Source organism: Lepus europaeus, chromosome 6 (genome assembly GCF_033115175.1).
Source record: "Lepus europaeus isolate LE1 chromosome 6, mLepTim1.pri, whole genome shotgun sequence".
In the NCBI taxonomy this organism is placed as follows: Eukaryota; Metazoa; Chordata; class Mammalia; order Lagomorpha; family Leporidae; genus Lepus; species Lepus europaeus.
In genome coordinates, this window is record NC_084832.1 from 80690738 (window position 1) to 80979095 (window position 288358).

Genomic DNA, 288358 nt, shown 5'->3' on the forward strand with positions numbered 1-288358 from the left:
GGGAGGGTGGCCCTGGGGCATGCTGACCTAGTGTCCTACCAGGTCACATCCCCTGACCACTGTCCACACCCCAGGGTGGCTAGAGTCATCTGGTCACAGGAGAGGTGTGGATGCTGCCCAGTGAGGTCAACCCAGCCAGCACACAGTCCCTCAGCATCCCCAACTTCATCCTGAGCCTCCATGCATGTGTGGCTGCCCCAGGAAGCATGAGGTGAGTTCACACCGGGGTCTTGCTCGCAAGCTTCAAACCTGAGATGCGTGCCATCGGTACCCACCAAGGAGCCATTCCTCTCCCACCCCTCAAAGTCACAGCAATGGGATCCCTGGGATTGGGCCCAAGAATCTGCATTTTTAACAAGTTCCCCAAAAGATGATGACACTTCCAGAGGCCTGTCCTGAGGAAACAGGCCAGAGCAGAGGAGACGCCTTGTCTCTCCCCCAGCCAGGCCTCCTGATTTCTGGGCTCTGGTAACACCTGGCCACTGCTTGGCTTCTTTGATTCTCAGTTGCTTCATCTGAGACATGGATGTGTTGATACTTCTACCTCAATGGGTCACTGAAGAAGGTGCCCAGCAGTGTGGGAAGAATCATTACTGATTTGGGAGCATGCTTTCAAAGCCCAGTGACCGCCATGGAGTTGCTGGGAGAGTATGTGGGCCAGGACAGGAAGCCACAGAGGCTGTGGGTGTCTTTTGAGTCACCAGGTGATGCCGTGAGGCATGGCCCAGAGAAGGGAGCTGGAAATCCACTCCTGGGCCCACTAGTGCAGCCACAGGTACAGGACCCGGTGGCAGTGGCAAAGAAGACAATGCAGAAGTCGGAAATAACCTCACAGAGAGAGTTCAGGTGAACCATCTGCAAACAGCCAACACCAGCATCATAATAGTAGAGTTTATGAAATTTTTAAAAATGCTACCTCTATCCTCTATCCTATGAGTGACATCTAAGGAAGACTTGCTCTCTTATTGGGAAAGGCATTTATTTGGTTGCCTCGCACAATTTTGCCAAAGAGAAAACTGTGTCTACTGAGGAAAGATAAAAGAAGTGTTTAGAAATGATGTTTGTTTTCTCAAGTGAGAAATAAAATTCAGGCCATGGAAATAAAATAGAATACTAAATTTGGGCTGTGGTACTATAATGGATTACTTGATAATGTATAAAACCTCTAAATGGGCTACTGAATTTTTATTTTCTCTTTTTAAAATAGCTGTTGCATTGAGATGTCTATACCTTTAGCTTCTTATAAAAAGTACAGGTAATGGGCAGTGATATTTTCAAGGAGGACAGATGTCCAAATCTGTTTCCTGTAACCCCCGATCCACTTTCCCATAGGTATTGGCATGTCTGGGTGGTCATCCAAATCTCTGTTCCCCATAGGTGTTGACGTGTCTGGGTAGGTGTCCTGTTCTCGATTTTCTGCCACCCCCCATTCAAATTCCCCATAAGTGTGATCTCAAGTTCCTCATGGTGGTCCTGAGCCCCGCAGGCTGCAGCTAAGCCCACTGACGCTGTAACTGTTAGTACATGAGGCTGCTGAACCTATGAATATTGTAGAAACCTGGATCAGATGCTCAGTCTTGGGAAGTCACTCCACTGGGCCCAGCTACTTAATAAACTGCTGCTGCTGATCCTCCTGTTGGAACGAAGGGAATTTCTCCAATGCAGCTTTCTGCAACACCGTATGGGCAGCAGGGACCCAATCACTTGAGCCATTATCCACTGGCTCCCAGGGCACACGTGAGTGGGAAGCTGGAATGAGGAATGGAGTCAGGACAAACCGAGACACTTGGTTATGGGATTCGGGCATCTTAACCAAGCCAAATTCCTTCCCTGTTCTAATTTAAATAAAGCATGCTGGTAGGCAACAGCAGTAAATCTTTTACAGATGTAACTGATTAATCGTCAACTGAGCACATGCCTCAGTGAATATCGCATTTAACAATTTGTAAGGTAAGAAATATCCTTTCCCTGGAAGGGACACTTCCACAGTCTTTGGAGAGATTTTTCTCCACTCGCTCACTTAAGCCTATGATGCTCACCCTCCGTAGATTTTGTCCACTATTCAGGTGAAGTCGAGTATGAAGTCACACTTCACTCACAGAGCTGCATGAGCTGCACCTGTAGGGCTGGCCTGGGCTCCTGCGGAAGGCAGGCCATGGTGATACTTAGCACACTGCTCCACAGGAAGTGGGTGTTCAATGACTGTGACATCAAATCATGAGAATCATCATTGGCAAAGCCTTTCTCAACATAAGAGGAAGACTGAAAGCACTATTTTGTTCAAGTAGCCTTCTCTAGAAAATGTTTGTGTTCCAATTAAAGGCGGGGAAAAGAGTCCCCTCCATGAGTTTGACAGAGGAAACAGATATAGATTCATAGCCCTGTATTCATGAGCAATATAGACACAGCATGGGAACATGTAATTTCTCTAATGGTTAGCTTAGCAAGTATTTTGGAGGTTCCTGCTGTGTACTTGCTAGAGTTTGAACGTGATTTGGTTCCCCAGCTCATGCATTTACACTCCAAAACCTTAGGTTAATGGTTAGTGGATTAATGGTTGATAGATTAAGACCTAGTTGGCTGGTGCTGTGGCATAGTGGGTAAAGCCTCTGCCTGCAGTGCCAGCATCCCATTTGGGTGCCGGTTCGAGTCCCGGCTGCTCCACTTTCAATCCCGCCCTCTGCAATAGCCTGGGAAAGCAATAGAAGATGGCCCAAGTACTTGGGCCCCTGAACCTATATGGGAGACCTGGAGGAAGCTCCTGGCTCCTGGCTTCAGGTCGGCACACCTCCGGCCATTGTGGCCAATTGAGGACTGAACCAGCAGATGGAAGACCTCTCTGGGGCTGGCGCTATGGTGCAGTGGGTTAAAGCCCCAGGCTACTGCACCGGCATCCCATATGGGCACCGGTTCTAGTCCCAGCTGCTCCTCTTCTGATACAGCTCTCTGCTATGGCCTGGGAAAGCAGTGGAGGATGGCCCAAGTCCTTGGGCCCCTGCACCCACATGGGAGACCTGGAAGAAGCTCCTGGCTCCTGGCTTCAGATCAGCTCAGCTCTGGTCATTGCAGTCATTTGAGGAATGTACCATCAGAATGGAAGACCTCTCTCTCTGGCTCTACTTCTCTCTATAACTCTGTCTTTCAAATAAATAAAAATAATCCTTAAAAAAAAAAAAGACCTCTCCTGCCTTTCCTTCTCTCTTTGTGTAACTCCAACTTTCAAATAAATAAATAAATCTTTTTTTAAAAAAGAAAGAAAGAAAAATCTTTACAACAACAACAAAATATCCCACCTTTGGGGGCGAGATCAAACAGTAAGCATAGCTGGTTAATCACACAAAATATCTTGCATTGTAAAGTTGACTTGGTAATTTTGTATAATGTAGAGTTGAAATTGCAATAGGCACAAGGAGCAAAACACCTCTTCTGGCCCCAAATTAACAACTGCATCATCATCTTGTCTTTCCTATTGGCTCTATTGTTTGCCACCGCCTTCTACGGATAGTTATTTTCATTCATTTCTCCAAATAGATATTAATAAACTTTAGAATTTCCATTGTGTCCTTCACTTCAACAGAAGCAAAACAAGCTTATTTTCTTCTAGTGTAATTGATTTGTTTTTCTATTATCCCAGTTCGGCTTTCATGGGTTGCATGTGAAGTGCAGAATGCTTGCAGATGTTCAATTTAGCCACTTGGATCTCATCCATTTCTCTAGGACTACACTGACTGCGAAATTAATGAAATCATTCTGCGGCATTTGCAAGTGGAATTAGCAACTGAACCAAGGCCACAGGGCACTGAGCAGTGACAATGGAGGCTTGGGGATTTCAGGGACAGATCCTACAACAGAGGCAGGGATGAGAGAGCTGTGTTCCCACCTCCCTCTTGACGATGGATGTCAGGTGTCACATCAGTGAAGACATTGCAGAGGTAAAGCAAAACTTGGGTAAAAATGCGCAGACTCCGTCCTTTCCATCCGAGCTGCTGGTGTTCTTCCCGGTGTTTCCAGAGTTCGGCCCTGGCAGAAAACTGACACCTGAGGCTCTGGCGGGTCTGTCCTCCTTGTTTTTGAATGAAAGGGAGGTTGGCTTAGAACTCAGCTTCCCCTAGAAGTCTTCTTCAATACCCAGCCAAGGCCAAATCCTAAATCCAACAACTTCCAGTCCAAACCACCTGCTGGCAACTCCATGCAGATCTCTTCAAACTCCAGGGCAACCATGCCGAGTCTTCCAGATGGTCCCTAAGCACTATGAGCCCCCAAGAGACTCTACTGCTAGCTAGCAGAGGCCAGGAAAGAGAGACAGCAAGCAAGAACCTCTCTCCAAGAGCAGAGAGGCAGCTTCTGTGCTGGGCCGGTGCTGAAGCCCTGGGAACAAAGGAAGCCATGAGACCCTAGAAATCTGTCATTTGTGGTGCCACACAGCATGGAGGATTTCGCTGTGCCTAACCCATAGCACTCCCACTCTATGGGCAAGCACTCAATGAGAGACTTGGAATACAAAGTCCTTAAACAGAGTGACTGAAAAAGTGGAATTGAAAGATAAGTGGCAGCACCATGGCTCACTTGGCTAATCCTCTGCCTGCGGCGCTGGCACCCCAGGTTCTAGTCCCGGTTGGGGCACTGGATTCTACCCGGTTGCTCCTCTTCCAGTCCAGCTCTCTGCTGTGGCCCAGGAAGGCAGTGGAGGGATGACCCAAGTGCTTGGGCCCTGCACCCACATGGGAGACCAGGAGAACCTGGCTCCTGGCTTCGGATCAGTGCAGCGCACCAGCCACAGTGCGCCAGCCGTAGCGGCCATTTGGGGAGTGAATCAACAGAAGAAAGACCTTTCTCTCTCTCTCTCTGTCTAACTTTAATTGTCAAAAAAAAAAAAAAAAAAAAAAAAAAGAAGAAAAGAAAAGATAAGCTTATGTTACTGAAGAAAATTTGTTAAATCCATGCATAATTTTGTTGTAATATGCAGTTTTATGAATTGTTTGAAGACCTTTGGTATGCAAGGATTTCAAAATTGCTTTGCACCAAAATAAATGCATCATTTTATTCTTATTATTTAATTGAGAAGCACACAGAGAGAGAGACAGACAGAACTCCCATTGGTTCACTCTGTAAATGCCTACAATGGCCAGGGATGGGCCAAGTAGGAGCCAGGTCTCCCTTGTGGGTACCAGGCACTCCGCTATTTGAGCCATTGCCTGCTGCCTCCCGGGCCACACACTAGCAGGAGGTTGGAGTCAGGGAGCTAGAGCCAGGAATCGAACCCAAGCACACTGATATGGGCTGTGGGTGTCTTAACCAGTGGCTTAACCCCTGGGCCAAATGTCCACGGCAGGCTGTAACATCTTACGGGAACTCCTGTGTGAGAACCTGGGGTGAACTACCTCCCACTGTAGGAACATTGCATGGAGCCTTAGCCTATCCCACATGTGAGCTGCTGATTTAGTTACTGACTCAACTCCTGGGACTAACAGCACATGTTAGTCTGAAGACCAACACCTTGAGAGCCCTGACCACAGCAGGTCTCACTGCCAAATGCTTCTTCAAAGGCCTGGTGCTTGAGCTTCAACAGGCCAACACATCAGTCTCCAAAGATTTGCCCATCACAGCACCAGCCTCCAGCAGCAAGGGACCCCAGATCTCCACTGCACAAGTCAAGCCAGCTTCTCCTGAAAACTGCTCATATGAAGGTGCACCTTGCAGTGGGCATTTAGCCTAACAGTTAAGACAGTGGTTAAAATGCCTAAATTCCTGCTGTGGCACAGTGGGTTAATGCCCTGGCCTGAAGCACTGGCATCCCATATGGGCACCGGTTTTAGTCCTGGCTGCTCCTCTTCTGATCCAGCTCTCTGCTATGGCTTGGGAAAGCATTAGAAGATGGCCCAAGTCCTTGGGCCCCTGCATGCATGTGGGAGACCCAGAAGAAGCTCCTGACTCCTGGCTTCGGATCGGTGCAGCTCTGGCCATTGGGGAGTGAACCATTGGATGGAAGACCTCTCTCTCCTCTCTCTGTGTAACTCTGACTTTCAAATAAATAAATCTTTAAAAAAGTAAATTAAATTTTAAAAGATGCCTGAATCCCACTTCTGTGCTCCTGGGTTGGATTGCTGGCTCTTGACTCCAGCTTATGGGGATCCTGGGAGGTAGTGGTGATGGCTCAATAAATTGGGTCCCTGGGGGAGACCTGGCTTGAGGTCCTGGCTCCAGATTTTGCCCTCTGCCCTGCTGTAGTTGCTGCAGGCAGTTGGGGAGTGAACCAGTGCATGGCAGCTCTCTTCAGTTGCTCAAAAAAATTAAAAAGGAAAATTTTTTAAGGTACACCTAAAATTTATTAGACTTCATTTTTCATGGAGTCCTGATTCCATCCTGATTGAACAACCAGCGTCCAATGATTCTGGAACTCACTGTGTGGCTAACACATCTCATCTATGCAGTGTAATCCCTGTGACGTTTGTGCACATTATTCTTGCACTTTCTTAAGCCTTGTGAACCTAAAATTCTGTCTGTATTGCAATAAACCATGTTGCTCAGTGACTCATACTTTGATTGTTCCCTTATCCATATGCAAGAGGGTCAGAGAAACACAGAGGGAGATTTTGAGGCCATTCATGGATGGGAGGGCCCACTTATGTAATACTAGGAAAGGGCTTATCTTAATTTGAGTAAAGGATATATTATATTTGCATTAATAAATGGAACTGTCATTTAGAATTTGTAACTTTTCATCATCTTATTACAATGTATTCATTCCCTTAAAACACCCAGTGTGGGGCTGGCCTTGTGGCATAGTGGGTAAAACTGCCAGTTGAACCCCCAGCATCCAATATGGGTGCTGGTTTGAGTGCTGGCTGCTCCACAATCCAGCTCCCTGGTAATGGCCTGGGCAAACAGCAGAAGATGGCCCCTGCACCTGCATGAGAGCCTCAGATGCTTATAGCTCTTGGCTTCAGCCTGGCCCAGCCCTGGATGTTGTGGCCATTTGGGGGAGTGATGCAGCAGGTAGAAGGTTGGTCTCTCTAGATAGATAGATAGATAGATAGATAGATAGATAGATAGATAGATATAGATATAGATATAGATATATAGAAACTCAAATAAATAAATCTTTAAGGAAAGAAAAGAAATTCTCAATGTCAATGTCAGGACTACGGTGAAGTGCCTTGATCAGAGAGATCGTGCAACTCAGATCCCTCCCCTCTGGCACACACTTCTCTTGCTCCCACAGTGATTCCCTCTGCATGAACCCCTTCCCACCACAAGACACCAATCAGGGTTCAGATTGGGGCCAAGCACTGAGCAATTCTGGGCTTTGCTGCAAAGATGATTTCCATAAAAAGACACTTAGGAAACAAGGAGCAATGTTGCCATGTTGCCTTTAATGGAAAAGTGCTTAGCAGTTAGGAGTTTTTTAAAAAGTTCTTTTATTTAGAAAAAACATCTCTATCCAGCTTCTAGGCAATCTCTTGAGTTTGCGGAAATACGCAGCCACTTGAAAACTAATAAAGTCTTTAGAAAAATAAACTCTGAACACGTGATTAAAAGGGGAAAAGCCCAGTCTTGTTAGCTGCACAAATGCGTAAGAAAAAGGAGCCAGGTCTATCCGAGCTGGTTCACCCCAGCGCAGAGGCAGCCTTGACTTTGGAAGACAGAGCCTGCTTGAAGCGCCGTTTCAGGTCCTGCATGTTGGGCGAGCGGGGCCGGGGGATGACGGAGGCCCTCCGCCGCTCCCCGGCCAGGCTGTGCGCTTTGCTCACTTCCTTGCAGAGGTGCTGAAACACGTCACAGACGTCTTCGTAGTTCTCGCTGGTGGAGATCTCAAGGAACAGGCTGCCCAGCTCGCTGGCAAGCTGAACGCCATCCTGCGTTTGCACCTGCCGAGCATGCTGGAGGTCGCCCTTATTGCCCACAATGATGATGGGGGCTTTGGAGTCAGGGTGGACCTTACGGATGTGCTGGTACAGGGGCCGGATGGCCTGGTAGCTGTCGTAGTCTGTGATGGAATAGACCAGAAGAAAGCCCTCGGCCCACTGCACACATTTGGACAGGGAATCCACCGCCTGGCTGAGGCCATCCTGCGCCTGAGAAACATCAAAAGGAGAGGCAGTCAGGGAAGCCCTCAGCGGGGGGTTGGGGGGGAGGTGGGGGGGTGGGGGGGGTGGAGGGGGATGGTTAAGCTCAAACTCCACATCAAAGCTGCCCTAGAAGAGGGCTTGCAAAAGAAGCCACTGAATGTTCAGGTTGCACCCAGCATCTATAGGAGGCTTTTGACAGAGAAAAGTGTGAGCTCTCGGGCCAACTCCCTGCCTGGCTGTTATCAATGCGTTATTTTTAAGCCCCTTGCATGACAGGCAGTTTCTGTAGAACTGTCACTGGCTGAAGAATGACTTTGAACCAGAAGGGCTCAATTTTTAGAAAACCAACTCCTAATAAACAAAACTTTGAAAAGAAGCCAAGATAAATATCTATTCCCAAACCCATAAAAATATTTTTAGCAGGCAACTTCTCCAGAATGTTACAGAAACACATTCCTTTCCGGGGGCTCTCCCACTAGACTTTCTTCCCTACCAGGGAGTAGCAATTAGTAACTTGTTAATGAAGTTACATTCCAGATGCTGGCCAAGAGTTACTTGATTGCAATTACTGCCTGACTTGGGGGAACAGCCAGCAACTGCAGAGTTTCCGCAGTCCTGGCTAGGCGAGAAGACTCTCTCCCACCAAAATCCCATCAGGCTGGTTTTGGCGAAAGTTCCCCCATGGTCCAGCATTGGAAGAAGCGGAGAGACCCGCCTGCCAGGTGTGCAAAGACAAACGGCAGGTGGCGAAGAGGAAGCTGCCTGGAACCACTCAAGGCCTCGGAGGGTTTCTAGCATACCAACCCCACCTGTGAACAGCTCATGCCTGCACTGACAGCGATCGAACCTCTTGCTCAGACCCAGGAGCCGCGAGCTCAGCGTCCATACCCTACACCATACTAACTCCCCAGCGGTGGTCTGGGGCCAGCGGCTTGCTCCCACAGGTCTTACCTGGATGCCCCCAGGAGTGTCCTGGATCTGTAGGGATAATTGGTCCCCCTCCACATAGACGAGTCGTGAATACAGCTTGCCTGGAGAGACGAAAGAGAGTTTGCTTTAAGAGCCTCACACTCCGACCACGGAAGAGAAAAGGGAAGCAGGGCGCGTGAAACCATTCTAACCTGTATTCGGTTCGTAGTCGCCAATGAATCTCTTGGTCAGGAAGCGCACGATCATTGCTGGAAAGCAAATAGAAAAAAATTAGTTGAAGGAGGTAGGCAAGGGATCAAAGCCGGGCACTCCCGGACCACTGGGTGCAGACACTGCCACCCACGGCTCTGCAACGCCCAGGACGCGGCGGGATGCCCTCCGCGGGCTTTCTGGCAACCCCGGTCCCGAACAGGTGCCAGCCCAGGGAGAGTCCAGGAGGAGATGCTCCAGGAGCCGGCGGGCGGGAAAGGGCCCAGGACCGTGCCGGCACCCTCGAGGCGCGCACCCCGTCAGGCTGCTCCTACCCCCAGCCAAAGCGCCCGCTTCGCGCCGCACTCACCACTCTTTCCCACGCGGCCGGCACCCAGCACAGCCAGTTTGATGTCCTTGGGCAGGAAGCAGTCCGTTGAGGACTCGGGAATGGGAGCCAGCAGAAAGTGCCCGGACATGTTGGGCGGCCGCATGGAGCGCGCTCAGGGACGGAGCGCAAAGCCGGCGGGCAGGCAAGGAGCGCAGGATGCCCGACGCTCGAACCAGGCAGCGGCAGGAGGAGCTGTCCAAGCCCGCGGCTTTTAAAGGGCTGGGCGCGCGGGTCAGTGCGCGGAGCCAGTGCGCGGCCGCCTCCAGCCCCGCCCCTTCCGCGAGCAGCACGGAGTGGGCGGGAGCTGGGGGCGCTGAGGGGAGGGTCTCCGCGGCGTGCGCTGCGCCTGGCGCTCTCCTGGGGCGCCGCGGAGCCTCGGCCGCCATCCAGACGCACTCAGCCCCTCGGGTGAACCCGAGAGCGTGGTCGAGAGCTGGAGGAGGACAGAAAGAGAGAAGGAGCCACCAGCTGGATGGCGCTGCAACATGAGAGCGTTAGATTCCTGCTGAATGTCGCCCTTTTTGTTTTCAGAAAGTGCTTGCGGGGGTGACAGGAATAAGAGCGAAAGGAGGGGATACGAGCCCTGGTTTAGTGCCAGCGAGGTAACCGTGACCTTGCCTGGATATGTGCATTCCACTGGGGGGCAGTCGTTGCGTGCAGCTCAGCGTGCACACGCAGCCCCCTTCCTGCAGGCTCGGGAACTGACTCATTCGCGGCGGGGAGCTCCATCGTTAACCCCGTTCAGCGCTCTTGGGTCATGCCTGCTTTTGCTACAGTGTTCAAGTATGGGCTTCTTGGTACGTGGTAGAGTGTAGGCCGGGAGGAGGGGGTGGGGGGAAGACAGCACCAAGGAGAGATGTGGCACAGTTGGACTTCCATGGCAAGGCAGACAGCTCAGGACTCCTCCCCCCCCCCCCATGCACATCCACCCCTGAACACAAAGTGGTTTAAAACAACCATCTCTGATGTTCATTCACAAGTCTGTGGGTCAGTGAGTGTGCTTAAGCTATGCTAGGGCAGGCTCTGCTGGTCTTGACTGAGTTTCCAGGCTCAGGAGGGAGTGAGAAGAAGGTAAGGGGGTGGAGTTAGAGGAGTGCTGCTCCAGAATGGCCTTACTTGGGTATGGCCCCTGGTGGAGCTGTAGGCTATCACCATGTCACCGGGCAGCCAGGGAGTCACCCATCGCTCTTCATCCTGAGTGTTGGCCTGGTTTATTCTCCTGCCAGCTGAGCAGATTTCCAAGCGAGTGAGTGGAGATGGCTGAGTTCACCAGAGACCTGGGCTCCAGGGCGTAGCATCTCACTTGTCCTGCATTATGTTGACTACAGCAAGCCATGAAGCCAGCTCCAGGTGCAAGGGATGGGGAAATATACTCTACCCTTTCATGGGAGGAGCAGCACAGCCGTATTTGAAAGGGTGGGAGAGGCAAGGGGTCCATTTTGCAATTGACCACACGAATGATTATGCCTCCATCTGTCAACCACACCGGTGATCTATGAGTCATCCTGACTCCAGCCACCTCTGACTTCATTGATTAATCACCAAGTTCCATCCTTTCTACGGCCTACATTCCGTGGTGTCTCCTCCTGTCCATCTCTACTGCTCTCCTCATTTCTCAACTGAATAATCCTGAACTTGACCAGAATAGATGATGACTCAGTTGACAAGTTCATCCCCTGGAGACGCATTCCTTGACCACTGCCACTGTCTCTGACTCCAGTCTCGCAGTTACCTGCTCTCAAGGCACCCTGGTCCAAATCTCATTGCTTTCTACTGGAATATTTGTTTCACATCTGTCTCTAGGGTAAGCAGGTACTCTAGCTGGTGTCTATCATGGTGCCTGGGACGTGCAAGCCCTTCAATAAATGGCCAACTGTGTAGATGAAGACTTGGATGACTGGTGACTTCCCTGTGGAGGCTGGAAAAGACAGAAGTCTTGTTTATGACCTTAGTTTTATGAGCAATCTGCCCTCAGGAGGAGATGTCCCGAGAAAACATCTGAGATGAACTACCGGATATAAGTTGTCCTGACCTTTAGGTGTTTGAAAGGCAGCCTCCTCCTGTCAGACCTCAGGGTTAACTGGAAGGACTTGGAGCAGGGCACTTGACTCGCTGAGAGAGGAAAGCACCATCAAGGCAAGGGCTGGGTGGGGAGCAACTATGAACCTATTAGGGCTCCGGGTTGTTGAGGCTCCACCATGAGGAGGCCAAGCTGTCGTCTCTCTGATGTTCTTAGCCTCTCCTTTTTTGTAGTTGTTGTTTTTTAAGATTCATTTATTTGAAAGGCAGAGTGATGGAGGAAGAAACCAGGAGATAGGAACTTCACCCAGGTCTCCCATGCAGGTGGTAGGTGGCAGGGGCCCAAATATGTGGGCCATTTTCTACTGCTTTCCCACTCACACTAGCAGAGAGCTGGATTGGAAGCACAACAGCCAGGGCTCAAACCGGTGCTCCAATATGGGATGCCAATATTGCAGGTAGCAGCTTGGGTCACTGAGCCCTGATGCTAGTTCCTGGTCTCTCCCTCTTAGATGTAAGACAGCTCCCACAGCATCAAGGGCTCACCCAGAGCTCCTCTAATTCATAAACAGCCCCTGCCCTACCACCCACTTGTAACCCAGTATCCACTCCCTTTACTCTATAGCCTAAGCTCTTGCTTTGTCTCTTTTAGTATGGAGTGAAACCATTCTCACGAGAACTTCACAGACTTTTGCTTACACCTCTCTGGCCAGAGCAGAGAAGCTCAGAAAGAAATTATTCTAGCAAAGAAGACTGGGATTGCCATGTCTAGTTTAGACAATCATGGCTCCTCCCCAGGAGCTGGACACATGGCTATTCCTATTCAAAAATCAAGAGACAGAGGAGAGAATGACTATTAGACAGCAGCCAATGAGATTTGCCACAAACCCTTTTCCCTTTCCTGAGATAGAAATGCAGAATCCTCAAAGGGAAAGAGACATCTTCCTTGGTTGAATCTTGAGTGTATCTATTTTCTTCATTCCTTGTCCTACATTCCCTTGTCTGGACTAAGATCATTTTGCTATAGAAGGTTCCTAAGACTGTTCTCTGTCCAGTGGTAATTATGTTCCATTTTGAAATTACATTACACCTTTGCTCAGAAGATAGATCTCAAAATGTTATTCCATTCTCCTTGGAAAGGCTATTAGCCTTTGCACATATACAAGATAAAGCGTGACCTTTCAGTGAAGACAATACACTAGCAAACCTTAGGATTATAAATAGCCTTGCTGAATGGTTGCTGCTTCTATTCTGTGTTTTCATTTTAGATTTCTTTGTGTCCAGAGTTATGTAAAATTGTGCTGCAACCAATATAACACAGGCATGCTGCAGTGGTTTTTCAAAGATCATAGGAATGCGTAGGCATAGACACAGATACACAAATCTGTGGGTGTTTGGAATGAGTGGGCAGGGCAGAATTTGGTAATACGCAAATAATATCGGACTGGGGAAGTTATTAACTACTTACCAGCCAAATGGAAGCTTGAATTCTAGCCCTCGGGCAAAACTTTGTTGAGGGTTTTCCTCTGGTTCATGAGCAGCCTCCTGCCTACCACCCATAACCCAGGATCAGCTGCCTTTCCAGTGTAGCCAGAGTCCTTGAATATCGAGTTTGTAGGCATCATGTTTCTGCTGTCTACCAGTTCCATACTTTGTTTCAATTCATCAGAATTCCTGAAAATCCATTCTTTGTAAGTCTGTGATATGGACAAGTACAGAATACAAAGATCAACTGACTCCCTGACTCAAAACGTTTACTGGGGGCGGGGAGGGAGGTGAGGGGGGAAGAACAGTGCGTGTAAGACATGGCTGTCTGCCTGCCTTCATAGGCAGTAATCACTCATCAATTGCCACTTATAAATTACTGATGACTTTACAAAAACGTTCTCAAATAAAGGGGCAGGCATTGTGGTGCAGGGGGTTAAGGCGCTTCTTGTGTCATCTGTGTCTCATGTCAGAGTTCCGGGGTTTCAGTCCCAGCTCCTCTTCTGATTCCAGCTTCCTGTTAATGCACATCTTAGGAGGCAATAGGTGATGCCTCAATTACTTGGGCCCCTGTCACCCACGTGGGGGTCTGGGATGGAAATCTAGGCTCCTGGTTTTGGTCTGGCCCAGCCCAGCAGTTGTGGGCATTTGAGGAGTAAACCAGTCAATGGAAGATCCCTCTCTCTCTCTTCTCTCTCTCTCTGTGTCACTCTGCCTTTCAAAACTTTTAAAAATAAGAAATTTAAAAATCCCAAATATTATCTTATTTATCTTAATTCTTCATTAATTCTGTGAGACACTTTAAAAAAATTCTACACTGAGGTTCAGAAAGTTTCGTAACTTCTCCAAAGTCATAGAGGTATTTAGTAGAGGTGACTCCACTGCCTCTGCAAATCAGAACGCTTCCCACCAGTGTGGAGAGCAGGAGGAAGAACACCCTGGTCAGGTCCGTGGGCGAGGACAGTGCAGATTGGGGGGTGAGCACCAGCAGGGCTGCACCAAGGAGGACCAAACCTGGCAGGGGACCAGGGAAAGCCCTGGGGAGCAATGAGCTGCTCTCCAGGCGTGAGCCACATTTGATGAGGAGCCTTGGAGAGAGGAAGAAGGGCACATCTAGTGGAAGAGACAGGAGCAGCAAAATCAGGAACACAGGAAGTGTACAGCAAGCTTGGGGAGCTCTGAGCAGCCTCAGGTGAGAAGGGTGTGTTGGGAGACCCCAAAAGCTGGGGACCAGAATGTGTTTTTTTTTTTTATGGATTTTTTTTTTTAATTTAACAGGTAGAGTCATAGACAGTGAGAGAGAGACAGAGAGAAAAGTCTTCCTTCCATTGGTTCACTCCCCAAATGGCCACCACGGCTGGTGCTGTGCTGATCCAAAGCCAGAAGCCAGGTGCTTCTTCTTGGTCTCCCATGCAGGTGCAGGGCCCAAGCACTTGGGCCACCCTTCACTGCCCTCCCGGGCCACAGCAGAGAGCTGGACTGGAAGAGGAGCAACCGGGACTAGAACCTGGCGCCCATATGGGATGCAGGCGGAGAACTAACCAAGTGAGCCACGGCGCCGGCCCCCTAGAATGTGGATGCCAACAAATGCCCTGTAGAATTTATGAGGATGTTGTGGAAAGCCATTCAGCTGTTCTTGTGGCCACTCGCTACAACAGTGTCTGGGCCAGAAGCTTACAAACAACAGGATATAATCTCTGCTCTCAAGGATCTTAAACTGTTTTACCAATCTCCCCTGAGCAATCAATTCTCTCTCTTCCTTCTCAGGTGGAGCAAAAACATCCAGTCTCATGTTCACTCAAGCTAAGACACTAAAGGGAACCTACTGGATTTCTTTTCCCATCCAAATGAGTTCCGTAAATTCCAGTCTTGCTGGAAGAGTGTGTGTGTAGAGCATTTCCTCTGTGCCTCCTGCATTAGTGGCTGTGTGAGACAGCCTGTCAGCTGCTCCTCTCCACACACTTAGGCTGTTTGAAGAGAGTCACAGTACAGACTTCAGCTGCTTATTTGCTCCTCCATACACTTTTTCCACCTCAGCAGTAACAGCTACAGATATTGCCTCACTGTTATTATTCATAACCTAGCAACTCGTCTAACAGATTCTGTGAAGGTTTTTTGCATATACAATACCAATTTTTTTCCCCATTATATGGGGCTGAGGATGAAGGAATATACTATAAACACTTGAATTCCAAATAAATCAAATCCAGCTTCAAAATTTCTCTTGGGCTTAAAAGGGAATAGGACAAAGCTTCCTTATTTATATGTTAGCAATTTTTATTGCTAAATTTTAGTGATTGTTTATAGTTCAGCATTTTTTTCTCCATCCCAGTATAGAGAAAATGCTAATACAACACTAGTGGTAAGATTGAAGAGATATGAACCTGAGTGTTTTGTTTTTAATTTTTTTTTCTAAGATTTACTTTCTTTATTATTTATTTGAAAGACAGAGAGAGGGAGAGAGATGTCTTCCATCCACTTCTGAAATGGCCAAAGGGTTGGGCCAGGCTGATATCAGGAGCTTGGAACTCCGTCAAGGTCTCCTTCATGGGAGGTAGGGACCCAAGCACTTGGGGCATCCTTTGCTGCTTCCCCAGGTGCATTAGCAGGGGCTAACGGGAAGTGGAGCAGCCAGGACTCCCCACCTACCACCCCCAGCCCACCTCTGAGTGATTTCTTTTGCCATAACGTTCAGAGGTAAACTTCAAGAGTGTGATATATTTTATCCAACTCTTAGGATTAGGTTCAACTGAATAAAACCAGAATATTTTAGAATATACTTGACTAGAATCAGAAGAGACAGAATTCAAAGTTAAAAGGCCATGCAGTCTCATCCATAGTCATGGCTCTTATTAACTTGAAAACAAGGGTAAAAAATTTTAGAGTTAGCATGTTGTTCTTGGGGCCAGCATTGTGGCACAGGGGTTAAGCCATCACCTGCAATGCCAGCCTCCCATATGAGTGCCCATTCCAGCTGGCTGCTCTGCTTCTGATCCAGATCCCAGCAGAAGATGGCTTAGAAGCTTGGCCTAGGAGCTTGGGAGACCCAGATGGAGATCCTGGCTCCTGGCTTCAGCCTAGCCCAGCCTCAGCTGTGTGGCCACTTGGGGAGTGAAACAGTGGATGAAAGATCTCTCTCTCTCTTTCTCTCTCTCTCTGGCACTCTGCCTTTCAAGCAAACACATAACTTTACAAAAATAGTATTTTTCTTTGTTTCCACTGACAAGTCTAGAGGATTTATAAAGGGTTAGTTTGTAAATCCATAATCTGTGGTGGTTGGTCATGATTTAAGAGGACCTACATTTCACAGCAGACATAATTTTATCAGCACACATGTTACTCAAAGCTCAGAGATTCCATTTAATTCATCTATTTATAGAAACTTTTAAATTAATCTTTGTAGTATCTGCAAGACATCCAGATGGAGCTGCCCGCGGGGAGTTGGAAACGTAGATCTGGAGCATTGGTGGATGTGAGCTCTGCAGTGTGAGCCTCAAGTGCACGAGAGAAGGTTAAAGACAGACATAGACTAATGGTTCATCCTGCTTGAACATGCATTCCAATCACAGTGAATTCCTCAGTCACTAAGTCTGGGGGAGGTCTGCATTTTTAACAAATTCCCAGATAATGTTGATACTGCCATTGGGGCCACACTTTGAGAACCACTGGCTTAGCTACCCAGAAAGTATTTATAGAGAGGGGAGAGAGGCACAAACGTAGAATGTCAGGGAGCCTGACTAAGTGGGGGGTTTGGAGGAGGCGAGCTGAGTAAAGTATGCTGGCTGATGCCTCTGGAGGAGAAAATGTGTTGGCCTTGCCAAATATTAGGGAGATAAAATTAAATTTGTGAACTAGCAAGTTTTGAGTAACCTTTGAGAGTACAGTTGCATCACAGTGATGGAGGCGGAAGCCAGATTTGCAGTGGGCGACCAGGAAATTTTGCTATGAAAGGAACCAGGAGGGCACAGGAAACACTGCTTAATTAGTGTGCTAGCTTTCCCAAGTCTGCAGGCCGAAGTCCAGGAAGCAGCAAGTGGAAGGGGTCCAGGAAGAGAGACCGGGAATAATCAGTGAAGCAAGAGGACAGAAACGGGAGACCAGTCAACACTTTCTCTCTTCCATTCTTCTTTTACACTCCTTGCTATCTTGTTCTGCCCTGTTGCATATAGATATTTGTGTCTTCCTGCTCCTCCTACACTGCCACCTCCTTAAGGAACAGGCCTTATGGCGTTTGTCTGACCTTCCCCTGTAAATATTCCTTATCTTAATAAAGAAGATCCATAGATAGACGTTAACACCAACTTAGACCTTTCAACATATACCGGGTAGCGTTAAGTACTCTAACGGATATAATAAAGAAATAGAAAGTTATGATGGAATTTGCTATTTTAAAAAAGATATTAAGGGACAGTCTTGATAAAAGTTGAGCAGAGACTGAAAAAAAACTATGGGGATCTACGAATATACTTGACAGATTAAAGGTTCAGCAATGAAGCGTTAGTGTAATTGAATCCAGCTTTGGAGCTGGAAGTGCTACAAGATGAGGCTAAAAAGGTAGCCACAGACCAGAGTAAGTGGGGTTTTGTAGTCCAAGGTGATGGTCAGGATTTAAATAGTATTGAAATCTATGAGGCTAAATATCACCTAGAATATGAAGGCACTTCAGTAGTGTAAGGGTACTTTAAAAAGTTCATGGAAAAAGTGACTTGAAAGATGTTTACTTTGTCACAAAGATATTTTGAAAACCATGCATGTTTTTTTAGTAATAAACATTTCCCCATAAATTTTTTTTGAAGACCTTTCAAGGTTAGAAGTTAGAAAAACAAGATACAGCCAACTGGAGAGGAAGAAAATGGAAACCAGGAAAGTGTTCCTGGAGTGCAAACTGTTAACAGCTGCCTGGGAAATCATTTTGTCAAAATGTTATCAAGGCTCTGGAAAACACGTATTATTTAACTCAGCATTGTGCTTGAGCAAACTGTTTAAAGATTAATCCAAAATTTCAAACAATTCTGTGCATATGCATAGTATAACCATTGGTAAATTTTTTAGAAAACTGCTGTGCTATGCATGCTGTACTTCAAACATAATTTTTTTTTTTTTTGACAGATATGAGTTAGACAGTGAGAGACAGACAGACAGAAAGGTCTTCCTTCTGTTGGTTCATCCCACAAATGGCCGCCATGGCTGGAGCTACGCCGATCTGAACCCAGGAGCCAGGTCCTTCTGGTCTCCCATGCGGGTGCAGGGGCCCAAGCACTTGGGCCATCCTCCACTGCCTTCCCGGGCCATAGCAGAGAACTGGACTGGAAGAGGAGCAACCAGGACTAGAACCCGGCGTCCACATGGGATGCTGGCACTGCAGGCGGAGGATTAACCAAGTGAGCCACTGCGCCAGCCCCCAAATGTAGGGTTCTTACTGTATGATTGCCTAAGGATAACAGTTCCCCTCAGCCAAGTCTGTCTCCCTTTTCTCAATTTCCAGCTTTACCACCCCTGCTGAAGAGGTATTTTATACTTCCATTTCTTCTTTGATAAGTCATACTATACTTCATTTCACCTGGTCATGGTAAAACATGGACTCAGGGTCAGGTGTTTGGTCCAACAGTTAAGATGCCACTGGAGACACCCACATTCCATATTGTAGTTCTTGGCTTTGAATCCGGGCTCTGATTCCTACTAATGTATACCCCAGGAGCCAGCACATGATGGCTTAGTGCATGATCCCTGCCACTCACATGGGAGACCCAGACTGAATTCTGGGCTTCTGGCTTCAGGCTGACCCAGCCCTGACTGTTGCAGGGTTTTTGAGAGTGGACCAGCAAATAAAACATATTTGTCTCTGCCCATCTGCCTTTCAAATTAGTAACATGGAATCATAGACCCTAAGTGCACAAAGCATCCCTAGGAATCATTTGGTCAAATCCCCCGTAGTCATTTCACTGATAAAGCAACAAAAGAATTCCACATGCTGGGGAATAAACTAAAGAATATTATACATCATGTGGGAAACTTAATCACAATTCCTCATGAGCAAAATGGTTAACTGGCTCTCAAATGTCAGAGAAACACTGCAGCTTCATAAAGTCAATAGGAAAATAATATTGAACATACAGAAACTAGAATGAAGTTATCTATTTAGGTTTTTAAAGTAATGTTTTTTTCATTATCCTTTCATTAATCCAAACAGTGTTTATTGAATGCTTACTGTATGCCAGGCATCCAAAGTCTAAAGACACTAACCTCAGGTGTAGTGAGGAAGAAAGTTTTAAAAATTGAGGCCACTGTATCAGAATTAAAAACATCTGTCACAGAAAATGTTGTTACATGAACCCAAACCAGAAGTAATGTGTCTCCTGAGTCCAAGTGCTTTCTGCATTCCTTTCCTCGCATCAGGGGAGATGTCATCTATAAAGTACCACCTAAGGTACAGACTGAAGGACAAGAAGGAAGTCACCAACTGAACAGAGCAAGCACAGGCAATGCCAATGCAAAGAAAGTGGGAAAAAAATATATATGTAGTTTTCCTAATAGCTCCAGCATAAATCAGGACAACAGTAACAGGAAATGAGAAAGAAAAAAATTTAGCAGGAGCCAGGCTACAAACGGTTGCACACGTGATGGCATTATGGGTATGTCTAAACTCATCAAATCATACACATTAAATATGTGCAATTATTTATGTATCCATTTTACCTGAACAAAGCTTTTTTTTTTTTTTTTAAAGATTTATTTTATTTGAAAGACAAGAGTTACAGAAAGAGACAGAGAGACAAAGAGGATGCCAGAGGCTGCAGGCCAGGGCTTTAACCTATCGCGCCACAACGCTGACCCCAGAACAAAGGTATTTTAAAAATCCACCCAGCGGCCAGCGCCCTGGCTCACTTGGTTAATCCTCCACCTGCAGCGCCAGCATCCCATATGGGCGCCGGGTTCTAGTCCCGGTTGCTCCAGCTCTCTGCTGTGGCCGGGGAGGGCAGTGGAGGATGGCCCAAGTGCTTGGGCCCTGCACCTGCATGGGAGGCCAGGAAGTGCTTGGCTCCTGGCTTCGGATCAGCGCAGTGCCGGCGGCCGTAGCGGCCATTTGGGGAGTGAACCAATGGAAGGAAGACCTTTCTTTCTCTCTCTCTGACTGTAACTCTGTCAAATAAATAAATAAATAAATCTTAAAAAAAAAAAAAAAAAAAAACCACCCAGCCATACACATGCTCAGTAGTCAAACAGAATGGTGGTTAGGGAACTCTTGTGTGAGAATCACAGGTTCAAGTCCAGGTCTGCCATTTTATAGTAATGTGAGCACTGGTGAATTGTTTTCCTATCTTGAATTTTCTTACACATGTAACATGGTAGTCCCACATCTCAAAGTTAGACACAAGGATGAAAATAGTAGACTCTTAAATCAAGCAATTGATAAACTGTTAGTGGTATAATTATTAATCCAGCAATGGCAATATTTCAACTTTAAGAATATAACCCCTAAAAGGAGGGAAGTCACATGCCCCTTTATAACCTCAATTATTAGTTGTAGTTCAGCTGATTACAAAATGGAGCTGGTGGTTACTGAATAGTCATTTTATACCACGTTAAGTGCTGTACAAGTAGTCCTAATCATCAGAATAATCTTTTAAAGTGGTGGTGGGTCCATGGGGAGGATACTACATTTTAGAAGGTAAGAAAACCTAGTTCAGGGCCGGTGCTATGGCACAGCAGGTAAAGCCGTTATCGGCAGTGCTGGCATCCATATGGGTGCCACTTTTGAGTCCCAGATGCTCCACTTCCAATCCAGCTCTCTGCTATGGCATGGGAAAGCATCAGATGGCCCAAGTCCTTGGACCCCTGCATCCCTGTGGGAGACCCGGAAGAAGCTCCAGGCTCCTGGATTTGGATCAGTGCAGTTCTGACCCTTGTAGCCATTTGAGGAGTGAACCAACAGATGAAGACCTCTCTCTGCCTCTCATTCTCTCTCTGTGTAACTCTGATTTTCAAATAAAATAAATAAATCTTAAAAAAAGAAAAAAAAGGCCGGCGCTGCGGCTCACTAGGCTAATCTTCCGCCTTGCGGCGCCGGCACACCGGGTTCTAGTCCCGGTCGGGGCACCGATCCTGTGCTGTGGCCAGGGAGTGCAGTGGAGGATGGCCCAGGTCCTTGGGCCCTGCACCCCATGGGAGACCAGAAGCACCTGGCTCTTGCCATCGGATCAGCGCGGTGCGCCGGCCGCAGCGCGCCTACCGCGGCGGCCATTGGAGGGTGAACCAACGGCAAAAGGAAGACCTTTCTCTCTGTGTCTCTCTCACTGTCCACTCTGTCAAAAGTAAAAAAAAAAAAAAAAAAAAAAAAAAAAAAACCTAGTTCTACAGGTTAAGCAATTTGAGATGTAGAACCTGGAAGCTCGGTGAACTGAAAAAGGAACATGGGGGCCAAAGTTGTGGCACACCAGGTTAAGCTGTTTTTGAAGCTGTTCCACGTCCAAGTGCTCTTTTTTAACTCCCAGCTCCTCTGCTTTTGATCCAACTTCCTACTAATGCATCTGGGAAGCTCATTGATTATTACCCACTTGGGATCCCACCACCCCGTGGGACACTGCGATGAAGTTCCTGAGTTCTTGGCTCCTAGTTTCATCCCGGCCCAGACTCAGCTGTTGCCTTTGGGGGAGGGGAAAACTTGCAGATATAAGACCTGTTTATCTCCCTCCCCTTGATGCCCTGCCTCTCAATTAATTTAAAAAAACAAAAAACAAACAAAAAACAGCTATCAAAGAATTGATCTATTTTTTGAAAGATCTACTTATTTGAAGAGAGGCAAAGGCAGAGAGAAAAAGGCTTCCATTCACTGGTTCACTCCCCAAATGGCTGCAATGGCTGGAGCTGGGCCAATCCAAAACCGGGAGCCAAGAGCTTCTCCCAAGTCTCCTATTCAAGTGCAGGGCCCAAACATTTGGGCCATATTCCACTGCCTTCCCAGGCCATAGCAGAAAGCTGGATTGGAAGTGAAGCTGCCAGGACTTGAACCAGTGCTGGGCCACCAAATCAATTGACATTAATAAAGGAGGGGCTGGCCCCATGGCACACAAGGTTAATCCTCCGCCACTGGCTCTGGCATCCCATATGGGCGTTGGTTCGTCTCTTGTTCCTCTTCCAGTCCAGCTCTCTGCTGTGGCCTGGGATAGCAGTGGAGGACGGCCCAAAGTTCTTGGACCCCTGCACCCCACATGGGAAACCAGGAAGAAACTCCTGGCTTCGGATCAGCACAGCTCCAGTCGCTGTGGCCATTTGGAGAGTGAACCAATGGAAGGGAGACCTTTCTCTTTTTAATTCTACCTCTCAAATAAATAAAAATGAAATAAAGAGACAGCTTGACTTCACAGTTGTAACCAGGATCATCCATTTAAACTTCCCTTAAAGTTAAAAACTTCTCCTTGTTAGGCACTCATTGATATTCAAATCAAGTTTTCTAGTTTCCAAAGCAGTACTTACAACCCCACCTACTTCAGTAGAGAAAGCTCAAGCCACCAATTAAGGTTTTTCCTCACACCCACAGCATCTACTAAACTGGAGAACAAGTAGATTCTTGTCCTCAAGTTGAATGAAAGTGGTGGGGAGAAAAATACCATTTAAATAGGAAATCACAGCAGCTACACACTTTGTTATAATTGCAAATTATAAATGGTATTAAAATACCTGATAGGGAGTGAACCAGCAAATAAGACCCTCAACTCTACCCCTCAAATAAAACTCCTAAAAACTTAAATGGAGTAAAATAGACAACTTGATTAAATGTGTCTTTAGTTTCTACCTCAAATGCAAACACAAGCTATGGTTTCTCCTGAGGACTGTGCCTTCATGAATGCATCAGCACGAAGGGCTGGAGGGAACCTGTGCAGCCCCACTCCTCTCCTAGCATGAAGTGAACAGTCTACTCCCCTCCAGTCTATTTTGCCACAGGACAGTCTGACATCAACCTGGTCCATGCCCTGATCTTCAAACTTCCCACTCTCTGGAACTTTGAAAAATGGACTTAAGCTGTACAAATTACCCAAGTTTGTGCTAATTTGTTACAGCAAGAGAAATGGACTAAGGTAAATACTATTACGCTGTTGTCTAAGGCATCCTGTTCTGTGAATGGTGAAAGTGCTGTTACAAACGGCACTTTTTTAACCAACTCATTTTTTAAATGGTCAGCTTCAAAGGCAAATTCTTGATCCTTAAAATCCAGCTATTTGAATCTTAAGTAATCAACTTTCTGAGCTTAACTGTAATACAACATCATCTTCCACTTATTTTTGTAAGCCCTGTCCATGGTGATTTACAGACACTGTCTTTTAAAACAATATAAATATTTTCAAAGTAATATCCAGCCATTTTCTATGCAACTAAGTATTTTTGGCTGTACAACAGCAGCCCACCTCACATCCTTCAGGGAAAAAAAATACTAAATCTGAATAGTAAAAACATTACACAATGAATTAGGACACAGTCAAAACTTGATTAAAATAAATCTTTAGAAACAAGACACCATACCTCTACTCAATTAGCTCTTATTTATTTATTTATTTTACATTTATTATGCCATGAATTCATAAGGAATGGGTTCCAGCAGTTCAGGCTCCTTTCCATTGGTTCTGACAAAGTGGGCTTCTCTGGGTGGAGCAGGCTATTGGAAAATAATTAATTATTAATACTCAGAAAAAAATATTTAATTCTGAAAAATAAGTTTACCAGTGAGCAACAATTTTTAAAAGTTCTCCAAGATTAATACCAAGATAGCCTGTCAAGTCAAATGCTTACCTGACGCTTTAGTTGAACCCAGGTACCCTTCTCTTTGGCTTCCTTCTTTTTCTGATCATTTTCCTTCACACGTTTCAAGAAGCTATCTCGGCTCTTAGAGTGCTTAATGTGTTCAATACGCACATTTATTCTCTTGGCAAGAATCTTGCCCCTGAAGAGAGCAGAAGATCTGGTAAGTGTTTTGTCAGGAGTATTAAACACAGAAAAATGCTTTGGAAGTTCCATTTGTTAAATCATTAGCCTTCTTTTTACTCTGACAGTATAAATCAACAGGGTGATGGCTTGATTACTTAATTTACCACCAATTTTAAGTCTTCTTCTGGCCAACAGCCCTACTTTTAAGGTCTCTTTTAATGAAATGACAGCTCCTGGAACATTAATTTCACTAAAACCACATTAATAAAATTTGATTAATTTCTCAAATTCATGAAAACTAGAACTGCTAAGAACTTAATCAAGTAAGCTTTTCTATTAAGTGCATTTCAGTTTGTTTCCTCTGACAGGTTACAAGACAAACACTCAGTTTGCTTGAGTTTTAAAAGGATAGTTCCTTTGCCCCACTTGAATGACCAATAAAGACAAAAAGTCCAATTGGCAAAGTGAAAAGGGGGCGAGAGAATATCAAGTAGTACAAAGAACTATGACTTACTTCACTTGTTTGTTTACAACAATGCCAACAGCATGCTGGGTAACGTTGTAGACTCTTCCAGTTTTTCCATGGTAACATTTATGGGGCATTCCTTTTTGAACAGTACCCATTCCCTGTTAAAAAAGGAGACAGATGTTACACAATTTCCCCTTCCTTTTAAACTTTGACTCATTAGCCTACTGCACCATATCAGGCCCGCTAAGATTTTAAGTGGTGACTCAAGAGCTTTCAGAGCCGGTGAAATGTGTTTTTCATGTTGCTTCAAGCAATCAAAAAGACAATCATCATTAAGCTCTGGAGTACCAGGACACATATAAGACACAAAATAGCTTTCATTAGAGTTTTCTTTCACTTTTGACAAACTCAGGATTTTTTCCTGATTTTCCATTAGATGTTACCTTCAAGCAAGTAATGAGAAAAATCTAGACCTAAGAACAGAACTTATAAAACATTCACTCTATATTTTTATAAATTACCTTGATGTCCACAATGTCACCTTTCTTGTAAATGCGCATGTATGTGGCCAAAGGAACAACTCCTGCAGAAAAATATTTTGGTTCAGTATGAAGGTTATTATATATACAATATATACACACACCACCTTTGACAGTTACAAAGTTTTAAATCTTGCCAATGGACGATTACCCTTGGAAAAAAAATCAGTGTACTAAAGTGTAGTTACAACACTGCTACACAAAATTGTTATTTATTACAAAATACTTGTGCCATGCTTGCTCCCAAGGAGGGTACATCTACTTACCATGTTTTCTGAAAGGCCTGGAGAACATGTACCGGGTACCTCGCCTCTTTCCCTTTGTGTTCGTCATCTTGGCGAATTACTGAAATCAGAAAAGCATAAAAAGTCATATACAAACAAATATTGGCATGTCCCTTTTTAATCAAAACCCTTCTAATTCCAAATGTTTTTACATCACAAAAGAAATGTTAGAAAGGACTGCAGCATCAAATCTTTCACTCACTAGAGATCATTTATTGTTGGAGAAACTGACAAAACAGCCTTGCCATGGGGATAGGTGGGGGATACTAAATCTCAACCTAATTTCCTGTAACAGCATCTAGTATTTAATGCCAAGCCACTACACTTACCAGAAGATGACCTACATTAAGCTCTCATCCTCTGTAATATGGGGTTAGTGCTTTTGAAAATGAGGTAGTACCTACAAAGCACTCAGCAAACCCTGGCACAAGTGTTCAAAAGAGTACCAGATGGCTAATTTATAATACCACAGGCATTCAGAATGGAACCTTTCCTTTGTTTCTCAACAACCCAAACAATGGTCCTCAAAGAACTGCCATTCTCAGCAATTACTCCTGCCATAAACAAAAGCAGCCCAATCAGGCTTAATTTCTGGACAGTGGACTAAAGTAAATCATTAATTTACTAGCACTCTTTAATCTTGAAGAAATGATTCTACTGAAGTATCTTTTTCATAACAATGGTGTGGCAAACTGACACAAAGACTGTCCCACCAAATCCAGGAAAACTGAAGCCTGTTTACAACGGATGTGTGCAACCAGGTGCAGATGCCCTGTCCTAATCCTCAAAATCTTCACCTCCGTGTTTCAGTCCATAAGCAAGGAGTGTTGCTCTGTAGCCTGAAGCCACTCGGTGGGTCACAAAACAGCAGCAACTGCATCTGACTCCAGAGCTCCTCCACCAGACCCACTTTCCAGAGCTGGAAATCCTTTTTACTGTCTACACTCAAACTTCCAACTTAGCGGGTTTTTCAAAACGATACCCCACGTAGAAACCGATGGAGTCTGTGAACAGCAACCAAAAACCGTGTTAACCAGAATCCACTGTGGGATAGTCTGCTGACTGAAATGGTCATTAGCATCAAGTAATTAGACAAAAACCACCAAGAACTACGAGTAAGTGGCTATTACAGAACGTTTCCTTCAGCTTCTAAATCGCACGCTGTTCCGGAATCCGTTCGCTCAACACATGCTGTCCTGGCACCGCCTCCCGGTACAAGTACTTTCCCCTCGTCCCACCGCCATGCGGGACCCAAATCTCGAAACAAGGCATCATCATCCCTTCGTGCACTCAATCTCGCCTGGAGTTCCCTACCCACGTCGACTCACCGGGATCCCACCACGACTGAGGCCTAGACACACACCTAGGCCTCAGCAGACGTGCAAAGCAATGCTTTAACTCCGCTCTGGCTACAGTTCAGTCCACATCCGACAGCCTGACAACCTATCCGAGAGGGGTCAGCATATCCAAGCCGAAACGCTATCAGGAGGATTAAGTTCTTGCCGGATGAGCCCAAATCGCCTCACCCACAACGTCTCAGGCCCGTCTTTCCCGAGACGCTTCCCCAGCACAGGGCCGCGGCACGGCCATTCGGTCCTCAGTCCCCGGGCCGCTGCCGGCCCGGCGCACGCCGCACCACGTAGAGCAGGCCACGGTTAGACCCACGCTCGCCAGTGGGCCCCCAACAGGATAGATGGGTTCTCTAGAGCCCCGAAGCACGGCCTAGCCGGCCACGGGGCTTCCATTCCGGCTTACAGAACTCTTGAGGGCCGGGAGCCACGCGAACTGCCTACCTGGAAGATGGCGGCTCCGGCCGAAAGGAAGGGGGCGGGGCTGCGGCGCGCGCCTTACAAGGGCCTGCGGGCTGCCCGCGGCGCTGCCTGAAAGAAACGCCCTCCGAGTCTTTTCCCGAGAGAAGGGGCTTGACGCTGAGAACAATGAGAGTCTATGAGAATAGCTTTGCTTTTCGAGACAAAAACGTAATCGGCAAATGCCAGCTGCACGTGTCTCTTCAGTCAGCCCGGAAAGGGTCCTTCAAGGATATCAAACAGGACGCCGACGCCCTGAGCGCGCTGACGTCACCGCTGCGTGACGCCGACGCCGACGCCGGAAACGGGCTTGCGTCGACGTCGCCCGGGGCTGGGCGGTTGTGTGTCCTGCGGCGAATTCGCCGGTGAAAGCGCTCTTAGGTGTTTCTGGTAGTTGGTTTGCGGGAATGATTACGTGGGCACGGAAGACAAGCTAGAAGGAAGTGAAATGTTACGTAGTTGTGCGTCTTACAAGAGTTTTTAACCCCCGGAATGCGGCTGCTTGTACGTACACAGATGTTAACACCCTTTGGAAAAGTAAATTTGCAAATTCTAGTAACTCCGAAGGTTTTCAAACCCAGCATTCTGCTCCGCAGTGTGTGCCCTGTAAAAACTTTTTAAAAAAATCTTATTTAATGAATATAAATTTCCAAACTACAGTTTATGGTTTACAATGGCTTCCCCCCCATAACTTCGTAACTTCCCTCCCACCCACAACCCTCCCCTTTCCCGCTCCCTGTCCCCTTCCATTCACATCAAGATTCATTTTCAATTCTCTTTGTATACAGAAGATCAGTTTAGTATATGTTAAGTAAAGATTTCAACAGTTTGCCCTCACAGCAACACAAAGTGAAAACTACTGTTGGAGTACCAGTTATAGCATTAAATCACAGTGTACAGCACATTTTTAAAAAAAAATTTTTTTTTTTGACAGGCAGAGTGGATAGTGAGAGAGAGACAGAGAGAAAGGTCTTCCTTTTTGCCGTTGGTTCACCCTCCAATGGCCGCTGCGGCCGGCGCATCTCGCTGATCCGAAGCCAGGAGCCAGGTGCTTCTCCTGGTCTCCCATGTGGGTGCAGGGCCCAAGGACTTGGGCCATCCTCCACTGCCTTCCCGGGCCATAGCAGAGAGCTGACCTGGAAGAGGGGCAATCAGGATAGAATCCGGCGCCCGAACCGGGACTAGAACCTGGTGTGCCGGTGCCGCAAGGCGGAGGATTAGCCTGTTAAGCCACGGTGCTGGCCAGTGTACAGCACATTAAGGACAGAGATCCTACATGAAATTTTTTTCAAAAAATTGATTAATTTTCTATGTAATTTATGTAAAAACTTTGATATATGGGCAGAGACATAACAGCGCTGGAGGCGGAAGCCGGACACCCGCCGACAAGAATAGTGGCAGGTGTATTGCAAGGTGTTAGCGGGGTGGAATATTACGAGCCCGTGAAACGAGCCAACTCTGATGAGGCAAAAAGAGCCATGAAGGGGAAAAAAAATAGCAAGACAGTTCATACACGCAGTGTTTTAAGACGTGTGAGACAATACTACAGATTGTTTAGGTGTGTATAATCCAGTGAAACTAAGAAACACACCAGAATGAAATCCAGTTTAGTAAAGTGGCTTATATCTCACAGGGAACAGGGAGGGGACCATGAGGGGACGCTGTAACTGTATTGCCCGTTCACGAGCTGGGCATTCAGTATGTGAGTGGCCATTGCTTTATTCATTGCCCCGTTAAAAACTGGTGTTTTCTTCATATAGTCTATTAGTATTTTTAGAAGTTGTTTTACATGTATCTTAAAAAATTGAGCAGTCCTAAGAATTCCCACAAACCCAGCATCCAATTTCCCCTGTTGTTAATATTTACCATTACTCTGATACATTTGTTGCAATTAAGAAACCAATATTATATGTTATTATTAGCTGAAGTCCATCCTTTGTTCATGTCTCTTTAGTTCGTATGTCATTCAGGATACCACATAGCAGTATTTAGTTATCGCATCTCTTTATATGCCTTTGGCTGTGGAGTTTTCTCAGACTTTCCTTATTTTTGATGGTTTTGAGGAGTACTGCTCTGGAATTTTTTGAAGGCTCCTCTACTATTAGAATTCATCTGTTTTACTCATGATTGTATCATTTTAGGGTGCATTTTTTAAAAAGACTTATTAATTTATTTGAAAGGTAAGAGTCACAGAGAGGCAGAAGCAGAGTGAATGAGAGAGTTGTCTTCCATCCACTGGTTCACTCCCCAAATGGCCACAACAACCAGAGCTGCACCAATCCAAAGCCAGGAGCTTCTTCCAGGTCTCCCACATGGGTGCAGGGGCCCAAGGACTTGGGCTATCTTCTGCTTTCCCAGGCCACAGTAGAGAGCGGGATCAGAAGTGGAGCAGCTGGGGCTCGAACCGACGTCCATAAGGGATGCTGGTACTGGAGGTGGCAACTTTACCCACTATGCCACAGCACTGACCCCTAGGATGTATTTTTTTAAAAGTTTCTAGGCCAGTGCTGTGGCGTAGTGGGTTAATGCCCTGGCCTGAAGCACCGGCATCCCATATGGGCACCAGTTCAATCCCGCTCTCTGCTATGGCCTGGGAAAGCAGTACAAGATGGCCCAAGTCCTTGGGCCCCTGCAACCACATGGGAGACCTGGAAGAAGCTCCTGACTCCTGGCTTTGGATCGGCACAGTTCCGGCCGTTGCTGCCAATTGGGGAGTGAACCATCGGATGGAAGACTTCTCTCTCTCTCTCTGTCTCTCCTCTCTCTGTGTAACTCTGACTTTCAAATAAAATAAATCTTTTAAAAAAAGTTTTTTTGTTTATTTGAGAGGTGGAGTTACAAAGAAAGGAGAGACAAAGAGAGATCTTTCATCTGCTACTTCACTCCCCAAATGCCCACAGTGACAGGTGCTGGACCAGGTTGAATCCAGGACCCAGGACTTCTTCAAGGTCTCCCACATGGATGCAGGAGCCCAAGAACTTGCGCCATCTTTTGCTGGTTTCCCAGGCTGTTAGCAGGGAGCTGGATCAGAAGTGGAGCAGCTAGGACTCCAGCTGGTGCCGGTATGCGATGCTGGTGTTGCAGGCAGTGGCTCAACCCACTGTGCTACAATGCCAGCCCCTGGGATGCATTTTTTAAGAAAGTAGTAGCAAAAACTATTCTGATTGAAAATAAATAATATAAATTATGTTATACCATGGGTTTTGAAAATTTACACTTACTTGACTCATAGGATGCCTGGGAAACTTATAATTTCTAAAAATTGCATTAGTTTTAGATTTTTTTTTAAGATTTATTTATTTGAAAGAGTTACAGAGGGAGAGAGAGACAGAGACAGAGAGATTTTCCCTCCACTGGTTCACTCCCCAATTTAGCCACACCGATGGGAGCCAGGCTGATCCAAAGCCAGGAATCAGGAGCCTCTCCAGGGTCTCCCATATGTATGCAGGGGCTCAAGCACCTGGATCATCGTCCACTGCTTTCCCTGGCTATTAGCAGGGAGCTGCATCAGAAGTGGAGCAGCTGGGACTCAAACTAGTCCCCAGTATGGGATGCTGACACCACAGGTGGAGGCTTAGCCTACTGTGCCACAGTGCCAGCCCCATTAGCTCTAGATTTTAAATTTATACGTCCTGTGACCACAGTGTCCAGCCCTCAGGCTTGCTTATTCAAGAACTTGAGGAAGAATAGGATTCAGTCTGATTTGACTTCCTCAATACATTGGCTCCTCCACCTTCACTATATGATCATTCCCTTCCAGCTGTCTCTTGTCCCACTTCCTTTCCTGTCACCTTAGCCAAATACACAGCCATGTGTAAATGCATCCTTTTGTCTTCTCCATCACAGAACCTCTATAGGTAGGTATTGTTGAAGAAAATCTTAGAAGTCAGCCAACCAGTGGGAGTGCCAACAAGGCATCCCTGGGCTATACTTTGAGCAATCAGACATATTTTCTTTAGTCCACAGAGTGTTCTTTTTCAAAAATTAATATATTTTATATTTTTAATAAATCAAAATTGCTGGCTTCTTTCTCTTTTTTATTTTTTTTTATTTGACAGAGTTATAAACAGTGAGAGAGAGACAGAGAGATAGGTCTTCCTTCTGTTGGTTCACCCCCCAAATGGCTGCTATGGCTGGCGCTACGCCGATCTGAAGCCAGGAGCCAGGTGCTTCTTCCAGGTCTCCCGTGCAGGTGCAGAGGCCCAAGCACTTGGGCCATCTTCTACTGCTTTCCCAGGTCATCACCAGGGAGCTTGATCAGAAGTGGAGCAGCCGGTGCCTGTAAGGGATGCTTGACGCCACAGGCAGCAGCTTAACCTACTAAACCACAGCACCGGCCCTGCTGGCTTCTCTTGAAAATTCAGGATTAGCAAGATAAAGCTGCCAGTATTGGTGGCAGTAATCCAGTGGCTTCCCCCTTTTAGATGCAACACGTATTCTTAAGTTCCTTGGGCAGATGGTCTGCATCAGTTCTTCATCTGCCTGGCCCCTGTAATATGCATGTGAAATTTTAGCCCCTGCCATAAGTTCATGATTCATTGTTGTCACAAAGTACTAGCTAGTGTTTGACATTCCCACTGCAGTTCCACAGGTAATCTATTCACCCACTCTTTTCTAAAGACTTTCACATAGGTGCTGGCGTTGTGGTACAGTGAGTTAAGCTGCTGCCTACAGTGCCAGCATCCCTTGTGAGCTCCGGTTCTAGACCTGACTGCTCCACTTCCAATCCAGCTCTCTACTAATGTGCCTGGAAAAGTAGTGGAAGATGGCCCCCAAGTGCTTGAGCTCCTGTACCCATGTGGGAGATCAGGATGGAGTTCCAGGCTCCCAGGTTTGACCTGGCCCAGCCCTGGCTGTTGTGGCTATTTGGAAAGTGAACCAGAGGGTGGGATATCTCTTGCTCTCTCTTTCTCCCTACCTCTCTGTCACTTTGCCTTTCAAATAATAAATAAATCTTGGGGCTGGTGCTGTGGTGTGGCAGGTAAAGCCTCCGCCTGCAGTGCTGGCATCCCATATGGGCACTGGTTTGAGTCCCGGCTGTTCCACTTCCAATCCAGCTCTCTGCTAAGGCCTGAGAAAGCAGTAGAAGATGGCTCAAGTGCTTGGGCCCCTGCACCTACATGGGAGACTCAGAAGAAGCTCCTGGCTCCTGGCTTTGGATTGGCCCAGCTCAAAGCAGTGGACGGAAGACCTCTCTCTGCCTCTGCCTCTCTGTAACTCTGCCTCTCAAATAAATAAATAAATAAATAAATAAATAAATAAATCTTTATAAAAGTGAAACAAAATTTAAAAACAGACTTTCACATTAATTCCTTTGATTATCAAATCTCCTATCCTTGATCCTCACCTTTCTTTCAGGTGATAACCACTTGTTTTCTTTCCCTTATTTCAGAGGCAGAGGTACAGACTGAGTTCCCCAAATGTCTGTGATGACCAGGGCTGGGCCAGGCCAAAGCCAGGTACCAAGTCAATCCCGGTCTTCCAAGTAGGTGACACGAACCCAATTTCTGGCCCTCCTTAACCTCATTCCTTCCCAACTACTGTCCCCATGTTTCCTTTTCTTTTTCTCTTAAACTTTAAAAAAAAAAATTCATGAAATTACTGATTTTGTGCATCAAAAGCTACCAGATTTCAGCAGTGTCATAGAATTTAACCTAATGGTTGTATGGTGAACACTGTCATCTCATACTCATCTCCCATTCTGTTTTCATAGAATCTGACTGTTGCAGTCATGCCCCTAAAACTGCTCTTATCAAGGCATTGGTTGTTTCCAGGTTGCCAAAACAAAAAGACACTTCCTGTTCTTGTCTATTTTGATCTTGCAGAAGCACTGGACTCTGTTGGCCACTTCTTCCTCCTTGAAAAATTACCCTACTGACTTCTCCACAGACTGTTTTGCTGTTTTTCCTTCCTCTCCATGTCCTCTAAAGAATAGATTTGCTCTTGGGGCCAGCATTCAGTGAGTGCAGCTGCTGCTGCTGATGCCTACATCCGGTATCACAGTGCTGGTTTGAGTCCTGGCTGCTCTACTTCTGAACTAGCTTCCTGCTAATGTGCCTGGGAAGGCAGTGAAAGATGGCTCCAGTGCTTGGGCCCCTGCACCCATGTCGGAGGTCCGGAATGAATTCCTGGTTCCTGATTTCAACCTATCCTAGACCTGGCTATTGCAGCCATTTGGGTACTGGACCAGTGGGTGGAAGATATCTCTTTCTCTCTATTGTCTATTTTCTCTGTTTCACTGTCACTCCAGCTTTCAAATAAATAAATAAATAAATCCTTACCAGAAAAAAAAACAACAACATTTTTTCTTGAGTCTTGGAGCTGTGTCCCTGCTGTCTCTCTTTGACACTGTCCTTCTGGGTAACTCATGTTTATTCCCGTTGTGACAAATTCCATCTAAAGGCTGCTTACTCCTAGTTTTTGTCTGTAATTTAGGCCTGTTGCAAGTTGACATCTATTCTTGGACACTGTTTAACATTTCAAAGTTAACTTTTCCAAACTGAAACCCCAAACTGGTTTCTGCCCCAATATTTCCTATCCCAAGACTTTCATAAGCCAGAGACCTTGGTTTCAGCTTTAAGCTTTCCCTCCTCCCCTCCATATCCAATCCATCGGCAAGTTTAGTTCCAATCCCACTGGGGAAACATATATACAGTTGCCCTATCTTTTTGTATCTATGGCTGCTGCCTCTGGTGTTTCTCACTCCCAGCTACCCAAGTAGTACCTCTAAGATTACTTTTCTCTCTTTAGCCCTTGCTGTATTCATTTTCTTCTTTTTTTTTTTCCTTTCTTTTTTTGGACAGGCAGAGTGGACAGTGAGAGAGAGAGACAGAGAGAAATGTCTTCCTTTTCCGTTGGTTCACAATGGCTGCCACAGCCGGCACACCGCGCTGATCCGAAGCCAGGAGCCAGGTGCTTCTCCTGGTCTCCCATGGGGTGCAGGGCCCAAGGACTTGGGCCATCCTCCACTGCACTCCTGGGCCACAGCAGAGAGCTGGACTGGAAGAGGGGCAGCCGGGACAGAATCCGGCGCCCTGACTGGAATCCGGTGTGTCGGCACCGCAGGCAGAGGATTAGCCTATTGAACCACGGCACTGGCCTGCTGTATTCATTTTCAACATGGTAACCACAGGGATCTTTTAAAATTGTAAATCTGATTATATCACACCAAAAGGCTCTTCTGTGCTCTTTTTTTTTTTTTTAAAGATTTATTTATTTATTTGGAAGGCAGAGTTATAGAGAGGCAGAAGCAGAGAGAGAGAGAGAGGTCTTCCATCTGCTGGTTCACTCACCAGGTGGCTGCAACGGCCAGAGCTGCGCTGATCCAAAGCCAGGAGCCAGGAACTTCTTCCGGATTGCCCACATGGGTGCAGGGACCCAATGACTTGGGCCATCTTCCATTGCTTTCCCAGGCCATAGCAGAGAGCTGGATTGGAAGTGGAGCACCAGGACTCAAACCAGTGCCCATGTGGGATGCCAGCCACTGCAGGTGGAGGCTTTACCCAGTACACCACAGCACTGGCCCCTTCTTCTGTACTCTTTAGAATAAACTCTGAATCCCATACCATGGCTTTCAAAGCCCTGTGTAAACTGTTTGCCCATCTCCAGGTTCACTTGGTTCCCCCACCCCCTCACTGCTTTGCCAGTCCCACTGTTCAGTTTCATGAGCATTTCAAGCTCAGGGCAGTCTCAGGATCTTTATGCATACTTTGCCCTTCAAATAACCTGATCTTTCTCATTTTTTTTATTCCTGAAGGAAACTTCCACAAAGAATGGATGCTTGGTGGGAGTTAGATGCCAAAGATTGAAAGAACATTCCAAGGAAATACCATGTGGTCTGTGCAGGAAAGGACAAGAAGCATGGTGGTGCTGGTGCAAGACCAGAAAGCTAAGAAACAGAGCAGGGTGGGTAGATTGTGAAGGCTGCTACTGAGGTGCTTGAGAAGCTGCACCTTTTACTATATCAAGTCGAGCATTCCCGTCAAATCTTAGCAAGAGGCATGGTGACGAAGGTGGTGGGAGTGACAGCTGATATTTACTGAAGGGTTATTCTACAGGCCAGGAGGTGCTTTACAAATAGAATTTATTTAATCCTCACAATAGTCCTAGCAAGTAACTGATGCTACCTGTTCCTATGCCTTTAAAGACTCTACAATGTGGAAAAGGGTTGCTTTTCAGCTTTTTCCATTGCTGATTTAGGATTCAGCTTTCTCAAGTAAGCTGTGTCAATGACATTTGCCCATCTGTCTCTTTCAGCTTTCAAAAATTAGTTGCTTTTTTTTGTAATCTGGTTTTAAGTCTTTGGACAAACACACATGATTTTAATGGGGTTTCAGGGGGGAACAAAATTAGTTTAAAGTATTTAATCGCGCTTTTTTTTTTTTTTTTTTTTTTGTGACAGGCAGAGTGGATAGTGAGAGAGAGAGACAGAGAGAAAGGTCTTCCTTTTTGCCGTTGGTTCACCCTCCAATGGCCGCTGCGGCCGGTGCATCATGCTGATCCGAAACCAGGAGCCAGGTGCTTCTCTTGGTCTCCCATGCGGGTGCAGGGCCCAAGCACTTGGGCCATCCTCCACTGCCTTCCCGGGCCATAGCAGAGAGCTGGCCTGGAAGAGGGGCAACTGGGACAGAATCCGGTGCCCAAACCGGGACTAGAACCCGGTGTGCCGGTGCCGCAAGGCGGAGGATTAGCCTGTTAAGCCACGGCGCCGGCCTAATCACGCATTTTAATATGGAAGCCCTCAAGGATGAATTATATAGAAACAAGACACCTAATAGTTACATGAACCCAATCATTCTTTTAGCTGAACTGAATGTTGAAGGAATTCCAATGCAACATGAAGGGTTGGATTGTATCATGGACTGTGTTGGGTTTTGTTTTATTTACTTATTTATTTTTGGTTACTTAGATCCATTCTTCATTTCTAATAGCCTTGCTGTTTACTTTAGAGCATTGACTTCTATACATATATATTATTCTTCTTCTTTTAAAAAATATTTATTTGTTTATTTGAAAGGCAGAATTACAGAGAGAGAGGGAGAGACAGAGAAAGAAATCCTCTATCTACTGGTTCATCCCTAAATGGCTGCAATGGCCTGGGCTGGACCAGGCCAAAGCCAGGAGCCAGAAACTCTATCCAGGTCTCCCACATGGGTGGCAGGAACCCAAGCACTTGGGCCATCTTCTGTTGCTTTCCAAGGCGCATTAACAGGGAGCTGGGTCGGAAGTGGAACAGCTAGACAAAAACTGGCGCCCATATGCTGGCATCTCAGGCAATGGCTTAACCCTCTGTATCCCAACGCCAGCCCCTATATTATTCTTTAAAAAAAAAAAAAAGCATTGGGGCCGGCACTGTGGCATAGGGTAAAGCTGCCACCTGCAGTGCCAGCATCCAATATGGTCCAATACGGTGCCAGTTCAAGTCCTGGCCACTCCACTTCCAATCCAGCTCTCTGCTATGGCCTGGGAAAGCAGTAAAAGATGGCCTGAGTCCTTGGGCCCCTGTATCCGTGTGGGAGACCCAGAAGAAGCTCCTGGCTCTTGGCTTCAGATCAGCCCAGCTCTGGCCATTGCAACCATTTGGAGAGTGAACTAGTGGAAGGAAGACCTCTCTCCCTCTCTCTCTCTCTCTCTGTCTCTACCTCTACCTCTATATGTAATTCTTTCAAATAAATGAAATAAATCTTTAAAAAAAGAAATAGCACTCACATGGGATGCTGGCATTGCAGGCAGCAACTTTTTTTTTTTAAGATTTATTTATTTATTTATTTATTTAATTATTTGCGAGTCAGAGTTACACAGAGAGAGAGGAGGCAGAGAGAGAGAGAGGTCTTCCATTCTCCAACTGTCTGCAACGGCCTGAGCTGTGCCGATACAAAGCCAGGAGCCAGGAACCAGAAGCTTCCCCTGGGTCTCCCACATGAGTGCAGGGGCCCAAGGACTTGGGCCATCTTCTACTGCTTTCCCAGGCCATAGCAGAGAGCTGGATTGGAAGTGGAGCACCAGGACCCGAAGCGGCGCCCATATGGGATGCCAGCGCCCCAGGCCAGGACGTTAACCCACTGCACCATAGCACCAGCCCCATAGGTGGCAACTTAACCCACTGTCTACAACATGGACCCTGAATACATTGTTCTTATGAAGATAATTACCACCCACCTCAGAACTGAAGGGACAAGACTGTTCTTCCTGTCCAGAGATAAGCGTAGGACAGACAGTGACCTAAACTCCACTAGCTGAATGCTATATGATTCATTTTTAAATTCTGAAGTGTGGGCTGGTGTTTGTAAGATGCTGGTTAAGATGGCTGTGTCCTGGAGCCGGTGCTATGGCATAGAGGGTAAAGCCACCGTCTGCAATGCCAGCATCCCGTATGGGTGCCAGTTCAAATCCTGGCTGCTCCACTTCTGATCCAGCTCTTTGCTGTGGCCTGGGAAAGCAGGAGACGTTGGCCGAACTCCTTGGACCCCTGCACCCATGTGGGAGATCAGGAAGAAGCTCCTGGCTCCTAGCTTGGGATTGGCGCCACTCCAGCCTCTGGCCACCTGGGAAGTGAACCAGCAGATGGAAGGCCTCTCTCTTTCTCTGCCTCTGGCTCTCTATAACTCTGCCTTTCAAATAAATAAATCTTTAAAACACACACACAAAGATTTCTGTGCCCTATATCAGAGTACCTGGGTTTGAAACCCAGCTCCACTATGAGTCCATCCTCCTGCTAATGCAGACCCTGGGAGGGAGAAGCAATGGCTCAAATAATTGAGTTCTGGCCACCCAGTGGGAAACCTGGATTGAGTTCCACACTCTCCATTGTGGACATTTAGGGAGTGAACTAGCAAATGGGCTATTCTCTCCCTTGGCACCTCACCCCCAAATAAATAAAAATTTAAAATTCTGGATTGAATGATGCTAGGACAGAAGTAATGGCTAGGTGTTGGTGAGTGTGGCAGGAGCATGCTTACCAGATTTACCAGAAATTTTCTCAGTTCCTTCAGCCTACTGCTTCTGCCTATTTGCAAGTCTAATTCTTGATTGTTTATGAATTCTGAAGGCCACAGTATCCTTCCAGTAAATCTCAATAATAAATCCAATAAGTGGCCTTTACCTGAGTCAGCTGGGTTACTTGAAACAAATATTCCCCATTAATTCATACTAGAAGTTGACCTTCCAACTCTGACTCTATAATGACATTGTAGGTGAATCTCACAGTATATGAAAACCTTACTTGATAAATGACCAGGAATTTAATAAGATGTTTCAGGTATAGGGCAAATCTGAATGTCTATGACCAAAGTATTCACAATTACTTCTGTTTTTGTTTGTTTGTTTTAAAAAGCAAATACCCTTTGAAAGGCAGAGAGACAAAACAGACATCTTCCACTTGCTGATTCAAGTCCCAACCACCTGCAACAGCCAGGGCTAAGCAGAGCTGAATCCAGGAGCCCACAATTTCATTTGGGTTTCCAATGTGGGTGACAGGGAGGGACCCAAGTACTTGAGCCATCATTTCCTGGGATATGAATTAACAGGAAGCTGGATTGGAAGCAGAGTAGTTGGGATTCAAATCAGGCACTAATATGGAATGTTTGTGTCCCAGACAGTGACTGAAGCACTGAGCCAATGCTTACCCCTGGTTATTTGTTTTAATTACCTCTTTATCTTTGTGAATAGAAAAATTTTAATTCTACATCAGTTTTTCTATTTTTTAACATATTATGTTAATTTAACACACTCAGTTGATTTGGGATAAGTAGAACCAAAATAATACTATTATCTTTTTTTTTCATTTATTAAACTTTTATTTAATGAATATAAATTTCCAAAGTACAGCTTATGGGTTACAATGGCTTCCCCCCTCCCATAACTTCCCTCCCGCCTGCAACCCTCCCCTTTCCCGCTCCCTCTCCCCTTCCATTCACATCAAGATTCATTTTCAATTCTCTTTATATACAGAAGATCAGTTTAGTATATATTAAGTAAAGATTTCAACAGTTTGCCCCATATAGCAACACAAAGTGAAAAAACTACCGTTGGAGTACTAGTTATAGCATTAAATAACAGTGTACAGCACACTAAAGACAGAGATCCTACATAATATTTTTTAAAAATTAATTAATTTTCTATGCCATTTCCAATTTAACACCAGGTTGTTTTTTTTTCATTTCCAATTATCTTTATATACAGAAGATCAATTCAGTATATAATTAGTAAAGACCTCATCAGTTTGTACCCACACAGAAACACAAAGTATAAAAATACTGTTTCAGTACTAGTTATAGCATCACTTCACATTAGACAACACATTAAGGACAGATCCCACATGGGGTGTAAGTACACAGTGACTCCTGTTGCTGACTTAACAATTTGACACTCCTGTTCATGGCGTCAGTAATCTCCTTAGGCTCTAGTCATGAGTTGCCAGGGCTATGGAAGCCTTTAGAGTTCGCTGACTTTGATCTTATTCCGATAGGGTCATAGTCAAAGTGGAAGTTCTCTCCTCCCTTCAGAGAAAGGTACCTCCTTCTTTGATGGCCCCGTTCTTTCCACTGGGATCTCACTCACAGAGAGCTTTCATTTAGGTCTTTTTTCTTTTCCATGGTATCTTGGCTTTCCATGCCTACAATACTCTCATGGGCTCTTCAGCCAGATCCGAATGCCTTAAGGGCTGATTCTGAGGCCAGAGTGTTGTTTAGGACATCTGCCATTCTATGAGTCTGCTGTGTATCCCACTTCCCATGTTGGATCCTTCTCTCCCTTTTTGATTCTATCAGTTAGTATTAGCAGACACTAGTCTTGTTTGTGTGATCCCTTTGACTCTTAGACCTATCAGAGCCATCAATTGTGAGCTGAAATTGATCACTTGGACTAGTGAGATGGCATTGGTACATGCCATCTTGATGGAATTGTATTGGAATCCCCTGGCACATTTCTAACTCCACCATTTGCGGCAAGTCTGATTGAGCATGTCCCAAATTGTACATCTCCTCCCTCTCTTTTTCCACTCTTAAATTTAACAGGGATCACTTTTCAGTTAAAATTAAACACCTAAGAATAATTGTGTGTTAATTACAGAGATCAACCACTAGTACTAGAACAACAACAACAACCAATACTAAAAAGGATAAAGTATTACATTGTACATCTAGAGTCAGGACAAGAGCTGATCAGGTCATTGTTTCTTATAGTGTCCATTTCACTTAAAGGTTTCTCCTTTGGTGCTCAGTTGTCACTGATCAGGGAAAACAAATGATATTTGTCTCTTTGGGACTGGCTTAATTCACTCAGCATGATGTTTTCCAGATTGCTCCATCTTGTTGCAAATGACCGGGTTTCGTTGTTTCTTACTGCTGTATAGTATTCTATGGAGTACATGTCCCATAATTTCTTTATCCAGTTTGCTGTTGATGGGCATTTGGGCTGCTTCCAGGTCTTAGCTATTGTGAATTGAGCTGCAATAAACATTAATGTGCAGATGGCTTTTTTATTTGCTAAATTAATTTCCTTTGGGTAAATTCCAAAGAGTGGGATGGCTGGGTTGTATGGTAGGGTTATGTTCAGGTTTCTGAGGAATCTCCAGACAGACTTCCATAGTGGCTTAACCAGTTTGCATTCCCACCAACAGTGGGTTAGTGTCCCTTTTTCCCCACATCCTCTCCAGCATCTGCTGTTGGTAGATTTCTGAATGTGAGCCATTCTCACCGGGGTGAGATGGAACCTCATTGTGGTTTTGATTTGCATTTCTCTGATTGCTAGTGATCTTGAACATTTTTTCATGTGTCTGTTGGCCATTTGGATTTCCTCTTTCGAAAAATGTCTATTGAGGTCCTTGGCCCATCTCTTAAGTGGGTTGTTTGTTTTGTTGTTGTGGATTTTCTTGATTTCTTTGTATATTCTGGTTATCAACCCTTTATCTATAGTATAGTTTGCAAATATTTTTTCCCATTCTGTTGGTTGCCTCTTCACTTTCCTGACTGTTTCTTTTGAAGTACAGAAACTTCTCAATTTGATGCAATCCCAAATGTTAATTTTGGTTTTGACTGCCTGTGCTGCTGGAGTATTTTCCAAGAAGTCTTTACCTGTGCCTATATCTTGCAGGGTTTCTCCAATGCTCTCTAATAATTTGATGGTTTCAGGTCGTAGATTTAAGTCTTTAATCCATGTTGAGTGAATTTTTGTGTAAGGTGATAGGTATGGGTCTTGCTTCAAGCTTCTGCATGTGGAAATCCAGTTTTCCCAGCACCATTTATTGAATAGACTGTCCTTATTCCAGGGATTAGATTTGGATCTTTGGTCAAATATAAGTTGGCTGTAGATGTTTGGATTGATTTCTGGTGTTTCTATTCTGTTCCATTGGTCTATCTATTGCTAATTTCCATTTTCATTCCTTTGTGGTCCGAGAAGCTGCATAGTATGATTCTAATTCTTTTGAATTTGCTGAGACTTGCTTTATGGCCTAGTATGTGGTCAATCCTAGAGAAGGTTCCATGTACTGCTGAGAAGAATGTAAAGTCTTTAGATGTAGGATGAAATGTTCTGTAGATATCTGTTAGATCCATTTGGGCTATAGTGTCATTTAAATCTACTGTCTCCTTGTTGATCTTCTGTCCTGTTGATCTGTCTATCTCTGAGAGTGGAGTATTGAAGTCCCCCAGTACTATTGTATTGGGGTCTAAGTCTCCCTTTAAGTCCTTTAACAAGTCTTTTAAATAAGCTGGTGCCCTGTAATTAGGTGCATATACATTGATAATCGTTATATCTTCCTGTTGAATGGATCCCTTAATCATTAAATAGTGCCCCTCTTTGTCTCTCCTAACAGTTTTTGTGGTAAAGTTTATGTTGTCCGATTAAGATGGCTACGCCTGCTCTTTTTTCATTTCTGTTGGCATGGTATATCTTTTTCCAGCCTTTCACTTTCAGCCTGTATGGATCATTGTTGGAAAGATGAGTTTCTTGTAAGCAGCAAAAAGATGGGTTTTGTTCGTTAACCCAATCAGCCAATCGGTGTCTTTTAACTGGACAGTTCAGGCCATTAACATTCAATGCGACTATTGAGAAGGAGTAACTTTGCCCTGCCATTTGCCAAAGATATTTTCTAATATATGGTTTGAGATTCCTGTGATCTTTTGCTGTGAGGTTTCCTTCCTTTACCTTCTTTCATATTGGTGACCGTGTTTCTGTGTTTCTGTATGTAACACATCTTTAAGTATCTTTTGCAGGGCTGGACGAGTGGCGACAAATTCTTTCAATTTCTGTTTGCTGTGAAAGGTCTTTATTTCACCTTCACTCATAAATGAGAGGTTTGCAGGATATAATATTCTGGGCTGGCAGTTTTTCTCTCTTAGTACCTGGGCTATATCTCGCCATTCTCTCCTAGCTTGTAGGGTTTCTGAAGAGAAGTCAGCTGTGAGTCTAATTGGAGATCCTTTGAGATTAATCTGGCGTTTCTCTCTTGCACATTTTAGGACCTTTTCTTTTTGTTTCACTGTGGTGAGTTTGATTACGACGTGTCGTGGTGAGGATCTCTTTTGGTCATGTTTATTAGGGGTTCTATGAGCTTCCTGTACTAAGATGTCTCTGTCCTTCTCCAAACCTGGGAAATTTTCTGCTAGTATCTCACTGAAAAGGCCTTTTAATCCTTTCTTGCTCTCCATGCCTTCAGGAACTCCTAGAACCCGAATGTTGTGTTTTTCAATAGTATCCTGTAGATTCCTGACAGTATTTTTTAGATTTCTGATTTCTTCTTCTTTTCTTTGGTTTGCCTGTTTCCTTTCCTGTTCTCTGTCTTCTAATTCCGATATTCTCTCTTCTGCTTCACCCATTCTGTTTTTAAGGCTTTCTAATGTGTTTGTCATTTGATCTATTGAGTTCTTCATTTCATTATGGTTTCTTGTCACTATCACAGTTTCATGTTCTACTAGTTGTTTCATTTCATTTTGATTCCTCATTAATATTTCATTTTCACGAGAGAGATTTTCTATCTTGTCCATTAAGGATTTCTGTAGTTCAAGAATTTGTTTTTGAGAACTTCTTAATGTTCTCATCAGTTTTTTGAGATCCGCTTCTTGCATTCCCTCTATCTCTTCTTCTTCATAATCTTGGATTGGGGTGTCTTGTTCATTTGGGGGCATCATAGTGTCTGCCTTGCTCTTGTTACCTCGGTTTCTACATTTGTTGTTTGGCATGTTCGAGATAATTTATGTTTTTTTTTTTTTTTTTGCTGTGGTGATTTTTTCTCGTTATACTATGCCTCTAAGTGGGCTGTCTGCTTTGATGGATCCTTAGAGGCTATGATGGGTGTGGCCAGAGAGCTCTGCTTGATTTAAGGTTTAAGGCTGTGCAAAAAGTGACTCACCTTGCTCCTTGCTGGATCTCTCTCTCTCTCTCTCTTTTTTTTTTTTTTTTTTTTTTTTGACTCAGTTGGGAAGTAATTCCGAATGGCTGAGTGGAATTGAGGGTAGTTGAAATCTGGCCTCTGTGAGTATTCGTTTGATCTACCCCTGGGACCACACAAAGAGTTTATGCAGCCCTCAATGTGTTCTCAAGTTTCACCTTAGACCCAAAGTTACTGAGTTTGTGTACTCATTGCTGCTTTACATATGTAAAATGGTGCCTGCTCTTTGTTTTGCTCAAGTGAAGGGAGGGGCCTCTGCCTTTCCCCACTAATGTCTCGCATTTCTGAGGCTTTTGTCTTACCTCCTGTTTGTTCCCGCGCTGGGGAGATTCTGCGGCTTGGCTCCCGTGGTTGGGTTTCCACACGGTGGGCTCCTTGTAGGTCCTCTGTGTCACAGCCACTAGATCCGGAAGCGTTTCCTCTGCAGTTTTTTTCTTGAATCTTTTCCTGAGGCTACAGTAATTCCACTTTTATGAAACTTTATTTTCCAGACTATCGGCACACGTCCTCACTATCCGCCATCTTGGCTCCGCCCCATAATACTATTATCTTAAGAAAAGTGTAACTAAGAAAATAAAAATAATTGTATACCAAAATGAATTTCAGAATGAAATGTGTTCTTGTCATTGTCCACTGTTTTATATTTTGTACATGGCTCTTGCTGGATATAAATAATTGAACCCCTTGTATGTGTGTAAATATGTCTGTCACTGTGTATATGCGTATGTGTGTATGCATATTTGTATGTGTACTTGTGTGTGTCCATATAGGCAGTAAGAAGATCAAGAAAGAGCTTTTTAAAATATTTATACTGAAATGCACAGATACTAAGTATACAATTGGCTGACTTGACCAGTGTATATAACCTTGTAACGAACCCCCCATCAAAATATAGAACATTCCCACCCCCCCACCCCCTCGGAAATTCCCTAGTACTCCTTGCCAGTCAATCCCTTCCCCAACCAGAACCACACAATATTCTGATTTCCATAACCATAAGTTAGCTTTGCCTATTGGATTTCATGTACCATGTAGTATGAACTCCCCCTTTTGAAAAGATGTATTTATTTATTTACTTCAAAGGCAGAGAGGGTGAGTGAGAGAGAGAGAAAGAGAGAAAGAGAGAGAGAGCAATCTTCCATCTGCTGCTTCATATCCCAAATGGCCACAACTGTTGTGGCTGGGCCAGGCTGAAGCCAGGAGCCAGGATCTTCATCTGGATCTTCCATGTGAAACGCAGGGGCCCAAGCACTTGGGCCATCCTCTGCTGCTTTATCAGGAGTGTTAACAGGGAGCTGGATGGGAAATGGAGCAACCAGGATTCAAACCTGTGTCCACATAGGATGCAGGTGCTGTAGGCAGCGGCTTAACCCACTGTACCATGGTGCCAGTCCTGATGTACCTTTTTTGTCTTTTTTCAAATTTAACTTAATGTTTTTGATATTTGAACATGTACCAGTTCAATTTTTATTGCTAAATGATGTTCTACAATTTATTTTTCTATTCCTCTCTTGATAGAAATTTGAGTTGTTTATGGAGTTTTTCTATTTTGAATAAATCTGCCATAAATATTTAGAACATGTTTTAGTTCATTCAGAGTAAATATACTTGATAGTTGTATGTCTAACTTCATCAAATATTGCCAGCTGGTTTAGCAAAGTAAATCCTAATTTTATTTACTTAGCAATTTCTTCAGGAGACGTGAGGCATTTATTTATTTATTTTAAAGATTTATTTATTTGAAAGTTAGAGTTAAACAGAAATAGAAGGAGAGACAGAGATAGAGGTCTTCATCCACTGGTTCACTCCCCAACTGGCTGCAATGGCTGGAGCTGCGCCAATCTGAAGCCAGGAGCCAGGAGCTTTTTTCGGTTCTCCTATGTGCGTGCAGGGGCCCAAGGACTTGAGCCATCTTTTACTGCTTTTCCAGGCCATAGCAGAGGGCTGGATGGGAAGTGGAACAGCTGGGACTTAAACCAGTACCCATATGGTATGCCGGCACTGCAGGCAGTGACTTTATCCACCACGCCACAGGCTGGCCCCAAGGCATTTATTTTTACTACAGTCTTTTTGAAGATGTTTGGGATAGGCTTTGAAGGCCAAAAAGGCAGAGCTAAGAGGCATCCACAGTCACCGAAGAAGATCTACATGTGACCCAACTTATGGCAGCCCAAAGCACCACGGCTCAGGAGGCAGCCAAGCCTTCCTCCCTGGAGCCTCCCCAGGAGAAACAAGCCTGACCACTCTGTCACCTCCAAGTTCCCTGATCACTGAGTCTGCCACTTGTGTTTGCTATGGAGGTCAAGGCCAACAAGTGTCAGTGCCAACAAGCTGTGAAGAAGCTGGTGACGCTGATGTGGCCAAGGTCAGTGCCCCATGAGGCCTGATAGAGAGGAGAAGGCAGACATGCAGCTGGCTGCTGGCTGTGATGCTTTGTACGTCGCCAACAATATTGGGATCATCCACACTGAGTCCAGCTGGCTAGTTCTCAATATGTGTTATTTCAGCATAAAAAAAAAAATGATGCTTTAAAGGAAATGTGAAGCAAATTAAATGTAGAAAGTATGAAAACTCAAAATCTATTCAGTATTTATGAACATCTCCATTCAATCTGTACTGTACTAAGTGATGAGTCTATAAAAATGAATAAAACATGATCCTTGCCCTCAAGGAACCCACAAAGAGTACTGGAAGAGAAAGGTGAGTCAGTGCCATATCCTGAGTGCTGTGATACAGGGCACCCAGTGTGAGTGCTGGGGATCCCGGGGAGGAGGCCGCTGCCTCTGGGTGGAGCAAGGAGAGAAGATGAAGGGGAATGGAAGACAGGAGAACCCTGAACAGCAAAGGCAGCTTCACGCAGGACAGTCGGCTTGGCCAGTGGAGGGGACATCTTATGGGCATAGAGATGGGGAGCAACCTTAAGATCTCAGAGCAACAAAACCTTTCAGAAAAGGTCAACCAGACCAACACTGTGGTGTAGTAGGCTAAGCCTCCGCCTGCTGCTCTGCCATTCCATATGGGTGCCAGTTTGTGTCTCTGCTGCTACTCTTCCAATCTAGCTCTCTGCTATGGCCTGGGAAAGCAGTGGAAGATGGCCCAAGTGCTTGGGCCCTTGCACTTGTGTGGCTTTGGATCAGCCCAGCTCTGGCCATTGTGGCCAGTTGGGGAGTAAACCAGCAGATGGAAGACCTTTCACTTTGTCTCTCCTCTCTGTAACTCTACCTCTCAAATAAATAAGTAAATCTTTAAAAAGAAAAAAGAATCCAGCTCTCTGCTGTGGCCTGGGAAAGCAGTAGAAGATGGCCCAAGTGCTTGGGCCCCTGCACCTGCATGGGAGATCAGGAAGAAGCTCCTGGCTCCTGGCTTCAGATGGTCACAGCTCCAACCACTGCAGCCATTTGGGGAGTGAACCAACAGAAGGAAGACCTTTCTGTCTCTCCCTCTCACTGCCTGTAACTCTGCCTCTCAAATAAATAAATAAATAAATCTTTGAAAAATAAGAAAAGGTCAACCAGTGAACAGGAATGAGGCTTATTTTAATGAAAGACATTTGTTATTTTGCCCCAGGCTTGAATAAAATTCTACACAGAGTACAATTTTGGGTCATTAAGCTACATTCACATCTCTCTATTTCTGTTTTTGTCTTTTCTTCCATGAGGAGATTTCAACAAAATTTGTGCCTTGTTTTTGCAAGTCATTGGCAATTTCCCTCCTGAAAGATAGCTTTCTGAAGCTGGGTGAAAGCACTGTTCCATCCTGTGTGTGTGTGTGTGTGTCTGTCTAGTTGGGCACCCTGTTTGAGCATCTCCCCTCTTATCTATGATTTGCCTTTTGTCCTGGTAGCCTGGCAGGTGAACAGTTTCAAATGAGAACTTACGAGGAGTTTCTGGGGTAGAAAGTGTATAATGAGAATTCTTGTCTCCAGAAAAATGTCACGTAATGACAGCTAACGTAATGAGGGGCAGAAATACTGTGAATAATTGAAAAATATATCATGAGGAATAATTACAAAAAATGAGTAATCTTTTTTTCATTAAATTTTTCATTTTGAGATCCTGAGAAGCAGCATAATGGATAAGATAAACTATTTTTTTTTTAATCCAGGCAAAAACTTCACCTTTCCCAAATCTGAATCTCTACCTGAAAACAGTGAGGCATAAACAGGCTTGTAGCCATGGAACTTGAATCCAAGTTGGCTGTCATGCAACCCAAATCCTCATGGTCCGCATTCAGATTCTTCTGTTCCCAAATCTTGCCTTTTGGTTCCAGCTTCTAAAATATCTTGACTATAAGGCCAGTGCCCCATGAGGCAGAACCTAGTCAACTACCAGAAGCGTTGACAGGAAATGTGTTGAAGAGCTGAGGACAGTTGGGGAGGCCATTGTAGCAGCTTGCAGGTGCCCAGGTATGTTCAAGGAGTAGAGCAGCCTTTGGAAACGTGGAAGCAGGTAAAATGTCACACTTTGGCCATAGGTGGGAAGCACCTAGCAGAGTGTTAGGACTTGTAATCAGTTCAAGAACACTTGGTTAGTTGGAACCAATGATGCTCATTCCAGGGACTGGTAATTTTTCTAGGTACCACCATCACCCAGGGTCATGTACATGCCTTCCTGGAAAAAGTACTTTTTGTATTCCTAGAGAAGGAGGGAAGGGGTTCACTCCCTGATCCCATATATTTGCTTCAATCTAGATGAGAACTGACAAATTTCACTTCTGTTGTTAGGCTTGATTGACTTTTTAAAAATAAACATCTTTTAATTCCATTTACATCAACTCAAAATGTTTTAAGTTTATTTGAAAGGCAGGTGGAGACAGAGAGATAGTTCTTCCACATGCTGGTTCACTCCTCAGATGCTTGCAATAGCTGGGGCTGGGCCAGGATGAAGCCAGGAGGCTGGAACTCCATCCAAATCTCATATCTGAGTGGCAGACTCCCAACTACTTCAGCCATCACCTACTGCCTCACAGAGAATGCACTAGCAAGAGACTGGAATTGGGAGCACAATCGGGCTGGAATCCAGACACCCTGATACAGGGTGCAGATGAGGTTTGACCGATGTGCCAATCACTTGCCCCCGACTGATTGGTTGAAGCTATCTGGACCTGAGTTAAGACATTTCTGAGGGCCGGCGCCATGGCTCAACAGGCTAATCCTCCACCTTGCGGTGCTGGCACACCGGGTTCTAGTCCCAGTCGGGGCGCCAGATTCTATCCCGGTTGCCCCTCTTCCAGGCCAGCTCTCTGCTATGGACCGGGAAGGCAGTGTAGGATGGCCCAAGTGCTTGGGCCCTGCACCCACATGGGAGACCAAGAGAGGCGCCTGGCTCCTGGCTTTGGATCAGTGCGATGTGCCGGCCGCAGCGGCCATTGGAGGGTGAACCAACGGCAAAAAGGAAGACCTTTCTCTCTGTCTCTCTCTTTCTCACTATCCACTCTGCCTGTCAAAAAAAAAAAAGACATTTCTGAGGCTAATTCTAGGTTCACTGAAAGTGAAAGGTCATTAATAACTGATGTGAACTCACTGGGAAGAAAAGCACTACCACAGTGGCTGGTGCTGTGGCATAGGGGGCTGAGCCTCTGCCTGCAGTGCCAGCATCCCATATGTCCACTTCTCTTCTGATCCAGCTCTCTGCCTATGGCCTGGAAAAGCAGTAGAAGATGGCCCAATTGCTTGGGCCCCTAAACGTGCCTGAGAGACCTAGAAGAACTTCCTGGCTCCTGGCTTAAGATCGACCGAGCTCTGGACGTTGAGGCCATTTGGGGAGTGAACCAGTGTATGGAAGACCTTTCTCTCTATCTATCCTTCTGTCTGTAACTCTGTCTCTCAAGTGAATAAATAAATTTTTTTTTAAAAAAAGCGTTTCCAAAGGCCATAGCTAACTGGTGTAAGAATAAGTAATTTACTTAAAGAGGCAAAGGCCTACACAGAAATGAAGAGAGGTCAGGAGAGAGCTTGGGAGGCAAGGCTTTTATGAGGGTAATCTGGAAGAGGGGGTCCCTTTATCAGATCTGGTAAAATGAAAAATCTTTCCTCATGGGAAATAAGCATGAGTTTGGAGGCAGACGGGCTTACAGCTCACTGTCCTGTCACTTCCTGTAAGCCTCTGTTCTTAGTGTGTAAGATGCTGGCACACATCCTGGCTTACAAGGAGCTGGAGTTAATAATCCCCATGAGATGATGATGTGGGATGCCTCTGCAATTTTGCACAGCACCTGGCATCTGGCAGGTGCAATGCAGACTACCTGCCTTGCTCTCCTTCATAGCTTCTCTTCTCTAGGCCTACGTATTCCCAAAGTCTGGTCTGTGCAACCGTGGGCATCTCTGAGACCCTTACAAGAGATGTGTGATATCCAAAGTATATTCTTTTAAAATTTTATTTTATTTGAAAGGCAGAGAGAGACAGACAGAGATGTCTTATCCATCGATTTACTTCCCAAATGTTGGCAACAAATGGGGCTGGGCCAGGCTGAAGCCGGAGGCCCGGAACTCAATTGAGGTTTCACAGGTGGGTGACAGGGACCCAAGCCCTTGAACCATCACCTTCTGCCTCCCAGAGTGTACACTAGCAGGAAACTAGAATCAGGAACAGAGCTGGGTCTCAAACTCAGGCACTCTGATATGGGATGTGAACGTTACAAGTGTTATCTTAGCCATTATGCCAAACACCCACCACAAAATCTTCTTTCAAAATTATGCTGACTGGCCGGTGCCGTGGCTCAACAGGCTAATCCTCCACCTTGCGGTGCTGGCACACAGGGTTCTAGTCCTGGTCGGGGCACCGGGTTCTATCCCGGTTGCCCCTCTTCCAGGCCAGCTCTCTGCTATGGCCCGGGAAGGCAGTGGAGGATGGCCCAAGTGCTTGGGCCCTGCACCCGCATGGGAGACCAGGAGAAGCACCTTGCTCCTGGCTTTGGATCAGCACGATGCACCGGCCTCAGCGCACCAGCTGCAGCGGCCATTGGAGGGTGAACCAACGGCAAAAAGGAAGACCTTTCTCTCTGTCTCTCTCTCACTATCCACTCTGCCTGTCAAAAAAAAAATTATGCTGACATTATTTGCCTTTAATGTACACCCTCAAGGACACGTCTCTTAAACAGAGTGTGTGATAGAATAGGAAGCATGTATAAGACACTCTATTTGGGCCAGTGCTGTGGCATAGTAGGTTAAGCCTCCACCTGCAGCACCAGCAATCCATGTGGACGCTGGTTCGAGTCCCAGCTGCACCTCTTCCAATACAACTCCCTGCTACTATGCCTGGGAAAGCAGTGGCAGATGGCCCAAGTGCTTGAGCTCCTGCACCCGTATGGGAGACCTGGAAGAAGCTCCTGTCTCCTGGCTTCAGATCAACCCAGCTCTGGCCTTTGCAGCCATTTGGGGAATGAACCAGCAGGTGAAAGATCTCTCTCTCTCTGTCTGTCTCTCTCCATTTCTCTCTGTCTCTCTCCTTTTATCTCTCTGTAACTCTGCCTTTCAAATAAACAAATAGATCTTTAAAAAAAAAAAATCTACCATTTGTTGAGTGTTGGGAGAAATACAATGAGAGAGAGTGTGTGCACATTCACTGGTTCACTCATCCAGTGTCTACAACAGCCAGGACTTGGCCAGATCAAAAAGAGAGAGGAGCCAAGAACTGGGAACTCAATCCAAGCCTCTCACATGGGTAGCAGGGACTCAAGAATCTGAGACATCACCATTGCCCCCTGGGGTCTGCACTGGCAGGAAGCTGGGTCAGGAATTGAACCCAGGTATTCCAAAATGGGATATAGGTGACTTAACCTCTAGGCTTAACACTCACCCCTGAAAAGGCTGTTAAGGTACTCTCCCCTTTTTTTAAAAAAAATTATTTATTTGACAGAGTTAGACAGTGAGAGGGAGAGAGACAGAGAGAAAGGTCTTCCTTCCGTTGGTTCACCCCCCAAATGGCTGCTATGGCCGGAGCTAGGCCAATCCAAAGCCAGGAGCCAGGTGCTTCTTCCTGGTCTCCCATGCGGGTACAGGGGCCACAGCAAAGAGCTGGACTGGAAGAGGAGCAACCAGGACTAGAACCTGGCGCCCATATGGGATGCCGGCGCTGCAGGCAGAGGATTAACTAAGTGAGCCACGGCGCCAGCCCTGAGACTCTTCCCTTCTATAACATGTCTTCATGGGGCTGACTTTGCTTCAGCCAAACACCAGATGAAAGGAGAGTCAATGTAGAAGCAGCTGTGATTATCTTGTGGTCTTCAGTTGAGCTGGACATTAAGAACATTGCCAAAAATATAAAAAACAGTACCAAACCTCTTATAAATTTTTTGAAAAGCAGTGATGTGTCATAAAGTATGTTACTGTATGCCTGTAGTGATGGTTTTATTATTTTCATATAAAGTAATGAACATAACTAAAATTTATTTTAATTTCTGATGTGGCAAATGTTGATAGCTAAAACCAACATAAGTGAAAGTTCCTTTTTTAAAAAAAATATTTATTTATTTGAAAGGAAGAGTGACAGCAAGAGACAGAAAAAGAGAAATCTTTCATCTGTTGAGTTCACTTCCCAAAATGATCAGAGCAGCTGGGACTGGGCCAGGCCAAAGCCAGGAGCCAGGAATTTCATTGGAGTCTCCCACATGGAGGATTTGGGCCATCTTCCAGGCACAATAGCAGGGAGCTGGATTGGAAGTGGAGCAGCTGGGACTTGGATGTGAATGCAGATGTCATAAATGATGGTTTAACACACTGTGACACATCGTCTGCCCTCAGTTCTTTATGATCCTCAATAATTTTTAAACTATAAAGGGTTCCTGGGACCAAAAAGCTTCAAGCCCTGCCCTGGTGCATCCTGCTACTGCCATTGGGCCCACTTTCACTGTCCCAGAGGGACCTGGGATGCCACTGGCCATTCCTAAAATAATCTTATTTAGCACACTTTGACTATTACTCCATTGGATGAATCCCAGACCTAAATACACGTGTTTCCACACTGATCTTGCCTTTGCAAAGTTTTCCAGGAATAAGGACTCATGGGACTACTCCCATTTTTGCTTTGTGAATTTGGACACATCATAGGATAAGACTTGCAGACTTACCTCAAATTGAAGGTGTTGGGATTTTGATTTCAATTGGTCCGGTAATTATGCTGACTTTCCTGGCAATCTGCCATGTCCTTAGATTTTTGGTGAAACTGCTTATAAATCAACCAGGTTACATTTTATAGGGAAATCAAGGAACTAGCCCTTGGTAATGCTTGTTAAAATTGATCTCAGGGATGCTTTGAAAAGAAACTCACAAAACTTTCTTCAAAAACTCATGACACTTTTCTTCTTTCTGGTTGTCAAATGAAAAAGTGAGCAATTGAGCTTTTGTCCAATGAGTAGATTCAAAAGTTACTCTGGAGGTAACACATCCTGTTACTTCTGAGCTATCATTCAAGCACTCGGGTTGTACTCTGAGGAAATAAGAATCTGTGGTTGAAATATTTTGACTACAGTACTTGCTAACAAAACCTTTTTAGCCATTAGAAAATTACTCTGCCCAAATTTCATATGTGCCAGGAATTTTTGAAATAGACTTATTTGGGGAAAAAGTGACAATAACTGTAATCCTCATAATGAAACACAGTGATGGTGACAGGGAAGTACTTTTGCAAAATAGCTGCAATAAAATGCTTTTAAAAGTTTTAGCACTGGGATTTGCAGCCAAGGCATAAAATGTAATGGGAAGACCATTTATCAGACATTAGTTTAATGCTGCTAATTTGCACCAAGCTTCAGATTCTACAAATGAAATTCCACTGCAACTACTTGCTTCAGACTAGTTCTCAGATATTTGAGATACTTAAACTCTGATTTATGAGGGCTGGAGTTGTGGTGCAGTGGGTTAAGCTACCACTCGCCGTGCCCACATTCCATATCAGAGCACTGATTTAAGTCCTGGCTGCTGCTTTTGATCCAGCTCCCCACCAATGTGCCTAGGAAAGCAGTGGATGATGGTCCAAGTGCTTGGGCCCCTGAAACCACGTGGGAGACATTGATGGAGTTCCTAGCTATTGACTTTGGCCTTACCTAGACCTGTTTGTTGTGGCCCTTTGGGGAGTAATTCATTCTCTCTCTCTGTCTCTCTGTCTCTCTGTCTCTCTCTCTCTCTGTCTCTCTCTTTCTCTTTCTCTTCCCCCATTTCTCCCTCTCCCTCTCTGTCTTTCCCTCTCTCTCACTCTTTCAAATAGATAAATAAGTCTTATATAACAGATGCACTCTCACAATAACCCATTAATCCCTTAATCCCTTAATCTATGAATGTATTAGTTCATTTATTATGCTGAGCTCTCAAGATTTAATCATCTCTTAAAGGTCTACCTGGGGGCCAGCGTTGTGGCACAGCAGATTGAGCCACTGTTTGTCATGCTGGCACCCCAATATCAGCATGCTGGTTCAAGTACTGGCTACTCTGCTTCTGATCCAGCTCCTTGGTAATGAGCCTGGGAAGACAGCAGTTAATGGCTCAAGTGCTTAGATCCCTGCCACATACATGGGAGATCTGGATGGTGTTCTAGGCTCCTGGCTTTGGTCTAGCTCAGCCCCAGCTCTTGGGACCATCTGGGGAGTGAACTAGTGAATGGAAAATCGCTCTCTGTCTCCCCCACCCATCACTCTGCCTTTCAAATATATAATTTGTTTTTAAAAACGTCCCTCCTGGCCCTTGCAATTGGGATTAAGTTTCAACACGAGTTTAGGCAGGAACATTCAAATCATAGAATGGAGATATAATGTTTTCACTCTCCTGTGTTCACAGATATGTGTCCAAAGGAGAGAGTAGGGGTGATGTATATGGGTGTTATCTTGCCAATAAAGAGGCAGCATCTAGATCAATTCCTGTCAGATTTGGCTGAGAGTCCCAAATAGTTAGACTTGCAAGTACCTTACAACCCCACAATTCTGCTAGGATGTATCCTGAGGCAGCTTCACATATGTGAAAAGGGAGATGTTCAGAAGGATTTTCCTAGAAAGACTGAGACATCACATTTCTGCCTTCTAGGGGTATGAAGGTCCACATCTCTAGCCCCTTGCTGAAGTCACCTAAAATCTTAGCTATACACATGATTCCTTGGCAAAGTTCTGCGGAGCAAACATGCTGATGAGGTCCAAGGATCAGCATCACCCAGGAGGTTGTGGGGTCCACAATCTCACTCCCTTTCCCCCCTGAGACCTACAGAATCAGGATCTGTAGGTTGACAAAGTCCCCAGGTGATCTGTGTGTTTTATTAAAACTACTCATTAATTTTTTGTTGTTGTTGTTCAAGATAAAATTAACCTATCATCTGACTGGCAAGCCACTGCTAATAAAATAGAAACTGAAAACAGGTGTTTTTCTTCCTTGTCTAGACTATTTAATTTTGTTCTCCTTTGTTATTGTCTAGTTCCAAAAGAAGCAACTTAGTGTGAAATTGGTGGGAAGGATGCTATTCAGAGTTTAATTTCATTAGGTAGTAACCCAGTAAGAATCCAGCAGAGAGAGATATTTCTAGAAGATGCTAAAAACTTTGAAAAAAAGGAGACGCCATAGACAAGATTTCTCTGAACTACAACATTCCATCTTTAAAGCTGAAAATTGAATAAATGAATGGATGATTGACAAATTGTTGATTCAAACACATCATTAATGAATTGGAAATAAATGACTCTGTCATTTGGTCCGAAAGTATTTCTCTAAGGAATTATTAGCATTATCTGGAAGACTTTTTAAAAATGGTATCCAGGGGCTGGCAATGTGATACATCCCATATGAGTGCTGGTCTGGATCCTGGCTGCTCCACTTCTAATCCAGCTCCCTGCCAAGGCACCTGGGAAAGTAGCAAAAGATGGCCCAAGTGCTTGGGCCCTTGCCACCCACGTGGAAGACCAGGATGGAGAGTTCTTGGCTCCTGGATTTAGGCTGGTCCAGCCCTGGCTGTTGCGGCCCTTTGGGGGGATAAACCAGCAGATGGAAAATCTCTCTGTCGCTTCTTTTCTCTCTGTAAGTCTTCCTTTCAAATAAATAAATATATTTTTAAAAATATTTGAAACGGAAACAAAAATAGTACCCAAGTACCAGTTAAATTGTATTAGACTCTGGGAGAGGAGCTTAGTCAATTTTTTTGTTTTGTAGCCCCAGGTGATTCTAAACCATAACGTGTGTGAGTCACAGTTCTATGGCTTGGTACTCAGACTGAGACCCAAGGATCAGCAAAACCTGGGAGGCTGTTGGGACTCCCAACCCAGAACTACAGAGTCAAGGTCTGCAGTGTAACAGTGAGCCCAGGGGACCCATGTGCTTTATTGAAATCTGTTTTTTTTTTTTTTAAGGTTTATCTTTATTTTGAAAGTCCAGGTTACAGAAAATGGGGGAGAGACAGAGAGAGATCTTCCACCCATTGGTTTACTCTCCAGATGGCCACAATGGCTGGGTCTAGGCCAGGCTAAAACCAGAAGCCAGGAGCTTCATCCAGGTCTCCCACATGGGTGGCAGGGGCCCAAGCACTGGGACCATCTTCCACTGCTTTCCTCAGGCCATTAGCAGAGAGCTGAATTGGAAGTGGAGTAGCCCAGACTCCAATCAGCACCTATATAGAATGTTTCTATGGCACAACATCAGCCCCAATGCTTTATTGAAGTCTGAGAAGCAGACGGTGGTCATAACTGCACTACATCCTGAATCAGGAGGAGACAGGTCTTTCTCTTTAAGATTTTTGTTCCAGGCCAGCATCAGCATCCCAGCATCCCATATTAGAGCAGTGGTTGGAATGCTTCTGATCCAGTTCCCTGCTACCCGCATGAGAGACCCAGAAGAAGCTCCTGGCTCCTGGCTTCGGCTTGACCCAATTGCAGTTGTTACGAATGTAACAGAAGTGAACCAATGGAGAGAGGGAGGGAGGAAGAGAGAGAGAGAGAGAGAGAGAGAGAGAGAGAGAGAGAGAGAATTTCTTCCCACCTCCTTCTGTTATTTCCTTAAATGCTTTCTCTTCATTTGCCATTCTCTTCTCCTGAAACCTCTAGATAGATACTACATTTTCTATGTTTTATTAACTTTCCCTCATTCGAGCTCCATATTTTGGAACATCTCTTTGTCCACATCTTCTCAATCACTATTTGATCTAATTCACCCTGTCCTATTTTGAGTTTTCATTTTGGCAACCAGGTTTTCATTTTTTGAAGTTTTCATTTTTATTTTATTTTAATTTATTTGAAATGCACAGCAACAGAGAAAAAGGAAGGGGGGGGGGAGAGAAAATCTTCTATCTGCTGACTCATTTCCCAAATCCCTGCAAATCCCTGGACAAGGCCAAAACCAAGAGCCTGGAAGTCAATCTGGGTCTCCCATGTGGGTGACAGGGACCCAAGTGTTTGAGCCATGTGGAATGCAGGAAGCCTAAGTGGTACCTTAACCCCTGTCCCAAAATTTAGTCCCAGGTTTTCATTTTTGTGAACTTTGTCTTTATTTTCTGAGAGCTCTTTTTCTCATGACCGTCTTTCTGTTTTGCAGTAGATAAAAAGCATGTCTTGTGGAGTTTAGATTAGAAAGTTTTTTAAAAAAGATTTATTGATTTATTTATTTGAAAGGCAGAGCTACAGAGAGAGAGAGAGAAGGAGAGAGAGAGAGAGAGAGAGAGAGAGAGAGAGAGAGAGAGAGAGAGAGAGAGAGAGAAGAGAGAGAGAAAGAGAGAATCTTCCATCCTCTGGTTCATCCCCAAACGCTCACAACAACTAGGACTGGGTCAGACCAAACCCAGGAGCCAGGATCTTCACCTGGGTCTCCCATGTGGGTGCAGGGACTGAGGACTTGGGCCATCCTCCATTGTTTTCCCAGACACATTAACTCGGAGCTGGATTGGAAGAGGAGCAGCCAGGACTTGAACTGTCACCTATATGAGATGCTGGTGCTACAGACAGCAGTTTACCCACTGTACCACAAAGCTGACCCCTTAAAAAGTTTTTAAAAAGTTCTTTCATGATCTGCTTCTCATTTTTCTGAAACAATGCATTCTAGTTGTTTTAGTTGGTCTTTGACAAATTTTTTTTCCAGATCTTTGTGATTGATATGGTGTATGAGTGATGAAATACATGGCTCTTCCCAGGCAACTTGCATGGGTTTCTTTGCAAATGGGTAGACCTATTTGCCCACAGGCCTCTCCCTCGCCCCACTCCTATCCTTATCCCCACCGGGACAGGAGGTGGGTGAGAAGTCCCTGTGGGAGCCAGTGCATCTCCCCAGGCAGGCTTCTCCTAGGAGTGCTTACCCAGGAGGGGGTTATAGCATAGAACTGATTCCAATAATAAGAACCTCCTCTGGGAAATGGAGCCATTACTGGGGGTGTCCTAAGCTCCTCAGTGCCTGTTCTGCCTCATCTGGTAGCACCTAGACATCCATCACAGCTCTCCCCAGATGTCACTGGAGGAGAGAATCACAGGGCTGTTGCTGGGGGCAAATGGTGCTGCCTGGCACACATGGTCAAGGGGTATTACTAGTTGCAGCATGCTCTGCGTAGTCCTTCAGTTCATCCCGCCTTCTCTCCCAACGTGCTGCCCCCACATCCTGTACATTCTCCAGAGCCCTGCTAGGACAAACAGCCAGTCATTGCACAATGGGCTGAAGTTATTGTTTCTCTCTGCTACTTTCTGTCTTCCTAGGAATGCTTCACAATATGCTCTCTGAGGGTGGTGCCATTTCTTGTCATGCCTGTCTTCACACTGTTTCCGGTGTCTTCTGTCCTTTAACAAAATTAGTGCTCAGTTCTGGGCTTATAACTGGAAACAAGACAGAGTCCCTTGCCTCATGCAGTTTATAATTCTGGAACAGTAACTAAGCAATTACGGTTGATCAGACAACTGCTCACAGTGTTTGTACAATAGACGTTATAGGAAGGGCTCCCTAACTGGACTTAGTGGGTGATAAAAGGCCTGAACACATGTGAGAAGCACACCCTTTTCTCCTACTGTACTCTCACAACCCTTCCTGTACCACACATGTGGTGGTCTTCCCCACACACCAAGCTGTTCCCCAGTAGATGCTGGCTGGGTGTGCTGTAATACAGATGCTTCTCTACATACAATGGGCTATGCCTTGGTAAACCCCATGTACGCTGAAAATATTCCAAGCTGAAATGTGTTGAATACACCCATACCCAATCTGCTGGACATCGTAACTTAGCCCAGCCCACCTTAAACATGCTCAGAACACTTATATTAGGCTGCAGTTGGGCGAAATTTTCCAATACAAAGGATGTTTCACAATAAATTCTTGATAGTTCATGTAATTTACTGAATACTGCACTGAAAGTGAACAAGAGAATGGTTGTGTGGGTGATTTTGCATCATTGTAAGGTTGAACCATCTAAAGTTGAGGACTGTCTATGTTTCAATTCTGACACTGCCTGCTTGAAGTTAGAGTCAGTTCCCACAGGTTGAAAACAGTGTCCTTCAAGACTGTCCCTACTTCAGTAGATTGTCACCTGTACTTCTGACCAAATGGCTATGAATTGGGGATCCTACAATGCACTTCTTGGGTTTGATTAATTTGCTAGGCTGGCTCCAGAACTTAAGGAAACACACTTAAAAGTGTATTGTATAAGATATTACAAAGAGGGGCTTGGTGTTGTGGCATAGTGGATTAAGCTGCAGCACCCATATGGGCGCTGGATCGAGTCCTGGCTGCTCCACTTCCAGTCCAACTGCCTGCTAATGGCCTGGGAAAGCAGCAGAAGAAGGCCCAAGTGCTTGTAACCAACTGATGGTAACATGGGAGACATGGGAGCTCTTGGCTTCTGGTTTTGGCCTGGCCAAGCCCGGACCATTGCAGCCATTTGGGGAGTGAACCAGTGGATGGAAAATCTCTCTGTCTCTGTCTCAGTCTCCCCTTCTCTCTGTAACTTTGCCTTTCAAATAAATAAGGAAGCAGAAAACTGGCCAGATGAAGAGATGCACCAAGCAAGGCACATGGGAAGGGATGCAGAGTTTTATCCTTCCCAGGGCTCAATGCCCTTCTGGCACCTCCACATGTTCAGAACCCAGAAGCTTATTGTATTAATCAGCTTTCCTCACTTAAACCAAAATACCTGAGAGGAGCTACATAGGGAGAGAGAAAGTTTGTTTCAGCTTACAGTTTTGCAGGTTCACAGTCTGAGATCCGTGGCCTCTCTTGGTTAAGGTATCTGGTGATGCTGGAGGATGGTAGGGGGACAATTTCATAGGGAGCCAGAAAGCAGAGAGACACATAGAGCAAGCGCAGCCTTTTTTTTTTTTTTAAGATTTTATTTATTTATTTGAGTGATAGAGTTACAGACATAGAGAGGGAGAGACAGAGAGTGAAGTCTTCCATCTGTTGGTTCACTCCCCAAATGGCCACAATGGCTAGAGCTGGGCCAATCTGAAGCCAGGAGCTTCCTCCAGGTCTCCCACATGGGTACAGGGGTCCAAACACTTGGACCATCTTCTGCTGCTTTCCCAGGCCATAGCAGAGAGCTGGATCGGAAGTGGAGCAGCCGGGACTCGAATTGGTGCCCACATGGGGTGCTGGTGCCACAGGCAGAGGCTTAACCTACTATGCCACAAATAAAATTTTTTTAAGTTCTATAATTACATAACATTTGTATAGAACTTATGCACATACTACTGTAAATTTAAATCATCTCTAGATGGCTTATCATACCTAATACAATTTGACTGCTGTATAAATATTTATTATACTTGTTGTTTAGGGAATAAGGACAAAAAAGAAGTGTGTACAAGCTTGGAACAGATACAATTTTGTGTCTTGATATTTTCCATCGGTGGTAGTTTGAATCCCCAGATGTGAAACTCATGGGTAAACATGGCCAACTGCAGTCAGAAAGTTCATCCTGTATTGGCAAGATGACTTCAATCAATTTCTTCCAGAGAGTTTCCTGATCAGTGACTTGTCTGCTAAATCCCACACTTGTGAAAGAAACCCTCCCTTAACACTGGGGCCAGATTTATGTATTCATTTGTTCATCAAGCACATGCGATGCCAGATCCCAGTGTGGCAGGTGGTTTCCCTGCGCGTCTCCAGGACCATCTCGACCTTCTCCACTTTGCTTTGTGTCCCCCATCCTGTGGGATGGATTTTCAGCTGGGGTTAGATAAAGAGACTCAGCAGCAGGAGATGGGAGGTTAGTGGCCAGGTGAAGCTGGCATATTGATTGCCCAGGCTTGCTTTCAGCAGGGTTGCTGAGAGTTGGCTGCTCCAAAGGAAACACTTTCTGGCACCTTGTTTGCAGCTAATGACCTAGGAAATGCCTTCAAGACCCCCTGCCCTATCAGCAAACATAATGAAAAGCAATTTGCCTTCATGTGTCAAGGACAGTAGTCTATCTTCACTATCTTGCCTCAGGGCTGAATCAACTCCTGCTGTCATAATACAATCTAGAAGAGCCTCCTTTGTCTTGATAGTCCACAGAAAAGCACACTGGTCCATTACACTGACGGCATTATACTAATTGGGGCTGGTGAACAGGAAGGAGCAAGCACTTTAGACTTACTGGGCAAACACAGGCAAGACCAAGAGCTGGGAAGTAGCCCCCTTGGAAGCCCTGCGTGGGGTGGGGGGTCCTGTGGCCTAAGACATCGTGGAAAAAGCAGAGATGGTGCTTGTACCTTGCCCCACGCAACAGGTAAAGGGCTCAACACTCAGTGGTTTTCTTTGGATGTTAGAGACCATTTATGCAGTCTTCTGGAATGCAGCTCAAACCTAATTCATGGGTTACTTACAAGGCTGTCAGTTTTGAGTGGACACAAGAACATAAAGGGGTCTTGAACCAGTCCAGGCTTTGCCACACACAATCTGACCAGCAGACCCCAGGAACTGAAAGAATCTGTGGCCAGAGAGAAATGCTACAAGGATCCCCTAGTAAGACTCAGTGTACCCAAGTAAAGCCAGGACCGCTTCTACTGAGGACTATTTTATTTGAAAAGCAAGCCCCAATGGAGACTATGGGAAGATTATGAGATGTAAACTGCCCATCAAGACCCGGACATGTTGGGCAGCATCTGTTGGGACATGTAAATGACACTGTAGGTGACAACACAGAATCTCTTTTCCTTACCCATCACAAGGTCTATGGCTGACATCCTGTAACAGAGGACAGAATAATAAAAGAAAAGCCTACACATGTATTTAATACAAATTTCACATGGCACAGTAATGTCCAGAAATGAAGATCCAAAAGACTCAGGGAAAACTGTGTGTTTGTGGACAGTTGTGCAGAAATATGACTGGAGGACAAAAAGATACGATCTAATGGTAATAAACTGGCAGAAACTTAGCAAGGCCTGTTTGTTCAGATTCTTCTTGGTGTCTCTGTCTTCATTCCTTTCCCGGTTCTGGGACCTCTCTTGAATAAGGATGTTATGATCTATTTTCAGGAGGAGATGAGCTAGATTCTGTGGCTAGTTCGGGAGAGAAAGGGGATGGGAATTATCTGTAGTTTCTTTTCTATCATTTTGCCTTTTGATGCACTTTTTTATTTTTAAAGACATTTACTTATTTTGAAAGGCAGAATTACAGTGGGGGTGGGCAGGGAGAGATACAGAGAGAGATTCCATCTACCAGTTCATTCCCCAAGTGACCGCAACAGTCAGGACCAGGCTAGGCTGAGGCCAGGAGCCTGAAACTCTATCTGGGTCTCCCATGTGGGTGACAGGGGACCAAGCGCTTAGGCCATTCTCCACTGCCTTCCCAGGTGCATTAGCAGGGAGCTGGATCAGAAGTGGAGCAGCTGGGTCTCGAACTGGCAGTCTAATGTGGGATGCTGGCATCACAGGCAGCAGCTTAACCTACTGTATCACAGTGCCAGCCCCTTCTTCCCCCTCCCCTCCCCTCCCCTCCCCTCCCCTCTCCTCCCCTCTCCTCCCCCTCCCTTCCCTCTTTTATTTGAAAGGCAGAGTGAGCGAGAGAATTTCCATCTGCTGATTCACTCCCAAATGCCCACTACAGCCAGGGATCCCATTCAGGTCTCTCACATAGGTGGCAGGGACCCAAGTACTTGCTCTTTAGTTTCTATGAGCTGCTTCTGCTGTTTTGTCAACAAGCAAGGTGCCATCTTTTGGGATAACATTACTTGCACTCAGCAATATGCTGATGTTCTTTAGCTCTTGAGTTACATCCCAATAAATGCATCATAAATTGAAATTATTAAAGGCGGAAAATGCATTCAGTACCCCTACCTTACCACATGTCCTAGCTTCACCACAACAGCACAAAGTAGAGCCCTGGTTGTGTCCCCTCTTGACCATGGGACTCACTTTGGTCACTGCAGTAGCACAGCATCCAAGAAAGGATGGGACTACACAGTGCCAGCTGGGAAAGATCAAAATTCAACCTTCCAAATGTAGTGTCTACTGAATGCCTAAGGTTTTTCCACCAGCATAAAGTCAGAAAAGATTTAAATCAAACCATTGTAAATTAGAGGTCATCTATATGCATTATTATGAAGACACCAATTCCTTCAGCTAAGAACCCCATGCTTATGACCTCATTTAACCTTCATTATCACTTGAAGGCCCTATCTCCAAGTATAATCACATCGGGGATCAGGGGAGGGGAGGGGCAGACACACTTCAGCCCCCAACAATCATGTGCTCTAGAGGTTCCATACTGTGAACCACTGCCAGTCTCTTTCCCTTGCCACTGACGTGATTGCTCAATAGGCCCCAAAACAAAAGTATCCATGAGGCATGGATGGGAGCTGTGTACTCAATCACATCCGCTTTCTCCCACCAAAACTGACTGGGCCCCTGCCAGAGCTGAATGTCCGATCTGTTGGCAGCAGATCAACGCTGAGACCACAGCATGACATCGTTTCTGAGGGAGCCAGGCAGAGATGATGTTGTATCCCTTCCATTAGGGAGGGTGCCAAATTAGCTTCATAGCATTAGAGATTTGCTACAAGTATGGATTCCCATCCCCAGTACTTCTGTCAGTGCTAACATTCACAGACTTATAGGACATCTCATCTATCAAAATGACGTCGAAACTCAAATATCTCCTCCCAAAAGAGGCACACTTTTCAGATATGGAAATGTGACAGTGGGTCCAGGACCATGGAATTCATTGATTTTTATAGCATGCTTTATTCCCTAGGAAAGTGTGGCTTAATCATACAGCAGAAAGATACAGAAACTACTGAAGACAAATATGCTGATAGGTGTGAGGAAGTTGCAGTCAGGAATGAAGCTGGGTATTGAACCCAGGCACTCTAATATGGGGTGGGCATTGTAATGGGCATCTTTACTGCTAGGTCAAATGTCCACCTCTTAATCACTTAAGAGGTGATGAGACCATGAGAGCTCCACCCATCAGCATGAGATTGGTGCCCTAATTATAAAAGGACAAGTTTGGCCTCCTCTTACTCCTTTTTTTTTTTTTTTTTTTTTTTTTTTACAGGCAGAGTGGACAGTGAGAGAGAGAGACAGAGAGAAAGGTCTTCCTTTACCATTGGTTCACCCTCCAATGGCCGCTTCGGTCGGCACACCACGCTGATCCAAAGCCAGGAGCCAGGTGCTTCTCCTGGTCTCCCATGCGGGTGCAGGGCCCAAGGACCTAGGCCATCCTCCACTGCACTCCTGGGCCACAGCAGAGAGCTGGCCTGGAAGAGGGGCAACTGGGACAGAATCTGGTGCCCCAACCAGGACTAGAACCCAGTGTGCCAGCGCCACAGGTGGAGGATTAGCCTATTGAGCCGCGGTGCCGGCCTCCTCTTACTCTTGTACCTTCCACCATAGGATGATGCAGCAAGATCTTTAAAAAAAAAAAAAAAGATGTATTTATTTATTTATTTATTTGAAAGGCAGAGTTACAGAGAGGGAGAGGCAGAGGCAGAGAGAGAGAGTTCTTCCATCTGCTGGTTCACTCCCCATTTGGCCACAATGGCCCTGCAGCTGTGCTGATCTGAAGCCAGAAGCCAGGAGCTTCCTCCAGGTCTCCCATGCAGTTGCAGTGGTCCAAGGACTTGGGCCATCCTCTACTGCTTTCCCAGGCCATGACATGAACCAGTGCCCATGTGGGATGCCGGCACTGTAGTCAGCAGCTTTACCTGCTATGCCACAGCACCTGCCTGCAATATCTTTTTCAAAAAACTATTTTTATTTATTTGAAAGGTAGAGTTACAGACAGAGAGAGGGAGGGACAGAAAGAAAGTTTTTCCATGCACTGGCTCACCCCCAAAATGGCCACAACAGCTGGAGCTGGGCTGATCCGAAACCAGGAGCTGGGAGTTTCTTCTGGATCTCCCATTTGGGCACAGGGACCCAAGCACTTTGGGCATCCTCCACTGCCCACCAGGCTATGTAGAGAGAGCTGGAATAGAATAACAGCCAGGACCCAAACTGGTGCCCACATGGGATGCTGGCACTGTAGGCTGGAACTTCAGCCCACTGCACCACAGCAGCAGCCCCTAACCAGCTAACTTCATATTTCAGGTCAGACCATGACTGAACTGAAGTCACCACTCCATGGTACATTAGCTGATAGGACTTCTGTGGATACCCTGTGTAAGGAACATAAATTTTTCACCTAGAGAGAGAGGAGTGATGCTGCAAGGATCTCATGCTGCTACCTTGCATCTCCCCTCCCCACCCGGGAGAGCTGACTTGCATGGACTATGGCGATGGGCTCTCTTGCCCGGTAGCTCTGCTTAGGCTCATCCAATGGGAGACAGGATCAGGAGATCCAAGAGTGGGGAAAAGTGAAGTCAGGTTGATTATTCTCCTGATTCCCTCCTTCCTAGGTCCCCATAAATTGGCTCAGTCTTCTATGAAAAGGTCCATGCAGGCTTCTCTTTGCAACTTGGAAATCAACCATTCTCTCTCTTAGCCCTTCCACCAAGCCTTCTTGCTGTAACTCTGGTATACTGCACTGTTCTCTGTGACTTTTACTAAAGACCCTAGTCTACACCTTTATGATAGTCCCTTTGTTAATCTGCCTCAATTACCCAGTTTGAGGTTGCCATCTGTTGCCTACCAGGAACATGACTGGTACAACCAGGCTCTGTGCATGGCCCTGGGGTTACAACAATGAAGACCTTGTTCTTGGCCTCAAGGAATTCATGTGCCTTATAGATGAAGCAAGTATGAGGGAGATACTTGAAATGATATGTATAAAAGCACATAATAGGGGTGCATGTGAGGTGCACTGTTCCACAAAGGACAGAATGGTCAGCCATACTTCCCAATGGGAGTGAGTCTAGCATGGCACCTGACACTCTTATTCAGCAGATAAAAGATTTGAAGTGGGTCTTAAAAGATAAATGGAAAGTCTCTTTTCCTCGTTCTCACAAATCAGTTGCTTCTTTGATTCTCCCAAGCAACAAAAATGTCTCCAGCAAGATATGACAAAAGGAGAAGAATTCTAGAAAAGGGAAGTGTTCTATGCCACTCTGAGATGACAGGACTGTCAGGAACAGAGGCTGAAGGATGTAAGGCAAAGAGCAGCTTCCATTCCATCTGGAGATATTTCCCCTGCACCACCTTGCCCATAACAATGACCTTGACCATCTTCACTTCTTTCTTTTGGTCAACCTCAACACATCACCCTTACCCACCTACCAAAGAGATGTAACAGAATGGGAGGCTATTAACATTTAATACATTTGTTGATCATATATTTATCCATCTGTAGGAAATAGAGAAGGCAGAGGGACACATTAAATAACACCATCAGTAATACAATCAGTAATACCCAACCTTCAGGATGCCACATAGGAATAACTGGTTTATTCCACAGATAAATTACAAGGGTAGCAAAGGGTTTTGAAGAAACCTGTAGATAAACACTAACTGAAAAAACATCTAAAAATCATCACGAGCGACCCTTCCTTGAATCCTGATTTAAATTGGCTGTTAAGGAGTTGTTACCTTTTAAAGGTGGCATAACTGTATTTTGATTGTTTTTGAGACTTGTGTTGAGATAGTCACAGATGAAATGAGATGATGACTGGGATTTACATCAGAATAATTCAAAAGAGGAAAAACTGGGTCCTGGTGTAGATGAAACAAGGTTAGCTATAAGTGGATAATTTTTTTTTGAAGATGTATTTATTTATTGGAAAGGCAGGGTGTCAAAGAGAGAAAGAAAGAGAAAGAGAGAGACAAAGAGACAGATCTACCATTTGCTGAGTTACTCTCCAAATGGCCCCTACAGGCAGAATTGGGCCAGGCTGAAGCCAGGAGCGAGCTCCTCCACCCAGATCTCCCATGTGGGTGGCAAACTTGGGCCATCACCGACTGCCTACCCAAGCATCTAAATTAGAAGGGAGCCAGCATTGTAAGTGGTAGTTTAACCCACTGTGGCACAACACTAACTCCAATAAGTTTTAAAAGAAAAAGAAATATGATAATTGCCCAGAAGAAAAATGTGTTCCAATCAAAAGACTTAGCACCACATGGCGATGGACAACAACCAAAAAATCACAGGTAGACATATTCTTGTGAAATTTTACAATGTTAAATTTAAAAAGAAAAACTCTAAAATTTTACAGAGAAAACAGAAAGATTTCTCATGTGGAAATGAAGATTCCCCTTGGCATCAGATACATCTAAGGCAACATTGTTTGCTAAAAGACAATGAAATGATGGCTCCAATTTTTTTAACTTTTATTTAATGAATATAAATTTCCAAAGTACAGCTTATGGATTACAATGGCTTCCCCCCCCATAACTTCCCTCCCACCCGCAACACTCCCCTTTCCCGCTCCCTCTCCCCTTCCATTCACATCAAGATTCATTTTCAATTCTCTTTATATACAGAAGATCAGTTTAGTATATATTAAGTAAAGATTTCAACAGTTTGCCCCCACATAGCAACACAAAGTGAAAAAATACTGTTGGAGTACTAGTTACAGCATTAAAAAACAGTGTACAGCACATTAAAGACAGAGATCCTAATTGATATTTTTAAAAAATTGATTAATTTTCTATGCAATTTCCAATTTAACACCAGGTTTTTTTTTCATTTTCAATTATTTTTATATACCGAAGATCTATTCAGTATATACTAAGTAAAGATTTCATCAGTTTGCACCCACACAGAAACACAAAGTGTAAAAATACTGTTTTAGTACTAGTTATAGCATCACTTCACATTGGACAACACACTAAGGACAGATCTCACATGAGGAGTACGTACACAGTGACTCCTGTTGTTGATTTAACCATTTGACACTCTTGTTTATGGCGTCAGTAATCTCCCTAGACTCTAGTCGTGAGTTGCCAAGGCTATGGAAGCCTTTAGGGTTCTCTGGCTTTGATCTTATTCCGATAAGGTCATAGTCAAAGTGGAAGTTCTCTCCTCCCTTCAGAGAAAGGTACCTCCTTCTTTGATGGCCCCATTCTTTCCACTGGGATCTCACTTGCAGAGACGTTTCATTTAGGTCCTCTTTTTTTTTTTTCCAGAGTGTCTTGTCTTTTCCATGCCTAAAATACTCTCATGGGCTCTTCAACCAGATCCGAATGCCTTAAGGGCTGATTCTGAGACCAGAATGCTATTTAGGACATCTGCCATTCTATGAGTCTGCTGTGTATCCCGCTTCCCATGTTGGATCCTTCTCTCCCTTTTTGATTCTATCAGTTAGTATTTGCAGACACTAGTCTTATTTGTGTGATCCCTTTGACTCTTAGACCTATCAGAGCCATCAATTGTGAACTGAAATTGATCACTTGGACTAGTGAGATGGCATTGGTACATGCTACCTCGATGGGATTGTATTGGAATCCCCTGGCACGTTTCTAACTCCACCATTTGGGGCAAGTCCGAGTAGATGACTCCAAATTTTAAGAAAAGCTTATTTCAACCTAGAAACCTAGGTTCCATTGAAGAAGCAAATGTGAAAATAAAATAAATATCTTGAGTACTCACAAAGTTTATCTATACATATACCCTTTCTGAAAAAATTACCCAAGGATGTATTCCTTTCAAACTGAACAGGAATCCAAGAAGGATAGAGATGCAAAATCCCAGAAACTTGGGAGCTAACCAAGCAAATCACTGAAAAGAAGCCTCAGGTGTCACTTGTATAACAAGCTTAGGAAGCTGTTGGTTTGGGGACAGGTGTTTGGCACAGTGGTTAAGCTGCTGCTTGGATGCCCTCATCCCATGTTCAAGTTCTGGTACAGCTTTGGATTCCAGCTTCCAGCTAATATGCTTCCTGGGAGGCAGCAGGTGATGACTCAAGTAGCTGGGTACCTGCCATTCAGGTAAGACACACAGACTGAGCTCCTGGCTCCTCACTCGGGCCTGGCCAGACCTGGCTCTCGTGGGCATTTGAATGAACCAGCAGATGGAATATCTCTCTATCTGTTGCTCTCTGCTTCTCTCTCTCTGCTTTTATTTTATTTATTTACTTTTTTGACAGGCAGAGTGGACAGTGAGAGAGAGAGACAGAGAGAAAGGTCTTCCTTTACTGTTGGTTCACCCTCCAATGGCCGCTGCGGCTGGCGCACTGCGCTGATCCAAAGCCAGGAGCCAGGTGCCTCTCCTGGTCTCCCATGCGGGTGCAGGGCCCAAGGACCTGGGCCATCGTCCACTGCTCTTCCGGGCCACAGCAGAGAGCTGGCCTGGAAGAGGGGCAACCGGTACAGAATTCAGTGCTCCGACCAGGACTAGAACCCAGTGAGCCAGTGCCACAGGTGGAGGATTAGCCTATTGAGCCACGGCGCCAGCCTCTCTCTGCTTTTAAAATAAGTAAATAAATATAATTAATTAATGAATTAAAAGCATAAATAAAATACTTTAGTAACTTTTTCTTTCTTCTTAAAGACTGGTTTATTTATTTGAAAGGAAGAGTTACAGAGAGAGACACACACACATACACACACAGAGAGAGAGAGAGAGAGAGAGAGAGAGAGATCTTCCATCTGCTTGTTTACTCCCCAGATGGCCACAATTGCTAGAGCTGGGCTGGTCCGAAGCCAGGGACCAGGAGATTCTTCTGGATCTCCCACATGGGTGGCAGGAGCCCAAGGACTTGGACCATCTTCTACTGCTTTCCCAGGCACATTAGCAGAGAGTAGGATTGGAAGTGGAGCAGCCAGGACTTGAACCAGCACCCATTTGGGATGCCAACACCACAGGCAGTGGCTTTCTGCCACTATGCAGCAAAGCTGGCCCCTTCAGTGGCTTTTTCATTGAGAGAGGAAGCTGTCAGTTCAGAATAATACAGGAACTAAAAGGACACCAAGAATAATATCCTAAATAGGAAATTTGATTTAATTACACACATTTGTAGGCAGCCCATAAACAAGTCATAGACAAGTCAAGGTCAGTCTTGGCTTGTGGAATTCCTAGGAGGAAAAAAAGTCACCTATTCCCATGCTCCAGGAGAATGATCAAACAAGAACACTCTGCTAAAATTAACTATGTTATGATTGTGTTGCAGAAAGCCTGATAACTTGCTTGCCTGTGTTGTTCACTTCTGTGTTGCCTTGAGCTGCAGCTGGTTATGTATAAAATATCACTGAGACGCTGGAATAAACGAGCCTTGATCAGACTTTTGTCTTGGCTCCATTCTCTGCGCCCTTGTCCCTCTTTTCATTCCCACTCCCTCCTTCAGGTTCTGTTCGACAGGTGCGGCTGGCCCGCATCAGGTGGCGCCCGAACAGGGACCTGAATACGAGGGACAGAAGTGAGGAACCCCGCCAGAAAGGCTGCAGCGACAACACAATAATGAGAGGAAGACGGTAAGGACCCAATACCGCTTGCCTCCGGATAGGTGTGAAAGGGGCAATTATGGGACAAGCACAAGGTAAGCAGGCCGTGATAGAGGCTATAAAGACTCCATTACAGACGCAGGGAATAGGGTTAAAAAAGGCGAGCCATAGAACAGTTCATTAATGCTTTTTCAGTCCTTGGTTCGCAGAAGAAGGAGTCGTGGATGAGCAACATTGGGATTTGCTCGGAAAAGATTTAAATGCGCATTTAAAGAAACAAAGCAAGCCGTGACAAAGGCTGTGAAAACTTTCTTGCAGATGTAGAGAATAGGGTTAAAGAAACAAACCATAGAGTAATTTATCAGTGCTATTGAAAAAATTAGTCCTTGGTTTGTTGAAGAGGGTGTTGTGGATAAGAAACACTGGAAGTAAAAAATATAGATCAGTGTACACTGGACACCCCCCACCCTGCATTTGAATATTTCATTTGAAGTAAATGTTATCTGTTATAAAGTTAATATTACTATGTGAAATGAGGAATTGTGGTGGCAAAGTGTCCGGACTACCCATTCTGTTTTTGTATTATTACTAACTCTACCCTATTATTGATAGGAATGCTTGGACAGATTATGCTTGGTTTGCTTTACAAAATAATGTAAATCAAAATATGCCACAAATAGTTAAGATTACACAAACTTGCAAAAATGCAACAATTACAGATAATAAGAGGCTAATTCCCTTAGATATGTTCCAATTTATCCTTAAAACACGTTAAATATTATTGTGTTTGATTGCTGGATGTATGCTTGTATGAAAAATTTGTATTGTATTCTTATGATGTGTTAATTATGTCTACCTCTCAATGCAACCCTAGAGCCAAATGTAAGGACAGATTTTTGGGATGGAGAGGCTTGTATCTAGGTTTGGCTCTGGTAGACAAGTAACTTTGCTGCCAGATGACCTTCTGCTCCTTGGGAGCCTGGCCAGTTCCCGAGGAGGGGGATAAAGGAATGTTTCTAATAAACAGGTGGGCATGCTTCATGTCTCGGCTCTCTGGCCAAGATCCGGGACCGGATGCACTGCTTGCCTAAAATCTCAGCAATGAGCCACCCTTGTCCTTGGGGGCTTTAAGACGGAGCCGGAGCAAGCCTCTGCTGCTGCTGTTTCATCCTGGGGGAACACGCAGTCAAGCTGAACGTTAAACGTGCCCGTGATGATTACTAATGATGTTTAATTCTCAGTATGGATTCTTTTCCGGTGCTGTGTGAAGATTGCCTAGTGATGACCACAGTACTGTAAATTCTACAAAACATAAGTACAATGTGAACATAAATCGATTGGCTATTGTGGCTAAGGTGTTCTGTGACAGTTCCTTTGATGAGGGATTAGCAAAACGGATTCACTTAAAAACAGGACATTCAGGACCTGCCGTTCTACATGGTATGTCATTATAAAAATAATCAAGGAGGGCTATGCCCAAGAAATAAGGGTGCTATAAATGTGGGCAGTACAAAAAATTGTCCAAAAGTCAAAAATCAAAATAAGGCTCCTCCTGGGATTTGCCCCCGGTGCTAAAGGGGAAGGCATTGGGCCAAAAATGTCACTCCAAAACTGATAAAGAAGGTAATTCATTAAAAAACAGAGTTCAGGAAACTGGAAGTGGGGCCAGCCTCAGGCCCTTCCTACAGGGATCAGTGGACCGTCTTGCTATAGTATCATTAAAGCAATGGAGCCGTGTTTATTACAACATTCTGTTAATCTATGCTCCTTTACCATCTTTCCTCTAAATAATTTTAGTGTGCACTACAAGGCTTGCAGCGTATATTCTTGCAGATTAAACTAAAAGTAACTAAGTCTGTGCACAGCAGACAGCTGAAAAATAATTTGCTGTCACAAATTGGCAAAGTTGGCAGGATCTGCAAGTATACAAAGCAATGCCTTTCTTTAAAAAGAAAACTGAAGTTACATGTGTAACCTGTGATGTTCCTGGCTGGAAAGACCCTCAGTTGGCCTCTTTGGCAAAGGAATGGGCTCTCTGCTCAGGATTGAGTGAGAATTGGAATGGCAAGTTACGGAATGCACAGCCTCCACAAGTTATTGAGGTTTGCAATTGGTACCAGTAGAAAAGGAGAATGAACTATAGGCTTTGGGAAGGTGAGGATGGACTTTGTTATCTGCATACTGATGCATGTGCAAACAATTAAAAAAGCAGTACAGGATAAATGTAAATTGGGAAAAAGAAAATGCTGCCCTTTGGAGTCAAACCGCTAGGTAGTGGTAAGAAAACTATATCAAGCCCCTGTACCGCTGCCAGGGCTAACTAAGGTTATTCAGTGTAAACAATACAGAATTCCAGGTGGACATGAGAAAACATCTAAAACAGTAAAAAATTATATTAATGCTGGAGTGATGATTTCCATAACCACTAAAAGGAATAATCCAATTTGGCCTGTTAAGAAATCAGATGAAACCTGGAAAATGACTGTGGATTACAGGAAATTGAACAAAGTTACTCTCCCATTGACTGCTGCAGTCCCAGATACCATCATTTTGATGTAAAAGGTCAGAAGTATAAAAGCGTGTTCTTAATAAGGAAAGTTAAAAGGAAAATAGATTTTTAAATAAAGGAAGGACATGGTTTGTAAAAATTGTTTATCTTAATGGCTAGTTTACTCTATACTGGAATAAAAAAAGAAAGGTTTGAGTAAGTTACAGAAGGTGTGAGAAAGTTGCAAAATGTTACAGGAAGAAGACATTTTTGGTTATAAAACTATTGGAGGGTGAACCAACGGCAAAAGGAAGACCTTTCTCTCTCTCTCTCTCACTGTCCACTCTGCCTGTCAGAAAAAAAAAAAAAACTATTAGTCTATTTTCTTTGACATAAAATCAAAATCTGATCCTCTGTTAAAGCAATGAGTTAAAGTAATCTATTATGTTCTCTTGATGTCTCTGTTAAATTCCAACTGTTTAAAAATAGCTGCGAAAAGAGCAATGGTGAAATGGAGGGATCCTATCACCAATCAATGGAATGGACCTGATCCAGTACTAGAATGGGACGCGGGCTCCTAAGGGATGGGTTTTTCTATGCAGCCAATATGCCTTCACATCGTTAGCCTCTGATAACTTCTGCAATTGCTCCCTGGGCCGTGTGGCCCCGATGCTGACATCTGTATTTACAGCGGCGGACAGAGCGCGTCGGCGGCGTGCTTCACCTGAAGACTGTAATGGCAACGTCATCCTAATAGGCGAGGACACTGCCCTTGCCATGGTTGTACCAGTAGTAAGTGTTCCTGGACTGGCCTTTGGAAATAACCGTGGACTGCGAAGGCTTGCATGTTTAGTGACCAAAACAATTAATCTTACTGCTACTGGACTGTCCAATATAGTCGAAGAGTTGGATCAGGTTTGCTCAGGAGTGCTTTTAGACTGTGCAGCTATCAATTATTTGCTGTTAAAAAATCATATAAGCTGTAAATCTGTACCTGGGGGATGTTGTTTTAACATTACTAACAATGTGCCATATATAGAGTCTGTTATTGATACACTTAAGAGTGAAATGCAACATATGTTTATTACTAACCCCCTAACATTTGGAGGGTTTCAATGGATTCACTGGTTATTAATGCTGACTGGACCACTACTGCTTTTCCTACTTTGTATGGGATGTTTTCTGTGTGTTCTGCATTTTATGCTGACTTCGCTACAGTCTGTATGGACTGACATTCATTACTTAAAACTTCATACCAAACCTCCTTTGTAATCAAAAATAATTGATATTTGGCTGTATGTTTCATCTCTCACCTAATGTTGGGCTGGAATGGTACTCAGAGACGGGTAAGACGCTCAGCATCCTGTACCAACCTAAGACAGGGCTCTAGGCCAAGCTGCCAGAGTTACCGATGACGGGTAAGGACAGAGATGACTGAGGGCAACCTAAGACAGAGGCCATTCTCAATTAAATAAAAAGGGGGGAGATGTAGGCAGCCCATAAACAAGTCATAGACAAGTCAAGGTCAGTCTTGGCTTGTGGAATTCCTAGGAGGAAAAAAAGTCACCTATTCCCATGCTCCAGGAGAATGATCAAACAAGAACACTCTGCTAAAATTAACTATGTTATGATTGTGTTGCAGAAAGCCTGATAACTTGCTTGCCTGTGTTGTTCACTTCTGTGTTGCCTTGAGCTGCAGCTGGTTATGTATAAAATATCACTGAGACGCTGGAATAAACGAGCCTTGATCAGACTTTTGTCTTGGCTCCATTCTCTGCGCCCTTGTCCCTCTTTTCATTCCCACTCCCTCCTTCAGGTTCTGTTCGACAGGTGCGGCTGGCCCGCATCACACATTGACTATTTCAGAACCTGGAAGTGCTAAACGAGAAGGCAGTGACATTTATTGCGGGCAGGTGGACATTGTGGCATTGCAGTTTAAACTGTTGCTTGGGATTTCCACATTCCATGTTGCTGTACCAGTTCAAGTGTCGGCTACTCCACCTCCAATCTAGCTTCCTGCTAATGCATCCTGGGAGGCAGCAGATGATGGTCCAAGTACTTGGCCCCTGCTATCCAGGTGAGAGACCCAGATGGAGTTCTTGGTTCCTGGCTTTGACTTGCCCCAGGCCTGGCTATTGTGGGCATTTGGGGAGTGAGAAAACAGATAAAAGATTCTCTCTCCCTCCCTCCCCACCTCTCTCTCTCTCTCTTTCTTTCTTTCTCTATCCTTTCAATTAGATGAAAATAAACACTTTTAGAAAGGGCACAGTGAGTTGAGCCACTGCTTGGGAACTTGGCATCCCATATTGGAGTACCAGTTTGAGTCCCTGCAATTCTGCTTCTGTTCCAGCTCCCTGTGAATGCTCCTGGGAAGCATCAGATGATGCCTCGAGTGCTTGAGTCCTTGACACTCCTTTGCTAGGAGTTCCTGTCTCCAGTCTTCAGCCTGGCCCAGCCCTGGCTCTTGCAGCCATCTGGAAAGTGAATCAGTGGATGGAAGATCTCTCTCTCTCTCTCTTTCTCTCTCTCTGTCATTCTGCCTTTCAAATAAAGAAATAAGTAACTTTTTAAAAAAGGCAAGGTCATTTCAATAATTACACATACAGGGAAATTAGGAAGTATGAGGAACACTAACTATATACAAGAAAGTCATGATCCAAATATAAAACTAACTAAGCATGACATGGTTCTGAGTTATCTATAGAATTTAGAAAAATATTCTATTGAATCATGGTATAGGATTAATAATATAGGCCACTTTCCCTTCTCTGTGTGTTCACTCACAGTACATTTTTTTTGTTTGTTTTTGTTTTCTAAGATTCATTTTTTATTTATTTGAAAGGCAGAGTTACAGGCCGGCGCTGTGGCTCACTAGGCTAATCCTCCGCCTGTGGCGCCGGCACCCCGGGTTCTAGTCCCGGTTGGGGCGCCGGATTCTGTCCCAGTTGCTCCTCTTCCAGTCCAGCTCTCTGCTGTGGCCCGGGAGTACAGTGGACGATGGCCCAAGTGCTTGGGCCCTGCACCCGCATGGGAGACCAGGAGGATGCACCTGGCTCCTGGCTTTGGATTGGCGCAGCGCGCCGGCCATGGTGGCCACTTGTGGGGTGAACAAACAAAAGGAAGGCCTTTCTCTCTGTCTCTCTCTTTCTCACTAACTCTGCCTGTCCAAAAAAAGGCAGAATTACAGAGAGAGCAGGAGAGACCTTCCATCCCCTTGTTCACTCCCCAAATGGCACTGACTAGGGCAGGGCCAGTCCAAAGCTAGGAGCCCGGAGTGTAGGACACCTGGCGCAGGGGTTGCACGGAGTTTCTTTCTTTTTTTTTTTTTTTTTATATTTATTTGACAGGTAAAGTTATAGAGAGTGAGAGAGAGAGAGAGAGACAGAGAGAAAGCTCTTCCTTCTGTTGGTTCACTCCCCAAATGGCCGCCATGGCTGGCACTGCACTGATCCAAAGCCAGGAGCCAGGTGCTTCCTCCTGGTCTCCCATGTGGGTGCAGGGGCCCAAGCACTTGGGCCATCCTCCACTGCCCTCCCAGGCCATAGCAGAAAGCTGGACTGGAAGAGGAGCAACCGGGACTAGAACCCAATGCCCATATGGGATGCCGGCTCCACAGGTGAAGGATTACCAAGTGAGCCACGGTGCTGGCCCCAGAGCCTGGAGTTTCTTCTGGATCTCCCACGTGGATGCAAGGGCCTAAGGGCTTGGGCCATTCCTCTGCTGCTCTCCCAGCACATTAGCGGGGAGCTGGATTGGAAGCGGAGCAGGCAGGTCTTAAACTGCCCATATGGAATGCCAGCATTGCAGGCAAAGGCTTAGCCCACTTCGCCACAGCACCAGCCATCATTATACTTATATTCAAAGCACAACAGACTTTGCTAAAGATGAGAGTGAAGATATGAGAGCAATGGCAGGATGGATCAGGAACAGGGAAAGGAGAGGCAGAAAGCCCTGTAGATGCCACAGATTCTTCACATTACAGAGCATCTGCTGCCACACTAGTGATCCCTGGGGCCTGGGAACCGTAGAAGGGAATGCGAAAGGGAGGGAAAGAGGAAAGGAGGATTTTTGTTTGTTTGTTTTTGCTTTTGTTTTTAAGAGAGACTAAGTCAGACAGAGTCATCCATCCATGCTGCTTCACTTCCCAAATGCCAACAACGGCTGGGACTGGGCCAGGCCCGGGCCAGGGCTGCAGACAGGAATTGAGAGCTCCGTCTGGGCCTTCACACTGGGGTGCAGAATCCAACCCTTTGCTGCCTCCCAGGGTCTGCATCAACAGGAAGCTGGAGTGAGGACACAGAGCCGGGAGTCATGACCAGGCACATCAGTGCAGGACACCATGCATTTTAGCCAGAATCTTAATCTCTAGGCCAAACAGCTACCCCACAAGGAGGTCTTGTACCCCAGCCTCCGGCTCCTGCACTGAGTCCGGCTGTGACATCTATTCTCAGGTGACACACTCTCAGTTATTGCTCCCAAGAGAGCCGGGTTCTCGGCCACTATTGCCTGTTTTGTGACCCACAGCCAGAGGGTCTTTCTGTTTCTGGTCGTAGGTCATGATCTCATTTCGGAGCCACGCTGTATCTTTTCTATTTTCTCTTTGTGTATCTCACCTGGCACTGCTTATTGTTTGTAGCCAATGAAATGTATCCTCCTGAGCCATCTTGACTCCAAAGTCATTGCATTACTTGCTACTTTTTTTTTTAAAAAGGCTTACAATGCAGGAAAAGCATTTCCCTCTATGTATAGGCTCTCCTCTGGAATCTACTCATAAAGTTTAGCTATCACTTCCTGGACACATGCAAAACCGGCACTGGTCTTTCAAATAAATGAAAGATACGTGAACTCCACAAGAGTCATTCCACAAGGGAAGCTGAGGCTGGGGAAAGGAAACCATGGATCTTTCAGCCCTTCTTGCTGTCTCTGCCTGTGCCCCGTCCCTCCGACCCTGCAGCTCCTACCTGGAGGAGTGGATCGTGTATAAATAGCGTGGCATTTGCAGAGGTCGATGTATAATCTCCACATGATGTGTTTTATCAGCCACCCCCATTGGCACATTTGTCCTTCGGGTCACCCTAGGTCACTTCTGCCTTCCTTCTGCATCTCCTCTGTCCCTGGTGGAGACTAAGCGGCTGACCTTCCGGCAGTCCTCCTCCGCCCCCTCCCTCCTGCTCCCCAGCAGGAGAGCGTTACTTAGTCACTCTCCAGCCGGCTCTGTTCCTGGATGAGTCATCCTGGTTCCTGAGTGGTGTGTCCCAGGTCTTACTGTTTTGCCTGTTAGTCATCCTGTGAAATCCTCCCCAAGTGCCTTACTCGTCCACTAAACCAGGGAGGTCAGAATGGGAAGCCCACCCTCCTAAGCATTTCCAGGAGAACTGAGGGCATAACCCTTTCTGTGACTCTCTCGAACACAGTGAGAGCAAGCATTGGCCAGCGTGTGCTAACAAATAAGTAAGCAAGTGATAAATCCTGGGGTTGCTCTCATGTCTTTGAATGTTAGCATTACATTTCTTGCTCAGTCCCCATTTGTCATCTGATGGCCTGTGGTGAGGAATGCCATTTTCCTCCTGAATGTCCATTCTCTGCTTTGTACAAAACAAACAAACAAACAAACAAACCCAATTCCTTCCTTCCTGGGGCTCATGACCTCCAGAATAAGAATGATTTCCTAGCCTCCCCATAACTAGGAGAGACTATAAAACCAAGTTCTGGCCATAATGGAAATTTTGGGTGTAACTGCTTAGAAGTATTTTTAAAGGGTATGGGGCAGACACATTTTTGTGTGTTCTTCTCACTGCCTGGAAAAGGAGTGAGGTGGTAGCAGCCAAGCAACCTTCCAGGATCATGAGGCAGCTTGAGAAGGTAGAGGAGCACTATTGTGAAAGGAGCCTGGATCCAAATGATCATGTACCTGTGATGGCAGCCCTGGCTAGTTACTGTTGGCTTATTTTATATGTGAGAGAAATGAATTCCTGTTTTTCTAAATGATTGGGGTTTTGTGAACGTATGTGTATGTGGCAGGTGTATGTGGCAGGTGTATGTATGGGTGTGTGTGTCTAATTGTTAATTTCATGTAGCTAAGTGTAATCTGAATTCAGTCAATGATCCTTAGAGTGTTTATATGATGTGTGTGTGTGTGGTGGGGGGAGGAATACAGGAGAATAGTTTTGCTTTGTTTTACTTGCATAGGATGATATAAATATCTAACTGGTTGTTCTTTCCTCTCTATGAATAGGTCAAGTATAACAAATGTTTAGTATAGCTTAGATTTTTTTAATGATTTGTCTCATTTTATTTTGGTATAACCCCATGCTACTACTATTATTTCCATTTTTAAACAGAGTACACTGGGGTGGGCATTTGACTCATCCAGCAATAAAAACATCTGCTGAGATGCCTACGTCCCACATCAGAGTACCTGGCTCCAGCTCCTGATTCCAGCTTCTTGCTACTGTGCATCCTGAGAGTCAGTGATGACGGCCCAAGTTGTTGAGTTCCTGACCCACAGCGGGAGACCTGGATTGAGTTCCCAGCTCCTGGTGCCAGCCTAGTCCAGCCTTAGCCATTGAGGGTTTTAGGGAGTGAACCAGCAGATGTCAACTCTCTCTGTCTCTCAAAAACATTAAAAACTAATAATAAACCAACCAATGACAGTAAAATAACTGACCCTCAGAGGCTGAGTAACGCGTGCAGCCTCACAGTTAGTGAATATTTGCATGCAGGCATCCTGGCCCCAGAGCCCCCCCCTAGTAAGTGGCTCTTTGGAAACTTCATTCTGTGGTACAAGGACCTACCCACAGGTGCTAATAATAGCGACCTTTATAAAGTCTGTGCAAGGTGCAGGCAGTGTACTGGGTTGGAGAGCAAACTCCAGAGGGCTGGGCTGAGTATGGGGAGAGCTGTGTGAAGGAGGTGGTGAGCCGCCGGAGCTGTGTGCTGCCCTGCCAGGTCCAGGAACCTTTCCGCCGAGCTGGAGAGTGCAATTTTCTTCTCTTTCCAGTGAGGCATTCAGGAAATTGTCATTGATAATTGAATTCCTTTTGAAGTTCAGTCATCCGTAGCTCTTTTTCTGTACTCTTGTCTAAATTATTCTCTCAGATTGTTTCATCTGGACTTTCCCTTTGTTTTATGTGTTTTTCTTGTGTTATTTTAAAAATCTTATTCATCATATGCGTATACTAATTCTGAAAAGTAGTTACACGGAGGTACATCTTGTCTCATTGACTCACAACCCAACTCATCTTGAGACAAAAGAAGATGATGTGTAATAAAAATACAGTATTTATCAAACTTCAAATTAATGCCTGGAGATATTACACATGAGCTATAAATACAACTGTAAATAAAGTTGAGTAATTAAAAGACATCTTTAACTATCAATTTGATAAACTAATAGATGAAGATTGAAAAAAATCATCCCTTTTAGACTAAAACCCTTTGGAAAATTCACTACTCAACATACTCAAAAACACTATGGCCAATGGTTCATGAAATGGCTCTTGTTATTTATATTCCTCGCTCTGCAGTTGCTCTCACACAGGAAAAAATGCTTTCCTTTTCTATTCCAAACAGCTGATGTGGTAGACTAGACTACCCTTCCCTGTGAAATATCCTATCATGGGTTTTTATGTCCTTTATGATTCGTGAATATTCCCACCCTTGTAATGGAGTCTTACAGATGACTTAGAAAGTTCTACCTATCGTAACTTTGAACCCATATTGCAAATTAGAGTCTCTGAGTTGTCTTTTTTTTAAAAGATTTACTTTTTCATTTGAAAGGCAGATACAGAGAGAGAGAGAGAGAGAAAGAGAGAGGTCTTCCATCTGCTGGCTCCCCAAATGGCTACAACCGCTGGAGCTGGGCAGATTCAAAGCCAGGAGCCTGGAGTTTCTTCTGGGTCATCCATGTGGGTACAGGTGCCCAAGGACTCGGGCTATCTTCCACTTCTTTCCTAGGCACATTAGCAAGAATCTGGATAAGATGTGGAGCAGCTGGGACTTGAGCCGGTACTCATATGGGATGCCGGCACTGCAGGTGGCAGCTTTATCTACTATGCACTGGCCCCTCTGAGCTGTTTTATTGTTGCTGCATTATAATAACAGATATAACACCAGCTGCAGGATATTAAAGAACTATTTTTCATAGGAAAATGAATTATCCAAATATTCAGTTAGTTATTGAATATAGAAGCAATGGGGGCCTGCACTATGGCGCAGTGGGTTAATGCCCTGGCCTGAAGTGCCAGCATCCCATACGGGCACTGGTTTGAGTCCCGGGCGCTCCACTTCCTATCCAGCTCTCTGCTATGGCCTGGGAAAGCAGTAGAAGATGGCCCAAGTGCTTGGGCCCCTGCACCCATGTGGGAGACTCAGAAGGAGCTCCTGGCTTCAGATCAGCGCAGCTCAGGCCATTACGGCCAATTGGGGAGTGAACCATTGGATTTAAGACACCCTCCCCCCCCCGCCTCTCCTCTCTCTGTGTAACTCTTTCAAATAAAATAAATAAATCTTTAAAAAAAAAAAAAAGAATATAGAAGCAATGTAAGGGCCGGTGCTATAGGTTAAGCCACTGCGGTGCTGGCATCCCACATGGGCATTAGTTTGAGTCTCCGAGGCTTTACTTCCTATCCAGCTCTCTGCTAATGGTCTGGGAAAGCTGTGGAAAACGGCCCAAGTGCTTGGGTCCCTGTACCCATGTGGGAGACCCAGAAGAAGCTCCTGGCTCCTGGCTTCAGATTGGGCCATCTCCAGTAGTTGCAGCCACTTAGGAAGTAAACCAGTGGATGGAAGAGCTCTCTCTTTCTGTCTCTCCCTCTTTCTGCCTATAACTCTGCTCTTAAATAAATAAGTAAATCTAAAAAAAAAGGAAGAAGAAGCAGAAATATATTTTTTGTAGTACATACAATGAAGCACTGTAACAGGCAATAGTTAAGCACAAAAACAGTTTGAAGAGAGACAGACATTGGAGTCAGTGCCCAGCTCCGGCTCCTGATTCCCACTTCCTGCTAGTGCAGACCCTGGGAGGCAGCAGTGATGGCTCAAGTCATTGGTTTCCTGCCACCCACATGGGAGACCTGGATTGTGGTCTGCAACCTGCGGCCTTTGTAGGCATTTGGGAAGTGAACCAGTGAATGGGAGCACCTACTACTGTGCTCCCCCACCTCCCCATTATCTCCTACTCAAATAAAAATAAAAGAGACACAAAAAATAAAAATACACTTGTCTTTGGCAAAGGCATGGCATACAAAGGAGAAAAAACAAACTATGAATGTGCAGAGAGTTTCCGGCAAACTCATGGAAATAACTTTAAAAAAGCCCTAGGACAATGATAGAAGCAAGGCTAAGATTTCAGGAGTGTTGTTTACAAAAACCAGCAAGTGCAAATGGATAATAAGCATAAGAAAAGTTACTCCCACATACAGAGAAATGTAAATTGAAAGGCAGAGAGGTTTCTTATAGATATGCTTAATCACATTGAGAAGGCTCCTCGCTATTATTCCTAAATTTTATTTCTAAAATAATACACGGTGTTGGCAGCAATGCAACAAGGCAATCTACAGTGGGAGCATAACATTTTGGGCTTTCTCTAGAAATCAGTTTAACAGTGTACATCAAATATTTTATATCCATACTTCTATTTCTAGGCATCTGACTTAAGAAAGTAAACCTATACACGGTTTAAGATTTATTTGCAAAGATGTTCATCAGAATGCTATTCTCAATAGCGGCAGGTTGAAACGAACATAAAGTTGGGGCCAGCATTGTAGTACAGGAGCTTACACCCGCTGCCTGCAATGCTAGCATCTCATGTTGGAGCACAGTTTCCAGTCAAAGGTAGCAGAAGAGGACCCACATGTTTGGGCCCCTGTCACCCATGTGGCAGACACAGATAAAATTCGTGGATCCTACCCTGGCCATTGCCGCCATTTGGGGAATGAACTAACAGATGGAAGATTTCTCTCTTGCTGTCTCTGTCTCTCCCTCTCCTTCTCTCTCTGTTTCTCTCTATAACTCTGCCTTTCAAATAAAATAACTAAAAGAAAATAAATCTTCTTTAAAAATTTTAAAAAATGAAAAGAAACTAACATAAGGTCCACATGAGGAGAATGGTTAAGATAGTCATGGTCAAACACACAAGAGAATAATACACAACCATTTGATTTCTATTTGCAGAGGCTTTTTAATGCCATAGGAAGATGCTTAAAAATGAAGACACGAGCAAGTTTGATGAAGATGAGGTCTGGTCCAAGAACGTGGCTTCAGAATCAAGAAGATGGTGCATGGATTTGGGATGACTGTCTCAGTGATCTGGGACTGAAGCTGGAGCCAGAGGCAGGAGAGGAGGCCCAAGTTAATAGTCACGCAAAATAAACCTTAAAAAAAAAAAAAAAAAAGGCCGGTGCAGTGGCACATCGGGTTAACACCCTGGCCTGAGGCTCCGGGGGTCAGTGTAGGGGAAAGGCTAGAATAAAACAAGAAAAGAAAAAGAGCCTGAGAGAGAGGTCATTGGTGAGGAGAAGTGGCAAACACCACACCACCATAACACAGGAAACAAAGCATTCCATGTATGTAGGTCCCCTGGGCTCAGATCCACTGTGAAGTCTAGCTCTCTGAAACCAATCCTCTTACATGCAGAGAAAAGAGTGAGCAAAATGTACAAGTTCACCAAATTGTTCACAGTGATTTTGCCTACTTCCTCTTTTATGTTTTCTTTCTTTTTTTAAAAAAAGATGTATCTATTTATTTGAAAGTAAGAGCCACACAGAGAGAAGGAGAGGCAGAGAGAGAGAGAGAGAGAGAGAGAGAGAGAGAGAGAGAAGTCTTCCAACCGCTGGTTCACTCCCCAGTTGGCTGCAACTGCAGGAGCTGTGCCAATCTGAAGCTAGGAGCCAGGAGCTTCATCCAGATGTCACACTCAGGTGCAGGGGCCCAAGTCCTTGGGCCATCTTCTTCTTCTTCTTCTTTTTAAGATTTATTTTATTTATTTGAAAGAGCTACAGAGAGAGGTAGAGACAGAGAGAGGTCTTCCATCTGCTAGTTCACTCCCCAGATGACCGCAATGGCCAGAGCTGTGCAGATTCAAAGCCAGGAACCAGGAGCTTCCTCCGGGTCTCATGTGGGATACCAGTGCTTCAGGTCAGGGTGTTAACCCGCTGTGCCACTGTGCCGGCCCCATTGGGCCATCTTCAACTGCTTTCCCAGGCCATAGCAGAGAGCTGGATCGGAAGTGGAGCAGCCAGGACTCAAATCGGCGCCCATATGGGATGTTGGCACCGTAGGTGGTGGCCCTTCCTGGTACGCCACAGTGCTGGCCCTGTTTTTTGTTTTTGTTTTTGATTTAGATTTATCTTTTCTTCTGTTTTGAATTTTCCTTTAAGATTTTATTTTTTTGAGAGGCAGAGTTAACAGAGAAAGAAATAGAGAGACAGAGAGAGATCTTCCATCTGCTGGCTGACTCCCCAAATGACTGCCACAGCCAGATCTGCATCAGGCAGAAGCCCAGAGCCAGGTACTCTATCCTGATCTCCCACAAGGGTGTAGGAGCCCAAGCACTTGGACCATCTTCCTCTGCTTTCCCAGGCATGTTAGCAGGGATTGGAAGTGGAGCAGCCAGGACTCGAACCAGTGCTCCAGCATGGGATGCCGGCATCGCAGGTAGTGGCTTAACCCCCTGGGCCACAAAGCCAGCACCCATTTCAAAATGTTCATAATGTGATAAGAAAGGAATTCTGAGAGATCCTAAATTCAGTTAGAGGCCACAGGATGGAAGAAAGGAAGAGATAAGACAAATTTATATCTGAGAGCTTCGGGCTAAACCAACAAAGGCAAGGCAAAGAGAAATTGCTCCACCATGCTTCCCGGAAGGCAAGCCACCAAGGCGGTGTGGCGTCCTGCGGCAGAACCAGCTGACCCAGGAGCAGCACGCACTTCTCCTGCTGGACTGTCCTCTGATGTGAGGGTTCTGCGCACTTCGCGTTGTCCTTCGCCCTTGGACGTACACAGACAGTGTAGGTTCAATGTAGGTGTTTGTGTTCTCCTCTCCTCGCATGTTCATCACAAAATACCCTGGCTTTTTAGGTCTGCTGGACATGTTTTCAGTGCTATCTGCCACATTTCTGCTGCCTTAGGGAAGTTGTCCCGGGACCAGTCCTTCACGTTGGTAGCGTCTGTAACAGCTCAGTAAAACCCTTTCTTTAGAGAAACCCCTTGGCATCTAAATTTTTGTTTTAACAAACAGCACAGAAATATTTTTGAGGATTTCCAACTGCAGAAAATCAGCTTTTTAATTCCTATGGCAAGTTCAGAAGTATAGCGTAATGGAGCAAGGTGATTAGAAGGAAAAGGTTTCAAGCTGTATCATTTTAATCTGCAGGACAATTCTCAGTTGCTCCATAAGGGGACTCTGCCACCAAGTCTTCTCATCACCTGTACTAACTCCCACTCATGTGCTTTCTTAATCAGTTGGCCTCAGCGGATACCTCTTCTCCTTTGATCACTGCTCTTACTACACTCATTCATTCATCCATTTATGTGCTGTTCTTGTTAGATAGTGAGGGTATTACAAAGATGAAATCATTCTCTCTGCATGGCTTAAATTCAAATCCCCTTTGGAGTTGGTGCTCCAGGAACAGTGCCAACAAAGCAAAGCAGGAGTCTTGGAAGAGCAGGTGAATATTTCTACTGGGAGAGACCAGGGCCCACTCATCAGAGGAGTTGACATTAGAACTGCACCCTAAAGTATTTGGAATTCCAACACATGGAGAGGAGAGGATGCTCTCATCTCCCCGAGGGTGGGAACCACGCAGTCTCTGGTAGCTAGTAGGTATTTCCGCAAATGTTTATTTAATGAACATTAGTGGGCCAGGTGGAGAGAAGAGCTGACATAATCAAATTCTCAGAGACTGAGAAAAAAGATTTATTCCAACAAAAGCTGGTTGACTCTGGCGGAAGGAGAAACCATCTGAACAAGAATATTGGGTATTCAAACTGCAAAGTTACATTGAGTCAAGGTTGTGCTACACTAATGAGTACTCCATTAATAGATGATCCTGATAACCGACGAGAACTGAGGAATGGTTTTCAAAGCCAATACTATGGATCAGAGGTGAGGCAGCCAATTTTAAATCTATTAAAAGAGAAGGGAGGTGTGAATAGGGATGCACTATTGTGCAGGAATTATTGCTCATTTTCATGTGAAAAACTTCAGATTATCTTTTAGAGAAACAAGGAAATATTTACAGAGAAAACAGTCTGAGGTCTGGATTGGGGGTTGTGCAGAAGAGGAACAAATGAAACAAGGGTGGCCATGTGTTGATAGTCACAAAACTTGGGGGGCAACACAGGAATTGTCTAGGGTGATGGAAATATTCTACATGTTCATTATGGGTGGCAGTTAAACAGGCGTATACAATTTATTTTTTTATTTTTTGTTTTATTTATTTGAAATACAGAGTTACAGAAAGAGGTGGGTCCAGAGAGAGAAAGAGAAAGAGAGAGAAAGAGAGGAAGAGAGAGGTCTTCCATCTGCTGGTTCACTCCCCAAATGACTGCAATGGCCAGAGCTGAGCTGATCCGAAGCCAGGAGCCAGGAGCTTCTTCCAGCTCTCTCATGTGGGCACAGGGGCCCAAGGACCTGGGCCATCTTCCACTGCTTTCCCAGGCTAAAGCAGAGAGCTGGATCAGAAGTGGAGCAGACAGGAATTGAACTACTGCCCATATGAGATGCCGGCACTGCAGGCCACGGCTTTAACCTGTTGCACCACAGTGCTAGCCCCAGGCATATTCAATTAAAAAAAAAAAAACAAACATGCAGGGGCAGGCATTTGGTCTAGTGGTTAAGATGCCCATGTCCCATATCATTATGTCTGGATTTGATTCCCACTCCTAATTTCAGTTTGTCACTGCAAACCCTGGGAGGGTGTTTGGGTCTCTGCCATTCATGTGGGAGACCCAGGCTGAGTTCTTGGTCCCCAGCTCTGGCCTAGTGCTACCCCAGCTATTGCTGATGTGGGACATAGACCTACAGATGGGAGTGCCCTCTCTTTCTCTCTTTCCCTCTGTATCTTCCCCCCCAAACAACAACAAAATCCTTACATTTCACTGTCTGTAAGTGTTGTGGGGGTGGACATTCGTCCTACTGGTTAAGATGTTGTTCTCCCACTTCAAGGTACCTGGGTTTGATTCTTGCTTCAAGACTTCCTGCTAATGCTGACACAGGGAAGCAGTGGTGATGGCTCAAGTAATTGGGTTTCTGCCACCCACATGGGAGACATGGATAGAGTTCCTGGGTCCTGGTTTCAGCTCCTTACTGCACCCACCCTGTATATTGTGGCTATTCAAGGAGTGAACCAGAGGAAGGGAGCTCATCTGTCTCTCACATACATAATAAAGAAATAATAAAAAATTTTTAAAATGTATGTAGAAAGGTTGGATGATGGATAGATTGAGTTCATTTTACTATCATTTGTTTCAGATTTTCCATAATAAAAAGTAGGAAAAAGAAAAAAGAAAAGGAGAGAGGACTGAAGAAATCTACTGCAGTAATAGAAGCAGAAAAATGATTCGAATTATAGTGGTGGCATGGACTGAAAGCAGGCAGTCAGCATCAGCAAAATGCTCATTTGATATTCTCATCCATAAACTTGCTACTCCATCATCTCGTAAAGAAAAAATGGTGGGAAGAAGACATTTTCTTTGATGTGCTTTTGGTTATAGGATTGAGACTTTCTCAGCCTTCTTAATAACACACTCAGGAGGGGGAGTATTTAGGGCTTTGCAGAGCAAGGTCTGATCCTAAAGGATCTGGCAAGGAGATATCGTCCTTGTGTGTCTTGCTTCAGCCAGAACTGTGTCCACAGAATAGATGGGAGTGCCATTATCCTATAGATTTTTTTTTAAATTTAGTTGTTAGCAATCTCTCCTGATATATTTTCCTACAGATCTGATATCCTGGTGGCTAGAGATTCTTCTAGGTAGAGTTTTATGCAAAAGGTAGGCCAAGGAAGGTTTTTATGACAAGACAGACAAACCGGAACAACAGGCTCCGACATAGTATGCATGGGGGAAGTCATTTGTCCAAAGCTTTATGGTAATATTCCAGATCACATTCTGATGAGGCTCAACATGCAGAGATATGCCAGAGGGGCTGAAAGGAAGCAGCTGTCCCTGGAAATGCACCCATCTCCCATCCTACCTCCAATGGACATTGTTTACCCGGCATCCATTCCCTGCTTCCTCCCTTCTAACAGAAAGCTGGTTTGTCTTGGGTGGCCCTTGTACCTCACACAGCCTCGTGTCTCAAGGCAGCTGACCCCGGCCCCAGCTCCAGGAATAAACCTGCATAGTCAAAGGAAATCCCATACGTGCACCTCATCAGCGATGTGTACAGGAATCAACTTCTGTCTGCTTGCTCCTCTTAACTGTCAGCTCCACGAGAATGTGGGTGTTCATCCGTCTGGCCAAAAGCCTTGAGGGTGCTGCTTCTTACTCAGTAAGTACTGTGCGTTCTTCTTTTTCACGCTCCTCTTCAGCAACATTAGTTGAGCAATTGCTACACGTCAGAGACTCTTCTGATTACTGGGGATGCAAAGATATGTAAGACTCAATAAGTCTAGCAGGGAAGACAGACATGTAAACAGCTGTCCAAGAGTACACCTGATAAACACTGGCATGCCATTATGTATAAAGAGGCTGAGGGAGAAGGAGAGGGGCAACAGGTTCCCTGTAGAACCTGGGAAAGGCTTCCCAGAACTTCCGACACTGCAACAGGTCTAGGAGGTGGAGCGGATGTTTACCAGGTGAAGAATGAGGGCAATTGTAGTACCCTTGTGACATGTTGCCCAGATAAGTACCTTTTGGAGTGTGAAGGGGAGCTGTTAATAATGATACCAACAACAGCTGCAAGCAAAGGTTGTTCTGGGCAAATCAGGCCATCCAATCCCTCTTGGCAGAGGGAGACAATGAGAAGCACCTGGGGAAGGCAGGCCTTTCAGTGCACTGGAGTGAGGAGTGTGGTATGACTGGAGGAAGGCTGAACTGGAGTGTGAGGGAGCCCTTCTGGCTGGCACAGAGCATCAGCTTGGCAATGGAAACCTATGGAGGTTTCTCAGCAGGGGACAATATAGTCATTTGTGTATCCAAGGGCAGTAGCTCTGCATGCATGTAGAGAAAGGATTGGAGGGGCCCAGACTAGGGCAAAGAAACCAGGCAGGAGGTGGTGCACTAGGTCATGGTGGAAGAAGGGCCCCCTAACTCAAACAGTATTGAGGACAGGGGGTCAGAAGGAAATGCATGCACTGGATGCTTCTGACATAGAATTGACTGTGTTTCAAGAAAGGTGAGCCTGGGGCTGTCGGCTGCTGGCATCCCATATCGGCACCGATTCAAGTCCTGGCTGCTCCACTTCTGATCCAGCTCCCTGCTAATGCACCTGGAAGAGCAGCACAAGATGGCCCAAGTCCTTGGGCCCCTGCAGCCACATGGGAGACCTGGATAAAGCTCCTGACTTTGGCCTGACCCAGGTCTGGTCCAGCTCTGGTCATTTGGTGAGTGAACCAGTGGATGGAAGATCTCTATATCTCTCTTCTCTCTTTCAATCTCTCTCTCTCTCTCTCTCTCTCTCTCTCTCTCTCTCTCTCTCTCTCTCTTCCTTTCGAAGAAACAAGCAAATCTTTACAAAGAAAAATATACCTCTTGTGCAACCTCTGCCCCTGGTTGGGGGTATGTTTAAAAAAAACTAAAAGAGAAGACAGAAAGATGAGTCTGGGAGCCTGGGAGGGAAAAGAGAAATGGATGACGTGGACAATTTCAGTTTGGTGGACTGGTGGCTTCTGTTCTCCATCAGTGGTGAAAAGCAGAGAATGACCTCACTGTTTGGCTGACTCTCAGAGTTGACAGCAAGAAGATGCAGGAAGCTAACTCTTGCAGGGACCAAGTGGCTAATACAAAAGCCGAGTCACTAAATCCTAGGAATCAACACAGATGCAAAAAAAGGAATCAAGGTGCCTCCTGGGGCGAGGCATGAATGAGACGTATAGAGGCAAATGGGGGAAAGCTGAGTGCTGCAGCCTGGCATTCCATTGACTCACAAGTACACCTCCTGCATTTATATCCTCTGCACCTGCCAGTCATAATTCAGAGTGCAGTAGGGGTCCTGGACTAACACACGGAAGTCAATACGTCATGGCGCATAGGGTAGAGAAGTAAATTGTGCGAGCAGGAGAGGTGGGTTTGGAAGCAAGTCAAAGTAATGGATGTAATTGGTTTCCTGGGAACTCAGAGGAGGAAGGAACTCAGTGTAAATTACTAAGTTGGCATTCCATTTTGTCTACAAGTCCCTTCCTTTGCAAGGTTTATTATCCCCTGATTATTATTATTTTTTTTTTTTGTGGTAAAATACACATAACAGGGGCCGGCACTGTGGTGTAGCGGGTAAAGCTGCATGCCTGCAGTGCTGGTATCCTACATGGGCACTGGTTTGAGTCATAGCTGCCTCACTTCCAATCCAGCTCTCTGCTATGGCCTGGGAAAGCAGTAGAAGATGGCCCAAATCCTTCGGCCCCTGCACCCGAGTGGGAGACCGGAAGAAGTTCCTGGCTCCTGGCTTCAGATTGGCACAGCTCCAGCGGTTATGGCCATTTAGAGAGTGAGCCAGAGGATGGAAGACTTCTCTCACTCTCTCTGCCTCTGCCTCTCTGTAACTCTGCCTTTCAAATAAATAAATAAATCTTAAAAAAAAAAAACCAACATAATATGTGGGCATTTCAAAAAGTTTTTGGAAAAATGAAACTAAGATATAAGCTTATTTTAATACAAAAAATTTAAATCTATGCACAGTCCTTTATTTTGTTTAAAGGGCTTATTTATTTATCATTTGAAAGGCAGAATTAAAGAGAGGCAAAGAGAGAGAGAGGGAGAAAGAGAAAGAGAGAGAGAGAGAGATCTTTCATCAGCTGGTTCACCACCCAAATGGCTGCAAAGGCGAGTACTGGGCCAGGCTGAAGCCAGGATCCAGGAATTCCATCTAAGTCTCCAAAGTGAGTGACAAGGGCCCAAGCACTTTCCCAGGTGCATTAATAGTAGAGCAGCCAGAACTTGAACTGGTGCTCTACGGGATGTCAGTGTTTCAGGTGGCAGATTAACCTGCTACTCCAAACACTGGCCCCTAGTTTTTTCATAATACATGTTTTCCTTGAGCTTTTTGAAGATCCTTTCGTATTTGTCCTTTTATGTCTGGCTTATTTCATTTAGCATGATGTTCTGCTGGTTCAGCCTTGTTACACATTTCATCCTCTTTCATGGGTGAATAATATTCCACTGTATGGATAGATCACATTTTGTGTATCCATGAACATTTGTCATGTTGATGGGTACTTAGTTTGCTTCTACTTCCTGGCTATTGTGAAAATGCTCCTATGAAAATGGTTACACAAATATCTGTACAGTTTCCTACACTTAATTCTTTTGGATACATATTCGCAGAAGTGGAATTACTGGATCACGTGGTGATTTTATGATTAACTCTTTAAGGAATTTGCCATAGTGTTTTCCATGATGTTTGCATTATTTTGCACTCCCATTAGACATAGGAGGGTCCCAATTTCTCAACATCTTTGCCAACACTTATTATCTTTCTATTATAGCTATCCTAGTAGGTCCTTGTGAATTTTTTTTAGAGTAAGTCTGTTTCCCTTGCATTGAATACATTCTTTGATGAAAAACACTGAGTTTCAGGACTGAAGACAGAGGACCTGACTCAACTTCCTACCCTGCTCTGTGAGGTCCTGTCCAAGCTGATGTCCCTATAAAGCTGTGAGGACACAGACCAGCAAAGAAATGGATGTGGGAGTTTTCACTGATGAGTCTTAAACACATTTTTCAGTTTTGGGACTGGCACTGGGGCATAGTGGGTAAAGCTGCTGCCTGCAATGCAGGCATCCCATATGGGTGCTGGTTTGAGTCCCAGCTGCTTTGCTTAGGATCCAGCTCTTTGCTAGTGAGCCTAGGAAAGCAGGGGAAGATGGCCCAAGTCCTTGGGCCCCTGCACACATAAGGGAGACCTGGAAGAAGCTCCTGGCTCCTGGCTTTGGCCTGGCTCAGCTCCTGGCTTTTGCGGCCATCTGGGGAGTGAAAGAGCAGATGGAAGATTTCTCTCTGTCTCTTCCCCTCTCAGTGTAACTCTGACTTTCAAATAAATAAATATTTAAAATAAAAATAAATAAAGCTTTTTAAAAAGTTTTTAAGCTTTTTTTTTTTTTTTTTTTTTGACAGGCAGAGTGGACAGTGAGAGAGAGAGAGACAGAGAGAAAGGTCTTCCTTTGCCGTTGGTTCACCCTCCAATGGCCGCTGCGGTTGGCGCGCTGCGGCCAGCGCACCACACTGATCTGATGGCAGGAGCCAGGTGCTTCTCCTGGTCTCCCATGGGGTGCAGGGCCCAAGCACTTGGGCCATCCTCCACTGCACTCCCTGGCCACAGCAGAGAGCTGGCCTGGAAGAGGGGCAACTGGGACAGAATCCGGTGCCCTGACAGGGACTAGAACCCGGTGTGCCGGCACCACAAGGCGGAGGATTAGCCTAGAGAGCCGCGGCGCCGGCTTAGTTTTTAAGCTTTTACACATTATATGTTAGAAAGTCTTATTGGAGTACACTAGCAATGGTAAATGGGAGAACCAGGAACAGACCTCCAAAGAGGCGTTTTCTTTAATCTATCTTTCATCATTTTGCAAGGTGGAGCATGGAATTGGTGTGAATGGACTTCTGAGAGGTACCAACATGGTTTCCAGAGGGCTGGGTATGCTTGCAGCATAATGTATAGCTTAGTGAGCCAACACAGAGTCCCTCAATCCTCTTTTTTTTTTTTTAAGATTTATTTATTTTATTTGACAAAGTTACAGAGAGACAAAGAGAAAGAAAGAGAGCTCTTCCATCCAGTGGTTCATTCCCCAGATGGCTGCAACAGCTGGGACTGGGCCAGGCCGAAGACAGGAGCCAGGAGCTCCATTTGTGTCTCCCACGGGGGTTGCAGGGGCCCAAGGACTTGGACCATCCTCTGCTACCTTCCTGGGCCATTAGCAGAGAGTTAGATGAACCGGCACTCATATGGGGTGCTGGCATTGCAGGCGGTTGCTTATCCCGCTACACCACAGTGCCGGCCCCACAGTGATCTTTCTAAAGAATTTCAACAAGTTCGTGGAAACTGTAATAAAAAGAAAAGTTTATTTTGGTGCAAAACTATTTTGTATTTATGTATAATCTTTTCATAATCATATCTTCCATGGATTTTTTTTAAGACCGTGGATATCTCATCTAGTCCTAATCAGATTGATGGCAACTCCATTAATATAAAAAGAGGATACGAAGCTACTAGGCTTATAATCTTTAAGCACATTATTTTTCATTACAAAAGTAATATATTTTGTTTTTCTTAACAGATTTATTTATTTAAAAGGCAGAATTATCGAAAGAGAGAGACAGAGACAGAGAGAGATCTTCCGTCCACTGGGTCACTCCATGACAATGGCTGGAGCTGAGTCAATCCAAAGCCAAGAGCCAGGAGCTTCTTTTGGGTCTCCCACAGTGGTGTTAGGACCATCTTCCACTACTTTCCCAGGTGCAGGGAGCTAGACTGGAAGTGGAGCAGCCGTGACTTGAGTCAGTGCCCATATGGGATGCTGGTGCTGCAGGTGGTGGCTTTACCCACTATGCAGCAGCACCTGCCCCACATAATACATTTTCAATATGAAATATTAAACAATAATGAAATATGCAAAGAGAAAAGGGAAACTTCTGTATCTCTACTCCTCAGAGATCATCATCATTAACAGCTAAGTTTATAACTTTGCAAATATTGGGTATAAATTATCCCTATTATCTTACAAATCATCTTGAGTCTTTCTGTTTCTTTTCATTTAAAATATTTCAAATTTATTTATTTATTTGAGAGTTAGAGAGAAAGAGAGAGAGAAAGAGAGATCTCGCTAAGTGCCCAAAATGGCCAGGCCAGGCCAGGCCAAAGCTGGGAGCCAGGAACTCAGTCTAGGTTTCCCAAGTGGATGACAGAAACCCAATCACTTGAGTCCTTATCTGCTGCCTCCCAGGGAGCTGGAGTCAGGAACCCGAGCAAGGATCACTCAGACCTACCCCTGCCATTTCTTTTCCACAAAACAATAGATTATGGGCCAAGACATATATACTTAGCTCAGGCTTCAGCATTTTCCTCAGCTGTCTGGATGCACCAACATTCACTTAACCATCTCCTGTGACAATTAGTGCTTCTGGGGAACTTGCTTTAACACATTAGCCCCATGCTCTCATGTGACAGGCTTAGATTTCTTTTTCAATGAAGGTATTTTTTATTTTCTGATGCCAAATCTGTAACTTTTAGAGGAAGGGGGGGGTACAACTTGAAATAAATCAGGAAGCACCTGCACATTACTCATTCTTTTCTTTTTTTAATTCTATTTTATTTTTTATTTATTTGACAGGTAGAGTTATAGACAGTGAGAGAGAGAGAGAGAGACAGAGAGAAAGGTCTTCCTTCTGTTGGTTCACCCCCCAAATGGCCACTACGGCAGGCGCTGCGCCAAACCGAAGTCAGGAGCCAGGTGCTTCTTCCTGGTCTCCCATGCAGTTGTAGAGGCCCAAGCATGTGGGCCATCCTCCACTGCCCTCCCGGGCCACAGCAGAGAGCTGGACTGGAAGAGGAGCAACCAGGACTAGAACTGGTGCCCATATGGGATGCCGGCGCCGCAGGCGGAGGATTAACCAAGTGAGCCACGGTGCCGCCCCCTATTACTTATTCTTTTTATATACTCCAAGCTTGTACTTAACACCCTTCTCCTGCTGGAAATCAGGACTCTTGGGTACTCTGGGAGAAGTTTATATTTCTCTGAATAGATTTGGAAAAAAGGTGTCACTTTCAAATTCTGGCATGATCCTTGTCACAAATAGTCTAAGATGACCTGGCTGATCCATGGATTCCATATACACAGAGCTGCCTCCCTCTATCCAAGGCGTGTCTACTTCATTTCTTAATTCTGGTTCTTTAGAAAATTTTAAGGCATCATGCAGACTCTTGGCAAGAAAAGGTGCTCCCTGTGGAGGTTCCTGGTGTCCCCTACGGAGAACAACATTGATTCTTTAAAGGTTGATTGTTCTCAGGAATGGAGAGCCAGGTCTTCCTACCATCATCTCCAGATTCTGTTCATTTTCCACTGAAAAGCTTGTGGTCACTCTTCGGAAATAAATTCAGTCTTGAGCAGGGGCCAAGGCAGCCCCGTCCTGGGACACAGTGATGATGCAGACACATCTCATCACACTCCCAACGGCCCAGGTCTGACACCACCAGATTCCCCTGCCGCCTTTCTGATCCCTGCTACCCTCTCCTGCGTTTGCTTCCCTACAGTCTGACGGCCTTGCTGTTCCTCTAAGGTGCCTGGAGCGTTTCCACTGTGGGGCCTTTGCAATGCTGTGCTTTCTGCCTTCATGTGTCTGCTCGCTTCACACCTCCCTCCCCACCTCACCCTACCTCCCGACCCCGGTCTTACACCGTGTGGATCAGCAAGTAGAGGAAACAGCATTTAAACAAGGAAAGAAAATCTGACAACTTTTGAAATATTGTTTACAAACTCTACTATAAGGTTTTAAAGAGTGTGGGGCCAGCATTGTGGCACAGTGGGTTAAGGACACGCTTAGATTTTAAAAGAATAGCAAGGCTTGGCAGTGTGGCTTAGCAAATGATCTGTGAAAATTTCGTTAGAGATATCCACCCTTTCTTCTGTGCCTTGGCACTTTTACCACACTCTTAAAAGGCACTGGCTTCTGGTTTATGAATAAATTGACACACTGAAAGTGTGCAGGGCTTGTCCCAAGTCTAGCCCTCTAGTGCTATTGTTAAACTGCCTGTCGCCTTCCTCTGAAGACTCAGATAATAGAGTTTATTATTTTTCTGTCATTTTCATGTACAGTTCAAGGGCACTGAGTCCATTTATGCTGCTGTGCAACCCTCACCACTACCATCTCCAAAACACTTTCCATCTTGCAAAGCTGAAACTGTACCCACGGGGCCGGTGCCATGGCTCACTTGGTTAATCCTCCGCCTGCGGCATGCACCAGCATCCCATATGGGCAACGGTTTCTGGTCCCAGTTGCTCCTCTTCCAGTCCAGCTCTCTGCTGTGGCCCAGGAGGGCAGTGGAGGATGGCCCAAGTGCTTGGGCCCTGCACCCACATAGGAGACCAGGAGAAAGCACCTGGCTCCTGACTTCGGATTGGCGCAATGCCGGCTATAGTGGCCATTTTGGTGGGTGAACCAACAGAAGGAAGACCTTTCTCTCTTTCTCTCTCTCTCTCAGTATCTAACTCTGTCAAATAATGAAAAAAAGAAACTGTACCCATAAAACATAAATTACCTACTCTACTCTCTCCCTCAGCTCCTGGCAGCCACCATTCTGCTTTGTGTCTTTAAGAACTCGAGGCCTCTAGGAACCTCCTATGAGTGGAGGCAACCAGGATCAGTCACGTTGTGACTGGCTTGTTTCATTCAGTGCAATATCCAAAGCCTGTGTTAAAACTTCCTCCTTTTTCAAGGTTGAATGATATGCCTTTGTATGGATACACTACATTTTGTTTATCAACTCGCCTGACGGTGGGCACTTGGATTCTTTCTGCCTTATTGCAGCTGGGCATTAACTATTTTTTGAATCCAAGAATCCCCAGCAATTTTGACTGGGTTGTGTTGTTAGGAAAAGGAAAGCTTCCAAGTGAATAATCACACATTCCTTTTCTCTCCTTTGTCCTGTGGACCTGGGCTGGTGCTGATGTGGATACTGGGTCATTTAATGCTCCCAACAGCCTGCTGAGGGAAGGGGCTTCCCCACTGGCTAATGAAGAAACTGGGGCCAAGGGGGGTGAAGGAGCAGGATCATACCCCAGACATCCTGTGTGTAACTGTGTAATTCAGTCAAGCAATCTAAGACCCTAATTCAGAGAGAGAGAGAGAGAGAGAGTGAGAGCGAGAGAGAGCTCTTCCATCTGCTGGTTCAGTCCCCCAAATGGCCATAGAGGTCAGGGATGGTCCAGGCTGAAACCCAGAGTCCAGAGCTTCATCAGGTTCTCCCACATTGGTGGCAAAGGCCCAAGAACTTAGACTTGAACCACCTTCCACTGTTTTTCCAAGTGCATTAGCCAGGAGCTGGATTGGAAGCAGAGCAGCCATGGTTCCGATATGGGATAGTGGTGTTGTAGGCTGTAGCCTAGCTCACTTAGCCACAATACAAGTCCCAGACATCCTAATCCTTGACTTGAAACCCTCTAGTATCTCAGGTGTCAACCAGAAGTTGTACAGAGACTTAGTAACTTTGACTTTTCTCTGTCCGTTATTTTATTGTCCATTTCCTATTCACAGGAATGTTCAACAACAGAATCCTTAAAATGAGGAACTCCTAGCCGCCTACCCCAGCAGCAGCAGAGAGGAGAAGCAGCTCTGGGCTTGAGCTGTAGAGAGATGTGCCTTTCCCTGTTACCTGGAAGACCTATTTACATTTTTTTGGTAACATCTGTCATTTGTATGTCCTCAAGCTGTATGCCAGAAAACAAATATACCTACTCCTATAGGTGTTATCATTTTTTAAAAAATGATTTTCAGTGCATACCACACCTAACAGAATTGACAAGAGGGAATTGGGAAAGGCTAAAGCAAACCTCTCTTTTAAAAAAGTCCCAGAAAAGGTTAAGATGGAGAGGTGCTTAGGACAAGGGCCCTTCATTTGTTGGGGAAAAGTCAGCTACAGGATTTCTCATGGACAAGTGAGGCACATGTGATCATGTGATGATGGTCACGTGACCCTAGGACCTTGGGACGGACTGATGATCATCCACCTCTTTTTCTGTTGGATCTCAAGAAACATGGGGACAGAAAGAAATTTCTGGATTCACTTCCCTTCTCTTTACTTCTCACTTCCCCCATAACTTCTTTGTTTTGACAGTGAAGGAAAAATAACCTGTGGCTAGCCCTCTTAGAGCAGGCAAATAAATGCTCGCCCTTTAGTCCATGTGTAGAGACTGGTGTCAGAGTCTGAGCCAACAGAGAAGGGGGCGGGTGAGAGAGAGAGAGAGGTCTTCCATCTGCCGTTCACTCCCTCCAGATGTCACCAAGGGCCAGGGGCTGGGCCAGGGCTGGGCCAGGCTGAAGCCAGGAGCCTGGAACCCCATCCTGGTCTCCCATGTGGGTAGCAAGAGCATTAGCAGGGAACTCGTCTGAGATGCTGGCATCACAGGCCATACCTTAATCCACTGCAACACAGGCCCCATACAACATTATCTTTAAAACAAGAAGAAAATTGAGGCTGTTGTGGTGCAGCAGGTTAAACCACTGCCTGTAAAGCAGGCGTCACATATGGGTACCAGTTCACATCCTGGCTCCACTTCCAATCCCTGCTAATGCACCTGCTAATGCACCTGGGAAAGCAGTATAGGATGGCCCAAATGTTTTATGTGGGAGACCTGGAAGAAGCTCCAGGCTCCTGGCTGTAGATGGGCCCTGCTCCAGCCATTGTGGCCATTTAGGGAGTGAACCAGTGGATGGAAAACCTCTGTTTCTCTCTCCATTTTGACTCTATCTTTTTAATAAATAAATGTATAATTTGTGCCCTAGTAATTTTAAATATTGTTACATAAATTCTCTTTTAACTTTTAAAAATAATTTAAATTTTGCAATGCATTCACACAGTTCAAAACTCATATAACAGTATAAAAAGGGAGGCCGGCACCATGGCTTAACAGGCTAATCCTCTGCCTTGTGGTGCCGGCACACCGGGTTCTAGTCCCGGTCGGGGCGCCAGATTCTATCCCGGTTGCCCCTCTTCCAGGCCAGCTCTCTGCTATGGTCCGGGAAGGCAGTGGAGGATGGCCCAAGTGCTTGGGCCCTGCACCCGCATGGGAGACCAGGAGAAGCACCTGGATCCTGGCTTCAGATCAGCGAGATGCGCCGGCCGCAGTGGCCATTGGAGGGTGAACCAACGGCAAAAAGGAAGACCTTTCTCTCTGTCTCTCTCTCTCTCTCACTATCCACTCTGCCTGTCAAAAACAAAAAAAAAAAAAAAAAAAAAAAAGAAGAAGAAAAAAGTATAAAAAGGGACAAAGTAAAAATTCTTTTGCATTTTATCCCCTAGTTCACCCACTGCTACTTCCTTGATTCAAGGAAACCACCTTGTTCTTATTGATGAGAGTTTCATTATGCTAAATATATTCTGGAATTTTTGCTTTTATGTAACATTATTGTGGTTAGCTGTTTTAATAGGGTATTTTCTTACGAAAAGAAGAAGTGGGCTCCTTACCTGTTTCTCTCTCAGCTGGGGCTGCGGCTTGAGCATTTCAGGAAACTCCCAAGGTGACACACGGCTGCTCACAAAATGCCCTCAGTAAGCTGGGGATGGCCAAGGGGCAAGGAGGCCTTGTGGGTGCTAAGATGAAAATCTACATGTGAAAGTGACAGCAAAAAAGCTTTTACATATGGTTCATCTCTGCAAAAGCACACAGAAAAACCACTCTGAAAAATCTGAGAAGTTAGGTGGGCGGGAGTGGGCAGGCAGACACTGCTTCTTCACAGACAATAATGCTGAGTGTGCAAATAAGGTACTGGAGTCCAGGGGAGGTTGTGCTGGTTGTTTTTGGTTGTTATTGCTGTTTCCTTTTCCTTTTCTTAGGAACTTTCTCATTCAAGCTGAACAAAAGTTGGGGAGAAAAGGGGGACTACAACCTGACAGTCTGAAGCAGGCAAACAGTGTGTTCATGCTGTGGGAGCCTTCAACTTCACTACGTTCATTAGAGAAGATTCAGGAAACTCTGCTGAGTATCAGAATTATTTCTTTTTTTATTTAAAGCTTTATTTATTTATTTGAAAGGCAGAGTGACAGAGGGGGAGAGAGATCTTCCATCTGCTGGTTCACTCCCCAAATACCCACAACAGTCAAGGCTAGACCAGGTCAAAGTCAGGAGCCCAGAACTCCATCTGGCTCTCCCACATGAGGGGCAGGGACCCGAAGTACCTGGGCCATCTTCTGCTGCTTTCCCAGGTGTATTAGCAGGGAGCTAGATTGGAAGTGGAGCAGCTGGGACTCGAACTTGTGCACTGGTATGAGGTGATGAAGTTGCAGGTGGCAGCTTAACCCACTGTGCCACAACACTAACTCCAGAATTATTTTATTTTTATATACTCTAGAGTTGGACATCATTCTGGAGTTGGAGTTAGGTGTTTGTGTTTATCAGTTTTAGTTCATTCAGTTACAAATGTTTATTGAGCACTGCTCTTTTGTAGGCATTAGGGACAGAGCTAACAAATGGAAAAGCTCCCAGTGTCCATGAACTTATTCCAAGAAGAATGTACCAGATGTCAGGCAAGGTTTACTTGAGAAGGTGACATGTGAGTAGAGGTCTGAACTACTATGCTAAGAGCATTCCAGGAAGAAGGAATGGCCAGTGCCAAGGCTCAGAGGTGCCAAGGAGCTTATTGGTATTTGAGGAACAAGACAGAAGAATACAGTGGATGAGGGGAGATGGGTATGGGATGAAGCTGGAAAGATAGGAAGAGAAGGAAAATGGGGAATAGGAGGAGAGAGAAGAAGGAGAAGGACGCGGTAGGGGGGAAGAGATGTGGTAGCATATATATATATATATATATATATATATATATATATCTTATTTAGACAGAGAGACGGAAACAGAGACAGAGAGCTCTATCCCTTGGATCACTCCCCAAATGTCTACAACAGGTGGGACTGGGCCAATCCAAAGCTGGGAGCTGGGAATTAACCCAGGTCTTCTACATGGTATTGCAGGGACCCAACTATTTGAGCTATCACTGCTGCCTCCCAGTGTCTGCATTGGTGTGAAGCTGGAATCAGGGGCTTAGGTGGGACTTGAACCGAGGCACTCTGTAGGGGACATGGGCATCTTAACCACTAGGCAAAATGCTCATCCCTGGTTGATACCATAAACAACCACTGACTTTCTCTGAGCCCTTGTAATACTATAAATCATAAAGTTGGAACTTGTCTATTTTACAGTTGTTAGTGTACACATCTTCTCCAACTATATGGAAAACTTTAGAAAGGCAGGCTATTGTTCCTTAAGTGTCTACCACAAACACAAGTCAGAGGTACTCAGACACATTTCACTAAATATCTGGAATCCAGATATACATCGTCGGACAATGTAATGACCAGAAAGGATCATGCTTGCGTCCAAGGTGTCAGTGTGTTCTATGCTTTGTGGCTCTGTGTGTGTGTGTTTGCAGAAGAAAAGAGTGGCTGATGAAAGCATTTGAAAAAGTATCCACTTCTCAAGGTAAGCTCAGCCAGTTCTGAACTTGTTCTAGGTAGCTGAAGTGATTGCATTATCCTCACTAGCATCGTTTGTCTTCTCTGTCTGAGCCTGCTCACTGGGGTGCTGAGTACCAAAGAAAATGTCCTGGTTTGTATCTGTGCTCGTCAGGAGACAAAGTTTTCTTCCCGGTGATAAACCCGCTGGTTTGATAGTTCCTCAAAATGTTGTGTTATGCTTAGTCTCAGTGAATTGCAAGACTGGGATTTCAGATTGGTACTATGAGGAACAAGAAACAGGTTGAAAATTTTTATGTATTTATTTTCATTTTATTTAAGAAGCAGAGAGTCAGAGAGATACAGAGACAGATAGAGATCTTCCATTGATGATTCACTTTCCAAATGCCTGCTGGAGCTCAGTCAGGCCAAAGCCAGAAGCCTGGCACTCAATCATGGGTCTTCAGTGTGGGTGGCAGGGACCCAAGTGCCTGAGCCATCAGCTGCTGCCTCCTAGGGTATACATAAGCAAGAAGCTAGAATCAAAAGTGGAGCTGAGGCTTGAACCCAGGTACTCTGGTATGGAATGGAGACATCCCAAGAGGAGATGTCTTAACTGCTATACAAGTGCCCACCTCAAGGAACAGGTTTTTAAGATATACACATTCCACCACTTATTATAGCAGAGATCCTAGAGACCATGACCTTGGCCAGTGTCCCTGTGGGCTGGATTGTCCCCTTGATGTTCTACACTTATCTCTACAAACTCCCTGCAAAAGCCTCAGACACAACCCACATTCCTAGAGCTGTTCTCTATCACAGCTTTCCATGTGCTGGGAGCCCGTGGGCCTGTCCCAGCACCACACCCCCACTCTTCTTCATCCTGATCTTCCAGACTGCAAAGCTGTCCTCAGCTTGTCCCTTCTGCAGGCAGAGCTGTGCCCACTGTCCTTAGGGCTGGTAGCATTTGGTTCTTCAGGCTCTCTGCTCATTTTCCATAAAAATCTTCTGTTCACTCCAATGGACTGTGTCCTTTCTGAAAACACAGATTTCCTTATTCATCTGTAGCTGATCAACAGACATCTGTCTGAATGAATGAACTCACAATGCAGTTTTAAAAAGAGAACAGAGTTGTATCTTTGGCCTTCTTTTAAGCCTGTATTTAAATAATGACAACATTTTATTTATTTATTTTTATCTACTTGAAAGGCAGATCAAAAGAGAGAGAGAATGTGTGTGTGAGAGACAGAGAGACACAGGGAGAAAAGGATCTTCCACTTGCTGATTCACTCTCTAAATGTCCACAGCAGCCAGGGTTGGATCAGGCTGAAGCCAGGAGCCAGGAGCTCCAGCCATGTTTCTCTGAGTCATCATCTGCTGCTTCCCAGGATGTGTCAGCAGGAAGCTGGATTAAAAGCAGAGTAGCTGGGACATGAACTGGCACTCTTATATGGTGTCCCAAGCAGCAGCTTAGCCCCTTGCATCCCAACATATGTCCCAAAATTTTAGACCTACTGGCCACACGCCATCCTGCCTAGCATATGTCAGGCAAGTGTTCATTGTGCAGATGACTCGACTCTACTCTTCTGAACTGGAAGTCAGCCTTGAAAAGTAAGTCACTGCGTTGTTGATTGAAAGCATTAGAAAATCATTGATTTGATTGACATTTACTGCTGGGTGGCTGGATGATATTAATACCACCAAGCAGATTCATTCAACTGGGAAGAGGCAGGGTGGTGGGTGAGCATTTGACTCAGCAGTTAAGATGCTGATGGGTGTGGGGGGAGGCTTAGGCACAGTAGCTTAAGTTGCTGCTCGGGACACCCACTTCCCCTATCAGGGTACATGGTTTGATTCCTGGCTACTCCACGCCTGATCCAATTTCCTGCTAATGTGCATCCTAGATAGCCCCAGATGATGGCTCAATTACTTGAGTCCCAGCCATCCAAACATCAGGGACCTGGATGCAGTTCTAGGATCCTGGCTTTGACCTGGCCCAGACATGGCTGTTGTGGGCATTTGAGGAGTGAACCAGTAGATGGAAGATCTGTATCTGAAGTGAACTGAAAATAAATAAAAGTTAGAAAGGAAAACTAAGGCAGGGTGGTGAAGAAGAGAGACCATGGATTTGAGAGTCAGAGTGTCTGGGTGTGGATTTGGCCCTGCACCTGCTGGTCAGCCATGGTGAATGCTGTGCAAAACACAAAACGATCCATCTCTAAAGTCACATTGCAAGAGTCACATTAGGATACGCATCTAAAGTACCAATTAGGTGGCTGGCACATAGCAGTGGCTCATTAAATATGAGAGGGCAGACTGGCAGTCCTCTTGGGCTGTATTTGTCCAACCTGTCTTTGAAAATGTGGACATTGAATGTCCATTTGAATCTCTACACTTTGTGTTTAGTGCCAGGCAATCTCTTAAACAGATCTCCATGTTCTATTCTAGTAACATAATTATGTCATCTTTATCTTCTAGATGAGGGAAATGAGAGAAGGAACATCTATTGGAGTATATTTTGGACCTAAAACCTACATGCAAATCCCAAAGGCTCAGTGCCTCTTAATTCACTTGCCAGAATTAAAATGAGGTACTTAAAAAATTATTTATTTTACAGGCAGAGTGACAGAGGGAGAGGAAGAGGGAAAGAAGAAGGAAAAAGGGAGAGGGAGAGGGAGAGGGAGAAAGAGAAAGAGAAAGAGGAGAAAGAGAGAAAGAGAAAGAGTGATCTCTCATCTGCTGGTTCACTTCCCAAATGGCTGCTACAGTCAGGGCTGGGCCAGGCCAAAGCCAGGAACCCAGAACTCATGGCATTGCAAGTGGTGGCCCAATCTGCTGCGTGACAACATTGGCTCCCCAAATGAGGTACCTTTACAAAAGCTGATACAGGGCCAGCATTGTGATGTGGTGGGTTAAGCTGCCCCCTGTGATGCTGGCATCCCATATGAATGCAAGTTTGAGTCCCAGCTGTTCTCCTTCCAATCTAGCTCTCTGCTAATGTGCCTGGGAAGGTAGTAGATGATGGCCCAAGTATCTGGACCCCTACCATCCATTTTTTAGACATGGATTGGGTTCTGGGTTCCTGGTGTTGGCCTGGCCCAGCAATAGCCATTGTTGATCATTTGGGAAGTAAACCAATGGATAGAAGACCTCTTTCTCTCCATTTCTCCTCTGACTCTGTAACTGCTTACTCAAATAAGAATAACTCTTTTTAAAAAAGAAAAGCTGGGATAGCAGAGTAGGCAAAGTATGGTTTCTGGATCTAGTTCCAAAGATTTCTTCATCTAGAAAGTGGGGATAATCATACCACCACTTCAGTGGTTGGAAAAAGTGCTTATACATGATTAGTTCTTGATATCTGTAAACATGGATGTCTCACCCCTACCCTCTTTCCCCTCCTCACCATTTCCTTTTCCTCCCCTCGCAAACAAACCTTCACTGTTTAATATGAGCTGGAGCAAATGTACACACGACTTCAGGGAGAAGGGAGACATATGTGAAGTGACCCATGGAAAACTGGAGACAGGATGAATAACAAACAATGAAGTAGCTTGTGAGGAACTGGGTGGGGGGTGCAGGGTTGTGTAAGTACTTGGATGAAAGCATTTTATTTATTTATTTTTTATTTATTTTTTTTGACAGGCAGAGTGGACAGTGAGAGGGAGAGACAGAGAGAAAGGTCTTCCTTTTGCCATTGGTTCACCCTCCAATGGCCGCCGCGGCTGGCGCGCTGCGGCCAGCGCACCGCACTGATCCGATGGCAGGAGCCAGGTGCTTCTCCTGGTCTCCCATGGGGTGCAGGGCCCAAGCACTTGAGCCATCCTCCACTGCACTCCCTGGCCACAGCAGGGAGCTGGCCTGGAAGAGGGGCAACTGGGACAGAATCCGGTGCCCCGACCGGGACTAGAACCCAGGGTGCCGGCGCCGCAAGGCGGAGGATTAGCCTAGTGAGCTGCGGCGCCAGCCTGGATGAAAGCATTTTAAAACACTGTGCTGGGGCCTGTGCTGTGGCGTAGCAGTTAGAGCCACTGCCTGCAGTGCCGGCATCCCATATGAGCGCCAGTTTGAATCCCAGCTGCTCCACGTCTGATCCAGCTCTCTGCTATGGCCTAGGAAAGCAGTGGAGGATGGCACAAATCCTTGGGCCCCTGCACTAGCTTGGGAGACTTAGAGGTGGCTCCTGGCTCCTGGCTTCAGATCGGCCCAGCTCTGGCTATTGCAGCCATCTGGGGAGTGAACCAGTGAATGGAAGCCCTCTCTCTCTCTCTCTTTCTGCCTCTGCCTCTAACTCTGCTTTTCAATTAAATAAATAAATCTCAAAAAAAAAAAAAAAAAAAAAAAGAAAGAAAGGCAGAGTTACAGAGACAGAGATCATCCATCTATTGGTTCACTTCCCAAATGCCACAATGGCCAGAGCTGGGCTGATCTGAAGCCAGGATCCAGGTGCTTCTTCCAGGTCTCCCATGTGGGTACAGGGGCCCAAGCATGTGGGCCATCTTCCGTTGTTTTGCTAGGCACATTAGCAGGGAGCTGGATTAGAAGTGGGAGTAGCTAGGACTCCAACTGGCACCTATATGGGATGCCAGAGCCACAGGCGGCGGCTCTACCCACTATGCCCAGTGTCAGGCCCAGTTGTTTCAGTTTTACAAAGAGCTTTCTTGTGCCTAGCAAAAATTGACTTTGTGTACAATTGAGCCTTGGGGGTTCTTCTGAATACATAAGCTACAGAATATACCTCGATAGCTCCAGGACACAAGCAAGGAAATGAGCTGGAGCTGAAGCTCTTCTATTTGGTTAGCACAGTGCTTTTTGTTTGGGCAGATAAGCCATTGGGAGACTCTGCAGTTAGGAACCATGGCATTCGTTGGGAATTCAGCTGTCTTCCACACGGCGTCCAGGGGCTGGGAGACGCTGGGAGAGGTAGAGGACTTGCCTCTTGGCTTTCCTCCCTAGGCTTGTTTGGTGCACAGACATGAATGCACAGAGGTGGAAACACGGCCTTAGCCACTAACCCGGCATCAAAGGCAGAAGGGAGAGTGCCTAACCTCGCAGAAGGCAGGCACTGGAGAATGAGGAGGGCCACCTTGGCACGCGGCTGCACCCACTCGGCATTTCTTCACTCCCAAGCAAGCTTATAACAGAATCACTATGGAAACAGCATTCATGTAGCAGAAATCCATTCTTCATCCAAACGTAGCTCGCTTTGTTTTGGTGTTCGAAGGCTTTGAATCTATACCTAATTTTAGAGGTCGGCCTGAATTCGGGCCGTTAGCCCTGCTGAAATGCCCGAGCCCCAGAAAAGCACCCCGTCACTAGTTCATCTGTCAAACAATCACATCCAAAGCTACCCGACCCACCTGAAGTCTTTTCTTAAATAAAAGAAAATAAAACTGAGCTGCCAGACACGAAGAACAGGGTGCATGTACGAATTTTTAGAAAAGTAGCATAAAGAAGGAGCTATCATCCCACTAACTAACCCTGCTTAAGTATGACTCTCTGACATTTTGCTGGGCTCGCTTTCCTTGTTCCCGTGACACCATCATCACTGTCGGGCTGAGACCCTCTCCGCTTCGCAGCTCAATTTACCGATCACGGGAAAAATATTCTAAATTTACAGCGACAGGTTGGCAGGCAGGCAGGCAGGTAGGGCTCGCTCCCTTCCCCTCCCCCACTACTTACCCTTCCTTTTAATTCAGAGTCAAACATACTGTGTTTATTGCCTCGCTTTTATGTAGCTAGCCTTTTTGTAAGCTACAGCGTTTGCACCCAAATTCTGAAAAAAGAAACAAACCTAGCACTTGGGACGTAGCCCCGGGATAGCTTCACTGTACAAGAGCAGCTTTTCTCTCTCTCCACCCACAATTTTCCGATTCACTGTCCCCGCGCTCGGGGGCGTCGGGTCACCCCTGCTCCAGGATTCGCCCAGCGGCAGCCGCCGCCGCCCCACCCGGTTCGGCGCCCGCAGCCCGGGCTCTGCGGCCCTCAGGCTCTAGGACCGCGCGGGACGCGGACAGGAGGCGCGCCCGCCCTGGGCTCCGCCCCCGGCCGCGCGCCGGGCGGGGCTGGGCCCGAGCCCCCGGGCTCGCGCTCCGGCGCCGGGGCCGCGCGCGGGGCGGTCCGAGCGCGCGCGGGGCGGGGCCGCGGGGCCGCGCAGCTGCCGGGCATTAGGGCCTCGGCGGAGCCCGCTCCCCAGCGCGCTGGGCGGGGTGTGCGGCGGCAGGCTTCGCGGGCAGGCGCGGGCCCCGAGGCAGCGGCTGCGCCCTGCGCCGGGGCGGAGCCGGGGGCGGGCGGGCGGCCGGCAGGCGGGGGCTGGGGCCCGAGGCAGGGAGTGCCTGAGCGCCGGCGGCGACGACGGCAGCGGCGGCCCAGCAGGCTCGGTGCGTGGGTCCGCGGCGGCTCGGGGGTCCGCCCGCGGGCTGCGGTGCGAGCGGGCGGCCCGGCTTCCCTCCTCCCCCGCCGGCCGCCGCCGCCGCCGCTGCCGCCGCCGCCGCTGTGATTGGGTAGAAGATGGCGCTGGGCGGATGGAAATCCTAATGACAGTCTCCAAATTCGCCTCCATCTGTACCATGGTAGGTGCGGCGCGGGCGGCCCGGGACTCCTCGGACGGGCGGACGGCCCTGCTCGCCGCCCCTCCGCTCCGCTGGCGGGGGCCTGGCGCGGGGGCGGGCGGCCCGGGCGGGGGCGGTTGGACGGCGCGCGGGCGGGGAGCGCGGGCGATGAGCGGCCCCCGCGGCAGGGGAGGCGCCCCGCGGGCCAGGCTGCGAGGGGCGATCGCCGTGCTGGACGTGGCCGGGGGGCGGGGGGCGGCCACCGGCCTTGGCGAGCCCCGGCCGCCCTGCTCCGGTCTCTGCCGGGCGCAGCCGGCCTGTGGGGGCGCGGCGGCGGGCTGGGGGTCGCAGGGGCAGGGCCGCGGGGCCGCGCCGTCTCCGTTTCCGTGTGGCCGGGCGTCGGCGGCGGGGGCGGGGGTCTGCGGGCAGGAAGGAAGGGTTTCGGCCGGCCGGGATGGGCAGGCTCGCTGCTGCCCAGGCGTGGACGGAAGTCAAGTGTAGGTTTGCTTCTGGTGCCTGTGGCCAGGCCGGGGGTGCGACCCCGTGCCAGGGGCGCCGGGAGTATGAGTGTAGGTGGAAACTTTAAATAAGTGGCGTGGCCGTTCTCTGCGTGTCCTGCTCGCCCAGAGGAACCCCGTTTGCAGCGTGTGTCCAGGTGTCAGGCTTGGCCCTGGCATCCACGTTAATCTCGGAAAAGCAGCTTTCCTCTCATTTGCTCACTTTAATCCCCCGGCGCATCTGTGTGCGGCGGCCAGCGTTCCTGTGCGGGGCTGACTGCAAGGGCGGTGGTATTTGTTTCATTAGGGCCTTTTGAACAGACTTGAAGGGAGAAGTGCGGATGCTCCTTCAGAGTCTCCAGTTAAGCTTTCTGGGTGCATGTAGAACTTGGTGTTTCTGTGCCTGGCCCGAAGGACCGCATTTTTCCACATGATGGGGCAACTTCCTTTCATTAGCTCCTTAAGAGCCTATATGTCGGGATCGTAATTTATGAGTCATCGCCCAAAAAAGTTATTCTTTCCGACGTGAGCCTGGTGGTTATGGTACTGAAGACTTGTGAAGTCTTCTGTTCCTGGTCTCACGGGCTCTTTTTCATGCGTCTCAATTCATAAGAGATCCCGGGGCAGCCTTGCACCTAATCTCTCCCTAGTTAGAGTGAGCAGTTAGGTCGCAGAGATGCTTGTAAGAGGCAGTTTATCTTCTGAGTGTTGAGGAATAATCTCAAAAAATGGCCGAAATCAGGTGGGCTTAAAATCTGCCCTGGAAAAGGAAGAAGTCATGTGGAAGAATGAGTCATTGAAGAATCCCTTTCCCCAAACGGGTGTTTGTTCTTTCTCACGATTTACATTTGAGGAACGCATTGGTGAAGGGACTCTATTAAAACGATTTCCGAGGTTGGTGTGAGCTTGTTATTTGTAGACACGCCAGTTATTATCCTGTCGATTTCAAAGTGAATGTGATAATTAAGTCTTTGACAGTGATAATTTTGCCAAATGGCTGAGTGTGCACCTTGTGGGGTCATAGTTCATTGTCAAAGTCTAGGGTTTCAGGATTGGGTGATCCTCTTTACTGTTCATTCATGTGCTAAAAACTGTGCTGAGTGCTGGGGATCCCATAGTTTCTGCTTTCATGTGTTTACCTTCTAGTCGAGGGAGGCAGACACTATTCAAGTCTCTCTCTCTCTCTCTCTCTCTCTCTCTCTCTCTCTCTGTGTGTGTGTGTGTGTGTGTGTATTTACTGAAGTCACTTCAGGAAAATGAGGCACAGAGCTTTGCAAGGTCATACATTGTGTCAGTGGCATTCTGATCTGAAGAATGTCAGACTGTGAGGCTCTTTCTAGGGCTTCCACCCAGTACATTAATTGCAGATTGGTGCACTTATTGTTGGCAAAATGTCCATGCCTGGCCAAATGAGGCTGTTCCAAAGGTGCTATTAAAATTGGGTGTGTCTCTATTCATATTTGAATAAATTCTAATGGCCTCCCAAATAGTGCTGAATTTCTGGAAGTAGGTTATAAGTTATTCTTTAAATGCAGCTGTCAAGCATCTTGTGAGAATTACAAAACTGAAAATCCAGAACAGCGAAGTTACTTATCTCTATGCTGTTTTTGCCAGGCTGGGAACACCCTACCCTGTCCTTGTGTGGCAAGTGTGTACCTGTCTCTTACACAGGTAGCCTTCCTTGAATAACCCTGCCCCTGTCCAAAACCACCCCTCCCCATTCCTCATCATAGAAATTCACAGTGTTTTTGTAATCTCAGTAGCATCTACCATACTGTCTTGTAGAGTTTCCTCATCTCTTGTTAGGTTGCGAGGGCTTTCAGGAGAAGGACTATAATTTATTTTTGCAGTTTTATCAGGAGCACTAACTTTTGCAAAGAAAAAAGTTTCTCAAAGTCCTCCATTTTCCCTCGTATTTCTAAGAAGTGAGTTTGGTTAAGGGGTGATGAGATATTGTGTGTGTAGTGGCTTAAGCAGAAGTTGCGTCTCAGAATCAGCAGCTGTAAAAGCATTTAGGATTAGCTGAAATTTTATTCTATAAATCCTGAAGTTTATATAATTCTCTCATTTGCCAAAGTATGGTTCCCAGGAAAGTCTCTAATGTTTTGATTGGGTTAAGTAACTATGTTAAAAAAAATCTCTTCTGATATGTCTTATTTTAGATCACTATTGTTTTGCTTATGTGTGCAAATTAGCAAAAAATTGGTGTTTCTTAAGTTAATATTATAGTCTGACCCCAGTGAGTGATTGCCTTCAGATTGCAGTGAATAAATTTATGATGGTATCTCTGGAAATGCTTCTTTTTGTATGTGAAATAATACATTTTCAATATCACATGGTGTTGGTTTTGCCTTTTAAGTGGCTTCAGGCTTCAGGGCCTGCCCCAGAATAGCTACCTAATATTCACTATAATCAGTAATTGTGAAATAATGGGAAAAGTGGCAGAATTCTTCCTCAGTGGGCTGTGGTTTGGAACTGAGGTGGAGGTTGGAGAGCAGCATTTGGGGTTAGTCCTGCTGGTCGGGCATGGCTGTGGGCAGAGGCAGGTGCTACTTACTGTTGCTTGCCAGCTGGCCTGTGTCTGGTGGGAGACGTGGTGAGGAAGACCTTGTTGTGGAGGGGGATTGGAAGCAGAAGTGGCTGTTGCAGGGGGAGGGTGGAGAGGCATGCCCACCCTCAAACACAAGGGCGTGAGCTGGATCCCTAAAAACCTGCTATTAATGAGGCCAAGGACACAAGTTAGGTGCTGTGTGAGTCTGACAGGGTATCCCTTGAAAGCTGGGGCTGCACAGTGCCCCGACTTGGGAAACTTTATGCTACCACTGCCTGAGTCTCACTGGGGTCCAGAGAAGAGGATGTGTGGTTAGTGTAACTTACCATCATTCTAGAAGAGGAGGGGGAAGCTCGGTAGGGGTGCGGGGAAATAGTCTCTTCTTGTAGTCAGAATATTATATTAAGTAATAAAGTTCCTTTTCCTTCTCAAGAAATAGATTAAATGTGATTCTTTTAATAAAGCATTTCATTTGCTTTTATATTTTCTGAGTAAAACAGTGCTTCTATGATAGGAACATGTGAATTGTTATTTGTTTACTTTCCTATTTTTTTCTGCTTTTACTGTAAATGTTAATAATTTGAGTTGGAGGAAAACCTCAAAAATAAGGAGTTTTTTTTTTTTTTGTCATATGATTGGTTGAAGGACTGTTAGTGACCAGAGAACATTCAGAAGAAGTACAACTTTTATTTAAATCTGCTGATCTTCTGAATTCGGCCAAAATTCATTTTGTACTTTAAAAAAAGAGGCATTTTCATGATGGAAAATAGAGAAACTCTAAGAAAGCTGGAAGAAAATCAACATTTACCCCTAGTGTATTTACTTTGATTAAAAAGAAAAACATAATTGAGCTTACTCCTGAGAAACAATTTTGCATGTTTCTCCCTAAATGTTTATCATGGAGTGGGCGTTGTGGTGCCTTGGGTAAAGCTGCTTCTGGGAACACCCATATTTGCTTCCCATCCAGCTCCCTGCTAAGGCGCATCCTGAGAAGCTGCAGATGATGGCTCAAATACTTCGGTCCCAGCCACGCATGTGAGAGACCTGGATGAAGTTCAAGGCTTCAGGCTTCAACTGACTGGGCTTTTGTTGACTGGGTCCTAGCTGGTGCAGGGTTTTGGGGAGTGCACTAGATGATGGAAGCTCTCTGTGTGTCACCCTGCCTTTCAAATAAATAAATAGATCTTAAGGAAAAAAAATGTGAGTTTAAAAATTAGCTCAGTTTCAGGATAAGCATGGAGAGTTTAATATTTTAAGCTGATTTTTTTTTTTAAAAGATTGATTTATTTATTTGAAAGTCAGTTACACAGAGAAGGAGAGGCAGAGAGAGAGGTCTTCCATCCGCTGGTTCACTCCCCAGTTGGCGGCAATGGCCGGAGCTGGGCTGATCCAGAGCCAGGAGCCAGGAGCTTCTTTTGGGTCTCCCACACAGGTGCAGGAGCCCAAGGACTTGGGCCATCTCCTACTGCTTTCCCAGGCCATAGCAGAGAGTTGGATCAGAAGTGGAGCAGCCGGGACTTGAACCGGTGTCCATATGGGATGCCAGCACTGGAGACAGTGGCTTTACCTGCTACACCACAGCACCAGCCCTTTAAGTTGATTTATTTAGAGAAATATTAGAAAGGCACAGTGATAGGTTACTAACTAGATCATTGACAAGTTATGCACTTAATGATTTTTTAAAATAATGTTACTTTTTAAAAAAGGATTTGTTTGAGAGAGAGAAAAGACAGCACTTCTTTTTGCTGGTTCATTCTCCAAATGCCCATAACAGCTGTGGCTGGGCCAAGTTGAGCCAGGAGCTTGGAACTCCATATGGGTCTTCCATGTAGGTGGCAAAAACCCAGGCACTTGGGCCATCTTCTGCTGCTTTCCTACGTGCATTAGCAAGGAGCTGAATTGGAAGCTGAGCAGCCAGGACTGAAACTGGCACTCCAATATGGGATGCTTGTATTGCAGATGGCAGCTTAACTTGCTGCGCCACAGTGCGGCTCCGCATTTAGTGATTATGAGAGGGGATTTTATAGGAGATGGTGGGTTTATTTTAACTTTAGGCATTTGTTTATCCAAGTAAAGGTAAGAATATTGAGATCTGAAACAGTGTACTTAAAAACTCTAGTTTAAAATCACATGTTCAGTTTTGTGAAGTGTGTATTTGTATTTTGGTTCTATTTTATGTCGGATGATTTTGTTTACTTTCTGGGGACTTTCTCGTTCCACTCTGGCTAATCTTTTTATAACAGATCTCAAAGCATGTTAATTATCTACCCTACTACTCTGTTGACTAATTCCAGCCAAACTTTATCACAAACTATCTTGTTGTCTTACATGATTCTAGTTTTTTGGCCAGGTTCCCAAAGATTGACTCTACCTCCTTTTTTGTCACTTTCCAAGTTCCTTTCTTCTTGTCTTTAAGCCACATTTATTCTGGTGCTCTTAAAATTTTACTGTCTTGGGAAAGAGCATTTTGTATAATGTGTACAGTTCCCTTGCAGAAACCTTAATTTTTCCAATTTAAATAGTCTAATTTTAATTTCTTAAAGTAGCCTTATTCCAGAAACTCAAGATGTCATTTTATGATGCATCATCCAGTTAAATTCTGGTGCATATTTTAACGTTTGGATATGTGTATATATGGGAAAATCTTTAAAACTTTCTGAGTTGATTTCTCATCTGTGAAATAAATAGATTAGATGAGACAGTCTTGAGTAAATGTTCCTAATATGTTTCTTTGTAAATCAAAAATTGAGTATTTCCTGATCCTTTGAGATTTTATGAATGCTTATTGATGTCATTGTCTTCATTTTTGGAGCTCTCATATTTTAGATAATATAGAGAACATGGAATTAAACTTTATTAATTTATGTCTGGTTTGCTGGTTTCTTTTTAAAAAATCATAGAATTTTTTGAGAATTAATCTAAAGTAAACATATTTTTCTTACTTTAAAAGCAGTTACTGGAGATTAGTGATAATATTATTTTAGTCACTAAGAGCCTAATCCTCATAGCTATTCACTTATTTTTGATAACTTTTTCTTTGCCAATACCATTAAAAATGTTTCAGTTTCTTTTTTCAGGGTTCCACATTTATTTTCCTAGCTGAAAGTATGAACTTGGACAAACTGCTTTGTGCCATGGTTTCCTTATTTGTAGAATGGATATTAAAGTAACATCCAGTTCACAGGACTGACAGTGGTGATCCCTGTGTCCTGTTGGCTGTTACTTTGAAGGGATTTGCCTCCCTCCGCATGGTAAGAAGTACTCACTGGCACTGCTGATCTGTAGCCAGAATTGAAATTTGTTTTGTGAAATCAGTTATGTCAGTTCATGTCATCATGGGAATATTAGTTGGGAGCTGACTAGAGTGCCTGTGCTGTTCCGTATTGGAGTGTCTGGCTTTCACACTTACCTCTGGCTGCTGACTCCTGCTTCCTGAGCTCCTGTCATCCGTATTAGAGACCTGGATTGAGTTCTGAGCTCCTGTCTGTTACTAGCATTTGGGAACTAAATCATGGATGGGAGCTCTTTGTCTCTCAAATAAAATAATTTTTTTTTTTAAAAAAACACACTAGTGTATTAGCAGTATATGCTTCTCAGAAAGCACTACTTTATTTTGAAATTGTAGATTCAATTACAATATTAAAGCTGAAAGTGGATTTATTTCTTCTTTAGTAGTTTGTAAAAGAATTTTATTCATTTTGGGAACAAAAATAACTGATTTAACTTGTAATGTTCTCAGGTGTGTTTTAGAGGTTTAGATAGATTGGGACTATTTTAGGTAAAAAAATCTTTGTTTCATACTAAAGCACTACATTGGCTTTTTGTCATCCTTAGAACAAGATGTATGTATTAAAATCAGTTTCAGGCCTTATTCCCTTTCAGATTTTCCTGTTGTTTACCGAGGCCAGTTATTTTGTCCCTTTTGCTGGAATAGTGTATCTCTTCTTGGCTGACAGTGCACTTACCACCTTGAGATGTTGTCCAAAATGTACTCTTACCCCATCTGATGGGCGGGAAGAGGACCATTAAATATCTCCACAGTACTCTTTTTAAAAAAAAATGAATGAGTTAACTTGAGAGTCAGAGAAATGGGGGAAGAGAGAAGGAGACACAGACACAACACAGAGACAGGAACTCCCATCTGCCGGTTCACTCCCCATATGCCTGTAATGACTGGAGCTGGGCTGGGGCTGGGCTGGCCTGACAGGAACTCAGGTGCTTGAGCCATCACTGCTGCCTCCTAGGATCTGCATCAACACGAAGCTGGGGAGCTGGGAATTGAATCCAGGTACTCCAGTGTGGGGTGTGGTGGTCTTAACTGCTAGACTGAACACCCTCCCTCCAGTGTGGGGTGTGGTGGTCTTAACTGCTAGACTGAACACCCTCCCTCCAGTGTGGGGTGTGGTGGTCTTAACTGCTAGACTGAACACCCTCCCTCCATTGTGGGGTGTGGTGGTCTTAACCACTAGACTGAATGCCCTCCCTCGATAGTCCTTCACAGTCTTAGCAGAAATGTGTACCTGCCACCTGTTAGGAAGAATTATGGGTTGCTGAACTGAAAACTCAGAGAGCTGGTACTGTTCACAAAAATACATACACTATAGACACACACACACACATATGTGTATAAGATTTGATCATTGACTGTGTCCTGCTCAGCAGTTGTATTAGAAGTGCGTGAGCATGTTGCTCTATATAACTGATTTGTTTTGGGGGGAAAAAAAAACTTTGCGTCTTTGCCTTCACAAATTCCTGAAGGAGACGCGTGTGATGGCGTGGAGCTCCGCTGCTTGAGGTGCTCACAGGCCTGTGCTGTACTGTTCCTTCTCCGTAAGAAAGACGTGAGTTGTTTCTGAAAAGCGGTGTCGTGTCTGGAGTGATGTGTAAGCTTGCAGCACTCCACGTGTCTAAAGCTGCCTGCCTGCCTATAATTTATTTCCAGCTTAAAACAAGAATTGGATGTTTGTTGTAGTGGTAAAGGGCTTCTGGGGCAGGAACCAGCCATGGGTTTCTGCTGGGAAAGGGTGCTTTCATTCCCAGGGTCTTTTAGTAGAGGTAGACTAGTGTTGCCTGTGATTGTAGTTTAGTGCCTTTGATCTTAGTGACCTGATAAGCTTCAGCCTGATAGTGGTGGGAGTTTTTTCATGGGTGGCAAGGAAAGACTTTTTTTTTTTAAAGCTAAGAGTAGAGAAGGAAAGGCATATAAAACAGAGGAGTGCCATGAAGATTTTTGAAAATTATTAGTATAAGTAAAGGTAAGCAGATGTGAAAGAGAAAGTTGTCATTTCTGAGGAAGAGGCCATCAGGAAAAAGCTTTGGAGACAAGACTGGAACTTTGCAAAATGAGTGGTCATTTCTTGTGTGGTACTTTTAGGTTGTGTGGGTGGTTTGGCATGGAAGGGTCGGTGAGAAAAGAGGCTGCAGAGTAGGAAGGGGGGATAGATAGAAGCACCAAGACAGTCTACCCACTGACTCATTAAAATAATCTTTGAGGCATGGTTTTAGCCTGAGGAAATGCAAATACAGAGGAAAGTTGTGGGCATTTAAGAAACAATGGAATTGATAAAAAATCTTGGTAAGTTTAATTACCTTGATAGTTAAAAATTTACTTGTATTTTTAAAAAGTATAAGATAGTAACAAGATGGGTAAGGTAGAAGAGTTATTCAGTGGGTAGTTAGAACTTATTAAGGGTCTCAGTCTTGTTTAGGAGTCAGTGGAGCAGTTACTGTTAAAAAATTTAAAATTACATATGCATGTTGGCCGGTGCCGTGGCTCAACAGGCTAATCCTCCGCCTTGCGGCGCCGGCACACCGGGTTCTAGTCCCGGTTGGGGCACCGATCCTGTTCCGGTTGCCCCTCTTCCAGGCCAGCTCTCTGCTGTGGCTAGGGAGTGTAGTGGAGGATGGCCCAAGTCCTTGGGTCCTGCACCCCACGGGAGACCAGGAGAAGCACCTGGCTCCTGCCATCGGAACAGCGCGGTGTGCCGGCCGCAGCGCGCTACCGCGACGGCCATTGGAGGGTGAACCAACGGCAAAAGGAAGACCTTTCTCTCTGTCTCTCTCTCACTGTCCACTCTGCCTGTCAAAAAAAAAAAAAAAAAAAAGAAAAAGAAAAAAAAAATTTAAAATTACATATGCATGTTAAAAAATAAGGAAAATATACACTCACATGAGAATGAGTTTTCTGGCTTCCAAACAAGCAGAAATTTAAACCATATTATTCAGACTCTGAGGGCCAGAAAATAGGAAAGACAAGATGTGAAGAAAAAGAATGATAACCAGAAGAGCGAAATCAGGTGGAAGATAATAAGCTCTTGGGGGCCAGTGCTGTGGTGGAGCTGGTAAAGCCAGTGCCTGCAGTGCCGGCATCCCAAATGGACGCGGTTGGAGACCCGGCTGTTCCACTTCCGATCTAGCTCTCTGCTATGGCCTGAGAAAGCAGTAGAGGGTGGTCAGTGTGCTTGGGTCCCTGCATCTGCATGGGAGACCCAGAAGAAGCTCCTGGTTCCTGTCTTTGGATCGGCCCAGCTCCGGCCATTGCAGCCATTTGGGGAGTGAACCAGTGGATAGAAGATCCCTTTGCCTCTGTAACTCTGCCTTTCATCATTGATCAGAATAAATCAAAATAGATTAGATTTACCTTTATGTTAAAAAAGTTGATTGTACAAAAAGCAAAATATCACTGAAAAAGAAATGTACTTAAAACAAAAGGACAGCCTGAGTAGCAGTAACACAGTAATGTTGCCACACTAAAGGAAACTAGCAATATTTAGATTTCTTTCTGAGCTATTTAATTTATTTTTTTAAGGATTTATTTTATTTATTTGAAAGGCAGAGTTACAGAGAGAGGTAGAGCCAGAAAGAGAGAAAGGTCTTCCATCTGTTGATTCACTCCCCAAATGACTGGAATGGCCAGAGCTGAGCTGATCCGAAGCCAGAAGCCAGGAGCTTCTTCTGGGTCTCCCAGGTGGGTGCAGGGGTCCGAGATGTGGGCCATCTTCCGATGCTTTCCTAGGCCACAGCAGAGAGCTGGATCGGAAGTGGAGCAGCTGGAGCTTGCCCATATGGGATGCTGGTTCTGCAGCAGGTGCTTAACCTTCTACGCCATAGCACTGGCCTGTCTGAGCTATTTTAAAAGCAGTCGTAATTCCTTGGTTCTTTTCTTCTTGTACAAGTCAGATAGTCTTTTTCATGTCTGTCATTTTGAAAGTCCATTCAGAGTTAGGAAGCCTTTGGTAGCATAGCCTCACTTTCACAAAGTGAGGAAACGCCTCTACTAGGGAGGGGTCCAGGGTTCTTAACTCTTAGAGCCCTGGGACGTCTACAGGTCAGCATGACACTAGTTTAGCAGTTTTTGTCCCTAACCTGTGTGTGTTGGGGGAGGGTTTTGAATCTCAACTGCTTGATGGTTGTTTGCAGTGGGGTGGGCCGCTTACCTGTTTTTTACTGTGAAAAGGAGTCTTTCAGCCAAAAGCACCATCTTCCAGTAATTTGCCAAGATGCTGACCACGAAAGAGCAGTGGGGGAGGCACCGATGTAAGTGTTCCCCAGGCCTTTTAGAAAGCATGGCGTTGTTCCTCTGACCACTGACATGCATGTCAACAACAGTCAAGGGAATGGGTACTGTTTGAAAAGGAATGCCCCATAAATGTTACCATGGCAAAACTGAAAAGAGTCCACAGTGTGACCCAGCAGGCTGTTGGCATTGTTCTAAACAAACAAGTTAAGGGCAAGATCTTTGCCAAGAGAATTAATGTGTGTGTTGAGCCCGGAGAGCTCCCTGAGAAGTATGAAGGAACATGATCAGGGCAAGAAGGAGGCCAAAGAGAGAGGTCCCTGGGTTCAAGGGAAGCGCCAGCCTGCCCCACTCAGAGATGCCCACGTTGTCAGGACCAGTAGATAGGAGCTCAAGCTCCTGGAACCCATTCCCTGTGACGTCCTGGCATAGAAGTGAACAAAAAATACAAGACCTCTGGTCTGTTAAAAAAACAGTGAAATGGAATAATAATTTCCCATTCGATCCAGCGAGCTGATCCATGTGGGAGCCCTCTGTATTAGAAATACACGTTGAAATCATTCCCCTGCCATCCTGTCTTCCTTAGGAAAGGATGCAGGGTGTGTTCAGATTCTGGGGGCTTTAGGGGTTCCTTTGATAAGTTGTCATTTCAGAGTCTGAAAAGGAGTATTTTAATGATTTGGGTTTTAGGATGCTCAGGTAATCGATGCAGTGAAGTTTTAGATTGCCTTTTTAAAGAGATCTTTTTTACTATGTTGGGAGTTTATGGTTGACAGAGCTGTTGCTTTTTAAAAATTTTTTAATAAGGCATGTGAGCCGATTGACATACAATTCTTTGCCAGATTGGTTGTGCTGTGAGGCAATAGTTAACCTCTCAGGTCAGCAAACTCTGTAACATTCTCTTCTAGTGCTGATATCTCTAAAGCTCTATAACTATAGTGTGTTTTGTCCCTGGCATGTATTGGTCTACCTGGGCTTTTCAGGGATCCCTGATAAGAGAGCTTTTGTGATTATTTTACATTAGAAAGAACCTATCTGGGCACAAATAAACTTAGCAGTGAAGTCTGAAGGGCAAGGAGATCATAAAAGTCAAAGGCTTTTGTATTGTTTATATTTGGCCAGTCCATAGAGAAGCATCTGTTATGTTTTGTATGTGATTATTTTAGTCTAAAGAGCCAGTCGTTACACCCTCTTTTGGGGGGGCGGGATGTGAACAGTTCATTACTTGTTGAAAGTACTGTTTTTCCCTTGCTACTGTGGTAGAGAGTCTTAGAGGTGTGAGGAGTGAGGAACATGAGGAAGGGCGTTGTCTCTGCTGCCCACCCGGTGGTGACCTTCGGAGGGCCTCCAGTGGGGAAGCTTTGGTTGTTCCAGAAGCACGCAAGGTGTTCACTGCTTATTATTTGGCAGGCTCCTGTCTGTGATGCCACTAATGGCTTCACACCAATGTGGTCAGCCTTGGGATTAATTTTGGAACATCTAAGACTGAAAGCTTGATGCATCTGCCCAACAGTGCCAAGAATAATTGTGCCTTAATTTTGCTAGGCAAATTTATTCCATTATTTGTGTTGTCTTTTCTTGTACATGTTTTTAAAAAAGACTGTTTATTTTGTTTAATGTACCAGTTTCCTTTGTTTTCATTGAATTTGTTAAATGGAGGAAGCAGGGGCTGGTGCTGTGGCTTAGTAGGCTAAGCCTCCACCTGCAGTGCTGGCATCCCATATGGATACCAGTTTGTGTCCTGGCTGCTCCTTTTCCTATTCAACTCTCTGCTTATGGCCTTGGAAAGCAGTGGAAGATGGCCCAAATGTTTGGGCCCTTGCCACCCATGTGGGAAACTCGGAAGAAGCTCCTGGTTCCTGCTTTCAGATCTGCCCGGCTCCAACCATTGCAGCCATTTGGGGAGTGAACCAACAGACCTTTCTGTCTCTCCCTCCCTCTCTGTCTCTGCCTCTCAAATAAACAAACAAAATCTTAAACAGTGACTTGACTTGGTCAGCTTTGTAAATGAAAGCAGAAAGGAAGCAGCTGTCAACTTTGGTGTTTTTTTTTTTTTCCTGTATAGTTCGCCTTTCAGCTGGCCTTGACTGGGCCCTCCACATGGGATGTGGGCATCCCACACAGTGCTTAACCTGCTTACCACAGAGCCCACCCCCATTACTAATGTTGAAAAGGAACTTCAGATTCTTTTTTTTTTCTTTCTTTCTTTCTTTCTTTTCTTTTCTTTTTTTTTTTTACAGGCAGAGTGGACAGTGAGAGAGACAGACAGACAGAAAGGTCTTCCTTTTCTGTTGGTTCACCCCCCTCAATGGCCGCTGCGGCCGGCGCACTGTGTCGATCTGAAGCCAGGAGCTAGGTGCTTCTCCTGGTCTCCCGTGTGGGTGCAGGGCCCAAGGACTTGAGCCATCCTCCACTGCACTCCCGGGCCACAGCAGAGAGCTGGCCTGGAAGAGGAGCAACCCGGACAGAATCTGGTGCCCCAACCAGGACTAGAACCTGGTGTGGGACTAGAACCTGGTGTGCCGGTGCCGCAGGTGGAGGATTAGCCTATTGAGCCGCAGCGCTGGCCGGAACTTCAGATTCTTAAACATATAAGTGCTTAGGTGAACTAATTAGGTAATAGATTTTATGGATATTAGGGTACATTTATTTTTGTTTGTAATAAAAAATTGTGTCCATTTCTAATTGAGGCTGTAACATATTGTCACAATTCGAACAATACAACTTTACTGTTGTATTGTTCTGCAGGCCAGGAGTTCAAAATGGGTCCTCAGCCAGACTGAGGTCTTGGCAAGGCTTCCTTTCATTCGGAGGCCCCTGGGGAGGGTCTGTATTCTCCCTTGAGAGGTGGCCCTTGTTACTTGCTCCTGACCACGTTTTCATCTTTGTAGCTAGCTGTGACTGCTTGTCTTCCTTGTCACATCTCTCTGACATGGACTCTGCCTCCCTCTCTCACTTGCAAGGACCTTGTGATTACACTGGACCCACCTGGATAATCCTCATGTTGAAGTCATTTTAGTAACCTTGACTTCTGCAGCCTCCATTCGCCCTTGCAATGGAACATACTTTCCAGTTCTGGGTATTGGGATATGGACATTCTGGAGGCTGTTTCTCTCCTCTTACAATTTATGTGTCTTTTTTAGCTTCAAAAATAAACCCATTTATATTAGATGTGGAAAAACTGATCCCTGATAGGATTCATGCAATTTGGGCTGTGGTGAAGTGTTAGATTTGTAGCATGCACTACTTGCACTAAGCAGATGTTAAGAGGTGGTTGTTTTGGCTATCAGAATACCAAAATGGGAATTTAAAAAAAGATTATTTATTTGAAAGAGAGAGATCTTCCATCCATTGATTCACTGCGCAGATGGACACAACAGCCAGCACTAGGCCAGGCCAGCTAGGAGCTTCTTCCAAGCCTCCACGTGGGTGTAAGGGCCTAAACACCTGGGCTGCCTTCTGCTGCTTTTCCCAGGCTATTAACAGGGAGCTAGATTGAAAGTGGAGCAGCCTGGATGTGAACAGGCACCTATCAACACCAGTCCCAAAATGGGGTGTTTTTTTGCTTCAAGTGATGTTAGCATGTCATCATCCTCAGCAGGAAGGAAGTAAATGCAATGCAGTATTCAAGAAATTTTTGCTACTGGTACTTTTTTTTTTTTTTTTTAAGATTTTATTTATTTATCTGAGAGGTAGAGTCAGAGAGAGAGAGAGACACACCAAGAGAAAGGTCTTCCATCTGCTGGTTCACTCCCCAGATGTCCTCAATTGCTGGAGCTGAGCTGCAGCCAGGAGCTTCTTCCAAGTCTCCCATGTAGGTGCAGGGGCCCAAACACTTGGGCCATCTTCTACTGCTTTCCCAGGCCATAGCAGAGAGCTGGCTTGGAAGTGGAGCAGTGGGGACTAGAACCGGTGCCTATATAGGATGCTGGCACCACGGGCGGAGGTTAACCTACTACGCCACAGCACTGGCCCCTTCCGGTACATTTATGGTTTTTGCTAAGTTAGTAAATACAAACTTACCAGCATGCCAGGTTTTGAAAATGGATAATGTGGGTAAAACCTGTACTGTATGGCCTTGCCAACAGAGCATATCTGGAATATATTTTAGGATTTATAATCAGGTAAAAAATCTTATGATTATCCAGGTGGTAGTTGGGTTTCATTAAAAGATAATCTTTGAGACTTAGAGAGAAGACTCAAAATAAGACTGTGCCTCCTAAGAAATCAAGGGCAGACAAGGTTTCCTGAGATACTTTGTTATACCCAGAAGCCACATGGAAGGTCCTTGGGGTGGGAGATGGGTTTTTAATAGTTAAAATAACATGGTTGGTGCTGCGGCTCACTAGGCTAATCCTCCGCCTGCGGCGTTGGCACACCGGGTCCTAGTCCCGGTTGGGGCGCCGGATTCTGTCCCGGTTGCCCCTCTTCCAGTCCAGCTCTCTGCTGTGGCCCGGGAAGGCAGTGGAGGATGACCCAAATCCTTGGGCCCTGCACCTGCATGGGAGACCAGGAGAAAGCACCTGGCTCTTGGCTTTGGATCGGTGCAGTGCACTGGCCGTTTAGGGGGTGAACCAACGGAAGGAAGACCTTTCTGTCTCACTCTCTCTCACTGTCTAACTCTGTCTGTCAAAATAATAATAATAATAATAATATGAGAAGAAGGTGTAATTCGAAGATTGCCGTGTCTTGAAAGATTTTTGGTTTGCAGTTACTGAAAACCTGCAGAATGTATTTGGACTCGAGATGTCTATAAACTGAGGAGATAAGATGTAACATAAAACCTGGACATTTTAGGGACTTAGTTTTACTCATTTTGCTTGTGAGTCTGAAAGAAAATCAACAGAGCAGGAAAGGCTAAGACAGACGAGACACTTAGCTAAGGAAGAGAGAAAAGAAGGACCCCTGACCTTTGTGTCTGAGGTGAACTGGTGGAGACAAGAGCAGTTTTGTGGCTAACCGTCATGATGAAGTGAGAGAGGGTGACATCCAACAGAGAACAATGCCAGAACAGTGAGGGTGTAAGTTCCATGAGGGTAGGCGGAGAAGGAGAAAGGCTGAACATGTGCCTGTCAAGCATTAATAAAATCTGTAACTACTGTGCCATTCCCATTTTTGGAGTTTATTGTTACTAGATTTTATGGAACTAGAAAGTATTAAATATTAACACTAGAGAGTCCGGCGCTGTAGGGCAGTAGGTTAATCCTTTGCCTGTGGTGCCGGCATCCCATGTGGGTGCCGGTTTGAGTCCTGGCAGCCCCTTTCCAATCCAGCTCTCTGCTATGGCCTGGGAAAGCAGTGGAAGATGGCTCAAGTCCTTGGGCCCCTGCACCCACATGGGAGACCTGGAAGAAGCACCTGGCTCCTGGCTTCAGATCAGTGCAGCTCTGGCTGTTGGGGCCATCTGGGGAGTAAACCAGCAGAAGGAAGACCTTTCTCTCGGTCTCCCCCTCTCACTGTCTGCAACTCTACCTCTCAAATAAATAAATAAAATCTTAAAAAATATATTAACACTAGAAAATATTTTATCTGTTAATTGTATGCATATATACATCCATCCATATCCATTTAAAATGTTTACCTTCATCTGCTTGAAAGTGAGAGAGAGAGGGAGAGAAGGGAGGAAGGGGAGATCTTCCACCTGGGGAATGGCATTGTGGTGCAGTGGGTTAAGCTTCTGCCTGTGACACTGGCATCCCAAACTGGAGTGCTGGTTTGAGTTTCAGCTGCTCTGTTAATGGTCCATTGCTCTGCTAATATGCCCAGGAAGATAGAGGAAGGTGGCCCAAGTCCTTGGGCTTCTGCCACCTGCATTGGAGACTCTGATAGTTCTGGGCTCCTGGCTGTAGCATGGCCCAACCCTAGCCATTGCAGTCATTTAGGGAGTGAACCAGTGGATGGAAGATCTCTCTCTCTCTTCCTTTCTCTCTTCCTCTCTGTGTTACTTTTCCTTAAAACAAAAACAAAAATTTCTATCAGTTGATTCATTCCCCAAATGCCTACAACAGCCAAGACTGGGCTAGGCTGAAGTATGAGTCTGGAACTGCATCCAGGGGTCTCCCATGTGGGCAGCAGGGGCTGACACACTTGAACCAGCATCACCTCTCAAGATACCCTCTCAAGATACATTAGCAGGAATCTGGATAGGAAGTGGAGTAGCCAGGACTTCAACCAGCTTAGGATGTGGGTATCCTAAGCGGTCTTTGTATTTCCATTTTACAGAAATAACTAAATATATATTGAAGACATCAAAAGTGAATTTGAGTTCTGAACACTACATGCTTCAAATGCTGATTATTAAAAAATTATTTAAGAAGACTCAAGATTGATGTACATATTTTTTCTTTATTTTTATAAACTACATGTTTTTTTTTTTTTTCTTTTTGATATACTTATTTATTTGAGAAGCAGAGTTACAGACAGGGAGAGACACAGAGAGAGGTCTTTCATCCTCTGATTTTGTCCTCAAGTGGCCGCAATGGCTGGAGCTAGGTTGATCCAAAGCCAGAAGCCTAGAGCCTCTTCTGGGTCTCCCACGTGGGTGCAGGGGCCCAAACACTTGGGTCGTCTTCCATTGGTTTTCCAGGTCATCAGCAGGGAGCTGGATTGGAAGTGGAGCAGCTGGGGACTTGAACTGGCACCCATATGGGTTGCCGGTGCCACAGGCAGATGCTTCACTATTGTGCCACAGCTCAGGCCCCCATATTTTTTTCTTAATACAGTTTTCTTGAAATATAATTCATGTACCATAGAGTTCACCCACTTAAAGTGTACAACTCAATGTTTTTTGGTATATTTGTAGAGTTTGTGTTTACCACCACTATTTTAGAACATTTTCTTTGCCTCTGAAGATATTCCATACCCTTTCCCTGCCCTTCCCACTCCTCCTCCAGCTGGGCAGCCAGTATTTGTACTTTGTGTCTTTCTGTGTTTCCTTACTTTGGACTTCTATATGTGAAATCCTATAGTTGATGGTCTTTCGTGGCTGACTGTTTTCACTTAGCATGTCATTTTCAAGGTTCATCTATGTTGTAACAAGTATCAGTACTTCATCACTTTTTTTTTTTTTGACAGGCAGAGTGGATAGTGAGAGAGAGAGAGACAGAGAGAAAGGTCTTCCTTTTTGCCGTTGGTTCACCCTCCAATGGCCACTGCGGCCGGTGCATCTCGCTGATCCGAAGCCAGGAGCCAGGTACTTCTCCTGGTCTCCCATGGGGTGCAGGGCCCAAGGACTTGGGCCATCCTCCACTGCACTCCCGGGCCATAGTAGAGAGCTGGCCTGAAGAGGGGCAACCGGGATAGAATCTGGCGCCCCGACCGGGACTAGAACCCGTTGTGCCGGCGCCACAATGCGGAGGATTAGCCTGTTAAGCCACGGTGCCGGCCACTTCATCACTTTTAATAGACAGTTCTGTTGTAAGGCTATGCCACATTATTTATCCATTAGTCCTTTGAGTCATTTGAGTGTTTGTTCCTTTTCTCTGTTATGAATAATGTGGCTCTGTACAAGAGGGATGCAAGTTTAATTGTCTGAATGTCTGGCAGACTTTTCCAAAGTCTGTACCATTTTATATCCCTGCTAACAGTGTCTGAGCAGGGGGTCAGGAAAGCTCTCCTTTTCAGATACTGAAGGATCCTGATTTTGTCTTCAGATCACTGTCTCCTATAGACAATATGCACAGTCACACACTGTAGATAATGATGTTTTATGAACAACAGATTCCTTCTACAGAGGTGGTTCCTTAGTGAAGTCATAGCCATCCTTGTTTTTGTTGTTTGCATGGTAACAGAGTTTCCTAACAATGTATTTTTTGGAACATGTCCTTATTGTTGAATGACACATAACTGTATGTGGATCACACTTTTTTGATCCAGCCTGACAGTCTCTGCCTTTAGATTGGACTGTTTAATCCATTTGCATTTAATGTTATTATTGAGACAGTTTGATTAATAGCTGCCATTTTACTTTTTGCTTTCTATGTCTCTTGTTCTTTTTGTTCCTATTTTGCATTAAATAAATGTTTTCTAAAGTAGTATTTTAATTCCATTATTGCTGTTTTTCTCCATTTTTTTCAGTTTTTTTAAAGCATAGTGCAAATATAACTTATCTGAATCAGCTTAATTTATATTTATACTAGCTTAATATACTTCCTTAATTCTAGTGATACTAGAACATTACTTCTTTTTTTTTAACTTTTATTTAATGAATATAAATTTCCAAAGTACAGCTAATGGATTACAATCGCTTCCCCCCCCATAACTTCCCTCCCACCCGCAACCCTCCCCTTTCCCGCTCCCTCTCCCCTTCCATTCACATCAGGATTCATTTTCAATTCTCTTTATATACAGAAGATCAGTTTAGTATATATTAAGTAAAGATTTCAACAGTTTGCCCCCACACAGCAACACAAAGTGAAAAATACTGTTTGAGTACTAGTTACAGCATTAAATAACAATGTACAGCACATTAAGGACAGAGATCCTACATGATATTTTTAAAAAATTGATTAATTTTCTATGCAATTTCCAATTTAACACCAGGTTTTCTTTTTCATTTTCAATTATCTTTATATACTGAAGATCTATTCAGTATATACTAAGTAAAGATTTCATCAGTTTGCACCCACACAGAAACACAAAGTGTAAAAATACTGTTTTAGTACTAGTTATAGCATCACTTCACATTGGACAACACACTAAGGACAGATCTCACATGAGGAGTACGTACACAGTGACTCCTGTTGTTGATTTAACCATTTGACACTCTTGTTTATGGCATCAGTAATCTCCCTAGGCTCTAGTCGTGAGTTGCCAAGGCTATGGAAGCCTTTAGGGTTCTCTGGCTTTGATCTTATTCCGATAAGGTCATAGTCAAAGTGGAAGTTCTCTCCTCCCTTCAGAGAAAGGTACCTCCTTCTTTGATGGCCCCATTCTTTCCACTGGGATCTCATTCACAGAGAGCTTTCATTTAGGTCTTTTTTTCTTTTTTCTTTTTTTTTTTCCAGAGTGTCTTGTCTTTTCCATGCCTAAAATACTCTCATGGGCTCTTCAGCCAGATCCGAATGCCTTAAGGCCTGATTCTGAGGCCAGAGTGCTATTTAAAACATCTGCCATTCTATGAGTCTGCTGTGTATCCCGCTTCCCATGTTGGACCGTTCTCTCCCTTTTTTATTCTATCAGTTAGTATTAGCAGACACTAGTCTTGTTTGGTGATCCCTTTGACTCTTAGACCTATCAGTGTGATCAATTGTGAATAGAAATTGATCACTTGGACTAGTGAGATGGCATTGGTATATGCAATCTTGATGGGATTGTATTGGAATCCCCTGGCACGTTTCTAACTCCCTCATTTGGGGCAAGTCTGATTGAGCATGTCCCAAATTGTACATCTCCTCCCTTTTTCCCACTCTTATATTTAACAGGGGTCACTTTTTAGTTAAAATTTAAACACCTAAGAATAATTGTGTGTTAATTAAAGAGTTCAATCACTATTACTAGAACAAAAAAAAATACTAAAAAGGATAAAGTATTACATTGTACATCAACAGTCAGGACAAGGGCTGATCAGGTCATTAGAACATTACTTCTATATATATCTGTTACCTTTCCATCCTTCCCAGGATATTATTTTCACATATATTACATTTATTAACATTAGGATCTCAGCAATATATTTTTACAGTTAATACTTTATCTTCTCTGTTTACTCTCTTAGCACACTATAACCTACTTCTTTTGTGCTATTATTGGTAAATACATTATAAACTGAGTATTTCTTACCCACAGTGCTTGGGAACCAGAATTGTGTTGGATTATGGAATCCTTTTTTATATTTAATGAACTATCTTGGGTGAAACTCAAGACTAAACAAAAAATTCATATAGATTTCATATACACGTAGCCTGAGAGTAATTTTATGCAGCAATTTTATGTGCCTGTACTTTGATTGTTACCTGCCATGTGAGGTCAGGTGTGGAATTTTCCATGTATAGTTTTATATTGGTACTAAAATTTTTTTGGATTTTAGAGCATTTCAGATTTTGAATTTTTGTATTAAGGATGCTCAACCTGCACTTCATTTCTGTATGTTGTAAGTCCAATAGTACATTATATGCAGGGGCAGGTGTTATGCACTGGATAAGTTACCACTTCTGACTATCCACATCCCTTATTGGAGTGCTTGGGTTTGAGTCCTGCTTCTTCTTCCAGTCTAGCTTCCTGCTAATGCACATCTACTGGGTGGCAGTAGATGATGGTTCAAGTAATTGGGTCTCCGCTACCACAATGGGAGACCTAGATGTAGTTCCTGGCACCTGACTTTGGCCTGGCCCTGTCCTGGTTGTTGTAGGCCATTTGGAAAGTGAACCGGTGGGTAGAAGATTGCTCCCTCTCTTTCTCTCTCTGCCTTTTAAATAAATAAAAAAAAATATTTAAAAATACATTATATACATACATATTATTGTGTGTAATAGATTTCTAGATCACTTAAAGAGAAGAAAAATATATGTTATGGTGTCCTTTGTAATTTAATAATTGTATTACAGGTACTCTTTTTATTTATTTATTTTTGTTTGTGAACTCGTATTATTGTCTAGGTCCCTTCTAGCCTGAACAGTTTCCTTTAGTGTTTCTTGTACAGTGTGTCTGCTAATACAGCAACAGTCAGGTTTTCTTTCTTGGTCTGGGAAAATCTTGGTTTCACATTTAGAGCCAGATTAAGCATTCTTAGTTGACGGTTTTGTTTTATTTTTGGCACTTAGAACATCTTGCCCCAGTGTCTCTCTAGATAATGTGATTTCTGCTGAGAAGCCAGCTGTTCATCTTGTTTGTGTTTCTCTTGCTGCCTCAAGATTTTCTCCTTGACTTTGACTTTCCGCCTTTTTGATTTTGGTTAGCATGTGTGTGTGTCCATGATATAATATGTTCTTAAATTCAGGTTTATATTAAATGTCTATCCTTTAGAGTTGAAGGTCGTTTTTTTTTTTTAATTATTTATTTATTTGGAAGACAGAGAGAGAGAGAGAATCTTCAATCTGCTGGTTCACTCCCCAAATGGTTGCAACCACCAGGGCTGAGCCGGGCCAAAGCCAGGAGCCAGGAGCTCCATCTGGGTCTTCCATGTGGGTGCAGGGGTCCATTAGTAGGGAACTCAATTGGAAGTGGAGCAGCTGGGACTTGAGCCATCCATATGGGATGCTGGCACTGCTTGCAGCAGCTTCACCTGCTATGCCACAGTGTGCCAACTCCAGAGTTTGTTTCTTCTTTTTTTTTTTTTTTTAATGTTTTCATTCATAAGTCATAATTAGATTAGATTAGATTCAGAGTATTTTCTAATATCTCATCTGGGAATATATTACTATAAATATTACAAACATCTATGCAGAAAGCATTTGTAAGAAAATTGAAAACTAAAATAATATGAATTCCTTTTTTGGATTGTGCATTGTTGCACCTTTAGATTATATATTTACCCTACATATAAAATTGTGCAATGCTAACCTTTAAAAAGGTGGTGGCTAAGAGGATGTCAGGCTACATGGAGTTATATGAAGATTTCTTAGGGTTTCCCTAAGGGGTACCACAAACTAAGAGGCTTAGAATAACAGAAACTTGGGGCTGGTGTGGGGGTGCAGTGGATTAAAGCCCTGGCCTGAAGCGCTGGCATCCCATATGGGCGCCAGTTCTAGTCCTGGCTGCTGCTCTTCCCATCTAGCTGTCTGCTATGGCTTGGGAAAGCAGTAGAATGGCCCAAGTACTTGGACCCCTGCACCCATGTGGGAGACCTGGAAGAAGCTCCTGGCTCCTTTGGATCAGCTCAGCTCTGACCGTTGCGGCCATCTGGGGAGTGAACCATCGGATGAAAGACCTTTCTATCTCTACCTCTCTCTGTAACTCTATCTTTTAAATAAATAAAATGATTTTTTTTTTTTAATAACAGAAACTTACTGTTTTAGCATTCTGGGTGCAGGAAGTCAGGAATCAAGGAGTTGGCAGGGCCATACTCTGTTTGGAGACACTAGAGAAGAATCTGTCCCAGGCCTCTCCCCAGCTCTGAGACCCTCAGGCACTCCTGGCTTGTCTGTGGCCCTCTGCTCTCTGTGTTTCTTCACAAGTCTTCCCTTTGGGTCTGTGTACACATGTCCCCCTTGTTAAAAGACACTAGTGGATTGGATTAGGACCTGTCCTAATGACCTCATTGTACTTGAAGATCTTTGTACTTTGTGAGGTACTGGGAGTTAGGACTTTTTCACTGTATCTTTTTTTTTTTTAACTTTTATTTAATGAATATAAATTTCCAGTGTACAGCTTATGGATTACAATGCCCCCCCCCCCCATAACTTCCCTCCCACCCGCAACCCTCCCCTCTCCCGCTCCCTCTCCCCTTCCATTTGCATCAAAATTCATTTTCAATTCTCTTTATATACAGAAGATCAATTTAGTATAAAGGTTTCAACAGTTTGCACCCACATAGACACACAAAGTGAAACATACTGTTTGAGTACTAGTTATAGCATCAAATCAAAATGTACAGCACATTAAGGACAGAGATCCCACATGAGGAACAAGTGCACAGTGACTCCTGTTGTTGACCCAACAAATTGACACTCTAGTTTATGGTGCCAGTAACCACCCTAGGCTGTCGTCATGAGTTGCCAAGGCTATGGAAGCCTTCCAAGTTTGCCGACTCTGATCATATTTAGACAAGGTCATAAAAGACAGGGTGAGGATAGTAACCAATGATCCTAAGAGTGGCATTTACCAGGTTTGAACAATTATACAGCATTAAGTGGGGAAGAGGACCATCAGTACACACAGGTTGGGAGTAGAGCCATTGGTGGTAGAGTAGAGGTTATGATTACAAAGGAATGAGGCCCAAGTACGCTCTACAGGGTCTAGAACAAAGGACAGAGTCATTATTAGAGGAGCTAAGAAAGGTGCTGTCTAAGCTACAATGAAGTTTTCTGATTGAGAGGCAAATAGAACCTGATAGAAGGGGCTTGATAATAATCTGGTGGGCTTTAGGCCTTGTAAGTTAAGAGGCCCAGACCTATCTATCTCTTCACATGGGGTATATCCTAAGGGAGGTGTGAACCTCCTAGGGGAAGGCACTCTGTTGACTTTCATTACTTGGCTGGCCTGGGAGGAGAGCTGGCCAGGGAAAGGCAGGGGGCATCTCTAACAAGAAATTTACAGTTCTGCCTGCAATGTTGCTGACCCTACTTGACCATCCCCTCAGCTGCAGTGGTCACTTTGGAAGTTGGGCTGAGTGAAGGGCTTTTCAGCTTAGAGCCAATAAGATCTGTGGCTCTGACCTGGGCATCCTTCGACTCCAGGGCAGGTCCATTTCCAGTGATCCAACTCTTGGCAGAGCTGCCAGGGCTCTTCACAAGCTGACTTCTGCTGAAGCCCAGGCTTACCACATTGAAAGCCACTGCAGTGGACTGGCCTGTTGGGTCTCCTTGAGGGCAGATCACTGTACAGATCAGCCATTAATAGGCCTGCCACCCATTGCTTCTGATGCCGAGCTTTCTTTTCCTCCTGGTTTGTGTTAAAGCAGACCAGAGGATGCAAGTCAAGGGAGTGCCCGTGTCCCATCTCTAATCTTCGGTGGCCTGAACTACAAGTCTATAGTCACAGGCATGTTCTGTAGTAGTTTTTCTAAGGTAGACAATGCCCATGAGGAAAATTATATTCTCACTTTAAAACTTTCTTTCCCTTTTGTCTGAAAGGGAGGTTTTTTCTACTTACTGTATACTTCGCTGATGGCGAAGTGAATCTAGCTATGAGATTATTATTTAAGTTCTTATTTTGGCTATGCTATTACAGAAAAATGTTAGCCATCTCTTTTATAAGGTCTAAAGATTAAATTGTGCGTCCTACAGATGCCTTCATAATAGAATTAGTTTCCTACCTTGAAGAGAATAGAGAGATGAAAGAAGAAGTTGGGCTTAGAATAGAGAAATGAGGGAGCAAGTCCTAGATCGCTTGCTGACAATAGCAATATCACATGAATACTTAGCAAACCGTTTCAACCATTAGATAACAACTTAAGAAAACATTTACCAGAAGGTCCAATGCCTTCTATAAATTTTAAGAATCATGTATTTGAAAACACCTCTTAAATATCTAACATGGTGTAGTTTGTTTAACCAGTAAAGTTAAGCAAAACCATATAAAATGTTTTTAGTTTCTTTCTACCAACAAGTTTAAAACATATGATACACAGATTCAGGTCACACAAATTAAAATGTATCTTTGATTGATTTTAGCAGCTTAAATTTATGGACAATCTTATCTATAAGCTATTTAAAATAGAACTCTTAATAAAATTTCCCCATGTGGACATACAATATGTACACACATATAACATAGCATAATAGACCAATATAGCAATTTTAATAATAGCTTTTAAAATCTAACTCTTTTTGTAAATTGCCAATTGATTTGAATTGCTTTTTGTTTTTAGTAACCTCAGTTAACCATACTTTCTCTCAGTTGGTACTGTTAATACATTATTGGCTTCATCTGTTTACAGAGCCATCCCAAAGTACTGAATACAATAAAAGTGGCTGGAAAAAGTCCATAGGAACCTATAGGAGGACAGCTAAACACAGAACCAACAACGCTTTAGTTTTATGAGCAGCACATCATATATAACTGTGGATGACAAAAGACTTTAAGTCGCCATGTTTAAAATTATAAACTCATCAACCAACAAGAGGCACTTGCTTACTTCACAGTATTTTTGAAAGCACCTGTAGGATTTTACAAGTATTTAACCCTTTAGGCCTCTGGGGCTTTCTCATTAAGATAACTATCATGTCTAGTAACACAAGATCATTAGACTTTTTAATTCTCAAACATTTGTATTGATAGCATTTTCCATTATAGAAACTAAAGTTTGGTACCACATCACATCTTGACAGTACTTCTAATATGATCCAAATAGCCTGATTAGTTGGTGTCTCTATAAGATGAGAGACATAGGTCCTTCGATTTTTTTTCAGTTGGGCCCAAACTGGAAAAACCAAAGTCCAGGATTTACTGGAAATTTTAGAGACCAGATTGTTTGAAACTTTGATTTTTTGAATGCCTGTCAAGAATGCCAAGAAGGCTCAAAATCCAAAATATCTGGTTGAAATAAGATTTCTTAAAATCATGACATAACATAGACCAAATTTGATCTTGTTACAAGGTGATTATTCAAATCTTTGAAAATAAGCACATATTTACATAACCCGTAGCTCTTAATAAAAATTCAGCTGTTTTTGAACAATTAGAATTTAACAGACCTCAAGAGAACATAATAGATTACTTTAACACATTGCTTTAACAGAGCATCAGAGTTTAATTCTATGTCAAAGAGAAATTGAGCTTCCTGTGATCTTTTGCTGTGAGGTTTCCTTCCTTTACCTTCTTTCATATTGGTGACCATGTTTCTGTGTTTCTGTGTGTAACACATCTTTAAGTATCTTTTGCAGGGCAGGATGAGTGGCAACAAATTCTTTCAGTTTCTGTTTGCTATGAAAAGTCTTAATTTCACCTTCATTCACAAATGAGAGCTTTGCAGGATATAATATTCTGGGTTGGCAGTTTTTCTCTCTTAGTACCTGGGCTATGTCTCGCCATTCCCTTCTAGCTTGTAGGGTTTCTGATGAGAAGTCTGCTGTGAGTCTAATTGGAGATCCTGTAAGAGTAATCTGACGTTTCTCTCTTGCACATTTTAGGATCTTTTCTTTATGTTTCACTGTGGTGAGTTTGATTACAACATGTCGTGGTGAGGATCTCTTTTGGTCATGTTTATTAGGGGTTCTATAAGCTTCCTGTACTAAGATGCCTCTGTCCTTCTCCAAACCTGGGAAATTTTCTGCTAGTATGTCACTGAAAATGCCTTCTAATCCTTTCTCCCTCTCCATGCCTTCAGGAACTCCTAGAACCCGAATGTTGGGTTTTTTAATAGTATCCTGCAGATTCCCGACAATATTTTTTAGATTTCTAATTTCTTCTTCTTTTCTTAGGTTTGCCTGTTTCCTTTCCTGTTCTCTGTCTTCTAAGTCTGATATTCTCTCTTCTGCTTCGCCCATTCTGTTTTTAAGGCTCTCTAATGTGTTTGTCATTTGAGCTATTGAATTCTTCATTTCATTATGATTTCTCGTCACTATCTCAGTTTCTTGTTCCACTAGTTGTTTCATTTCATTTTGATTCCTCCTTAATATTTCATTTTCACGAGAGAGATTTTCTATCTTGTCCATTAAGGATTTCTGTAGTTCAAGAATTTGTTTTTGAGAACTTCTTAATGTTCTTATCAATTTTTTGAGATCCGCTTCTTGCATTTCTTCTATCTCATCATCTTCATAATCTTGCATTGGGGTGTCTTTTTCATTTGGGGGCGTCATAGTGTCTTCCTTGTTCTTGTTACCTCGATTTTTGCATTTGTTGTTTGGCATGTTGGAGATATTTGGTTTCTTCACTGTGGGGTTTTTTCTTGTTACACTATGGCTCTATATTAAGTGGACTGTCTGCTTTCAGTGGAGCCTTAGAGGCTTCAGATGAGTGTGGACTGAGAGCTGTGTTTGGTTCCTCAGGGCTGAGGGTGTGTCAAAGATGACACTCCCAGGTTAGGTGTGGTAAATCTCTCTTTCTTTCTTTTTTTGATTCAAAAGGGAAGTAATTCCGCACAGCTGAACATAATTGGAGGTAGTTAGCAGACAAATGATATACCCACAGGAAGCCAGAGATCAGAAGCTCTTTCCCAAGGACCACACAGGGAATCTGTGCTGCCCTCAGTGTGTGCTCCAATTCTCCTGCAGTCTCCCACTGGGTTGCCTAGTTAGATCCTAATCTCCTGTTATTTCACCTCTCCCCCCAGAGTCAGGTTTTTCTGCTGGGCTCAGGGCCGGTGCAGACCTGAGGTCGCCCTGCTTATGACGTATCTCCAAAATGGCGCCTGCTCTTTGTCTTGCTCGCCTTTGAGAGGTGAGCGGAGAGAGAGAAACTCGTGTCCGTATCGGTCACTTTTTTTTTTTTCTCTCTCTCTCTTCTAGTTAGCCTGGTGAACTTTTCCCCACAGAGTTTCAAGCCTCGTTCCCTCTAGTCTCCTCTTTCCGCTTGCCCGCTGGTGTCTCGGGCTATTGCGGTTCGGCTCACCTTGCGTTCCAGCGCTGGTGCGTTGAGTCTGCCACTGGTGTCCTGAACTTGGGCTCCCACGGTCTCCACGCAGGTCCACTGTGAATCACTAGTTCCGGAAGAGTTTCCTCTGCTGTTTCTTCCCCTACTCTTCTTTGACCCTGCAGTATCTCCACTTTTATTAACGTGTGTCTTGACGAACTATCAATGTGCTCCCTTCCTATTCCGCCATCTTGCTGCTCTCTCCACTGTATCTTTTTTTTAATTGTTGTTGGGAGTCAGGGACACAGTTCAGCCTGTAACAGTTGAGTTGAAAGAATATTGCCATCTTAAGTTCTTTCAGAAGCAAAGTAGGGAATTAAGGAACAGTATTTTTTTTCAAGGGAAGTAGCAATTGGTTTATTTGATTTATTTATAAAGATTTCTTTATTTGAAAGGCAGAGTTAGAGAGAGAGAGGTCTTCCACCCTCTGGTTCACCTCCCAAATGGCTACATGACTAGGCCTGTGCCAGTCTGAAGACAGGAGCCTGGAACTCCATCTGGGTTTCCAGCATGGATAGCAGGGATCCAAGCACTTGGGCAATCTTTGGCTGCTTTCTTTCCCAGGCATATTAGCAAGGAGCTGGATTGGAAGCGGAGCAACAAAGATGCTGACTGTGGCTCATATGGGGTGCCAGCATTGCAGGTAGTGGTTTAACCCATTGGTTCTGCAATTGCTTTATTTAGGAATCTTCAGCTAGCTTAAGTGTCTCTAAAACAACAGTAGTGGAATTTAATACTTAATTTTGCATTAATATTACAATGACTGGCATTTCCTGGAAATGGATAGAGTTAATTAATTTCTTGATTCTCTCCATAACTGTTCATTCTCCTCCCCATTTGTTGTCCCCAGCCTTTCACATTGCGCAGTATTTTATTCTACTTACATTAATATATTTTAGAAATTATTTATTTGAGAAGTGGAGAGACAGAGAAAGGATTGAGCTCCCATCCACTGATTTGCTCCCCAAATGCTTGCAATAGCCAGAGCTGGGCTGAAGACAAAGTTGGGAGCTGGGACCTAAATTAAGGTCTCCCTTGTGGATGGCAGGACCCAACTTTTTGAGCCATTACTTGCTGTCACCCAGGATCTTCATTAGCAGGAAGTGAGTCAGGAGCCAGAGGCAGTGTCAAACACAGGTGCTCCAGGATGGACTATCCTTACTGCTAGGCTAAATACCCTTCCCTACATGGGTACTTTTAAAGAAAATTTTATTTTATTGATTATTTTTTAAAGATTTATTTATTTGGAAGACAGAGTTACAGAGAGAGGTAGAGACAGAGAGGTCTTCCATACAATGGTTCACTCCCCAGATGGCCGAAATGGCTGGAGCTGCACCGATCCGAAGCCAGGAGCCAGGAGCCAGGAGCTTCTTCCGGGTCTCCCAGGAGGCTGCAAGGGCCCCAGGACTTGGGCCATCTTCTACTGCTTTCCCAGACCATAGCAGACAGCTAGATAGGAAGAGGAGCTGCCGGGACTAGAACCGGCGCCCATATGGGATGCCAGCACTTCAAGCCCGGGCTTTAACCCACTGAGCCACAGCGCCGGTCCCATTTTATTTATTATTAAAAGAAAAATATTTATGATGCACTGAAATGTGTAAAGAAAAAATTGAAAGTCACCCAAAACCCTGCATTGGTCAATGGCTTGTAACTACTTGGTTTCTTCTATGGAACATAGAAATCATGAAATCTTTTAACACTGTCCTGTGGGTAATTTGAATTAACTCAGAGCAAGCCATTTTTTTGCTATTTTCCCATTCTGTAACCTCTTTGGGACCAAGACACATTTATTTCCATTTCTTTGTTGACAAAACTTCAGTATTACAGAATTTTGTTGTTAAAAGGGATATTAGGAGAACTAGCTCTTTCTGGTGACAATTAAGTGTAGCAGGGACACTAAGATACGGTATTTCACAGTGATGAGCGGATTCTAAATGAGCTCCTTCAGCATCATAATTTAGATTGAAGATATGTGGGAGCTAGTTGTTTAAATTACTATTAATTTGTCTTTACTTACGAAAAGTTACCAATCTGGAAGAACAAGTATTGGAAGAAAATGACTATGCAGAAAACCTTCATTAGCTAACAGATTTGTTTCCAAAAATTCTTTAAGTTAGTTATTTGGAGCTTACTCATTTTCTTTCTTTCTTCCTTCCTTTTGTTCCTCTCTCGCTCTCCTTCATTATTGATCTTATTTGAAAGTCAGAGTTACACAGAGGGAGAGACAGAGAGATCTTCCATTCACTGGTTCATTCCCCAAATGGAAGCCAGGAGCTTTTTCTGTGTCTCCCATGTGGGTGACAGGCCATCTTCTGCTTTTCTCCCAGACCATCAATAGGCAGCTGGATGGGAAGTGGAGCAGCTGAGAAACAAACTGGCACTCACATGGGATTCTGCTCACTACACCACAGTACCAGCCTCCTTATTTATTTTTTTCATAGAAACAATGTTTAAATTCAGTTCCTTTACTCCTACATGTTTGTTTGTTTATTTGAAAAGTAAAGTGACAGAGAGGGATCTCAAATCTTCCATCTGCTGGTTTACTCCCCAAATGTCTGCAACAGCTGGAGCTGACTGAAGCCAGGAGGCTGGAGCTCCATCCAGTTCTCCTCCCTGAGTGGCAGGAACACAATTACTTGAGCCATCATCTGTGGCCTCCCTGGATGTGCATTAGCAGGAAGCAGCATTGGAAGTGGAGCTGCCAGGATTGGAAGTGGAGTAGCCAGGACCAGAACCAGGCGTTCTGATACAGGATGTGGTGTCTTTAATCTGCTGCAGAACAAACTTAGCCAAGTGGACAAGATGTGTTAGCACCATTGTTACTATAGTTCAAACTGTGGGAAAAATTGATTCTTAGGAATCCCCGTTGTCATATAGAGATTGTGGCTCAGATTTGTATGTGTTTTCCCCCCTGTCTGCCTTCAAGAAGGAGACTCACTGGGATATACTTGTACCTCACACTTTCCCAGTTTGTGGGAGACGCTGCCATTTGGAAGGAAGAGAGGTTTGCATTTGACATTGAGTTCAGGCCTTGTGTTCGATCCCTTTAGTTAGAGCTATAGGTAAGTAACCTTGCCTCTTTTTGAGTCCATTTCACCTATAAAATGAGCCCAAAATAGTACTTGGCTGCAATGGAGAACTATTCACTGTGTGCCTGGCATTGTTCTGGTCTTGTACACTTATTAATGTGTTTAATTCCCACAACAAGTTTCTGAGGTTGGAATTGTTATCTTTTATGGATAAGAAAAATGATGCACAAATATTTAAGGACTTTCCCTGAGGTCGAACGGTATTTAAGCTGGTGGAGCAAATGTTGGAATCCCTAGGGTCTGGATCTAGAGTGTTGGACTGCTTGTCCAGAAGTAACTGCTTTAAGAGCTTGTGCGGGGGATAGGTCAAAGAGTATGTCAGGTGCCTCAAGCTTCAGTAAATGTTAGTTCCCTTCTTCAGCGCTTCAAGATACAGGCTAGGAACCCTGTGTTTTCCTGGCTCACCACATACTCATCATCACAGATCATGAATTCCCTGTGTCAGTAATTAAGCTTACTGACCTCTTACTTCTCTTGATTTGACTACACACCATGTGTTTTACTGAAGGTGAGAAATCCCCAGTCAAAATTGAAGGCAGTTTTGGTGTAAATGGAAAGGGGAAAGGAGATGTCGGGGGACTGAGCTGGCAGTGATGTCACCTGATGACATATTGCCTCTCTAGGGCCTGAGGCCCTTTGCTGGGTGCTTTGGAGTTGACCTTGCTCATCTCTCCCTGGACTAGAGTCTGATGAAATGTTTTAACTGTTAGGTTAAAAGACATAGACATATTTGATGAGGGAATTGACCACTAGGGAGTGAATGAGAGGCAGCCCTTGCTGTCTCATCTGCGAGGCAACTCTAGACTGCTTACATAGCAGTTACCATGTCACTTGGCAGTTACAGTGACATTTGGGGGCTTTGTTCCAAGGGGACCCGTCAATGGTTAGGGCAGTCTCAGTGATTTCATCAGGTCTTGCAGAATGGTAGTTTTCTTTTTTAAAGATTTATTTATTTATTTGAAAGTCAGAGTTACACAGAGAGAGGAGAGGCAGAGAGAGAGAGAGAGAGAGAGAGAGGTCTTCCATTCGATGGTTCACTCCCCAGTTGGCCACAGTGGTCAGAGCTGTGCCGATCTGAAGCCAGGAACTTCTTTCTGGTCTCCCACATATGTGTAGGGACCCAAGGACTTGGGCCATCTTCTACTGCTTTCCCAGGCCATAGCAGAGAGCTGGAGTGGAAGTGGAGCAACTGGGTCTTGAACCGGCACCCATATGGGATGCTGGCGCTTCAGTCCAGGGCGTTAACCCACTGTGCCACAGTGCTGGCCCCAGAATGCAGAATGGTAGTTTTCTAATTCTGTGATTTCTTCCATGTTCCTTAGCAGGCATTCCTTTGTGAAGAACTTTTCTCTCTTTAACTTGGGTTGAACCATAGTTTTTCCAAAAACAGCAGAGTAAATGCTTAAGTTCTCAGTTACTGGTTGATAGAACAAGCAAACATTCTGACACTTTCTCCTAACGCTGTGAGTCAATCTTTGCCCTTTATTGTTCTCTTTCTCCTTTGAGGGTTGTGAGAAAATACAGCAAATCAGATAATTTGACATTGGTTACCATCATTCTTTTTGATGCACAGGTTTCTCAGCATTTTGCCAGTGAAAGTCCCTCTATGATGGCAATTATGATTTATTGATATAACTTTGAATTTATAAAATGCAAGAATAGAAGAAATCCCCATATCCTTTATTCATAACCACTTTATTCATACTGATTTACACTTTGCTAAATTGCTTGTGCACACCCCCATACATGTGATTTTATCTGAATCATTTGAGAATAAGTTGGAGAAACGTCCCACTTTACTCTCAAATTCTTTGGCACATATTTCCCAAGAACAAGGATATTCTCTTTCATAAGCACAGAATTTAAAAAACAGAGGAGTGGTTGTTGTGGGTTAAGCTACTGCTTGGGATGCCCACATCCCATACTACAGTGTCTGATTCAAATCCTGGCTACCCCACTTCCAAACCAGCTTCTTGCTAGTGCCACATTCTGAGATGCAGCAGATGATGGACCAAGTACTTGAGTTCCTGCCTCCCATGTGGGAGACCCAGCTAGAGTTCCTGGTTCCTGGCTTTAACCTGGACCACCCTCAGCTATTGAGGCATTAGGGGAATGAACCAGTGGGTAAACCCCCTAACTCCATTTTTCCCTCTCTCTGTCAATCTGCATTTCAGATAAACCAATAGATTTTTTTTTCCCTCCCCAGATTTATTTATTTATTTGAAAGGCAGAGCTACCGAGAGGAAGGGAAAGAGAGAAATCTTCTATCTGCTGGTTCACTACCTAAATGGCCACAGTGACTGGGGCTGGACCAGACTGAAGCCAGGACCTAGAACTCCATCCCATGTGGGTGCAGGGGCCCAAGGACTTGAGCAATCTGCTGCTGCTTTCCTGGGCATATTATCAGGGAGCTGGATTGGAAGTGTAGCAATTGGAACTCAAACCAGTGCTAATATGGGATGCCAGTGTCTCAGATGACAAGTTAACCTGCTGCATTGCAACACCAGCCCCAACAAATAGATCTATTTCTTTTTTAAAGATTTATTGATTTATTTGAAAGGCAGAGTTACAGAGAGGCAGAGAGAGAGTTTTCCATCTGCTGGTTCACTCCCCAAATGGCCTGGCTGGAGCTGGGGTGATCTGCGGCCAGGAACCAGGAGCTTCTTCTGTGTTTCCCATGCAGATACAGGGGCCCAAGGACTTGGGCCATCTTCCACTACTTTCCTAGGCCATACCAGAGACCTGTATTGGAAGTGGAGCAACTGGGACTTGAACCGGCACCTGTATGGGACGCTGGCGTGCAGGTGGCAGCTTTCTTGCTACGCTACAGCGCCTGCCCATATAAATTAATCTTTGAAAAAAAAATCAGTACTATAATCTACAGTCCACTTTTATATTCAGTGTGTTGTCCTAATAATGTATTAAATGAAAGATTATCATGCAGTGTATTTGCTGTATTATTGTTTGTGTCCTCAGAATCAGCCCTTAAGGCATTCGGATCTGGCTGAAGAGCCCATGAGAGTATTGTAGGCATGGAAAGCCAAGATACCATGGAAAAGAAAAAAGAAGAAGACCTAAATGAAAGATCTCTGTGAGTGAGATCCCAGTGGAAAGAATGGGGCCATCAAAGAAGGAGGTACCTTTCTCCGAAGGGAGGAGAGAACTTCCACTTTGACTATGACCCTATCGGAATAAGATCAAAGTCAGCGAACTCTAAAGGCTTCCATAGCCCTGGCAACTCATGACTAGAGACTAGGGAGATTACTGACGCCATGAACAGGAGTGTCAAATTGTTAAGTCAGCAACAGAAGTCACTGTGTACTTACATCCCATGTGGGATCTGTCCTTAATGTGTTGTCTAATGTGCAGTGATGCTATAACTAGTACTGAAACAGTATTTTTACACTTTGTGTTTCTGTGTGGGTACAAACTGATGAGATCTTTACTAATTATATACTGAATCGATCTTCTGTATATAAAGATAATGGTGTTAAATTGGAAATGGCATAGAAAATTAATTTTTTTAAAAATTATGTAGGATCTCTGTCTTTAATGTGCTGTACACTGTTATTTAATGCTATAACTAGTACTCCAACAGTATTTTTTTTCACTTTGTGTTGCTATATGGGGGCAAACTGTTGAAATCGTTACCTAATATATACTAAACTGATCTATATATAAAGAGAATTGAAAATGAATCTTGATGTGAATGGAAGAGGAGAGGGAGCGGGAAAGGGGAGGGTTGTGGGTGGGAGGGAAGTTTTGGGAGGGGGAAGCCATTGTAACCCATAAGCTGTACTTTGGAAATTTATATTCATTAAATAAAAGTTTAATTTAAAAAAAAAAAAAAACCACTCCGGAAAAAAAAAAATAATCATTCCTCAGCATTTTTGGTCTTTATTGACTTTGACATTTTTGAGGAGTAAAGCAATTGTTTTGCATATGGTTTTCAGTTTTTTTAAGTTTATTTAAATTTATTTGAAAAGCAGAGAGAGAGAGAGAATTTTTTATTTATTTGAAAGGCAAAGTGGGGCCATCACTGTGGCATAATGGGAAAAGCCACTGTCTGTGGTGCTGGCATTTCATATGGATGTCCATTTGAGTCTCGGCTACTCCACTTCCAATCCAGCTCTCTGCTATGGCCTGGGAAAACAGTGGAAGATGGCCCAAGTCCTTGGGTCCCTGCACCTGGAAGAAGTTCCAGGCTCCTAGCCAACTCCGGCTGTTGGAGCCATCTGCAGAATGAACCAGCAGATGGAAGATCTCTCTGTCTCCCCTGCCTGCTTCCCTACCCTGTAACTTTGCCCTTCAAAAAAAAGAGGAAAGTGAGAGCATGCAAACACTTCATGTGGTGGTTTGTTCCCTCATAAGCTTGCAATAGCCAGGACTGGGCTAGGCAGAAGCCAGGAGCCAGGAGCTCCATCTGGTTCTCCTGTGTGGGTGGTAGGACCCAAGCACTTGAGCCATCACTTGCTACTGTGGGAAGCTGGACAGGAAGCAGAAGTAGGACTTACCTAGGCCTTATGATACAGGATTGGGGGGCACCCCAAGTGGATTCTTTACTGCCGTACCAAATGCCTGTCCTCAGTGTGGATTTGGCTGATGTTTCTTCAAGACTAAATGCAGATGATGCTTTAGCTCCCATCATTTGCTGGTTCACTCCCCCAGTGCCTGCAGTCAGTGGACCAGACCAAGGCTGAAGCTCGGCGACAGGAATTCATCTCAAGTCTCCCATGTAGGTGGCAGGGATCTGAGTACTTGAGCATAACTGTTGCCTCCCAGGGTTTGCATTAGTAGGAAGCCAGACTCAGGAGCTGGAGCTAGGGATTGAATCTAGGCACTCTAGTGTGGGAAGGGGGCACCTTAACTGGTGATAGCTTAACTGTTAGGTCAAACACTTGCCCCAGGTTGTGCAGTTTTTAGCAGGGATACTTTCCATTGGCAAGGTACTGTGTTTTGGTTCATCATTAATGCACTGCTCCTCACTGTATTTTACTTGCTAGTTTAGGTCTGTCATTCCTTCTGTTTCAGTTGGCGTGCTAGTGCCAGAGGAGGCTTCCCTTCCTGCTGCTTATTTATTATGTCTTTATTTATAGCAGCACAGCCTATCATTAAATAGATATCCATTACCATTTTTATTAATTTGGTGCTCACATTGTCCCTACTTGGCCATAGAGTTCAGGCTGGCTTCTCTGCCACTTTGTCTTTTGTCATTCTTTCAGCACTTCTTTACACGCTGGCATAAGATTTCTAGATTCATCTTCTACTTTGCTTTCCCCTCCCTTGAAGTCTGAAAGGTCTTTGTACCTTTTAGTGGAAAATAGCATTTTGGGATATCATGGTTTTTAGGTTCTTTTAGAGTGCTTTTTAGGGACAAGAATGTTAGCATGTCTTTTTTGAATAACATAGGTGGTACCTTAATTTCCTTTCTGTAAAGATAAGTCATAACTTAATGACTGTAGCATAGTAAGTAGCTTGCACAATAAACCATATAAGAAAATGCTTTTAAAATAAATACTCATGTGAATCAGTCTTATGCAAGTGTTACGTGTGAACACTTGTCTGTTAGTTCCCATGTGCATGAAGGCATTTAGGGTGGGACTTGCATGTGTCAGATTGCTGTAGGAGTGCTCTGTTTTTCCAAAGAATTTTCAGAGGTTGTCAATTTATAAAAGTGGGTATTTTAGAAGCAGTTTTATAGGAATTTGTAGCATAAGCTGTGGGGTACTTCATTGCAGGAGTATCTGGTATATATCTGTATTATAGAAACTAGCCTTTCAGATGGAAGCAAAGGTATAAATCTATATAAGAAACTCTGTTAAGTGTGTCTGCATCAGAGGTGTCATATCTTGATTGGAATGCTTAATATCTTTCTCAGAGAAATTGTAAATCTTGGAAAAATCCAGCAAACTATTCCTCCAGTAATGAGAGGTAGGAAGTGAGTACTGTGGGAACAAGCCAAAAAGAGTAAAATACCCTAATCTGGAAAGATAATGTTAACATATTGGATGTGAGGAAAAAGGCCGAGTGATCCTAGGATTTGCAGTCTCATCTGGGGCACTTTGGAGGTGAGGAGAGGTGCTATTAATTATGACAAGTGATCTTGGGAAAACTAGGACTTCTGGTCACCTTAAGTTAAGGTGAACATGATTTTCTCTGTCATATCCTAGAGTTGTAGAATTAATACTTCTTCAACTTCAAGAAATAAGAGCACAATTAAAAGAGGTAAGCACTACACAAAACAAGGCACAAGCTTTCAAACTGAAATTTTGAGATAAAAGTTGATAGGTAAATGAATGATTATACAGTTTTTTTTTTTTTAAATTTATTTGACAGAGTTAGACAGTGAGAGAGAGAGAGAGAGAGAGAGAGACAGAGAGAAAGGTCTTCCTACTGTTGGTTCACCCCCCAAACGGCTGCCACTGCTGGAGCTACGCCAATCTGAAGCCAGGAGCTGGATGCTTCCTCCCGGTCTCCCACACAGGTGCAGGGGCCTAAGCACCTGGGCCATCCTCCACTGCCTTCCCGGGCCACAGCAGAGAGCTGGACTGGAAGAGGAGCAACTGGGACTAGAACCCGGCGCCCATATTCTGATGCTGGCGCCGCAGGTGGAGGATTAACCAAGTGAGTCATGGCGCCGGCCCCTATAGTGTTTTTCTATGCATTTTAACAAATTACCACAAATTTAGTGGCTTAAGCGGACTTGCATTTACTACACAATGGTTTCTGTGGGTGAGCTGTCTTCTCTGCGAGTCTGTACTCCACATGTTGGCTGGCGCTCATATCTCACTGCAGTCTCCCCTGGCAGGGGGATCTACCTCCAGGCTCATCTGGGAGTGGGCAGAAGGCTTTCCTGCAGTTGGTGGAGACTGTCCACCGAGCTTAGAGGCCGCCTGTGGTTGTTTGCCACGTGGCCTTCCATAAGCCCATCCCAGCAGGCAACATGCTTCTTCAAAGCCAAAGAAGGATCCACAACAAGTCAGCAGCTATGCAGAGCTCTGTGTCGTGTGATATCATCACAGAAGGGATATTCTGTCACTCTGACTTCTTTCTGTTGGTTAGAAGCCAGTCCTGGGCTCCGCCCACATTCTAGGAGAAGGACTTACTGTACTAAGAGGAGAATACTATAGGAGGTGGATCAGGGGAATACTTTAATTTCTGCCCAGTGAGAAGTCCTTGACCAAGGCACTCGCCTTGTGTGATGTCTTCCTTGTGCTTATTTTACCCTGAAGAATGTCTCTGTCTGCACTAACGTAGTGATTATACTGCTTATTTGGCAGTTGATTGGTGTTTTGTTTTAACCGGGTCTAATATTTTATTATGGTAAAGGCTAAAGATTTGTTGAAGTAGACAGAGCAGTTAACTCTGTACTGCCATAGTTAACCTACCAGCTAGTTAACAGTAGAAATAACCTTCTGACCAAGTGTGTGTTTTATTTTCCCCATCCCGCCCACCCCCTGTTTTAAAATCTTAGGTCATTTTGAGGCAGATCCCAGGTTATCAGGTTATTATTTAAATTTACTTGACTTTTTTTTTTTTTTTAAGATTTATTTATTTGAAAGGCAGAGTTAGACACAGAAAAAGATCTTCATCTGCTGGTTCACTCCCCAAATGGCCTCATCAGCTGGGGCTGGGCCATGCCAAATCCAGGAGCTTCATCTGGGTCTCCCATATGATTGATGGGGGCCCAAGGACTTGAGCCATCTTCTGCTGCCTTCTCAGGCACATCATCAGGGAGTTGGATCAGAAGTGGAGCAGCCAGCCAGCGCCTTGGCTCACTTGGCTAATCCTCCGCCTGCAGCGCAGTCACCCCGGGTTCTAGTCCTGTTGGGGCACCGGTGCTGTCCCAGGTACTCCTCATCCAGTCCAGCTCTCTGCTGTGGCCCCGGAAGGCAATGGAGGATGGCCCAGGTGGCTGGGCCCTGCACGCTCATGGGAGACCAGGAGGAAGCACCTGGCTCCTGCTTTGGGTCAGCGCAGCTGCCCATTTGGGGGGTAAACCAAAGGAAAAAGAAGACCTTTCTCTGTGTCTCCCTCTCTCACTGTCTAACTCTGCCTGTCAAAAAAAAAAAAAAAAAAAAAGTGGAGCAGCCAGGATGTGAACTGGCACTCATGGAATGCCTGCGTTGTAGGTGGCTTACCCTGATATGCCGCAGTGCAGGCCCCTGTCTTAACTTTTTATGTGTTTGCTCTAGATTCTCTTCTGTTAAACTACATACTCCTTAAGGATGGATATATATAAGCCACATGTTAAGTTTTATCCTGCTGGGCAGTCGGTACATATTTGGAAAGTTGTATGTAATACTTGTGTGCTTAGAAGGCAGAAGGGTCTGTATTTCCCAATTTCATTTGAATTGAATCTTCAGCCTAACCTGAGTTAAGTCATTTATCTACTTTGTTCTTGCCATTGAAGAATAGTTTTGCTTTATTAAATTACTGAAAGGGTCTTTTTCAAGGTCTGAAGTGACTATTTCTAAACTTGGATTTGGGTGTCTTGGTGGTTTTGGTGCTTCTATGGCAGCCATGGTTTTGTGAGATGAAGGCAGCAGATTGAGCAGAACCTGGAGAAGGTTTTGCTTTATTTAAGTAATCATCCTTACTCTCCCATCCTTTCCTCAGCAGTGTGGCCAAGAGCTGGAGTCTGTTTCACGTAATATTTTGGTCTCAGGGCAGGACTCATTTTAGAATTCTGAAGCCACAGGGAGCTTGATTACTCTGCCTAGCTGCTTTTCCACAAGGGAACAGTCCTTGCAGGATGTCACTCAGCGGTTCACTGAGGCCTCCAGTGTTAGGAGGGAGTAGTGAAAGGTGCTGGTGCTGCCTGCGTTCTGGACAGAATGAGCCTTGTTAAAACAGCATTCCTGTGTTGGGGGGTATTTGTATTATTTTGGGGAAAAGAGGAAAAACATCTTTTCTGTCTTATTGCCTACCTCTTTTCTCTAGCTTGCTTCTAGTGGTAAATGCTAAGAATAATACATGAAAACTAAGTGCTTCAAAATGTGGAAAAATGCAATTAAAAGATGTTTGTGTTGGCGCAACATTTTTTTGAAATCTATAATTTTTTAATAATATGCATATTCCATGAACTCTTTGAATACCCTGCACATGCATGGATTTCAAAAAAATTTTGCACCAAAATAAACCCATCTTTTCATCGATTTCCATTAACTTTTAATGATTTAAATGATGTCCTTTGTAAAGAGTTACTTAATTTATAAAGTTTTGTTACACATAGAGATTTGAGATCAAATGTAAAATAAAATTTAAATGTTTTCATTCATTTTCTGATAAAATTTTATTCAGCCCACCAGATTATTATCAAGCCCCTTCTATCAGGTTCTATTTGCCTCTCAATCAGAAAACTTAATTGTAGCTTAGACAGCACCTTTCTTAGCTCCTCTAATAATGACTCTGTCCTTTGTTCTAGGCCCTGTCTAGTGCACTTGGGCCTCATTGCTTTGTAATCATAACCTCTACTCTACCACCAATGGCTCTACTCCCAACCTGTGTGTACTGATGGTCCTCTTCCCCACTTAATGCTGTATAATTGTTCAAACCTGGTAAATGCCACTCTTAGGATCATTGGTTACTATCCTCACTCTGTCTTTTATGACCTTGTCTAAATATGATCAGAGTCGGCAAGCTTGGAAGGCTTCCATAGCCTTGGCAACTCATGACGACAGCCTAGGATGGTTACTGGCGCCATAAACTAGAGTGTCAATTTGTTGGGTCAACAACAGGAGCCACTGTGCACTTGCTCCTCATGTGGGATCTCTGTCCTTAATGTGCTGTACATTGTGATTTAATGCTATAACAAGTACTCAAACAGTATGTTTCACTTTGTGTTTCTATGTGGGTGCAAACTGTTGAAATCTTTATACTAAATTCATCTTCTGTATATAAAGAGAATTGAAAATGAATTTTGATGCAAATGGAAGGGGAGAGGGAGCGGGAGAGGGGAGGGTTGCGGGTGGGAGGGAAGTTATGGGGGGGGGGGAAGCCATTGTAATCCATAAGCTGTACACTGGAAATTTATATTCATTAAATAAAAGTTAAAAAAAAATTTATTCAGACCATTCTTAAATGTCTTGATTATCAGTGTTTTGTTTATCAGGACATACCATTTTTACTTTCGTTTAAATGTATACCTGTGTACAGCCCTTTTAAATTCATTTCTGATTATATCACTGGCTGCTATGGTCTGGGATAACATTTTTATTTATATAATATTGCTAGTTGTTTTTTGTTTGCTGTTATCTCCACTCAATATATCATCGTTTATTGACCCAGTCTCCTCTATGAAAGTGTTTTTACAAGGTTTGTTCCATGATTAAGAAGTGTGTGCTAGCCTGTGACTTTTCTGTGGGTTTGAGGTTGTGTCAGGCCCTTGAGACTTCCTTGGACACACTTTGTTGTTCAAAATGAAGTAATTGAGAGGGTATTTTTGTTTTAATGAGAGAACCTTAGGGGACTTGAATAGAAAGTAACTCCCTCTTCTCTGAGGGATTTGGAAGAACAGCCACAGTATATGTGGGCATGTTGATAAGTGTATTCTCTCCTTGACCCCTAGTGAACTCTTTGTTTTGTCTCTCTAACTGCAAAATACAACATACTGCACACAGATGGCAAGCCAGAAGTGATAGAGATTTTAGAAACTGAACTGCTTTTGGTCAGAGCACTCTACACGAGTTGCCTCTCTCCAAAGTCTATGCCATGGGCTGTTAGTAAGAGAGGGATGTAGAGAGCTTCTGCTTCCTTTCATGTATAGGATAAAGGCACAGCACAATCATAATGTGAAACTAGGAAGATCTCCATTTATAAATTAGAAGAGTTTGAAAAAGTTTCTGAAATAAATAATGGAGGGGGCCAGCACTGTGGCTTAGAAGGTAAAGCCGCCGCCTGCCATGCCGGCATCCCATATGGGTGATGGTTCGAGTCCTGGCTGCTCCACTTCCCATCCAGCTCTCTGCTATGGCCTGGGAAAGCAGTTGAAGATGGCCCAAGTCCTTGGGCCTTGCACCTGTGTGGGAGACCCGGAAGAAGCTCCTGGCTCCTGGCTTCAGATTGGCGCAGCTCTAGCTGTTGCAGCCATCTGGGGAGTGAACCAGCAGATGGAAGACCTGTCTCTCTCTCTCTCTCTGCCTCTCCTTCTTTCTCTGTGTAACTCTGACTTTTAAGTAAATAAATAAATCTTTTTTTTTTTTAAAGAAATAGTTGATGTAGACATTCTTTTACATTTCTATATTAAATATTTTGGAAAATGTTGTAGGTGACTCCTTGCATCAGTAGTGTGAATGCAACCAGCCTCAGAGTTTCCAAGGGGATGGATTGAGCTTTATGTATGTCTGCCTTTTCTGTATATATTTGTTAGCACAGCTTTTTATCTGACTTGTCCTTATGTTCTGGGAAGCATAGACTGCTTTGCAGTAGTATTTTGCTTGTTAAAAACCCTTCCTTTACAAGAAATATGCTCTAACAGAACATGAGGCCAGTCTAAGCATGCTCACACACCCACTTGTAAAATTTCTGTGGGACCAGCAGAAAACCATGTCCAGTGAGTGTGCTGAGGGTGGTGCTTGTGCTGCTTATTTCAAGTGTGGTTGAGTGAAAGGATACATATACCCTTAATGGACCAGATGTTTGTGAGGAATTCTTAGATGATTGAAAAGCAGAGGTAGTATTGGAGAGATAGCAGCAAGTAGAAGCTCTGGCCAGGGAAGACAGTGGCCAGTCACGCTTATGTATGAAAGGTCTTTTGGACTAGCTGGCCCAGAGGCATCTGCTCCTGGAGAGTTGCTGGCAGGCGGGGCTCTAGACTGCAGGAGAAAGCCCCAGCCTGGTCCATCTTCCTTCATAGATGGGACTAGCTAAGCAGGGGTTGCCAGCGTTTCAGGACAATCAAGAGCACAGCACCTGGAAGCTGCTTCCTGGAGAGGCAGTAGGTTAATGAGTGAGGGCTGTATTTCTGCTCCTTTGTTTTTGTTTTCTTTCTTTCTCTTTTGCTTTTCTACATCACGTTTTGTTGAACTGATGGTATTTTCTTTATTTTTTGATAGTTATACAATTTTTAACACGTATCACTAAAATGTTCCTAAATCTGAAATAGTGTGCTCTGCACAAGTGAAGCCGCTCCACAGGCTTTAGCTGCCCTTGCAGGATCCTCTTTCTTGCTAATCCTTCTGAAAATGCACTTACAGATAAAGTGTGGGGGATTCTGATAAGGTTGCAGAAGGAAGTGCAAGTGTTGTGGTCCTTGGGCACAGAAAGAAGTATGGGGGGCAGTGTGGAGGAAGAGGGTGGATGGCAAGGGGAGTGTGCACACCTTCTTTGGTTTTGGGGTGGGGACATTTAAGTGCTGCAGAGTGGGAGGTTGAGTTGAAAATCGGAACCACTGGAAGCCCCACAGCAGCACAGAGTTCTGTACACCCAGTAAAAATGAGGAGGTGCCTAGGGAGGGATTGTTTGGAAGTGGTGTGTGTGCTAGTTTCTCATCTTGCAAACTCTGGGAATTTAAAGTTGACTGAGGCATGGACCCATTACTTAAAAGTTAGAATAATCACCATTAAAAACCAAAACTGTCAGGAGTCGGCTCCAGGGAAAGGAACCTTGGGAGAGGTGGAGGTGACAGTGTTTTGATTTGTAAACTTTCTAACCTCTCTACAGTTGGACTTAATTTCAAATGGTGGGCTTGCAGTAGTTACAAAATCAAGTTTTATGCAAAGCATACACCAGAAATCTGGTGCTTGCTCAGCCCAAGGAGCTGACTGCAGACTCTACATAGGTTAGAGATTGGTATCTTTCACTTCTGCCTACACAGTGCCTTTCAAAACATAGTGCACTTGAACACAATACTTTCTTCTGGAATTTTCCATTGTGGTGTTCAGTTTGGTAAAGTGGTCACTTAGAAAATATGTAAATGACTAATGTTCCCAGCAGGACCTTTACAGAGTGCTTTAAGTTTCAGAGAACCTTCACTCTGGGATTTTCACCAGTGACCTTATGAAGGAGGCCGAGGAGGTAGGGAAGCTAAGATTGCCAGAGGGCCTTCCCCCTGCTAATTAGCAAGGGGAAGGCTTGTGATGTGGTGCCCTGGACACAGACTCCTGGCTCCTGCTTCCCACTCCCTGCCTACCTGTGCTCTTTGTGTCACTTCTGCTCCTGCTTAGCCCTCCCTTGACCCATGACAGCTGAGGTGTCTCTCCCTATTGTCTGAAGTTTGTGTTCCAGGCATGTTTATAATGTGTGAGTCTGTGTTTATGTTAAAAAAATGAATTTTACTGTAGTTTGCATATGCCACACATAAATCTAGAATATTGCTCAATTCCTGTAACTGCTGCTGGACAGTGATCATTTCTTAACCTGTGAGCTGATCTCCTTACTGAGACCCACATGCCTTCCATAGTTTCCTGTTGTCTTATGCTGTAATGGCTTACAGAGCCAAGCAGTGTCATTTGAATGATGTTGCCTTCAAGGATTAATTTGTCTTCTTGGCTTGTGATCCTGTTGCTGCCCCTGACCTCATCTGAACTCTGCAGATGTAGGTCTTACCCAGGAAATCTGTGATTTTAGCAAGTGACTTGCTCTCCAGAACACCAGACTTGACAGTGAACTAAGCATGTTCAGCTCCTGTCTTGGGAACCTGGTGTTTTATCTTTGATTGTGGCTTTTTAAAAAAAATTATGGTAAAATGTGTGTCACATAAAAATTGCCATTTAACTCATTTTTAAAGATATGATTCAGTCAGTGGTATTAATTATATTCACCATCTTGTGCAGCCATCAGCACTGTGTGTTTAATTCTGAAATGTTTTTATCCCACAAACAGAAACTCTGTAGCTGCTAGGTGATAACTCCCCTTTCCCACTCCCAAGAAGTCCTGGGAGCCTCTTACCTCTTCACTGCTGTTACGGATGGGTTCACGCAGTGTTTGCCTGAGTTCCTGTAGTTCCTTGTCCAGATTTCCTGTGGTTCTTTACACATATATAAGACTGCTGACCTAGTAGTTCCAGTGGCTAGTAGTTCCAGTGTCTGACCTAGTAGTTCCAGTGACTAGTAATTCCAGTGTCTGGGATTCCTCAGAGGTAGTTGGTGTCAAAGTGCTTTTTCGTGCAATTGGGCCACCTTTCTCCTGGTTTCTTGGTCGTGTTTCCCAAGAGCTGGCCAGGCTGAATGGTGCGATGAGGTCACTCTGGAAATCCTGTTCTCCCTCTTCTCAGGGGTTGTTTTGGGGGATTACAGTTACCCATCTCTGTAGTGACTTTCCAAGCTAATTTTGCAAAGTCTTTATTCCTTGTTGTCACTGAGGGTTCTGTTCCATTGTGACCTGATAGAGATTTACTTAACTGGCTGGATCCATAGAAAAAGAAATCCAAGAAGTTGCCACAGTGCAAGGGAGGAAACAGGCAGGCATCCAGGCTTTTTCCCCAGGCTCCTGCCAAGCTGAGCCAAATGCACTACCCCAAATTTTAGAGGGCAAGGTCCCCCGCTACCTGCCCCAGTTCCAGGCAGCTACCATGGCTATCTGGAACATATTGTGCCCCTTAGCTCTTCCTCATCAGTCCATCACCTGGGTGTTAAATGTTTTTTAGGTTCTGGGTAGCTAAACAGGTGATTCTGGTGGGGCTTTCTGCTTAGTGGCATTGGTGGAGCGACTGGTCCCCAGAGCTGTCTCCTTTGCCATTTTCCATGATGTCACTTGTCTCTCGTTGTTTTGGATGAGACTGTGCTTGGTGCCAAAGCAGCCAGTTTTCATCTGTTTCCCTGTTTGTCAAAAACAGGGATGCTTTTTGTTGTTGTTGTTATTTCCCCAAGGGACAGAAACTACCTCAGTGTGGTGAAGTCCCTTGCAGGGTTTCCCCAACATGCTTCACAGTCCCTTTACAGGGCCACTGTCAATTTCTGGGGTTTTGATAATTGTAGTTGCTAACAGTTGCCTTTCTGCAGAACTTACTTAAACGTTGTTTTCAGTTCTTAGATAGCTTTATAGCTGGGACCACTTTTTATAGGTCAAGGGAGTTGAGACCTAGAATTGGCAGTGATGATTCTTTGTTCTTTTCGCTTTGCTCTGGTTTAATATTCCTGATGTATCAGTGATACAGAAAGAGCTACAAATAACTTTTTTTGTGTGATCAGAATTAAGAACTCTTTCTGAGACAGTTTTTCACAATGCTAGTACATTCTTTTAGTTGAAGCATATGGAATATTCTGAATATTTGACAAAACAGTATTTAGGTTTGATGATAATTTTACTTTTTCATTAGGGTGCACTAGAGTTTCCATCTGGAATCCAGAGTGTATAAACTCTGTTGCTGTTTCCTAAGTCAGTAATTTACCCCGTCAGTTTTAGTTTCACTTCAACTTAATAATACCTTGTATTTATATAGTAGTTTTCTTCTCAGGAGTGAGAAGAAAGTACATTGAAATATTTAATTATGCTATAACGTAAGAGTTGGGCAGAATAGAAGTGATGATCTTTTCTAAGTAGGAAAGCATTGATCATTATTTGTTTGTTTGTTTAAGATTTTATTTATTTGAGAGGTAGAGTTACAGATAGAGAAAAGGAGAGACAAAGTAAATGTCTTCCATCCACTGGTTCATTCCCCAAATGGTCACAATGGCCAGAGCTGGGCTGATCCGAAGCCAGGAGCCAGGAGATTCTTCTGGGTCTCCCATGTGGGTACAGGGGCCCAAACACTTGAGCCATCTTCTATGCTTTCCGAGGCCATAGCAGAGAGCTGGATTGCAAGAGGAGTAGCCAGGACTGGAACCAGCGCCCATATGGGATGCCAGTGCCACAGGCAGAGGCTTAGCTCCCTATGCCACAGCATCTTCCCCTGATCATGGGTTTTTATGATTGAACATCAGTCATCTCACAGATCAGTTGCCTGATTCAGGTTCCAGGTAGCAATCCAGGGATCTCTGTTTTTCATAGAGCTGAAACATTATGTGGTGAAATACAGTACAGAAACTATCAGGAATATGGTTTAAAAAAATCTTGAAATAATGAAAGGCTTCTTGGAGTTTGTTGAGCAGATTAAATCTTTGTGCTGAAGACTATGCTCTTAAAAACAAATCTTGCCCCTGTTTTGCCTTAGGTAAAAATTTGGTAAAAGGAATTCAGGTACAATTAAGTTTTAAAAGTTTGTATATCAATTAAAAGTTTTTTGGTATTGATAGAAGATGAAAATTTTAAACTTTCATCATGCATACTCAATTTGTTAAGTAGGTCACTATGCTAAGTATATTTAGGAGTTTTCTTTTTGGTGGTGGTGATAGCCAGATGTGAAGGTTTGGTGGAGTAATTCTTGGTGATCACACTGTCGCTCTGTTTCCTTTCTCCCATTCAAGTACTGACCAGGCCTGAGCTTGCTTAGCTTCCGAGATCAGATGACATCCGGTGCGTTCAGGGTGGTATGGCCGAAGACATCCCTTTCTTTTCTGACACAGATCAGCATTTGTTTTTGCTTGAGGGCACCCAATCAGTGCCCAGTCAGTGTTCTTACATTTTTATTCATTGAATGAATGAAAAAATTTAAGGTGAATCTGAATCTTTCACCTCTGTAATAGTCTCTAACACATTTAGGTATGAGTTACATAACCCAACTGTTCGTTGGAGACACTGAATCAGATAATTAAAAACTGTGCCTTTCAACACATCTGATAGGAATGTGGATATTTGAACTTTTTAGAGATTAAAATTTCGGCCATTTTGTCAGTGAATTATAGTGATTCAGTTATGTAACTTGTTGCTTAGCTTTTGTTTCTCACATGGTATATTTATATATATAATGCCGTTAGATGAAGAGTATTATATGTATGGGAAAGTCTTGAGTAAATTTGGACTTGGAGTCATCTGGCCTGTGATTAATCATGGAATTGTTTTTTTTCCGAATTGATTCAGTGAGAAATTTTCATGTTCCCTGTGTGCTCCTGTGGTGACAGTTGAAAGAGAAAGAAAGCTATTTTTAATTTCTTCTGGGAAGGATTTTGTTTTTGCAAATTATGAAGACTTGGCAGGAGTTTTCCCTATTGGATTGAAGATTTCTTGGGGGGGAGGCATGGCGGGCCGTGGGAAGGTGGGATGTGCACACAAACAGGATACACACACCACTGGAAGACAGGTTTGTATGGTTTCTCTTTCTGCCTTTGATAAGACTGTGTTAGCAGCAGAGGCTTTGTGATTGTTAGAGCATGGTAATTGGAGGTGTGCAGTATCTTTTCTCTCAGACATAGGAAGATACTCTGACTGCTTTTCCGTGCTGGCCACTGTGCCTATTTGCTGTCCAATTTTGTTTCATTGGGACCATGTCATACTTTAGCACAGGTGGCTTTGCGGCCTCCTGTTTTCTCATTGTAACAGCTTTTGTGACTTTCTCTGCCATGTGCTGCAATCCTACAATGTCCCTTTTATGTCTGACCCCATATAAGAACCCTTGGTACTTTTTAGGGAGCACATTGATGGAGTAGTTAAACCAGAGGAGGCTGCTATGGAAGGCCTAGGCCAAGATTCTTGGAGTGACTGCAGAAGAGTGCAGAGCCCCCAATACTTCTTCAGTCTCTGAAGTTGAATTAGGACTTTGGGAATTTCTGTTTCTTTGAGGGGTTCCTCTGAAGAAGGACATCCTAGATGCCACTGTAGTTTGAAGGAGGAAGAAGGGGCAAAAATGTGTGCTTAGTCCTACTGTGCAGGCATTGTTCCACCCCTCATCTATATCTTGTTCATAGAAACAGACCCTGGTGAGAGAGGTGTAGGCCTGAAGACATACTCTGATTGTGATTCTGTATTGCTGCTAGCTATCTTAGCGTGGTAGAGTTTCAGATTTGCAGTTGATACCATAAATCTAGTCTTTCTCATCTTGATAAGAAACCAGGCAGTTCATATACTATTCACGTGCAAGTGGAATATAGCCTCCTCATTTGCAGGCTATTGGTATGCTGCATAGCTAGCAGTTGGGATATTTAACTGATTGCTGTTTGTACTTCAGGGCTTTCATTGTACTCCTGAAGAAAAAGCCAAGTCCTGGGTCTTCTAGTTTTGCAGGTGAAATTTTCCAAATTCTCCAGCTCCAAATGTTATTCCTGTCCTGACATGCAGCAGTACACATACTGTATTGTAGTGGAGTTCTGATGTTCTCTTTGTATATTTACATTTATGTTTTAATGATTTTTTACCTATATGCCATCATGAAAAAATAATTTTTAAAAACTTGAGAGAGAGAGAGAGAAAAGCTGCCATCTGCTGTTTCATTCCCCTGTTACCCACAGGGCTGAGGTTGAGCTAGGGCTGAAAACCGGGAACTGAGAATTCAACCTAGGTCTCCCATGTGAATGACTGAAATCCAATTACTTGAGTCATCACCTGACTCCCAAGGGTGCACATTGGTAGGAAGCAGGAATTGAGAGCACAGCTGGGACCCTCTTGAACCCAGGTATTCCAATTAGGATGTGAGAGTCTTAACCACTGCGTAAATGCCTAATTTTTATTCACTGTGTACTTCCAAGTTCAATTATGATTTTGAAATTTTTTGTTTTACACTTTAGTATATCATAACTTTATTTCAAACCACAGTGAGAAGTAGTAAGTGAGCTAGCACATATATACCTGCATGTCAGAACAAAGTTTCACAAGCCATTGTTTGCTCTTAGCTGGGAGATGTCCCACCCATTGGTTTTACTGAGGAAGACAGTAGCAGTTGTGATCCACTGCTGAAAGTCCTGTTTTGTGACTCCTGGCGTTGGGCTAAGTAGGAAGTAGGTGTTGGGGTCCTGACCTACATATTTCCTGAGGCCTGCTGTTCTGAGACTGTTTTTATGATGCCTCACAGCTAATGGTATGGGTATGATTTGTTTTGTCATAAATATTTTTGTTGCCTTTGATACAGTTTTAGGGCACATGGCTTTTTCTAAAGCAGGTGTGAGGGTTAAGCCTTCTCTTTGATTTTTCACTCTTATTTAAAGAAATGGGCTTGTTTCTCACACCTTCTTTTATATTTCGGATTCATCTCTTTCTGCTCACACTCACTTTCTTGGGTTTACACTCCTATATTCTCACAGGTCGGCTGTTTCCTGCACCTTCAGAACTTAGTGTGCCAAGGTCACTTGCTTCTCACCTCCGGGAAGCCTTTCCTGCCCAATTTGGCAATTCTCCTTTATGTGCTGACCTGATCTGACCTTTGTCAATATTCAACTTGGAATGAGAAATGCTGGATTCCAGAATACAGTTTGAAACTTGAAACTGGGGAAGATGTATTGGGTAGTCTTATTTGTATTAAACGAAAAAGAAAGCTGTGTGGGAAGTTTGCCATAATTATCTAGTATATAATAGGAAGCGTACTGATGAGTACATTTTCTAGATAAATACTCAGCCTTTTATGTTTTCATCATATTTTATGTCTTGCTAAAGTGCATTCAGGTCTCTACTTTTTTTCTCCTCCCTCTCCCCATTTCTCCTTTTCCTTCCCCAGATAGACAGATAGAAAAAGAGCTGCTATACACTGATTCGGCCCACAAAAGCCTGCAGTGACCACTGCTGGTCATGTTGAAGCCAAAAGGGGAGATCTTAATCCAGATCTCCTATGTGGGTATGTGGGTTGCAGGAACCCAATTACTTGAGCCATTATATGCTGGCTCCCCAGGTTGTACATTAGCAGGAAGCTGAAGTCAAGAGCTGGAGCCAGAGATTAACCCCAGGCACTCCAGTGTGGGGACATGCACATCCTCATAAGTGATTTAGCCAATAGGCCAAACGCCCACACCAAACCAGGGATTTCAAGGTTAAGGATGTAAGGTAATTCTGAAATTAATTGCTTTCTTAAGAACATTCTTGGTTATCAGTTTACTTTTGTGTAATTCATATCTTTGTCATAATGGCAGAATGAAGGTTAGTGAGTCATGTGTTTGCCATGGTTGACTATCTAAAAAGTTATTTAATTGGAGGGCAACCAACTCCTATTCTCTCCTTGCTTCATATTTGCAGATGGTATGTTTGATTTGCCAGCAAAATTTAGTATATTATTACTTTTATATTTTCAAAATAATAGACTAATTTCAACTTAATATTCCCCCACTTGGATGGTGCTTTTTTGGTATGAAAAGAACAGGTTTTTACATTTTTTCAAGAATTCACATAGTGGCCTATAAATTCTTAGCATTAGATGACTGTTTCTGAGGCTGTGATACTATATATCAGTGGTGGGAAATCTTTTTTCTGCCAGTGGCCATTTGGATATTTATAACATTATTCACGGGCCATACAAAATTGTCAACTTAAAAATCAGCGTGCAGGGCTGGTGATGTACAGCAGGTTAGGCTGTCACCTGTGATGGTGGCATCCCATAAGAGCACTGGTTTGAGTCCCTGTTGTCCCCACTTCTGATCCAGCTCTCTTCTAATGCACCTGTTTTAAAGCAGTGTAAGATGGCTCAAGTGCTTGGGTCTTTGCGTCCCACGCGGGAGATGTAGTACCAGGCTCCTGGCTTTTGTCTGGCCCAGGCCTGACTGCTGGGAATGAACCAGCAAATGAAAGATCTCTTTATCTCTCTCTTCATCTCTCTGTGTCATTCAAATAAACAAATAAATCTCTTAAAAAATTAGCCTGTTATAGATTTACTGAATTTTGAGATCCGCCTGTGTTTGCCTTGACTGGGCCAGACAAATTCTGTGGGCCTTGTCCCCTACCCTGGCTATAATCCTAACCTCTTTTAAAATTTTTTACTAATTTATTTAGTTAAGATAGAGCACGTACCCATCTATCTGCTAGTTTACTCCCCAGATACCCATAGTGGAAACTGACAACTCAGTCTAGGTCTCCCATGTGGCTGATGGGGACCAGATATTTGAGCCATCACCTGCTGCCTCCCAGGGTGCAGGAAGCAGAGTTGGGATTTGAAATCAGGCAGTATGATGTGGGACACAAGCATCCCAATCAGCTGCTTAACTACTGAGGCACCTGCTTCTATATCTTAACTTTTACTGCAGACTTAATGTTGACCTTTAATAGGGTGTCCAGCATTTTGTCTTTAATCTTTTAATAAGATTGCAAATGGTGGTAGATTCATGTGTTAATAGAAATACTGTGTGTGGGAGGTATTATGGATACAGAACTTTTACACCTGGGAAACATAGGCCTGGAGAGAGAAGCATTTATCTCAAGTCGTTCCCTGCGTAGTGTCATGGGCGGGACCAGAGTTAAGTTTAGTGCTGCCAGTAGTGCACTGTGATCTCAATAGCAGTTCCGTAATAGATCCAATCTCCCCTGAAATCTTTTCCATCAGATATTTCTTGTTTTTAATGAACCATTCATTGGTTTCAATTAGTAACATTGTATTGGCTGGCGCCATGGCTTAACAGGCTAATCCTCCACCTTGCGGCGCCAGCACACCGGGTTCTAGTTCCGGTCGGTGCGCCGGATTCTATCCCGGTTGCCCCTCTTCCAGGCCAGCTCTCTGCTATGGCCCGGGAAGGCAGTGGAGGATGGCCCAAGTCCTTGGGCCCTGCACCCGCATGGGAGACCAGGAGAAGCACCTGGCTCCTGGCTTCGGATCAGCGAGATGCACCGGCCGCAGTGGCCATTGGAGGGTGAACCAACGGCAAAGGAAGACCTTTCTCTCTGTCTCTCTCTCTCTCTCTCTCACTATCCACTCTGCCTGTCAAAAAAAAAAAAAAAAAAACAAAACAGAACACACATTGTATTGACAGGCATATTGGCTAAAAAATACTAATCAGTATTGACCTTGTTTAATTCCTAAGCACACCTATTGACTTTTTGCTTCAGCTGATGCAGCTTTTGTATTTAGAGGTTCTGTTTTGTTCTTTTCCAAAACCTGCTTAGACTTTTGTCAATTTTATAGTCAATCTTGGCACATATTAAATGCTTTATATCTGATAGTTCTGATATTTAATATTTCTATGGGTCTGGTTCTGCTGTTTCTGCCGACTTGTTTAGGGTGCTTTCTTTTCCTGTTTTTGTGATTTATGACTGTAAACTTAAATCTCTTGGTATTTTATTTGTAGAAAATTTCTTCAGAGTGGATTGCATTTCCAGAGAGAGTTCTGCCTGTCCTTGGGTGGAAGAAGGCCGTGTCATCGTGGGATCTCTTTAATTCACTTCTCTGCTTTGAGTTTTAAGATCACATGGGTTGTGTGCAGTTGGGTCACAGACTTGATAAGAACCAGCTTGTGGTTATGAATTTTTAGAAGAGGCTTGTTTCGTTTTCCTCCAGCCTACTCTGTGCCAAGGACAGGCCAGGCAGGTCTCACTGCTTTTCCTTTGGGCCAGGGTGAGTTGTTGTTCCCTCTCCCACTGAGAGTACAACGGGGCTCTGGGCCCTGTGGAGGTACCCCCAGCATTGCAGCACCATTTCTTAAACCCCTTTCTGTTTGGCTGTCCGAAGGGAATCTGAAAGCCGTGAAGTTTGGGAGATGCCCTCTGTGTGGAACCCGCCTTGGGGTTCATCCCTCGTGGTTCCCACGTTGTGGTATTGTAGCCTTTTGCAGATTTTTGTTGTTGTTGTTGACAGGCAGAGTGGACAGTTAGAGAGAGAGACAGAGAGAAAGGTCTTCCTTTTGCTGTTGGTTCACCCTCCAATGGCCGCCGCGGCCGGCGCATCGCGTTGATCTGAAGCCAGGAGCCAGGTGCTTCTCCTAGTCTCCCATGCGGGTGCAGGGCCCAAGGACTTGGGCCATCCTCCACTGCCTTCCCGGGCCATAGCAGAGAGCTGACCTGGAAGAGGGACAACCGGGACAGAATCTGGTGCCCCGACCGGGACTAGAACCCAGTGTGCCGGCGCCGCAAGTGGAGGATTAGCCTATTGAGCCGCGGTGCCGGCGCCTTTTGCAGATTGTTTATTTTCCTACCGCTCAGAAAATTTTTCCCCCCAATTTAAATTTTGTCTACCTTTGATTGCTTTCATCAGGGGGGTTGTGAGCATCTTAACTGCTTCTTCAGGATGAATTCTGCAGTAATAGGTTCTAAGCCTAAAATTAATCTTTTGCCAAAGTTCCAAAAATGGGTACAGCACCCTCAAATACATGCCTTCTTCCATCTGCAGGTGTCATACACCCATACTGAACAAGAGGGCGCCAGTAGCTGCAGCTATAAATTCTTCCAGCATAAATTCTTAATTTTGCACACCCCCAACTCCCTCACTTTATTCCAGTTGAGAATTACTGATTTCATAAGCTGTGTTAGGTTGGGGAGGATCATTTTTAAGGGAGAGGATGGAAAACTGTTCAAAGCCATTACTAATGAATGTTTACTTGTTCTAGGTACAATTTAAATATTCAGGTGCTTGATGGTCATTATTTGACATGATAGAATTTGTCTTCAGCAAATCCTCAAGGAATGTCTCAGTTTGAAAACTTCTGTAGCTGTATAGCAAAATTTTGACTTGGAAATTTTCATCAGTTAAATTGAAATTTAGTGTGGAAACACTTTTTTAAAAATTTATTATTTATTTGAAAGGCAGAGTTAGAAAGAGAGAGAGAATATCTTCCATCTGCTGGTTCACTCCCCAAATGGCCATAATGGCCAGGGTGAAGCCAGGAGCCTGAAACTCCTTCCAGGTCTCACATTTGGGTGCAGGGGCCCAAGCATTTGGACCATCTTCTGCTGCTTTCCCAGGCACATTAGCAGGGAGCTGGATAGGAAGTGGTGGAGCATCTGGGACTTGAACCAGCACTCATATGGGATGCCAACATCTCATGAGGTCTCCCATCCTGCTGCTCCATAATGTGGGCGCCTTGGAAATGCTTTTAAGAACCACACATCAGAAACAGATTGCTTAGGTGTACTCCTTTGCCTGCTCAGTTAGTGTTTGGTTAGAGATAATTCTGATTGTCGGCAGAGATCTTAATGCTGTAGGGAGGCTCCTCCTGCATTTGCAGTCTGCTGCACAGTGCAGTGAGGTAGCATTTGCTGTACCATAGTCCAGAGGCACAGTAGGTGAGTGCTCTCTCTTCATACTTTCCACATCATCCTCAAGCTGTTGAGTTGTGTGGCTTGGCATCTTTTGGTTGGCTGTGAGTTCCCTGGGGTAGAAGCATTGTTAGATGTAATTGGAAATGAGGAATGTTAAGTTAGAAGTGACTTCAGAAATTATCTAATTTTAAAATTTCACAAGTATTTTTTACTGTGAAAATCTTGATTCACTCAGCAGAGGGGCCAGCATTGTGGTGCAGCTCGTTAAGCTACTGCTTGTAGTGCAACATCCCGTATCAGAGTGCTTAGTTTGTGTCCTGGTTGCTTCGCTTACAATCCAGCTCCCTGGATTGGAGGTACTTGATCCTTGCCACCCATGTGGGAGACAGGGATAAAGTTCTTGGCTCACGGCTTTGGCCTTGTTGTGGCCATTTGGGGAGTGAACCAGAAGATGGAAGATCTGTCTCCATCTGTCCCTCTTTCACTGTTATTCTGCCTTTCGAATAAATAAATCTTAAAAAACAAGAGAGAAAGGCAACCCAACAGGTAAACTTGGAATTCTTTTTTTTTTTTTTTTTCTTTTGATATTTGAAAGACAAAGTTGGGATGGTGGTGGTTGTGGTGGTGGTGATGATGGGGAGATCAATCAGTCTCCCATCCACTGGTTCACTCCCCAAATGGCCACAATGACTGGGGCTGGGCCAGGCCAAAGCCAGAAGCTTGGAACTCCATTCAGGTTTCCTACTTGGATGGTAGGGGCCCAAGCACCTGCACCATCTTCCACTGCTTTTCTAGGTGCATTAGCAAGGAGGTGGATAGGAAGCGGAACTGCGGGGACTCGAAATTGCACTCCAGGGAGATGCTGGCATCGCAGGCTGTGACTCAACCCACTGTACCACAGTGCTAGCCCCAGAAAATCACAGAGGATTTTGACTCTTACTTTGTAAATTAAGATTCTTAAATTTAGAGAGGTTAAATGATAATCTCCAATGATCTGCCTCTCTCGGCACTGTCACTCTTGGCTGACTCTCCCTGCCCCTCCGCCTTGGGCCATGGCTTACAGTGTTGGTAGGCTTCTGGGAGCATAGTGATGACTGTGGAGCCGGCCCTCTATTGGCTTGTGTCTGCCAAACTGAGAGAGTCTGGTTTTTGTCTAATGTCTGTTTGCTTATTTCTCCAATTTTTGTTTCCTCTTCCTGTCATTTTTATCTTTTGCATGGAGTTGATCAGATTTATAACCATAACTGGCTAATAAGAGTAGATTATTTTCTTTGTGATTAAGGGGAAGAGGAGAAGAGGACCGAGATCTATGGGACACCTGCTTATGTGTCAGACATCACCAGCTGCCTGAGAAAAGTGAAAATTCTCTTCATCTGTAGTCACCCTGTAAAGTAGTTACTGACAGTTTCCTTTCACCATTGGGAAACTAAACTGAGGCTTAGAGAGGCTGATACTTAACCCGCAGTCAAAACTGTGGTGAGGTCAGAGTGGTTGGGGAGAGGATTCTCTAAGCAGGTGTGAGAGTAAGTGTGGAGTCAATGGGACATGCGTTGGGTGGTTAGAGTACGGGGTGTGGTGTGCGATTGGTTGTAAGGCGTGAATGCTTTCAAGAGTTGTGTGTGCTGATGTTTGATTGTTCTATATAGATAGGGGTCTGAGGTTGGTTGCAGATGACAGCACATTTCTTTTTTTTTTTTTTTTCCTTTTAATGGACAAGGGGTTGTATTTACCTGAATAAACCTATATCAGGTTGCTGTTTTACAACAGGTGGTAAAAATCTAGGCTTACTGATCACTTTTTTTTTTTTTAAGAGTTTATTTATTTACTTAAGAGGTAGAGTTACAGACAGTGAGAGGGAGACAGAGAAAAAGGTCTTCTGTCCGTTGGTTCATTCTGCAAGTGGCTGCAACGGCCAGAGCTGCACCGATCTGAAGCCAGGTGCTTCTTCCAGGTCTCCCACATGGGTGCAGGGGCCCAAGGACTTGGGCCATTTTCTGCTTTCCCAGGCCACAGCAGAGAGCTGGATGGGAAGAGGAGCAGCCGGGACTAGAACTGGTGCACATATGGGATGCCGGTGCTGCAGGTGAAGGATTAACCTCTGTGCCACACGCTGGCCCCTAGCTTACTGATCACTTTCAAAATATGTGAGGAAATTTTGTGACAGTGTACTTGGGCTGGCAGGAGTCGGTAGGGCTCAGCATTCCCACCAGTTTTGTTCAGTGAGTTGTGAAGTTTCTTGTAATGAGTGAATTTGGTAGTATTATAAAATGTTAGTTGCTATCCAAATTTAGAAATAAATTTTACCTATTGGACAATGATTGTATCAAGATTATATGTAAAGCCTAAAAAGGATTTCTTAGTCAGAAAAGATGAAGCCAGGATCATGTATCTACAAGTGCTGGCCCGCTGGAAGGTGTTAGGGGAAACCTGGAATGATGGAACTTGACCCCCCAGCTTAGTAGGTGCCTTAGGCAGCACTGGCTCATTGTCAGCCCTGACCTGTCAGGAAGTGTCTGACACAAGTGCTGGGCTTTCCTGATCCAGAGATTGAGCTCAGTAAGGAAACAGCCGGTGTGGCATTCTCAGCACTGCAATATGCCAGTGTAGCAGGGGAGGCGTGTTGTTTTCTGTGTAACTCTTCAGAGTGACACTGGGTTGTTTTTTGAGGACTATCCTATCAGTTATATTTACCTGGTAGAATATTTTCTTGGGAATTTTCAAAGTAAACATAATCTGAAGTTATCACAGTATCAGAATTGCTTTCAGTTTGCATTCAGACTGCTGTGTTTCAGAACCCATGTGGAGGTAGTGTGTGCATGTGGGCAGCCTCGTATGTGCTCAGGGCCTCTGCCTCCCTGGTTGCTTCGACTTGGTTTTCAGGAACCTCCTGTGCACAGAATTGAATTGCTTGGATTCCTGAGACTAGGACACACTCTGTGTTTTTTCCTTCTTGTCCCTAATTCTGTGGCAGCAACCACTTGTACATGTTTAATATCCATCCTTCTGGTCCACTTTCCATGTGCTAGTTTTTATGTTTGTATGATAGTATTTTGCATTGGCCTGGTTTTTTCGTTGGTTCATTTTCTGTATGCTTTTGAGACTTAGCCACGTGTTTCTGTGTGCCAGTGTAGTTCCTGTCGTCCAGCACTGCCACAGTTTGCCATGGGGCGCTAGCTGCACTGCCGTGAGCTGGCATAAATGCTCCACAGCCTTTGGTTGTGTGTGAGGCGCTCTGAAGTATACACACGTCTCAGCATCGGCCAGGCCAGAGCAACATGCATGGCCAGAGTCTCAGATCGCACTCAGAGCCCGAGCTTCAGCTGGGGCTTTCAGTCACTCTTAGAAAACTGAGAACCCGTAGCGAATGTGATGCCTTGATCCTGGCTTTGGTTTCATGAGAAAGTTCTGTGAGCCGGTTTTTAGGTTTGTGCTTGAAAGCTGTCACCTTCGGTATAATCTTTGGTTTTCCTCAGCGCCCTGAGGGAGTGTGCAGATGGTCTTTTACAGGATGCCACTGAGATGCCTGTGTGGTTGTGACCGTGTCATCAAAGAGCTCTAAATGCTAAGCTGTGATTTCCGTTTTTCAGGGCGCCAATGCCTCGGCATTAGAGAAAGAGATTGGGCCAGAACAGTTCCCCGTCAACGAGCACTATTTTGGATTAGTCAACGTAAGTATCCATTGATGCCTTAGCTCTCAAGAGTCACGGTGGAAGCAGTTTGAAGAATGATGAATACATGTCATAACCGTTGCTCGTGGGGTTCACGCCATGGCTCACATGGCTGATCCTCCGCCTGTGGCACTGGCATCCCATATGGGCACCAGGTTCCAGTCCTGGCTGCACCTCTTCCAGTCCAGCTCTTTGCTGTGGCCCAGGAGGGCAGTGGAGGATGGCCCGCATGGGAGACCAGGAAGAAGCACCTAGCTCCTGGCTACGGATCTGCACTGCGCCGGCTGTGGCGGCCATTTTGGGGGTGAACCAATGGAAGGAAGACCTTAAAAAAAAACAGTTGCTCATTTGCATCAGTAGTGTGAGATGCCAGGAGATTTAATCGGGCGTTTAGAAATGGTCTTTACTGGGTGGGAGGCAGAGTGGCTGTGATGTGAGTCACAGAGCACTTTCTGATTTGTCAGCCTCATTCTTCCTATTTTGTGTCTAAAATTTCTCACAATCAAAATTTCCTGGGTAGCCCAGCTCAGATTCTTTGAGAATTATCAAATTAATTATTAATTATTTAGCTGGAAATATTACATATGTAAATGTCACCATATAAATGCCTCCATGTCTCTGCTGGGTACTTGTCAATTTACTTTTGGCATTGTACCAGTACTGTAGATATAAAAGTGCAAATACAGAAAAAATAAGTACCAGGGCCTGTGTTATAGTATAGCAGGTTAAGCCACTGCTTGCGACAACAGCATCCTATATGAGTGCCAGTTTGAGTCCCAGCTGTTCCATTTCTAATCCAGCTCCCTGCTAATGTGCCTGGGAAAGCTGTGGAAGAGGCCCAAGTCCTTGGACCTCTGCATTCATGAGGGAGACCCGGATAAAGCTCCTGGTTCCTGGCTTTGGTCTGGCACAGCCCTGCCTGTTGCGAACATTTGGGGAGTAAACCAGTGGATGGAAGATTTCTCTCTGTTTCTCCTTCCCTCTCTGTAACTCTGCCTTTAATATAAATAAATAGATCTTTTAAAAAAAGAAAAGAAAAGAAGTCCCAGTCCTTGTGGAAGTAATTCTGGTAATTATACATTATTGAAACACTGGAAGAACTTGAGAATTTTTAGTTCTGAATGATATCTGTTTTGAACCATTTTTATCTTGGAAGAATATTGTCACAAATAATAGCATTTATGACAGCTTGTTCTTTAGTTTTTTTTTTTTTTTTTTAATTTGAGAGGCAGAGAGGAAGAGGTGCAGAGAAGAATCCTTCATTTGTTGGTTCATTTCTCAAATGCCCACAACAGCTAGGGTGAGGCCAGGGTCTAAATCAGGATCCAGGGACTTAATCCAGGTCTGCTACGTTGGTGATAGGATCACAGTTATTTGAGTCATTACCTGCAGCCTCCCAGGGCACATGCACTTTAGCAGGAAGCTGGAGTCAGAAACCAAAACTGGCTATTTAACCCAGGTGCTCTGATGTGGTATGCTGCTGTCTTCACTGCTCTTAATGAGTAATAATTCCTACATCAAGTAAGGATTTCCTGTTCATTTTCCTCCTAGGATACTTTAATATTTCTGATGTTATTGAAGAGGAGAAATGCCAGTGTGGCTTAGGGACCTTTGGATAGACAAAGGAACCTTTTGGAAGCTTTATTTTTCCATTTAGAAAAAAAAAACCAACAACAAACAAAGCTCATTTATATGCCACTGTTTACATAGCCAGCTCAATTCTTGGCAAACAAATGGCTTTGACCTTTTTCCCTTTAGTTTTGTAGCTGGTGACAACCTACTTGACAGAATTGATACCAGAGAGCCGTGTAAGCTATTAGTGTCCCTTGTTCACTTTTTATGCAGTCTGTACATGTTTTTGTATACTTTTTATTGTGTGGTTCTGTATTAAATCTCTAATGTAGGTAGTCATAGAAGTAGATTGGATTCATTCAGCACCTTCCATGGAATGTGCTTTGCTCTCAGGATCCTTATATAAACTTAGAATTGCATTCATAGACCATGTTAAAAAAGGCTGTTTAACCTGAATTGCTAGTAGCTGTTTTTCCATTTGTGGGTTGTGAAAGTAATTAGCAAATGTCTTTTTTTATCTGCTTTCATTTGCACTGTTTGCATTGTCATCCAGTTTTCCCCACTTGAAGGGCAACACTTACTTGAGGCTTACATTGTCAGAGGTCAGCTACTCTGGCTAGATTGGAGCATGTCTAGTCCTGTCACAGGGTCTGTGGAAAGCCATATGTCCTCCACCTGACACTTTGTGTGAAGAGGAGTCATTTCTCACAAGGAGGAATGGGGTAGTGGATGTGGATACAGAGTGAGAAATAGACGGTCCGTTAGGGTAGGAGAGGACTAGTTGTGGATTAGGTACTCACTTCTGGTGCACTTGGCTGGAATGAGTTGGTGGTGGGGAGTCTGGCAATAGAGGGATCTAAAGCCTGGCCACCCAAGTCAGAGCTGGTGGCAAAGAGGACAGCAAGGGATTCCCTTAGGAGAGGATGTTCCTAGGACAAGCACCATCACGCAGATCCAGCCTGGGGGACAGTGGAAGATGTGCTTCTACAAAAGAGGCTCGTTTTCAACATTTTTATAGGTAATACTGTTGTTGCTATGATGGTTACAACCAATAGTCTCCAAATGAGGCAAAAAGTGTCATCAATTTGGTATGAGAAGAAAGTATTAGAAATATTGACATTTATTGTTATGCAAATGGTAGGTTAGGTTTTATGATTCTTGGTATGTGGATGATACTGGTGCCCATACACTATCCATGTGTGACATGTTCTTTGACACTTCCAAGTTCTCTGATAGCCAAGGGTTGACAGTTAACACCTTTACCCCATCTTATGGTGAGGAACTGATGAACAAAGTGAGCTAGTAATTTTCTAATGTCAGCATCTCAGTCTCTTTTATGCTGGTATAACAGAATACCACAGAATGGGTACTTTAGAATGAACTGAAATTTATTCTGCTCATGATTTTGGAGGCTGCAAGACTGAGAGGCTGTCTCTGGGGAGAGCCTTCCTCCTGTGTCATCATCTAGGAGTGAGGCAGGCACAAGGGAGGCTGAACTTGCTTTACAACAGATCCACTCCCATGACTATGACATTGGTACACTCATGAAGGCGGAGTCCTTGTGACTGAAACACCCCCATATGGCCCCATCTCCTAACTGTTGCATTGAGGATTAAGTTTCTAACACGTGAACACCAGGGAATTTGATCACACCTCAGTTAAGAGAGATGGTTTCAGATCCTCTGTGCATTATTGTGCTGTGCTGCTTGCAAACCTGGCACTCACCAAATGAATTAAAACAAATTTGAAAGATAGGACTGAAAATTTAATATTTAGAAAGGAAATGCAGTCTTGAGACTCTTCCTCACTTAGACCTGTGTATCTTCTGTGAAGATGGCCATTATAACCATATTTCCAAACAGCAGAATACAAACCCAGACTATCAGCTCACTGTTTTAAATGCTAAAATCCAGAGTTTATAAGAAAGTGTACTCATTCTCTTTGTTCTTAAGTATTAATAATTTTTAATGAAAACAAAAGTTTGAGTAATACATATGCCAAAAATTATGGTCATTTTATCTTTGTTATTTGATATTTTTAATGTACATAATTTACTAATTGCACTTCATAAATAGTTATGTATATATTAGGGATATGATCTCAAATGATCTTATTGGTGGGAGTATGATAAAAAAATATGGTGGTGGGACATTTTTTAACACCTGGAGCAAAAGGTATTGGAGAGAAGAGTTTGAAAACATGGATGGGGCCTTGTGTTTACTCAGCACTTGAAAAGCCAGTGATCAGACCTGGAGGAAGGCGTCAACTTCCCAAATTGTTTCCCTGATTTTAAACATGGTTACATGATTGATCCTCAGATCCAGCTGAGATAACATGGATTTTAATCCTAAAGCAATGTCCTTTTTTAAGCAACGAAGTGTTCAGAAACAAGAGTACAGAGTAAATCACCCCAGATGACCTTTTGTATAAAAGCTTTTTGGAACTTGAATGAAGGTTAATACTGAAATCAAGGCAATTAAAGGAAGGTTTCAAAAGTTATTAATAATGTTGAAAGCTTATTCTGGAGAAGTGGTAGTAGTTTTAGATTTTTAATTTTTCTTCATGGAGTTAAGTAAATGAAGACTTGAATAGTAGGTCTCAAAGAATTGGTATAATGATACCTATTGCTAGGGCCAGTGCTGTGGCGTAGCGGGTAAAGCTACCCCCTGTGATGCTGGTATCCTGTATTGGTGCTGGTTCATGTACTGGCTACTCAACTTCTGATCCAGCTCCCTGCTATTGGCCTGCAAAAGCAGCAGAGGATGGTCCTAGTGCTTTGGCGTCTGCCGCCCATATAGGAGACTTGGATGAAACTCCTGGCACCTTGCTATATAAAGCTTGGCCATTGCAGCCATCTGGAGAGTGAACCAGCGGATGGAAGAGCCTCTCTCTCTGTCTCTCCCTCTCTCTCTGTAACTCTGACTTTCAAATAGATACATAAATAAATAAATATTTTTAGAAGTGATACCTGTTGCTTCAAATTGAGAAGATGAGCGTGTCATATTGAACGTGTGAGTCCGACATCCAATAGTTTACAAAAATAGACACTCCCTCTAGTTTCTTAGCAAATCACTTTTGCTTCTGTGTTTTCGTATTTCTAGTATATCTTGAGATGATGTCTTTTGATTGTAATCTATATAGTGTATTCTTTAACGAAAGTGTCCCAGTTAGGAAGACTGTGACAGAACCAGAATTTGTTGGTCCTCAGATTCATTGGGCTGTGGTAAGATACTAAGATTTTTCACAGGAAGTTATCCTGGACAACCGGTCACATCCTAGTAATATGTAGACCCTGCTGTACATGTAGTTATTATTACTACTGTCAGTACATCATCATAGCCTTGTTTGGCCTTCCTCTGGAAATCTTTCAGGGCTGGCTGTTTCTGAAACCAATGCTTGGCTTGCTTTCTGAATGTGAGAAGTCCCAAATGCCCCCTGAGAATCATATCTGCAGCTGGCTCATGTCTCCTAGCTCTGCTTGAAAAGTAGATACTTCTTACCAGATTCTAATAGTGCAGTTGGTCTTAGTGGGGCAGAAGGGTCTCCCTTGTTTAATGTCTGTGGAAGACAGACATATTCAGATGCTTAGGAGATTGAGTGTAGCAAGGCTTTTAAATTTTTTTCCCTTAGAATTATTGTCTGGACCTCAGTTCTGTCTGGACCTCAGTTCTGTCTTCCCTCTGAATTGAACTGGGTAGATCCTGTGTTTGCTATGAGACAGTTTATTTCACAGGTTCAGCACCTAGCTCACTGTCTACAAACCAGAGATGAGGCATCCTAAATGAATGCCCATGAACCCAGCCACCTAGATGCAACATTTACCCTTACTTTATCAGTTTCCTCACTCTCTTCTACTTTACTCCCTCCTCCCTTTTAGTTCATCCCCCTGGAGAGGGCAGCCCTATGCCCTCCTCATGCCATTTGGCCACATGTATTTAATTTTGCATCTTCAACTAACAGAGACATTTTAAAAAACATGACCATTTTATTATCACACCTGACAAAATTAACAAGAATTATTCAATATTGTCTTCTACTAGCCTATATTTAAATGTCGTTTATCTCAAAATGACTTTTTATACAGCTTGAGCATCTACGATTTATTTTAATTTTTTTAAAGATTTATTTGTTTGAAAGAGAGTTACATGGCTGGCGCCGTGGCTTAACAGGCTAATCCTCCGCCTTGTGGCGCCGGCACACCAGGTTCTAGTCCCAGTTGGGGCGCTGGATTCTATCCCGGTTGCCCCTCTTCCAGGCCAGCTCTCTGCTATGGCCCGGGAAGGCAGTGGAGGATGGCTCAAGTCCTTGGGCCCTGCACCCACATGGGAGACCAGGAGAAGCACCTGGCTCCTGGCTTCGGATCAGTGAGATGCGGCCATTGGAGGGTGAACCAACAGCAAAAAGGAAGACCTTTCTCTCTGTCTCTCTCTCTCTCTCTCTCTCTCTATCCACTCTGCCTGTCAAAAAAAAAAAAAAAAAAAAAAAAAAAAAAAAAAAAGAAAAAGAAAAAGAGAGCTAGAGAGAGAGGTTTTCCATCTGCTGGTTCACTTTCCAGGTGGCCACAATGGCCGGAGCTGAGCTGATGCAAAGCCAGGAGCCAGGAGCTTCTTCTTGGTCTCTCACATGGGTGCAGGGGCCCAAGCACCTGGGCCATCTTCCACTGCTTTCCCAGGCCACAGCAGAGAGCTGGATTAGAAGAGGAGCAGCTGGGAATAGAAATGGGCCCACGTGGGATGCCGATGCTTCAGGCCAAGGCTTTAACCCGCTGCATCACAGTGCCATAATTTAAAAATCTGAAATCTGAAATGCTTTGAAACCTGAAACTTTTAAAAATATTTATTTGTTTATTCGAGTGGCAGAGTTACAGAGAGAAAGAGAGAGAGAGAAAGGTCTTCCATCTGCTGTTCACTCCCCAGATGGCCACAACTGTGGAGCTGGGCCAGTCTGAAGCCAGGAGCCAGGAGCTTCATCTGGGTCTCCCATATGGGTTCAGGGGCCCAAGGACTTGAGTCATCTTCCACTGCTTTTCCATTAGGAGAGAGCTGGATCAGAAGAGGAGCAGCTGGGACTTGAACTAGTGCCCACATGGGATGCCAGTGGCACAGGCGGAGGATTAACCTACTAAGCCATAGTGCTGACCCCGACATGAAACTGTTTGAGTGCTAATATGATACCACATGTGGAAAATTCCGCACCATGAAATTCTTCATGCAGAATTACTAAAAACATTATATAAAAATTTTTTTTCGGTCTATGTGTAAAAGGTGCATATGAAATGTCAGTGAATTTTATGTTTAGATTTGAGTACCATCCCCAAGACACTTTACCGTGTATATGCAGACATTCCAGGATACAAAAAACCTGAAGTCTGTAAAACCTCTGGCTCCAAGCATTTCAAGTAAGGGATGTTAAATCAGGATTCAAGTAGATTGCATGAAGTATGTTTGCAATCTGATTGTTATGCCTCTGGAACACTTCCCAACCTGTTTCCTTTTTCACAGGAGATCAGGCCATTCATTGGTCCTAAAAACTATCCCACATTTCAGACTTGGCTTAGTCCTTTTTGGTGGTCTTGTTTGACTTTTTCATTGCCTGAATACCTTATAATTTAGTAGTTAACTTGACAGACTTGAAGGAAGGTTACTGGTTTTGTTTTTTAAGGTGCTCATGCTTCATGGCAGATGGGGTATGTCATAAGACCTGAAAAACTCATTCCTCTATTCTCAATAAGTCGAAGTGCATGGGGGTTTAGATCTGATCACTTTGTTTTAAACTTCCATGTCAACCTTCAACCTAATTTTTTTAGAATCTGTTGATTTGAGGACATACTACAGGGCAGCTGTATTCAAAACAGCATGGTACTGGTACAGAAACAGATGGATAGACCAATGGAACAGAATAGAAACACCAGAAATCAATCCAAACATCTACAGCCAACTTATATTTTATCAAGGATCTAAAACCAATTCCTGGAGCAAGGACAGTCTATTCAATAAATGGTGCTGGGAAAACTGGATTTCCACGTGCAGAAGCATGAAGCAAGACCCCTACCTTACACCTTACACAAAAATCCACTCAACATGGATTAAAGACTTAAATCTACAACCTGAAATCATCAAATTATTAGAGAGCATTGGAAAAACCCTGCAAGATATAGGTACAATTTGGGACATGCTCAAGCTGACTTGCCCCAAATGGTGGAGTTAGAAACGTGCCAGGGGATTCCAATACAATCCCATCAAGATTGCATGTACCAATGCCATCTCACTAGTCCAAGTGATCAATTTCTATTCACAATTGATCACACTGATAGGTCTAAGAGTCAAAGGGATCACACAAACAAGACTAGTGTCTGCGAATACTAACTGATAGAATAAAAAAGGGAGAGAATGATCCAACATGGGAAGTGGGATACACAGCAGACTCATAGAATGGCAGACGTCCTAAACAACACTCTGGCCTCAGAATCAGCCCTTAAGGCATTCAGATCTGGCTGAAGAGCCCATGGGAGTATTTTAGGCATGGAAAGACAAGACACTCTGACAAAAAAAAAAAAAAAAAAAAAAAAAAAAACAACCCTAAATGAAAGCTCTCTGTGAGTGAGATCCCAGTGGAAAGAACGGGGCCATCAAAGAAGGAGGTACCTTTCTCTGAAGGGAGGAGAGAACTTCCACTTTGACTATGTGTCTAAATAATATCGAAGTTGGCGAACTCAAAAGGCTTCCATAGCCTTGGAAACTCATGACTAGAGCCTAGGGAGATTTCTGATGCCATAAACAAGAGTGTCAAATTGTTAAGTCAACAACAGGAGTCACTGTGTACGTACTCCTCATGTGGGATCTCTGTCCTTAATGTGTTGTCCAATGTGAATTAACGCTTTAACTAGTACTGAAACAGTATTTTTATACTTTGTGTTTCTGTGTGGGTGCAAACTGATGAAATCTTTACTTAATACATACTAGATTGATCTCCTGTATATAAAGATAATTGAAAATGAATCTTGATGTGAATGGAATGGGAGAGGGAGTGGGAAATGGGAGAGGTGTGGGTGGGAGGGAAGTTATGGGGGGGAAAAAAGCCATTGTAGTCCATAAACTGTACTTTGGAAAATTATATTTACTAAATAAAAGTTAAAAAAAAAAAAAAAAAAGAAGGAATAATGACATGTGGCCTTTGAGCATTTCAGTGGTTGGTGATCTGTCACATTCCAGGACCTTTAATCTAACATTACAGGGGATCTTTCTTTTTTCAATGTTACCTGCTTGATGTTTTTTGTTCTGTTTTTTGGATGCACCTAAGAACCCGATAGAAACCCATTTTTTGGTTTATATTTTCAAATGCTTAGCGTACAAGCAACATCGCAGTAACAATGGAAACGTGAAAAGAGATTACCTTTAATATTCTCTCTATTTGTAACTGTAGAGTTTTTAAACCATTTTCCATAAAGACCAAATTTATTGCATATGTTCTTCAGTTGTAACTTGAAACTGATGTCTAGTGCATCAATTTAATGTTAAAATGGCTAATGGGCAAAATAATTGTTTCAGAACTTTATGATACCTTTTCCAATTTATGTGGAGCTCCGATTTCCTGATTGCTCTTTCTGTTCTCCCTACTACACTCAGGGAAATTCTTTTGAAAATATGGTACTCCAAGTTTAACAGACTGTTTTTGTTCTGTTCTAGTTTGGGAATACCTGCTACTGCAATTCAGTTCTTCAAGCACTTTATTTCTGTCGTCCGTTCCGGGAGAAAGTTCTAGCGTACAAGAGTCAGCCCAGGAAGAAGGAGAGCCTTCTCACCTGCTTAGCGGACCTCTTCCACAGCATTGCGACTCAGAAGAAAAAGGTCGGCGTTATCCCTCCCAAGAAGTTCATAACAAGATTACGGAAAGAAAATGGTAATTCTTCCACTGTCCAGCGTGTTGCTGCCATCGTGGCAGGGTTGACTGTGGCGTACCGTAACTGACGTGATTCTTGAGCACCACCTTTATGCCTGATGACATGTGGGCCATGGGAAAACAAAGGTGACCTCCCTTTCTTTAAGGAGGTCTAGTTTGGTGGAGTAGATAGACGCACAGTGGTTAATATGAGGTGTGATTAATGTATCAAGTGTTTATACAAAGATGAAACCTCTGTGTAGGGAATAAGAAATCATCATTTCTGTCCCTCTTTTTTCTTTCCCTGATTGGCTTTTCTGTTGAGACTTTTTTACATGATGATGCACTTTTTTTTTTTTAAACTTTTATTTAGTAAATATAAATTTCCGAAGTACAGTTTATGGATTACAATGGCTTTTTCGCCCCCATAACTTCCCTCCCACCTGCAACCCTCCCATCTCCCACTCCCTCTCCCATTCCATTCACATCAAGATTCATTTTCAATTCTCTTTGTATACAGAAGATCAATTTAGTATATATTAAGTAAAAACTTCATCAGTTTGCTGTTTGGCTTTTCTGTTGAGACTTTTTTTACATGATGATGCACTTTTTTTTTTTTTTTAAAGAATTATTTTATTCATTTGAAAGAGTTACAGAGAGAGATAGAAACAGAGAGGGATCTTCCATCCGATGGTTCAATCCCCAGATGGTCGCAACGGCCAGAGCTATGCTGATCCAGAGCCAGGAGCCAGGAGCTTCTTCCGGGTCTCCCAGATGGGTACAGGGGCCCAAGCACTTGGCCATCCTCTGCTGCTTTCCCAGGCACATTAGCAGAGAGGTGGATTGGAAGTGGAGCAGCCGGGACTCGAACCAGTGTTCGTATGGGATGCCAGCACTTCGGGCCAGGGCTTTAACCCACTGTGTCACAGCACTGGCTCCTTCTGTTTTTTTTTTTTATTTTATTATTTTTTATTTTTTTTATTTTTTATTTTTTTTTTTTTATTTTTGACAGGCAGAGTGGACAGTGAGAGAGAGAGAGAGACAGAGAGAAAGGTCTTCCTTTGCCGTTGGTTCACCCTCTAATGGCCGCCGCGGTAGCGCGCTGCGGCCGGCGCACCACGCTGATCCGATGGCAGGAGCCAGGTGCTTATCCTGGTCTCCCATGGGGTGCAGAGCCCAAACACTTGGGCCATCCTCCACTGCACTCCCTGGCCACAGCAGAGAGCTGGCCTGGAAGAGGGGCAACCGGGACAGGATCGGTGCCCCGACCGGGACTAGAACCCGGTGTGCCGGCGCCGCAAGTTTTTAAGAAAGACATAGGGTGTGTATTTGGTACAGTGGTTAAGTCACTGCTTGGGACACCCACATCCCGTATTAGAGTACCTGGTTTGAGTCCTGGCTCCTCTGCTTCCAATCCAGTTTCCTGCTTATGTACATTCTGGGAGGCAGCAGATGATGGCTTAGGTACTTGGGCTCCTGCCATCCAGTTGGGAGACTGGATGGAGTTCTGGGCTCCAGGCTTCAGTCTACCCCAGTCCTGGCTGTTGTGGGCATTTGGAGAGTGAACTGGCAGATAAAAAAATCTGTCTCTGTCTCTCTGCCTTATAAATACATTGGTACTAAATAAAAATTAAAGAACAAAAAAGCAAGCCAAACATAGTCTGTTAGAATGTGGATTATGTGATCGAGCCTTTTTAGTCTTCTTCTTCTTCTTTTTTTTTTTTGACAGGCAGTTAGACAGTGAGAGAGAGAGACAGAAAAGTCTTCCTTTTTCCGTTGGTTCACCTCCCTAAATGGCCGCTACGGCTGGCGCGCTGCGCCGATCTGAAGCCAGGAGCCAGATGCCTCCTCCTGGTCTCCATGCTGGTGCAGGGCCCAAGCACTTGAGCCATCGTCCACTGCCTCCCTGGGCCACAGCAGAGAGCTGGACTGGAAGAGGAGCAACCGAGATAGAATTCGCTGCCCCAACCGGGACTAAAACCCGGGTTACCGGCGCCGCAGGCGGAGGATTAGCCAAGTGATCCGCAGCTCCGGCCTTTTCAGTTTTTTTGTTCGCATCTGTATGAATCTTTCAGGGTTTAGTTTTGGCAGACAACTGTGTGAGTGTTAATAGAACATGCCATCCTTTCCTGGGCACTTTGTTACTATTTTAGAAAGAACGAACACCAGAAATACACAACTTGTTCAGTGTATATTTTATTTTCCTTTCTTTTCAGTAGTACATTTTTCTTGGTTACTGTTGAATCTGCATGGACTCTTTAAATATATAAAGATTTTCTTTAGGTTGGCTCATGTGGAACACAGAGTTCAAGATCTGTGTTGGAAGCCTGCAGGAAGCCTGTGTCTTTAAACGTTTCCTTGTAAAACCAGGGATATTTATACAGTGTTTATCATTTCTGAATAGTTCAGTATTTTTTGAAATTTCTTTTGTTTTTATGCAGAGTAATATGGTAACAGTAGACTTCTGATAAATACTTCCTTGAATGAGACTGATGCCAGAATGAATGTTAAAATCCAAGCTTCTCTTCTTAAAGGTTTTGTTTCATTTTTCTAAATCTTGGAAATAATATATATATATATATATTTTTTAAGATTTATTTATTTTTTTGAAAGGCAGGGCTATAGAGAGGCAGAGGCAGAGAGAAAGAGAGAGAGAGATATTTTCTATTCGCTGGTTCCTTCCCCTAATGTCCACAATTGACTGGAGTTGGGCCCATCCGAAGCTAGGAGCCTCCAACGGGTCTTCCATGCAATGCAGGGGCCCAAGGACTTGGGCCGCCTTCATCCTCCACTACTTTCCGAGGCCATACCAGAGAGCTGGATTGGAAGTGGAGCAGCAGGGACTTGAACCAGTGCCCATATGGGATGCTGGTGATGTAAGTGGTGGCTTTACCCACCAAACCACAGCGCTGGCCCTGGAAATAATATTTAAACAAAAATTACTTTTATCATTTGATTTGCTGTTATTTGTAACATAGGTTTTGATATAAATTATTGGTTTCAATTTTTTTCCCTTGAGAATTATGTAGAGAAGAGCATAGAAAGCAAAGACGATCTAGTGTATTACCCATTGCATATCTTTCATTATGAGATTTTAAGTTTCTGAAAAATGTTACCCATTTCAGTAGTTCCAGTAACTTTCAGTGTTGGACAGTTCTTTCTAAATCAGTTTCTTCTTTGCCATGTTAAGAACTGCAAGTTTTGTTTTCAAAAGGTGGTAGCCATGTATATTCTTTTTAGCCACTGTTTTTTTTTTTTTTTAAGATTTATTTTATTTTACTTGAAAGTAAGCGTTACATAGAGAAAGAGAGACAGAGAAAGAGAGAGAGAGAGAGAAAGAGAGAGAGAGAGAGAGAGAGAGAAAGAGAAAGAGAAAGAGAGAGAAAAGGAGGTGTCTTCCATCCACTGGTTCACTCCCCAGGTGGCCGCAACGGCCGGAGCTGAATCCAGGAGCAGCCCGTTACTGGAACTGTTGACCCATATGGGATGTCGGTGCTTCAGGCCAGGGCTTTAACCCACTGCGCTACAGCCTTGGCCCCGTTAGGCACTCTTAATTTACATTACTAATTTTTCTCTCATCTCTTAGGAAGAACCAATTTTAATTTCTATTCACTAATGAAATTTTGCTTTTAAGATATAATTCTTGTTAGCTAACTGATGATAACATGGAAGGGCTCTCGGACAGTGCTCCTCCTACAGTGTGATGGCACTAGCTGCACAGATGGAGTCAAAACTGTTGGTGTGAGTCGATGATTATATTGGTTTCCTAATGTGTGCTAGTGCTATCTAGGCACTGGGGACATGGAAATGAACCTTCAGGGGTCTGCAAGTCTTGTGGGTAAGACAGTCAGTCAACAGTGATACAGTGTAGTATGTCATGCTAGAAAGAGAAGGAAGCAGGGAGAGGGTAGAGAAGGAGAGTGGCTAGTGGGGCAGGTCTCTGATGAGGTTAGGTCAGAGACTTGAAGCAAGACATAAGCCATTTGAAGATCTGGGGCAGAAATGGTACAAGCAGAAAAGGAAATGTGGTTGCCCTGAGTACTTGAAGTAAGATGAAGATGAAGTCAGAAAAAAAGGCAAGGGTATTTTGAAAGGCATGGGAAGCTGTGGAAGGGTTCTGAGCAGGTGGGTGATGTTCTGATTTGCATTAGGAGAAGATCCCTGGGCAGATGGGCAGGGGTGGGCGGGCATACAGCATGAGAGCAGAGGCGAGGTATTTCAGGTAAGAAATGAAGTCACCTGTTTTCACTAGAGGCTCTTTGTTGTTATTTTGGAAGAAATAAACCACAGGTTGATGGTCTGTGTCAGTTGGTGTGGACTCTTAGCTGGGTGGTTTTGGATTTTTTTTGTTTTTGTTTTTGTTATGGAAGGTCTTAAGGTCTTTATTTCACCATTTTTTTAAACTTTTATTTAGTGGATACAAATTTCCAAAGTACAGCTTATGGATTACAATCGCCCCCCCCCCCCCAATAACTTCCCTCCCACCCGCAACCCTCCCCTTTCCCGCTCCCTCTCCCCTTCCATTCACATCAAGATTCATTTTCAATTCTCTTTATATACAGAAGATCAGTTTAGTATATATTAAGTAAAGATTTCATCAGTTTGCACCCACACAGAAACACAAAGTGAAAAATACTGTTTGAGTACTAGTTATAGCATTAAATCACAATGTACAGCACATTAAGGACAGAATTCCTACATGAGGAGTAAGTGCACAGTGACTCCTGTTGTTGACTTAACAATTTGACACTCTTGTTTATGGCATCAGTAATCACCCTAGGCTCTTGTCATGAGTTGCCACGGCTATGGAAGCCTTTTGAGTTCACTAACTCTGATCATATTCAGACAAGGTCATAGTCAAAGTGGAAGTTCTTTCCTCCCTTCAGAGAAAAGGTACCTCCTTCTTTGATGACCTGTTCTTTCCACTGGGATCTCACTCACAGAGAGCTTTCATTTAGGTGTTTTTTTTTTTTTTTTTTTTTTTTTTTTTTTGTCAGAGTGTCTTGGCTTTCCATGCCTGAAATACTCTCATTGGCTTTTCAGCTGGATCCGAATGCCTTAAGGGCTGATTCTGAGGCCAGAGTGCTGTTTATGACATCTGCCATTCTATGAGTCTGCTGTGTATCCTGCTTTCCATGTTGGATCATTCTCTCCCTTTTTTATTCTATCAGTTAGTATTAGCAGACACTAGTCTTGTTTGTGGGTTTTGGATTATTTAAGATGAGCTTGAGGGCCACGTCAGCTGGCATTTGTAGCTGTGCACCCCAGCTCACTGAATCGTAGCAGTACACATGGTTCAGATTGCTGTTTGATTGTTGTTGTTTGTTCATATTGTTTGAGATGCCAAATCTGCAGTTCACGTGTCATCTTAGCTGTTTCAGCCTCTTTTGTTCATTCAGTCATTAACTCATTCAAAACATGTTGGTCGCATCTAATTATCGCAGGCTCTTGTGTAAGTTCCAGGGACATAGCAGTGAATGAGACAGGGAATCCTTGTTCTTGAGAGACTGGGAGTACATAGCAGTGTTTCAGGTGCCATGGAGAGATTTAAAAGAAGATTGCTCAAATGAGGAAGTATTAGTTGTTTGCAATAGTATCTATGAAATAGATTTGAGTAAGTTATTTCTCATATTCATTTCAATCTTTTCTTTTTCTTAAAAAAAGCACAAAAGGCATTTTGTGTAGTGAAAGCTATAGCTATTTCTGAGTTATGAAGAAAACATAACCTTTTTAAGAAGTGATTTTGTTATATATGTGTGTTTTGTGTTAATGTTGTAGTTCTCTCCGGACTAGCATACTTTATAATCATATATTTATTTCATAGTGAAGTTGTCTCTCCCACTAGACTGTCAGTTCCATGACAGAGGGAACCCATTTGTTTTTGCTCGCCATTGTATTCCCAGCACATAATCCCGTTACTAGCACATAGTAGGTGCTTACTAAATATTTGTTAAATGAGTGTTTAATTTATCAAAGTAAGTATGAGGTGCATCTTTTCTATTATACATGCAGAAGAAAGCCAGCATTTAGAAGCTGAAGTGTGACACAGTTCAAAGGGATTTTTCTTGAGGTCATTCCATGCATGTTTTAATGTTTGTGTGATCCAGGTTGATTTTTTTTTTTAACTTTTATTTAGTAAATATAAATTTCCAAAGTACAGTTTATGGATTACAATGGCTTTCTTCCCCCCATAACTTCCCTCCCACTCGCACCCCTCCCATCTCCCACTCCCTCTCCCATTCCATTCACATCAAGATTCATTTTCAATTATCTTTATATACAGGAGATCGATCTAGTATGTATTAAGTAAAGATTTCATCAGTTTGCACCCACACAAAAACACAAAGTGTAAAATACTGTTTCAGCACTAGTTATAGCATCACTTCACATTGGACAACACACTAAGGACAGATCTCACATGAGGAGTACGTACACAGTGACTCCTGTTGTTGACTTAACAATTTGACACTCTTGTTTATGGCATCAGAAATCTCCCTAGGCTCTAGTCATGAGTTGCTAAGGCTATGGAAGCCTTTTGAGTTCGCCGACTTCGATATTATTTAGACACATAGTCAAAGTGGAAGTTCTCTCCTCCCTTCAGAGAAAGGTACCTCCTTCTTTGATGGCCCCGTTCTTTCCACTGGGATCTCACTCACAGAGAGCTTTCATTAGGTCTTCTTCTTCTTCTTCTTTTTTTTTTTTTCCAGAGTGTCTTGTCTTTCCATGCCTAAAATACTCCCATGGGCTCTTCAACCAGATCCGAATGCCTTAAGGGCTGATTCTGAGGTCAGAGTGCTGTTTAGGACATCTGCCATTCTATGAGTCTGCTGTGTATCCAGGTTGATGTTTTTAAAACCACAGTGGATGATTTCTAGCACTGTAGGATTCTGGCATGCTCAGTAAGTATGCTGTAGTTATAGAAAATGGAGTGTATTTTTAATCAATTTCACAAAAGTTTAAAGAACATTTTTTGGTTTCCTTTGCGTCTTCTTTCCAGAGCATTCAAATCAGTTGAAATATTTTTGTAAATATGAAGTCACTGTTCCATGTTAAAAGAATACCCAAAAAAAGATGTAAATTTTTTAAAACAAAGACTTTTGCACATTTTTTTTTATTTTATTTTTGGCAGGCAGAGTGGACAGTGAGAGAGAGAGACACAGAGAGAAAGGTCTTCCTTTGCCGTTGGTTCACCCTCCAATGGCTGCTGCGACCGGCGTGCTGCGGCCAGTGCACCGCGCTGATCCGAAGGCAGGAGCCAGGAGCTTATCCTGGTCTCTCCATGGGGTGCAGGGCCCAAGGACTTGGGTCATCCTCCACTGCCTTCCCGGGCCATAGCAGAGAGCTGGCCTGGAAGAGGGGCAACCGGGACAGAATCCGGTGCCTGGACCGGGTCTAGAACCCAGTGTGCCGGCGCCGCAAGGCGGAGGATTAGCCTGCTGAGCCACGGCACTGGCCCCATTTTTTATTTTAAAAAGAAGTTTGTTGTTTTGAAAAAAACATGCCAGAATGCTATAGATTGTTTTTTTTAGCAGGGAAAAAGTTATACTGCCTTGAATTGTGGTGGTGAGATGTCTGGCCTTCACAGCCCCTTGGTGGTGCCTACAAGATCTCCTTACTAGCCTTCTCTGTTCTTCACTTTCCAGTCGCTCCTGTGGTTCTGAAACCCCTGATCCACTTGCATGTCCTCTGCTCTGGTGCTTTGGTGGTAGGCCTCCTCCAGAGCCCTCTCCTGGGTTTGTGAGCTGGGCCTGAGAGGTGAAGGAAGGCTCTTGATTTCTTAAGGGGTTCGGGTTTATTCAGGGAAGCCGCCTAGACACAGAACCCTCAAGGTTAGTACAGGGATCAGGCCAGCAGTGGGAGGGGCTGGCAGATGGCGGCCTCAGAGAGAGAAGGGTCTAGGGTCACAGTAGGCTGGATCTTGTACATTTTTGTGACGGAGGGTGAGATTTGACGTGCAAGTGAAAGTATAAAGGTTGAGCAGTGGCAGCAGGAAGCTAGAAAATGCCCGAGGTTGCAGTGCTGGGGGTGTATGTAGAATAGAATGGGTTGCCTATAAAGAACAGCAGAAAGGACTGGGATTGAAGAAAGTTCCAAGGAAGAGGAAGAAATGAGGGTACCACGAAGGAATGAAACTAGTAGAGGACAGGAGACTGGGGTTGAGGGGTGTTTTCTGTTTTCAGGGATGGAGGATTATTTGCATCGTGAGCGGAGATAAGAGGTGATTGATTTCCGTTTACCTCGATGTCAGTTATCTCACTCTTTCCATGGTGGACACATGTGAGGGCTGTAGACATGACTTGGCCTGGCCTCACTAAGGCAGAAGAGGGTGCTGAAGCCACAAGCTGTCAGTGTTAGTGCTCGCTGCTGTGACTTCTGCTATGAATAGGCAGTGGGGAATGATGTCACACTGCTCTGAGTCTACGATACTCTCTGGGCAAAAACCAGTGGACATTTTACAAAGTTAAAAATGAGGACATGTTAAGTCTGATGGGCTACTATAGTATTGTTTTTAGAACTCACAGCTTTTATTGTTCTTGAGAATAACAAAGAGAATTTGTGGACGGTTAATGAAATCCCTCAGGCGAAATTTACGGAAGAGAGTGTGGCTTCTGTTGCATTCTTAATGTAATTGTATTTGACTTGATATCCAAATTTGTGGAATGGATTTTAGTATGTGAAAAAATAATGAACATGGGAGATTTCATGTGGATTTTACCACCTGATACAGGAGATGGCAGGGAAAATGCTTTGGTAGAAAGATCCAGGTTCTGTGAATCAACCTTTGTGTTCGCAGTGTGGAACGGAAGGAAAGGAGACTCTGAAGGGGCCCAAATGTGGGGAGGTGACTTGATCTAGATCAGTCGTGGTGGAAATGGAGGGACTAGCAAGTGGTTTTTAAGAAGTGTCAAGGTGTGGGGAATAGTTGAATGTGAAGGGTATGAGCAGCAGTGGAGGAGCCTCAGGAAGTGGGCATTTTCTGGAAGCCTCTGCTTTATTATTAACACATACAAATGATACACAAGCTGAGCATACCTCATCCAAAAATCTGAAGTCCAAAGTGCTCCAGAATCAAACTTTTTGACAGCTGATAGAACACTGTAGGAAGATTCCATGTGTGACCTCTGGTAACAGTCAGTATGCAGGTGCCCTAAAAATAATGTGTAAAGTTACCTTGGGCCATGTGTATAAGGTATATATGAAACATACATGAATTTTATATTTAGACTGGTCTTATCCCCAAGATTTCTCTTTATGTATCTGCAAGTATTCCAATTACTAAACAGAAAAAAAATCTGAGACACTTCTGGTCCCAAGCATTTCAGATAGGAATTTTTGACCTGTGGTAAAATTTTAGTACCTAAAAACCAGCGGTTCTTTGGCTTCTCTGCCCACTCCCTGGCTATTCAGGATTCTTTTCCTTGGAAATAGCTTGACTGACCCTGCCATAGCTTTTTCTATGTAGTCACCCATGTCCGAGGATGTCCAGAAAGCTATAGCTACATCCTGTGGGGCCTTCTGGTTAGCTTTGTTATAAACACTCAGACATCTTGATTTCACTAATTCATATCTTGGGGATTTTACCACGTTAGTCCATAGGAAACTATTTGCTATTCAACAGTTGCCTGGTATTTCATAAAAAAATTATAATTAAAAAATGCATTTTGTTGATAAACATTTGGGCTGTTTTCCTGTCCACGCTGGTTTCCGGGCGTGCCCAGGCGTGTGCTGGTGCTGGTGTCCAGGAGAACCAGCTTGTATTCCTGTAAGGGCGTTTCCAAGTAGCTCGTGCTCTGTGCCCCGCTGCTTCAGGCTCCCAGCTGCAGTGGTTTTGAGTGTCTGTTTCTCCACACAGAGCCCACACTGGACTCTTTAGACAATGTGATTTTGACAAAGTGAGAAGCAAAAATGATGTTTGTTGCTTTAATTTTTATTTCTCAATCACTTGTCTTTTAAGATTTGGGCATTTCTATTTCTACATTGAATTGCCTGTTATTTCCCTTTGCTGTTTTTTGTTTTTTTGTTTGTTTGTTTTTTGTTGTTGTTGTTGTTGGTTTGCCTTTTCTTGTTTAAAAAAGAATTTGTTGAATATGTTGGATTTTCAGGCTTTATTTCCTCTGGACATTAACATGCAAAGATATTGTTCTGATTTATCTAATCTTTCCCATATACCACAATGCTGAGTTTGTATATAGTCTTTCTTTATAGATTTAAACCCTATTACTGTTCAGTTGCAACAACAGTGATAAAAGCAAGCGGTCAGGATCATGCAGCACTGACAGCATTGTGTTCTGAGCACTTTGGTCTTCATAATCATCTTGCAAGGCATGTACTGCTGTTAGCCCAGTTCTTCAGATGAGGAATTGTGGCTCCAGGAGGTTAAGTTCACTGCCTGTGATGGACCTGTCTAGAGCTAGGACTGTAATTAATCCCAGTCTGCACAGACCTGCTCTAGCAGCTGCACTGGAAATTTATACTTCCGAAAGATCTTTTGACACCAAAATAAAAATCATTCTTTATTTTGAAATCCCCATTCCTCCCTATAAATACTTTACTGTTGCCATTTTTTTTACAGTAACTTTGCAAAGATAGATGGTGTCCCCTTTTGTTCATTTTTATTTTTTTAAAGATTTATTTTTTATTTACTTGAAAGGCACAGTTAGAATGAGAGAAAGAGAGATATGTTTCATCTGCTGGTTCCTCAAATGGCCTCAACGGAGCCAGGAGCTTCTTCCAGGTCTCTCACGTGGGTGCAGGGGCCCAAGCACTTGGGCCATCTTCTGCTACTTTCACAGGCACTTAAGCAGGGAGCTGGATCATGACCAGTGCCCATATGGGATGCCAGCGTTGCAGGCAGCAGCTTAACCTACTGGCTCCAAGTTTCACTTTTAAAAAATTTTTAAAATGATTCTTAGGGGCTGGCACTGTGGCATAGTGGATAAAGCTGCGATCTGTAGTGCTGGCATTCCATATGGGCACTGGTTTGAGTTTCTAGCTGCTCCACTTCCCATCCAGCTTTCTGCTATGGCCTGGGAAAGCGATAGAGGACTGGGCCCCTGCACCTGCGTGGGAGACCCAGAAAAAGCTCCTGGCTCCCAGCTTCAGATCGGCCCACCCCTGACCGTTGGCAGCCATTTGGGGAGTGAACCACCAGATGGAAGACTTCTCTCTCCCTCTCTTTATCTCTCTCTCTCTAGCTCTTCCTTTCAAATTAAATAAATAAATCTTTTTAAAAAATCATTTCTAATACATGAAACTTAATTTTATGTAGTCATATATGTAGCTCTGTTAAAATTAATTTTTAATTCATTTTATCTTAGACTTTTCCTAAATATTTGTCTGAATTTATAGGTAATATTTAAAAGATATAAACTAATTTTTCTGGAATTTATTAAATGTATATTGAAATGTACATTTAAAAATGATCCAAAAATAAAATGAATCCTAAATTGCTAGCTTTTCTTAATGCATTTTATTGAATAATCCCCAGTTCTTGTTGAGTTAGCAGGCTCACCCTGGGCAGTACTTTGGTGCTTGCTGGAGTTCAGCTGCCTGGTTTGAATCTGCCACTTCCTCATACAGTAAGGTTAATGACAATATCACGTGGTTGTTAGGCTCCAGTGAGGTACAGCCTCTGAGGTCCTTACTGCTCTGGTGGTGGGGTTGTGGAATGCCAGGCAAAGGGTGAATTGCTTGGTGTTAGCATGCTGGTATTCCATTATACTTGCTCAGTTGTGTAGTTATGAGGAATGTTTCATGGAGTTATAAATAGAATAAATAGGATCTCTTTAGAGGGGGCCTTAGAGATTATCTGGATTAAATTCAGATTTCCTGATTCCACATCAGAATCCGACTGCACAGTAGATTTCCCTGGAAGAGCTCTGACTCCTGAATCCGAATCTCAGTGTTTACTTCTAATAAATGCTATGGTTCTTAAGCAGTTGACTTGGCCTTGGCAGGTGCATGTCGAGCTTCTGCTTTAGAGCTGATCTTGTTGTAATATTTGTGTAATAATAGGTTAGGTAGGTGGCCAGCTTTGTGGCGTAGTGGGTAAAACCGCTGCCTGCACTGCCATTATCCCATATGGGCACCAGTTCTATTCCCAGCTACTCCTCTTCCAATCAAGCTCTCTGCTATGGCCTGGGAAAACAGTAGAAGATGGCCCACATCCTTAGACCCCTGCACCCATGTGGGATACCCAGAAGCTCTTGCCTTCTGGCTTTGGATTGTCCCAGCTCTGGCCATTGTGGCCATTTGGGGAGTGAACCAGCAGATGGAAGACCTCTCTCTCTTTCTCTTTCTCTCTCTGTAACTCTGCTTTTCAAAGAAATAAATAAATCTTTAAAAAAAAAATAATAGATTTGATGAGCTAATGAAAAGCAGTTGCTTCTTTTCTTCTCAGGATCTATTATGTAGATGTGTGTTTGCCCTTTTCTAATGGATTAACTAGTAATTTTTCTAAGTTTTGGACATAATCATAAATGTTTTTTGTTCATTACTAGTAATTCTTAACATTTACACTTTTCCTTCTGATAAAATACTAGATGTCCTTTAAAATCTATTTAAAACAAAGTTATTGATTCTGAAATAATTCTCCAATATTATTATTTTTTTTAGAGCTTTTTGACAACTACATGCAACAAGATGCCCATGAATTCTTAAATTACCTACTAAATACAATTGCTGATATTTTACAAGAAGAGAGAAAGCAGGAAAAACAAAATGGTCGCTTACCTAATGGTAATATTGACAGTGAAAATAACAACAGCACACCAGACCCAACGTGGGTCCATGAGATTTTTCAGGGAACATTAACTAATGAAACCAGATGTCTTACTTGTGAAACTGTAAGTATGTCATACAGTTTTGTCTAGCAAACGTGTAACTCATTGTATTAAAAGTTGTTCCTAAGGATGAGTGTATGGGTGATGAGAATTTGGCAGTCCTTAGGCATAGAATAAATGTTAAAAGACTTGCTTTTCAGTAGATGTGTAATTTTCTATATGCTGTTTATGGTCAAAGAATACCTGGGGTGGTCAAAAGGTAATTTCTGCAGTTTAAACTATTTGATTTTGTTTCAACGTAGAAGGCCACAGAACTGTGTTATGGACGTTGTATGTCTTAGTTTAAGCTCATAGAAAACTCACAGGTCAGGGAGAAATATCTGTGCCTCTCTGAGAAATGCACTGTTAGGTGATTACATAGTGCAGACATCAGAGTGCACTTCCATAAACCTAGGTGGCTGATCACTGGAAGGGACAGAGGCTGCTGCTGGTATAATACGGCATGTTCTTTTATAGTAACTGTGTCTTTATGAGTAGAAGGAGTGCACTCTGAAATAATGATAAAATGTATAGTACAGTAAGTGCATAAGCCAGTAACATGGTCGTTTATTAGTAAGTTTTATGTACTGTGTGAACTGTGCTGTACTTTATGTGACTAGCAGTGCAGTAGGTGTGTTTACACCAGCATCATCATAGGCTCATTAGTAACTTGGGCAAGTGTTTTGTAGCCTGGGGATTGGAGGTGGTGGAATGTGAACATTTTCGAAGGAGAGAGAGTGATAGCAACCATTCTTGTTCACAGTGCTGAAATGTTTATTAATGTGAATCATAAGGGCTGGGTACCAATCCTCCTACCTGGCCTTTATGAAGTCCTCCTGTGTCTGCAATAATACTTCGAGATAGTTTCCCCAGAATTGAGGGTATGAATCGAAACTACTTCCTCAGAATCTAATTTGTCATCATGTAGATCCAGCACTTGGTCATGGTTCCATGCCTTTATCAAGCCCAGCCTGAGAGATGCAGTCCAAGATTTCTCGGGTGAATGAGTGTCATTTCTGTATTCAGCATTGCACAGATCTCTAAGCACTGCCTTGGCTTGTAGAAAATGGGGGGAGGGCGGTGGGAGACAAACCAGACGGCAGTCTGATCTCAGGGTGCTCACAGGCTGGTGGTCCCTGGCCACCAGGCCATCAGGTAGCCCCAGTGCAGTGTGGGAAGGTGTAGGCAAGCACAGGATGCTGTGTGAGCCAGGTGCTGGCCAACCTTATCCAGGTGGGCATGGGGCTGTTTGGGAAGGCCAGGACTACATTTCCCAGATGGTCTGGTGCTTGTGTTTTAGTGTTTTTGTGAATATCTTGGCTGGTAGGGACTGGTTCTGTCTTCTCCTCTTATGGTGCTCTCTTTGTTCTGGGGGGTGGAGTGGTTCCTTCACTTCTCTTTTTTCTTTAAATGTGGTTGGTCCCCAGAGTTTCTTTGCATTGGAAGGATCACATTCCAGTTTATTATCAGTGTACTGATGAGTCCCATTTCTGGATCTCCTGCCTGACATCTTCCTTGAGGTTTAGCTTGGCATTTCCTGATCCAGGCTGTGACATGGCTTTGGGACTTCAGCTCAGCAGCAACCAGACATGTTCACAACCACTTTTCCTAGTGAAGTTCTGTTCCACTTGGTGACGGTGACCTGGCGCCAACACAATTGCATATGCAAACATAGTAACTCCACCCAGGTGACCCAGTGCATCTGTGTCAGAGCTTTTAGGTTATCATCAAAGTCAATTTAAAATGAAGACTCTCGAAACTGAGAACTTCATTTTCAACAAAGCTAGTACTTAGCTTATTTGAAAGGCAGAGTAACAGATCTTCCATCTGCTAGTTCTCCCAAGAGGACTGCAATGGGCTAGGGACTCCATTCAGGTCTCTCATGTGGGTGGCAGGGGCCCAAGTACTTGGGCCCTCATTCACTGCTTTCCCACGTGCATTAGCAGGGAGCTGGATCCAAAGCCAAGAAGCCAGGTTATCAAACCTGCACTCTGATAATTAGATGCTGGTGTCACAAGCTGTAGATTAACCCATGGCACAATAGTGCTGGCCTCTGAAAACTTTATTTGGAGAAAAACCCCATTCCAAGAAGCCTCAGACAGCTGAATCTGTACTTCTCTATCTGGTCAGAAACCCCTCCTGATAGGGCTGTAGCCTGCCTCTGCCATGCCATCCACTTTCCTGCAAAACGAAGTGATTTTTCCTTAAACACAGCATGTTGTCTTTCGTCTCTCTGGTCTGTCTTTCATCTTTTTCACTGGCTGTTTTGAGACCTTGTATCACCGTACCTTACATTGTACTGTGGAACGACATCTTATGTGGGAGTCACAGTCTAAGGCTAGCTTTATGTAGAAATGAAGCAGGAGCTGGTGCTGTAGCGTAGCAGGTAAAGCTGCCACCTGTGGTGCTGGCACTCCATATGGGCGCCGGTTCAAGTCCCAGCTGCTCCATTTCTGATCCAGCTCTTTGCTATATAGCCTGGGAAAGCAGTAGAAGATGGCCCAAGTCTTTGGGCCCCTGCAGCCACGTAGGAGACCCGGAAAAATATCCTGGCTCCTGGCTTCTGATGGACCCAGCTTCAGCTGTTGCTGCCGTCTAGGGAGTGAACCAGTGGATGAAAGACCTCTCTCTCTCTCTTTGCCTCTCCCTCTCTGTAACTCTGCCTTTTAAATTAATTAATTAAGTAATTAATTAAAAAGAAGAAAGAAATGAAGCAGAGTTAGAATCACTCTGGAAACTCCTGTAAGCTGTAGCACAGTACCCTGCTCTCTAATTTGTGTGAGTGTATACTCTGCACCACTACAGAAGCTCTCACAACTTAGTGATGCTGAACCTACCACGTTGACATGATACCAAAACAGGAGAACGACCTGTCATGCAAGTGTGGTCAGTGGGCTGGAGGCAGGCATGGCTCCTGCTTGTGTGCTCCTCTTGGAAACAGATTCTTGAAGGAAACAGTTTATGTCTAACTTCTGTCCTATTCCAGTTCAAATAGAAGATGACTTGTCCATTAACGAAAGAGGACTTTAAGATAGATTTAGAGGAAGGGCTAAATTGTTTTCTTTAGTAGCAACACTGGTGTCATGCCCTTTGTCCGGTGTTCTTGTTCAGCCTTGCTATGTTTTTAAGCATCAGTGTATATGATGTGCTGGATTTTATACTGTAAAATAACACTGAGGTTTAGGAAAAGAAATGAAAAATCAGCACACTAGCCTTTGTCCGTAAGAACTACTCAAATGCATATTTTGGTGTTTTGGCTATGCATATGATAATGGTTATTTATTCAGCAGTTTTTTGGATGATCCAAATCAAGTAGTTTTGCTTTGAACTTATGGAAATAATTATTTACATGGTAATAGAAAGCAATTAATTCTGTCAGCTAGGAGCCATGATTCCCTAATATTTGAAGAAATCAAAGATAATTCCCTATTTTTACAGATAAGCAGCAAAGATGAAGATTTTTTAGACCTTTCTGTTGACGTGGAACAAAACACATCAATTACTCACTGCTTAAGGTATGTATATGTATAGTTACTTCTTTTGGAAGTTAATAATTATTTTGGTTTAGAATATTTTTTAATTAATTGATGAAATTTTGGTGTGTATAAAATGAATTTATTTTGGATTTTACACAGGGGTTTTAGCAACACAGAAACCCTGTGCAGTGAGTACAAATATTACTGTGAAGAGTGTCGCAGCAAGCAGGAAGCACACAAACGGTAACTGAGTGCTTTTTGGATTTTTTAGTGATTCTTTGTCGGTGGATGTTATTGATGGACTTTTCAAAGTAAAAGTGACCTATGAAAATTCACACTCAGTAATCATTCTTGATTAAATATTATTATAAATATAGGGCTGGTATTGAGGTGTACAGCAGGTTAAGTCACTGTCTGCGATGCTGGCATCTCATATGGGAGCACTGGTTGAGTCCTGGCTACTCCACTTCTATCCTGCTCCCTGCTAATGTGCCTTGGGAAGCAGCAGAAAGTAGCTCAAGTACTTGGGCCTCTGCACTTGGGAGACCTAGATGGAGTTTCCAGCCCCTGGCTTTGACCTGGCACAGGCCCAGCCCAGCCCCGCCCCAGCCCCAGCCCCAGCCGATGTGACCATTTGGGGAATGAAACAGCAGATCTAAGATCTCTATCTCCCCACCCCTTCCTTTCTCTATCCCTCTCCCTCTCACTCTAACCTTGCCTTTCAAATAAACAAATATTTAAAAAAAAAAATACTACAAATGATGTTCTACATGATTTTTTTTTTTTTTTACCAAAACTCTGTTTCCTGAGTGATTTTCTACATTTAGTGATTGTTTAGTAATCATAAAGCAGTACAGGTGAAGCATTTGACTTTGAACCTTTCCTGATTACATAGACTTTTTACCTGGTGAAGAGGGGTGAGGGAGGAAGTGCTTTTTCTCTTAGTCTATTATTAGAAAGGCTGGATTTTGTGTAAAGGACTGGAATCATCATCATCACTGTTAATTCACTTTTTATTTTGAAACAACCTCAAACTATGCTTTTTAATTAATTTTCATTTTGTTTGAAAGAAAGGTATCTTTTGTTCACTAGTTCACCCACTAAATGCTTGAGACAGCTAGGCCAGGACTAGGAAAAAGCCAGGAGCCTGGAACTCAATCTGGGTCCCAGGTGGGTGTTAGGGACCCAAGTACTTGAGTCATCACTGTTGCCTCCCAGGGTGCAAGTTAGCAGGAAGCAGAGTCGGAACTTGAACACAGGCATTCTCACAGGGGATGTAGAAATTTCAACTGGCGCCTTAACTGCTATGCCAGATGCCCCACCCTGCAAGAATGCTTCATAATCCATTTGAAAGTAAACCACTGATACTGTGCCTCATGACCTTTGGATACCTCAGTAGATGTTTCCCGCACACAGGGAAGTTTTCTCATGTGCCCACGTTTGTCCTGGTCAGGAAAGCAGCATTGTTGTACTGCTGTCATCTCAGGTCACTCTGCTGTCACCAAATGTCCCAGTGATTCCCTTACAGCGGAGGGGTCTAGGCCAGAATCAGGTGTTACATTTAATAATCATGTCACTCTAGTCTTCTCCCGTTCAGAGCAGTTCCAGTCTTTCTTAACTTCAATAATTGTCACTCTTGAAAGTCACAGGTTAGCTATTTTATGGAATTTCCCTTATTTGTGTTTGCCTTATTTTCTTATGATTAGATTCAGGTTATGTGTCTTCACAGGAATCTTACAGAAGTGATACTGTGCTCTTCTCACTATGTAAGTGGCATATGACTTGGATTAGTCCCATGTGTTGGGGCATCCCCAAGAGCAAACTTGGAATCACTGATTTCCTCCAGGGACTCAGAGTGCTCAGCATAGAGCTGTGATCACCAAGATTTCTTATAGGGAAAGGATACAAGGTAGTCAGCAAAGAGGAAAGCCAGGCAAGCTTCCAAGAATCACTTAATTCCTCAGGCATGGATCGTGACAACACAGGAAGCTCATTACAGAGTCAGTGCAGGGTTTTTATTGGGGGCAGATCATGTAAGAACTCTGCCTATCACGTACCCAAATTCCATGCTTCCAGAAGGAAAGCAAGTATTTGGGATAAACCATATTGCTTGTGCAAGCAAGTTAGGCACAGTGGGCCACATGAGGAGCAAACACAGCAAATCTGTGTTCCCAGGTGCTAATGAAGTGCCATCCTTTAAGCAGCCTTCCTAAGGGTAGTCTGAGGCTTTTCTGTACTTCTAATTACTGGTGCTGTTATTGAACACTTGATTAAGCTGTTTCTCAAAAGCTACATTTTTCCTCACTTTAATTTAAAAGTATTTTATTTGTAAGTATTTGATGTGGATGTATTTTGAGATTATAAATATCCTGTTCACTGAACTTTTTGTTCCTTTTTAAAAAGTCAGTGTAAACTTAAGGATTCCTATTTTATTCAGTGAGTTGTAATCCACTGACACTGTTACTTCTTTTCAGGATCAAGTTCATGCCCATGTTTTTGATGTACCTCACCATTTTTTAGCACTTACTTTGTGGCACCAGAAATGCTCAGCTCATTGTGTACTTTCCTTGCATCTGTGCAGAAAAAGCCATTTCTCTAAGGAGCTTGGTGCCTTTTAGGGGAGAGTGATGTTCAGAAGCTATCTGCTCATTGGTCTAGAATGTTACTGTTTCTGAGCCCCCTTAGTGAACATACTATGAATAATTACATATGAAATAAATACAGTTTGTATTTATTTCTCTTATCTGTCTGTCTGTATTGGCAATCATGAATTCACAGTGGTATCTCTAATTCCAGCCAATACCATAAGATCCATTCTGCTATCTCACTTTTAATATTTGTAACTCTCTTCACTATCAGTAAACATAAGCTGCTATTATCCTTATTGTATTTTCTTATTTGGTCCGTGTACCTGAAGGTAACTAGTCTTACTTTCCCTGGTGCATGTGTGCATACACACACGTGCACACACACACACACTCAAAGATACCCTCACTGTGCTTGGGCTCCCCCCTCCCCTGCCTGTACACATGTGTGTCTTATGTGTTCTGTCTTATATTTGAACTGAATTGTTCATAAAGGGAAGAGGAAGAGCTGAGGTTTTTAAATTACTGTATTTTTGTTTTTGTTTTGAATAGAGACACATTCTTAGGAACGGAGCTTTTGGCAATGGACACAGGTAGTCAAAACACTGTTCCCTTCCATCAGTGCAGGAGCTATAGAGTGGCTCAGATAACTGTGGGCAGAGGCATAGGGCTGAGTGGTAGCAGACTCAACCTGAATATGTTGTAGAAAGTACTAAGACAGTTGAATAGGGAGGATAGTGAGGGACTGAATACAGCTCAGAGCAACACAGCTTCAGACTTGTTGACTTCATCAAGGAAGGCCCGTGTGGAACATAAACTGCCCTTATGAAGGATGATGGTTACACATCTGTGAGATTTTAATATTTAATCCATTATTAAATACGGGCTTCTTTACATGCAGAATATGTACCTTTTAAAAAGATTTACTTACTTATTTCAGAGGCAGAGTTAGAAAGAGAGAGAGGTCTTCTAGCCACTGGTTTACTCCCCAAATGGTCACAATGGCTGGAGCTGAGCCTGCCTGAAACCAGGAGCCATATATTTTTCCTGGTCTCCCATGTGGGTGCAGTGGCCCAAGCATTTGGGTCATTTTCCACTGCCTTCCCAGGCCATAAACAGAGAGCTAAATTGGAAGAGGAGCAGCTGGGACACGAACCACCGCCCATATGGAATGCCTACTACACCACTGTGCCAGCCTCTATGTATATTCTTTGTAAAGAAGCTGGAAAATAGGAGAGTACTTCAGAAAGCTCATAGAAAAGTGGGAATTAGCGGATAAGTTTATTTTGGTACTGTGTGTGTGTGTATTTTAAAGATTTATTTACGCTGGCGCCGCGGCTCACTGGGCTAATCCTCCGCCTTGCGGTGCAGGCACACCGGGTTCTAGTCCCGGTTGGGGCGCCGGATTCTGTCCTGGTTGCCCCTCTTCCAGGCCAGCTCTCTGCTGTGGCCAGGGAGTGCAGTTGAGGATGGCCCAAGTGCTTGGGCCCTGTACCCCATGGGAGACCAGGATAAGCACCTGGCTCCTGCCATCTGATCAGCGCGGTGCGCCGGCTGCAGCACGCCAGCTGCGGCTGTCATTGGAGGGTGAACCAACGGCAAAGGAAGACCTTTTTCTCTGTCTCTCTCTCACTGTCCACACTGCCTGTCAAAAAAAAATAAAAAAAAATAAAATAAAAAATAAAGATTTATTTATTTGAAAGGCAGAGTTACAGAGAGGCAGAGGCAGAGGCAGAAAGAGAGATGGAGAGATCTTCCATCCACTGGTTCACTCCCCAGATGGCCGCGATGGCTGGAGCTGTGCTGATCCAAAGCCATGAGCAAGGAGCTTCTTCCTGGTTTCCCACACGGGTACAGGAGCCCAAGTGCTAGTGTCATCTTCCACTGCTTTCCCAGGCCATGGCAGGGAGCTGGATCAGAAGTGGAGCAGCCAGAACTTGAACTGGTGCCCATATGAGAGGCCGGCACTGTGGGCAGCAGCTTTACCCACTGTGCCACAGTGCCAGCTCCAGTACAGACTATTTTGAAATGCATGTGCTATTTTCTCATTATACATATTTTCCATGAACTTTTTGAAGTCCCCGTGTATGGATGAATATATAGCAATTAAGAATCCCTACAAAAATGTTAATTTTTTTTTATATATCCTAGATTTTACTAGTGCATATACATGCAATTACTGAGATGATTGGAAATTTTGTAAACAGTTTTGTAATGTTTTTCAGTTAATTGGACCATGTTAAGGAAAATATTCTATATAATTCATAAGAAGTGCAAATGGTGTATAGTATTGTTTATATTGATGTATAGTATATCTGCCAATTCTCTAAATCCAATCACAGCTATAAATAGTGCTTTGATGGACACTTTTATATGTATATAGCCTGACTCCCACATACTTTTGGAAATTTTTCACAGCATTTAGCAATCATTTTACGTAAGTTCCTGGAAAGGTAACTACACTTTTGACAACTTATACTGGGATACTGGACAAGGTCTTTTCATCTTTTTAGGCCTCATTTGGATTAGTCCTCTTCTGAGGTCCCTGCCAGCTCTAAAAGCTCATAGTGTCTAGTCTCAGAAGAAGCTTATATTGAATATACAGATCATAGTTCTGCCTAAAGAAACGAAAACCAGTTTGACTAAAAAAAGGTTTCAATCTGGAATACTTCCTATTGTTCAGAAACCACATGATCATCTCAGTAGATACAAAGCACTTGACAGAATTCAACATCCTCTCGTGATAAAACACCGTTCAGTATACCAGGAAATTCCCTCAATGGAATAGAGTCCATCTATGAGAAGCCCACTGCTTACATCATACTCAGTGTGAAAAACTGAAAACTTCTGGTCCATATAATATTGGAAGTCCTAGCCAGAGTATTTAGGTAAGAAAATGAAATTACAAGCATCCAAATTGAAAAAGAAGAAGCAAAATGCTCTTTTCTCAGATGGTGTGATCTTACAGTTAGCAAATTGTATAGATTATATAAAACACACACACACACACACACAAACAAACCCTGTTAGAACTAATAAATTATTGGGCCAGCACTGTGGCACAGCATCCCACCTTGTTCTGCTTCCAGCCCAGCTTCCTGTTAATGTGCCAGGGAAGGCATTGGAAGATGGCCCAAATACTTGGATCTCTGCTACACATGAGGAAGACCAGGATAGGGCTCCTGACTCCTGGCTTTGGCCTGGCCCAGACCCAGCTCTTACAGCCATTTGGAATGAATCAATGGAGGGAATCAATGGAGGGAAGCTCACTTGCATACATGCTCTGTGTGTGTGTGTCTGCGTTTCATTCTGCGTTTCAAATAAATAAAACTTTGAAAAAGAGAAGTAGTAAATTATCCAACAGTTGTAGTAGAATACAAATCAACATACAAGAATTGGTTATATTTGTATTCACCAACAGGGAGCAATCTTGAAATTAAGAAAACCTTACTTATAATAGCATCAAAGTAATAAAATACTTAAGAATAAACTAAACTAACAAGGTAAATGACTTGTTCAGTGAAAACTGTAAAACAACATTGAACTAAATTAAAGAAGATGCAAATATATGGAAGGACATCCTGTGTTCATGGATTGATTTGAAAATAATGTTGTTAAAATTTCTGCAGCACCCTAAGCTGTCCATGAATTCAGTGCAATCCCTGTTATACTACCAGTGGCATGTTTTGCAGAAACATAAAAGACTCCATTTTGCAATCATAAAAGATCCCAAAGAGACAAAGCAATCTTCAGAGATAATACACTGGGGTTTCACATATCCTGATTTTAAAAGACAATACAAATCTACCATAATTAAAACACTATGGTACATACATGTAGACTAGTGGAACCAGATAGCCTGGAAATATCCACATAGGCCTGGTCAACTGATTTTGACAAGAGTGTCAGAAAACTGAAGGGGAAAGGATAAGCTAGCTCTTCACCAAATGGTGTGGGAAAAGCAGGATGTCCATATGCAATCAATTCTAAATGGATTAGACTAAAGCTGGAACACTAGAAGAAGAAAACAGTTGAAAAGCTTCATGATGGGCTGGTGCTGCGGCTCACTAGGCTAATCCTCCGCCTATGGTGCCAGCAACCCAGGTTCTAGTCCCGGTTGGGGCGCCGGATTCTGTCCCGGTTGCTCCTCTTCCAGTCCAACTCTCTGCTGTGGCCCGGGAAGGCAGTGGAGGATAGACCAAGTGCTTGGTCCCTGCACCTGCATGGGAGACCAGGAGGAAGCACCTGGCTCTTGGCTTTGGATCAGCGCAGCGCGCTGGCCATAGCGGTCATTTGGGGGTGAACCAATGGAAGGAAGACCTTTCTATCTGTCTGTCTCTCACTGTCTAAATCTGCCTGTCAAAAAAATTAAAAAATAATAATAAAAAGAAAAGCTTCATGACATTGAATTTGTCAGTGATTTCTTAGATTTGATGACAAAAACATAGGCATCAAAAACAACAATAGACAAACAGGATATCAAAGTTTAAAATTGCTGCAAAGCAAAGGATGCCACAGAGTGAAAAGGCAAACTGGGAGGAAATATATGCAAACCATTATCTGATAAGGGGTTAGTATCTAGAATATATAAACAACTCCTACAACTCAATAATTACAACAAAATAATCCAGTATTGAAAAGAACAAGGACTCAGACTCAAGGATACACAAGTAGCTAACAAGCAAAATGAAAAGATACTCAATATCACTAATCAGGAAAGCGCATATCAAAATCACATGAGAGGCTGGCGCCGTGGCTCAACAGGCTAATCCTCTGCCTAGCGGCGCCAGCACACCGGGTTCTAGTCCCGGTCGGGGCGCCGGATTCTGTCCCGGTTGCCCCTCTTCCAGGCCAGCTCTCTGCTATGGACCTGGAGTGCAGTGGAGGATGGCCCAAGTGCTTGGGCCCTGCACCCGCATGGGAGACCAGGAGAAGCACCTGGCTCCTGCCTTCGGATCAGCGCGGTGTGCTGGCCGCAGTGCGCCGGCCACGGCTGTCATTGGAGGGTGAACCAACAGTAAAGGAAGACCTTTCTCTCTCACTATCCACTCTGCCTGTCAAAAATAAAAAAAATTAAAAAAAAAAAAATCACAGTTAGAATGACCACTCTCCAGAAAAAGAAAAAAATAACATTAAATAATGAGAGTAGGTAGGAGTGTAAAATGGTACATGATATAGCTGCCATGGAAACCAATATGGGCACATTGAAAAATTACAAAGAAAGTGACTGTATGATCTAGCATTCCTACTTTTGGGTGTATACCCAAAATAATTGAAAGCAGAATGTCAAAGAGGTTTTTGCACGTGCATTGTTCATTGCAGCATTGTTCACAGTAGCTAAGAAACAGAAGCAACCTAAATGTCCATCAATGGTTTGGTTGAATGGATAAGCAAAATATGGTATGTACATACAATGGAATATTATTCAGCTTTTAAAAAAGGAAATCCCTGTTATATATTTTAGCATGGGTGGACTTGAAAGCATTATGCTAATTGAAATAAGCAAGTCACCAAGAAGCAAAACAAAACGAAACCCCAAATGTTGTAGGATTCCACTTATATATGTGAGATCTTAAATTGTTAAACTCTTAGAAACAAAGCAGAGCTGAAAAAGGTGAGTGGTTGTTGAATGGTTAGAGTTTCAGTTTTGTAAGATGAAAAGTCCTGGAGAGCTGTTGTGCAGTAATATTCATAGGGTTAGAACTGCTATGTGCTATATCCTTGTGGTTAAGATTGTAAACTTTGTATTTATTTACTGCAATAAAGCAGGAGAAGTTTGACTTGTCGTGCCCATGTTTATATTGATATTTTTAAAATTCTTCAAGAAATGTTCACTCTGGGAAAACTGAAAAATGATTTCTGGAAATGTTCATGAAGTGCCACAAAATCAGGATTCCATCATCACATGAGCTTGCTGTGTGATAGCAGTGTTCTATATTGTAGGATGTGAGAGGACTCTCAGAATAGAAGAAATTTAACATTTTAAATTCAGCCTGTCCTGTAATTTATTTGTACATAGACTGCTTTTGTGCAGCATGCCTATTGAGTTGTATGTATCACAGTTCAGGAAAGATAGCACTTTGGGAAGTATGAATATGACAACCATATACTCTTAGCCCTCAGAAGGATAAAGACTGCAGGTGAAAGTAGAGTGATGTCCGTGAGAACTGTAAGGATGGCTGTCACTCCTGTGTCTGGGGTCTGATGCTGAGTGACAGTGACAGGAGCTGAGTTCCCTATCTTCACCTCCTCCTCTCAGTTCTCTTTACTTTCCCTTTATTCCACATGCACCTGAGCCCACTTCAGGGACCATCCCTGGCCTCCCGTGTTAAAGAAGTCCCATGTGTGCTTGAGTGACTGCATCTTGTCACCGTGGGCACTGGCCCCTCTTACAGTGTCTGCTCCAGATTGAGTGATTCTGCTGCTGCTGCCTGACTTCAAGGCCTCACAATTCTGCTGCATTTCCATAACCAGATCCATATCTTATTCCCATTTAGCCAGGCCGTGCTGGTGGTAACCTGTGTGGTATTGTGTCAGCCACAGGGATTTGTCTGTAGTCAACATTCCCAGCCGCTCCTGCGGGCACACACCCATTAAAGTCCTCTGACTGTGACTTGTATTTCTGGTTGGGTGAGTCCTTCCTTCTGTTGACCAGCTGATGCTGCCTGATGCTTGCTGGATCTTTGGATACCGCTCAGCACTACGTTCCGTGGGCCCCATCTGTAGCTGCCACCTGCCCCTCACGTATAGCACACGCTGGAGGTGAAGGTCTGTTCTCTAGGTGTCCTCCCGGTGCTTACGTCTCAGTCACCCAGTGTTTTCCTCGCAGCCAGCCCTGCCTTGTGAATGCCACAGTTTAAAGGAGTATGGAATTTAGTCCTTGGAATTGTGTATCTGTTGGGTTACTAAGCATCTCTCTCAGTGTACTAACAGGATAGTAGTAAGCTATTTGGTGCTTGTGCTGGGATTCACCTGTGGCAGAGCTTGCAAGTCAGTGCTCTCTTGGCTAAGTTCCATCTATAGACCCCTTTGCTTGGCTCACACAGTTTCCGAAGGACTCCCCTTGGGCTACTGGGGAAGGAAATAGGGGAGTTTTTAGAGCCACCACAGTCCTTGCCCAGTGACTGACAAGTGCTGAAGAGGCTATAAAGGCCAGCTGCCTTTCTGTGGGTGAGACAACACTGAGGTGAAATTCATATTCCAGGTTTTTTTGGCGAGACTATGCTGAAGCCTACCCACATTCCAGGTTTTCTAGACTTTTCTTTGTTTATTTGAAGATAAGGTTTGTTATTTCAGTCTTTGGACACTTATTGAGACATCTTCTACTGTCCAGTATGTTGGTGAATGTCCTCCTTGTACTTGAAAAGAATGTGTTTTCTGTACATGGATGGAGTGTTCAAAAATTGCACATTAAACCCATAATTAAGTGTTCATATCTTCCTGTCTGTACAGATTTTGTGTTAATAAAATATGTTAACTCTAGCTCTGATGGTAAATTTCTCTGCTTCTGCCTTTGTTTACTCTGACAGACCCAAAGCCCTGCTGTTGGAGGGCACACTCTTGAGACTGCCTTGCCCTCTCACCTAGTCCCTCTCACGGTGAACTGTCCCTCTTGCCGACAGTAGCCCTGGCTGTGAAATCCACTCTGTCTGAAGTTAGGAAAGCCAGCTTACTTAGGACTGGTGTTTAAAGGGTACCTTTTTCTCCATCCTTTACATCCTTTACTTTGTGTGGTTTTTTTTGACATAGTCTTATAGTTTTAAATAGGTGAACACCTTTTAAGATAGAGTACACAATGGATGCAAATTATCATTTGAAAGATGTAAAGGCAAGAAAATATGTAATATAAATTTACCCATATTTGAAATAGTTTGTGTGGTGGGCAAATGCCATTAAAATACAAATTTAAACAAAAAGTTGATTTTGGGGGCTGGTGTTGTGGCATAGCAGGTTAAGCCTCTGTGATGCCAGCATCCCATGTGAGTGCCAGTTCGAGACCCAGCTTCTTCTCTTCCAATTCAGCTCCCAGCTCCTTGCTAATGTGTCTGGGAAAGCAGCAAAAGATGGCCCAAGTGCTTGGGCCCCTGCATACATGCGGGAGACCTGGAAGAAGCTCAGGGCTCCTGGCTTTGGCCTGGCCATGCCCTAGCCATTGATGAACCAGCAAATGGAAGAGTCATATTTCTCTCTCTTTCCTCTCCTCTCCATCTCTGCCTTTCAAATAAATAAAAATTAAATCTTTTAAAAAAGTTAACTTTTTGTTTTTACTTGAAAGGCAGAAACAGAAGAAGATCGTTCATCTTCCATCTTTAAAAAAAAAGTTAACTTTTTCTTTTTTTAATTTGAAAGGCAGAAACAGAGGAAGATCTTCCATCTCTGGTTTACTTCCCAAAATGCCAGCAACAGTCAGGAGCCTTGAAATTAATCACGGTCTCCTTTATGAGTAGCAGGGAAGCAAGTCCTTGAGCTGTCAGGGTCTGCATTAGCAGGAAGCTGGAGTCCGCAGCGGAGCTGGGACTTAATCCAGCTTATCCCAAGAGGCATATTAATCGCTGTGCCAAATGCTTACACCAAAAATGATCTTTAAGTCAGTTTACAGATTTTTAAAAAAATCAATATGTAATTCAAGCTTTTAAGTGTAAATAACTAAAAATGAAAGAAATGTTCTTTATCCTTGTGGTTTTCTTTCAACATATTTGTCTTTTATTTTATTTATTTATTTTTAGATTATTTATTTATTTATTTGACAGGTAGAGTTTACAGTGAGAGAGAGACAGAGAGAGAGAGAGAGGTCTTCCTTCCATTGGTTCACTCTCCAAATGGCCGCAATGGCTGGAGCTGTGCTGATCCGAAGCCAGGAGCCAAGAGTTTCTTCTTTCATCCCATGCAGATGCAGGGGCCCAAGCACTTGGGCCATCTTCCACTGCCCTCCCAGGCCACAGCAGAGAGCTGGACTGGAAGAGGAGCAACTGGCACTAGAACCCGGCGCCCATATGTGATGCCGGTACCACAGGCAGAGGATTAACCTAGTGTGCCACGGCGGGTGCTGGCCCCAACATATTTGTCTTTAATAGAAAATACAACATACTGACAGCTTTTTTTTTTGGACAGGCAGAGTTAGAAAGAGAGAGACACAGAGAAAGGTCTTCCTTTTCCATTGGTCCACCCCCCAAATGGCCGCTATGGCTGGTGCACTGCGCCAATGCGAAGCCAGGAGCCAGGTGCTTCCTCCTGGTCTCCCATGCGGGTGCAGGACCCAAGCACTTGGGCCATCCTCCTCTGCCTTCCCGGGCCACAGCAGAGTTGGACTGGAAGAGGAGCAACCGGGACAGAATCCGGCACCCCAACTGGGACTAGAACCCAGGTTGCTGGCACCGTAGACGGAGGATTAGCCTAGTGAGCCACGGCGCCGGCCTTTTTTTTTTTTTTTTTTTTTTAATAACAATGTCAGTGACCAAGAACTCCCTAGTATAAACTTTCTCTACACAAGTTTGAGTGAAAAGAAAACTAAGAATCTGTATATTCTTTGGTATATTGGTACAATTGACATTTTAGGCAAGGAACCAACTTTGTTTCAACCAACTTTGTTTCAGGTGATGTAGGTGCAGAGCCCCTCTCAGGGAGATGGAGCACTTCTGGGTGTAGTAAAGATTATTTGCAGCGTGAAAAGTAGCACAATTAAATACTGAACTCCTGAATTTCCAGCCAATTTTAATTCTCTTTCTAGGATAGATATAGCTGCTGTGCCTACCTGGTGAACATCCTTAGTTGAGTGATATTTAACGCTTTTTGTTTTTTCAATCTTCTGTTGTCAGTCTATTTGCATTATGTAGATTGGTAGAACAAGTGGGCTTCCGTCTACACTCACATCCAAAGGGCTTGGCAGTTTCATGGAACCCATTTTCTCCTCCACTGTCCCTGGACGTCACATGCATTTAGTCTTGGCATGAAGGATCTGTGTTGGAAAAATACAGATTTCTTAACAAAGGACTGATGCCATTCTTTCTTTCTCTGAAAATATTTATTGAGTGTGGGGTCATGTTATGTTATTTGGTCCTGATAGGTGATTTGGTCTTACAATACTCAGAATGTTGCTTTGCCACTGTAAAAATATGATTTGGATGTTTGGCCTAATTGGGATGCCTGCATCCCATATCAGAGTGAATGGATGTAAGTCCTGGCTCCACTTCAATTCCAGCTTCTGGGAGGTTCCCCAGGAGACAGCAGATGATGGTTTAAGTAATTGGGACTCTGCTACCCAAAGGTCACCTCGATTGAGTTCCTGACTTATGGTTTCTACCTTGCCAAGCCCTGGCTGTTGCTGGCATTGGGAAGTGAACCAGTGGATGGAAGATCTTTATCTCTTTATTTCTGCCTTTCAAATACAAAAGGAAATTAAAAAATTTTTAAAGATGCCACTTAGGTACCCTCAGCTCATATCAGAATACCTAAGTTCAAGTCCTAGCTTCACTCCCAATTCCAGCTTCCTGCTAATTTTCACCTTGGGAGGCAGCAGTTGATGGATCAAGCACTTGGGTCCTTACCACCGACATGGGAGACATGAATTGAGTTCTTGGCTCCTGGCTTTTGCCTGGCCCAGCCCTGACTGTTGTGATCATTTGGGAGAGAACCAGTGGATGGGTTCATTCATATTTCTCTTGCACACATACACACTCTATTTCTCTCACCACCCTCCCCTTCCTTCCCATTCTCTCCCTCTCAAAAAAAAAAAATAATAACTGGTAGAAATATGTAAAAACAGGCAGTGTGGGGTTATTAAAAGTGATAATTAACTACTAATTAGATGTCATAAATTTTGATGATTCTCTTTAAGACACAGTGTGGATGTCTTTTATGACTTTTTTTTATCATTTTAATTTTTATAGGATGAAAGTTAAAAAACTGCCCATGATTCTGGCTCTACACCTGAAGAGATTTAAGTATATGGATCAACTTCATCGATATACAAAACTTTCTTATCGGGTAGTTTTTCCTTTAGAGCTTCGTCTGTTTAACACGTCAGGCGATGCAACCAATCCTGACAGGATGTACGACCTTGTTGCTGTTGTGGTTCACTGTGGAAGGTAATTGCAACTCTTGGGATGTGGTGGAATTTCTAGGTTAGTAGGGCCAGTGCACATGTAGGATGTTCGCTAGTGATTTGCATGTCAAGCTTTTGAAAAAGTGAGTTCATTTCCAAAAGGACTTTTCAGATACACTTTTACATCATTGCTTCCTTAAAGTGTTATATATTAAAACATTACTACCTTGATTTGTATTCTTACTGTTTAACTGTGACTCTGAATACTGCATCCGAGTTCCTAGGACTTTCACATCTGTGGGTTTTTCTTTTCCTTTCCTTTGTGTATGGGGATGAAGGGTGGTTGGTAAAAAACGCTGCCTAGATAGATTTTGCAAAGTCAGTCATTTCTGAGATTAATTGAATATATTTGCTGTGTTGATTTTTATGAAGCATTTGGAATAGCTCTTCAGAGATCAGCTTTCTTTCTTTTTTTCTTTTCTTTTTTTTTTTTTTTTTTTTAGACAGGCAGAGTGGACAGTGAGAGAGAGAGAGACAGAGAGAAAGGTCTTCCTTTGCCGTTGGTTCACCCTCCAATGGCCGCCACGGCCGACGCGCTGCGGCCAGCGCACTGCGCTGACAGAGATCAGCTTTCTAACTTTACTGATGTGTCTGTTGGTCATTTCCTGTTGGCCAGTTGTAGTATGCTGTCTCCTTGCCCTCCTTCCCAACACAGTGCGCATGAACAAACAAGTCTTTCTTAATGGAGAAAATAACTTGAAAACAACTGCCATTTTGCACAGTGTGACTTCATGTATTGCTTCCTGAATAAGCATCAGTGTAAAGTGATTAAAATTATATTCTGGGACATAGTAGGCTAAGCCTCCACCTGCAGCACTAGCATCCCATGTGGGCACCAGTTCATGTCCCAGCTGTTCTTCTTTTGATCCAGCTCTCTGCTTATGGCCTGGGAAAGCAGTATAAGATGGCCCAAGTGCTTGGGCCCCTGCACTCAAGTGGGAGACCTGAAGAAGTTCCTGGCTCCTGGCTTTGGATCAACCCAGCTCTGGCCATTGTGGCCATTTGGGGAATGAACCAGCAGATGGAAGACCTTTCTGTCTGTCTGTCCCTCCCTCTATCTATCACTCTACCTCTCAAGTAAATAAATAAAAAAATTTATTAAGTATTTCATTGTATTATTAGCATTAAAAGGGAAATGCAAGTCCCTTCACTGTACTTTTTTTTAGAAAGAGTTTATTCTTATTTATTTGAAAGGCACAGTTACTGAGACACAAACACACACACACGCACACAGATCTTCCATCCACTGCTTCACTCCCGAAATGGCTAGGGCTGGGCCAGGCCAAAGCCAGAAGCCAGGAGCTGCTTCTGCATCTCCCACGTGGGTGCAGGGGCCCCAAACACTTGGGCCATCTTCCACTGCTTTCCCAGGTACATTAGCAGTAGCTGGAACAGAAGTGGAGCAGCTAGTACTTGAACCAGCACCCACGTGGGATGCTGGCGTCACAAGCAGTGGCCCTGTGCTACTTTTTAATAGCAGTAGTAACATTACCTTGTAAGGGCCTAACTTTTCTGTATATTAAGCCTCTTCAAATGTAGTGACAGCCTTGCTCTGGAACTGGCCTCAGAGGATCTCTAGGTCTGAGGTTCCTGTCTTGGATCACTTGCAGGGCCCCTTCCTATCTGTGTCCTTTTAGAGCTAACTCCACCTGTCCCCGCTCAGGCCTCTCTTCACTTGGTGTTTGTCTTTTTAACCCTGTCATTGGCCCCACTGGCATCTCATCCCCACGGTAACAGCAAGTGTGTTGCTTGCAGCTTATTTATACCAGCATGGTACAGTTGTCTGGCCAGCTCTCCAAGCACTGGCTGTTAGTACAGTTATAATTGTCGGTTTTTGCCTCTTTCCCTTTTGGGAATAGGTGTCACTTAACCAGAAAATCAGTTGTTCTTTAACAAAGTCAAAAAAATCAGTTGTTCTTTAACAAAAGACAGTATTTAAAATATTTTCCCATTGTTAAATTTTCTGTATCAGATTGATTTGTAGCTGTGTTTCCTATTTATTTGCCTGCATCCTTCTCTGTGGAGTGTCATTTCCATGATCATTCTGTTATCTGATGTTAGTGTCACACTGAAGCATACTTGTTCTCTGTCCCAGTGCCTAGCAGATAGGAGATTTCCAACTAAACGTTTGCTGAGTGTGCTATCCTCAGACCCGTGCCAACTCCCTGCTCCATGGTGCAGCACCTTTCCTGAGTCCTTAGCCCTCTCTACATACCTCCTCTTGCTGAGAACTCTGCTTTTGCACCTTGCCTTTGCTTTTAGAATCGCTCCCAACTGGGCAGGCTGCTGTGGTGTCTGACCCCCCACGGTAGCCCCCATAGTCACTTCGCATATTCGGCATCCATATGTACTCACCTGAAGGCAAGGCTCTGATGAACAGCTTCCTTGACTTCAGCCCTTCCTCTCTGGGTTCATTACCTTGTGAAATTAACTCATGTCAGCTGCTCTTCATTCTAGCTCTGTGCAGGACAAGGGTGCTCAGCTGTTTTCATCTCAGACCTCCCAGGGCCCAGCCACCACCCACCCCACCCCACCCCCTGCCCCTGCCTTGCTCGGCTCCTCTGGGGACTTCTCGTTACTTTCATTCCTCAACAGTCCTGTTTTCATTTCCTACCCTCTCCCTACTGAACAACAGGCCCTTTATACCAATCCTTTAAAAATTGAGAAAATGGACTTACTAATGCATTAATAATGCTTTTGTTAAAGAACAATTGGAGATGTCACCCTCTAGAGTGAAAAAGTGCTCTTGTTTGTGTCACTCTGCTACCTAAGCTCTTTATCTCATCCGTGGGAGCAAAGATCAGAAAAATATGAGACATTTTAGGAAGGTGGCTTATTCTAATGTCTGCTCACTGTTCTTAAAATATAGCATATCACCATAGAGAACCATTTGTAGTGAATGTTATATCAAATCCTATTCTCTTACAAAATTGCTGTTTAATAAAAAATTATATATAAGCCTTTATCATTATCAAAGTGAAAGGTGTTCAAAATCTTTGCCATATCCTGCTATAAAGCAAAGAATTTCTTAGAAAACAAATGATACTTCCTTTAGTTTTATGCATGTCTAGATCTTTTAGTTCATTTTGTTTACAATGTAATAGAGTGACAGTCACAACAATAGTGATGGTGGTGGTAGGAATTAGGTACTTCAGTGTGGCCCCAAAAGCAGTGAACCATTGGACAAAGGTCATTTGGTGAAATTCAAGGTTGGTTTCAGAATCATGGATTTGCTATCTCTGGGTTTTTCCAAGTAGCACATTGTATCTTTTCACAAAACAAACACACACACACACACAATTAAGGGAATGAGACTGAGAAATAGTTTCATATGCATTATTCAGTAGTTTTACTCAGTATGTTTTCCTGGGATACCCTTTCTCTCTAAAATACCAGAAAAATGTACTTAGCTTTTTCATGGAAGCAGACTTAAAAAACATCTTAAATAATTTGAATAATAGTAAAAAGGCTAAAAAATCTTAATACCATAGCTCTAAGTAGAATACTGGTTATGTGTCTCAAAGTAGAGTACTAATTATTTGGTTTTAAAATTGACTGCCAGTTCAAATCAGTGTAGCTTTATCTTTTTTTTTTTTTTTTTTTTTGAAAGAGGAGACAAGGGATATTTTTATCTGTTTCATTTTCTCTGTAGCATTTGATATTTAGAGTGTGAGGAAGTAATACTAAGAAACATTGTATAAAATTAACTCTTCTTTCTCTTGTTTTCTTTTGTTTTGCTGTAGTGGTCCCAATCGAGGCCATTATATTGCAATAGTTAAGAGTCACGATTTTTGGTTGTTGTTTGATGACGACATAGTAGAAGTAAGTAGTTTCTTCTCATACTTGTGTAACTTTGTGGTGTGTCTCACTGTTTTTTCTCACAGTTTCTCATTTATATCTAACTGATGATGAGTATTAGGCAGATGGCAGGGTCTGTAAATCATAGTCTTAATTCCTAATTTTTAATTCCTGAGGTCCAAGCTCCCAGTGGCAAGTAACCGTTACACATTTGGAATAAACATGAGAAAGTTTTCGACAATAGAGCTACTAGTAGTTGTTGTTTTAGCTTTAGTTATTTGAAAAAGACCCGTTATTGAGCTATATAACAAACACAGGGTAAAGCACCCAAATCTTGAATAACTTGGTGAGAGTTTGTATGTGTGGACACCTACCCTTCCTCTCCCCATGCCCACTGTGGCTTGGATCAAGATCAAGAGGTAGGGCATTTTCAGTCCTGCTGCAGGCCCTCACTCCTCCTCCTGGGCTGTGCCCACAGCTCTTCTCCCCTCTGGCCGCCACCCGTGGAGCCCACTGTTTGGGCTGTCATTACTGTAGTTATTTTTGCTTTTGCCTGAATATAAACAGGCTCATCAAATATGACATCTTTTGCGTCTGGCTTTTTTCATTCGCTTGTATATTTATGAGGTTCATTCTTGTTGCTTGCAGTAGTTCTTATTGCCTGGTAATTTTTATTATATGAATATGCCAAGTTAGAATTTGACTTTTTTTTGGCAATTATTGACTATTCTAAATAAAATTGCCTTGATCGTCCTTGTACACGTGATTTGCTATACATATAGAAACATTTTTATTAGGTTGGACCACTAGCCATTTTTGCAGGTCCAAAATGGTTGACAGGTAGCAGTGTGACATAGTCCAGCCTATCTTGGGAAGTGGAATTGCTCAGCTTTAGAAGATGTTGCTGAACATTGTCCAAAGTGTCTATATCATTTTAGACTTGTGCCACCCTGGGCATCCTCCCCAATACTGGGTATTGTCAGTCTTTTCAAGTTAAGCCATTCTGTTTGTACAGAGCTCATTTATGTACTGATGTTTACCTTTTGCCTCACAGAAAATAGATGCACAAGCTATTGAAGAATTCTACGGGTTGACATCAGATATCTCAAAGAACTCTGAGTCTGGTTACATCCTTTTCTATCAGTCTCGGGACTGAGGGAAAACCGTGATGAAGAGATACTTCTGCCTCATTTCTTCTCTGGTTATTTTGCAAAGGATCAAGCACTGATTTTTCAAGAAAAAGAGAAATGCAGGAAGCTCAGGGGGCAGTAGCACACTTTGCACACAATAAAGCAAAGACTATGGATTAACAAGCCCTTCCTATCATGGTAGTTGATTTCTTTGCTCAGGTATCATGCTGTCCGTGCAGTTCATACGACAAGGAAATGAAATCAGAGATACCAGCTCCTCTTGTAAAACAGCCTTCCAGTTATCGACACGCATTTTCTCTTTATTAATTGCACCAATAATGATTGGAATTCCTTGGGGGTGCAGTAGAAAGATTCGGAATCTGTGCTAGGGTGTGTGTTAATTGCAGGAGGCCATGTGGAGCACGCTGCACAGATTTGCCTGTGTGCGGGGTGCAGAGCAGCACAGTCAACGGTCTTTTCAAGCATAAACCGGAAATACTTTTGGGCCCAACACTTGCAGTTGCCTTCCTGGTGTATAAGACTAACAGATACTAGAATCCAGTGTCAGGAAGACAAATATGTTTTGCTTCTCTGAAGAAGCTTATAATAATATACAGTATATGTATATGTAGGGAACAATTGGTCAAAAGTGGCTTTTTGTTTCCCCAAGGGGAAAGACTGGCTTTGTAATTATAATTTTTCCTTATTTATTTTACTTAAAACTGGTAGAGTCTAAGTATTGTACGAAGTGCCCATGATTCTGTCAGTAAATTTGAGCATAATTTTATTAGTTTTTGTCAGTTTTAGTAATCCTTTGTTTCTATTTTTAAGCTGAATATTGAATTGTATCTGAAATCAGTAAGATACTTTGAGGAAAATTGCAGTGAGAGGCAGTAAATATTCCTTTTTCAGGAGGAACTGATATCTCTGGCTAAACTATTTTTTTTTAATTATAGTTTATATGTCAGTTATTTTCAGCTTTAATTTCAATAAAATAAAAAAAAAACTGAAAAATTCCCTATAGTTGTTGGAATGATAAAAAAAATTCTGGTGCAGTGGTGGTAAGCCAATCTTTAGAATCCTTAAATATTTTAATGTGTCAAGCCGAGGCCCTGGTTGGAAAATTCATGTCATAGCAGTTAGGTTACTTTCAAATGCCATTTTTTTAACCCTGAACAGAAGTAATACTTTCAATCCTCATAACCCTAGCATTGTGGATAGCCAGCTAAAAGATCCCATGTTAATGAAATTGACAAGTCCTCCCTTCCCCTTACCCCCACTCTGCCTTTACAAATCTTACTGGAAATGTGTTGAGAAATTAAAATTTGTGTTTGTTCAGACTTCATTCTGCTGGGGGTTTTTAAGAAGCACTCTATGATGTAACAAGTATGTAACATGTATGTAAACTGTTGCAGTTGACATCTTCCCATGTATCAGTAAGTTGTCTGACGGTGGCTGAATGTAACTTGCAGAAAATAATTGAAAATTACTCAAAATAATAGCAATCAGGCCTTGGATATTCTTATCAAATTCTTTTCAGGCAGTACTTTTTTTTACATTCTCTAATTTTCTAATGTTATTTTACTAAAACTGTTGACTATGGGAAAAACAACAAAAAACTGGTTTTTTGTGCTGCTATTAACATTTATTATCTGTATCCTTTAGCTCAGGAAATGACTTCACCTATTCGTTCTGTAAACAAATCTTTAACAGGGTCGCTTAGCTAATTGGGCTGCTTAAGCAGATATGCTGGGAGAAAACTATGATATTTAGTATTTGTACTAAATATTAAAAGTATTTTGACAAATTGCTTTTTAAGATACAGTTTCTAAAGCCTCACCCTGGCTGGAGTTGTTTTGTACAAATTATACATAGCTTGCCTGATCTGCCAGTGTAGCACAGAGAGTCATAACCGAGGGTGTAGGGACGGTCAGAGCAGTGGAGGTGGATCCACTTTCTCTTTTGAGGGCTTCAGCCAGACTGTTGTGGAATTAAAGCTGTATTTCTGCAGCTTTGAATGCAGAGAGAAGGGTAGAGTCAAGCAGAATCCGTCGTGATATCAGCTGGGCCACAGCATGCGTGAGAAAGATAGCTGAGGTCATTTGCACAAAGGTACAGCACTGACAAGCTGTGTTGCGTTGTTTTTACATTTTTGCAGGTTCTCGCCCTTGTGCTGCGTTCCATGAGAGTCAACACACTTTGTTCACATCTAGACCATGTTTATAGTCTGAGTTGTCAGGGGAGGGGCTGCGGGGTGATGGTTTGGATTAACTTTTACTCTTAGTGCAGCTGGGTCTAAGGAAACGGTTTTGAAGCTCATCAGAAACTCAGTGTACTTCTAAAAGGTGTAGGGTTAGGGTTGGGAAAACCAGTACAGGTGTAGGAAGGCAGGAAGGAGACCCACACAAATGGCATTGGGAGGTGGTCTGTTGGCTGACCGTGCATAGAGCAAGGGCAGGTCTAAGCTGTAACTGGTGGCTGGTTGCTCTGTACCTGTGTATGTGTTCGTCAGGATGACTGTCCCATATTTTGTATATTGGAGTAAGCATTTCTATGAATTACCATAACTGAAAGTAAATATTCTAAATAAGCCCCGCTTCTAAGTCCTGCGGCTTCTGTCTGGGAAACCTGCCCTGGAGAGGACTGCTTACAACAGAGCCAGGAGGCTGTGGGGAGTGGCAGCAGGTGTCCCCGTGGGTCCTGGGGCCTCTGACCCTCGGCGCAGGGCTTTTTCTTTCCTTGATGGCAGTAGAAAGTCCTCATTTTTCATAACATACTACTCTGTCTGCTTTCTTTAAAGCTACCTTTCATTCAAGACTCTCTCATGAGGTATCTGGCTAGGAGCTGGGAGAGGCTAAGATGCTCGGGCCCTGGCTCTTCAGTGCAGTGAACTGTGTGACCTTGGGCAAGTCACTTGACCTCTCTGTGCTTCAGTCTCCCTGTCCTGTCAAATGGGAGTAAAACCTACCTCACAGGGTTGTTGTGGGGATTCATTAGAGATGATGTCTGTAAAGCATTTAAGGTTCTCGAAGAAGGCGCTATATAAATACAAAATAATATCTATTAAAGTTGGTTTATTTGTGCTTGTGGGTTTTTAAGTGTGGTCTTTCCTTTTTCTCTTAAAATATATTTGCAGATTAGAAATGCACACTTTGGGAATTTTGTTGTCATCTTTGCCCCAGCGACTCCTTCTGTCATCCAGAGACACTGTCCCTGGGCTAGTGCTGCTTGCGTGTACAACAGCTGCCTACCTGAGCCTGTGTTTAAGGAGTGCCTGGCTTGCATTTGTCTTACCATAGCAACATGTCATTTTGAAAACTCCAGAGTTTTGATGTTAGCATTTAGAATGCTAGAGAGTAGGTATCTTAGAGGACCCCCCCTTTTTTTTTTTGACAGGCAGAGTGGACAGTGAGAGAGAGACAGACAGAGAGAAAGGTCTTCCTTTTTGCCACTGGTTCACCCTCTAATGGCCGCTGCGGCCGGCGCACCGTGCTGATCCGAAGCCAGGAGCCAGGTGCTTCTCCTGGTCTCCCATGGGGTGCAGGGCCCAAGCACTTGGGCCATCCTCCACTGCCTTCCCGGGCCACAGCAGAGAGCTGGCCTGAAAGAGGGGCAACCGGGACAGAATCCGGCGCCCCGACTGGGACTAGGGACTAGAACCCGGTGTGCTGGCGCGCCGCAAGGCGGAGGATTAGCCTATTGAGCCGCGACGCCGGCCTTTTTTTAAAGATTTATTTTATTTACAGAGAGGCAGAAGCAGAGAGAGAGGTCTTCCATCCACTGGTTCACTCCCCAAATGGCTGGAATGGCAGGTGCTGGGCTAATCTGAAGCCAGGAGCCAGGAACTTTTTCCAGTGCACCATGCACTGGACCCAAAGTGCACCATGCAGGGACCCAAAAATCTGGGCCATCTTCTGCTTTCTCAGGCCATAAGCAGAAAGCTGGATGGGAAGTAGAACAGCCAGGATTTGGATGCCGGCACTGCAGGTGGCAGCTTTACCTGCCTCGCTACAACACCGGCCTCTGTTTTTTGTTTTTTGTTTTTTTAAATGATTTATTTGAAAGGCAGAGTTACAGAGAAAGAGGGAAATACAGAAAATCTTCCATCTGCTGGTTCACTCCCTAAATGGCTGCAACAGCTGGAGCTAGGCCAATCCAAAGCCAGGAGCCAGGAGCTTTTTCCTGGTCTCCCACGTGGAGATGGACACAAGCACTTGGGCCATCTTCCACTGCTTTCTCAAATGCATTAACAGGGAACTGGATCATAAGTGGAGCAGCCAGGATGCTCACTGGTGTCCATATGGGTTGTGAGGACTGCAGGCAGTGGCTTAACCCAGTACACCACAGCGCTAGTCTCAGGTCCCTGTTTCTGACATGCCTACTCCTGACCTTCCAGGGGAGTTATGACTCCTCTAAGATCCACTCACCTACAGTTGGTCAGTTGGCCAGCACTGGAGGACTTGGGTCTGCTGGACTGCTGAGCCCGGTGAGAGGTTACTTAGGTTGCCCATTGTGCTGGCCACCCTTTGCTCTCCCAGCAACCCTCTGTGGTCAGGGCTGAGCTCCACATTCTGCTGTTGGGAGACACACGCTTGTGGATTCGCTTCAGTTCTCAGAACTTACCCAGGAACAAGTGAGCTACACTGCCCATGGCGACTTCACATGGGACTGTGGAGTTGTGCGTGTCAAACACTTCATCCTGAGACTTTAGTCCATGAAATCTGTATCCAAGTTTTTCACCAGCAGTTGCAAAGCCAAGAGTGCCCTGTCTTCCAGTTCTGCGGCTGCGGCAGGCTGCTCCTGTGAGCCCTGCTGCTTTTCCCACTGCCCTTCTGTCCCATGTTCTGTGATCCTTGCTGCCTTCTGTTTCCAGAGTGGCTGGGAGAACAGCCATAACTTTTGAGTGACAGCCCGTGCTTGTCATTTGGCTTCCTCGAATGTTAATCCTGACACTGCTATGGCAGTGTTGGCTCTCTGGGGAATCACATCTCCCTAGAGTCAACTCTGCAGAAATCAGATGCTGCTTTCGAAAAGGTACAGCTTCAGAGCTCAGACTCCTTGGCTGTGGCTTTCATTGTACAAAGACTAATTGAAAAATTTCATTTGAACTATTTTTAGTGTCTAATTAAATGACTTTAATATATTCTCAGTATCATGCACCTTTCACCACCATGTTTAGCTCTCTTCCTCTTCCCTAACAGAACTCTGCACCCATAAAGCAGTCACTCCTGCTTCCTGTCTGGTCCCCAAGCCCCTGGTAATCTGTGTTCTGCTCTCCAGCCCTCTGAATCTGCTCTATTCCAGGAAGAACTGTGCAGTACTTGCCCTATTGTGTCTGGCTTATTTCACCTGGTGTAATGTCAAGGTTCACCCATGTTGCAGCGTGTGTCAGGGTTGCCTGCCTTTTTAAGGCAGAGTAATATCCCATTATATGTACAGACCACTTTTGGTGCATCCATTCATCAATGGACATTTAGGTTCTTTCCACCTTTTGATAATTGTAATTATTACTGCTGTGAACATTGCTGCACCGATGTCTGAGCCCCGGATTTCGGTTTTTCTGGAAATGCACTTAGGAACTGCAGCGTCCCAGAGGATTCTGTATATAACATCTGAGGCAGAAGCCATACATTTTCACCAGCAACATTTCTCCACATCCTTCCCTATACTTATGTGTTTTAGAAAGATTGATTTATGGGGCCAACGCTGTGGTGTAGATTAAGCAGCCGGCGCCACGGCTCAATAGGCTAATCCTCCGCCTTGCGGCGCCAGCACACCAGGTTCTAGTCTCGGTTAGGGTGCCGGATTCTGTCCCAGTTGCCCCTCTTCCAGGCCAGCTCTCTGCTATGGCCTGGGAGTGCAGTGGAGGATGGCCCAAGTGCTTGGGCCCTACACCCCATGGGAGACCAGGATAAGCACCTGGCTCCTGGCGGTGCGCCAGCCGCAGCACGCCAGCCGCGGCGGCCATTGGAGAGTGAACCAACAGCAAAGGAAGACCTTTCTCTCTGTCTCTTACTGTCCACTCTGCCTGTCAAAAAAAAAAAAAAAATCCATCTGCAGTGCTGGCATCCCCTATGAATGCTGGTTTGAGTCTCAGCTGCTCCACTTCCAATCCAGCTCCCTGCTGATGGCCTGGGAAAGCAGTGGAGGATGGTCCAAGTGCTGGGACCCCAACACTCACATGGGGGACCCAGAAGAAGCTCCTGGCTCCTGGCTTTAGATCTGCTCAGCTCTGGCCGTTGCAGCCATTTGGGGAGTGAACCAGCAGATGGAAGACATTTCTCTCCCTCTATCTCTTAAATAAATAAATATTTTAAATAAATTTCTCCCTTTAGTTTGAAAGTCACAGGGAAGATACAACACCACCAAAGAAGGGATGCAGAGCAAGGGCATTGAGTAGTGTGGTCCATCAGTTTCACTTTTTTTTTTCCTCGCTGTTGAAAGAGAAAAAGATATTTATCACTCCCTAAAGGACTGCAACAGTTGGGTCTGGGCCGGGCCAAAGCCAAGAACCAGGAACTCTGTTAGTCCCCACATTAGTGGCAGGAGCCCAAGTGCTTTGGCTGTCGTCTGCCTTGCCTGCTGAATCAGAAGTGGAGTAGTCAGGACTTGATATAGGATGCTGGAATTGCCGGAGCTGCACCACACATGAGACCCCAGGTTTTACTTTGTTTAAAATAGCCATCCTAACATGTGAAGTGGTGTCTTGTGGTTTGGGTTTCCCTGGTGACAATGATGTTGCACACCTTATAATGTGCTTATTGGCCATTTGTTTATCTTTGTGTATGTATGTGTTTAAAAACTGATCTATCTGAAAGAGCAACAGAGAGGGTGAGGCAGAGACAGAGAGACAGAGAGGTCTTCCATTTGCTGGTTCACCCCCAGATGACTGCAATGGCCAGACCTGGGCTAGGCTGAAGCCAGGAGCCAGGAGCTTCTTCCAGGTCTCCCACATGGGGACTCAAACCAGTGCCCATATGGGATGCTGGTGCTGCAGGCCCTGGCTTCACCCACTATACCACAGCACCCGTCCCCATTTGTCTATCTTGGAAGAAATGACTAATGAAGTTTTTTGTCCATGTTTTAATTGGGTTGAATTTTTGGTGATTATTGAGTGGTAGGATTTCTTTATAAATTTGGATTTAATCTCATGAGATACACAATGTAGAAATATTTTTTCCTGTTCTATTGGGTTGTCTCTAAAAAAAAAAAATTATTTATTTGAAAGGCAGAGTTACAGAGAGGGAGAGAGATATGTTCCATCTTCTGGGTCACTCCCCAAATACCTGTAGTTGCTAGAGCTGCGTGGATCCAAAGCCAGTAGCCAGGAGCTTCATCAAGGTCTCCCCTGTAGGTGGCAGGGGCCCAAGCACTTGAGCCATCCTCTGCTGCTTTCCCAGGGAGCTGGATTTGAAGTGGAGCAGCAGGGACTTAAACTGGCACCCTTATGGGATACCAGTGTCACAGCTGGTGGCTTAACTCACTATGCCACAACTCCAGCATCGATGCAACACAGTTTTTAAGGTTGGTGCCGTCCAGTTTCTTCTTTTCTTTTTGTCTTGCTTTTGGTGTCATCTCTGAGACATTGCCAAAGCCAGTATCATAAAACTTTTGCTTCACATTTTCTTCTAAGAGTTTAAAGTTGTAGTTTTTTATATTTAGACGTTTGGTCTAAAATGAATTCATTTTGGTCTATAATGTAAGGTCATTCCTTTGCATGTGGATATCAGCACCACTGGTTGAAATGACTCCTTTTACCACTGACTGCTACTAGAAGCCAAAAATAAACTGGCCACATATGCTTGGGCTGATTTCTGGGTTCTTTCATACTCGTTGGTTATCTGGCTGTCCTTGTGCTAGTATCTCACTGTTTTGATTACTGTAGTCTTGCAGTAGGAACATGAAATTAAGGAAGTGGGAGGGGTCGCCGCAGTGGTATAGCTAGAAAGCTGCTGCCTGCAGTGCCAGCATCCCATATGAGTGCTGGTTCAAGTTCTGGCTACTCCATTTCTGATCTAGCTCTCTGCTATGGCCTGGGAAAGCATTAGAAGGTGGCCCAAGTGCTTGGGCCTCTGCACCCATGTGTGAGACCCAGAAGAAGCTCCTGGCTTTGGATCAGCTCAGCTCTGGCTGCTGCAACCATTTAGGGAGTAAACCAATGGATGGAAGACCTTTATCTCTCTCCCCCTGTCCCCCGTCCCCCTCTCTTCTCTCCCCTCTCCCCTCTTTCTCCCACTGCCTCTTCCTCTCTGTAACTCTGCCTTTCAAATAAATAAAGCGTAAAAAATAATTTAAAAAAGGAAGGGGAGTCTTCCAACCTTGTGCATTGTAAGGATTATTTTAGCACGAAAAGGCCACTTGAGAATTCATATGAATTTTAGACTGAGTTTTTTTTTTTCTTATTTATGCAAAAGTTGCTATAAGGGGGCCGGTGCTGTGGCATAGTGGGTTAAGCTGCTGCCTGCAGTGCCGGCATCCTATGTGGACATTGGTTCGAGACCTGGCTGCTCCACTTCCAATCTAGCTCTCTGCTATGGCATGGGAAAGCAGTAGAAGATGGCCCAAGTCCTTGAGCCCTGCACCCATGTGGGAGACCCGGAAGAAACTCCAGGCTCCTGGCTTCATATTGGCGCAGCTCCTGCCATTGCAACCAGTTGGGGAGTGAACCATCGGATGGAAGACATGTCTCTCTCTCTCTCTCTCTCCTCCTCCTCTCTCTATAACTCTGACTTTCAAGTAAATAAATAAATCTTTTTTTAAAAAAAAAGTTGCTATAGGATTTTTGATAGGGATTTCATTGAAAGGTCACTTTGGGTAGTGTTGTCATCTTAACTGAAAGGCCACCACAAAACACACCAAACACCAGAGTTAAAGGAAAGGTTTCATTGTCGGAGTGGGAGGGTGGGACCTGACAGGCTGGAGAGAGGGCAAGAAAGAGCCTGTGTGGAAAACCAGGTCTGATAGCCTTGCAGAGATAAGGAAGTGGGAGCAGCGAATCCCGTTAGGACGGGGGTGGAGCTGATGCTTGTGGGTGGGCCGTTTGCTCACCTGACTTCTAGTAAGCCAGGCTGCACTTAGGAACTGAAACTTATTCTGGAGAGACTGAAACTTACTGTACAAGATGGCGACTGGCCAGAGCCCAAAATGGAGCCTGAGGTTTAAGATGGCGCCTCAGATAAGATGGCACTGGTTTCACTGACATTAACCATATTGAATCTTCCACTCCAGGAACACTATCGGATGTCTTTCCATGTATTTAGGTTTTTAAGCTCTTTCAAGCAGTGTTTTGTAGTTTTAAGTGTGCAAGTCTATCACTTCTGTAGTTAAATTAATTCCTAGGTATTCCGTTACTTTTGATGCTAATGTAATTTCTTACTCTTCCTCTCTGGTTACTTATTATTAGCATTAAAATGTAACTGATTCTTGCAAGGAATGCTTAATGGTTTTTCTTTTAACATTCTATTTGAAAGGCAGAGGGACAGAGACAAAGATCTCCTATCCTCCCATCCCATTCTCAAATGGTCACAACAACTGGGGCTGGGCCAAGCTGAAGCCCAGAGCCAGGGTCTCCAACCGCCTCCTAAGCTGGGCATCGTCAGGAAGCTGGACCAGGATGCCAAGCAGCATCTCAGCCCTTCCCAAACTCCCACCCCTCAACAATCCTTTGTTGTGTTAAATCTTTAGGGTTTTCTGCTGAAAAGACCATTTGTGAGCAGAGATAGCTTTACTTTTTTTTTTTTTTTTTTTTTGGATGGCTTTTATTTCTTTGTCTTGCCTAAAACTCTGGCTAGTATGTCCACTACTACAATGAATAGAAGTGGTGAAAGTTGGGCTTTCTTGTCTTGTTTCTGATCTCAGGAGGAACCACTATGAATATGTTAGCTGAGAGGTGGTTTTTTTTTTTCTTAAGATTTATTTATTTGAAAGGCACAGTTTACAGAGAAGAGAAGGAAATAAAGATTTCCATCCACTGGTTCACTCCTCAAATGGCCACAACAACCAGAACTGGGCCCATCCAGACCAGGAGCTTCTTCTGGATCTCCTACATAGGTGCAGGGGCCCAAGCACTTGGACCATCTGTTGCTGCTTTCCCAGGCCATAGACAGGAAGCTGGATTGGAAGTGGAGCAGCTGGGACACGAACCAGAGCCCATATGGAATGCTGGTGCCACAGACAGTGGATTTACCCGCTATGCGTGGGAGACATTAGAAGAAGCTCCTGGCTCCTGGCTTTGGATCGTTCCCAGCTCTGGCTGTTGTGGCCATTCAGGGAGTAAACTAGTAGATGTATTACCAGAGAAGCTAGGGTTCTTGTCTTCGCGCAAGAAAGAATTCAGGCGTGAGACAGAGAGTAGTAGAAAGCAATATAACAAGGTTTATTAGGGTAGAGACTTCCGTAAGAACAGATGGGCACCTCTCCAGACAGAACCTGAGAGAGAGTGCATAGTCGCTCAGACTGGGGGAGAGCAAGGTTACATGGTTGAGTGGGGAGAATACACTTGGCCAGGCCAGGCGGGCAGCTCAGCTGAGAGGCAGAGGCCTGAGCACACAGTCCGAATGAGGCTGGGGTTTTTATGGGATCAGTCTTGCCTTCCCACCTCTGCTCCTCCTGGAACAAAGGACTTTTTGGATGTAAATACAAAAAATTCCTACCTGAGTTTTCCCCCTGAAGTTATCAGACTGGAGGAAGCGTGGCTGGCTTTGCCCATGTTAGAGGAAGGATGGGCAGGACCTCCTGGAAGGGTAGGATGTTTGAAGTGCAGATACTGGGCTGTACCTGGAAGGTTACCAGGCAGAAGGGGCGGGACCCCCACATGGAAGGTTATCGGGTAGAAGGGGCAGGGCAGCATGTTTCAAGTGCAGATACTGGGCTGCACCTGGAAGGTTATCCGGATGACTTTGAGATGCAGATGCTGGACCTAGATGTCAACTCCTTAGGCCTTTGTCACACACACATAAGCTCATATCTGATTTCCTACCTAACAGATGGAAGACCTTTCTATCTCTCCCTCTCTGTCTGTAACTCTGCCTCTCAAATAAATAAATAAAATCTTAAAAAAAAAAAAAAAAAAGAAAAAGAAAAAAGGGCTGCAGTCTCTCTATAGTGATTGGACAAGCTGTTCCAAAACCTGTATAATTGGTAGAATGTTCCAGGTCCTGTCACCATCCCCAGAGATGCTGAATCCTTGAGATGAGGAATAGTGGTCCTGGCCAGCAAAGTTTGAGATTCCCTGGGGGTAGAACTCATTTGGAGTTCTCCGTCTTGTTTATGTGAGGTCACTGTGAGCCTCAGGTTGATCTGAAGTGGAGAGTGTGGTCAAAAAACTCAAATCTTGTAAATCTTGTAAGAAATGATCAAGGGAAACAAGGGAGGGGCTGTGGCCCTTGTCTTCACATGCAGTATTTGAAGGGCTGCCATCGGGGGATGTTTTGCTTCTGGGGTTGCATTGTGACTCCCTGGGCAAGGGCAGAGAGGCACTGCGTGCACCAGGAAGGGTTTTCTGGTGACTGCTCAACAACAGGCACCTGCCTGCTAAGAAATGAAGTGTCAAACCATTGCCTTCAGGCCATTTACTGGCCAGATGCTTGAACTGGCCAGAAAGTTGTGCCAGATAACCTTAAGCTTCTTCCCAGATGAGGCACCCAAAACTGGGGACTACCCTGAGTCACTGGTAACTAGCAAAGCTGGTTTGCTGGGCCCGTGTTTTCTCTTGCAAGGTCGTATGCTTTGTCCTACTTCATGCTGCCCTTTGGCCTTTAAAATAGTTGGGCACAGAGTGCTGCCAGTTACTCTAGGAGAATTTGATTGCCCCTGGTCATCAGGTTGGGAATCATCCCATCATCAATTCATGAGTGGGAAAGGAGGGAGTGGAAGAAAATACACAGGCTGGAGATTTCAGAGGGGCAGAAGTGGAATTTATGTGGCCTACAACTTGAGCAGGCAGGGTGGTGGCAAGGTGAAATTACTGGCTTTGGGGAAAATCTACCCTGTATAAATACTACTTTCCACCACCTCCCATACACTTACCTGTAGATAGAGGAACTGCTGAATTCTGGCCAACTTGACAGGAAACCTTAAAAAGTGACTGAGAGATGACTTACCCACCTCGCATGCATGTGCTGCTTGTAATATGCTTCCAATAAGCTCCTGAAAGCTTATGCTGGGTCATTTGTAGGCAAGGTTGCAGACAAATGAAATAGAGTTTTGACCTTACTGTGTAGGCCATGTCATTACAAACCTTCCATAACAATGATAGAATGATCTAGCAAGTAGACTTACAAAATTATATTTCAAAGGAATAGATTGCTAAGTGTGATAATGGAAGTATCTAGCTTAATTTCCCAGTAGTACATGTATTTATCATTCCCCAAATTGTCAGTTGCTACCCCCTTCTCCAAAATTTGTTCTATTGTGAACATGAAGTATGGGTGTTATAGTATCTGGACTTCTATACATTGTATTTGAACTGGTTTGAAATCACATTTAATTTGCCCTACTGAATGTAGAATTACAAGCAGACAAGGTTTGTGATCTATGCCAAAGTGGGCAGGGGTGGGGGTGGGGAAACATGTACTTTTTTTTTTTGACAGATAGAGATGACAGTGAGAAAGAGAGACAGAGAGAAAGGTCTTCCTTCCATTGGTTCACCCCCCAAAAAATTGCTGCTATGGCTGGCGCTGCACCGATCCAAAGCCAGAAGCCAGGTGCTTCTAGGTGCTTCTTCCTGGTCTCCCACGCTGGTGCAGGTGCCCAAGCACTTGGGCCATCCTCCACTGCCTTCCCTGGGCCACAGCAGAGAGCTGGACTGGAAGAGGAACAACCGGGACTAGAACCTGGTGCCCATATGGGATGCTGGCGCCACAGGCGAAGGATTAACCAAGTGAGCCACAGCGCCAGCCCCATGCAACATGTACTTTTAGAAGATATTCCTGGTGGCTGGAATTATGGCGTAGCAGGTGAAACCACCACCTGCAGCTCTGGCATCCCATATCGGTGCCGGTTTGAGTCCTGGCTACTCCACTTCTGGTCTAGCTCCCTGCTAATGACCTGGAAAGGCAGTGGAAGATGGCCCAAGTACCTGGATTCCTGCTACCCATGTGGGAGACCCAGATGAAGCCCCTGGCCCAGCCTGGGCCCTTGCAGCCATCTCGGGGGTAAGCCAGCCGATGGATGATCTCTCCCTCTCTCTGTCTCTCCCTCTTGTAACTCTTTCAAATAAATAATTAGATCTTCAAAAAAATAATATTCCTGGACTGTGGGTTGGAGGTGCCAGAGTGGTGGTGATGAGGGTGACAGGACTTGGAGTAGGCTGTCTGGCTGGGGACGAAGGAGAGACCAAGGAGGGTCCAGAGGAGTTAAGAGTTTGCCTACAAAGGATACTGACAATCGGCCGCTCTAAAAGGGCTTCACGGCACATGCGTGATTTCCCGGCATGCCTTTGGGACGCTCGTTTTCAGGTAGTGCAGAAAGCGAATTGGATAGGAGAGCCTACGTGGAGAGAAGGACCACTCAGAAGCTCCTTGTGGCCTGGGGGAGAAGGGATGAGAGGCAGGAGGCGAGGTGGTGGCCTCAGGAGTCGAGGTGGACTGGAGAGTCTGCTGTGGGCGTGCGCGGGAGGCAGCCGCCCTTCCCTCACACGTGTCTTTTTGGGGTTCTGTTCAGGCCACTTGCTCCCATGTGGCTCTTCTGGGGCCACCTCACCCCCTCCCGTGGCGTCAGTTGTCATCTGGGGCTGTGACTGCCAACCCTTTACCCCTGCCCTCTGAGGGCCAGGTCTCTTCTTGGGTTGTGTCTCCTGGAGGGTTCCACCAGGCATCACGCAGACACCCCGCCCAGACCTGTGCTTCCGGGGCGTTCCCCGGCCCCGCGTGGCACACTGTTCACCTGTGTGGACAAGCAGAAGCTGGGAGGTGTCTCAGTCCTGCATCGTCCTCTGGCATGGACACTCCTGCCAGCAGGCCCTCTCCTGTTCTGGCTAGGCCACCCCATCAGCCCTTTTGCCTCCAGTCATGGCCAGTGCTTCCCCCGCAGTGAAATTTGAGTGCTCTCCTTAAAATGCACGAATTGATGGCACTAAGTGCTGAAAGAACCCATCTACCTAAAACAGCTGGACTCCACATCCCTCTCCATACAGTCCACCTTCTTTAATAAGGTCCCTCATAGTCTGGCTTCTGAATGCCCTTTGACCTTGTTCTTGCCCTCCCTCCCCACCCCCAATGCTCGCGCACGCACACACACATAGGCCTTTGTCACAATTCTAACTTCTGTCATACTCAGTCCAGGTGGGAGGTGCAAATTCTCCTCCCAAGCGTTTACACGCGTGGTTTCTCCCACCTGACACCTCTCCAGCCCCCAGCTTGTTTCCCCCTGCAGCTTGGAGTCACCCATCAGGTACCAACTGTGTGGCTTCTCCTCATCTTCCACAGTGGAGCTTTGATCAGCTCCTTGGGGTCTTGACAACGCCCTGCACCTCCACCCTGTGATGTAACTGCTTGCATACCTGTCACTAGCTTACACCGCACCACCACCTGCAAACCACCCTCCTCACTGCTCTGGAGTTCACATTTTTATTTGTTATTTTACTTATTTAAAAAAAAGTAGTGTGAGAGAGAGAGAGATAAAGGTATCTCATCTTTTGGTTCACTCCCCAAATGCCTGAAACAGCTGGGGCTGGACCAAGCCGTAACCAGGAGCCAAGAACTCAGTCCAGGTCTTACCTGTGGGTGGCGGGGGCCATCACCTGCTGCCTCCTGCGTGCGTTAACAGAAAGCTGGAATCCGGAGTTGAGCCAGGAATTGAACCCAGGCACTCTGATGTGGGCTGTGGGCCTCCCAAGCTGTCTTCACCACTGTGCCAATGCTCACCCCTCTGCTCTGGATTTTTAAATTGAGCAGTGTGTCCAGCTGGCTCACACGTGCCTGAGCAGTTGTGAATGAAAAATGAGCTCATGGATGAGTGGACTTCCTAATTTCTGGCTTGGGGCACTCATACTTAAAGAACATAGGAGGAAGAATTTGCCCTGGGGAAAGATAATGTTAGTTTTGAGCTTGTTCAGCTGTGCCTGTGATAGAACCGATAGGAGATGCCCAATAGGCAGTGAGGTATTCAGAGCAAGAACTGGGGGAAGCAGGAGATGGAGCTGGAGCTGGAGTTCTGGGTCCTTAGTGCGTAGCTGCTGTTTGAAGAGATCGCCAGGAAGTGTGTACAGGGCACCCCTGGTGGTGTCCTGAGCAACACCAAAGAGGTGAGCACCAGAGGAGCCCAAGCAGACCGGGCAGCAGGGAGGGCACGGAGGCAGCCAAGGCCACAGGAGATAGCAGTGGCCGGTGCTGGACGAAGGCTCTGGAGGTGACCAGTGAGGAGGCAGCTGCTGCCCTTCGTGGCTGGTGAGGGAGTGGAAGTTAAGCTGTGAGTGGCTGAGCAGGAGCAAGTGGAGGGAGTAGGGTGACTGTGCTTTCCAGGAGCTGGCCAGGCAGTGAGAGGAGTGCCGGAAGTCTGAAATGAGTGGGGGGCACACCCCGTTTGTGGGATATGTAATTTTTATTTTCTAATCACTAGTTGTGGTGGGAATGACTGCTCATGAGAGAGACTTTAGGATACACAGTGGGATACAGAGAAGAAAAAAATACCTGTAACTTGTACAACCAGGAGACACTGGCTGGCTGTTCTGTTTCACTCGGGGGTGTGTCTGTCCATCTGTCAGCATTGGGATGTCCCCAGCCACCTGGTCAGCCAGTGTGAACACCATGTCCTGGGGTATGAAGGAGAAATAGCTCAAACCCATTGGTGGAAAACCTGGCCAAGCACCAGCAACCCTTCCTCCTGCACACTCTCTCTTGGGGTTCTTGGTAGAAGTAACTTGAAGAGGGGTGGGTGGGTCCCCAAATTGGTTTTTATTCGAATTTCCTAATTTTGCTGCTTAAGTAATCTTTTAAAAAATCTACCACTTTTGCATTAGGTCTTCACCCCTACCATCTGTCCCAGAGGTTCCATGGTTCTTGGGTCCATGCCTGGGCACACTTGTGCTGCTACTTCCAGTCCCATGATTTCCTGCTGACCCTTCTGTCCCTCACACTTGAACTGTAGGGTCCCTGAGTACAGGGAACATGGCAGGGGCACTACTTTTTCTCTGAGGAATTGTGGATTGCACCAGAAAACTAGATTAAATGTGCACACAAACATATCCCTTTGTCATTTGAATTCATCTTCATGGGTGTCTAATTTTCCATATACTGGGTTGCTCTAAATGCTTTTGGTGTTTCACAGAGCATCTGCACTGCATCCTGAATTTATGAGCTTAAATCAGTTTTCCGTGGATTTTTGCTGCCTAATACACTAAAATTTAATGCTACACAATCACTATTTTGTTATGCTTTCACATTTTCTAGACCAAGACACAGTTTGTCCCTGACATCAGGAGCCCCAACTGACAACTCAAGGGCTGAAAGTGACCTGGGGTCAGGGTCATCTGAAGGTTGATGCAGGCTGCAGCTGGGATTGCAGCTATGCTGGTGGAGAGACAGCTGCCCCTGTGGTCTCCGCTCTGCAGGTGGTCTCTCCACATGGGCTAACCTGGGACTCCTCACAGAATTGTGGCTGGGATCCAAGAGTGGGCATCTGCAGAGAGCAAGAGAGTGCTTAGCACTTTTACAATCTCCTCTCCAAAGTCACAGCACATCATGCAGCCAGAGTGTGTTGGTCAAGGCAGTCCCAAAGACCTGTGCAGACTTGAGGAAAGTGGACACACTGGCCACCAGCAGTGGGAGGGATGCCAAGGTCATGCAAGAATAGGTGGCACGGGGGCAGCTGCTGCCATCTTTGAAAATGGGATCTGCTGCAGTCATTACTGACAGGCTTTGTAGAGGAGACTCATATCAAGGGAGCACATGAGGATATATTTATTTTAAGATTTATTTCATTTATTTAAAAGGCAGAGTGAGAGCGAGAGAGAGAGCAGAGAGCAAGAGCGAGAGCGAGAGTGAGAGCGAGAGAGAGAGAGAGAGAAATCTTCCATTGACTGGTTCACTCCCCAAATGGCTGCAATGGTCAGAGCTGGGCCAGACTGAAGCCAGGAGCCAGGAGCCTTCTTCCAGACCTCCCACATAGGTACAGGGACCCAAGCACCTAGGCCATCCTCCACTGCTTTCCCAAGCCCATTCACAGGGAGCGAGATTGGAAGTAGAGCAGGGGGGACACAGGTGGTGGCTTTACCCACTATGCCACAGCGCCTGTCCAGCGCCGGATATTTCTTTAGTAAAAGCCTTTTGGTCATGTCCCTCAGGTTTAAAATAGAAGGCAGAGAAGAAAGCAGTGAAGGCCAGGGAAGGGATGCTGGACCCTGGAGATGCCACTTGTCAGAGTCATGGGGACGAGGTCCAGGTGTTTGCCTTGGTCACATCGTGATGGGAAATTTCACAGTCACATACATCATTATTCTCTCCTGTGAGTAAGTCTATGGGTCTGCTGGATCTCTGGGTCTTGTGCTGCTATGGGCACAGAGAATTGAACAAGAAGAAGGCATGCTGCCTTGTGCATACTGATCAACACACACACTTATCTCTCCCTCTCTCTCACACACACATACACACACATGTGCCCACACACATTTTATAACCCTTTTTCATAGAACGCTGACTGGCAGAGCTCCATTGCCCTTCAGCGGGCTACCACAATCTCCTGAGTGGTATCAGCAGGGTCATGATGCATCAAGGAATCCAAAAAGAAAGTGCACTTTGGAAGCAACCTTTGTCACCTTTTGCAGGCAAAGCCTTAAATATAACCAGCCAACATATTAGTTGTTGGAGTTACAAATCAAGAGCTAGAAATGCATTGCTCCAGTTAGTAACAAGATACAGGAGAGAGAAAGAAAGCACAGATGATTCGCTTTGGGAAATAAGACAAAGGACAGGAAACAGGTTCACCAGTGAGGCTTCGGATATGGTTAAAAGAAGAGAAACAGCCAAATCAACCTCTATGAAGAGGAGTTGTACTTAGGACAAAAGTTTAACACTCAAGGGTCCCTTGTTCATCAATTCATTCGTTCATTGATTCGTTTATTCAAGACCTATTTTTGGGCATCTCATGTGTGCTCAGCACTATTGCAGGCAATGAAGAATTGAATGAGGGGATAGTGTTGTGATGTAGTGGGTGAAGTCACCGGCTGTGACGCCAGCATCCCATATGGGTGTGCCAGTTGGAGTCCTGGCTGCTCCACTTCTGATTCAGCTCCCTGCTAATGCACCTAGGAAAGCAGCAGAGCTGGCCGAAGTGTTTGGGCCCCTGCACCCCTGTGGGAGATCCAGATGAAATTCCTGGCTCCTGGTTTCAGCCAGCCTGGTCCAGCCCTGGTTGTTGCAGCCATTTGGGGAGTGAACCAGTGGATGGAAGACCTCTCTCTCTCTGTCTATTTCTCCCCCCCACCCTGTAGTTCTGACTTTCAAATAAATAAATAAATCTTTTTTTTTAAGAACTGAATGAGACTGACAGCCCTCGTGGACTGCAGTTCTAATGGGGTCCACCAAGCAAAGGTGTTGGATACTGGACTGTGTATGAAGGAATGGACATGGCTACTTGCCAAACCTCTCTGAAGGGGAACAGAACACTCTAGTGGAACTGGGAGGATGTGTGGAGCCAGGTGGAGTCTGTTCCAGGCTGGGGACAGCAACTACCTGAGTCCTGAAATGGGAACAAGTTTGAGGTACATAATGGGGTCGTGTGGCTGATTCAGTGGGAATTCCAACCCCAGATGGCTTTGTTGCTGTGTTCTTAGCAAAGCTGGTTTTTTAATGACTGCAAAAGTTTGAATAGTCAAAGCATGATTTTTTAAAACTGACTTAATAATAAATATAGCATCTGATTTCTGTGCACATCATAGAAAATGTGATGTGAGGAAATTAAGAAGCCAGTTGTTTCAATGTCATTCACTGAATAAAACCTCGTCTCCATTGATGGGAAATGCCCTCTCTGCCATATGTTGTGATCCCAGATCTCTCCAGTTTCATCGGTCTGCCTGTCTGGTCCTATTCCCAAGACCACCCTGTTTCAAATCACTGTGATTCTCAATGTCTCAACAGTACCTTATTGAAAATAAGGGAGGGGCTGGCGCTGTGGCATAGTGGCCTAAGCAACTGCCTGCATCCCATATGGGCACCGGTTCATGTCCCTGCTGCCCCTCTTCAGATCCAGCTCTCTGCTTTGGCCTAGGAAAGCAGTAGAAGATGACCCAAGTGCTTGGGCCCCTGCACCCGTGTGGGAGACCCAGAGGAAGCTCCTGGCTCCTGGTTTCTGATCACCTCAGCTCTAGCCATTGCGGCCATTTAGGGAGTGACCCAGTGGATAGAAGACCTTTCCCTCTGTCTCTCCCTCTCTCTGTCTGTAACTCTACCTCTCAAATAAATAAACCTTTAAAAAATAATAACAATAAGGGAAACTCTGTAGGAATGTTGAGTGATTTCTTGCATGATGACTGTGTTACATTTCAGAGCATAGTTATTGCCCCCCTCCCTTTTTTTCTTCTTTTGTAATGCCATAATACTGATGCTGCCTCATGGATACACTGGTCACCCACAGCCCCTGCCCCATGGCTATCAGTGGGGCCTCCTTCCTCTGCCCAGATCCACTCCCTGAGTGTATCCCATGGAACACACATGTTCCCTAGATTCCAGTGTGGGAAATCCTGAACTTGTGTCATCTTGCTTCAGAAGGGACTAGAAGGCTGTAGAGGAGCTTGGATTCACATAGAATCTGCTGGGCTCCCACCACGTCCCAGGCACTGTGCTGGCTGCTTTCAGGTGCACCATCCCATTTAATCCTTAACCCTTTGAGTAGCTCTTCCTGTCCTTGTTTCCTGAGGAGGGTCCGAGAGCCCGAGGGACGATGTTATAATGTCTAACAGGTACCAAGCCTTGTGTTAGGTGCTGGGGATGGACAATTACTGCTATACATACTCTATCTTCTAGTCAAATTGCACTGCTTGGTGTATCCCCCAAATAACAGAAATCACAGCCAGGAGCCAGGCTTGGCAATGACTGTGCATGATCTTACTTCACCCTTACAACCATGTGTGGTTCTCTCCTAATCCTTTAACTCCAGGTTGTTCCTCAGTGGTGTAAACACGCACTTTGGAGTTAGGAGGAATTTGCTGTCATTCTGTGGGTGAGGACATGGAGGTGTGGGGAGGTGAACTTGTTTGCTAGCAAAGTCCCACTCCTAACAGGGTGCCTGGGTGTGGTGCCTGCATGGGACACTGCTGCTATGGTTTGAACAGGATTCGCCCCATGGGTTCATGTAGGCCTTTAAACCCCAGAGTCATAAACTAATGGTAGTAAGAGGGGAGAAACAATCCAGTTATGGTGTCTAAGAGGTAGGGCCACTGGGTGTGCCCTGGGAAGGTAATTCTCACGAGGGGCTTATTATAAATGCCTGAGTTTGGGCCCAGTCTCTATCTCTGTTTCCTGACTCACCACATGGTCCTTCCTCTTCATGTACTCTACCATCTGATCAAAACCTGCAGTTGGAATCTCCCAAACTGTGAGCTAAACTCCTTGGTTGAGAAAGTCAGGCGTTTCCTTGTAGTAATGACAAGCTGACTGGGGGAACCGCCCGTGCTGCTGTGCTCTCTGAGCCGTACAGCACAGCACCTCTCTGCCCAGGGCTTCTCTGACAGGGCAGCCCCTCAGGAGGCCTTGACTGATTCGTGAGCTGGATGCAATTCATGCTTCACCTCCCAGGGCCTGCCATGCTTGCACCTATGCACTAGGGCCAGCCTGGCTACCGGATCTCATTTTCCTGAGGGTTGGGGCCACATCTGGGTCCTACCCCAGGCAGCATGTGGCAGGGTGCTCTGTAGACTAAGTGGATATTTACTGAACATAGTGAATTGGCTCTTGAGGGACTAAACTCCAGACTTTGCACAGGGAATGGAACTGGGAAAATGGTGGCGCCCACCATTCTGGACAGACAATAGCTTTTTCCTGAGATACTCCCAAGGGAGACAGTGAAACTATGAGGCTAGCAGATAGACCTGGTTTGAAAGCTGGTTCTGGAGCCAAGCCCCTACCTCCAATGCCTTTGATGTAGACATTTTCAGGCCTCAGTGTCTCTCTCTCAAGTTAGCCTTCCTCTGTGAAGTGTAACTCGTCAAGTTAAGGGAATCTCACAAAGCAAAAGGCAGAGTCAAGGCCCTGAATCACAAAGACCCCAAAAGACTCCATCTCCATGTCAGTCTATTTCAACAGCTTTGCAGGAGCTCACAGGCCCTGAACAAACAAAGTGATACCAATCTACTAGATACCGAAGGCCATGGCCACTAAGGGCCAATCAGAGGCCCACACAGAAGCTGTTTATGCACTGCTCACCCCCACTTTAAGCAGTAAGATTTACTGCCTTTTACCCCTAGGTTCTAAGCGCTAGCTGCCTGACTCCTTTCTATGTGCCTTGCAAATACACTTTCTTCTACTATCCTGGGCTCAGTAGTTGGCTGTGAATCTTGCTGTATGCAGAGTAAGCAGACCCAGTTTTGGGAGTTCTATAGCAATTCTTCCAACCAGTTTTGGAGATGTTCTCTAACAGTTCCATCACTTGTTAACTATGTACTCTCTGAAGCTCAATTTCCTCTTTTGGGAATTAGGAAAATGAAATAAGATGAAAGTGATTCATGTATAAAAAGTCCCTCATGGGGCTGGAGCCGTGGTGCAGCAGGTTAAAGTGTTAAAGTCCCAGGTGCTGGATCAAGTTGCATCTGCTCCACTTCCAATCCAGCTCTCTGCTAATGCACCTGGGAAAGCAGTGGAAGATGGCTCAAGTGCTTGGGCCCCTGCACTCACGTGGCAGACCCGGAAGAAGCTGCTGGCTCCTGTCTTTGGAAATGCCCAGCCCCGGCTGTTGCGGCCATTTGGAGAGTGAACCAGTGGTAGGAAGATCTTTCTCTCTGTGTTTTCTCTCTCTCTCTCTGTAACTCTGACTTTCAAATAAATAAGCAAATAAATCTTACCAAAAAAAAAAAAAAGTCTGTCATTGGGCCATTATTGTGGTGCAGTGCATTAATCTGCACAATGACATTCCCTTTGGGATGGCGTTGCTTTGAGTCCCAGTTGCTTCCACTTCCAATCCAGCTCCCTGATAAAGCACTCGGGAAAGCAGCAGAGGATGGCCCAAGTGCTTGGGCCCCTGAACCCATGTGAGAGACCCAGAGTTCCAGGCTCCTGGCTTTGGCCTGGATCAACCCCTGCCATTGCAGCCACTTGGAGAGTCAACCAGCAGATGGAAAATCTCTCTCTCTCTCTCTCTCTCTAACTCTGCCTTTTCAAATAAATAAATAAATACATAATTTTTAAAAAAGTTCCTCACAAATGCTGGGGACATATCACTTCCTTCCCTCTCTCCCTCATTTACCCAGCAAATACATATGAACCCCTTTAAACACGAAGACAGCTGTTTCTAAGGAGCAGTTATTTCAGGGTTCAGGAGCTTCGAAATGCAGAAGTCATCAGAAGCTGGTAAACCCAGGTAAAGTGTCTGAACACGTCGCCCTCTGTTCTAGTGGGGACTCTTGCTGCACCTCTCCCACGGTGGCCCCACACCCCAGCAGTGCTGAAGGCCAGTGCTTCAGTTTACAAAAGGATATTAACTTCCTACGCTTAATCAGAGCTCCACACAAGGCAGTGTTTGGATAAGTCCGGCGAGCTGTTTGGTTTCCCAGCAGTGGTTATGGAATCACCAGTGAGTGTGACCAGTCCTCTTGTGATTCACACAGGGGATTGGATCTGCGTCTGTGTGGAGAGGGTGGCGGGTCTCTATCCACAAGCCCTGTTTTAGGGTAATACCATGGATTTTTTGTGACTCAGCCTTTACTTCTGCAATTAGAAGGACTCTCTCCACTTGGGTATTTTATGCACCTAATTCGGTTGTTTTGTGTGTGAGTATGGTTGGATTCAGGCACTGTCATTAATCTTCACAATGAGGGTCAGAGTGAGTTTAATAGGGAAAGTTATTGTTTCCTTAAGGATTAAAATAAGCAGAGAGAATGGGTTATTACATAATCAATAACATTGGCCCCTTGATTAAAAACACAAATGCAATTTAGCTCAAAATTATCCTCCAGTTTGCTGTTCTACAAAATTGGATTACGATAATAAATGAGTTGGCCCACTTGGATGCAGGCAGACACGCTGGCATAGAGAGCCCCTGGAGGAACAGGCTTCCCGACCCAGCTCTCCTGTGGCTGAAATGTTAGGAAAAGGTACTTCTAATCCCATGTCTGAATCATAGCTCCTACTGTCATTGAGAGCTGAGAGACAGCAGGACCTGGTGGAAAATGTCGGACTTCCAGAATCAGTCATTGGATTTAGAAACTGGCTTTTCTTCTTAACTGGCTGTGCGGATTTTGTTGGGTTACTCAACATTTCTGAGTCTATTTTCTTACTGAAAAAGTAAAACGGGGATAGTGATAGCTGTTTTTAGGTTTTCAGAGATTTGGGCCTTTTGGTGTGTGTGTGTATATATGCATGGATTTCAAAAGCATTTTTTGCACCAAAGCTAGCTTATCTTGTAAGCCCAGTTTTCCCTGAACTTGTTGAAGTAGCTTTGTATTACACATGCTTACTGTAATACAGATCAGAAGAGTGTTCAGATCAGTTATGGAAGTAGAAGGCTTTTTCTCTACCCAGAAAAGAGAGACACACTCGGGCTGTGGCCTCAGTGCCTCTGTGCTTTAGAACCTTCTGGAAAGCTTTCTTTAAAAAGTCACTGTCTTGGCATCACCTCTACAGACTCTGCCCTTCACCGACCTAGGGTGAGGCCGAGTATCCACATCTGTTTGTGTTAAAGATTTATTTTTCTTATTTGAAAAGCAGAGTTTCTCTCTCTCTCTCTCTCTCTCTCTCACACACACACACACACACACACAGAGAGAGAGAGAGAGAGAGAGAGAGAGAGAGGTCTTCCTTCTGCTGCTTCACTCCCCAAATGGCTGCAATGGCAGGGCAGGGTCAGGCAGAAGCCAGGAGCCAGCAGCTTCATCCGGGTCTCCCACGTGGCTGCAGGGGCCCATGCACTTGAACCATCTTCTGCTGCTTTCCCAGACCATTAACAGGGAGCTGGATCAGAAGTGGAGCAGCAGGGACTTGAACTGGTGCACATATGGGATGCTGGTGTTGCAGGCAGAGGCCCAACCTGTTATGCCACAGTGCCGGACCCTCTACATTCTCTTAAACAGGGCTAGTGGGCACAGCCAGGACCTAGAAGCTCAGCGCTGGGCCTGCCTCGGCTGGGGCAGGCAGTAGTGCTTTCTTCGCCGGGGCTTCTGAGGCCTAAGGTCTCACCTTCAGTCCTCCTGGGTCACAAACCCTCTCATTAGAGCCATCGAGGTGACTGGTCTCAGAGACTGACACAGGCTGAGAGTGAATATCATCTTGTCATTTATCATGCAGACTGTCGCTGTCAGACACACCGCACGTGAGTATTTGTGCTGGCCTCACAGCACTCGCTCCCCGACTCAGAAAACAGGTGGACGGTGAGGGTGGCTGAGGACACAGGAAGTGGCTGCCTGGTCTGCAGGTGGCCTGCCCCGGCTTGATGCCCAGAAGGGCGTGAGCCCACAGGCTCGTGTGATCAGGACTGTGTGTGCACATCCGGGGCTTGCTGCGAGATGCACCCTTTCCTCATGCTTCCAGCTCTCACCAACTGACCAGCATGGCTGCATCTTCCAGTAACTTCATCCAAGTCCATCTTGTCTCCCAGGCCTGGAAACCTTTTCCCCTTGGAGTGACTGAATCTCTTTCCTTGGCTTTGTGTCTCTGATTTCTGTAGGCCACTATCATCAGATCACCCTGAAATGGATGCCATAGCGTGAGCTACAAGTCCATCAGAGGCAGAACCAGGAGCAGCCCACACCTGCATCCGACAAGGATGACTTACCAGGACCTGCGCCTTAGCCAGGGTCTGATGAAAGGTGTGCATCACAGATGGCCACATGTCGGGCCAGAGTTTGGCCCAGTGTTACGATACTGCTTGACAAACCCACAACGCACATCAGAGTGCCTGAGTTTGAGTCCTGGTTCTTTTTCCAATTCCAGCTTTCTGCTCTTGCACACCTTGGGAGACAGCAGGTGATGGCTCTAGTACTCCGGTCTCTGCCACTCACTTGGGAGACCCAGATCGAGTTCTGGGACCCTGGCTTTAGCTTGACTCAGCTCTGGTTGTTGTGGGCATTTGGGGAGTGAATTGGCAGATGGGAAATCTGTCTCTGTCTAGCTCTCTGCCTTTCAAATAATAAACAAACAAAAAAGTACATGTGAAGACCCAGAAGGAAGGCATCATGGCCTTGGCCTTCATGCTTCTGGCTCCAGATGATTTAGAGCCTTGAAAGCTGTAGCTGAAGTGCCTGCAGGGTCCTAAGCATTTGACTTTACTTTTCCAGGCTGTCACCAGGCTCCAGCGCTCCTGTCTGGACTGGGTGGGGTGATGAGGGATGAGGGCTCAGCCGAGAGCAACCGCTGGGTTTCCTGAGCCCGTGAATCTGTGGAGGAGGCATGAGTATGAGGAGAGTGACAGACAGTGCTCAGAGACAGTGTGGGCATGCGTGTCAGGACCCTGGCATCAGGAACATTAGAAATAGGTCATTAAGTTGGGGGGTGGGGGGATGAGTGTTATTGGAACAAGATGCACAGATGGGCCAGAGTTCCCAGAGCCTCAGTGAGACGCGAACAGAACAACATGGGGGAGGGGACACACGGCTACCCACTTAGGAAAGCAGGAGTGAAAGTGAGCTTGCAAGCCGGCACCGCGGCTCAATAGGTTAATCCTCTGCCTTGTGGCGCCAGCACCCCGGGTTCTAGTTCTGGTCGGGGCACCGGATTCTGTCCCAGTTGCCCCTCTTTCAGGTCAGCTTTCTGCTGTCGCCCAGGAGTGCAGTGGAGGATGGCCCAAGTGCTTGGCCCTGCACCCCATGGGAGACCAGGAGAAGCACCTGGCTCCTGGCTTCGGATCAGCGCGGTGCGCCGGCCACAGCGCGCCAGCCGCGGCAGCCATTGGAGGGTGAACCAACGGCAAAAAGGAAGACCTTTCTCTCTGTCTCTCTCTCTCACTGTCCACTCTGCCTGTCAAAAAAGAAAAAAAAAAGTGAGCTTGCACTCTAGGTTCAGAAGACAGATTTTAAAGCTACCTGAACAGATGAATTTATTCAGGGTTTAGAGAACCACACTATAGCCCTGAAATAAGTGTACTTCAATGTTTGTAGAAAAAAGTGAATCAGAAGATGTTTATTTTGATGCAAAAAGTTCTGGGGGTCTGGTGGTGCAGTGTAACACATAAAACCAGAGCCTGCAGTGCTGGCATTCCATATGGGTGCTGGTTCAAGTCCCAGCTACTCCATTTCTGATTCAGCTCCTTGCTAATGTGCCTGGGAAAGCAGCAGAGGTGGTCCAAATGTGTGGGCCCTTGCACCCATATAGAATACCTGGAAGGAACTCCAGTCTCCTTGCTTCAGCCTATCCCAGCCCAGGTCACCGGGGCCATGTGGGGAGTGACCATAGGATGGAAGATCTCCCTCTCTCTCTCCTCTCTCTCTCTTTCTAACTCTGCCTTTCAAATAAATAAATAAATAAATCTTAAAATAATTCTTTTTTGAAATCTAGGCATAGTTTTCTAATAGTACACATTTTCCATGATCTTGCTGAAGACTCCCTCATGTGCATGGATTCAAAAATTTCTTGCATCAAAATCTACTTATCTTTTGAAAAAAACATTAATTTTGGAAGACAGAGAGAGTGAGAGAGAGGGAGAGAAGGCACCGCTCCACTAGTTTACTCCCCAAATACCAAAGCTGGGAGCCAGGAACTCACATGAGGTCTCCCATGTGGGCGACAGGCACCCAAGCCTCCCAAGGCACACATTAGCAGGAAGCTAGAATTGAAAGTGGAGCCAGGACTCAAACCCAGGATCCAAGTGTCTGTAAGAGGCTTAACACCTGTTCCTAACCACAGCTTTTCATTCTGTTTCCTTTGGACTTCTTGAAGTCCCCTCAGATTCACAGCAGTTCCTTCTCCTGCAGGAAGTTTCCTTTTCCAGGCGGGGCTGAGGGAAGCTTCTTAACTGGCTTCTGTTTGGGTCCTCGTCATGTTCAGCTGACCCAGTTGGCGTTTCCTGGTCTCCTCTGTGAGTTCCCATCAGAGGGCCTTGTGCTGTGTCAGGGGTTGTGGTACTACAGAGGAGGTTCTGTTTTCCAGCCTCTTTTAAGCTGATTTGCTGGAACAAGCTCACTGGCAGGTGCCCCAGGCTCAGTGACCGTGGGCGACTCTCCACCTTACCTGCACACCTCTGGTGTTTGTTTGCAAACTAGTTTATGCCTGCAGTGCATGCTATTGTAATTAAGTAATTTAATTACACACCGTGCATGCCAATTATGTATTATGTAAACCAATCTCATGAGTGCAAGAAAGACTCATTTCTTGAAAACGACATTGACTGATTTGGAAAGACTCAATAAAGGCAAGCTGACTTAAAAAGCTGCTTTAGGCAACCTGGGAGGAAATAATAAAATCTGGAAGTGTTCTGATGAAATTGCTTTTCAGGAGTCTTTATGATCTCATAATGCTTTAAAGAAATTAAAATTTGACATTGTGGATAATACTTTCTTGAATGTACCGTATGCAAGAAAGGAGAGAGCAAAGGTCCATAATGGATTACCATGTATGTGTTTAAAGAAAAAATCTTAAGTCCCTGTGTAATTTTGATCATTGATCCATCCACTTAACACATTTTTATTGAATGCCTGCTAGTGTCAGTATAGATCTCCTTGACTTACTGGGGTTTTGAACCAATAAACCTGTATAATCATAAGTTGAAAATGTCCCAAGTGGAAAATACATTTAATACAGTCAGCTTATCACACATCCTAGCTGACAACACCACACCCCGTTGGGTCTTGGGGGTTTTCCCTCCAGTGATGACAGCAGGGACTGTCCCTGCTGTCCCTGGTCTGCATGCAAGGACAGATGGGACTACACAGCACTGGCCAAGAAAAACCCACATTCAATATTCAAAGCACAGTCTCAACTGATTACAGATCCCTTCTGCACCATTATAAAGTCAAAAAATCGCAAGTTGGGAGCCATGTGCATGCTAGGTTCTGGGGATGCAGAATTGAGTCAGGCCAGGGTTTACATTCTAGGGGAGGTGTCTGTAGTAAGCAAGCGTGTAACCCAGCATGTGTCGTAGGCAGCGTCAAGCACATCCAGGAACTCTACAGCATGGATAGGCAGTGGGAGGGTGGTGGGGGGTTGGAGTGAAGACTTCTCTAAGGAGGAAACACCCGAGCAGAGGTGTGAGTCCAGTGAGGGGCCAGGACAGCCAGCTCAAGATGAGGGGAAGAGCATCTGGGGGCCAGTGAGGCACAGATCCCGAGTCAGGCCTGAACTGGATGTGGTGTGCTTAAAGAATAGTGAGAAGGAGAAGTTGTGGGAAGTCAGAAGGCCAGGCTAAGGTCAGAGAGAGCAGGGTTAGGGACACTGGCGAGGACCCCAATATGAAATTGATCCTGAAAATTGTGGGACGCCCTGGTGGTTTGTGTAGGAGGCTGACTGGGACTGATGTGCCTTATTTAAAAGGGTGCCCTGGCTGCTGCCTGAAGAATTGAATGTAAGGAGCAAGGGCTGCAAACGGGGCAGAGAAGGAAAAGCCGAGGTGGCTGAGGAGAGCAGGCTAAGATGCAGTGCCCAGGGAGCAAAGCGGGAGACAGGTGCACAGGTCCATGTGCTGGGAGTGGGTAGGAGCACAGATGCCCTGGAGAGATGCAGGGGTGCCCTGGAGGCTTGGTGTAGCCTCCTGAAAGGGAGGTAGCCAGGCTGCAGCGCTGACCAATGCATGGGAGGGAAAGAAAGAGCGATGGGGGTCCCGACCTTCTCACAAGCGCTTGAAGGAAGAGGCTGGAGGCCTGGAGCAGGGCGGACCCTACGGTGGGCAGGTGGAGTTCCCAGTGCTGGCAGGCAGGAAGGCGCCAGAGGCACCAGCCTTGTCAGTGGGTGGTCATGGAGCCACCGGCTGTCGGCACACAGCGTGGCTTTTTTCCTGGGGTAAATGGAAAGAGACAGCTTGTGTGTGTGTGTGTGTGTGTGTGTGAGACAGTGAGGCTGAACTTGACTTATTTCAGTTCTGGAAGCCCTTTTACGGACCCGGGAAACCTCGGGAGCCATCCCCTTTGCCTTCTGTCTTTGGGGCAGACTTGATGGGAGGGTGGCGGCTGGAGGGAACTCAAGGAGGGGCCTGCGGAGTCTCAGGAGAGCTGGCTGCTGCCGGGCTGCTCATACCCATTTTTGGCAGTCGCTGTCAGGGAGCGCTTCAGCCCCCCTCTGTGGAAAGATGAGCTCAGGGCTTGCATTTCTCAGGCTTTAGGTAGACTCTCTGAGGTTTAAAAGCTCTTGGAAAATGTCCCCCTATGGGAGTCTATTTTAGGTATAGGTGTCAGCCATCTGTCTGGGGCCCATGGGGTTCCCGGAAGCCTAGGAACCTGTCTGAGACCCCAGCATGACTGGGAGGTAGCTCAGTTCCGGGTCACTTTTGGGGGGCCAGATGTTCCTGGTTGAGGAATGGAAGGAACGTGGTTTGAGGATTTTACCCCAGAGGTCTGGCTTTCATGTTCTGCCTTTAAAAAAAAATTTTTTTTGAGAGATATGAACCTTTGTTGCCTAGTCCTGAGTTGGTTACAGTGTAGTTTTGGTGCTAAGTTGCAGAGGCTGAATACCCTAGCCTGATTCTTCCTTGTTCTCAAACTTGGCTGGGGCTGCAGCAGCAGCAGGAACAGCATGGTGGCAGTGGCCATGGGAGCAGCAGCCACAAATGCAGATGGATCAGCCAAGAAGGCAAGTGGGAAAGTGTCCTCTGTCCCACAGGGAAATCCAGGACCTGCTGGTACCTGCTGATGCCAGAATGGGGCTACTGGTGCAGCAGCCAGAGAACCAACCAGTCTGCAGACAAACACAATCAACACCATGGACTCCCTCCAGAGAAAGCGAACACAGCATGTTCAGGGCTGGCACCCTGTTCACAGGGGGCGGTGCCGCATGTCCCTGATCTCAGTGAGGTCCTCCTTGGTGGACAAAGCCTACATGCCCAGATAGGAGGCAGGAGCATCTCAGGGGCTGGACTGCTTTCCTGGACTTGTGCATCATGGTATTCTGGCCCATCAGGCCCCCAGGTTTCTGTAGGAGGGAACCCGGATCCACTACCTCTGCTTGGAGCCCACGTTGGAGCATTTTGGATCATCATCCAGAAGCTACGTGATCATAAAGATGTGGTTGGACTAGCAGGTTGCCCTATCTTCCCTGGCAACACAGGCTGTGCATTTGGGATTAAGACTCATTTATTTATTTATTTATTTCGAAAGAGTTAGAGAGAAAGAGGGAGAGAGATCTTCCATCTACTAGTTCATTCCCCAGATTGCTGCAAAGGCCAGACTGGGCTAGGCTGAAATCAGGAGCCAGGAGCTTCATTTGAGTCTCCCAGGCAGGGATCCAAACACTTGGGCCATCTTCCTCTGCTTTTCCCAGGCCATTAGCAGGGAGGTGGATCAGAAGTGGGGCAGCCGGGACATGAACTGATGCCCATATAGGATGCTGGCTGACACAAGAGGGTAGCTTTGTCCACTATGCCACAACACCAGCCCTGTGAGATTGTCATTTTCACGGGGAGGTCTGCCTGTGTGGCCACTCTTGCTTGCATCTTTCAGTACTGGGCTTTGGGAAAAGATAATGCCTGAGGGTCAAAGAGCCTAAATCATTGCATTTTCCCCAACTCCTCCCTCCTGTCACATACTACTTCATGTCTCCAGGAAGAGAGAGCAAGGTCAATGCCTGTGCTTTATACTCACAATGCCCAATATGGAGCCTAAGGAACTATAGATAATGATGGATTTTCCCTTTTACAATGGTGCAGAAATGATCTGAGTTCAGTAGACACCACCCTTGGAAGGTTGAGTTTGGATCTTTCCTGGGCTTGTGCCCTGTGGTGTAATCCTCTCTCAGATGCTGGGCAGCTGCAGCTCCCAGTGGGCCCCACAGTCAGAGGGGCTATTGCTGAAGCTCGACTGTGGGCTTTGTGACTGAGCCGGGGTGTGGGTGGGCTAAGTGATTCAGTGCAGTTTCCACTTATGCTATTTCTAACTAATTGTGGGCATATTTGGAATACGCTGAGGAGCATGTGCAGTGTGGATTCTATGCAGAATGCCTCTTCAGAGGGCTGGAGGCAGGTGTAGTGCCCAGATCTGAAGAAGCCAAGTGCCTCCTTTGGCATCTACTGCAAGTCCACCTGTGAGTGTCTTCCACAAGGAGAAGCCCTTCTAGGCAGGCACTTTCGAGGCTGGGAGCCAAGAGCTTTACCTAGGCAAGGGAAACGTGGTAGGGCCAGGCAACCTGGGGCGGAGACTTCCGTTCTGGGTGGGAGGAGACTTCTTGGCAGGTGGGAGCCAGAGAGTGAAGGGAGCAGACAAAGGAGCAGAGCAGAGCAGACAGGAGCAATGGGCCTTAGCCTTTCCTCAATTTTGAAAATGTCACTTTTTTTTAATTACAAAAAATTTTAAATTTGAGAGAGACAGAGGGGTGTGTTTGTGGTTGGGGGGAGGTAGACAAACAGACAGAGAAAGAGAGCCCTCATATGCTGGTTCACTCTTCCCAAATGATTGGGATGGCAAGGGCTGGCTTGGAGCTGAAGCCAGGAGCCAGGAGCTCAATTTAGGTCTCCCACAAAGGTGGAGGAACTCAATTACTTGAGCCATCATTGCTGTCTCCCAGGCTCTGCATTAGCAGGAAACTGGAGTCAGGAGCAGAAGCCAGGAGTTGAACTGAGGCATTTTGATGTGGGACGTGGACATCTTGATCAGTGTCTTAACCATTAAGCTAAATACCTGCAGAAAACAGGTACCATGAAACAGAGTTTTGTTGGGTACATACAACTTAAATGCATAAACTGGCATACAAGTGCAAGCACATTTTATTGAGGAATTATAAAGTGAATGTCTGGGAGGTAGTGCTTAGGTCAAGATGTCAGTTAGATCTCACACTCTGGCAGCCCCCAAGTATCTCTCTGGCCAAACCCAGAAGCCCTGCACCCCAATCATGGCTCTTCCCTCATAGTGTGATCCCTGAGATGTGCATCCTTAAACAATGTACTTCCCCATTCATTGTTTTTAAGCTCCACAGGAATGGTTTTCCCTTGCTTCTTTTCCTCAATGTTGCCTTTTGAGATTCATTCATCACATGATGTGTAGCTTTGGTTCACTGAATTTCCTTGTAGTGTGGGCTTCTCTTGTAGGAATACATCATGATCACATATGCAGTTCACTGTGGATGGAAGACTGGCTGTGGCACTGGGCAGTTGGCCATGGACGATGTTGTGATGAATGTTTTAGGGAATGAGTCACTGAGCTCAAATTTCTCTGTAAGTTCTGGGTTTTCTTAGCCATGATTTTAAAGATAACACCAAACTGTTGGCCAATGGGATGAGTTAGGTTATCAAAATCTTCTCTATTCTTAATGAGTTCTCCCAGTCTTACCCCCGTTTGTTATTTACTGAGAGATTCATGTCAAAATCTTCACAACAGTCATGGATTTGTCTATTATTATTTTACTTCTTTGATTTTTTTTGGTATGAAATCACATTATTAGATGCATAAAATTGTTACCTATTTTTGGTGAATTCAGTGTATTCAGAAAACAATTTGGGGAGCAGGTGTTTAGCCTAGCAGTTAAGATACCAACACCCCACATTGGGGAGTAGCTGGGTTTGATTCTTGGTTCTGGCTCCTGACTCCATTTTCCTGCTAATGCAGATCCTGGGAGGCAACTGTGATAACTCAAGTTCTTGGGTTCCTGCTATCCATGTGGAGACCTGGACTGAGTTCCTGGATTCTGGCTTTGGCCCATCTGGACCCAAAAGTTATGGGCATTTGGGGAGGGAAAGTGAATAGAAACTATCTGCCTTTCATATTTTTCTGTCTCTCTGCCTTTCAAATAATAAATAAATAAAAATCCACAAGAACATTCACTGTGTACCACCAATAACACCGAACAATAGCCCAAGTGGGAAACTGTACAGATGTTATCATTTTATCATTGCCAAGTGATCCTAGTGAACTCTGCTAATGCTTTTTGCTTTAAGGTTGATGTTGCATTTCTAGCTTTTTGCCTTGGGATGTTAGGAAAAAGAGACCAAGATAAAGTGAAGTTGGTAGGCGTGAACCATAGAGGACAGGAGAGAGGAGTAGGATTGCTCCCCAGGGAGGGTCCTGGACCCTTTTCCCTCTCTTTGGAGATGGCATTTTGATGGTATCCTCTGGTTCACTCCCCCAGATACCCACCATGACCAGGGATGGGCCATGGCTGGAGCAGAGAGCTTGCAACTGAATCCAGGTCTCTGACATGGGTGTCAGGGACTCAACTCCATGAGTCATCACTGCTTCCCCTGCCAGGGCCTGCACTGGCAGGAAGCTGGAATCAGGAGCCTGGGTTTGAACCTTCACGCTGATATGGAACTTGGTTGTCTTAACTGGCATCTTAACCCCTGAGCCGAGCCTATCCTGGGGATAGTACCTTTAATCCCTTGGGGCTCAGGCTCAGGGCAGCTGAAGCATCCTTGGCTCTCACTCTTGGGGACTGGGCTGAGGCAGGAGAGGTAGGGCAGAGCCTTGGGGAGGCCACTTGCACCTGCTGGAACAGTCTTAGAATGCTGGAGACACGCTGTGTGCACTTGTGGCCTCTTCACATTCTCATCCCTGGCTCAAGGGATTTGGTGGTTGGTGCCTCCCTCAGCTAGATTTTTGCATTGTGAGATGATTTCCCTTGACTATGGGTGAGAGAGTGCAGGGAGAATGCTCCCAGGTGCTGTGGGAGGGTATTGCACTGCCTCCCAGCTTAGGACCTGGGGCAAGATGTTTGCCAACTTTGTCATCCTTTAACTCAGATGTGTGATAGTCAACACCTGCTGTGTGTAGGCTCTGGGCACATTCAGGCTGTCTCTCTGAGCATCCTAGTGCCTGTTCATGGGCACTACGTGAAGCTTGTCCTTGAAAGACCAAAGCTGTTCTCTGGGGTCCTGCAGTGGTCAGGGGAGGCAGAGAGGCAGGGGGCTGCCCAAGCCCTTGGCTTCCTCTTTAAAAGTTGCAAACCTCTGGTGGGAACACTTCTTATTACAGGGTAGCCCTCTATTCCTGATTTTTTTTAAAGATTTATTTATTTATTTGGAAGTCACTCAGAGAGAAGGAGAGGCAGAGAGAGAGAGAGAGAGAGAGAGAGAGAGAGAGAGAGATCTTCCATCCGCTGGTTCACTTTCCAATTGGCAGCAATGGCTGGAGCTGCGCCCATCTGAAGTCCAGGAGCCAGGAGCTTCTTCTGGGTCTCCCATGTGGATGCAATAGCCCAAGGACTTGGGCCATCTTCTACTGCTTTCCCAGGCTGTAGCAGAGAGCTGGATTGGAAGTGGAGCAGCCGGGACTTGAACTGACACCCATATGGGATGCCGGCACTGCAGGCAACGTCTTTACCTGCTATGCTGCAGTGTTGGCCCCACTGGCAAAGTCTTGATTAGACTTCATTCCAGCAGACAATCAAAGGACAAACTGACTACTGAGTGCCAGTTGGCTTCTAGGAGCCTGAAGTCTTAACAGCCAGCATCCAGACCTAAGATAACCAGGATAACTAAGGTACAACTTTAATGTTAAAGTGGGGTGCTTTGGAGAATAAGAGGGGTGCTGTTAATACATATCCTGGAGCAGCAGCTCCAAATTAAGATTTTCTTGGGCAAACTGGGACACTGATCGCCATTTCTAGAATGAAGTTTTTCAGAAAGACCCTGCGGTATGACCTGGAGCTTTAGCTCACTAATAGCGATCTTTCCAAGACCTGCTGCCCCCATCTTCCTTTTCCCCAAGAGCAGGCAGCCGAAGGACATCCTCCAGTGCTGCTGAGTGAGGGCTTCTTTGCAAAACCACTCTGGACCTCAAGGGCAAAGAAAGACATGGAAGAGATGCATGCAATGTCCCCATTGGACATTGGAGCAAAGAGGCTGGAAACTGGGTAATTCTTTGCAGAAACACAGGAGGGAGGGAGGAAGTCCCTGTGGTTCAGTGGGGTCAGGACACAGGCTGTCTTTACTCTACACTGACATTGTCCGCCAAGCTCAAGCATGTGTTTGAACTGTGTAGATACTTTGCAGAAGTGTGATTTAGGGTTTTGGTTTCTAAGCCTTTTGCCTTGTTTCCAAGCCATGCCATGTTCATCTAAGTATTTTTAGGAGAGGGTCTTTGAACATGAGAAGGCATTTCTTTCTTTCTTTCTTTCTTTCTTTCTTTCTTTCTTTCTTTCTTTCTTTCTTTCTTTCTTTCTTTTCTTTGACAGGCAGAGTGGACAGTGAGAGAGGGAGACAGAGAGTAAGGTCTTGCTTTTTCCATTGGTTCACCCCCCAATGGCCGCTGTGGCCAGCGCACCACGCTGATCCGAAGCCAGGAGCCAGGTGCTTCTCCTGGTCTCCCATGCAGGTGCAGGGCCCAAGCACTTGGGCCATCCTCCATTGCACTCCTGGGCCACAACAGGGAGCTGGACTGGAAGAGGGGCAACCGGGACAGAATCCGGCATCCTGACCAGGACTAGAACCTGGTGTGCCGGCGCCGCAGGTGGAGGATTAGCCTATTGAGCCGCGACGCTGGCCGAGAAGGCACTTCTGATAGTGGAGTGACCCACTGGCTGTGTCTCTGCACTGGAAGTCTTAGGGGCTGGGCACAAGGTGGCAAAGACACACTCCAGGCTATGTATGAATCTTGGAGGAGCACAGCCCATTACTTTGAAGTGTTTGGGAACCCAGAGCCCTTCAACCAAGGTGCAGGCTCTTGGGTAGATCAGAGACACCAGTTAGGCATTTGAATTAAGATTGAAGTGCAGGCTGCAACAGACCTGGGGTGGCCTGCTGTGCCACGCCTGCCACCTGTGTGCATCTCTGAGCACCAAAGTATATGTGATCACCCAAGCTGGTCCTCACTTCATGGTGCCTTAAAGCTGTAGCCCTTAACACTGAGTGCCTTCCAGATCTGCACAGCTTTGCCCTTGACTAGTGAGCATGCTATCCTCCAAGGCTTCCAGCTGTGCTATGAAATCCTGTCTGAGAGGAGAGAGAGAGAGAGAGAGAGAGAGAGAGAGAGAGAGAGAGAGAGAGAGAGATCTGCTGTTTCCTTGCAACAGCCATGGATGGGCCAGGCTGAAATCAGGAGCTAGGAATTCAGTCTGAGTCTTCCAAGTGGGTGGAAGGGATTAAAATACTTGAGCCATCACTGCTGCCTCTCAGGTGCATGTTAGCAGAAGGCTGGAATAGGAAGTAGAGCCAGGACTCAGACCCAGGCACTCAGTATGGCATGTGGGCATCCAAATTGGAAGCTTAACCATTGCTTAACCACTGATCCCCCACCCGCCTTGGCCCAGACCATTCCTAAATAGAGTACTTCAGTTAATCCTCCTAATAACCCTCTGAAGTTGGTCTCATTAGCCCCGTGTGTCAGAGGAGAAGCAGAGGCACAGAGAGGCTAAGTCTGGAATCCGCTGTCAGGAAGTGATACGAGTTTAGGACCCTGCATGGCTCAAGACACAAGGAGAGTGACAGGTGGTCAGATGAATATCCTTGGGATCCGACCACCAAGCTCCACAACCTCCCCCATCTTCCTCCTCACTCTTTTTTTTAAAAGATTTATTTATTTATTTGAAAGTCAGAGTTACACACAGAGAGAAAGAGAGGCAGAGACAGAGAGAGAGAGAGCGAGAGCGAGAGAGAGAGAGAGAGAGAGAGAAGTCTTCCATCCACTGGTTCACTCCCTAGTTGGCCTCAGTGGCCGGAGCTGTGCCAATCTGAAGCCAGGAGCCAGGAGCTTCTTCTAGCTTTCCCATGTGGGTGCAGGGGCCCAAGGACTTGGGTCATCTTCTACTGCTTTCTCAGGCCACAGCAGAGAGCTGGATCAGAAGAGGAGCATCTGAGTCTCGAACTGGCACCCATAGGAGATGCCAGTACTGCAAGCATTGCCGGCCATGTTCCTCCCCCTTCTTTCCCCTCTGAGTGGGGAAAAGGAAGAGGCAGCCTCTGCCAGGCTGGGCATGGTCACCCTGAGGAACCACTCCCCCTCTGTCTTCAGCCTTCCCCCACACTGAGTCTTTCCACCAGAACTTGATGTACTCAGGGCTTCTGTGAAAAGAAAGCAGACAAAACCCCTCTTCCTGGAGCCCACTCCTCTCCTCCCCTTCTTTCTTTCCTCCCTCCCCCACTGAACTTGCAGCCAGAACTTGTCTGAGTTTTTGGTGTCCACTTCACACCCTGCAGCACTCTGCATTCCCTCTGGACCAGTGCTCCAAGGTTATGGTTCTTAGAGCCAAAAGCCCATTTCCGCCCTTGTCCTCTTGTCTTTGGACAGATTCACTGCTGACCACTCCCTCCTTGAGCCCCCTCCTCCCGCCTTCCCATGGTTTTACTTCTCTTCTTCTAAGCCTGCCTTGCTGGCACATGTGATGGTGAATTTTGTGTGTTAACTTGACTGGGCTGTGGGGTGCCCAGTCACTCTGGGTATGCTTGGGAGGGTGTTTTCTGGGGTTAGAATAACCTTTGATTCTCATTACTCAGAAGACTGAACAAAGCCGACTTTTCTTCTTCTTCTTCTTCTTCTTCTTCTTCTTCTTCTTCTTCTTCTTCTTCTTCTTCTTCTTCTTCTTCTTCTTCTTTTTTTGACAGGCAGAGTTAGACAGTGAGAGAGAGTCAGAGAGAAAACTCTTCCTTCTGTTGGTTCACCCACCAAATGGCCACCACGGGCCAGCGCGCTGTGCCAATCTGAAGCCAGGAGCCAGGTGCTTTTCCTGGTCTCCCATGCGGGTGCAGGACCCAAGCACTTGGGCCATCCCCCACTGCCTTCTCAGGCCACAGCAGAGAGCTGGACTGGAAGAGGAGCAACCAGGACAGAATCTGGCACCCCGACTGGGACTAGAACCCAGGGTGCCAGCGCCGCAGGCAGAGGATTAGCCTAGTGAGCCGTGGCACTGGACATAAAAAGCTGACTCTTCTATTCAGTTGAAAGACTAAGTAGAATGCCAAGGCACAGTTAGGGAGCAGTCGCTCTTTCTGCCTGACTCTTGGAGCTAGGACCTGAGCTTTCTCCTGCTTTTGGACCCAGTCTTGGACTAGAACTTGTGCCGTCAGCTCTTCTGCTTCCGAGGCATTGGGACACACACTGGAACCGCACCATTGCTTTTCCTTGTGTCTGGCTTTCTGACTGCAGATCCTGCGACTTCTCAGCCTGCAGCATCACAGGGGCCAATTCTCACTACACAGACCAAGAATGCTTCAAAAAGCTCATGGAAAATGGGATTAAAATACAAGATTATTTTGGGAGAAAAATTTAGAAATCCATGCAGATGAAGGGGCTTTAAAATACATATTATTAAAAACTATCATTTTATTTCAAAAGTTTTTTTTTTAAAGATTTTTTTAAAAGATTGTTTTTCTCTCTCCTTCCTGGGGCTGACATCAAACGACACCTTGTTTTAGCTTTCTCAGGGGAAACAAGACCAGTCTGCAGGGGCCTGTGCAAACAGGGCTGAACAGCCAAGGCGGGGGCACGTCCAGACCTGAAGGCCGAGGGGGGGACAGACGCTTACAAAACAGAAAGAAGCAGAAAAGCAGGTTGTGAGAATTCATAGGCCAATTAAGTAGGACGTTTCACCTCATTCCTTGTGTGGCTTTCCCAGGTATGTGTAACTAGTTTTTCCTCCAAGGGTCAAATGCTTCACGCAGAACGAAGGCAGGGTGTGAAGGGATAGAGACGAGGCATGCTCACCCTGGAGCACACCCAGGTTGCACAGCAGAAATTCTTGCATTTATTTATTTTGAAAGACATAGCTACAGAGAGCAGAGCAAGGAGAGAGAGAGAGAGAGAGAGAGAGAGAGAGAGAGAGAGAGAGGTTTTCCATCCTATGGTTCACTGCCCAGATGGCTGCAACAGCTGGGGCTGCACCATGCCAAAGCCAGGAGCCTGGAGCTTCTCCTGTGTCTCCTACTTGGGTGCAGGGACCCAAGCACTTGGGCCATCTTCCACTGCTTTCCCAGGTGCATTACCAGGATGCTGGATGGGAAGTGGAACTACTTGGTCTCGAACTGGTGCCCATATGGGATGCCAGCATTGCAGGCAGAGGCTTAACCTGCTACGCCATAACACAAGCCCCAGTTACTGAATTTAGAGTTGTAGGAGCATGGGCTCCAGAGTCCAGTGTGTGGAGGGCAGTGCTTTTGGTCTCCAAACATGGATGAAGCCTCATGAAAGGCAAGGCGCTGCCCACAGCTGAATCTTTGTCTTGAAAATTGCTGGTGAATATTGGTGACCACCAGAGTGATGTCCTCAAAGCCTGCACAGAGCTCAGTCATGCTTAAGTTTGAGAGCAACTCTGGCTGAGGATAAAAATGAAAATGCCCACAGTCTAAATTTGCATCATTGCTGGAATTTCTCAGGTTCTTAGCCAGGTGGCTGTGTGTTCAGCCCATCTCCATTGGGGATAACTCCAAGGTGGAGTTAAAACCAATTACTTTCAAACTTTAAGTTGATAGATTTGTGGATTCGCCTGTCTCAAGCCACACTGAAGCAGAGCTCAGGGATCCCTGTGACTTTCATGTGTGTCTCTTGGGGTCAGGCTCTGCCAGACTCAGTCAGGGGCCAGAATCATAATCAAGCCAGATCCTTTTTATAGCTAAGGACACAGAGCCTTAAGAATCCTACTGAGCTCTCCTAGCTAGATGTGAGTAGGGTGGGAGTGACACCCTCGTATTTCTGACTTTGAGCTGGATAATCACTTCCTGATATCTTCCTGGCATGACTTTTTTTAATTATAAAAAGATTTATTTATTTACTTGAAAGGCAGCGTTACAGAGAGGCAGAGGCAGAGAGAGGGAGCGGTCTTCCATCCACTGGTTCACTCCCCAGATGGCTGCAATGGCCAAAGCTGCGCCGATCCAAAGCCAGGAGCCAGGATCTTCTTCTGGGTCTTCCACGTGGGTGCAGGGGCCTAAGGACCTGGGCCATCTTCTACTGCTTTCCCAGGCCGTAGCAGAGAGCTGGATCGGAAGTGGAGCAGCCGGGACCTGAACTGGCACCCATATGGGATGCTGGCCCTGCAGGCGGCATCTGTATCTGCTACGCCACAACACTAGCCCCTGCATGACTTTTTGTCTTTTTCATTCTGCTGCTTTTTCCCACTCTATGGAGAAAATGCCAAGAGGAGACTCCTGTTTGCTTAGAGGGTCATCTTCCTGGAAATCCTGGCACACCACTCAAATGCTCCTCAACTTTAAGGTCCCTTTTAGATCTTTGCCCCCTCCCCCATCTCCTTGCTGTGCACTAAGTCCCACTGCTTCTACCAACCCTTCTCGCCTCTCCCCCTTTCTGGTCATAGCCATTAGCCCTCTACCTGGTCTTCTCCATCCTTCACACTCTCCTGGCTGCCAGGTCTTTGGAGGCACCCCTCTCTCTGAGTGTTCTCTGCTGCTATGATCCAAACACCTGAGGCTGAGTAATGTGTAAAGATAGGAGATTGATGTAGCTCACAGTCGTAGAGATTCAAGGGTGGATCTGGTGAGGACGTTATGATAGATGGCATCCCATGAGAGAGGGAGCGATCACACAATGCCTTTCAAATAATAAAAGTATAAGCTGTTACTGCTTGTGTTGCTTCTTAAGCATGGGAGATTATGAAGAATGGCAAATGTGTAGCAGATGGCAGAGAAATGATGCCATGGCAGAGACTGATGTGTAGAGGAGACAGAATAAAGTTGCTGCATCCATTTCTTGGGGCTGACACCAAACAGCAGCAATGTATCCTCTCACAGCTCTGGTGTCCAGGAGCCTGAAACCACAGCAGGGCTGTGCTCCTCTGCGGATCCACAGGGGACCCTTCCTGGTCTCTTCCTGTTCTTTAGCCTGTGGCCTCGTCACTCACCTCTGCCCCATGGCCATGTGATCGTCTCTTCTCTGCTTCATCTCATAAGGGCCCTTGGGATCACACTTAAGGCCTTCTTAGTGTAGGATAATCTCATTCCAAAGGCTTTAACTTTTAATTACACTTGCAAAGGCCTTGTTTTTTTTCTCTCTCCCAAACCAGGCACCATTTACGGTCTCCAGCCATAGGACTTGATGTCTTCTGGGGTTGTTATTCAGTCAACTCCTGGATCCAGAGAGTGGGAAGGGGAAGAGGTCCAGAGTACACATGGCGACAGTGACTGGGGCAGTAGGACAATTGACCACAATCAAAAGAGGAATAGGCAAAGTTGGGGGGCGGTACAGAAAGGTTCAGAGAAGGAGTTGGGGGTTGGGTTGGGCAGGCTGGGGATGTGGAACTGGTTGCAAAAGACTCAAGAGGATTAATGACCACGTGTCAGAGCATCTGAGAATTTGAGAGGGTTGAGACTGCAGGTCACCTAACCAAAGTGGCACCACACCCATGCAAGGGACATTCTCCAGTAGTTTAGGCAGCCCGAGTGTGTGTGTGTGTGTGTGAGACAAAGTGTGCAAGAGAGCATGTGAACATAAGGCAGAGAGTTGACTCTGCCCAGAGTGAGAGCATGGTACGGTGGTTTGCAAAGACACGGAAGTACCGAGTGTTCAGTAGTCCCTCAGTATCGTCGGGGCACCGGTTTCTGGAGCCACCCAAATCTGCAATACTCAAGTCCTTTTTATAAAATGCTGTGGCATTTTCTTTCTTTTTTTAAGATTTTATTTATTTATTTGAGAGGTAGAGTTATAGACAGTGAGAGGGAGAGACATAGAGAAAGGTCTTCCTTCCATTGGTTCACTCCCCAAATGGCTGCAACGGCCGGAGCTGCACCTATCCAAAGCCAGAAGCCAGGAGCTTCTTCCAGGAGCAGGAGCCCAAGAACTTGGGCCATCTTTGACTGCTTTCCCAGGCCATAGCAGAGAGCTGGATTGGAATAGGAGCAGCCGGGACAAGAACCGGTGCCCATATGGGATGTCGGCACCACAGGCAGAGGATTAACCTACTGCGCCACAGTACTGGCCCCATAATGCTGTGACAGTTTTATGAAACCTATACAATCCTCGCATATATGTTAAATCATCTCTAGATTACTTATAACATCTACTACAACGTAAATGCTACATAAAGGGTTGTCATTCTGCATTGCTTAGCAGATAATGACATGGAAAAAAGTCTGTATGTTCAGAGAGTGGACTGCACATCCCAGTGTTTTAGATGAAGGCCCAGAGATGGTCTTGACAGCATGGGAAAGGAAAGGACACAGAGAGGAGCCTGGGGTGAGGAAGGGACTGGCTGTCTCGCGTTGTTGAAGAGCAAGGCTTATGGCTGTCGCTGGAATGGGTTTAAAGTTCCAGAATGTCCACACCTTGTTTTGATGAGCCAGGGTTCTAGGGTCATCCAGAGATGTCAGTGGCTGAGGTGAGGGAGGCACGGGGCTGTGAGGCCAGCCTGCAGCGTGGGTCAGCCAAGTGCAGGGTGAAGTCTGCCAGGACCACTGCAGGACTCACAGGAGGAGGGAGAACAGGCCCTGGAGGGCACGAGCTCCCATGGACATGGAATGGATCTGTCTCAAGCTTTCAGACTCGGGTTTCTTCCATGCAGCCCTCTGCCAAGGCCTCCAATGGCATGGGATGCTGGCCTTTGTGTTAGCTTCTGTTACACCTTGGTTGACAGTTCTGTGCTTGAAAGAGGTACCTAAGAGAGGCAGTTTCAAAAGAAAGGAAGAAGAATGACCTGCTGGTCACATTGGGCCTGATGTATGGTTTTGGTGCCTAGCGTAGGCATGAATTGGCAAAAGCAGAAGTCTTTGTCAAAGAAACTTGCTCAGCATAGGCTGGGTAGCTGGTGGGGGCCTTTGCAGTCAAGGTGAGGAGAAACACAAGCAGAGAGGTTGGCTGGGGATGGTTGAGGAACTACCACCGGGGCTGCCCAGATTCCAAGCCTCCCTGTGATTGCCTGGGCTGGGATCCCTCTCCCTGGCAAACCCACTGGACAACCCAGAAATAAATTCAAAGCAGCAAGACAGTCACTTTTTTTAAAAATAAAGATTTTTTTTTATTTGAAAGGCACAGTTACAGAATGAGAGAGAGAGAGAGAGAGAGAGAGAGAGAGAGAGAGAGAGAGAGATGGGGATGGGGGTGCAGAGATAGAGAGAGAGAGAGGTCTTCCATCCTCAGTTCACTCCCCAAATGGTCACAATGGCCAGAGCTGGGCCAGGCCAAAGCCAGGAGCCAGAAGCTTCTTCTGGGTCTCCCACATGGGTGGCAAAGGCCCAAACACTTGGGCCATCTTCCACTACTTTCCCAGGCACATTAGCAGGGAGCTGGATTGGAAGTGGAGCAGCCAGGACACAAATGCCAATCACAGGGATGCTGGCATTGCAGGTGGTGGTTTAACCCACTATGCTGCAGTGCCAGCCCTGGCATCTGTTATTAAGGCACAAAAGACTTAAACCATTACTGTATATTTTTGCTTTTGAGTTGCTTTAAATTTTCTCAGCCATGGCTCTCATGTTCTCCAGAGTTCTCTTCCCTAAATTAACAGAGTGGGGGGTCTCAGGGTACAGTTTGTTCTTCTTTATATTGTGTTTGGTTACATCTAATTTCTGCTCCAAAGTTAATGAGTCCCAGCAAAGTTTACATCACTTGCACATGGTGAATACTTGGATGACATTTTCATAGGCACCAAAAATACTTTAAATTATAACATTAGTGAATAACAGAATAATAGCATGCTAGGCACCCAAATCACCAATAGGATTTCCAAGCTTCAAGGACAGCCTGGCTCAGAGATTTCAGCTGAAACGGGGCCACCTAGATAATAGCAAAAGCACAATGTGGAATGGCCCTGCCCCAACTAGCTTTGAAATCATTTGACTTTTGATGAATTCCTACATGTTAGAAGCATTCAAATCAATACAAATTTTGCAAACCAAGTGCGTCCTTATTAATACTGCAGGTGGCAGAGCTGGTGATGTGGTGAAGTAGGTTAATCCTCCATCTGTGGCACAGGCATCCTATATGGGTGCTGGTTCTAATCCTGGCTGTTCCTCTTCCGATCCAGCTCTCTGCTATGGCCTGGAAAAGCAGTGGAAGATGGCCCAATTGCTTGGGCCCCTGCACCTGCATGGGAGACTCGGAAGAAGCTTCTGGCTCCTTGCTTCAGATAGGCCCAGCTCCCACTGCTGTGGCCATTTGGGGAATGAACCAGCAGATGGAAGACCTTTCTCTTTGTCTCTGACTCTCATTGTCTCTCAAATAAATAAAATCAGGTGGCACCATTTCAGCTTTGCACCAAAACAAAGCACATCCATTGATCACCCACTTGCTTAGGAGCATCCTCTGTGGACCAGACTCTGTTCGAGGTGCTGGAGGTTCAGCAGTAGCCAGGGAGAGGTCCCCTTCCCCCGCACCTCCTCTCCCCAGCTCTATAGCCTAACGCGGAGGCTGATTGTAAACAAATAATGGGCCCATGAGATGTCAGGGAAGGGTGCGTCCTATGAATGAAATAACGCAGGAACAGAGACTAGGAAAGATGGGAGAAGTGCCGTCAGACACTGGGGCAAGGGCTGTATCCTCAGCAGACAGAGATGTAAGCACTAGTGACCAGATGGACTGGGTCTGATGTTGACACAGAAGGTGGATGCCATTGTTTGGATATCAGGTTGGATGTTAGTGTCTCCCAGAGGCCTCTGTGTGCAAATATTCAGTCCCCAAAGTCTTACTTTAATGGGATTAAGAGGGTGGAAATTGCATGTAATTATGGTGTCTGGAGGGAGAGCTTTGGGAAGTGAGCTTTTTTTTTTTTTTCAATAAAAGATGACTTATTTATTTGACAGGCAGTTACAGAGAGAGGGACACACACACACACACACAGATCTTCCCTCAATGGCCAGGGATGGGCAAGGCCAGAGCAAAGAACCTGGAACTCCATCTGGATCTCCCACATGGGTGGCAGGGACCCTAGCACTTGGGCCATTTTTTGCATCTTTCTCAAGTGCATCAACATGGAGTTGGATCAGAAGCAGAGCAGCTGGGACTCGAACCTGTGATCATCTGGGATGCTGGCATCTCAGGCTGCAACTTAGGGCATTTGGGAGTGATTATGTTGGGTTAGACCACTAGACAGAATCCCCTATAAACGAATCACAGTGGTTTTGTAAGGAGAGGTCTTCAGACTCAGACATGCTCCCAGTTGCCAGGTGAGTTCTAGGACCCCTGGCGACCCTGCCAGTAGGAGCTCCCTCACCAGAGGCCAAACCACAGGGGCTGCCCGATCTTGGGCTGTAGACCTCGAGAATCATGAGCCAAAATCTCTTTCTCTTTATAAAGTTATCTTCTCTCAGGCACTTCATTATAGGAATGAAAAGCTGACCAATACAGTGCACTAAACCCTCTGGTTATGGAATCAGACCCAGGTTCAAAACCATATCACCTCTTACTTGTGTGTCTTCAGGCAAGTGTTTTGATTAACCTCTCCATGTCTGTGTTTAACTGTCAAATCAGGACAATAGAAATACTTGGCTCATGGGGTTGTAGTAGGTAAAAAACACAGTAATATCCATAAATTCCTTATTTCTAGCTATAATGCATAGGATATGCCCCAGACCAGAGAGCTGCCACTGTTACAATCATGCACCGAAAAACAAAATTTCTGCCGATGGTGGACCTGCCTATCGACGGTGGTTCCAGAAGATTGCATTATCCAGTGACATTGCAGCCACCCCCATTTGTGTAAGAATGCTCCATGATGCTCACACAACAATGGAAATGACCTGTGACACACTGCTCACAACATATCTCCATTGTTAGGTGACACCCGACTGCATGATTATCATCACCAGGAATAGCAAGCCGCTTGATAGCAACATTTGTGCGGTTGCTATTGCCAACACATATCATGTGGGCAGAGAGCAGGGGCTTGTTACTGCTGGGAAGTGTGCCCAAAAGACAAACATGTCTGTGGCTATTCAAACACACCCACTCCCCTCCTGACACGTGCTGCGGCCCAGGGCAAGAGCTCAGTCCACAACGACAGCTGAATGTGCACATGGGACCTGGTGTTGGGGGATGCACTCCATGCTCAGCTCTTGGCAGCTGGGGCTCTGCCTGACAGCTGGGGCCTGTCTAAGCCCTGTTGCTGCTCTGGAAAGCAGAGCTCAGGTGCTGTGTGCAGAACCAGTGCTGTCCTGCACAGCAGCTCTACCCAGATGCCTGCTGATTGGACGCTGTGGATGCTGTTTGCAGAGCCGGTTGGGGGCGTCTTCTCACAGCTTCTAGATGCCCAAGTACCCAGAACCTTGGCCCAGCCTTACGGGGCCAGACTGAGGGTAAGGAAGATAACCGGGGTTGGCAAAATGAGAACTAGGTTTTCATAAACCTAAATTTAAGAACTCACCCAAAGGCTGGCGCTGTGGCACAGTGGGTTAACACCCTGACTTGAATCACTGGCATCCCCTATGGGCACTGGCTCGAGACCTGGCTGCTCCACTTTCAATCCAGCTCTCTGCTACAGCCTGGGAAAGCAGTAGAAGATGGCCCGAGTCCTTGAACCCCTGCACTTGCGTGGGAGACCCAGAAGAAGCTCTTGGCTCCTGGCTTCGGATCCACACAGCTCCGGCCGTTGCGGTCAATTGGGGAGTGAACCATTGGATGGAAGACTCACTCTCTCTCTCTCTCTCTCTCTCTCTCTATCCCTCCCTCCCTCCCTCCCTCCCTCCCCCCTCTCTCCCACCCTCCCTCTTCTTTCTCTCTTCTCTCTGTGTAACTCTGACTTGCAAATAAATAAATAAATCTTTTTTTTTTTAAAAAGAACTCACTCATATCTTATCCCTGTTAGTGGTGTGCCAGTTATTTTGTTTGTTTGTTTGTTTGTTTGACAGGCAGAGTTAGACAGTGAGAGAGAGAGACAAAGAGAAAGATCTTCCTTCCATTGGTTCACCCCCCAAATGGCTGCTACAGCTAGCGCTGTGCCGATCCGAAGCCAGGAGCCAGGTGCTTCCTCCTGGTCTCCCATGCGGGTGCAGGGGCCCAAGCACTTGGGCCATCCTCCACTGCCTTCCTGGGCCCCAGCAGAGAGCCAGACTGGAAGAAGAACAACTGGGACAGAGCTGGCGCCCCAACCGGGACTAGAACCCAGAGTACCGGCACCACAGGCAGAGGATTAGCCTAGTGAGCCGCGAAGCCAGCCGGTGTGTCAGCACTTTAGGATTGCTTGTTACTCTTCTCTCTCTCTCATCAGCACTTGAGATCCTTGAAGGCTGAAACTGCTTTTTTATATTTTCAGTACCCAGAACCTAATAGCTGCTTATGAATGAAGGAACGAGCTGATGCCAAGAAGAAAATTCACAGTAGCCGTTAGCCGTCATGTGACTGTGCATTTATTTTGCACTTTATAGCACACTTTTGATTAAATTGTCACCTGACCCTCACCCTCAACCTGTGAGGCAGGTGCTATTGCTCTTCTTGTGGATGAAGAGACTGAAGCCCAGAGAGCATGTGAATAATCGGAATTGATCATTGGTGGTAGAATGGGACAGCTGGGGTCCCTTCCACTGCAATTCAGATCTGGCCACCATGCATTTATTTACTCACTAGCATTTACTGTGCACTTGTTCAAGGCGTATTTTAGCAGTAGCATGAATGAGTGGAATGAGATTAAGTTCTGCCATTACAACAGATCTGGGTCCAGATCCAGGCCCTGCCATTCCTGGCTGGCTGATCTTAGATAAGTAAGTCACCCTCTCTAAGCCTTAGCTGTTTCTTCTCCTTACTCTTCTTCTTTCTCCCCCTCCCCTTCCCCCATGCCCCTCCCCCATCCCCCTCCTTCATCTCCATCTCCATCTCCATCTCCATCTCCATCTCCATCTCCATCTCCATCTCCATCTTCTCCTCTGTTTTTTTTTTTTTTTTAAAGATTTATTTATTTATTGGAAAGTTGGAGTTACACGGAGAGAGAAGGAGAGGCAGAGAGAAAGAAGTCTTCTACCAGTTGTTCACTCTCCAACTGGCCACAACGACAGGAGCTGGGCTGATCCGAAGCCAGGAGCCAGGAGGGTCTTCCGGGTCTCCTGTGCAGGGGCCCAAGGACTTGGGCCATCTTCCACTGCTTTCCCAGGCCATAGAAGAGAGCTGGATTGGAAGTGGAGCAGCCAGGACTTGAACCGGCACCCATATGGGATGCCGGCACTGCAGGCAGTGGCTTTACTCTCTTTGCCACAGCACAGCACTGGCCCCTTTGTTGTTTTTTAAACAATTACTTGAAAAGCAGAAAGAGAAACATATTTTGGGGATGGGGAGCTCCCATTTGTTAGTTTGCTCTCTGAATGCCAAATGCCCTAGATGGCTAGGGCTGATTTAGGCTAAAGTTGGAAGTTAGGAAGTCAATCCAGGTCTCCCATCACTGCTACCTCCTGTAGTCTGCATCAGCAGAAAGCTGGAGCCAGGAGCCAGAGCTTGGACTCAAACCCAGCTACTTCAGCATGTGATGTGGCATCTTAACCACCAGGCCAATGCCTGCCCCTGAGCCTTAGCTTCTTCGTGGGTTGCTATGGTCAGGATGTGGCTTGAAGCATCCCATGAGGATCCATATGCTGGAGGCATAGCACTTGATGCTACAATGTTGAGGTGGTGGAATGTTTAAGGTATGGGGTCTGGTGTGAGGCACCCAGAGACTATCCTAGGAAGGAATTAACATAGTTTCGTGGCATCATGGTGAATTCCGCAAGAGCAAGTTGTTATAAAAAGAGCAAGCCTGGCCCCTACATCTGTCTCTTCTGATCTGTTCTGCACCTGCCCCTGCCGTGGTGATGCTGCCTGCCAGGAGGCCCCACCAGAAGAAGATGGGCGGCCTGATCTTGAACATTCAGCTTCTGAAAGTGTGAGTCACACAAACCTGTTTTCCTTGTAAAGTCCTCAGCCTCAGGTATTTTATTACAATAACAAAAAATGGACTGAAGCCGGGTCAGGCAGCTGTGGCAGTGAGAAGGAGGATGCAGTTGCTGGCATCTCAGCTGCTCGTCAAACCAAGAAAAGAAACACAGTAGCACAGCATTGCAGTGAGTGTGGTCTGCACCATGGGGGACTTCAAGTCCTCTCAGAAGGGGGGTCAGGGAAGTTTCTGGAGGAATCTTGAGCCAGATGTCCTCAGGCAGACCCAGGAAAGGGAGAGATCATTCTTGAAAGAAGAAATGCATGGTCAGTATGCACTTTTAGTGCATTAAGCATTTTTATGAATGGCTTTCTAATATCAATTTCAAATTCCTTTCATCATTTCCTCTCTCTGAGTCCCTTGGGATCTGTGCAGGGGCTGCTGGGCCGGCACTGGATTCCCTGACACTGCTTTCCCACTGGTCCGTCTCCATTCCCCCTCACATCCAGACAATTCAGGGGGTAGGGCAACTGGAAGGTAGTGGGATTTGAGAGGTTCTCAAGAAGTCTTGGCAAGGAAGAGAAACTTGAGTCAAAGTCTGTTGAAGAAGAGGGGCCTGGTGCTCCCTAGACAGCCAGAGGAGCCAAGAAGGGGTCGGGGTGGGGGAGAGGGTTTCCCCAGCTGTAGGGGACTGGTCCTTCTCTGGAGCGGTCTGAGGAGCGTCTACCTCCCAACCTGTCTGGTGTCTCAGGGCAGGGCTGCTCTGCAGGCTCTCTGCTTGCAGGCTCTGCCTTTCTGCAAATCGACGATGGGAAACATCCAGCCCCACTGGCTGCATAACGCCGGAGAAATCATTCTGTCTGGTCCTGCCAAGGTAACCACAGTTGAGACTCGATATCAATACATCAACAGCAGGCTAAGTTCTAGGCTGATGATTTTGAATGGCCTGTGAATGCCATTCTAAATATCCGCATGGCCCTTGGAGATGAACGGTTCCCTATGGCTTGTATGGAAAATTTTTAAAAAAGATTTGTTTGTTTATTTGAAAGAGTTACACACAGAGAGAAGGAGAGGCACAAAGTGGGGGGGGGGAGGTCTTCCATCCAATGGTTCACTCCCTAATTGGCTGCATTGGCTGGAGCTGTGCAGATCCAAAGCCAGGAGCCAGGAGCTTTTTCCGGGTCTCCCACAGGGGTGCAAGGGCCCAAGGATTTGGGCCATCCTCTACTGCTTTCCCAGGCTATAGCAGAGAGCTGGATAGGAAGTGGAGCAGCTGGATCTCGAACCGGCACCCATATGGGATGCGGGCACTGCAGGCAATGGCTTAACCTACTATGCCACAGTGCCAGCCCCCAAAATTTTTATTAAATCATAAGAATACTCTCAGCCACCTGTTAGTCGGTGACACTGGACAGGTTACCTCACTGTTCTGTGTCTTTATTTCCTCGCTCTGACATGGGGATACAAACAAACCATCCATGCCTTCTACAGCAACTTCACCCATAAGGTCCAGGACTGGGCTGTGGCAGAAGCCAGGAGCTGGGAACTCAATCGGAGTCTTCCACTGGGGTGGCAGGGACTCAAACACTTGAGCTGCCTCCCAGGGTGCGGGAAGTTGGAATTGGGAATGGAGCCAGATCTCAAATCCACGCACTCTGATATAAGATACAGGTTCAAGCATGTTAACTGTTGTCTTAACTACTGTGCCAAATGCCAGCCTGCAGTATGTATTTTAGTATCATTGATATGTACACACAGTTTATATTTACAGAGAGGTTACAATTACTTATTTGTTTTAACATCTGTTGTTATTTTTAGAACTTTTTTAAAAAATTGTCACATAACGTTAAATACGTTATGAATCACAACATGATTCATGTTGTGACTGGAACTCTGACTTAATGTTGTCGCATGCACTCCCGCGGTGATGAGACTCTTCACAGTCAGTGCATAAAGCGGGGGTGTCTGCTGAGAGGAGCAGCCACCTCTGCCTGCTCATCAGCCCCCCTGTTCTGGCGAGTGGCCCCCTCCCAGGCGGGCCGCCCCTGGTCGCACCCAGCCCTTCTTGGAGCCATGCAGCTTTGTAAACTCTCAGGACTGGAGGACAGAGGGCAGAGGTGAAAGAGGCAGGTCTTCTTCCTCCGGTCCCCGCACATCCTCTGCGAGCTTCCGCGAGCCCCCCACCCCCACCCCAAGTTAGAAGACCCCCACAGTCCTGGCCTAGCCAGCACCTGTTTCCCGGCACCTGCGAGGCCAGGTACCTGGCTCCATAAGAGGAGGGATAGCTGCCTTGCTCGCCCCTGGGTTCCCAGGGCGCGGCCTCAGTCCCGCACGTGGCGGGCGCTTGGGCTGGACCTATTTGCCCTCTGCATCCCTCGCAACCTCTCCGATTCTCCCTTTCCCGCCCTCTGGCGCCCCTTCTCTCCTTTCTGCCACGACCAGTCTGAGGTTCTGGAACCCAGTTCCTCGGCCCTGATTTCGACCTCCATCCTCTAAAGAGCCTAGGATGGAAGTGGCCTGATGCGAAGAACAGCGACATGAAAGTAGCCTTCGGGCTGCGGAGGAGGGCGTTGCCTCGGGAAAGCATGTCACGGAGTAAAAGGCCCGCAGCCCGTAGCCCGGTGAGAGCCATGCACAGGGGCACCACCGCACAAACCCGCGTTTCCTAAGTTCGGTGACCTGTCCTGAGCCACTTCGATCTTGTCTTAACTTCCTCGCATTGTGGATTCCAACTGAAATCAAACAAGATTTTAGAAGAATACTTAGCCTGATTAAAAAAAAAAAAAAAGAATACAGTGCAGAGGCCGCTGTCTTTGATAGGTGTTCCGTTGTTAAGGTGCATTTTTTTTTTCTTTCGAATTGCTATCTACTCCCTCGGGGTATACTGACATATGTTAGGAAAGGGATGCAAGCACTGGTAAGGTGCTCACCTCAGACATTCACCGGGTACCAGAAGGAGCCTTTCTCATGCTGCTCTTTTCTATTCTGAAAGGTTGTTTCTCATGTCATTCCCCCCCCCACCCCATGAAACCCATTCAAGAGAATTGTGAACTTTGAAAACATAAAATATACAAAGTAAATAAATAATACATTGCACGTGAAGAGAGTGATGTTCAGTAGAAAAAATTTACAGAAAACAGCAGAACTCAATGGTCAGTTCTGTTCTGATGCATGTTTTTAAAACTTGGATTAGTTTTAAAGCAAGTGTGGTATTAGGGGATAATTTCAGCGTCACATGCATTTTGCTTTAGCCTATGCTCACCAAACTGCATCACTGAACCAAGCTGGGTAGGAATACCAGCGCGCACACACACATGCACACACTTCAAACCTCTAACAGCTACACCAGTTTATCACCTATGCTATCCAAGAAACTTGTGTTTTGCACCTATGAGCTTTTCTGCATTAAAAAAATACCCACTCATTCAATATCCCAAGCATGTCTAATCCTCCTGGTTCAAGATGCCAAAGAGTGCATGCTCCAAGGACAGCATTATCCATCCATGGAGACCTTCAGCAGAACTGCCAGATCCCACAGAGCTGACTCTCAGTACCGGCCACAGCTGGCTTTCAAGCATTGCTTTGGTGTCCAAAGCCATGAGTGCAGATCAGAAAGTTACAGAGGAGTTTCCAGCAGTGACACAGGAGTCTGAAGAAGTTCATCTGTTCAATGAGACTGTCAGTGTTTTTTCAACACACGCCTTAAAGGACCTGCATCTCAAAGGCGGAAAGCCATGCCCCAGGATTTAAGGCCAGGAAAAACTGCTTACCTGTGGTGTTCAGTACAGATAGATGCAAAGCAAGGATGAGGCTCCCCGTCCATCCATGTGGGTATTACGACTTCCTGTGTGATTTCACATAACTCTCCTTCCATCACTCGCAATAACACACAAGCTGCAGCCCCTCCAGCCCTCTCCCCGCCAGCACGGGAAAGTGACCCATTCACTGTAGTTTTTTACATTTCTCAACCATTTAACCTGTGCAAATCTGTATTTTTTTGAGAGACAGAGCGAGAAGGACACACACACACACAATGCTCCCTTCTGCATGTTTTTTTCTCAAGTGCACATAGTGGCCACGACTGGCCAGGCTGAAGCCAGAAGTCAAGAACTCAATCCAGGTCCCATGTGGTGGCAGGGACCCAACAACATGAGCCATCACTGCTGCCTCCCAGGGTGCCCATGAGCAGGAAGCTGGAGTCAGGAGCTGGGTATTGAACCTGGGTACTCTAATGTGTCACTGTTTAGATTAGAGTCCCATCATTATTTTAAATGTTTTTGATGATGTTTACAGTTTGGCCCCAACCTGTGTACTCCCAGAGCCTTGTAGTGCATATTGAGTGATTTTGCCCTATGTGGTGGTTTTTAGGAACACACTGTGGCAGAGCCAACTGTATTTGGAAATGGTTGTCAGCCTCATTACTTAATTAGGTTTAATAATCTTGCCACGTGGCCCGAGTGACTCACGAAGTAGAGAGGAGGGGTGAGGAAGGGGCATCTGGGTCACTCCCAGGGTTTTGAGAAGCCTTGTACTTAAATTTATTTACCTTTTTGCCATTTAACATACATTTTTATTATAAAATTTAAAAATGTAAAAATATCATTAATTTTCATTTTATTTTGAAAGGAAAAGGGACAGAGGCACAGAACGATCTTCCAACCACAGGTCCATTTTCTAAATGCCCACAACAGCCAGGACTAGGCCAGGCTGATGCTAGGAGCCAGGAACTCAATCCAAGTTTCCCACATGGTTAGTAGAGACCCAGGCACTTGGACCATCACCTGCTACCTCCCAGGGTGAGCCTTAACAGGAAGCTGGAATTGCATGTGGAAGAGTATGTGAGTATTCCAAGCATTGATTTAACTGCTGTGCCTAATGGCTGCTCCTTATTGTACAAAGAGTAGGTATACAGCATGATATTTTCATATACATGTACATATGGAATTGATTACTACAGTAAAATAATGAACATATCCATCACATAGTTACCTTAAATTATTTCAGAGTGAGAGTGCCTAAAATCTAGTCTCTGCCAACGTCCATATATAACACAGTGCAAGTATCACAAATTATAGTCTTCATACTGCAATTAGATCTTTAGACTTGTTAATTATCCATAACTGCAGCCTTGTACCCTATGACCTGCTTCTTGCCATTCCCCTGCCCCTGATGGCTACTGCTCTGCCTTCTGTTTCTATGTATGCAATTATTTTTCAGATGCCACCTATAAGGGAGCTGTGTCTGGCTTGTATCACTTGGCCTAGTATCCTCTGGGTTGCTCTACGTTGTAGCAAATGGCAGAGTTTCCTTCTTTGGGGTGAATGGTATTCCATTGTGTATAATCACATTTTCTTTATCTATTCATCTGTTCCTGGACATTTCAGTAGATTCTGTGTCTTGACAATTGTGAAGAAAGTTGCAGTGAGCATGAGAGTGAGGACATCCTTCTCCCTCATTCACTATAAAAATTTTCAAATACAACACATAGTCCTTCTTTTTAAAATATTGGATAGGGCCAGTGCTGTAGTGTAGCAGGTAAAGCCACCACCTGTAGTGCCGGCATCCCATACTGGTGCTGCTTCAAGACCTGGCTGCTCCACTTCCAATCCAGCTCTCTGCTATGGCCTGGGAAAGCAGTAGAAGATGGCCCAAATCCTTGGGCCCCTACACCTGTGTGGGAGACAAGGAAGAAGCTCCTGGCTTCATATCGGCCCAGCTCAGCCCGTTGCGGCCAATTGGGGAGTGAACCAGTGGTTGGAAGATCTCTCCCTCTCTCTGCCTGTGCCTCTCTGTAACTCTTGCCTTTCAAATAAATAAATCTTTAAAAAATAAATAAAATAAAGGAAAATATCTGCCTGGAGTATCTATCATAAGAAGGCCCTGGAGCAAACAGAGTCAGAAGAAGACTTCTGGGCAGTCATCTGGGGTAGTGGTCCCTGCTCACAAAGGCAACAGAAGCCCATGGGAGAAAATGCCTCAGAGGGATGTGTCACTGGGGTGACTCCCTGACAAGGAGGGTTACTGGTGTGGCCAGACCCGAGAGCCAGTGCCAAGTCCTCCCACCTTAGTCCCATCCCTCCCCCCCGCTCCAGGAGACCCTCTCTAAGCTTGAGACTGCTTTGGACAGGAGGATACAGGGAAGCAATGCTGTGAGACTTCTGAGGCAGGTCCCAAGAGGCAACATCACTTCTGCCCTATTAGCGGGAGCCTGCCCGTGCGGAGCCCTGCCACCGATAGGAAGCCTGGCCACCATGAAGCCGCCAGGCTCTGGGAGAGGCCATGGGCAGGCCCTTCAGGAGGCTGATCTGAGTTTTGTGTCTCTGTCCAGGCCCCAGACATGGAGGAATGAGTCTTCAGGTGAGTCTCCCATCCTGCTGATGGGTGTCCCAGTAGGAGTGCTGCACCATGGAGCAGACACCTATCCCTGCTGTACCTGGTATGTGTACCTGATCCCCAGGATCCAGGCACGCACTGAAATGGTTGATTTGTGCCACTAAGTTTCAGGTAACTTTCTTTTTTGCCTGCACATTCGTGCAGTTATTTTTAATCATTCCGTGAATAAATGTTGATCTGTGCATTGGAAAAAGACATGGTTGAAATGATTTGTGTTCTACATCATTAGCAGCAGTAGGAAAGCCATCAGCTAGTACCTTCTCAGCTCAGAGCAGATGAAAAGCAAAGTTGCTCTAGCTTGGCTTCCTTCTGTATGCTGTCCCTCAGCCTTCAAGTCTGAGTGTGGATGGTGCTTCCTGGCTGGAGAAGAGGTGGTCCCTAAGCCCTGAGTGGTGATATCCCAGTCCCTGAATGCGGCAGGTCCAGCATGAGGCCAGGCCACATATGCCTGGCTAAACTTATTTTTTTATTCCATTTTTTCAGGAAGTTTTTGAAACACTCTGTATTGTTCATCACTAAAAGGAATCAGGGCTTCTGGCGGAATGGCTGATTGGGACAGAGAAAGTGGGAGGAGAACCTGAAGTACCTTGGGCCAGGAAGCAAGGTAGCTGTGTGAATGTGAATAGGTTGTAGTAGAGACAGAAGCTCCTCGGAGGCCCCCTACTGGCCAAATGTGGGAAAATTTGAGCACCTTCCTCAATGCTATAATTAAAAACAAATAATTAAATAATGATCTTTAAGAAATCTATGGATTAGGCCGGCGCCGTGGCTTAACAGGCTAATCCTCCACCTTGCGGCGCCGGCACACCGGGTTCTAGTCCCGGTCGGGACACCGATCCTGTCCCGGTTGCCCCTCTTCCAGGCCAGCTCTCTGCTATGGCCCGGGAAGGCAGTGGAGGATGGCCCAAAGTACTTGGGCCCTGCACCCGCATGGGAGATCAGGAGAAGCACCTGGCTCCTGGCTTCGGATCAGCGAGATGCGCCGGCCGCAGCGGCCATTGGAGGATGAGCCAACGGCAAAAAGGAAGACCTTTCTCTCTGTCTCTCTCTCTCTCACTATCCACTCTGCCTGTCAAAAAAAAAAAAAAAAAAAAAAAAGTCTATGGATAGATTTCCTGAGACAGAGGGAATGGGGAAGATAATTGTTGCCCACCACGGGGTATGACAGTTATACTATCTTCTTTCTGTGAAGGTGTAATTACAGGTAAAGAATTAACCATTTATCCTTTTTCTTGTTTGGGGAGAAAGTGTTGTTCATTCCTAATTGATGGAGAGCAGCTCTTTACAGAAAAATTTCAGTAAATACAGCCTTTTGGTTTTGGGAGAGGTAAGTGGTTCACTGTGAATTCCAAAATCTTTGCACACCCTCATCCCTTCTCTCTACAACGTTCTCCTCTGCAATTTAAATCATCTCTCGATGGCTCACAGGAGCTAATAACATGCAAATGTTATGCAAGTACCTGAGTACTGCATTATTTAGGGGATAATGACAAGAAAAATAGTCTATAATGTTCAGTATGGATGCAAACTTTTCCTCCTGAACATTTCCTATCTACAGGACCTGTGGTGGATATTGAAGACTGTACAGAAAGAATGTTGGAACTTGAAAATTTCCATTTTGCAAATTTCAGTGAAATTGATTCAGTCAAGTATCATGAGTGAATTCTTCAAACCAACTGCCAGAAAGTGATTGCCCATTAGCCAAATCCAGTCCACTGTCTGATTTTGTATATTCCATCAGCTAAAAGTGCTTTTTAAAAAAAGATCTATTTATTTATATGAAAGTCAGAATTTCAGAGAGAGAGAGAGGGAGAAGGAACTTCTATGTACTAGTTCACTCCTCAGATGGCTGCAAGAGCCAGGGCTGGGCCAGGCTGAAGCCAGGAGCCAGGAGCTTCTGCCAGGTCTCCCATGTGGGTAGCAGGGGCCCAAGGACTTGGGCCATGTTTTGTTGCTTTCCCAGGCCATTAGCATGGAGCTGGATTGGAAGTGGAGCAGCCAGGACATGAACTGGCACCCATATGGGATGCCAGTGTTGCAGGTGGCAGCTTTACCAACTATATCACAATGCCAGCTTCCAAAAAAATGCTTTTTTTTAAAATTGTTTTTACTTAGTTGAAAGTATAAAAAGAAGAACAATGTTTCATGACATGTGAAATTTATGTACAATTCCGATTTCAGTGTCTGTAAATAAGATTTTACAGGGATGTAGCCATGCTCGTTCATTCACATGTTGTCTGTAACTGCATTTGTGCTACAATGGCAAGCCTGAGGAACAAAGCCCAAATGATTTACTATCTGTGACTTCACAAATATACTTTGCCAACCCTTGGTACAGACTGGTTGGTGAAAGGAAGTTGAGGAAGGGGGATATTTGCATTCTGCCAGTGTAGCACCTCATAAATTACTCATTAAATGCAAAAATAAAAATACACTTTATACTGGAAAGATTCAGCAGTCTCCATCTTACCAAGTTACCGAAACTTAGCCTCACTGAAGCAGGGAAAACCTGCTGACATGAGGTAATATGAAATCCTTGTGTCACCTCTAAGTATCTTGCCAAACATGCTTAACCTGAAACTTTTAAATAGTTTTATTGAGGTGAACTTAATGTGCAGAACACCTGTGACACTGTCGCCACAATTGAGATAATGAACACGTCCATCATTCCCATGAGTTTTGCTGTGCTGCTCATCTGCCTTTTCCTCTCTCTGTCTTGCTGATTTACTTCCTATCACTCCGGGTCGGTTTATACATTGCAGGATTCTAAGTAAGTGTATCATGCCCTGAAATTTGTGTCCCCCGACAATTGGTATATTGACATCCTAACACCCAATGTGAGAACATTAGGAGGTGGGATTGGGGATGTACTTAGACCATAAAGATGGGGGCCTTGTGGATAGGATTAGCACTCCAGTGAGAAGAGTTTCCTTTCTCTTTTCTACTCTCTGCCATGAGAAGACACAGCAAGAAGGTGGCCATCTGCAAATTAGGAAGAGTCCTCACCAGATCCCAGCCACGCTGGTATTCTCATTTTGGACTTCCCAGCATCCAGAATTACATGCAATACGTTTCAGCTGTTGAAGCCACCCAGCCTGAGCTGATTAACACAACATAGAATCATACAGGTACCTTTCTTTTGATCTGGCTTCTTTCACTCATACATATTTTGAAATTCAGCCATGTTGTGTGTAGCAAGAGTATATTTGTGAGTAGGATTCTGTTGTTAAGATCTACTAAAATTTGGTTTTCCAGTTGCATGTTGATTGACAAATGGGTTGTTTCTAGGTTGGAGCTATGGACATTCACATACAAGCATTTGGCCAAATGCTTTCATTTCACTTGAGTGAATATCTAGGAGCAGAATTGTTGGCTCCTATGATCTATTAATATTTAGGTTTGTAAGAGACTTCCAAAGTGGTTGTACCATTTTACATTCCCGTCAGTGGTGAATGAGAGTTCCAGTTGCTGCCTATCCTCATCACACTTGGCATTGTCTACTTTTTTTTTTTTTTTAAATTTTAGCCATTCTAATGGATGCGTGGTGGTATGTGTAGCTTTAACTTGCATTCCCCTAATGATTAATGGTGTTGAACATTGCTTGTATGTCCCCATTTGCCTTCTGTATCTCTTTAGTGAAGAGTCTGTTGCCAATTTAAAAGGAAGTTACATTGTTTTCTGTTATTATTCAATTTGAGAGGTTTTAAGAATATATGCTGGGGGCTGGCACTGGGCCTCTGCCTGCCGTGCCAGCATCCTATATGAGTGCTGATTTGAATCCCAGCTGCTCCACTTCCAATTCAGCTCCCTGCTAATGTGCCTGGGAAAGCAGTGGAGGATGGCCCAAGTGCTTGGGCTCCTGCACCCATGTGGGAGACCCAGAGGAAGTTCCTGGCTCCTGGCTTTGGATTGGCTCAGCTCCGGCCATTGTGGCCATTTGGGGACTAAACCAGAGTGTCGAAGACCTTTTTCTCTGTCCTTCCTTCTCTCTGCCTGTAACTCTGCTTCTCAAATAAATAAATAAATCTTTGTGTGTATATATCACATATAATATATATATTTTGGATACAAGTTTTTAATCAGCATATCATTTTCAAATATTTTCTCCCAGTCTGTGATTTGTCCTTTAATTTTCTTACTGTTTTTCAAAAAACAGAGGTTTTAATTTTGAGGAAGTCTAATTTATCCTTTTTTTATTAAAAAAAATGAATCATTCTGTCAGTGCCTAACACAGATAAAAAGATTTTCTTCTGTCTTCCTCTGAAAGCTTTACAGTGGTAGGTTTTACATCTAGGTCTATTATTTGTTTTGAGCTAATTTTTGTATATGATATGAGGTTTGGATCAGAGTGTTAGAGAGAGAGAGAGAGAGAGAGAGAGAGAGAGAGACACTCTTCTATCCATTGGCTTACTGCCCAAATGGCTGCAATAGCCAGGGCTGGGCCAGGCTGAAGCCAGGAGCCAGAAGCTTCTTTTGGGTCACCCATGTGGATAACAGTGGCCCAAGCACTTGGGCCATCTTCTACTACTTTCCCAGGCACATTAGTAGGAAGGTGGATTGGAAATGGAGCAGCTGGGATAGAAACTGGTGTCCACATGCCAGTGTTGCAGGTGGTGGCTTTACCTGTTCCTCCACAATACTAACTCTCAGAGTGATTTTTTAAAAAATAGTTTTATATGTGGATATCCATTTTTCCAGCAGTTTGTTAAAAAGACTGTAATTTTCATGGAGTTTCCTTTGTATCTTTGTCAAAAATCAGTTATCTGTACATGTGTGGATCCATTTCTTGGATCTCAATTCTGTCTCCTTGATCTGTGTGTCTGTCTTGATGCTAGTACCTCATTGAATTGATAACTGCAGCTTTAAGTTTAAAAATTATGTGGTGTTAGTCCCCTGACTTTAAAAATTTTATTCGAGAGGCTGAGAGACAGCGATAGAAAGAGGGACAGAGACAGAAGAGAGAGCGCTCCCATCTGCTGATTCCTCCCCCCAAATGCCTCAATGGCGTGGGCTGGACCAAGCCTAAGCTGGGAGCTGGAAACACAGCTGAGGTCTCTCATGAGTTATTAGCTCATGCTTGTGATTCCAGAATCCCAGATCAGAGTTCTTGGTTCCAATCTCGGCTACTCAGCTTTGGATCCATCTCCCTGCTGATGCTCCTGAGCCCCTGCCACCCACATAGGAGACCCAGATTGAGTTCCCTGCTCCTGGCTTCAGCTGGGCCCAGCCCTAGGTGTTACAGCCATTTGGGGAGTGAACCAGTGACTGGAAGGTCTCTCCTTCTGTCTCGTTCTCTCTCTGTAAACCTGCCTTTCCAAAGAAAACACTGTTGTCAGTGAAAAATAACAATGTGATTTCTTTCTAGTCAATTTCCTTTAATGGATCTCTCTTGCTTTGTTGCTGAGACCACAGCCCTCAGTTCAGTGTTGAAGAGAAATGGCGAGAGAGGACTTCTTTGCCTTGCTCCTGCACTAGAGGGAAAAGTACACATCCTCTCATCTCTTACGAAATTAGCTTAAAGGTGTTTTCTTTTTTTTTTTTTTTGTTTTGTTTTTGTATTTTTATTTTTGGCAGATTTCACTTAGACTGAGGAAATTCCCATTTATTTCTCATTTGCTGAGGATTTTTATGAGGCAGGATGTATGATTTTCTTTAAAGAAATTTAGCATCTACTGAGATTCTCACATGGCTCTTAGTCTGTTTATCACCTTTCTGCAGTGAAAATATTTAAAAGTTACTGGGAGATTTTCAAGACTGTAATATATTGGTGTGAAGTACAATCATCATGGACCTCTTCCACACATTCCTCCTGCATAACTGAAATTTCGTTTCCTTGGACCACCCCGCTGGACCCTGGTAACCACCATTCTGCTCCGTGCTTCTGTAATCACGTTTTTAGATTCCACATGTAAATAAGACTGTGCAGTGTTCGTCTTTCTGTACCTAGCGCCACACTGTACCACTTGGCACAACGTGCTCCAGCCTCAAACATAATGTGGCACGTGGCAGGATTTCCTTCTTGTTTAAGGTTGAGTAGTGTTCTGTGCATGGCCACCACCTTTTCTTTATCCATTGATGCACTGATGATTGACTAGGTTGGTTAGACTGATTCAAAACCTTGTGCTTCCTCTTTCATTCATGGCATATAATCTGTGCTTTCTCTCCTTTTTTTTCCTGGTTACTATAGCAAAAGGCCTAACCAGCTTGCTGACTTTTTCAAAGAACCAACTTTGGATGCATTAAGATGTTCTATCGTATTTTTGTTTTCTATTTTGTTATCTTATGCTTGGTCTTTATCTTTTCCTTCTATTTACTTTGAGATTGATTTGCTTTCCTTTTCCTTGTTTGTTTGGGCAGAAACCTACATTATTGATTTCTAGATCTTTCTTTTCTTTTTTCCCCTTATATATGTGTTTACAGCTATAATTTATTTTCTATAAGCAAGACATTCTCTGTATCCCATGAAGTTTAAGATGTTGTGTATTCATTTCCATTCAGTTCAAGATTTTTTAAAAGATTTATTTATTTATTTGAAAGGCAGACTTACAAGAGGCAGAGGCAGAGGCAGAGGCAGAGGCAGAGGCAGGGAGAGAGAGAGAGAGAGAGAGAGAGAGAGAGAGAGATCTTCCATCAGCTTGTTCACTCCCCAATGGCCTGGAGCCTAGAGCTTCTTCCAAATCTCCCACATGGGTACGGGGGTCCAAGGACTTGGGCCATTCTCCACTGCTTTCCCAGGCACATCAATAGGGAGTTTGAACAGAAGTGGAGCAGCTGGGACTCGAACTGGTGCCCATATGGGATGCCGGCACTGCAGGCAGTGGCTTTACCCACTACACAACAGCACTGGCCCCTCAGTTCAAAATATTTTAACGTGTCTCTTGCGATTTCTTCCTTGACACAAGGATTACTTAAAAGTATGTGTTTAACTTTTAAATAGCAGGTGATTTCCAAAGTTTCTTTCTGTTGTTGATCTCTCATTTAATCCTGTGGTGACTAGATAAGTTATAGTGTTATTTTATTTCTTTTAAATTTATTGAGACTTACTTCATAGACTAACATATGGTCAGTTCTCAGGAATGTCTCATCTGCTTCAAACTCATGTATAATCATGCTGTTTGGGGGAGAACTATTGTTCAAGTCATTTATATCCTTACTGATTTTCTGTCCACTTATTCTGTCAATTACTAAGCAACAAGTATTGAATTCTGTGTCTCTAATTACTGATTGTCCCTTCGGTCTTTCAGCTTTTCTAGTTTTACTGCCATGTATTTTGGGGCTCTGTTGTGGAGTGCATGTACATATTTAATTGTTTTATCATCCTGTTGGGTTATCAGGTGTTGCTCTTTTTCTTCAGTAGGATTTTTGGCCCAGGGATGGTGTTGTGGGTTAAGCCGCCACTTGTGACACCAGCTTCCCATGTTGGACTGCTGGTTCGAGTGCTGGCTGCTCTGCTTCTGATCCAGCTTTCTGCTGATTCTCCTGGGAAGGCAGCAGAGGATGGCAAGGCTGAGTGCTGCAGAAAGCCAGAGGTAGTGAGTTGCACCCTAGACTCCATGTGAGGAAGCAGAGGACCCTGCTTTGGGATTGCCAGGAAAAAATGGGAGCAAGGAGAGGGGTGTGTGCTACACGTGAGAGCTGAGAACCATAGTTGTCTGTTCTCACATCTGTGGCACTGTTGGTTGTCTTTCTTGTTCTTTGCTTAAGAACCCTTACATTTATTTTTATTTATTTGAAAGGCAGAGAGAGAGAGAGAGAGCAAGAGAGAGCTGACTTCTATCTGCGTGTTCACTCCCCAAATGCCACCAATAGCTAGGACTGGGCTGCGTCGAAGCCAGGAGCTGGGAACTCAATGGGTGGCAGGGATCCAACTACTTGGACTATCACTGCTGCCACCCAGGTCTGCAGTAGCAGGGAGCTGGAATAGGAGAGCAGAGCCAGGACCCAAATCTGGGCACTCTGATGTGGGATGCTGACACCTCAAGTGGCATTTTTTAAAAAGATTTTTATTTGATTTATTCTAGAGGAAGAGTTACAGACAGAGAGAAAGGTCTTCTATCTGCTGGTTCACTCCCCAAATGGCTACAATGGCCGGAGCTGAGCTGATCTGAAGCCAGGAGCCAGGAGCTTCTTCCAGGTCTCCCTTGTGGGTATAGGCACCCAAGTACTTGGGCCATTTTCTGCTGCTTTCCCAGACATATAAGAGATTTGGATTGCAAGAGGAGCAGCCAGGACATGAATCAATGCCCATATAGGTTGCTGGCACCGTAGGTAGAGGCTTAATCTACTACACTGTAGCACCAGTTCCACCACTCCTCCTACTCCCCCCAAGGTGGTATCTTAACTGTTATGGCAAATGCCTGTCCTCAACAACCATTTTATTCAGCCCGACATTGGTGGCAGTACGCAGACAGAAATTGCTTCTGGGGCAGATGTCTGACCTAGCGGTTAAGGCACCAGGTAAAACACCTGTATCCCATGTCTGAGTGCCTGGATCCAACTGGCTCAGGCTCCTGGCTCTGGCTGCCTGCTACTGTGTACCCTGGTAGGTGGTGATGATGGCTCATATAATTGGTATTTATTTATTTATTTAAGATTTATGTGAAAGAATTACAAAGAGATGGCTTCCATCTACTCACCACGTAGCCACAACGGCCAGGACTGAGCCAGGCCAAAGCCCGGAACTAGGAGCTTCATCCAGGTCTCCCAAGTGGGTGGCAGGGGCCCAAGCACTTGGGCCATCTTCTGCTGTTTTTCCCAGGTGCATTAGCAGGGACATGGATCAGCAGTGGCGCAGCCAGGAAATGAACTGGTATGCCGACCTCACAGGTGGAGGCTTTACCTGCAATACTACAACACTGGCCACAAGTAATTGGGTTCTTGCCACCCACATGGGAGACCTGAATTGATTTTCTGGATCCCACCTTTGAGCCTTGCCTCTGCTCCCCAACTACTTTGGTCATCTGGGGAACGAACCAGCAGATTGGAGCTTTCTCTTTTTCTGTGTCCCTCTCTGTGTCTCTGTTTCTGCCTCTTTCTCCCTTTCAAAGGAGAATTAAAAAAATTTTTTTTAAAGTTTAAAAAAAGAAAAAGAGAGAAACAGCAGAAGCTGGGGTGGGAAGGAGGAGGAGGAAGGAAAGAAGTTGGGTCTAACCCTTAAGGGATTAGTCATGATTTCTGAGGCATCATAGTACCCCATTTCACTGTTAGCAGGTGGCTTAAAAGTGGGCATATGATCCAATTCTGGCTAATTAAACAAGGAGGAGGCTCACAGGGAGTGTGATGATCAATTTTATGTGCCTACTTGACCAGGCCACAGGATGTCCAGGTACTGGATTAAATATTATTCTAGGTACTTCCATTAGAGTGGTTTTGGATAAGATTTACATTTAAATCTGTGGGCTAAGCCATTTTCCCTCCTTAATGTGGGTGAGGTTCATCCAGACTGTGAGAGGCCAGATAGGACAAAAAGCTGACCCTCTGGGCCAGCCCAGTGTCACGGCACAATGGTTAAGCTGCCTCCATCTATGCCCATATCACCTGATGGAGCTCTGGGCTCCTAGCTTCAGTCTGGTCTAGTCCCAAGCATTGTGGCCATTTGGGGAGCTCTTCCAGTGGATGGGAGATATCTTTCTCTGTCTCTCCCTTTCTCTCTCTATAACTCTATTTTTCAGATAAATAAATAAATCTTTACAAAGGAAACAGCTCATAAGCTGAGGATGGCAGAACAGAAACACAGAAGGGCCGGTGATATTGCTGAGTCACCAGACCCGCTAAGGAGCAGCCTGGCCCAGATGTCCAGCTCTGTGAGGGAAGATGTCTTAATGCTTAATCCTTGCCACTCAACCTGTGCCTGCTGCTTGCATGGATTGTGCAATCAATTACATTGGCTAATTTTGTAATCTGTTAGAGTCTGCGTTGTGAACACACTCTTGCAGAATCTGAGTCAACCCTGACCTTCCCGATCAGAATCTTCATTTTATTGAGATTCCTGGTGGTCTGTGTGCACACTGAAGTTTGAAAAGCACTGCCTGGGTGGCTTTAGCTGGCTGTGCAGCTCTTTGCATTGGAGAGCATCCTGGCATCATCAGTGGAAGCCCTGAGGGCCTAGAGACTGAGGTGTGTGAGAATTGACCTTGTGGAAATTTGGGGTCATGCTGAGTGCCTTGTGTCCTGCCTGTTCCACTTCTTTTTTTTTTTTTTTTTTTTTTTTGGGCAGATCTTTTTTTTTTTTTAACTTTTATTTAATGAATATAAATTTCCAAAGTACAGCTTATGGGTTACAATGGCTTCCCCCCTCCCATAACATCCCTCCCACCTGCAACCCTCCCCTTTCCCGCTCCCTCTCCCCTTCCAATCCCATCAAGATTCATTTTCAATTCTCTTTATATACAGAAGATCAGCTTAGTATATATTAAGTAAAGATTTCAACAGTTTGCCCCCATATAGCAACACAAAGTGAAAAAAAAATACTGTTGGAGTACTAGTTATAGCATTAAATAACAGTGTACAGCACATTAAAGATAGAGAATTTTTTAAAAAAAATTAATTTTCTATGCCATTTCCAATTTAACACCAGTTTTTTTTCATTTCCAATTATCTTTATATCCAGAAGATCAATTCAGTATATAATTAGTAAAGATCTCATCAGTTTGAACCCACACAGAAACACAAAGTGTAAAAATACTGTTTCAGTACTAGTTATAGCATCACTGCACATTAGACAACACATTAAGGACAGATCCCACATGGGATGTAAGTACACAGTGACTCCTGTTGCTGACTTAACAATTTGACACTCCTGTTCATGGCGTCAGTAATCTCTCTAGGCTCTAGTCATGAGTTGCCAGGGCTATGGAAGCCTTTAGAGTTCGCTGACTTTGATCTTATTCCGATAGGGTCATAGTCAAAGTGGAAGTTCTCTCCTCCCTTCAGAGAAAGTTACCTCCTTCTTTGATGACCTGTTCTTTCCACTGGGATCTCACTCACAGAGATCTTTCATTTAGGTCTTCTTCTTTTTTCTTCTTTTCCATGGTGTCTTGACTTTCCATGCCTACAATACTCTCATGGGCTCCTCAGCCAGATCCGAATGCCTTAAGGGCTGATTCGGACTGCCTGTTCCACTTCTTCACTGCATCATGTGATACAGTCTCTAAGACACAGCTAAGTGACACATTAGCTCTGCTAGGAAGCCTCCTGGGCTTCCTGCAGGTTGAACTGGGTGTACTTCCCATGTGTCGTATTTCATTTGCAACCTTCCTATTGGACCTTTCAGTTCCCACTGGAGCTTTCTGAGGGAAATCTATGCTTACTCTGTCTCCTCCGTGCCTTGCCACTGTCTGGTACATGCAAACAGTGGATGGTGTTTGGAGAAAACTTTGCTGATCTTGCTGCCATGGCCACTTCCACAGGGGTTGCAGGCATAGCAGGGAGACACTGGCAGGAGCCAGGGTGGGTTAGGGAGTCAGGAGGCTTGCTGGTCCTGCAGCTGCTTCTGCCTCCTGTCCCTGCCTTCATCCCCCAGAGTGAGCACATCACTGAGGCAGCTGCAGGACCCGCTTGCTCCCTCTTCCAGAAACAAGTGGCAGCATTCATCTGACAGCAGAGGAAGCAATGTTTTGGCAAAGACAAGACCCAGCAGATACAAGTTCCTGGAACTGACCATGCCTCTCCAGTGGTCCCAGCCTGGGAGCCCCCATGCCAATGGCACCCTTTTAGAAGTCATCCTTTTAGAAGTGGGTGGAGGGTGGCAGAGCTGAGATGGCCTCCACCAGATCAGAGGAGAGCCCAAGTGCCTTTCATGGCATTTTCTTATCAAGGGCTGATCTACAGCGGGAGCAGCTGTGCAGTCCATTTCTTCCCACTAGGGTCACACGTACCCAGGAGCAGTGCTGCCACGTGGACCCTGAGCAGCTACTCAGGCCAGAGCCCAGGGCCTTGGCTTGGAGGGCAGAGAGGAGATGTGTTTCTTACTCGTAGAGGGCGAGCCCTGCCGCTGTGACCGGCGTGCGCATGCAGAGGGCCAAGCCCATGGCCTCTGCTCGGAGCCAAGCTCCTGCTGGAGCTGCCTGCAGTGCAACTGTTCTGCTGGCCTACTCTGCCTCAAGCCAGGGGACCCAGGAAGGGGTCGGGACCAGGAGGTGGGACTGTCTGTTCCAGGCAGGGGGCCACAGGCCTGTTTCTGCGGCAGGCAGTAGAAGCAGCGATGTCATGATGACTTCATTTACTTCGCGGATGTTGGTTGGGCAAGGCCCTTTACATGGGAGCTGGGGTCTGCAATGGGTGCCCGGGTTGGAGAGCTGGAGGCCCGTCTCTCATGTGGCTGCTACCTGTCCAGCAACAGAGACAGACAGATCCAAGCCAGCAAGGTAAGTGCTGCATCAGAGGTGAATGCAGGGCAGGAGTGGCTCAGGCCAAAGATCAGAGTGAGTCCCAAAGAAGGGAGAGCTGCCTTGCACAGGTGCTGGCGGTAGGAAGCAGACTACATTCGCTCAGTACCGATTAAGACTCCAGTACATCTTGTCCCCTGACCCCTGTGGTGATGGAGCTCCAAGGCTGAGAGAGGAACACTGGCTGGCCTGACACGGTGGCCGTCAGGTCTTGCACCGTTCCACCCCACTCATACCTCGCACCAGTGGTGGAGGGACGCTACGGAGGTAGTGCCATGTCTCCTGGTCTCTGTTGGATATTGTGATGTCTGAGGCCTTGCTGACCAGGCCTCCTTACCAGGGCTAGCTGATTCCTAGAGAACGCAGATCACTCCCCCAGGAGCAGTCACACACTTCACACCTGGGACATGAGCCCCTGACCCAGTCACCCTGGAGTTAAGGGCAAGGCCACTAGCAACAGTCCCTAGGCCCCCACATTTCTGCAGAGGTCACAGTAACAGTGTCTGCCCATGTTTGTTCCCTTCCCTCTGCCTCCTGACCCACCCTGGTGCTCCCTTGAGTGGTCTTCCTGGTGCGTGCCGCCTTCCTCAAGGGATCTGCAAATAATAACTCTTTTTTTGTTTGTTTCTTAAAGCTTTATTCTTTTATTTATTTGAAAGCCAGAGTGGCACAGAGGGAGAGGCAGAGAAAGAGATTTTCCATCCATTGCTTCACTTCCCAGATGGCTGCAACAGCCAGGGTTGGACCAAACCGAAGCCAGGAGATAGGAGCTCCATCCAGGTCTCTCATGTGAATGGCAGGGGCCCAAGTACTTGAGTCATCTTCCACTGCTTTTCCAGGTGCATTAATAGGCAACCGGATCAAAAGTGAACCAGTGCTGATATGGGATGCCAATGTCACAGGTGGGCCACGACACCAGGCCCAGTAATGATCTTTGCTTTCTTTCTTTTATTTTAAAGAGTTATTTATTTGAAAGGCAGAGTCAGGGCAGGGGGCAGGGAGAGAGAGAGAGAGAATATTTCATCCACTGGTCTACTCCTCAAATGGCTGCAATGGTCAGGACTGTGCCAGGCTGAAACCAGGACACAAGAGCTTCTTCCAGGTCTCCCATGTGGGTGTAGGGGCCCAGGGACTTGGGCCATCTTCTTCTTTCCCTGGTGCATTACCATAGAGCTGGAATGGAAGTGGAGCATCCAGGACTTGAACTGGGGTGCATAGGGGATGCCAGCACTGCAGGTGGCAGTCTAACCTGCTGCGCCACAGAGCTGGCCTCAGTAAAGATCGTTTCAATGGCTCTTGTCTCCTGATCTGAATACTAATCAAACCTACACTTCAAAACACAGGCAGAGGGAGTGTACCAGAACCAGCAGGAGTGAGCTGTGCACATGCCCTGGGTTGTGTGTGGGGCTGGAGCCTGGGGCATGGAGGCCTTGCATGTTAGAGGTGCTGAGGGAGCTCTTGGAACTGTGAAGCATATTTGTGTTACAGCACCATGTGTCCAGTAGCTGCTGACAGGAGAATCGACAGAGGAGAGAGAGCAAGCAAGAGAGTGTGAGCTCCCTGGGGATCCTTGCTTGTAATCCTGGAGTGACAAGGAAACACTGAACTGGGGCAGTGTGGTTGAGAGTGGGGCAGCGGGGGTACACTGGAGGGCACTGTGGGGACGCGATGGTGGGAATTGGGTGATTGATGTGGTGAGGAGGTGGAATGAAAGGTGGGAAGGGGTTTGGGCAGACAAATACGTCAGTGGCAGCAGCTCAGCATGGGTGCACTTGACATTGCGCTGTTGGTCCTTGGGTAGAGAGCTCTGAGAGCAGATGAAAGCTGGAAATTAGAATAGCCATGTGAGGCAACAATGTTAAACTTGTTTATTGTTTGTATCCAGTTATTGTTAAACACTTAGAAGGAAAAGTTAAAGAAAGACCTGACTGCAGAACAACCATGCCATAAAGAACAACCTGCTCGCATAGGTGAAGCCTTCTCCTGGGGACCTCCAAATGCCCATGTCTGTGTCCCTTAAAAATGTCACCGCCACCTATTTCACAGGCCCTGGGCAAGCCGTGTCAGAAGGGGAGCCACTGTGATGAGGAGCATGAAAGGAGCTCTGATTTGAAATCTGAGATTGAGCAGACAGGCGTCCAATATTCTGGAATCACAAACATTCAAGGTTCAGCCAGGACAAAAATGACTGATGCAAGCTAGAAAGTAGCTGTGTGCTGGCTGAGGATCAGGAAGGAAACACGGGAAGGGAAGGCTGGGCGTCTCCTCCAACCCCATTCTGAGGGGGCCATGGCCAGCTTGGGGGTGAGTGTGGTGTGGGGTGCTGAGAGGCCAGGGTGGCTCTACTTCTTCAGTGTGAGGGCAGCTGTGCAACAGCTTTGGAAGATTAAAAAATGTGTGTGTGTGTTGATGGAGGGATATTGAGATTTGTTGCAATAGCAAAAGGTACTGCAGAAGTGTGTCACCATGTGAGATGATGTCATCTCATTCCCAAGGGGCATCCAGGCCACGGAGGTGCTCAGATTTATGAATGGACCTCAGTTTCTCCTTAGGCAAAGTCAGCACTGCAAAGCATCCATGCCTTAGCTGCCAAGGCCAAAGCCAGTGGAAGTGAGGGCAGATGGCCCACGGATGGTGTGGAGAATCAGAATGGAAAGGGATATCCAACAAAACAGAGTGCTCTGCTCCTTCTTAATCTTCCTTTAGGGTCTTCTCAGTGAGAACTGGCCTGGGTAGGGTATCAAGAGCAGAGGTGAGGTCTCCTGCCTCAGATGGATTCAGGCCCCTGGGGATACTGAAGAGCAGGGACCATTACTCTAGGGTCATGTGCTGGTATGGGAAGGTAGAGTAGAGTGCAGTGCAGGTGCCTGTCTTACTGTCCCATTGAAATGGGTTCTTTTGGACCTTTCTCAGAGGAAAAAGGGGGGCACACAAACTTTTTTCTCCTAAGAAATTACTGAATCTATTCAGTGCCTTTAAAAGCAAAATAGTAAACATGACTGTGATGAACAAAATGAAAAAGCAAACTATGGAACAATACTATACTTACTCTGTAAAGATTCTGCAAATGGCTAAAAATACCAAGAAGCAGCAGATGTTTGGGATTATTCCTCCTGGCTGGGAGAGGCCACTCCCAAAACAGAGGCAGAGAAGTGGCAAGAGCTCACATTTCCAGCTTTCCTTGCAGCTGATACAGGCATGTGTCCCTAGATTTGCATCCCTGCTCTGACTATAAAGATTTGAGTGCAATTCGGGGGCTTTGCAGAAAACCCAGGAGGGAGCCACACATGGGGAAGCCCCTCCTTTTTTCCTTCTGCTTGCACAGAGGGCTATGTGAATCCAGTGTTCAGAGGGCCACAACAGGCTGTGACCATAAGGGTGATGCACAGAAAGTTACAAAAAGAGTTGGTCAGAGCCCTGTGGGAAATATCCTTACCTATCTACTCAAGAGATGGACTCAGACTGAGCAAGTGCAGTGAAAGTGAGACTTTATTATTATCAGTCTTGAAAGATTGTGTGTTTTGCATGCCCAGAGCAGGTTTAGCAAGCAATTTATACCCTAGCATTCAGGTCCCTCCCCTAGTTCCTCAATGACTGAGTACTATGGGGTATACAATCTTCCCAGAGGACGCCTAAGTTACAAAGTTACCTTCCTGCTTCCTTCTCTGTACTGTAATTTCCTCCTGTGACTTGGCTACTACACAACACCTTGTTTGCTACATCTACAAGTCAGCTAACAGTAATTTTCCATTCTTTGCTGAAAATGAACCACCAGACAGTTTCTTACATGCCCTAGAGACATTGATGTGCTGAGCCAAGCCTTGAATGGTCTACCTTGGACTGTTTGTGATGTGAGATTTATAAATAAACTTCTGATGCTATGTCACTTTTATTTGGGTATTCTGTTCTTTGGGATAAAGTCATCCTAACCATTACAAGATGAAATAAGCAATTTACAGAAGAGGAAGTCATTACCAACAAATAAAGATGTGAGTAATATTTGTCTCTCTAGTAGTTAAAGAAAGGCCAACCAGAGCAATGGTAGTGTTGTTTACCATATTTGCAATCATAAAATGCATGAATAATCATGATAAATGCGTGATGAGGCAGCCCTCTCATCACATCTGATGGATAATTTACTGGTGCAATAAGCCTATAAGGCAATTCATATGTGAGGATTCTTCAGCAAGTTTGTGGAAAATAGAAATTAGAGATACATTTATTTTGGTGGAAAATAGTTTTGGGATCCATGCATATGATGGGGTCTTTAAAAGAAAACCTTGTGGAGTCGAACAATCAGAGGTTAGGATGCCCTTTTCCCAGCTTTGGCTCCTGATTCTAGCTTCCTACTAAAACAGATTGGAGGCAGCAGGTGATGGCTGAAGTAATTGGATTCTTGCTGCTCATGTGTGAGACCTGGATTGAGTTCCCAGCTCCAGGATTTGGCCTAGCTCAGTCCCAGACTTTGTGGGCATTTGGGGGGTAGAACAGTGGAGGAGATCTCTCTCTCCTTTCTCTCTCTGTCTCTCTCTCTGCTTCTCAAATATATAAATAAATTTTAAAAATCCCTTTTTTAAAAAGTTCATGAAATATGCATGTATGAAAAAAAATATGGGGCCAGTATAGTGGCATAGCAGGTGAAGCTGTCACCTGCAATGCCAGTATCCCCTGTAGGCACTGGTTCAAGTCCTGACTGTTCCACTTCCCATCCAGCTCCCTGCAAATGCGCCTGGGAGAGCAATGGAAGATGCCTCAAGTGCTTGGGCCCCTGCACCCATGTGGGAGACTTGGAAGACACTCCTGGCTCCTGACTTCTGCCTGGCCCAGCCCTGACCATTGTGGCTATTTGGGGAGTGAATCAGCAGATGGAAGACCTCTCTCTCTGTCTTTCCCTCTCTTTATCTGTACCTCTGCCTCTCAAATAAATAAACAAATCTTTTTTTTTTTTTTTTAAAACAAGTCCTAAAGGCTGCCTGCATTCCTGGGTTCACGGCCCCTACCTCACATCACTCCAGACTCTGTTTCCATTACTTCTTTCTTTATTTATTTTTTGACAGGCAGAGTGGATAGTGAGAGAGAGAGACAGAGAGAAAGGTCTTCCTTTGTGCCGTTGGTTCACCCTCCAATGGCCGCCACATCGCGGTGATCCAAAGCTTGGAGCCAGGTGCTTCTCCTGGTCTCCTATGCAGGTGCAGGGCCCAAGGACTTGGGCCATCCTCCACTGCCTTCCCGGGCCATAGCAGCGAGCTGGCCTGGAAGAGGGGCAACCAGGATAGAACCCGGTGTGCTGGCGCTGCAAGGCGGAGGATTAGCCTGTTGAGCCACGGCGCCGGCCTCCATTACTTCTGCTCTATCCCTGAGTTTTTGCTTCCTTCTTAGGATCTGTGTTACATTGGGTTCACCTGGTCAATTCCCTGTACTAGTCAGCTTTTCATTACTATAATATAATACAGGCAGGCTACTCTATAAAGGAAAGAGGTTTATTTTGGTTCCCAGTTCTGGGGGTGCAAATTCTTGGGGTGTTGTCTGATGTGGGCCTTCTTGCTGCCACAGAGCATCAGGTGGCAAGAGGAAGGAGTGTGCATGTCTTTGGGCTCCGTCTCTCTCTCTCTCTCTCTCTCTCTCTCTCTCTCTCTCTCTCTCTCTCTCTCATAAAATCACCAGAATTCTACCATGGGAGCTACACCTCAATGGCCTAATCTAATATAGTCACATTTCAGTGATTCTACCTCTAGACACCATAGCTGGATTACATTTCCACTCTCTTAATGCCACTGACATATGACTTCAGGGATTCAATTCCTGCATGAGATTAGAGGGACAGATCATATTCAAATATAGCGGCCCTGTCTCAAGGATCTTATTAATGGCTGAAAGCCCCCTTTTCCATGTAAGGGAAAATATTCATAGCTTCTGGGGAATAGGAGGAGACATCCTTGGAGAACATTCTTCTGACTACCACGCAGACATTGAAAACTTAACATGTCAAAAGCCTAAATTCCTGTTCTTCTTCCCTCCAAAGACTGCTTTGCCTGTGTTCTTTCACATCTCTGTAGCCTCATCACCCACAGAGTCACCCAACTCAGCAACCTGAGTGTCACACTGGTACCTGCTGTTTCCCCTCCTGCAAGCTGGCACCACCTGCGAGTGTTTGCCAGTGTCTGCTGTGTACCAATTACCATGCAGATGCAGAGGGTACAGAGAGGAACAGAAATAGGGGATCTCTATCTGGAGGGCAAACAAACAGGAAAGTACCCCTTTCGGGGTTCTTAAGGAACAGGCGAGGTGACGTGTAGACTGGCCAGAAGGCACATCCCAGAGGATGTGATACTTAATCCAGGATTTGCTAAGAATGAAACAATTATACATAAATCTTAAGGCAGTGCGGCCCTGGTGGGAGAGACAGCCTGGGCCGATGCCCTAAGAGAGAAATAAACCTGTGCTGTTCCAGTAGCAGGAAGAAGGTGGCATGTGGCTGAAGCAGAGAGGTCATGAGGAAGAGAGAGACAGGGCCAGAGAAGATAGGAGCTGGGCTTTCAAGGGCCCAGAACACCAGAGCAGGGACTTTGAAGGTGACCTTCAAACGCCAGCCTAAGTCACTCATCTCTGTCTCACTCCCGCCCTGGTTTCCCAACCAACCATTGCCTCTCACCTGGGCAATTGCTGTTGTCCTCACCGGGTCTCCTTCCTCCACTCTAGCCTCCCCTCATTTATTTTCCCCATAAAAACCAGAGAGCTTTCAAAGAGAATGTTGTCATTTGGCATCTTCACCATCTGTTCCAGCCTCCTGCCTACCTTTCTTTCCTGCAGAAGCTGGAGAGCTACCAGTTTTATTTCCTAGACTGCATGTGACTCCAGTTCCCATTTAGGCTCTGCGGGAAGTCAGAGGTACTTGTGGAAAAGGCAAATCTGAAAAATGAGGCAGGGAATTCTCTGCAAGTGTGGGTCTAGCAGATGTGATTCAGATAGACACGGACCTGGAAGGTGTGTGTCTGGTGAGTGTGGCTCTAATAGGCATGACTTTAGCAGGTGTGTGTCCAGTGAGTGTGGGCCCAGAAGGTTAGGTCTAGCAGGTGTGTTAGCAAATGTGAATCTAACAGGTATGGGTGTAGTAGATGTAGTTCCAGCAGGTATGGTGGCTGCTGGTGTGGATCTCACAGGTGCAGTGTAGTTCCATATCTACTGTTGGCAACTGCGGTCTGTGGATGGCAGGTGGCTGCCCCATGACATATTCTGAGGCCAGCAGGGGTGTTTTATGTCTCTGAGTCTCCAGTTTCTGCCAGATCCAGAAGTGATGGCTCTCTTGGAAGATGAGCTCTATGGTGATGTTCCAGGATTCCCTCCAACCCACCTCCTTGAAACTCAACACACAACCTACTCCTCCAGACTGCCCAGCAACTGCAAGCCTAACATTTAACATATCTAACTGTGTTAGATACCTCTCTGCTTACAAAGGCAAGAGTGGTTTCTGTGACCTTTGAACTCTGAATATAGCAGGTCACCCTGCTCAGGTTGTCTGTTGGTTCCTTGACCTCAGAGCACTCATAAACCCAACCTCCTCAGCACACTTATGATGCCTGGGATAACTTGGACCCCTTGTCTTTTGCATCTGGGTCCAACCCATGTTCCTTTGGTGATGCCTCCTCATTGTTCAGGTCACAGGCTAATGTCACTGCCCCAGAGGAGCCTCCCTCGATCACAGACTGGGTATTTACTGTCTCACAGCTGTGGAGGCTACAAGTCCACAATCAAGGTGTCAGAGAGTAGGGAAGGGATAAGGTCATTTTCATGTCCACATGGCATACTCCCTATGCTTGGGGCTCTGTCCAGATTTCCCCTCTTTGCAAGGACACTGTCATTTTTTATTAAGGCCCTCCTTGATGACCTCATCTTGAAGGACTTCTGAAAATTTACCTGCTAAAAAACTAGGAAGTTTCAAGAAAGGTCAGTTAGTTTCTGGGAAACTGCAACTTAGCAGATAACAGGGAATAGCAGTTTGGAAACCCCCCTTGTGCAATGGTTAAGATAAGTAAAACTGATGTGTACTGAGATAAGCAGGAATGCTGTATACTAAGATAAGTGAAATTACTGTAAACAAAAACCTCCTTCCCCTTTGTATTCACTTGCTTAAGATAACTTTGTGGTTTTTGCCTTAAAATACTGCCTGTAACCCTTGTCCAGTACCTCACTCTCTCAGGAGGGAGGGGTCCGTTTTGCGCAAAACGTAAATAAAGCCGCCTCTTGCATTTGCATCCTCTGGTCTGAGGATTTTTGAGTCTGGGGTCGCGATCTAAAGGACCCAGCGGGGGTCCTTCAATCTTAACCAAAGACACCTGCAAGTCTCCTGTGTGCAGATCCTGAGTGACTATAGGGGCTAGGACCACCAAGAGTAGTCAGGTTCCCAACCTGTAACAAACTCCACTCCTTCATCGAAGTGGGCGACATAGTGTGTGACAGCACAGTCCTCTGTGGGTCACCTCCCACCCAGAGCATAAGCTCCATCAATTGAGGAGACTGTGTCTACCTGTTGAGTGGTCTCCCACTGCCTAACACAGTCATGGGGCTTTTGAACAAGTGCTCAACAAGTACTCATTGCATTTGTAAATAAATGAATTGAAGAATAAATCATGATTCTGTGCAATAGCTGAAGAAAGACGCCAACAAGCAACAATAGCAAGCGGCTGAACCAACTAAGACAGTTGTTTATGACAAAGCTATTGAAATATGTTGCTGAAGGCTTCCAGCAGTGTGGGGAAATGCTCATGGTTTGACATCATGTGGCATAGCAGGATATAATCATTTGTAGAACAGAAAAATGAGATGCAATCTAGCATTGAACTTCACTATAATTGAAAATCCTGATACAATTCTGATCAAGTTTGTGACTTTTCATATTGGATTTATTTAACTCTTCTGATTCATTAGCTCAGTGCCTTGAAGTCAGGGCTAAAGAACAACAAGCACCTTTAAAAATTAGCATCCCATTTACAGTCTTATATTCTTTTTGGAATAAAAGATAGGGATGTAAGGAAATAAATCTGAGCTTGCTTACATCGCTATGGGCTACGATGATGTAATTTTTAGTCATTTATTCTGTTGTTAGTAAAACCATATGTGGTCATGTGTAAAAATGATGTGTTTGGAGTTCTTATTTTGGAAATTAATTCTTTACAAGTCTGATTTTTCTCTGACTTTAGCACTAAGGCATGCTCATTATAAAAAATTCAAGGTAGGGTGCCAGTGTTGTGGTGTGGTGGGTTAAGCTGTTGCCTGTGATGCTGGTTTCTAATATGGGCACTGGTTCACATCCCAGCTGCTCCACTTCCAGTCCAACTCCCTGCTGATGGCTTGGGAAGGCAGCTAAATGTGGCCCAAGTGTTTGGACCCCTGCACCCACATGGGAGACTTGGAGAAAGCTCCTGGATCCTGGCTTCAATCTGGCTCAACCCTGGACATTGCAGCCATTTGGAGTGTGAACCAGTGAATGGAAGATAGGTCTCTCTCTTTCTCTACCTCTTCCCCTCTCTCTATAACTATGTTAAATAAATTAAGATTTATTTATATATTTGAAACTCAGAGCTATATAGAGAGAAGGAGTGACAAGGGGGAGAGAGAGAAAGAGAGAGAGAGAGAGAGAGAGAGAGAGAGAGAGAGAGAGAGAGAGAAAGATTGATTTTCCATCCACTGGTTCACTCCCCTAGATTGCTGCAGTGGCAAGGGCTGGACCAGGCTGAAGTCAGGAGCCAGTAGCTTCTTCCCAGTCTCCTGTGTGGGTGACAGGGGCCCAGACACTTGGACCATCTTCTGCTGCTTTTCCCAGACCATTAGCAGGGAATTGGCTCAGAAGTTGAGCTGCCAGGTCATGACCTGGCGCCCATATGGGATGCTGGCATCACAGGCGGTGGCTTTAGCTATTACACCACAATGCCGGCCCCAAATAAATATTTAACAAAGAATCAAAATAAATTAGAAATTTAAGACATCATAAAATCATGCTTCAAAGGGATAACCATTAATTGCATTTTGGTTAATATCCTCCAAGATTCATTCCAACTGCGCACATAGATAAACATTCACACACACAGGAGTGCAGAAATGAGTCTACTGCACATGACAGTGTGCAAACAACTTCCTCATTTTGCAACACATATTGCTGTTGCTTCATGTCAGTCCCAAGCACCTCTCCCATTCTTTGTATCCAGGCAGAGATTTAGGCCTGGATTGAACAATTTAGGACATGAGGGAAGTAACCAAGGCACAGGGACTGTTGCCTTCCAAGGGCAGAATGAGCAGGATGCAGCTTCCTGGATCTTGCTATCTGGCTCATTGCTTTCCTCTGCTGTGGTGTGCTGGTGTGGTTGGAGGGACCATCTGTGGAGCAAAAGAATAG

General features: G+C 45.0%; 3 protein-coding genes, 2 non-coding genes and 1 pseudogene across 6 annotated transcripts; 1 reads left to right on the top strand and 5 right to left on the bottom strand.

The window, feature by feature from the left end:
* Positions 1 to 7365: 7365 nt before the first annotated feature.
* RASL11A (RAS like family 11 member A) lies at positions 7366 to 9750 on the bottom strand. Its single transcript, XM_062195389.1, has 4 exons — positions 9559 to 9750; positions 9191 to 9247; positions 9021 to 9100; positions 7366 to 8075 (listed from the first exon to the last, which is right to left on the bottom strand). The coding sequence occupies exons 1-4, from the start codon at positions 9680 to 9682 to the stop codon at positions 7608 to 7610; spliced, it is 729 nt and encodes a 242-aa protein (XP_062051373.1). The 5' UTR covers positions 9683 to 9750; the 3' UTR covers positions 7366 to 7607.
* A 13861-nt stretch (positions 9751 to 23611) lies between these two features.
* Positions 23612 to 26791, bottom strand: RPL21 (ribosomal protein L21). Its single transcript, XM_062194443.1, has 6 exons — positions 26624 to 26791; positions 25278 to 25356; positions 24994 to 25055; positions 24518 to 24630; positions 23869 to 24019; positions 23612 to 23734 (listed from the first exon to the last, which is right to left on the bottom strand). The coding sequence occupies exons 2-6, from the start codon at positions 25342 to 25344 to the stop codon at positions 23645 to 23647; spliced, it is 483 nt and encodes a 160-aa protein (XP_062050427.1). The 5' UTR covers positions 25345 to 25356; positions 26624 to 26791; the 3' UTR covers positions 23612 to 23644.
* Positions 24354 to 24481, bottom strand: LOC133762664 (small nucleolar RNA SNORA27). Its single transcript, XR_009866332.1, has one exon. It is a non-coding gene; the product is annotated as a small nucleolar RNA SNORA27 (small nucleolar RNA).
* LOC133762650 (small nucleolar RNA SNORD102) lies at positions 24741 to 24811 on the bottom strand. Its single transcript, XR_009866319.1, has one exon. It is a non-coding gene; the product is annotated as a small nucleolar RNA SNORD102 (small nucleolar RNA).
* A 67643-nt stretch (positions 26792 to 94434) lies between the features above and the next one.
* On the bottom strand, positions 94435 to 102486 carry LOC133762131 (dihydrofolate reductase-like; annotated as a pseudogene).
* A 4873-nt stretch (positions 102487 to 107359) lies between these two features.
* USP12 (ubiquitin specific peptidase 12) lies at positions 107360 to 213370 on the top strand. Of its 2 annotated transcripts, XM_062194444.1 has the most exons (9): positions 107360 to 107526; positions 165831 to 165911; positions 175169 to 175382; positions 187977 to 188206; positions 191621 to 191697; positions 191818 to 191901; positions 205130 to 205327; positions 209088 to 209166; positions 210197 to 213370. In XM_062194444.1, the coding sequence occupies exons 1-9, from the start codon at positions 107479 to 107481 to the stop codon at positions 210296 to 210298; spliced, it is 1113 nt and encodes a 370-aa protein (XP_062050428.1). In that variant the 5' UTR covers positions 107360 to 107478; the 3' UTR covers positions 210299 to 213370. The 2 variants fall into 2 exon arrangements, with proteins under 2 accessions (XP_062050428.1, XP_062050429.1); XM_062194445.1 differs by lacking the exons at positions 107360 to 107526; positions 165831 to 165911; positions 175169 to 175382 and adding an exon at positions 177808 to 177895.
* The last annotated feature ends 74988 nt before the right edge of the window (positions 213371 to 288358 follow it).

What these genes read in the sequence shown, in the direction of transcription:
- RASL11A (XM_062195389.1), bottom strand. Translation starts at nt 9,682, where the DNA reads ATGCGGCCGCCCAACATGTCCGGGCACTTTCTGCTGGCTCCCATTCCC. An exon ending in CGGCCGCGTGGGAAAGAGTG is followed by an intron (nt 9,248 to 9,558) that starts GTGAGTGCGGCG and finishes TTTGCTTTCCAG; the next exon opens with CAATGATCGTGCGCTTCCTG. An exon ending in ACACTCCTGGGGGCATCCAG is followed by an intron (nt 8,076 to 9,020) that starts GTAAGACCTGTG and finishes GATGTTTCTCAG; the next exon opens with GCGCAGGATGGCCTCAGCCA.
- RPL21 (XM_062194443.1), bottom strand. Translation starts at nt 25,344, where the DNA reads ATGACGAACACAAAGGGAAAGAGGCGAGGTACCCGGTACATGTTCTCC. An exon ending in CAGGCCTTTCAGAAAACATG is followed by an intron (nt 25,056 to 25,277) that starts GTAAGTAGATGT and finishes ATTTTTCTGCAG; the next exon opens with GAGTTGTTCCTTTGGCCACA. An exon ending in GGGTTCAACTAAAGCGTCAG is followed by an intron (nt 23,735 to 23,868) that starts GTAAGCATTTGA and finishes ATTTTCCAATAG; the next exon opens with CCTGCTCCACCCAGAGAAGC.
- USP12 (XM_062194444.1), top strand. Translation starts at nt 107,479, where the DNA reads ATGGAAATCCTAATGACAGTCTCCAAATTCGCCTCCATCTGTACCATG. An exon ending in AAGCAGGAAGCACACAAACG is followed by an intron (nt 191,902 to 205,129) that starts GTAACTGAGTGC and finishes TAATTTTTATAG; the next exon opens with GATGAAAGTTAAAAAACTGC. An exon ending in TTGATGACGACATAGTAGAA is followed by an intron (nt 209,167 to 210,196) that starts GTAAGTAGTTTC and finishes TTTGCCTCACAG; the next exon opens with AAAATAGATGCACAAGCTAT.